Source organism: Mesocricetus auratus, unplaced genomic scaffold, assembly GCF_017639785.1.
Source record: "Mesocricetus auratus isolate SY011 unplaced genomic scaffold, BCM_Maur_2.0 Super-Scaffold_100011, whole genome shotgun sequence".
NCBI lineage: Eukaryota > Metazoa > Chordata > Mammalia > Rodentia > Cricetidae > Mesocricetus > Mesocricetus auratus.
In genome coordinates this window covers 18,829,309-19,117,666 of record NW_024429195.1, presented here as the reverse complement: position 1 = coordinate 19,117,666, position 288,358 = coordinate 18,829,309, and the positions used below count along the sequence as shown (strand labels likewise).

At 36.9% G+C, this 288,358-nt stretch overlaps 1 pseudogene; it reads left to right on the top strand.

Moving 5' to 3' along the window:
- The first annotated feature begins 274,647 nt into the window (after positions 1 to 274,647).
- Positions 274,648 to 275,244, top strand: LOC101828896 (annotated as a pseudogene).
- The last annotated feature ends 13,114 nt before the right edge of the window (positions 275,245 to 288,358 follow it).

Here is a 288,358-nt window from a genome sequence, read left to right as displayed (position 1 = left end):
TGATGGATATTTAACTGCTTATTTTCCTACTGTTAGGATTAAAAGTTATGAAAAGTAACCTCACTTTGCAAAGGTACCACTCCATCTAACAATGCATCCTATTAGCAGGTATACAAAACTAACTTCCAGAAAAGAATTGAATTTTATAAATTAGGATGTATACTACAACAAGACAGACAAACCTTTGTCCAAACTTACTGAACAGCAGAGTGTGAACATCCAAATTAACAATATCAGAAATGAAAAGGGGACATAACAACGGACTCTGAGGAAATTCTGAGAATCATCATGTCATACTTTGAAAACCTGTACTCCACAAAATTCAAAAATTTAAAGGAAATGGACAACTTCCTGGATAGCTATCACTTGCCAAAATTAAATCAAGAACAGATAAGCAATTTAAATAGACCTATAACCCCTATGGAAATAGAAGCAGTCATCAAAAGTCGCCCAAACAAAAAAAAGCACAGGTTCAGATGGTCTCAGTGCAGAATTCTACCAGAAATTTAGAGAGCAGCTTATACCAATTCTTCTCAAAGTATTCCACACAATAGAAGAAAGGTCTTTGCCAAACTCTTTCTACGAGGCTTCAATAACCTTGATCCCCAAGCCACACAAAGACACAACTAAGAAAGAGAACTTCAGACCAATATTACTCATGAACATTGATGCAAAAATACTCAATAAAATACTGGAAAATCGGATCCAAGAACATATCAATACAATCATTCACCACTATCAAGTAGGTTTCATCCAGGGATGCAGGGATGGTTCAACATACGAAAATCCATCAATGTAATCCACCATATAAACAAGCTGAAAAACAAAAATCACATGATCATCTCACTACATGCTGTAAAAGCCTTTGACAAAAGCCAACAACCCTTCATGATAAAGGTCTTGGATAGATCTGGGATAACAGGAACATACCTAAATATTATAAAAGCTATGTATAGCAAACCAACAGCCAACATCAAACTAAATGGACAGAAACTCAATGCAATTCTGCTAAAATCAAGAACAAGACGAGGATGTCCACTCTCTCCATACATTTTCCATATTGTACTTTAAGTTTCAGCCAGAGCCATACGACAACAAAAGGAGATCAAGGGGATACAAATTGGAAAGGAAGAGTTCAAACATTCACTATTTGCAGATAATATGACAGTTTACATAAATGACCCACAGAACTCTACCAGGGAACACTTACAGCTGATTAAGACCTTGAGCAAAATGGCAGGCTACAAGATCAATTCAAGAAAGCCAGTAGCCCTATTATATACAGATGATAAAAGGGCTGAGAAAGAAATTAGAGAAACATCACCCTTTACAATTGCCACAAACAACATTGGGGTAACACTAACCAAACAAGTGAAAGACCTGTATTGCAGGAACTTTGAAACTTTAAAGAAAGAAATTAAAGAAGCCCTCAGAAAATGGAAAGATCTCCCATGCTCCTGGATAGGTAGGATCAATGTAATAAAAATGGCAATCCTGCCAAAAGCAATCTACAGATTCAATGCAATCCCCATTAAAATCCCAGCACAATTCTTCACAGACCTTGAAAGAACAACAATCAATTTTGTCTGTAAAAACAAAAGACCCAGGATAGCCAAAACAACACTTTTCAACAAGGCAACGTCTGGAAGCATCAGCATCCCTGACCTCAAGCTCTATTATAGAGCTGTAGTCCTTAAAACAGCTTGGTATTGGCACAAAAATAGACAGGTAGACCAATGTAATCAAATTGAAAACCCTGATATTAACCCACACATGTATGAACATCTGATCTTAGACAAAGAAGCTAAAAATATACAATGAAAAAAGGAAGCATCATCAAAAAATGGTGCTGACATAACTGGAGGCTAGCATGTAGAAGAATGTGGATTGATCCATGTTTATCGCCATGCACAAAACTTAAGTCCAAATGGATCAAAGACCTCAACATAAATCCAGCCACAATGAATCTCTTAGAAGAGAAAGTGGGTGGTATCCTTGAATGAATTAGTACAGGAGAGGGCTTCCTGAACATAACACCAGTAGCGCAGACAGTGAGATCAACAATTAATAAATGGGACCTCCTGAAACTGAGAAGCTTCTGTAAGGCAAAGGACAGAGTCAGCAGCCCACAGAATTGGAAAAAATATTCACTAACCCCACATCTGACAGAGGGTTGATCTCCAAAATTTACAAAGAACTCAAGAAGCAAGTCTCCAAAACACCAAAGGATCCAATTAAAAAGTGGGCTGCAGAACTAAATAGAGAATTTTCAATAGAGGAGTCTAAAATGGCTGAGAGGCACTTCAGAAAGTGCTCAACATACTTAGCTGTCCAGGAAATGCAAATCAAAACAACTCTGAGATACCATCCTGTCAGAATGGCTAAAATCAAAAACACCAAAGACAATTTATGCTGGAGAGGATGTGGTAAAAGGGGAACACTCCTCAATTGCTGGTGGGAGTGTCAACTTGTTCAGCCACTTTGGAAATCAGTATGGAGATTCCTCAGAAAAATGGGAATAAACCTACCAAAAGACCCAGCAACTCCACTCTAAGGCATATATCCAAAAGGTGCCCATTCATTCAACAAGGATGTCTGCTCCACTATGTTCATAGCAGCATTATTTGTAAAATCCAGAACTTGGAAGCAACCTAGATGCCCCTCAACTGAAGAGTGGATAGAGAAAATGTGGTACATTTATACAATGGAGTACTACTCAGCAGAAAAACCAATGGAATCCTGAGATTTGCAGGCAAATGGATGGCACTAGAAGAAACCATCCTGAGTGAGGTAACCCAGTCACAAAAAGAGAAACATGACATGTACTCTCTCATATATGGATTTTAGACATAGATCTGGGGAGTGCCAGCCTACAATCCCATGGCCAGAGAGTCTGGGAAACAGAAACTTCATTCAGTGGCTGATGGAAGAAGAAGCAGACTCCCATGGCTAAGCACTGAGCTGAACTCAAGAAAGCCAGTAACAGAGAGGGAGGACTGATGACCAAAGGGGTTAATACTGCCCTGGTTTAACCCTCAGAAACAGGTGACCCTACAAGGGTTAGCTCTTGAATCCCAGGCTGATGCCTGGGAATCCAGCATTGGACTGATCAAGACCCCCTGAATGTAGTGTCAGTGAGGAGGCCTAGGTAATCTATTGAGCCTTGGGCAGTAGATCAGTATTTATCCCGAGTATACAAATGGACTTTGGACTCCCATCCAACAATGAGAGATGCACTCTCACCCAGAACTCTTGGGGGAGGGTCTAGGCCCTGTCCTGGATGAAATGACAGACTATTGACACCCCCATGGAGGGCCTCACCCTCCCTGGGGAAATGAGGGGATATTGGCAGGGTTGGGGGGAGGTCACGGGAGAAGGGGAGGGAAACAGAGAGGGACCTTGAACTGACTTGTGAAGCAACCTTGTTTCTAATTTAAATTAAATTTAAAAATAAATAATAAAAATAAAAAAACAAAAACACTAATCCATAAATTATGGAATAGTAATAAACTAGTAATAATAATAATATCAATTGCATGATTTAAGAAGAGAATCTATAATTGTGTGGGAGGAGTGCACATAGCAAATGCATGTGGATGTTAGGGGTATACACTGATTGTCTCTATCACTCTTCATCGTATATTTTGCAACAGGCTTTTGTATTGAACTTGAAGCTCTCTGATTTGTTTAACAATCCTCCTAAATAGATCCAAACATTTTAAGCTCTAGAGTACTTTGCAATGTCAAAGATAAGGTATAATGGTTCATCAAACAGTGAGTTTATATTATTGTAGCCCCATCACTATTCTCTCCCAACATCTCACCAGCAGATCTTTAGAAGTCCAGTATAATAACAGAAAAGAAAACTGCAAATGGTATACCTTGGACAGAGAAAATACAAGAGAAATGACCATTTTTATTCAATTTTGAAATTTGTTTTATCTTCCTTTTACTAAGGCCTCAATGTAGTGTCTCAGTCATACAAGGTGATTTCTCTACCAGCAAACTACTTTGAATCTATAAAGCAAAAGGACAAGAGGTGACTCACACAACAGTAATTATTCTCTAGCCTGAACTAAAGACTTCCCAGAGTGATTGAGTCTATTCCATGGAGATACCAATGCTTCAGCAACTGGGTTCATGAATAACCCTGGGGTAGGAGTTAAGGGCATGGCCGACATGGAAGAACCAGTGTAATCAAGTCTGAAGTAGTTGTGTCATTATCTCTGTACTGCACATGGTGTTGAAGCCCATTTGGGGCAGGATTTTAAAAGCACATTTTCAGAAATTGAAGATGCTGTGGAAAGTATATATAAAAGAGCTAAAGTTTCTCTTCTGGTTTGTAAAGATGCTCTTGCCTCTGTTATGTTTCCCCTGTTGTCTCTATCTCTTTATCTCTGCTATTTCTTCTACTCCCACTCTTGCTTTCTTCCATATTCAATAGCTAGAATTTTAGCAGTTTATGGGGTTTTTATAAGCCGATGTTTGAAAACTATGTTTAATGTTTTAAGAATCATAGATGGGGCAGATTTAGAGATAACAACTGTACTTATCCATCAAAATAGACCAGCCAGATCAGTCTGCACTGTAGAATTCATTGAATGTCTTGGACAAGGCATCCTCATATACTATCTGCACCTCAAGCAAAAAGCCAATGCTCACTGGATATTGGAGCAAGGATGGCTTTTTACAGAAAAAGGAAAAGCCAAATGGTCAAACAAAATACTCCAATTTAGAGAAAAAAAAACAAGGTTTAAAAGGAGAAGAAAATTTTAACAAAAATTGTTAACATATTTGAAGATGAATGATGATAGTTCAAATAAAAAATGAATGGTGTTATTCAAAGAAATATTGAAAAAGAAAAGGTAACTTTGGGATTTCAAAACACAGTTGAAGAAACTCAGTAGGATAATAAGAATGATAAGTCTCACAAGGGTCAAAAGGAAAAGACAAAAACCACACAGAAGTGGAGAATAAAGAGATGGGCATTTAAGGATCATTTCAGGAGATTCAATAATCAGTAAAAGGTAGCCAAAGAAGAGAAAGATCAGGACACCATCAAAGAACTCACTGAGAATCCTTGTCAGAACACATAGCTGTGAGTTTCCTGATAGAAAGAGATTCATGGATTGTCTCCAATCCTGATAAAAAAAAATGGGCCATATTGATATGCTAATCCAGGTCTTCTATAATTCCATTACCTATAGGAAGGGTCAAAAATAAGAATGGAAGTGACCTCTAAAATTCTGTGCTAAAAGATAGAAGGAACAAAGCCCTCACATCCTGAGAATGTTAGAACATTCTGTCTATAAAACTCACTGACTAAATTTGGATGGAAATGTACATACACTAAGATAAGTAAGTCCTCCAAACTATGTTCTCTAGTCATCCTCCCCCTCCTCCCTCCCTTTCTAACTTAATTCCTTTCTCCTTTTTTCCTTCCTTTCTTACCTCCTTTCTTTCTTACCCCCATATCTCCCATTTCCCTCTCCAACTCTCCCTTCCTGCCTCCCTCCCTCCCTCCCTGGCTTCCTTCCTTCCCTCCTTTATTTTTGCGGAAAGGACAGTGTCTGGGCTATGTAGATCAGACTGGCCTTGAGTTCGTGATTCTCCCCTTTCTGTACTTCCAGTGCAGGCATTATTGTCAAACATTGTCTCAAGCTTCATCCCCTCACCCCAGTTGTTTCCTATGAACAACTACACCAGGTACATTTAAAAATGAATAGAGTTCTTCAGGAAAGATCGTTAGTGGGTACACCTAGCCATGGATGCCAGATCCCAGCTTATGATTGGTTAGATGGCTTAATACCAATATCTATAACAATCTAACTGATTTGGAATGTTTAGCTTTGGTCTTAGTTACCCTGCAAAGGTCTCTGGTGAGGCACTCCTGAGAGGTAGTGTAATCCCTCCGGGGTGGAACATGGAGAGAAGATATAAATCATTGCAGCTGTGTCCTTGAAGGATATAGTGGGACCTCAGTCCCTTCCTCTTTGCTTCCTTCTCTCTCTTCCTTTGAGCTGAAGAGTTTTAATATATCATGTATGCTGGCTCCCACATGATATGTTGCAACAGGCCTCAAGCATCACCATCAACTAATCACTGGAAGACATATCCTAAAGTTTGAGACAAAATAGATCTCTGTCTCATTAAATTGATGATCCCAGGCGTTGACTGCAGTAATTAAAAACTACATAGCATATAATACTTAACATTGTTTTATGAACCTGAGTGAAAATTAGAAGTGATTTATTCACAAACATAGATAATAGTATGAAGGCTTTCATTCCCTGGATTACCTAAGCATAGTGGTCTGCTCTCATTGTCTTCTCCTATAATATTTTGTCTCTAAGTGATAATTGCAAACAAAATATTTTGGATTCCTAACACATTGCTGTATCCTTTGGTCTTCCAACCTAGAACAGAGTATAAATATATAACATATATCTTAAAAATAGAAATATGTTTAAACTGATATTGTGAACAATAAAACAGGATTGCTTTTTTAGTTTTACTACACATGTACTAGGTACATGTATGTATTGGTACAAATGTGTGTGTGAATACATGCAAATGTATATGTGGATGCAGTTGCTCAGAGGCCTTAGAAACTGACAGGTATGATGCTTTACTACTTCTGCTATCCTCCTATTGAAAGAGGGTCTTTCATTGGATCTGAAGTAATCCCAATATCCATTATTGCCTTGAGTGCTTAACCAAGGCAGTAAATAGGTTTGTGAGACACAGAGCCATTGGCAGTCTTATACGCCTTCACGTTTTCCTAGTACAAACATGCTCTCTAACTGGTCAGCTACCATATCAATGCCAGAAAATGAATTACCAAGACATAATTTCTCACTAGCAGGCAAAGAGTTCAGACAGGAGAAGGAAGAGTGTGTGGCTGCTATGAAAACTACAAGCACAGGAACTGGTGAATTCTATTTAATCTTAGGTCACTTTGCATGAGAATAGCCTTAAGTCATCCTTTGACAAGTTGATGTCATCATACATCTTTAGGAAATACCTCTCAGGAAAATGTCACAGGTTTTCTAGTGGCTTGATACATTACAGCTGTCATAGGCTCTGCTCTAATTCAAGCTCTGATTATCTTACCCTTGGGTATCCCCTTAAGTGTGTTCTACTTCAAGTCTCCTTTGCCCTCTCAATTTCTAGTTAGTCTTGAGTACCTTCTGAAGGGCTGTGTATAGTTTTTGTTCTATTTTGCTTTTATTGTTTGTTTGTTATCTTGCCACCATTCCAAAATAGCTTTTCTTGTACCTGGAAAATTTTCTGAGTCACATGACTGAAATGAGAGCTTTGGTTGTTGTTGTTCTTAGAATTCTGCCTTAGATACATTCTTATCCAGGAAACAGCATCTCATTCAGGGAAATTAAGTGAGCATCTCGCTCCTGAATGTTAGCCAGTGTTCTTCCTTCTCGTCACATAGCCAGAAGATGCATAGGCTTGTCTGTCCTTGGACCCACTCACAAAGGAGAGATGTGGAGCTGTCAGAGGCGTCTATGGTAAGAAAAGGTGGTTAGAGTAGGAGAAAAGGAAAAGGCAGAGGCTGAAAAAAAGGGAATGGATAGAATAAGATGAGGAAATATTGCCAATAGACTAGACTTGGGTGAGGACAAGAGTTCCTTTATAGTGAATCAGTATTCATCCCTAATACAGGAATGGACTTTGGGAGCCTTCCCCATGTGTCGAGCCTGAGAAGGGAAGGGTCTAGGCCCTGCTCCAAATGATATGACAGGCTTTAAGGATTCCCCAAGCAAGGCCTCACCCTCCCTAGGGAGTAGAAAGGAGATGCAATAGGGGGTCGGTGGGGCCCAGAGGAGGAGGGGAGAAAGAGGGAACTGGGATTGACATGTAAAACAAGCTTGTTTCTAATTTGAATTAAAAAATAAAAAAAAGTTTTATTTTTGTCTGAGAATTTTTCAAATTCACTTTTGTATTTGAGAAAACCCTTCACTTATTCCTTGTTTCTTTGGAATTTATGTCAATATTCTCATAAGTTTAATTCTTTTTTTATGAAAGATTTTTGTGTTATCTCTCTTTTCAGATTGAATTCACTATTTAGTCGCAAAAATCTCCACTTTCATATGCTTTTCACCTTCATAGAGATTCAATATTTATTATGAGAATAAATTATTCATCTTGAATCACTGACCTAGCAATAACAGTTTGGAAAGAAGTTTCTGGAAACTTTGTCTCTACTTTTGTGAGTTATAACCTCTGTTAATATTTCCTAATTGTGGCTTTCAATTGCTTTCACTCATATATTTGGAGTCTAACTTCATCTAAATTTGCTATTAGCAAGATAATTTAACTTATATATTTATACAAACTATTATCACATATTCTGAGACTTTCAAATTAAGGAGTCATATGTTATAATGAATCATGTAGTCAATTATCTACTAACACAAGGATATCATTGAATTAGAAAAGGTGTGGAATAAATGAACATGTTTATTAGACACTTTAGTATTTTGTCAGCTCTGTTCAGTTAAATACTTGACTGAAAATGGCAGATTCAAAAAATGTGCTTTAGTGCTACAGAAGAAAATATTTCAAATAGATTACTTTTAATATTCTTTTGTGTCTGTATATATGTGTGGGTAACTTTGACCAGGAGCTGTAGTGTTTAGTCATCACAGAGAGGGCAACAATAACATAAAGAAGTTAAGAATGGCAGACAAGTTTATTTTGTCATTCCAATAGGTTTAATTTGGGGTTACTTACAAGAAGCCTAGCTGGTGAGTTGGGTATACACAGGGACATGAACAATTTATGAGCTGCTAAACCACTGAAGGAAAAATAAATCTCTCCCAGAAATGGTTAACTGTCTAAAGACTAGAGACTTTCCAAGTCTGTCTGTGCTTCTGCAGTAGGTGCATTCATATTCAGGTCAACTTGGGGGGTAATCCCAAATGCTCAGATTTCAAAGGAGCTAATGTCATGCCCTAGGACAGTGCCCACCAACATTTCTATAATACTAAACAAGGATAATTTTTTTATTTCTGTTTTCCATAGAGTTTAGAATGTGCCTCACTCTAAGAGTACTGCTCAGTCATGCTTAGTACCACCCACTACTCCCTGTGACGTTCAAGCTTGTCCTATCACCCTTGTTGGAATCACCCCCTCAACACTGCACTGACCTCATTTTCTTTGATCCTAGTTGTTTATCTGTTGAACTACTTTTCCTTGGGGCAGTCTAACCTGACTTTGGTTCCTTTTAACAAAAAAATTTCAAAGTTTCCAGAAATTTTAAACAAACAAAAATTGAGGAAACAATCTAATTAAGAATTTGCTCTGCAGTTGATAAATTTATGAATAATGGATAAAACAGGCAGCTAGTGCTTCATTTGAGACAATTACTATGTGAGGCATCACAATGCAGGAAGTTGAAATAAGCAGATGTGTTTAGAGGGCAGCACAGGATAGTAGCCACAGATACGTAGATGAGTGTAAAGCTCATAGAATGATACTGTGTTAAGAGTTGGAATCATGGAAAAGTCAATGAATTCAAAATTCACATGTAAACTAACTATGCCTTTTTCTGTCAACAGGAAGTACAAGAAGTGAAGTCACGCTGGGGACACAGTAAGCATCATTTCATAAGAGTAAATCCAAGATGAAGATTTTATAGAGCATAAATCATAACTAAATAGTACAGAGACTAGATCAAGAAAATACAGAAGTGTTTAGCTATGTCCTTAAAGATTTCATTTACAGCTGGAGGGATAGCTCAGCCATTAAAGGCTAGGCTTACAACCAAGATTTCTTTTAATATTTTTCCAGACATTTGGTGTTTATCTTGGCTTAATTGTCAAGTTGAAAATGCAAGGCCTTTAATCAATCTATGTTAGGCAGAATTATTCAAAATAATGCACTGCAAAACATACTATGACTTGGAAAAGACATTATTGAGCTAGAACTAAAATCCTCTAGTTGAACATATGATATATCAAACACATGTCTTGTTCTATATACCTTAGGTTGAAACTAGTGTAGCCACATTGCAAAAAGATGTGATTGCTCACAGATTGCTGGGGTTGGAAGGGCCACATACGAAAGAGCCTACCTAGTGCTCAGTAACAGTAACTGTATGTATTTTGACAATTGATTAGTTGATATTAATTTCATTTCTGAAAATTAAGTGTTGCAACATCTCAAATGCCCTCCTAGCTACAATCTGAAAACCTTACCTCAAAAGAAAATGAAATAATTGAGTGAACATTTTTATTTTAAATGAAAATTAAATAATGTAGTAAACTTTCTCTTAAAAAAGTCTATGCTGACTGCTCAATGATTATGAAAAAGCTGAAACTATGAGGAGACCAGAAGGAGAGGCACCTTCATTTGTACTTCAGTGGGCTTCTTTGGACAGTAAAACTGTGATTTTATCAAAATTTCTAATGATGGATGCTGACATATAAATTTTCATATTGTTTGCTTAATGTAATTCATGTCGAATATAAAATCTTATGTTATATATAATCTAATTTTAAAATCCCAACATTTTACAGACATTCATGTGATAAATAATTTATAACTTCTGTTATGATTACCTGTGTGTTAGTATATGCACACTTAAATATATTCACAAATCATAAATTTCCTATAAACTGTTTTGATATAAAGAGTAATTTAATTTACAATGGTCTCATTAGGCTATATTCAAGGGAATCTAATTATTAACTTGCTAAAAATGCTTCTTATGAAATATACCTTGCTTAGAAGGTTTAAGCTCTGTAGATAGCATCTTAATGACCCACTACAATAATTACCTCTTAGTTAAAAGTATTTAAAAACCAAATGCTGACAGCTTGGTTCTTATGTTTCTTAAGCCTCTGTAACTTTGGGCCTGAGGATATACTATTAAAGTGTAGAAAACAATGTACTTTTTTTAAAATACAGTGATCTAGAGTTTATTGATCAACTGTCTCTTTGGGTTTCCCTGTTATGATCCATCCTCCCCCTTTTCAACTGGACTCCAGAGCTCTTGCCCTGGTTCTTGGATGTAGATCTCTGCATCTACTTCCATTGGTTACTGGATAAAGGTTCTATGACTAATAGTTGGAGAGCCTGCATGGGACCAAACCAGGCCCTCTGCAGTTTTGTATCCTATTCTGTTTGTGGGACCCCTGGCAGTGGGACCAGTATCTATCCCTAGTGCATATGCTAGCTTTTTGAAGTCCTTTCCATATGGTGGGATGCCTTGCTCAGCCTTGATGCTGGAGAGGGGAATGGGCTTGGTCCTGCCTCAACTGAATATGCCAGGCTTTCTTGACTCCCCATGGGAGGCCTTATCCTTTCTGAGGAGTGCATAGGAATGGGTTGGGGAGAAGTGAGAGGATAGGAAGGAAGGAAGAGAGAGGGAACTTTGGTATGTAAAATGAATTTTAAAAAATTTAAAAAGTTCAGTGATAGGATCTGAACATCATGCTGTACAAACTTTTTCCCTAGATCATAATTGTTATTTTAACATACTGAGTGTACCTTTGAACTGAGACTTTTTTGCTCCTTGATAAAAATGTGTTCAATTTGAGGCTCTTACTTTTCATTAAACCAAGTATGCATTACCCTTTTTTGAGCTGTTGGTATGTAGGACCCATAGACACCTCCACACGAACGTCATAAACTAACACCTTAACTCCTTGTTAACCTCTTCAGAACTCGATAACAACACAATATTGTTGAAGACACCACAAACTTGAGTCAAAGAAATTAGTCCGATAATGGCTTGGAGGCTTCTTTCCTACTGTCCAGCTGTATGTCTTAGAAGAGGCTATGTTAGTCACTGGAAGAGAAAAGAGAAAAGTCTTTACTGGCTGTGAATTCCAATAATACCTGTACTGGCAAGACATGCCTACTGGTGTAGTGAGAACATGAATATTATGGAACTCATCATTTACTTTCTGATTGGGTCCTCTCCACAAATGGCATTCATGTCCAGAGCTCTAAATTGGGCCCTAAACCCATGACTGGCCTGACCATAGGCTCTAGGGGAGAATCTAATACTATCATGCTAAATGTCTATAGCATTGAATCATCTGCTAATAAATTATTGATAATATCCATAGATAATTGTATCTCTTTCCCTCCTCAGAGAAACTTATGTTTACAGTAGATGATGATTGGCACAGAAACTGAGAAACTAGCCAAAGAGCAGAGAATAAGAAATTATGAAACACTGGCTTTGAAGTGGAGCACCTATACCACATGCCCTCCTCCCATGACTCATATAAGATTGTAAGGGCAAGTAATGAATTTCTTCAATGAAACAATATTTGCAGGACATTATGGTATTATTGAACACATGAACAGATTGCAGCTATGACGGCATACATAAGACCTGCATAAGATAAAAATTCAATGTGATTTTGGGAAGGGCTCATCAAATTCCATTACAAGTTGAAGAGCTGGTGGAAATTGATAGGGCCAGTTTGCTTCATGGATTTTGTCTATGGTGGGTTGCTATGGAATATTCTCTTACACTATGTGGTATATGTTGCTAGGATTGGCTTAATAAACAAGCTGACTTGCCAATAGCTGAACATAATAGGTTAATCAGGAGATCCAGACTAAGAGAATGCTGTGAGGAAGAAGGTCAGGTTTGGAGACACCAGTCAGAATCAGGAGATGAACATGCCATGCTAATAAAGGTACCACCACATGATAAAGCTTCAAAAAGGAATACGGGTTAACTTAAAATGTAAGAGCTAGTTAGTAACAAGCCTGAGCTGTTGGCCAAACATTAGAAATTAATGTAAGTCTCTATGTGGCAATTTGGAAGTGGCTCCTGGGACAGGAGCTCTCCAACTACAATATGTTATCCATGCTCCAATAGATGGTCCCACACCCATGGATATATGGGTAGCACTAAGAGGACTCAGTGATTATACAAAGAGTACACAAATTTTGGAGAAAATAGAGGTGGGAGGGATAGGGAAGTATTCTCAAAGGAGGAAGTAGAGGGTAGATTTGACAAAAGCATACTATATAATATATAATTTATATCATTTCTAAATTATACATACTTCATAAACTTTTTAATATCTGAGAGAAAATTTTAATCAGATTTGTGTAACTAATTCGTTCAAAAGTGATAGTTTGCTTAAATATGATCCATGATTTACTGGTCACAATAAGCAGTAATACATTAGAAAAAATAAGCATAATTTGAGTTTTGTCCAGGTATTAGTTCTCAACTTGATGGTTTCAGCATTTCAACCCAATGATTTTTAATTAACTAGTTTCTTTTCTCACCTTTTAGTTGTACCTGTCTTAAACTTATGAGGCTTGTTAGGTTTTTTTTTTAAACACAGGATTTCATTTATGTCATCCTGGCCAAAAATTATCTTTAGCAAGGAATCACCTTAAACTTCTTTTTTTTAAATTTAATTTAGAAAGAAACTTATTTTACATGTCAATCCCAGTTCCCTCTTCCTTCCATCCTCCCATGTCCCCATCTCAATCCCTATCCACTCCCCAGGGAGGGTGAGGCCTTCCACAAGGGATCATCAAAGTCTGTCATATCATTTGGGGGAGGGCCTCAGCCCTCCTCCCTGTTTCTGGGCTAATAGAGTATCCCTCCATGGGTAATGGGCTCCCAAAGTCCATTTGTGCACTAGAGATAAACACTGATTCCACTGTTAGAGGTACCATAGACTGCCCAGGCCTCCTAACTGGCACCCACATTCAGAGGGCTTTGTTCGGTTCAATGCTGGCTCCACAACTTTATGACTGGTGTCCTTGTGTGTTCACTTGTTCAGGGCAGCTGTTTCTCTGAGTTTCTCCAGCATGGTGTTGACCCCTTTGCTAATCACTCCTCTTTTTCTACAACTGGATTCTAGGAGTTTGGTTCAGTGCTTACCATGGCTGCCTGTTCCTGCTTCCATCAACTACTTGATGAAGGATCTAGGATGGCATTTGAGGTAGTCATCAATCTCATTATAGGGGAAGGACATTTAAGGTAGCTTAGTTTCTTAGTTGGGGTCATCCTTTTTGGGTCTCTGAACATTTCCCTAGTGCAAGATTTCTCTTTAAACCTATAATGGCTCCCTCTCTTAAGGTATTTCTTCTCTTGTTCTCTATTCTTTTCCCCACTCAGTCTTCCTGATCCCTCATGTTCTCCGCCTCCCCCCTCATCTTCTCTCCTTCTCTTTTTCCTGCCTCCTTCCTCCCTGCTCCTGTGCTCCCAATTTGCTCAGGAAGACCATGTATGTCTCTTTTAGGGTCCTCCTTGTTTCCTCGCTTCTCTGGAGGTGTGGATTGTAGTTTGGTAATCCTTTGCTCTATGTGTAATATCCATATATGAGTGAGTACATACTATGCTTGTGTTTCTGTGACTGGGTTACCTCACTCAGGATGTTTTCTTCCAGTTCCATCCATTTGCCTGCGAATTTCAGGATTTATTTTTTTATTGTTTATTTTTTTCTGCTGAGTAATACTTCATTATATAAATGTGCTACATTTTCCCCATTCATTCTTTGGTTGAGGAGCATCTAGGTTGCTTCCAGGTTCTGGCTATTAAAAACAATACTGCTATGAACATTGTTGAACCGATGTCCTTGAATGAATGTGCATCCTATGATTATCTAATCCTACCGCCTCTAACTTTGAAGTGCTAATATTACAGGTGTGCAACTCAACATCCAGATTTGTTTAGTGGTGTGGATTGAACCCAGGGATTTATGCATTCTAGGCTAGCATTCTAGGGACTCAGTTTAGTGCCCAGCCACTTAGACTGATGGGACATGTGCAAATTCAGTTATTTTCATTTTGCAAGAGCAGAGACCAAGAATTTGACAACTTTAATACCTAGTTCAAAATTCATTCAACTCCCAACATTGTTATAATTACAAAATTTTTAAACTTTCTGACTAAAGACTTCCTTATCGATCAAGAAGCTCACAAAAATCTGAAAGAAAGAACATGTAAATAACCCACTTAAAAGCTTAAAATCCAGTTAAACAGAATATAATGAGGCAAAGCCAAGAAAAGCAGAGAAGTCTAAAAGAACAATATGACAGAAGTGTAATGATGACTTGACCTACTTTGAAAGTTCTCTTTTATTTCTCTGTTTTGTCCTGCATGAATCAACCCCTTTGCCTTAATGGTAATAATAATTGCATCTTCTTGAACTCTGGAAAGGAATTCCTACAGAAAATCCTGATGTCAGGTTTGGGTTTTTATGATGGTTTTAACATTACTGAATAATTCAGAAAAGTTGTAAGTTATCTAGAAAAAAAATTGGACGGTGCCAATTCCACATACCTTTGAGCCACAAGAGGACAGAGAGAAACCTTTGTCCTGCCTACACATGGCCCCTGTATTCTGGCTTGTTTGCTGTTGTGTGGTCTGTGATGTTGCAAGTCTAGAATTTATTTGCTCTTTTCACTTTATCTTAGTTTGGGTTTCTATTTGTGTGAAAAGACATCATTTCTATGGCAACTCTTATAATTAAAACATTTAACTGAGTCATTGGCTTATAGTTCAGAGGTTCAATCCATTGTCATCATAACAGGAAGCATGGCACCATGGAGGCAGACATGGTGCTGGCTACATCTTGATCAGAAGTAGATTGTGACACTCGGTGGTACCTTGAGCATATATGAGACCTCAAAGCCTACCTTAAAAGTGACACACTTTCCCCAACAAGACCACACGTATTCTAACACAGCCATACCTCTTAATAGTGCCATTCCCTAAGGAGGCCATTTTCTTTAAAACCACCCCAGACTTGTTGACAGTGCATATGTTACAGTAAGAATTTAGTGTTTTCTTAGAGATTGTAAGCCTCTGCCCTTCTGAATATCTGTATAAATTCATAGTTCCCAAAAGTTCAGCTGCAAGAAAAGTCTGTTGTTTACAATAACTCAGTAGGTCATTTCCCTACTGTTTAATGCATCAAATTTGTCTCTTCTCTGATTTGTACTCTATCTGGTATGTCATACTTGACATCATATATTAGTGTTTTGTGTGTATTTTCTTTTAATATGGACAAGATTTTATAATTTGGAAATAATAAATATGAATACAATAGAAAAGATCCTAGTTTGTTGCAATTTATCATAACTATGACAAATTTCACTCAAAAATTAGTTTTTAAAAGGTTTTCTATTCCTTCTATTGAACCCACAAATAATTTTTATTATGATACTAAGGTAAAAAACAAAATAATTGAAGTCTGTGTCTCCTATTACATGCTGTAAGATGCGTCTTACTACTGGTAACAAATGTAAACACTAAAGTTCTGCAAGTGTGGCAATGGAAAAGTTACTAAAGGATAAGTCATTTAAGATGTTTTAACATATTTTACATTATTTCCACCAATTTAATCAACAACCTTCTTGTCTTTTAATTAATTGTAAATAGTACTGACATTGTTAATACATTTGCCACATGTACATTGCCTTGACATATTTTTACATCCCTTAATTGAAATTATGAAAATTATATGAAATTTCTAATTTATCAGATGTTAAATTCATGACCATTAAAATATTCCATCTGTGTTTATTGAAATTTATTCCAAGTCACTTAGATCAAACACATTCCCCAAGAACTAGACCAACATTTATATGTGTACATGTGTATGTGTGTGTTTGTATATGTAGGTGTGTGTGTGTGTGTGTGTGTGTGTGTAAAGCAAGTAACATTGAAAAATCTAATTAGTGTTCTTGCCATTTTTATCAAACATGAGTAGAAAAGTGATCAAAACCCTCTAATGGTCAGAAGCAGCTAGTTTGCGGCATTATCTTTCATCTTGAATGAGTCTTTGCTGCATTATTTCTGAGGGTTGGTGTCCTGGCCTAGTTTGAGAGAAGTTCAAATATTTTAAATTTAAAAAGAGATTACATAATGATATTTTTAAAACTTTACTTCATGCATGCATTTTTTATTATCTGGGTATATAAAATGACTTCAAAAATAGGATAAGCCAATTCTTCAAAAATATTTTAAAGAAATTAAACTGAAATTAATTGTTTAATTAAACAACACAAGTAAATCTCTGCTAAATTATTACTTTAGTATGTTGTGCTGTTTTTTATGCTTTATTTTTAACTTGTGATTAAACTGTACTTTCTTGGATTGATTGATTGATTGAAGCATGGATGTATATGTTCATATAATCCTTACATTGGCCTATTATGCTGGCCACTTTTTTGTCAACTTATTAGAAAAGATTTGAGATTAAATCAATTGAGAAAGTGCCTCCATGAGATTGGGTCGTAAGGCATTTTCATAATCAGTGATTGATAGAGGAGTGTATAGTCTATTTTAAGTGGCGCCATCCTTGGGCTGGTGATCCTGGGTTTTATAGGAAATCAGGAAGCCATGGGGAGGGGAGCAAGTCAGTAAGTAGAGCCCCTCCATGGCCTCTGCATGATCTGGCTCCAGGTTCCTGCCATGTTTGAGTTCCTGCCTTGACTTTCCTCAGTGATGTGTTGTCACCTTAACGTAAAACTCAAATAAACTCCTTAATCCCTAAGTTGCAATGGTCACAGTGGTTCATCACATCAATAGGAACAAGAAATAAGGCGCCTATTCATTGTGAACTAAATCTGCAAAAACTTAACGAATGACACCATGAAGAAATTTGAACATAGGAGTTTTGGAAAACATGGGCAATATCATGTCCAAGATATTTTCATGATGAAATAGTACCAATATTCCTGGTTTACTTACTGAAGTGCATGACATCTTATTTTATAAGATCAGTTTATCTTTTTTCACTATGTTACTAGCTCCCATATTTACAAATTAGAAAGCTGAAGTATTTTCATGAAATACAAGATAAGCAGCAAGCCCAGTATCTAAATCTGTTGCTGACACCTAACAAACTCAGTGACAGTGCTGCATAGGTGAATGACTCAGGTAGAGCTGGATTGTGTGGAACAGGGAGTAATTATATCAGCACAAACACTGAATTATTTCTCAGAAGTTACTTATATGTTGTGACTAACCAAAGAATGTATTACATTGAAATAATTTTTTAGCTTGTTTTCATTTTTACTTTTTTTGAGAAAAAGAAAATACATGGAATTGGGTTTGTAGGAAAGGCAGGAGCATCTGGGAGGTTTTGAGGGAGGGGAAGGGATGTGGTCAATATGTATCATTTGAAAAAAATAAAAATTAACTAATTTTATAAAGAAAAATAAGAAACACTTTTTATTTAGAAATACATAATTGTTATTAATATACATATAATAACACATCTGTGAATATAAATTTTAATGCATCATTGTTCACAAGACTCAAGACACGTTGGTCATAACAACTTGCCTACACATCTATCAATTGGTGAATAAATAAATACATGTATTACACATACACAATGGGCTATATTTAGACATAAAGAATAAAGGAAGTATGTCAATTTTAAGAAAATGGATATTAATAGAAATGATCTACACTTAGAGATAAATAGTACATATTTTCTCACACATGTGAAATCTAGCAAGAAGAGTGTACAGTAGAAGTAGTTATGAATGATGGGGGACTAAGGAATAAGAGAGGTAATGGGGCAAAATAAAAGGCAGGTTGTGACTCCAGCCAGGGAAGCACCCTCCAACTGCATTAGGTACTTCCTGGGAACCCTACTGTTAATCCTGCCAGAGAAACAAGCATGCCAGCAGATCAGATGGGTGAGTTTCACATCTTCTCTCTCTCTGTCTCCCAGTCTCTCTGTCTGTTTCTGTGTCTGTTTTTCTCTTCTCTCTACTGTAAATCCCTTCTCTACATATTGTCATTAACTCTGTAGCAGAGTACAACTGTGATCTCTCCCCATTCTCTGACCCTGTTCCCACAGGACTAAGCTGATTCATGTTGAACACCTGGCTTTTCTCCAAACTATGAACCCTTCAGCTATTCTTCCAATGCTTGACCATCTCCATTCCAATGTGTCAGTTCCCAATACTTACCAACATATTTTACCCATAGCTCCCAGTAGCAATGCCAAGAAGGATTGCAGAAGAAGTCACAACCAGACAACACATAGCCATCACATCCCCTGAGAACTAAAGAGTATAACAGAAGTCAAGGAACAACCACTTGGCAAGACATGACCAGGTGTCTTGTAAAATTACCTACAATCAAAGCCTAGATGTATAAACACCTGTGTAGAAATATAACCAATAAGAAACATGTTAATATGTCTCCACTAGAGACCAGGAACTATATTGCAGCATGCCTTGAGATTTGCACCAAAATTGAATATGAAGAGGAAATGATTAAATCCCTTTTTAAAAAAGGGATTTCTGAAAACACAAACACTGAAAGCAAATGAATACAACACTTTAAAACCTGAAACTTAAATAGGATCGACAAAGAAAACCCCAAACAAGGGAAATTTGGAAAATAAACATTTAGAAACTCAGAAGGAAGTCTCACCAACAGAATACAAGAGATGAGACAAAGCATCCAAGCTATGCGAAGACACAATAGAAGAAATGGATACCTCAGTTAAAGAGGATCCCACTCCTGACACCAGATAAAGAGGATATTTAATGCTATAAGGAAAACAATATATTTATTTACCAGAGAGAGAGTCGCACAAGCTAGGAGTTAGAAGCATGGCTGGCTTCCAAGAGAAAAAAGGGGGACTTCTTTTCCTTTTACTTCCTTTTATATTTACCTGTGTTAGTTTACATGTCCCCGCCCTCATGGGCGGATAGCTTTGTGGGATTCACTCCTACACTCAGTCAAAGAAAATGTAAAATAAAAATAATTCTGGCAAAAAAATTTCCAGGAAATATGGGATACTATGGAAAGACCGAGTCTAAAAATAATAGGAATAGAAGAAGGAGAAGGAGCCTAGGTGAAAGTCACATAAACACTATTTTCAAAAAAAAAATAATCATGGAAGAAAAGTTCCCTAACCTAGAGGAGGAGATGCCTATCAAGAAATAAGCATACAGAGCAGCAAATAGACTGCACTAGAAAACACATTCCCCAAAATACATAATACTCACAACGCTAAACTTAAAGAACAAGGAAAGTATATTAGAAAGTGCAAGGGAAAATGCCAAGTATCATATAAAGGTAGAACTATTAGTATTACATCTGACTTCTCAATAGATACTCTAAAAGACAGAGGGGCCTGGAGAAATGTTCTACACAGCAAAGCCAGCACAGAGTACATACTTAGGAAAGCTTCAGTCACAACTGATGGAAGAAATGACATATCCCATGATACAATTGAATTTAAGAAATATCTATATACAAAACCAACCCTTCAAAAGAGACCTCAAGAAAAACTTCAGCCTACAGAGATTAACCATACCTAAGAAAGCACAAGGATTAACATTTGCAGACCAGCAAATCAAAGAGGAGAAACATGCACACACACACACACACACACACACACACACACACACACCTTCACCACTCCCACCATTATACCATAACAACAACAAAATAACAGGAAACAACAAGTAATTGCCATTAAAAGCCCTCAACGTCAATGGTCTCAATCTTTAACCCTCAAAGACAAAAAGAAAGAAAAGAAAAAGATACATGTAAATAGTTGTGAATGTGAAAACAGGACCTATCTTTCTGCTGCATCCAAGAAACTCACCCCAACATCAATAATAGACATTATGTCAGAGAAAATGGTTGGAAAAAGATATTTCCTTAAAATGAACCTAAGAAACAAGCTAGTGTAGACATTTTAGCATCTGATAAAATAGTCTTCAAAAAAAACTGAGCAAGAGAGAGAGGGAAGGAGACTATATACTCTTCAGAGAAAAAAGTCCACCAAGATAGCATTGCAGTTCTTAACGTCCATGTCCCAAACACTCGGGTACCATAACTCATAAAAGAAACAGTACTAAACTTTAAATCACATGATGACTCTCACACCTTGATAGTGGGAGACTTTAATACCTGACTCTTGTCAGTAGACATGTCATCTAGACAAAAAACAAACAGAGAAATACTGGAGTAAACTGATTTCATAAATCAAATGGACCTAGCAGATAATTACAAAGCAGTCCACCCAAACAGAAAAGAAAATACCTTTTTCTAAGCATCTCTTGTAACTTTTGCCAAAATTGATCACATACTTGAAAAAAATCAATTCTCAGCAAATGCAAGAAAATAAAAATAACATCCTGTATCCTATCTGACCACCATAGATTAAAGCTGAATATCAACAACAGCAGAAACAAGAGAAATCATACAGACTTATGGAAACTGAAAAATTCACTGCTGACTGAAAAATAGGTAAAGACAAAAATTAAGGAAGAAATTAAAGACTGTAGAATTGAGTAAAAATGAACATACAACATACCTAAACTTATGGGATTCAATGAAGGTGGGTCAAGTTAAAAGAGTCATATCACTGGGAGCCAACATTTCAAAAAAAGGAAGCATCTCTTATTAGGAATTTAACATCTAATTGAGTTGTTTGCCAAAGGGGTCTCATGGGAACCTGTAATCATCCCAGGTTGTTGCTATGACTATAGGTTGCCCTCCATAAGCTGTCGGCAAGGTAAGTCCCCTGTTGATCATTTCTTCTTCCTTTTTTAAAATCTTTCCTCTTTGGGAGGACACCACCCAGATCCTAAATAAATATTCATGGAAACTTATTATTTCTTATGAATACTCAGCCTTAACTTGACTTGTTTCTAGCCAACTTTTCGTTAATTATCCCATTTATCTTTTGCCTCTTGGCCTTTACTTTTCTCTATTTCTGTATATCTTGTCTTTACTTGACCCTTCATTTTTTTTCTTTTGTTCTCTCTCCTTCTATTTATTCTGTCTGCTTTCTAGCCCCACCTCTCTCTTATCCTGCCTTGCTATCGGCTGTTCGGCTGTTTATTAGACCAATCATGTGCTTTAGAATGCAAAGTAGCACAGCTTTACAGAGTTAAACAAATGTAACATGAAGAATGCAAGACATTTTTACAACATTAAACAAATGTGCCACAGCATAAACAAATGTTAACACATCTTAAATTAATATTCCATAACAGTCCCCATTGCTGAAAACAACATCTACACAACACATTGTATAGGGAGAAATCTAGCTGGTACCTACATAGTGCCTTTACAGCTGTGGGCTAGCATCTTTAATAAAGGAAAATCCTCTGCATGCTACCAAAGGAAAATGTAAACATCAACAAAGATATAAACCCTTTGATTTACACTTTCAAGATATGCTCGTACAATTGTGGCACAAAGCTTGTGGTAGTAACTAATAACAAATTTGACTTAATGTCTACTCTCTGGAGTGGAACCCATATCAAACACTGCCCGTTTGATCAAGAGCCTGAGACTACTTAGACCAGGGATCTACGGTAAAATCAAATACTAATGTTCTACTAAAACAACATTGCAATAAAATAACTCCAAGTCATATTTTGCTATACTCTTACTCAGCCATCTTCAGAGAAGCTTCCTCATGCAACAGATAGAACAAGTTCCAAGACTCGCTGTATTGCTCGCATTAGCTTGGTTGTGAGTGTATTTACTGGATCAAGGACAACTTTCTAGTGGCTACACCACAGAAGCAAATGACATTCTCTCACAACATTCACCTCCAGTAGTTCCTCAGGGAGTGTTGCCTTAAATATGTTATCACTTTCGGCTCTTCCTTTAGCTCTTCTATAGGAAATGCTCAACCTTTGATTGCTTCTACTTTTACAGTTTTATATCAAATTACATGAAGTTTATTTATCAAAAATTATGGTTCCCATATTACCAGAAACTGAAATGTTACAACTTAGCACAACTGACAAAGAAGTAGGGTGGTATTAAACTCCCATACCCCTGAGCAAAAGGCCCCATAAGAAATCAACAACCACCTTCATGTTGGACTTAATATAGTATAATTATGCCACTTTAATAAACGATACTATTTCCTGTCTGTTTTTGGAATTGTATGAGACACAAAGACTTTCTGTTTTTCTGTGTTTATCTATTTTTTGGTCAACAATATATTTATTAGATTTATGATTATTAATTAATGCAGTTGAAAATTGTTTAGCTCTTCTTGCTACTTAGCTTCACATTGTATGGCTACATCACACTCATGGATACATCCTATCCTTGATGACAGTAAGATAATAGATCTGAACACATATATGTAATTCCTTTAGTATTTCAGCCAATGGTTAAATCTTTTGAAGAAAAAAAATTAGGCATATTGATTACTAGTAAATACCTTTAAAATATTTTCTTAAAATAATGACCCATTTAAAATCTTACCAAAATAGATGGGTTTTAACTGATTTATTTTCACCCAAGTCATCAAATTTTCTTTAATGTAATTGCTGACATTGTAACCTGGGGAGACACATCATATCTGCTTCTCCTCTACCTTATCACTAACTACTATGTTGAATTTCTCAGCAAGGTAGTTTTTCTCTGCATTGAGACATCTATGGTCTCCAGGGACTTGAACATGATGGGGTAGGATCACAAGGAGAGTATCTCTTTCTGACTGTCTGTTTCTCTCTTTCCTCTCTCTACCATTCTCTGTTTCTTGTTGTTTTACTTTTTGTGGAGAGACAGGAAGGGGGAAATGTTTACTAAGTACTGAGTTACTAACGTCAAAGAGATTCAACTGTATACCAAGACAGAAGCAGAGCTAAACCTACCACCCAATAGAACTCAGTCTGGATGCTGAGGGCCTCCCTTGTGCCTCTCCATGAGCTTAGCTGGCTCACTACTGGGGTTGGGTGTTGGCTTTGGTGGCTTAATACTGGGGCTGGGTGATGCTTTTGAAGCAGGAGCCTCCAGGACTAGCCTCGAAACAGAGAAAGACACAAAGACCTGTTCTTACCAGGCTGGAAAAGTCAAGTACCCTTTGATCTTTCAGTTACTATCTACAAGCAAGGCCAAAATTAATTTAAGGAGGAATTATCATCGGAACAGTTCTCTTATTGAAAGCAAATGTAAAGAATATTGCTCCAATCATGTTTCTAAAAGTATAATCTTCTGTGATAAGGTCTCTTTTTCCATAACATTCAGTCTTATAATTTTTAATTATACTTCTTTCTAAATTTATTGTTTGGGAACTTTCACAAGTGCATACAATGTACTTTGATTATAATTACCTTCTCCCCATTCCACTCCTCTACCTCATTTTGGATACCTTCATGTGGCATTATGCTGACAATTTTATACCCTCTATTTTTATCTTAGCCATCAAGTCCAATTAATGTTACTAAGGTGAACAAAGATATGGGACCATCATATGGGTCATGACTGGACTACAAAAAAAATGAACTTCCCTTTTCTAGCAGCTATCAACTGACTGTACCTTTATAGCTAGTGTGGGAACTCATGTGCTCCTTCCCCACTGACAAAAATGACTCAGTTTGGAAAGGTCACTGCAATCAAGGTTGATGTCCTAAGCTGGATTCTCTCTGGGACCCAAGTAGTAGTAGAAGAAAGCCCACTCATGCACGTTGTCCTTTGACTTCTACTAAATGAGTAAGAATATTTTGTTGTGGGAATTCATTCTGCCAATTGTTTTGGGAGTACTGGTCTTTAGATGTGGCTTCTGTGTGTGGTCGAGATCTCCTATAAAGAAGAGGAGGGGTCTTGCTAGCTCTCTTGGGAGGTCAGAACAGAAGCAAGCCTTGTAGTTGTTCACATCTGGCCTGGGCAGAACAGCAGGACAAGGCAGATGTGTCCATTGCGGCTTCCACTTTGCCCTGTACTCGTCAGTCTCTATTTCCCCTTGAATCGCCACAATAAAGACTTTTGTAAAATACCGTTATAAGACTTTAATGTATTCTGCTTATTAATGTATTCTACTTAAAATATATTTTTAAAACAGATAACTTGTAAAATTTTAAGGACTTTTTTGTTTTCTTTTTCTTTGTTGTTTATGTGGTTATAGGAGTTATGTTTACTACAATATAAACTTTTACCTATTTTTTAAATCGAATAAGCAAACAAGATCCTCCAAATTTATCACCCAATGTTTCCATCACTTCTTGTCTCTTTTTTTAAATTTAAAAGTCATGATGCCATCATAGTTACTTCTTCTTGTCTTTACAGTATCTTAATTCTTTCATTTCTCATATCTATTTAATAGTTTGATTTGGCCATTACTGCTTAGGATTCAATTTTTCAAGCCTGGAGCATGTACACGTCTCTTTACTCAATGTATTAGGAATTATTGAAATTGCTCTTAAACTGAGAGCATGACTCCATCATTGCCTTAGGCATTCAGAGATATCTGATTTTTATTCTATATCTGAATATTACTAGCTTAACTCCTCAGCAAATGAATTATACTGTTTGAACTGATTCTTGCTCATAGCTGTTTCTCTGTGTGTTTGCTGATTTGGGATCATTATCATGGTTTGCAGATATTATCTGCACTGATCCAGTGACATTTTTCTATGTAGAGAAACTTTCCCTATTTGGGCGAAATGAAATATGGGTAACCACAATGCCATTTTATTTAGTATTTTTAGGAACGAGTTCCTCCTGCTGACCTTAAACATTAAACACAAAGCACAAAGTCTCATTAGGTGAAGTCAGAGTAGTTGAGTTTTCACAGTGCTACAATTTCATGTTTTCCTCAAATTTTATGTTCTTCAACTTAATTCCCAGGGTACCAGGGCCAGAAGATGTGACCTCTGTGTGGTAATACAGCTAGCTATTTGGGATCTGTCATCAAGCATACATTAATTGTGTTAGCAAAGAAGTAGACACCTCATAAGTAAGGAAGATATGCTCTTTAGGTGAATTGGGTCTCTCATTACATTTGCATACTGACTTGCTTGATCCTTCTTCCACCTTCCATCATGGAATAATAATGACTCAAGAAGGTTCTCAGCAGTGGTGCGACACCACTGAATTTCCTTGCTTTCAGAAACTTAAGGCACACTTTTTCTTTTGCATATAAAACTTCAAAACACAGATAGATCACAAGCTTTCTTTATATTAATCAGGATCATTCTCAGAATATCAAAATTACTTGCTATCAGAAAGGAAAATCTCAGTGATGCATTCGCCTGTATTATTTACAAATGTATTTTACCTTTTAATGTGTGTTTGTGTGTGTGTGTGTGTGTGTGTGTGTGTGTGTGTGTGGTTGTGCACATATCAGTGCAGTGCTTGCTGTCCATAAGATAACATTAGATCCTCTGAAGCTGGAGTTACAAGTGGTTGGAAGCTTCTGGGTATGGCTTCTGGGAATAGAACCCAGGACATGTGGAAGAACAGCAAGTGCTTTTCTGCTTCCCATGTGGTTTATAAATCACCATGCACTCATTCTGTCTTCACGGGACTTAAATATCATGGTTCTATACACACTGATGTAGCATCCTTATAACAAAGCTTTTCTTTTAAAGCTAATTTTGTATGTGAAACTTAGTCATTCATTTAGGTGTTTTTCTAGTTTTAAACTTACAGGTATGGTCACATTTTAAGGTTCCCTGTGAACCATTTAAATGTATTCCAATAGGGTGAGTCACTTTGTACTTAATTATAGATTATTTATGGAGAAACAGGGAAATAAATTGTAGCCATCCTTGTGTTCTTGTTCTGCTGATTGTAAATGCTAGGATGGGGTGTTTTATTCTAACCATGGTACTGTATTCATCACGGCCACCTTCAGCCCCAGCTCTGTTATTTCCAGTGATGACAGCTTGTCTTGCAATACCCTACCACTGACCCTCTCATAATAGATTCATAAACATTGCCTTGTGAGCTATCTGCAGGTTTTGATTTCCAGGAACCAGGCTGGGCATTTTTGATGGCAAATTCTATATCAAGAAAAAGCTCGCCTTCCCTCCCTCAAAAACCCATTGACCTTTTGAACTCAGGGCAATACTAATCCTTTTAGTCTGACATTTCTTTGCAGGAACACACTAAACTCTCTTCTTTCTGGAAATTTTTACATGGTAAGATCAACAGAAATACTGAATAAGAGTTTTGTGTACATAAGAGAAAACAGTAATGACATGGGTAATTGAAATAAATCTGTTGTTTTACTCTCACACCATGAGGGCATTTCCTGCAAGGGGAAGGTTGCCTCCTTTCTATATAGTGAATATAAACTTAGAGAAATAAGTAAAAGTGATGAACATTTTTTCAATAAAAGGATACTTTTCTTTACTAAAATCCCTCAAAAATCGAGTGAATACCCATGTAAGAGGTGAAAACTCTCCAGAATTTAAAATAAGTGCAAATCTGTGAATTAAAGTATGTCTTGGAAATGAATTTTTGCATTTAGCCTGGGACACACCTGCAAATAGGTACATTTTATAACCTAAAGACTGAACTTGGGAGATGATAAATCACAATACAACACATTTTTCAGGCAAACGTTCTTGTGATTTTAAAAGATACATATTTGCTCTGCTGTTAATGTGTCTAACTAACTAATGTTTTTTCATGGGATCATTTTTGTCCTTTGCAGTATTTATTATAGGAACGTTTATTATGTTTTCTGTACATTAACTGTTAAAGGAATACACTGAAAGTTGTTTGTAAAATAACAATCAGATAGACATATGGGTTGTTGTTCATATCTACACAGTATTTCATTATGTTGACTTCCATGCATGCCACAGTATCCCGAAGTGTTATCCAATTGTGTTCTCACACCAGGGGTGCTGCAGAGCTCTTTCAGAATCCTCCTCTGCCACAGAATGTGAAGGCTTCTGTTTTTTCTTTTTACTGAGCTGTATTTGTGCATATGTTTTGTATATGCTTCCAAAGCTACAAGAGAAGTTTTAGGTTTAGGACAGATAGACATCTTTTCGTATGTTTATGGTTCTTTACATGTGCTATTTTGTAAATGTCTGTTTAATTCTTATTTATTTAACCTACTATATCTTCTTTGTTTATTTATAAGGTTTTATACATATAGTTTTCATAAATTACTTTTGTATATTTTGCAAGTATATTCTTTTGTTTAGTAACTTCTTTTTTTTAATGCCTAAATGGTAATTTTCTTATGTGGGAAGCCTTATTATATCTCAACTAAAAATATTTTATGTTTAGCACTAATGTATCATGACTAAGGAACATTATTAAACTCCAGGAAAGAAGTGTATTTTTCCACATTTCCAACAAGAACTTTGCTATTTTTACTGAATCAAAGTTCATTTATTTTTATCTTTGTGAACCAGAATATGCCTTGCTGTTTTTATGTGCATTCCATGAGTGTAGCGCCACAGAGGCTAGGGAAGGGCATTGCATCCTCTTGGACCTTGAGTTACTTACTATCAGTTGTGAGCCCTGTGCTGTGGGTGCTGAGGACTGAATCTGACTCTTCTTCATGAAAGCAAGCATGAGTTAGTATCTGCTGAACAGCATCTCCTGATCCTTTACATGTCTTTACAATGAAAACACAACTGTATGTGTGCATTTGCTACAATCTAGCATTTCAATACAGACCTCTGTATAATTTTCAATTCAGAATATTTAGCATATGTATTACCTCAGAAACATGGCTGATGAGACCATTTAAAGACCCCCTTTTAGTTCTTTTGAGAAGTATTTTAAGAATAAAAATTTTCAAGAATTTCGTATCATATTTTGATACCCCTCTACACACTTTGCAATAGAATCCACAAGCAAATTTTATTTATCTAATCAGTATGTTAAATCTGTTGCTATTTTTCTGTACTTTCCTTGGGTTCTAGCAGCCAGTATTCTATTCTCTACTTCAGTGTTAGCTGAGTAAGTTCCAGAGGTGTTTGTCTTTCTGTTAACTTTAAACTTCAGGTCCATAATCTGCCTGTAGGAATTTCACTGTATGCTTTTCTCTATGTAAGAAAATAGGTCACAAAACCAAGTAATTAACCTGTGAAGAGAACAGGTAGATATGGGGGAGGGTAGACAGCTTGGAAAGGAGGTAAGAGTTGAGGCAGAGTGTAATCTGAACACATTGTGTATGGGAGAATACCCCCCCACACACACACACACAGTGATTTAATTGCCAGCCCAATACTTTCCTTAAAGCTTGCTTACGAATGCCTTTTTGGAAGTACAATATAACATTCTTCAAGAGGAAAAAATATTATGTAGAAACCCAAAATTATATTTGGCAGACACCACCGTCAAACCCACAAATCGAGCTCTTTTGGAAGATCAAAGTTAACAATTGGTGTGTATTTTGTTGCTTGGGTCACATATAAAGATTTCCCAGCTAATTTGAGGTTGTGCATCTGATTTCAAAAGGGGAAAGTCAGAGCTTGCTTGTTTCCCTTTTGGGAGCTTGGCTTTTTTCTGCATTCTTCTGTATGGGTGGAGGTGTCTTTTATAATGGTGTTATAATTTACACTATTTCTACCAAAAATATAAAAGTAATATTTTTCATGATAAGGTCAAGAAAGAAAGTCTGAGCTTTGTGATGTATTTTAATATAATAGTTTATCTGGTGAATATTCCTAATCATTTAAAAGGGTAATTTACCTGTCAATCCAACATTACACTAGCATATAAATTAATGCTTATAAAGAAAATATTTAAGTGCAGAAACAGCAGGAGAGTTGAAGAAATGTAGGCAGTTTTCATAAATTATTGTGCTGAATTTTATAACTGTTGAAAAATGTATGATAAGAGTCTAAAGATGCCAAAGACCTTTGTTTTGGAGAAATTTACTAAACCATCAACTGTGGCTATCCTAACAGGGGGATGTTGATATCTACTATATGGTACAGAATGATACCTAGTGGATAATGTATCTCAGTATATCCAAGTTTTGCAATGACTACAGATTCAGCTTCCCTTCAACTTAAGAAAATTGGCAACTTCAAAATAGAAAGCCTGGTGTGACTGGTACCATTCAGTAATGTTTTTTTTGTCTATAATGAAGTACTACTGATATTATAAATGTGTCCACCTTTTTTTCTAAAGCTGTGGTCCTCAACCTTCCTAATGCTGTGACTACTTAATAGAGTTCTTCATGTTGTGCTGACTCCAACCATAAAAATATTTTTGTTTCTGCATCATAACTGTAATTTCGCTACCATTATGAATAGTAACATAAATATCTGTGTTTTCCAATGGCCTTCAGTGACCCCTGTGAAAGGGTCTTTGAACCCTCCAAAGGGGTTGTGACCCACAGTTTGAGAACTGCTGTTCTAATGTCAATGGTGTGATATGGGCATCATATAAATGGAAAATCAGGGCAATTCAAACATGTGCTACAGCAGTTTCTTCCACAACAAAACATTTGCCTCTTGGTGGTAATCTCAATAAACAGAATGTTCTGGAATTACAAAATTCACTTCTAAACTCAATAAATAAATAATTCAATAACTTCACGAAGTCCCTTAAATGACCAAATCTACTGGGGCACCCCATTCTTATCTTTATATCTGTAAGGTGTGGTGAGAGATTCTCTCAACCAGCCTGAGTGGCCTAAAAAAGGCTCAGATGACCAGACTTGCCTGAAGACACATTCTGCAAACTATTAAGCTGCTTTCCAGTCATGAAAAGAGTTCCAGGACTTCGGCTTCAGTGAGCCATCATTCATGGATTGTGATTTATCTGTCTTTGAGTTATTTCTGCTCTTGTATGTAATTCAATGGCCCAGTAAGTAACCACCCCTTCCATAAAACTTATTGGTTCACCAATTTGGATTTTGGAGTCAATCATACTTTGTTCTGCATGGGACCTCTATCTTGGGTGAGCAGACATTTGTTCAGAACTCCATAGGAATAATTTTACGCCCCAGAGGATTGTTGATTTTTAGGTCTTGCCTAGTAATCAAAAATTTGACTGGATCCATTCAGTCTTAATTATGCGCAACATTTAAATCCATTAAAGTTTTAAAAAGATTAACTAAGGAGAATTTTTAACTTAGTTTTTAAACAAATCTCATCCTGGTGGTAAGTGTTCAATTACAGCAATAATATTTCAAATTCAAGCACACATATATTTTAGGAAGGAAGAACTCATCAATGGTGGTTTATGTCACTAGCAGCTGTTAATATAGTCATTTAACTGTAAATGTTATCCAGATAAAATAATAAAAGCATAGACTAACATCTGTTTGACAGCCAAATTATCAATATGCTGTATCTATTTCACCTATTTCAACCACATCATCCTTGTTTTAAATATTAAGTCCGACTTATAGCAGCAGTTTTTCTTCACTATGTATTCAATATTTGATATTCACTAGCTGTTGTTTGACCTGCCCATTTAGGAAACATCTGTGTTTTTACAGGTCAGAACATAAAGAAATCACTGTAACCTTTATGTCTCAACAGGGACTTCCTTTCCCCATTGTAAAACACTAACATTTAGGGAGGTTGAGCCCATATTCATCCAGTGTGCAATACTAAGCATTTCTGGAATTGGCTTGCAGCTGAACAATTACACAGAACCACAGAGAAATGTGACAATGGGCATAATCAGTATCTCAAGGCTATAATGTGGTTTTTTTTTTGTATGCATGGTTATGAGTCAGGGTACCATGGAAGAAGGCTAGGCCTGACATGCAAACCACCTGCTATTACAGACCCATAAAAGAATGTGAAAGCTTTTCATGATCCAGTAAATGGATTGTACAGCAATTTCATCAAGTTTAGATCTAATTGCTTTAACCCTTGTCACATTCATGACAACATTGTTCCTGATACTGCTGATTCAAGAACAATGCTACTGTGTCTGTTGCAGCAGCCCTTCCTCATAAAATGAAACACTTTTGATCAGATGGTTGTGATAAGTGCAGGCAGTTAGAAAACACATGAGAATCTCTCCCCATGCTGTAGATCATATTTGAAACATTAATAAGCCTTGAAAGTTAATGGAACCCATGAAAAATACACTAAGTTAGGAAGGTAGCAGATAACTTCAGAGAGAATGACTTGTAATATGATACTGTTTTGGAATAACATAACCTTTTATTTCTTGTTTACTAAAAGAGACCACTTGTAACAGTCCTATGGAAGGGCATTGACAAATTCATTGACTTTAAAGAAACTAATATGTACACTATTTAACAATAGTATGCTTTATATAAAAATTAGTTTGAGGTTATAATTTTCCTAATTTACATATTGGTAGAGTCAAGCCCATATGCAATCAGTATATGCCTTTAAGTGCATATTTTTATTTTATTTTATATTTATTTATTTATTTATTTAGTTAGTTAGTTAGTTAGTTAGTTAGTTAGTTAGTTAGTTTGGTTTTTTGAGACAGGGATTCTATGTGTAGCTTTTGGAGCCTATCCTGGCGCTTGCTCTGCAGACCAGACTGGCCTCCAACTCACAGAGATCCACTTGCTTCAGCCTCCTGAGTGCTGAGATTAAAGGCATATGCCACCAATGCCTGTAGGGGGAAATTTAGGACTGCGCCATTAGCCACATGGCACTCTAGAGGCATATTCCTAAAATATATGTGTGGTAAGGAAAGAGTGGAGCCGCGCCACTAACCACACCCACTTTGGGCATGACTAAAGAAAGGGTGGTGAACTACTCCAATAACCAGGCCCACTTTTGGGCGTGGCTGGAGGCATGTACGGAAGTGGGAATAAAATATTGCATCAGAGCCACATTCGCACTCTTTTTGGCTTCCTGTTCAGTTGCGAGAAAGCTGCTTGACTCTCTGGGTTGCCTGTTTTCTCTTGTAAGTAATTTCTACAATAAACAATTACCTATACCCTCCACAAGTGTGCTGTTTATTGTTACAGCGACAAATGCCTGGTCGCTAAGCACATATTTTAATTCAGGTAATATGTTAGGAGTTGTATTTACAATCATGGTCACATACACACATCGCTGTTGATGTCTTCTTTAGGATTCAGAATTATAAATTGTCATTAAATACTTCTTGCAAAGTATGAAACAATATTTGAAACAAAAATATTTTCTAGCCGGGCGTTGGTGGCACACGCCTTTAATCCCAGCACTCGGGAGGCAGAGGCAGGCGGATCTCTGTGAGTTCGAGGCCAGCCTGGTCTACAAGAGCTAGTTCCAGGACAGCCTCCAAAGCCACAGAGAAACCCTGTCTTGAAAAAACCAAAAAAAAAATATATTTTCTACCGCAGGTATGTATCTAATTGCTAGAAACAATTTTGGGGCAAAAGACATGGATTTACTAGATCACTAACAAAAGAAAAATGAAATACAAAGAATGAGCATACTGCTGTTTTTTACTTAAGTACCTGTTTTTCATTTTCCCCTCCCTCCTCTCTCCCTGCCTTCCCCTTTTCCATCTATACCCCTCCCATACACACCGCCTCCATCTCCATTCAGAAAGGGACAGACCTCCAATGGGCTTGCACAAATCATGGCACATCAAGTTGAGGCAGAACCAAGCTCCTGCCTGTGAACTGAGGCTGGGACACATAATCCAGCCTGGGCAGCAGGTTGCTAAAAGCCAGTTAAGCACCAGGGGAAAGTCCTGCTCTTACTGTTAGAAGCCTTACTAAAAGATCAAGCTGCAGGATTGTCACACACATGCACAGGGCCTAGGTCAGTCCCATGCAGGCTCCCTCACTGTTGGTCCATGAGCTCATATGGGCTTAGGTCAGCTGTTTCTCTGTGTCCCCCATCATTGCTTGTACAATCTCTCCTCCCTTTCTTCTGCAAGACTCTGGTAGTTCAGCTCAGTGGTTGACTGTGCATGTCTGCCTCTACTCCCATCAGTTACTGGAAAGAGTATCTCTGATGGCAATTAGGGAATTACTGCTGTTTTTAATTCAAATTTTTGTACAAATTTTCTCAAGCACATATAATTGACTTTGCACTACCATATAATCCACATTAAAAGTAGTCCTGCCCACCCCCATGCAGGGCCTCACCCTCCCTGGGGAAATGAGGGGATATTGGGGGGGGGGGGGTTGGTGGTTGGGCACGGGAGGAGGGGAGAGAAATGGAGAGGGACCTGGAATTAACATGTGAAGCAACCTTGTTTCTAATTTAAATTTAAAAGTAAAAAAAGAAAGAAAAATGAAAAAAAGTATAAGCCCTATAGTTTTACAGAAAGTGAAGACAGTTTTTTCTTTGTATTTGAAATAATAAAATTCAATATATTTCATTTTAAAAAAAAAGTAGTCCTGCCATATAATCCAGCTATAGTACTCTTGAATGTATATCCAAAGAACTCTATCTTACCATAGAGATAACTGCCCATCCATGTTGATCGATGCCCTTTTCACAATAGCCAGTAAAAGGAAACAGTCTAGACATTCATCAATTGATGGACAGATGATGAAAGTGTGGTACATGCACATAATGGAATGTTTATTCAGCTATTAAGAAAAATGAAATTCCCAGGGTGAGTCAACATATGGGAGGAATCATTCTATATGAGGGAATCCAGACTCAGAAGCATAAACGTTTCATATTTTCTCTCATTTTTGAATGTTTACTTTGGATTTCCAAATATCTATGCTTCATTTATGACATCCATCGATATCAGTAAGTTACAAAATGGACATAGGGTGCATCTTTACCAGAAGATAAAACAGAGCACATTAGCATAAAAAGTTAAAAATAATGGAACAGAATATTTTCAATTGTGGTAACAAAAAAAAGAGATTAGTATATAGAAGGGAATATGGGTAGGATAAATAGCACTAAACACGTTTTTTGTGTGTCATGTGAAAGCCTACTGTTACAGAACTAGGTTCCATAGATCCATATTTTACATGCATATACACATGCATAAAATGGTTAAAATGGAGCTAAACTAGAATGGTGTAATACTTCCCGTACTCAATACCAGAGACTAACAAAGCTCTACTTGTAGGCATGGGTTACTTCTTTGGGAGTTGTTGGCCAGTGAGGTCCCATGTCAGCCTTACACGTTATTGACCAAGCTATAGTTTTACCATCCAGAACTTGACCTTAAGACACTACGGCTGAACACATCAAATAGTTGAGTCACAGAACATGTTGGAAACAAGCTGGTACTGGCCTAGAACCTTTATCCCTCTTGACTAGCTTTTGTAATACTATAATGTGTTATGCAAGGTCAAGAGAAGAAAGATAATCGTTGATTTTATCCAGAGGTAAACTCTGTGAGCCACAATTGTGGCAAGACATGTCCTCTGCTGTCATGGGAGTATACAACCCTTTTTTAATTGGACCTAAATCCTTCTCCAGGAGTTGAAATCCTTGCCTAAAACTAATACTTGACCAAACCTTTGGCTGGACAGTTATTTTCCATATGGGAAAACCTAATATATATTTATCACAGAAGCTTCTATTTATATGAGATGGTTATTAACACAGAGACCCACACCACAACTGGCCAACACACAGAGAATAAAGCATTGCAGAATTTTCATCCCTAAATGGAATATTTGCCATATTTCCTCTTCCAAAGTCCCAGGGAAGGCAAGAAAGAGTATATGTCAGAAGTAGATGACTACCAGGAAATAGTTTAATCTGGAAAACATAGGTTGTGATAGCATGTGAAACACCTCTTTAAACGCAAACCAGACAGTATCCCAGTGTGGAGAGAAAAGTTGAGTATAATATTCCTTCTCTAGCCTTAGAACTTGGTAACTATTAGTTATTTTCTCTAAGGGAGCTGCCATTGGTATACTGGTCAAGTTCCAATGGAAGGTGACACATCCAATATTATCTGGGGCAGCACTAACTGATCCTGAGAGAGCAAAAGGACACAAAATTGGGTAAATCGAGAAATGAGGTAGATCAGGGAAGAGTTTGGAGAAAGGGTGAATATAAATAAAATACAAAACACATCATGCGAAATTCTTAAAAATTAGTAATTTTTAATTATGTTATCAGTAGACTAAAGTATAGAATCATCATTTCTGTAATTTCAGGCTTATTGTACTGTATGTCATGGACATATATGATTTTCAATATAATTTGTCTTTCTCTTGAATGTTACATTTGTTTTATTGATGCTGATAATTTGCCTTAATAAAATGCATTGGTAATACATAAACAAAAGAATCTACTATACTATAGCATTTGTAACAGTGAAATTTTCACTTTTTCATATAAATTCAAGCACTAATTGTATAGTTAGTAGAATGAAACCTATTGCAATATGATGACTTAGAAATAACCACATAATTTTTAAAGTAGAAGAGATATATCAGCATCAACTAGATCCTTATACACATGCCCATATATTAGATTACATATCCAATAGTCATGGTATAATATGACTTCTAAAATTTTGACTTCTAAAATTCTATTCATGTTCTGGCAGTAAAAATGTATTATCAGAAATAGTAATGTGTGTTTCTATGTAACTTGGTATTATTGCAGCAGAATTTACACAGGGATTTTGTTTTAGAAAACTTATTTTTCATTAACTAAATGTATTATAATACATACTTACTATGCAAACACTACTCCGTTCATTTAACTTGAATGTTACAGGATGGTATAAATAATTTCAGTCAGAAATACAACACACTTTTAAAAGACCAATAGGATAAATGAGAAAAATAAAAAAGATCTTTTAATTTATTATTTTATTTTAAAACAATCCTTTCTCAGCTGGGCGTTGGTGGCATATGCCTTTCATCCCAGCACTTGGGAGGCAGAGGCAGCAGGATCTCTGTGAGTTCGAGGCCAGGTCTACAGAGCGAGTGCCAGGACAGCCTCCAAAACAATACAGAGAAACCCTATCTCGAAGAACAAAACAAAAGAAAAACCAAACAAACAAACAAACAAAACAAAAGAAAGAAAACAATCCTTTCTCATTTTGCATAATATCTCAGTTCCCACTCCCGCCCCTCCACTTCGTTCCCTCACCCCATGGTCAATCTACACTTCAGAGAGGTTAAGTCTTCCCAAGGGGAGTCAACAAAGTCTGGCACATGACTTTGAGGCAGGATCAAGGTCCTCCACGCTATATCTAAGCTGAACAAAGTATCCCTCCAAAGACAATGTGCTTTAGAAAGCCAGTACAAGAACTAGGGATAAATCCTGGTCCCACTGCCAGTGGCTCCACAGACTGGCCAACCTAAACAACTGACACCCACATTTAGAGGGCCTACTTTGGTCCTATGTAGCACTACCCCAGTCATTTCAGAGTCAGTGACCTCCCACTAGCTCAGGTAAGTAGTTTCTGTGGGTATCCTCAAAATGGTCTGGATGCCTTTGCTAATATTTTCTCTCCTCTCTTTCTTCTACCGGACTCTGGGAGCTCTGCTAGGGCTAAGCAACGGATCTCTGCATCTGCTTCCATCAGTTGCTGAATGAAGGTCCTATGAAGATAATTTAGATAATCATCAATCTGATTACAAGGGAAGGCCAACCTCTCCACTAATACTTGGGGTCTTAGCTGGGGTCATCCTGTGGGTTCCTGGGAATTTCCCTAGTGTCAGGTTTTTCGCTAGCCCCATAATGCCTTCCTCAATCAAGGTATCTCTTTCCTTGCTCTCCCTCTCTTTCCTTGCTCTCCCATCTTAACCATCCTGTTCCCTTATATTCTCCTCCTCACTCTTTTTGTCCCCTCCCCCATACTCCCCTTATTCTCAGGAGATTTTATCTATTTCCCCTTCCTAGGGGGGATCCATAAAAGAATACAAAATATCTTATCTCACATAATTCAAGACTTAAATTGCCATTATCTAAATAGTCCTTCTTTTTAGATCTTAAAATTTGAAATTTACTTTTCAGTCATTCACAATCAGAAAAAATATTTAGAAACTTATTTTGGAAAAACTCAATGATTCAATGAATTGTTTTGAAATTTCATTCAGTGTATTGTGAATATACTTTTACCCCTTTTCCAAATTCCTCCCACAACCATCCTCTCTCCTTTCTTTCATGCCTAACTTTGCAGTCTTTTCCTCCATATCTACTGGGGTTTGTGTTGCTCAACTAATCTTGGAAGTGGGGCATGTCCTATTTAGTCCTATTCTGATGTATGATTGATGTATCAGAAGTCACATCATTAAAAACAAACAAACAAGCAAAACAAAACAAAGCAACCTGACTCTTTCTTTTCCTAAAGCTATCAAATGCCACACGCTCCTCAACTAGGAATGGTATTTTATACCCACTTGTCTTGGTCATTTTTCTATTGCTGTGAAAAGACACCATGACCAGGGCAACCCTTATAAAGGAAAATATTTGACTGAGGATTGCTTATATGTTCAGATGTTTAGTCCATTATTGTCATGGCCCTCAGGTAGATATGGTGATGGAGGGGTAGCTGTGAGTTCCACATCCACATTGGTAGTCGGTAGGAAGATTGAGAGAGAGACCCTGAGCTTGGGTGGAGCATTTGAAACCTCAAAGCCCACTCCCAGTGCCACACTTTCTCTAATGAGGCCACACCTATACTCCCTAAGAGCCTATGAAGGATATTTTAATTTTAACCACAACAACACTTTTCTCCCTTTATTCTGAGAGTTTGTCTAGCTTGAGTTTATGTGGGTCCTGCATATGTTGTCTCCATTGCTGTGATTAGTTCATAAGTGCAATTGCCTTGTTTTGTTCAGAAAACACCTTTCCTTGATGTCATCCGCAACCCCTGACTCTTACAGTCTTTATGTTGAGTGTGGTCTATCTATCCCACTCAGGGCTGAACAATACACAGTCTCTTATTCTCTGCATGTTTACCAGCTGAGGATCTCTGTCATAAATGGTTGATTCATGCCATGACCTTTATGCTACCACTACACTAATTAACATAGCTTATTAGGCCTGTTGTTGAAGTTTGCAAGGTTCACATGTCTGATTCATGATTATTTTTGTCTTCTGGCAACATGATTATTACCTTCTAAAACTGTGAAAGTATGCCAGTAAAGATAAAGCTTCCAGGTGAGGAACAGATTGATTCTTCATGTTCAATGACTCAGGTATGTATCATCTTTAGCAATTAGGTGTTACTAGAAAGAAAAAAAATGTCTTAGTTCTCAAATTGATAGAAACTATTTATAATGGCCCCAAAGTTACAATTGTAATAATTGGATTCTATAGCTTGTCTTTCTGGAACTTCTTTCTTACATCTTATCTTGCTGCAATGATTTAACTGTGAATAATAGCTGTGTCCCCACTCAGTGCATGTGAGTGAAGTTTGCAATCACATAGCCTAGCTTGGTAAACCACACTGTCACAGCCTGACACAGCCATATTAAACAGTGGCTATGTACATACAGGTGATAGGTGAAAAGGTAAGTGGATGCATAATTATGTAGGTAGATCTTTTATGTAGACAGGGAATTTTAGCTGTACAGATTCTAACCACATCTAGCTTTCCCAAAGTAGGTTACCATTCTTGCAGGAATTAATATTCCCTCAAGATTTTTCTCACCCAGAACAACCTGCATTTATCTCTTCATATGGCTGATCATGACCTATCAAGTGGACTGATATATTAAGGGAGTCCACCATTTAACCCTTAACCATCTGGATAGGAGGCACTTCCCATCCATAACAGGCATTTAAACAAACTGGCAACAAATTAAAAACTAGAGTATATATTTATTTTCCAGCAGTTTCTGAGGGAAAACCCTTCACTGTTGTATTCAGACCAATCCTCTTTGAGATTCTATTCTCCTTATTCATTCAAACACTTCTTGGCTCAGGCAGATGGAATGGCAAAAACAAATCTTTCAGATTTAGATCTCATCAGCCACAACTTTATTTGCAAGTTTTGCTACTAATTACTAGGCTTACCCCACTGATCTCTGATCTGGGCTGTTTCATGGATCAAGCACACTCTCCTCAGTATGATGAACTCCTTGTGCTCTTGCAGCTGTTAGAAGATCATTGTAATTCTCCAGAGAATTTCCCATATGGAACTGATGCCTTCTCCTTTCCACATTCAGTCATTGCTATGGCAATCTTTGAGACCTTACTCTTGTGATCTGGAGTACACATAGCATATCCATACATACATACATGCATACATACACACATTCATCCATCCATCTATCTATGCTTAACATACCCATAGCTATTCTTAAAAAGCACCCCATTGTTGGTCTATGAGCAGTATCCAATTGTACATTTGAGTAGAACTGCTCACTCCTGAGCACCTCTGATAGTTCTAGATATCTCTTCCCAAAACCTAGAAAGCCTTCATCTTCTACTGGATGCATTCTTCAGGGTCACATGCTACTTTTGTAAATGCTTTGTTTCTACTAAGGGCTTGATATATATATAAAGTTGTGAAGACAGTGTAGTTAAGGCTCTGAGAATTGTAGCTAAATACTAATAGTATCATTAGTAAACATCACTACAGGCACACTCAACTTCACCACCTTCTACATGAATGGCTTGATACATTATCCTAATTAGTAAGACTATTTAAGGAATTGCAAGGCATCAGTGTTACATTTTATGCATTTTATTTAGGCAGTGTTTCATATTCTGTGAGTATGAAATAGTAATTATTTTCTCATTTGACTTATTTTATTTAGAAATGAGATGAAAATAGCAGAGATATAAATCAGAAACCCATCTTCTTTTATCCTCATCATATTTATGTTTCACTGGTAGAATACACTTACATGGATTGGTTTTAAGATTTTATTATGTTTCCAGTTGTCACCAGTTTTTGCATAAGCAAGACTTAAGATGATGCAAGCATTCAAAAACTAGCCCTATAAGGGCACTATGGCCAATATGTCCACAAACCTCAACAAGCGGTTTTTTGTTTTGTTTTTGTTTTGGTTTGATTTTGGTTTTTCAATCTCTGTGTAGCTTTGGAGCCTGTCCTGGAACTCACTCTGTAACAAAATAGGTCTTGAACTCATAGTGAGTCATCTGGATCTGCCTCCTAGATGCTGGGATTAAAGACATGTGCCACTACCACCCGGCTTAAGAGACGTTCTTAAAACTACCACGCAGCGGGTGCTCCCTAAATATAATCTAAGTTATATGAGATGCCATTTTACAGATCTAACATTTGTTTAATTGTAGTAAATAAAGAAAACACTTTATTCTTGAAGTATGTGAATGCTGTGTTGTAGTTTACCTTGATGGTTTGTAGTTTAGCTGATATTTTTTGTATGAACTCTGAGAAGTATTGTGATCTTCAAGGGAAAAGTTAGAGGATTATGGAGATATTTTTTAAATGTTATTTGTAGCTGACTTCTCAAGTAGAGTTCTTTATATTGCCTGTTCCTTAGGAAATAAACAAGGGACTCTTGTTGAAAAGCTTTTAAGGCAATTTTGTTTTTGTGACAGTTTCATGATTTTCAGTGAATAAAACACCAACTTTAGCTTTTACATGGTACAGATAATGTGCTCGTTTGTGAATCTATCCCATGGCTACCTTTTAGGGAAGGTGAGTTATTTAAAGATTCAGAGTTAGCTTTTCAGGAAGAGACATCCTAAAGCTCCAGTGTATTGTCTCTTTGAGAGAAAACACTTTTATTATTGTCTAAAATAGCGTCTTAGGATTTATATGGAACTTATTAAAAATATATAGCTTCTGAACCTCTATTGAGTCTGTTTCGTCTCTTTTCCCCTTGAGGTGATTCCCATCCTTAATGTAGTAGCACTTAAGGGATGCGTTAGTCAAGTCATTAGAAACACTTTTGTCACTCATTTCTCTACCATAATCCAGATTGGAAATACTTCTAGACCATGAGATTCTAGACATGAGAGTATGAATCATAGAGATCATCTTGTGTAAAACTTTATTAGGAATGCAAAGAAATATATCCAGATATATAATAATTTTGTGAATTACCATTACTCTTTTCATTCATTATGGCAATATTTAAGTAATTTATTTTTTTCTGGTTGGAAATTACACAGTAAAGGAATAGTATTTATTCAAAATTAGATGATTGCAGAGAAAAAAGAAATGTGTGACTTAACTCAAGGGTTGTAAAATCCTGAAATTATTTTGATAGAGCAGCAACATCTCTGATAGACATTATAGAGTTTCTCTCTAAAATATCCAAATGAAAATAAATGAACTGTGACTTTACAAACAGTTTTAGAAAGATGGCTACTATACATCAGAAATTCCAACAGCTTTTCCTATTGCACTTTGAAGCAGAAACTGCATTTGTGATTTATTTGAAAGAGTCATACTATGATTTGAGAGAAGGAACATTTTATGAAGTCTCTGAATCTGAAATTAAGAGAAAGATAGAAACTTGTATAATAGAAAACACAAATTTTACTTTATAAAAATAAACAAAAATAATAAATGCCTGGATTAAAAAAGGGTTCTAAATCATGCCAGATAAGTAAGCTTTCGGTATGTTTTCCAGACTATGCAAAAATACTAGCAAGTGGCTTCCGCAGGGTCCTCCAGCTGTCTATTCAGGCAGACAAAAGCTTTTGTTTGTTGTTGTCTTATTTTTTGTGTGTTTGCTTGTGTGGAAATGAGAGAGCTTAAGGCAAAGTTCATGCCTGCAGTCTGTTAGCAAATGTTATAGGAATTCCTCTTTCACTGATATGATGGCCACCATTAGGATTATGAGCAAGCACTCTCCTAAAACACCACAGAAGAAAAGGCAATAGAGACATTGCAAAAGAGAAACAAGACCTAGAGAGATGGCTCCTTCTGTCGAATATTAGCCAAGCAGAGGACTGAGGTAAAATCTTCACACTTAGGTTCTACTGGGATCCCAGAACAGCCTTTAATAAATGCATACTACTGATCACATCAGCCATTTAATGTTAAAGATTCTATTACTTCAATCATTATTTGTATGTTCTACACAACTTCTTGCTGAAAATAAAATGTGATTTAGCTTCTGTTCTATAAATCATATATTTGGAAGCAGAAGGTTAGTGTAGGAACCTTCATTAAATCCCGATGATCTTCCCTCTATGCTACTTTACTTAAGGCAGAGCTAGCCAGTAAGAGACAAGCAAGGCCAACAGCTTCATAATTAATACAGCATCTTGTGTGATTATTTGGGGACTAGAATGTGGCAGAGCCCAGGCGGCTGGCGGGGGATATACCAAAGTGACTAGAAAAGAAAAAGCTTCTCTTAACATAATGTTGTCAGGAGCGGGATTAAATTTCCACGCAAAACAACAAAAGATTTAAAGGAATTTTAGAAACAGAAGACCGGAGAGAAGCACAGATTTTGGTAGCAGCATTTTCTCAGGTGTGCTCTGTTTTGCTATCGACCTGCCGAGATTCACATGGCTTGCTTACCGGAGTCTTCCTGACTCCGCATTAAAAAAAAAAAAAAAAAAAAAACCAACAAGGTTGTTTTAAGAGACTCTGCTAACGATTGAAAGGGGTGTACGTACAGCTGGAAGTGGCAGCTTTTGCTGGAGGTCAGCATGGACTGAGGCAGTAAGCTGGAATCGCGCTTACGCCCGCCATCTTGAAACGGCAGTTTAAAACAGCCGCGGTTTTACAGATAAGACACGTGGCCAGAAAAACATAAAGATTCACAGTAAAGTCAGACTTGGATAAAGAAAAACCTCTAAAGGTTTACAGTGTGTTTAAAAATATACGTGAGATTGAGAGAGAAAATGAAACGGCAAAGTGGTAAATAAATACAAAAGCCGGCGTTGTGGTGGCGCACGCTGGTAGGATTTACTCCAGAGGCAGAGGCAGGCAGATTTCCAAAGAGAAATCCTGTCTCAAAGAAAAGTAAATAAAAGTAAAATAAATAAAGTAATAATAGATAAATAAATAAGCCGTGCAAAGATGGAAAAAATACAGAGAGTCTGGATGCTGTCCGGTATTGTGTTTTTCAGTTTTTTGCTTGCTCAGGAAGGAACTGCTACTAAAGTACACTTGCTTATAAATGCTGCTAAATTAATACAACTTATATCTTTTGAAAATACCTTGACTTCAAAATTTAAGCATAAGGATATGTTACTCGGAAAAGGAGTTTTTATTTATGTTTCTACAGAAAATGAAAAGCTGAGAATTCCTTCCATGTTTCTGTGGTTTCACGAACCAAGACCCCTGGAAGCAGTATACCAGGTGTTTCAACGACTGAGACAGCTAAGATGATACAGCCTTACAGACCCCGAAAATACGGACTTATACAGGTTTCTGAGTTTTGTCATGATCCCCATGGTATAAACAGCGCCCCCTTCCAGCAGGAAGCAGTTTGGAATGAACGACGTCCCAATTCCCATCTTGTTTATAAATCTTTATTTTCATTTATATGGGATTGTTTATAATTGGTTAATGATCACAACCAATCTCTTTTTAATGGTAAAAAGGGGAATTATGGTGTGAGTATTGTTTTTCATTTATTGATACAAATTCAAGGTCAATTTTGTGATGTGTATATTTCTCCTCTTGATTAAGTATTGTGCTTATACTGATCTTTTAAAATGTAATGCATAATTGAATACAGACTATAGATAGTTACTTATAATAGAATTTATAGTTAGGTAAGTTAGGTGTTCTAGATATTCAGAAATATATTTGAGATAGATAGACAGTCTTCAAACCTCTCAAAGACCTTCAGAACATGGCATTTAAAATGGTTTAGGGTTTTTCTTGACAATGAAAAATGTCTTCTCCTGGCAGCACCAATTATGTCTGAGATGGGCATCAAAGAAACTAGTTATGGAGTTTGCTTTCAACGTGGCAAGATTAGCCATTTGGGCAAGAAACTGCTCTTGCCTAGACTGTTTGACTGCTGTTGTATAAACTGGACATGCAGGACCCACAGGAAAGTGACTACTGAACTCAGTCTTACAGGGTTCCTGCTTCATGAAGAGTCTACGAGACTTTCTGCAGGACAAAGAAAAATGACTGACAGACTGCCAACACAGATGGACAGTTTGAAATTTCCTGCTTTGCTGAGAAGTGTTCCAGACACATTGTGGCCTAAGGCCTGAAGATGGATGCCCCAACGTTACAGAGGAACTTCGGGTGACTGTCCAGGCAGTAAGATGTCTCTGTCAATCCTAGTATTTATATATTATCCTTCTGTGGTCTTTGATAGAGTTGAAGACAGATAGCTATAATTATAGTTTTCCTTAGTTATGATAAGAGATAAGCTACATATACAACTTTGGACTCACAAGGATGGGATGGATGATATTTTCTTTAAATCTTGCTAAAATATTGTAACTATGTTCTTATTTGATAACTGTTCTGTTATACACAATTTGACTATGTTAAAGTTAAGACCTTTCTTTTTGTTTAAACAGAAAAGAGGAGATGTTGGGGAAGTCCTGTTATTTGCCTGTTATTTGTCAATAAAGACTGTCTGGCCAATAGGGAATCTAGATAGGAGGGACTAGGAGTCCAGGAGGATTGTGGGAAAGAAAGACAAGAGTTCGAGATGTAACCGCATGGGGTAGGAAGTCCGGAACTATTCTCCGGTAAGAAACATACTTAGATTAACAATTATGGGGTAATTACTTAAGGCAGAGCTAGCCAGTAAGAGACAAGCAAGGCCAACAGCTTCATAATTAATACAGCATCTTGTGTGATTATTTGGGGACTAGAATGTGGCAGAGCCCAGGCGGCTGGCGGGGGATATACCAAAGTGACTAGAAAAGAAATAGCTTCTCTTAACACTACTTGATAAATGGAAGAGATTAATAAATAAAATAACTGAAAAACCATCACATACGCTTTATGTACATTTCAGCTGTGAATTTTGACATTTCTCTCAAGGATCCTTATGGCATTATTCTCCTTGCATTTTATAATTCACTGCAATGCTCATTTGGATAAATTTAGAAGGCTAATGCCTCATGTTATGCAGCAGAGGTGTAAGATTAGAGTAGAGTAAAATCCTTGCTAATTATCACTTCTCTGAACTACACACCTGATTCTTCTCACAGGGAGTTTTCAGCAAATGCTGAAAAGAGGTCATCCACACAAAGAAGTTTTTTTATTTCTACATTTAAGAAGAAACATAAAATCATTTATGCATGTTTAACATTTAGACAAATACTTTGGATATGAATATTACAAGTGTCACTCAGATAAAATGCTAAGAAACGTGTTGCTGGAGAATAATCGTTTGACTTTACCCCACTCCTTTTTGTTCCACAGCAAAAACTGCTTTATCTAATCTCCGAATCTCTAAAGAGCTCCTTAGTTGTCCTTTCCCATGAGGAAGGTAAGTCATAACCTAAAAGGATCTTATCATAATAAATGCTTCAAATCAGTTCTGGCTGTGGATTTTATCTTCAAAAGGTAAGTATTTAAACAGAAAAGATGAGATGTTATATATTCATTTGACAATGAAAATACAATATGGCACTTTTCAGTTTCATTCAGGTTGTATAGATGAGTACAATTTTGATGTATTCATAATATGCAATGTGATCTTTTGGTCTACATACATACTGAGAACTGATTATGGAAATGAAGCTAATTAGCATGCTCATTACCTTGAGTCCCCTCCCTTACTTGGTAGGAATTCTTAAGCTCCACTTGGTAGGAATTCTTAAGCTTTCCTGCTATTGGGCTGAGGGTTTGCTCTGCTGATTTTTATCCATCTTAAGGCAGCTCCTGAATCTAAGGAGCTGGTTTGAGGATGAGACGATGAAGGCAAAAATGAATCCATTCCCTGCTGTCCCCAGATGATAGTCTCCTTATTTTCCTGATTACGTACCTGGACTCCCCATGTCCTTCAGGTGTTTTCCTTTGATCCATAGTTGTCCTTTTATTTATCTTTTATTTTTGTAACAATACAGTTTAAGCATACCTTCATTGGGGAATAATTGCAATCAGTGTGTTCCCTGGCTGTTTTCTAATCCTGTTCTCTATTTGTTTCCTACCTCTACCCCCTCCCAAGTCCTGTCTTTCCAACCACTTTCGGGTCCCTCAACCTCTCTCAGAGTTCTCTTTGAGTTTGATATGACTGTTACATATATATGCATATATGTGTAGATGCAGATCACGGAGCTAAGTTCTGGTGGCTTGGTTCATTTGACTTCATGGCTGAATTCCCTTTAAGAATGTCTTTCAGAACAATATTTCTGGATAATGAATGTGTTTTTCATTTCTATTGATAAGCTAGACATACTTTGTAGCAATGAATACAGCTGACATTTTAGGTTATAAAATTGTTTTTTTGTAGACCTAAATATATATATATATGTGTGTGTGTGTGTGTGTGTGTGTGTGTGTGTGTGTATCTACATATATTATATGTATGAAGATACATTTTAATTATGAATATAAAAATAAAATAATTTTAATTTTATGTATAAAGGAAGGTTTGGATAGAGAAAGGACAGGAGGAAGTGATGCAATTATAGTCTCTAAAAATAAAAAAATAGGAAATAAAACTAAAAAGAATGATAGAGGGTGGTATCATACTTGGGTGATACAAAAATATTCTCTTAAAACCTGGTGTTGGTGGTGCATACCTTTATCCAAGCACTTGGAAGGCAGAGGCAGGTGAATCTTTGTGAGTTGAAGGCCAACCTGTTGTACAGAGTGAGTTCTAGGACAACCTCCAAAGCAATGCAGAGAAACCTTGTCTCCAAACAAAAATCCTATTGAGCTGCTACACTGTAGTTGGGAAATAATCAAAATTAGGTTACAAAGTGTTAGAGAAAGGCAATGAATCAGATTTCATAATTGGATGTAATTCTAAATATGTCTAAAATATGACAACAAATGTGTCCTGTATCCTTAAGCAATGAGAACTTATTTGTTCCATTGTTGCTCTAAGAAATACTTAGTGAAGGATGTGCATACTGTTAGTATTAAGTCAACCCTCCCAGAATTTGATATAGCAGTGATGACAGCTGTAGAATCTGGAAAAAAGGAACCGTGCCTTACTCTAATACAAGAAAATGGTCAAGAAGCACAAGTATGCATTTTTTTTTTTGTTTTTCAAGACAGGGTTTGTCTGTGGCATTGGAGGCTGTCCTGGAGCTAGCTCTTGTAGACCAGGCTGGTAGTACGCATATATTTTTGTATCACACAGCATACATGGTAAATTCCACACTTATATAATGATGTAAAAAGGCTCAATATCCATTTAAAATTATTGCAAAAAATAACATATTCAGGTTTAGTTTGCTTTCATAAGTGGAACAAAGTCTGGTTGTACACAATTTTCATGTCAAAGTGCCTTTTTCTTCCGGTTTATATTGTGCAAGAACAAGAAGCCTCAGCTGGAAAATTGGCCCACAATCACAACCTATTAAGCTTTTACTGATATTGCAATAGAAGTAATGGGTTTTTAATGAGCTTATCCATTTTAACATTTATATAATTTATTAACATTTTTCCTTTCCCTATTTGTATATTAACTAAAAATTTAGGCTAAATGATTTTCCTTACTGAACTTTTGAATCAGCAGAATTCAATGATAACATTTCAAGTTGCTGACAATAATTGCATTAAATATAATCAATACCTTCTATTTTATCATAAAGCCTTGTGTATTATGAAGAGCCATCTAATGTGTGTCACAGCACCCATCCTATGCTGGTCTTATATAAAATGGGAATCGGCTTTTACAGCATCAAAGGCAGAACCCCGGTCTTCAGAAAAGTAAATCTAATTTCTATCATGTTGCATTGTATTGCCTTAAAAGCCTAACTTGTATAATTCAGGGAATATCTGCACTAAATATTTCTGTTCAGCTTAGATTTGGGAGAAAGGATGGGTATATTACCTCTTCTGATGTTAGAGAAAGAACTGAGAACCAGAGTCAGGAGTGAACCTCCATGGAATATCTGAAGTGGAACCCTTGAAAGGGACTGAAAAGATACTGATTAGGAAGGTCCTCTGCAGAGAGCATGCTTCTGTCTTCTTGTGATATGTGTGATTGCAACAACACAAAGGAACAGTGGGAAGGTTTGTTTATTCTTTTATCTCTGTCATTTCAGGTCTATAATGATTTAATCCTCCCAAAACTTTTCAAGGGTTTTGTATCTAATTAATAATGGGCAATGATTATAAATTACTTACTTAATTTCTTTTGGGATTCTGATTTCAAAACAAATATATAGGTAACCAAATGACAGTATTTTTAGTTCTACCATTTGATATTCATTTGATATCATTTACTTCTTGCCAGAATAAAAGGCTCTTGCTGGAAAACTTGCCTTTGTTTACAACCTGTTAATTATTGTTACAGCAGTTCCTCTATTCTTAGTAAACAAATGTCAAATGTTGCAAACAGCAATACTGAAGTAGTTTGAACTTTTACTGCAACTAACAGAACAATCCATTTTCGAAGTAGTTATGCCTTGAAAATTCTTTGAAAACAATTTTCATTTTTTAATTTTTACCACAGGCACTGAAAGGGTTCCTTCACTCTTCACAATGAGCCTAAAAAACAGAAACAAAACATGAAAACCATACACATAGGCCAACAAAAACCTGTGGCAGATCTACATATAGCAATCCTCATAATATGACTAGCAATGTAGTAGCTGTGTTGTATCTACAGAAATACTGAGACTTTATTTTTTTAAAGACTTATTTTGTTTGATTTTTATGACTGCCTGCATGCCTGCTTATGCACCCTGTATATGTATAGTGCTCATGAAGGACAAAAGAATGTATTGTGTGCTCTGGAACTGGCAGTTGTGAGCCAACAGATGATGTTGGTTCTGGGAGTGAACCCATATCCTCTGGAAGAGCAGGGAGTACTTTCAAACACTGAGCTGTCTCTTCAGACCCAGATATAGGCATTTTAATTCTCCTTACAGTTTGAACAGCAGTCAAATTTATGGGCTTCAAAAAATTCTCTGCTCAGTTTTAATGTTCTTTACGAATTAACCACAGTGTCTGTACATACACACACACACACACACACACACACACACACACACAGACAGACACACAGAGAGAAAGAGAGAGAGACAGAGACAGAGACAGAGATAGTGACAGAGAGAGACAGACAACTAGAGTTCTATTAACAAGAATGATCAGTATTACAGCATTTTGGTGTAAACGGAGGAGGATCCTTTTTTAATCTTTTTTTTTTTTGTCTTGACTGGCCAGTTCACATAAAAGTTTACTTTAATTACAGAATGCTTGGTCAATAGCTCAGGCTTATGGCTAACTAGCTCTTACAACTTAAATTGACCCATTTCTGTTAATCTACAGTTTGCTGTATGGTTTTGGGGCATTAACTTTTCTCTAGTACATCTTGTTCTTCTGGCAGCTGGCTCACATCTCTCCCAACTCAGCCCTTCTTGCTGTCTGTATCTCTGACTTTCCTACCTAGTCTTATTCTGCCTAATTATAGGCCAAAACAGCTTCTTTATTAACCAATAAGAGGAAGACATATTCATAGCCTACAGAAGGATTATCCCACACCATGTTGTCAGAGACATCTGGACCTTAAAAACCTGAATCTGAAGAATAACTAGATCCAGAGAAGTTTTGAGTTTGAAATAAAACTCTTTCCCTGAATCAAAAAAGCCAATAAATAAGAAAGAAGTAGCAGGGCCTGAAAAGTTGACTCAGCAGGAAAGAGCATGCACTGACCTTGCAGAAGACCATTAAGTCTTCCCAGCACCCATGTTGTCCAGCCTGCAAACTCTTGTAACTCCAGCTCCAAGGAGCATCCAATGCCTTGAGCCTCAATGGGCCACTGCACTAGTGTGCACTTGAGTGCACACACACACACACACACACACACACACACACACAATCACACACACATGAAAATAATGAAAATAAACTTTATAAAATAAAAAGTATTTTTTAAGAAAAGAGATAAGCAAAAGTTACACATGTTTGCACATGATTTTCAAAATGGCATTCGAGAAAATGTGCAGGTCTCTTTTGATTGTAAAGCATGAACCAAGTGAAGTTTTCTAACCATTTGAAGATCCTATGATGTAAAAAATTGACAAAAAAAATGGAAGTCCTCACAAAGCTCTACCCTTAGTTGAAGAGTTATTAGCAGCTGATGGCTGCTGTAGTGGTGACATTCTGAGTTCTTTAGGGTAATATCCTAAAGATCCTGGTAGATTTCCCATGCTCCTTCCAGTGGCTCTACACTTCCACACACAGATCACGTTATGAAAAGAGAACATGAAGTAAAGTTGGGTTTGGACATGCTGGAGGAGAAAACTCCTTGTGAGGAGTTGAAGGAAAATGAGAGATATGATCAAAATAAATTATGTACATGTGTGACATTTACAAAGACATAACAAAGTAAACTAAAAATTGATGCTATGTTCTGGAGTTAGTGTTTGGAGTGATCATTTAGTGAGACTTGATTTTTCATGGCACATCACAAACTGATGTTAGCATGCTGTAGGGCAGAGGTGTCAGGTAGGTGAGCCATTTTACTCATTGGGTTCTTGACTGCTGCCCTGCAAATGCATGGGTCATTAGCATGTGACCAAAACTGTGAAGTCAGATCTGTGTGTGGGCCTGTGGAAAGTCTTCTCAGAGCAATGTGTTTTCTTTGCGGTGTTATTTCACAGCTAGTGCAGCAGTCTCTCACAGCTCCACGCACTGCTGTTATTCAAGGCTAAGAGGAGGAGAGAGACATAAATGACTAATAATGTGCAGTAAGCTATGTCTTAAAAGGTGCAGTCTAATTGTACATCTTCATATGCTGAGTGGCTGAAAACAAAGTAAAATTTCCTGACCACTGGAGGCAAAAGCAATGCTGAGTAAATCAGTCCCATTGCGTCCTTGTGGGGTGATAAGATTCTTAATGAAATGTCACAGGATGAAAGAAAATAATAAGAATGCTACAAATGGGCAATCGTATTAAAGTATCAGTCTGTGTAGTGAGAAATTACATTTTAAATTTAGACAATAAATATAGTTTGCCTAAATTTAAGTGAAATAAAATCGTAGAATTTAGAATTGATGAAAGTAGAGGCAATGAAAACTTTATGGACTTTGAATCAAGTGTTAACTTCCTAATAATATTTTACTTAAATGTTTCACAGTATCTTGTGATGAACTGACTGCAATGCACAAATGCAGGAGATAATAGTGAGAGGTGTGTAGAGTCTCTCACTATTCTCTGTGAATTATTTATTCATTTTTTTTGTTTTTACGAGACAGGGTTTCTCTGTATGGTTTCGGAGGCTATCGATCCAGCCCAGCCTCGAACTCACAGAGATCCGCCTGCCTCTGCCTCCCGAGTGCTGGGATTAAAGGCGTGCGCCACCACCGCCCGGCTAGTATGATGCATTTTGGTGATGTTTTATCCTTCCCAACTCCTCCAAGATTCTCCATGTTTAACCTGATGATAATCTGGATATTTAGTTTGTTAGTTTAAATAACATTTTATTAACTCATTTGCTTTAGAAAGTATTACCTGTTTAATTATATATGCATAACATAATTCAAAGGAGGGTGCAGGTACTTCCTGTATATGCCTGTGCATATCTGCAGTTTCCTCCATTAATGAAATTCCCACAGAAGATGAACTGATGAAACCACACTGAGGTGTAATTAAGAAGATAATTGTATGCTTTGATAAGTGTCAAGCAGCAGCCAGGCATCCAGCCTGACAGCATCTTACACAGTTTTGTAATTTCCTTAAGAGTTCTGTTTGCTGTCTATGTAGCCCTCTTCCTATTCTCTGGCCAGCAATGTCTCCATGCTTTAGCCTTTGTCCAAACATCAGACTGAAGTATTTCTTTTAGTAGCACGTGTTCAAACATCCTTTGTGTCATTCTGTGGCTTTGCATTATCAGTGCTTTAGCGCTCAATTGTCCACTGTCTGGTTGTGGCAGAGTGTTTTCTATTAATGTAAGGAAGTTCACCATAATATGTGATCTAGCAATGGATGTCCTTGGCAAGCAATAATTTCCATCCACACAGAAGTTTGTATATGTGACACACACACACACACACACACACACAATATTTCTGTCACTACATCTTGTGAAGTTTCTGTTTTAAGGAACAACTTTTACCTTCTAGATTTGTAAGCTTTTCTTTAAGTTATCACTATGGATAACTGATTTTCCCTCATTGTCAAAGTCCTAAGGAAATTAACATATATTCTGTAGTAAGAATGCAGAAACCACATTTTCTCTCACCATGTTTTATCATGTTTAATATCTCCTTTGCCCTTATCTCTTGTCAACTACTAAGGTGTTCCCCATCACTACCATATGCCTATATGATCATGACATACAACTGATGTATAAGACAAGTAATCCGTGGTACTGGTTTCTAGGTGCCATGTGTTCTTTTGTGGTTTTCAAAAGTGTGTTCAATTTTCATGGCTTCATGGTTTGGATGCATAATAAATTGATCATATTTTTACCTATTGACAAGAATGTAAACATTTTAAGATTTTTTTCCAATTATTAAGGGCATTGCTACCAATATTATTATTCTGGATTTCATCTGAATCTGATTTATCACTTATGTTTGAATATTTTATATGAATATGATTTATTAATTATGGAGCAGAAATTCTGATCTGAAATTGATGGGTCATTAATTAAATTCTAGATTAATTTTAAGGTAGTATTGAACTGTTAATTAATTTTTATAAATATCTGCAGTAGTTTGTATTTTCGTTTGCAATTTATGGCATTGGCATCTTCACAGGTTTGTTAGTACTCAATTTTGCTAGAAGTTTTGGTTGCTTTCTCATTTGTCCCTTCTTTTCCTCTTCACTTTCCTCTCTCCATCCTTCTCATCCTCCCGTCTTCATCTCTTTTTCCCATTTTCCTTGCTATGGTGCTTTTCTATTCTAATAGGTGTGCACTCATAGGTCACCATGGTGCTTTGAGTTCTCACTTTTTCCCTGCTAATGGTGCTTGAGTTGCACACTCTAGCTACAATAAAAGTCATCTACTTTATCTTTAATTTGCTTTATTTATTCTACTAGCAGTCTTTCTCAGAACAAAGCATTTTAATTTTATGAAGTCCATTTAAATCTCATAACATAATTATCATATATCAGGTAAAAAGTCTAACATGTAAAAACTTTGAACTACACATTGATTCATCTGTGTGAATGTACCAAGATATATATATATATATATATATATATATATATATATGGAAAATATTAAACAATGATTCTGTATTTATTGTAAGAATAGTCAATTACACTAACCTTTCTGAATTTTTTATTTCACTGTAAATCTTTTAGAATATAGGATCTCTCAAGTTGCTATAATTCTTTTAAACTGCATGACTTTATTGTAGAGTTACTACTGATGGTCTAATCTCTCTAGAATGAAGAACAGAAATGACCTATTCATTTTTAAATATGATTCATACCAGTATACTTAGCTTTGATTATGGCAGATGGATTTTAATTTTATAATGAAATATTTCGTGATCTTCTATCAATTACCTGTTAGTTTTTATTTTCTCTACATTTAAAATGACACAGTCAATCAAATACACTTTATCAATCTTGAATTTCTAGGGAGTTATTTAGATTTTTTTTGGTTTTTTCTTTTTCTTTTTCTCTTTTTTTAAATTATCTTTTTACACATGTTACTCTCAGTTCCCTCTCCCTTTCCTCCTCTCCCAGTACCAAATTTCTCCAAACCCCCACCCCACTCCATCACCCCTCTGCTCCCCAGGGAAGGTAAGGGCTTCCAAGAGGGATTTTCAGAGTCTGTCTATCCTTCCCCATGTGTCAGGATGAAAGAGCATCCCTTCATGTGGAATGGGCTCCCAGAGTGTATTTACGGGCCAGGAGTAAATACTGCTCTACTCTTCAAGGTTCCATAGATTGCTGAGGCCTCTTCTCTGACACCCAGGTTCAGTGAGGGGGGGGGGAGTGTCTGGATCAGTTCCATGCTGGCCCCTCAGTCATCAGTCTGGGGTCCATGTGTTCCCCCTTGTTTAGGTCAGCAGCCTCTGTGGTTTCAGCAGCCTGGTCTTGATTTCTTTGCTCATCACTCCTCTTTGCAACTGGGTTCCAGGAGTTCAGTTCGATTTTAGCTGTGGGTGTCTGCCTTTGCTTCCATAATTACTGGATGAGGGTTCTAGGATGGCATATAAGTTAGAAAATTATATCAACATTTCTAGTTTGTGTGTAGTAAACATGTATCTTTAATTTTTAGATTATAGTATAATTACATAATTTCCACAAGTCCTCCCATACATGCACCTCTTCTAGATTTTGTAGTTTAAAAAAGTGAGAGACCCTGCAGTCAAAACAATGGCAAACACATTTGGTGAGATTAGATATGAGTAGCAAACACATCTTGTTCTGAAGCCTCACTCCTTTTGCGAAATGTGTACAAGAATCAAAATAATTCTTACCTCATTCCTAAATTTCTATATGGATTTTATACATGGAAAAATCTTTAATAGTGTCATTCTAAAGTAATACTCTGGTAATATTTCTCATCACAGATCCACTGTGATCCCGGCTGTCGCAGCGTCATTACGTATGCAATTGCTTTGGCAGCCACTAGAGGGAAGAGTGTCAAAGTGCTGAGGTCAAACAGCCCCGAGAAGTATGATTTCAGAATACCTCCAGGCCTGCAATGATTTCTCTCTGCTGTTCTGTGGCCTCAGATTCTAAGTCATCCACCTCTTTTGAATGAAACTGTCTCGAGGCATTATGTAGGTCTTTAACTGGGCCCTAAAAGCCTTTTAATTCAGGCCCAATACAGCAGTCTGGGAGCCGATATGTGAAGAAAGTCCTAGAATATCCTCCCAAATCCTACTGTTATGAAAATTGTCCTCTGCCTTTCAGTTTCACTGTTTCATGTCTACCACTAAGTCTGCAACACATTAAAAAAAAGTCTCTAAAGCATGTTTGAAAAAGGAAAGGTGTCGTTCAGAGACCTGAGTTGACAAATACCTGTTTGAAATCAATCATTTGCCAAAACATGTAGCAGGAATGAAAAGCATCACACATAACTTCATTTAAATATTATAAAACAAACGTTATTTTTATTATTTACACAGACATCTGTCTAGCTTTAGCATAGGGATTGTGAATGCTAAACTATATTGCCTTTTGTTAGAGATGAGGTAGCTTAAATCAATTAAGAATCAAACAAGTCCTACAGCAGATAGTTAGCAAATCCGCAATTATCAATTTAGATAAATTTCGCTTTATGGATATATTTGGAATGGCATTGTTATCATTAATCAACATTCTGATTTTAATCATTAATTTAATAAGCATAAAATAAGCAGTTTGAAGCTGAATTGCAGTTTTTCTTTTCTTTTCTATGTGTGTTCCTATGTTTATACTCCTGTGTGTGTGGGTGAACTGTAGTATTTTCTTTCAAGAGATCTTATCCTTCAAGATCAGAGCTGGATGTATAAATATTAACAAAATGCACATGTGTTTTGTTTGTTTCTTGCTCATTTAACTAATTATTATATGAAGTCAAGCATGTTTTTACAGCCAACGTGGGAAAAATAGCAACTAGAAATTAGTTGCTAGTCTGAAATAGTTGCATGTTTATGAATCAACCATGACTTCATGGTGGCATTTTGCAATGCTGAGTGATTTTCCATGTAGTCTGTGATGCTGGTGAAATAACAAGATACAGCCCCTCTTTCTGGAATATTTTCTTAAGAAATGTCTTCCAGATTTGAAGATCAAGTAGGAAGTGGGCAATTTACAAAAATTCTGCATGGGTGTTGAGTTATCAATGAATCATGTGTTTATGAGCACATTTCATGAGTGTACATGAGTGAACCAAGTCTGTGAGCTGACATCAAAATCATAAGATGACTGAGGGTCTGGTATTCAGGAAGTACTCAAGAATATAACCATGGTACTTTATCAGTCACTTAATTATTTTTGTTTAGATTAGACTTTTGAAGGCTTCTTCCTACTCCTTTGTTGCTAGGCAACATCACATTGTCTAACCATCCTCCTACTCTCCCAGTAGATCTTTACATTTGTTTTTATTCCCACCTCTGTTCTATGCCACCTTATGCTATCATTCTCTGATTTTATAAAGCTTGCTTTTGAGGAAGGGATGACAGTGATGGGACATGTGTGTCCCGTGTCCATATGACAACATGGTTATTAGCCCTACAAACACAGCAAATAGAGAGTCCTCCTTGCACTGCATGAATAGATCTTGAAACTTAGCATCAGGATATGCATTATGGAGAGAACTCACTGTGCAGTATAAAGTAAAAGTAGATATTTTCACCATCCATATAATAAACTACAGCATCTTTCTCAAAGGTCAACTGACCCAGAGATCTCCATTATATTTTTATCTTTCCTTTTAAGGGATATCAATATTCTTAATTATTGCCCTCAAGATCTGATGTGACAGTCCTTAACAGAGACACTTACCTTCTTGTTTTTCTAACCACTCTTGAATATGTTCTCAAATCCTGTCCCCTTTTTCATGAGTTTCTTGTTTTTTTTTATTTTTAAAATCTAACAACTGTGTTAAAATACATATAATATTTAATAAGAATCTATATTCTTAGCAACCATTCAGGACACAGTTTAGCAATGTTAAGCCTGTTTAGTTTGTTTTGCCATATGCTTTCTACTCTGAACCTTATAATCCTGCACAATCTACACCAGCGGCTCTCAGGCTTGCTAATGCTGTGACTCTTTAAAATAGTTCCTTGTGTTGTGATCTCCAATGATAATTTTTGTAACTGTAGTATTGTTATTGTGAATAATAATGCAAATATCTGTGCTTTCTGATGGTCTTAATAGATACCTTCGAAGGGGGCATTTGATTCCCAAAGGGTTATGACCCACAGGATGAGAACCATTGCTCTATAACATCAAAAAAGCCCCCTTTAAGTTTCAGATATTTTTCCTTTTTTTCATTACTTTAAAATTTTTTTTCTTTAAATTAGAAATAAACTTGCTTCATATGTCAATCTCAGCTCCTTCACCCTCCTCTCCTGCCCTGCGCCCCACCATTCCCCTTACTCCCCCCAATCCCCACTCCACTCCCCAGGGAGGGTGAGGCCCTCCATGGGGGATCTTCAAAGTCAGTCATATCATCCAGGGCAGGGCTTAGGCCCTCCCTCATGTTTCCAGGCTGAGAGAGCATCCCCCCATGTGTAATGGGCTAACCAAGTCCATTAGTAAGCCAGGGATAAATACAGACTGACTCCCATTTTCCTGAGGAAGCTCCATACTGACCCCCAAAGGGGCTGTACAAGTTAGCACTCCCACCAGCAGTGGAGGAGTGCTCCCCTTTCTCCACATCCTCTCCAGAATAACTGTCATTTGTGTTTTTGATTTTAGCCATTCTGACAGGAGTGAGATGGTTTCTCACTGTAAAGAGAAGCCTTCCCGCCAGCCTGGTTCCAGAGCTGCATCAGTCCCAAATAAACACACAGGAGGCTATATTAATTATGAAGCTGTTGGGCTTCCTTGTTTCTTACTGGCTAGCTCTGACTTAAGTATTTATCCCATAATTGTTAATCTAAGCATTTCTCTTACTGGAGCAAAGTTCAGGTCATCTTATTTCTCTGGCGGGTTACATCATGACTCCCTGTGTTTCTCCTACCCAGAGTCCTCCTGGACCTCTAGTCCCACCTATCTTGCTTCCCTATTGGCCAACAGTGCTTTATTGACATATACACAGGACTTCCCAAAATATCCTCTTTTCTTTCTAAACAAAAAGAAAGGTCTTAACTTCAACATAGTCAAATTATGTATAACAGAACAGCCATCAAGCAAGAACACAGTTACAATATTTTGTCCATCAACATTTAGAAAGATTTAAAGAAAATATCATCCATCCCATCCTTGTGAGTCCAAAGTCCTATATGTGGCTTATCTTTTATCATAACTAAGGAAAACTATGATGATAACTATCTGTCTTCAACTCCACCAAAGATCACAGAAGGATAATACATAAACACTATGATTGACAGAGACATCTTACTACCTGGACAGTCACCCAAAGTTCCTCTGTAATGTCGGGGCATCCATCTTCAGCCCATAGGCCAGTGTGTCTAGAACACTTTTCAGCAAAGCAGGAAATTTCAAACTGTCCATCTGCATCAGCAGTCTGTCAGTCATTTTTCTGTGTCCTGTAGAAAGTCGCGTAGACTCTTCCATGAAGCAGGAACCCTATAGGACTGTTTGAGTTCAGCAGTCACTTTCCTGTGGGTCCTGCATGCCCAGATTATACAACAACAGTCAAGCAGTCTAGGCAAGAGCAGTTTCTTGCCCAAATGGCTAATCTTGCCATGATGAAAGCAAACTCCATAACGAGTTTATTTGATGCCCATCTTCCTCTAACAGGTAATTGGTGCTGCCAGGAGAAGACACTTCTCATTGTCAAGAAAAACCCTAAATTATTTTAAATGCCATTTTCTGAAGGTCTTTGAAAGGTTTGAAGACTGTCTATCTGTCTCAAATACATCTCTATATATCTAGAAAACCTAACTTACCTAACTATAAATTCTGACTATTATAAGTAACTATCTATAATCTGTATTTAATTATGTATTATGTTTTAAAAGAACAGTATAAGCACAATACTTAATCAAGAGAAGAAATATACATATCACAAAATTGACCTTGAATTTGTCTCAATAAATGAAAAACCATACCAATACAAAGATTTCATTTCCATACCATAATCCCCTTTTTCCTTTAAAGAAGAGATAGGTTGTTATCATTAACCAATTATAAGCAATCCCATTTAAATGAAAAAAAGATTTATAAACAAGATAGGAATTAGGACATCGCTCATTCCAAACTGCTGTTCATACCATGGGGATCATGACAAAACTCAGAAACCTGTATAAGTCCTTAGTTTCAGGATCTGTAAGGTTCCATCATCTTAGCTCTTTTAGATGTTGAATCACTTGAGCCATTGCTTCCAGGGTTCTTCGTTCATCAAACCACAGAAGCCTGGAAGGAATCCTCAGCTTTTCATCCTGTGTGGAAACATAAACTAAAAAGCTTTTCCAAAGTAACATATCCTTATACTTAAATTTTGAAGTCAAGGCATTTTCAAAAGATATAAGTAGAATTAATTCAGCAGCATTTACAATCAAGTGTACTTTAGTAGTTGTTCCTTCCTTAGCAATAAAAAAACTGAAAAACACAATAGCATACAGTATCCAGACTTTCTGTGTATTTTCCATCTTTACATGCCTTATTTATATATCTATATTATTACTGTATTTCTTTTACTTTTATTTCTTTATTTATTTCTCTGAGACAGGGTTTCTCTGTATTATTTTGGAGGCTGCTCTGGAACTCGCTCTGTAGACCAGGCTGGCCTCGAACTCAGAGATCTGCCTGCATTTGCCTCCCAAGAGCTGGGATTAAAGGCATGCACCACCAACGCCTGGCCTCTCTGTTTATTTACCACTATGTCATTTCTTTTTCTCTCTTAATCTTATATTTTTAAACACACTGTAAACATTTAGATATTTTTCTTCCTCCAAGTCTGACTTTACTGTAACTCTTTATGTTTTTCTGGCCACCTGTCTTATCTGTTAAAACCGCGGCTGCTTAACTGCAGTTTTTCCAAGATGGCGGGCATAAGCATGATTCCTGCTCATTGTCTCAGTCTATGCTGACATCCAGCAAAAGCTGCGGGCTTGGAGATGTGGTCATTGCCACTTCCAGCTGTACGTACACTGTACACACCTTTCAATCTAGCAGAGCCTCTTAAAAGAACCTTGTTGGTTTTTTTTTTTTTTATGCTGAGTCAGGAAGACTCCCTTAAGCAAGCCATGTGAGTCTCTGCTTCTCGCTAGCAAAACAGAGCCTACCTGAGAAAATGCTGCTACCAAGAGGCTGTGCTTCTCTCTGTTCTTTTGTTTCTAAAATTCCTTTAAAGCTTTTATTGTTCTACGTGGACATTCAATTCCATTCTGACACCATTGTATAAAGAGAAGCCTTCCCACCAGCCTGGTTCCAGAGCCACATCAGTCCCAAATAAACACACAGGAAGCTATATTAATTATGGCTTGCTTGTTTGTTACTGGCTAGCTCTGACTTAAGTATTTATCCCATAATTGTTAATCTAAGTATTTCTCTTACTGGAGCAAAGTTCAGGTCATCTTATTTCTCTGGTGGGCTACATCATGACTCCCTGTGTTTCTCCTACCCAGAGTCCTCCTGGACCTCTAGTCCCACCTATCTTGCTTCCCTATTGGCCAACAGTGCTTTATTGACATATACACAGGACTTCCCCAACATCTCACAGTTGTTTTGATTTGCATTTCCCTGATGGGTAAGGATGTTGAGTGCTTTCTCAAGTGTCTATCATCCATTTTGGACTCTTCTATTGAGAATTCTCTACTTTGTTCCATACCCCACTTCTTAATTGGATGGTTTGGTGTTTTGGAGTCTTGCCTCTTGTGTTCTTTGTAAATTTTGAAGATCTGCCCTCTGTCAGATGTGGGGTTCATGAATATCTTTTTCCCATTCTGTGGACTGCCATTTTGTCTTGCTGACCTTGTCCTTTGCCTTATAGAAGCTTCTCAGTTTCAGTAGGTCCTACATATTAATTGTCAAGCTCAGTGTCTGTGCTATTGGTGTTATGTTGAAGAAGTGGTCTCCTGTACCAGTTTGTTCAAGGGTATTTCCCACTTTCTTCTCTAAGAGTTTTAGTGTGACTGGATATATGTTGAGGTCTTTGATCCATTTGGAATTAAATTTTGTGCATGGTGAAAGATATAGTTCTGTCTGCAGTCTTCTACATGCCAGCATCCAGTTATGCCAGCACCATTTGTTGAAGGTGCTTTCTTTTTTCCATTGTATAGTTTTAACTTCTTTGTCAAAGACATGTGTGTGGGTTAATATCAGGGTGTTCAATTCGACTCCATTGGTCTATCTGTCTATTTTTGTGCCAATACCAAGCTGATTTCAGGACTATAGCTCCATAGTAGAGCTTGAAGTCAGGGATGGTCATGTCTCCTGAAGTTCCTTTATTGTACAGGTTGGTTTTGGCTATCCTGTGTCTTTTGTTATTCCATGTAAAGTTGAGAACTGTCCTTTCAAGGTCTGTGAAGAATTGTACTGGGATTTCATGGGGATTGCATTGAATTTGTAGTTTGCTTTTGGTAAGATTGCCATTTTTAGTATGTTGATCTTACCTATCCAAGATCATGGGAGATCTTTCCATTTTCTGGTGTCTTCTTTAATTTCTTTCTTTAAAGACTCAAAATTCTTGTCATACAGGTCTTTCACATCTTTGGTTAGAGTTACCCCAGTCAGGTATTTTTCTTTTCATATGAATTTCACTATTCTAGAGAACTATTTATGTGGAATAAAATTATTTGTCTTGTAAAAAGTTTTCATTCATCATTTTTGTGGTGTGTGTACACATCCATACACATGTGCATGAGTAATCAGGTACATGAGTATCACAGCATTGGTACATGTGAGCTCAAAGGACATTTTCAGGAATCAGTTCTCTATGAAGTATGGGATCCTAAGATTGACCTCAGATTGTAAGGTTTACTTGGCAAGTGCTTTTATGCCATGGCCCACCTTAATGGCTCAAAACATACTATTTGGGGGCTAGAGTAATGTCTCTGGAGTTATGGCACTTGCAGCTCTTCCCGAGGTCCCAGGTTCCATTTCCAACAACTGTTTCAGGAGGCCTATAACCATCTGTAACATCAGCTCCAGAAGGGTCTAAAGATACCTTCTTGTCTCTAAAAACACATGTGATCCCCACATTTACAGATAGATAGAGAGATAGATGATAGACAGATACATAAATAAAAGGTACCCTTTAAAAATTATCTGTCTATTCATTCCTAAATAGGTCCTCGAGATCCAGGTTGTATGTGTCATGACATCTGTCTTTTGCAAGGCTTAGTAATAATACTTTATTGAACACGCAAGGTGCCTTTCTCTATCTTTCCTTTCACCTATGAATTCATGGGTTATCCCCCCTTTTGACTTTCAGACTATTATAAATTTTACCACACATAAAAGTGTATAAAGTCTTTGCATACATACTTAAAAGATAAATTACTGTGGTAAATTTAATATTCAATTTTTGAGGAGCTGAATATAATTTTTATTTAAATTTTTAATTTAAATTAGAAACATGTATGCTTCAAATGTCAATCCCAGATCCCCCCACTTCTCCCTCTACCAGCCCCACCCACACCCCACACCCCCGACCTCCAGTCCAATCCCCACATCATTCCCCAGGGAGAGTGAGGCCCTCCTTGGGGGGATCTCCAGAGTCTGACATTTTATCCAGGGCAGGACCTAGGCCCTTCCTGTGTCCAGGCTGAGAGAGCATGCCTCCATTTGGAATGGACTCTGAAAGTTCATTTGTATGCCATGGTGAACATTAATCTACTACCCAAGGCCCCAGAGATTTCTGAGTCCTCCTCACTTACACTACATTCATAGAGTCTGTATCAGTCCCCTGTTGGTCTCTTAGCCATCAGCCTGGGGTTCAAGAGCTCCCCCTTGTCCAGTCAGCTGTCTTTGTGGGTTTCACCAGCACAGTCTTGACCCCTTTGCTTATCACTCCTCCATCTCTGTCACTAGGTTCCAGGGGGTCAGTTCAGTGTTTATCTGTGAGTATCTGTTTCTGCTTCCATCATTCACTGGATGAAGGTTCTAGGCTGTCACATAAGGTATTCATCAATCTTATCATCAGGTAGGGGCTATTAATATAGTCTCTCTGCTATTACTTAGTTTTCCAGTTGATGTTATCCTTGTAGATATCTGGAAATCTCACTAGTGTCAGCTCTCTCCTCAAAGCTAATATGACACTTACTATTATGGTGTCTCTCATCCTGGTCTCCTCTATTCTTACCCTGACTCAACCTTCCTGCTCCCCCATGTCTTCTTCTACTCTCCTCTTAGCCCCCTCTCTTTTTCCTGGTTCCTTCTCCTCTCCCCCCATGTTCTCAGTGTGCTCAGGAGATCTTGACTCTTTCCACTTCTCTGGGGGTATAATGTATATCTTTTTAGCTATCACTATTTTGTATTATTCTACCACATGGATAGCACTCTGATTTCTCCACCTCCTTGACAAAAGACTGCCATTCTTTTTGGATGACTGGTTTTCTCTCCTTTCATCATGTTAATATTTGTGACCTTATATTAATCTTCATAGTATACTTAGCTACATTTCTCACTTTGCCCAATTGGTTTCTAAGTGTCCAGTTCTTAATTACTTTACATGTTTACTGTGTGTATACATATAGTTGTTCATTACAATACATCTCAGTAGTAAAATATGATCAATAAATATCAAATATATTCAAAATATATTTAAGACCTACATGAACAAGATTTTTTCTTCCATACATCTTTCTAGCTCACAACATGCACATTTTCATAAGAAATCATTCTGTATAAAGTTTCTCCCTAGATGAGCCAAAGAATAAGAATAGTCAAATTTCTTCCACAGTGTTATACTTTTCCATGAGTATTGTGTCGTGACCCTTTAACATGAAGATAGGAAATATATATCTATGAAAAGATGATAGTCCTTTGAGATTGTAAAATAAGATGCATATATACAACAAAACACCAGAATATTGTCTTCTCCAGATAGTGTATCATTTGAAGGCTGGAATAATGTCATGAAAATGTTACTGACACCAACAGCTTTCATTTGAGAATGACTATGTCCAAACTAAATTTTTTTTGTCATATGAAAGACTCTACCCTCTTTCCTACGACTGTAACTGATAACTAAGACAGTACTGCTTCTCTATCGCTATTTCACTTACATTCCATTTAACAAACTATAGACTTATTTGAGAAAAAGATTTTCAATGAAGCATAATAAGCGCATATAAAACTGTGGAAATCTTAACCATGTAGAGTCTTTCAGAATTTTGGTGTGTGGAATTATATTTATATTTAGATATTTCATGCAGTATTTTTAAGATGTCATGTACTTTTAAGGCATGATAACAGGTGGCTCGAGTTGGCTCAGTGATTAACAGCATGTAATACACCCATCGGGCGTATTCAAGCTTGCTTGCCAACACCCACCATGAGTGGCTCACCACTGCCTGTAATGCAGCTGCAAGGGGATTCAACACCTCTTACATCTGTGGGCATCTATATGGACTCATATATTTCATTAAAGCAATAAAAGAAAATATTTTACAACATGAGAAAATGATAGAAATATTCCAATAATATTATTTTTTAAAACTACTGGATTTTATCTATGTCAGTTGGTAGGCTAAGAAAAAAAATACCTTAAGTTCACAAGTTTGCAAAGAGCTTTCTGAAGCAGGTAATTAACATGTAGTTGATGAAAATAAGTCAGATAATACATATTGACACTGTGGTATGAAAGAAATATATAAATATGTAAGTCGATGTAGAAACTCTGTGTTCTATTTATTGGCATTCATCATGTTTACAGAAGCTCAGACATGGACAAATGTAATGCCAATCTATTTTCAGAGTTATAATGGATAACCACAGATTTTCATATGGTTATTGATTAGGGAAATCTCTTAGTTCTTGTCAGAAAAAGACACAGACAATATAAGCAGTTTACTTCACAAAACAAAGCAAGCATTCAAATTGGAAATTTTTGAGTGGATTTCCCAACCAGACATGTACAGAAGAAAACAGCACAGTGTATTCTGGATTTTAGATTTTAAAGACGTTTTGTGAGTACTTATTATATAAATTATCACATTTGTGGCCTAGGCTTGTTCTATTTTCTCCACCAAATTTTGTAGAAGCAGACCAGCTGATTAGTTTAATTCTTCCAGTGATTCTGTAGAACAACTTGCTGAAATCAAGTAAGGGTGGACAGACTGTTCTTCAGTGCCCATTGTGTGGCTAGTTTGTATGACAGCTTGTGATTTGATGGGAAGAAACTCCTTATAGTTTTGAGAATGAATGTTTACATACAATCAGATATTCTGGCTGACAGGTGGATATGCTATAAGATACAAGCTTAATTGCATCACCTCTTCAGAGCTGACTGCCTCCTGAGATCTTAAAATCTCATGAGGTCCACATAACTCTAAAATGTACTTGAAGAACTTTGCCTTTTACTTTTAATATTCCCTGTGCCTCAGTTTGTGTGCATGTGCAGTATATCACGAATAATAAAAACCCACAGACAGATATTGGGGTTTAAGCTGAAGATCAGAAAAGCAAAGCAGCCAGCCAGTAGCTCTTACCTCTACCAAGGCTAAAACGAAGATGCTGTCTTCCTTGTGACTGCAAACTAAATCTCACATGAGACAGATTGCTTCTTCCTTATATACCTCTCTAGTGCTGGGATTAAAAGGCATGAGCTATGTTTCTCTTTTAGAATATTTCCTCTCATGTAGCCCGGGGTGGTCTAGAACTCACAGAGATCCATCTACCACTGTCTCAGGAGTCCTGGGATTAAAGGAGTGTGCCACTACTGCCTCGCCTCTATGGCTAGGCAGTATGGCTAGTTTTACAGTCTGATCTCTAGGCATGCTTTATTAAATCATAAACAATATATCACCACAATGCAGTGTGTGTGCGTGTGTGTGTGTGTGTGCGCACGCGTTGTGTGTGTGTGTAAAATGTGTAATTCTTTACCAATGGAACAAGAGTAATTGTTTTTCTAATGAGTTATTTAATTTTAAAATTCATAACCTGAGACAGAGAAATGCAAGTCTTCAATATTGAGCTGAGAACTACATTGGTAGTACATCTGTCTCCTTCATAGCTAACATACTTCTGTATTATGTATGTATCATGTGTACTAGACATCTGATAGGCTATTGTGATTACTACTATGTTTATAAAGCAAGACAAGGATGAGTTCACTAAGGATCACAGGAATTTGTTCATGTATATTATAGTGTTGAAATGGAGACTCCTAAATCGGATTATCTGAATTTGTATTTAACACAGTCAACCACTGTGCCAATGCAACTTGTAAGCAGTCAGGATTCTTTAAGATCCTTGCATTATTTTCTCCTGGAAAGTTTTAATTGAATAAAATACAGGGAAAATTCTAGATTTCACTCAGTGATACTGTCAGTTTCCTTTTCATTCCCAACAGATTTTAAGCACTGTGTAGCTAAAGTGATATGTGTGATTTTCAGCTCTTTCACTATATGTGTATAAAACCCACATCACATCAATGAAATGGATCCCTAACTGTTTCAGAGTCTGCAAAGCTAACTGAGCTCTATTATCTGTCTCAGAAGTGTCTTTCCACTAAAAAACTGTTAAATGTTCTACTATTGCTTGGCATTTTAGGTTCAGTAAAAATTAGAAACAAAAGCAAAGCAAGCAAGCAAGGAAAGCCAACATTTGTCACAGACACATTATACAAAAGGCTAACATAATTTTAAAAATTCATTTAAGCTTCCTTAATATTACAATCATGGAGCATACCCGGAATCAATCCAATAAAGTGGCAAGACAATAGAAATCTCTGTGCTTTCACCAGAAAATGAAAATCCATGGTAAGCTTCCCATTCTGCAAAAGAAACAGAACTGCATTACATTATCTCAAGTGATAATTAATATTAGACAGGTTGAGTAATTCTTAGCAGTAGCTATAGACAAAGCTTTAATTAGTGAGACCTCTCAGAATTATAAAACAGGCTAGAACCTGAGATAAATGAACAAGCAATGACTTGAGATTCAAGGAAGCAACTGAAATATGGAGAAAGAAGATAGCTGACTAAAGATACAGCTCTTCCCTGCATCTCCACTACTCTCAAATCAAGCAAGTGATAATGTATAAGGCCAGGTGGGTAACATGAAAAATTACAGAATGGAAGAGTAGTATAGGAGCACATCATATACTGAGAGCCCAAGTCAACTCTGAAAATACTAAACTTCCTGTTGATGAAGTACACAGTGAACCTTGACACCATGTAGTAGAAAAAAATGAGAAGGAATCAGAATATCTACCCACCCAGACAGGCCTTTAATCCAGAAGGAAAAGAAAGGGGTGGTTATAAACAAGCTGAGGCCGGGCGTTGGTGGCGCACGCCTTTAATCCCAGCACTTGGGAGGCAGAGACAGGAAGATCTTTGTGAATTCAAGACCAGCCTGGTCTACAAGAGCTAGTTCCAGGACAGCCTCCAAAGCCACAGAGAAACCCTGTCTCGAAAAACAAAAAAAATAATAAATAAATAAATAAACAAGCTGAGTAACAAAAATCACATGATCATCTCACTAGATGCTGAAAAAGCCTTTGGTAAAATTCAACACCCCTTCATGATAAAGGTCTTGAAGAGATCAAGGATAACAGTAATATACCTAAACATAATAAAAGCTATACACAGCAAACCAACAGTCAACATCAAACTGAATGAAGAGAAACTCAAGGCGATTCCTCTAAAATGAGGAAAAAGAAACGGCTGTACACTCTCTCCATACATCTCCAATGTTGTACTTGGAGTTCTAGCTAGAGCAATAAGACAAGAAAAAGAGATCAAAGGGATACAAATTGCAAAGGAAGAGGTCAAACTTTAACTAGTTGCAGATAATATAATAGCTTACATAAGTGACCCAAAAAACTCTACCAGGGGACTCCTGCAGCAGATAAATACCTTCAGCAAAGTGGCAGGATATAACTCAAAAAAAAAAAAAACAGTAGCCCTACTATATACAGACAACAGAAGAGCTTAGAAAGAAGATCAGAGAAACATTATCCTTCACAATTGCCACAAACAACATAAAATACTTATGTTAGCTAACCAAACAAGTGAAAGACCTGTATCACAAGTATTTTGAGTCTTCAAAGAAATAAATTAAATAAGACAGCAGAAAATGGAAAGATCTCCCATGCTCTTGGATAGGTAGGATCAACATAGTAAAATGGCAATCATGCCAAAAGCAATCTGCAGATTCAATGCAATCCCCATTAAAATCCCAGCACAATTCTTCACAGACCTTGAAAGAACAATACTCAGATTTATATGGAAAAACAAAAGACCCAGGAAAGTCAAAACAACCATGTTCAACAAAGCAATGTCCAGAGACATCACCATCCCTGAGTTCAGGCTCTATTATAGAGCTGTAGCCCTGAAAAGACTTCGGTATTGGCACAAAGCTAGACAGGTAGACCAATGGAATCGAATTGAACACCCTGATATTAACCCATACACATACAAACACTTGAACTTTGACAAAGAAGCTAAAATTATACAATGGAAAAAAGAAAGCATCTTCAACAAATAGTACTGGCATAACTGGATGCTAGCATGTAGAATACTGCAGACAGATGCATGTCTGTCGCCATACACAGAACTTAAGTCCAAATGGATCAAAGACCTCAACATAAATCCAGCCACACTGAACCACTCAGAGGAGAAAGTGGGAAATAACCTTGAACAAACTGGTACAGGAGACTACTTCCTGAACATAACACCAGTAGCACAGACACTGAGATGAAAAACTAATAAATTGGACCTTCTGAAACTGAGAAGTTTCTGTAAGACAGTCAACAAGATCAAAAGGCAGTCCACAGAATGGGAAAAGATACTCACAAACTCCACATCTGACAGAGGGCTGATCTCCAAAATTTACAAAGAACTCAAGAAGCAAGTCTCCAAAACACCAAAGGATCCAATTAAAACGTGGGGTATAGAACAAAGTAGAGAATTCTCAATAGAGGAGTCTAAAATGGGTGAGAGACACTTAAGAAAGTGCTCAAAATCTTTAACTATCAGGGAAATGCAAATCAAAACAACTCTGAGATACCATCTTACTCCTGTCAGATTGGCTAAAAGCAAAAACACCAATCAATGACAGTTTATGCTGGAGAGGATATAGAGAAATGGGAACACTCCTCCGCCACTGGCGGGAGTACCAACTTGTATAGTTACTTTGGAAATCAGTATGGAGATTCCTCAGGAAAATGGGAATCAGTCTACCACAAGACCCAGCAATTCCACTCTTAGGCATATACCCAAAAGATGCACATTCTGACAACAAGGACATCTGTTCCACTATGTTCATAGCAGCATTATTTGCAATAGCCAGAACCTGGAAGCAACCTAGATGCCCGTCAACTGGAGAGCGGATAGAGAAAATGTGGTACATTTACACAATAGAGTACTACTCAGCAGAAAAAAGACAATGGAATCTTGAAATTTGTAGGCAAATGGATGACACTAGAAGAAACCATCCCTGAATGAGGTAATCCAGTCACAAAAAGACAAACATGGTATGAACTCACTCATATATGGATTTTAGACATGGATCAGGGGAGTGCCAGCCTGCAACCCCACTGCCAGAGAGTCTGGAAAACAGGCAGGATTCTAAGAGAGATATGTGTGGTACCCCAGAGAAGAGGAATGGGACAGGATCTCCTGAGCAGATTAGGAACATGCGGGGAGGTGAAGGGTAGCTGGGAAAGAGAGGGTGAGAAGAGGAGTGGAAAGGAGGACATGGGGGAGCAGGAAGGTCTAGTCGGAGGAACAATAGAGGAGTACAGAATGAGAGATACCATAATAGAGGGAGTCATTACAGGTTTGAGAAGTGATCTGGCACTAGTGAGATTTCCAGAGATCTACAAGGATGACAACAACTGTCAATCTAAGCAATAGTGGAGAGACTACCTTAAATGCCCTTCCCTGATAGTAAGTTTGATGAATACCTTATATGCCATCCTAGAACCTCAATTCAGTGACTGATGGAAGCAGAAGCAGACTCCCACAGCTAAACACTGAACTGAACTCCTAGAACCCAGTGGCAGAGAGGGAGAAGTGATGAACAAAGTGGTCAAGACAGGGCTGCTGAAGCCCTTGTAAACAGCTGACTTGAACAAGGGGGAGCTCTTGGACCCCAGACTGATGACTGACAGGCCAGCATGGGACTGATCCAAACCCTTTGAATGTGGGTGATAGTGAGGAGGCCTAGGCAATCTATGGGGTCTTGGGTAATAGATCAGTATTTATCCCTGGCTTGCACATGAACTTTGAGTGCCCATCCCACATGGAGAGATGCTCTCTCAGCCTGGACAATGGGGAAGGTTCTAGGACCTGCCCTGGATGAAATGACACACTCTGAAGATCCTCCATGGATGGCTCCAACCTCCCTGGTGAGCAGAGTGTGGATTGGGGGGGTGTGGGGACTTAGGGGTTGAGAGGAGGGAGAGTGAGCTGGGACTGACATGTAAAGCAAGCTTTTTCTAATCAAAATATTTTTTTAAATGTGTAAAAAATAAAAGAAAAAGGAATGGGGTGCTGAGAAGTTATAGGGGTTAAGAGCACTTACTGATTCTTCAGAGGACCCAGGATGGTTCCTAGTGCCTGCATGGTGGCTCATATCCCTCTGTAATCTCAATGGCTGGTGTTCTGACCTCCACGTGCAATTGGCTTCTTTAGAAAATCTAGTTTTAATTAAAATGCATGCATAATAACTTGGCCCTCCCCTGACTCCTTTCAGTCCTTCCAAACCTTTCCTTCAACCTCTTCTCAAATTTATAGTCTTTTTTTCTTCAGTTGTCACCATATATAACTTGGCAATTTGGTTAGTGTTGCTTGTTTTGAGTATGTTTATAAGGCTGACCCCGAATTCAACAACCAGAAAAGGGCTTATTCCCTGGACAATCAATTCTCCTTTTCTCTGCAATTGCTAATTAATTGCCTGAAACTTTTCAGTTAGGGGCAGATTTCTCTTTTGCTTTCTGATGAGATTTCTCCCATCCACAAATGCTTGTCAACTGGTGTCATTTTTCAGATCTTGTTTAGGCTTTAGACAGCCATTATTTTTGCTATTTCACAGGTGTAGCTTGCCTGTAATCTCTAGAAGACATAACCTCACAGCAGATATTCAGGGCATCTGCCTCTTATAATTCTTCTCTCTGCCTTCTGTTGATGTTCTCTGAGCATTGGGTACAAGGGTAATTTCTTAACTGTACACACTTAGGAGAACTGGAGTAATATTTAAAGATAAAAGGAAGTATCTAGACAGATTATAATTTAAGTCATATCAATATATAAATTCAATGTTAATTTAGTTTTACCAGATGCATACATATGAAAATTTTAAATTGTACTAAAACTTTATAGCAAGAAACCATATTAACTTCTTTTCCCAAAATTGAAAATTCTTATCATTTTATATCATTTCTTGAATATTTTATTCTTTAATATCCCCTATAGTTTTATCTCTGGTATCATCCTGTGAACATTTTTTATTCAGACTCTATCTGTGATTTTCGTGATTTTTCAAACATAATTATTTTATAGTTTTCATTTAAATCAATGACATTTATTGCTTTTCTTCTGTGAAATTTTCGCTTGACCATTGTCCTCCTTTTGGTTAATAACACCTTTTGCAAATTTTCTTAATTTCCTATCTTTTTATAATTAATTCATGTTCAATCTCTGAAGTAGACTATAAAGTACTTAATGTTGAAATTGATGAGATAATTTGTTGATCAACTTTATTTTCCCTTGGTTATAGATCATGTGTTTAACAACCTTGAAGTATCTCTTGATAAATCAAGGACTATATGTCCTTCCAAATTGGTAATCATGGATGTTTCTATCATTCAAAGATGTGTCCACATAAAACGACAATTTGTCCAAGTGGAGATTTTTATCAGATATGTTAAGTAATAGTTGAGAGTCTATGACTCACTGAGCTCATGTGACACATTATGTCTGAAATGTCACCTTTGCATATTATCATCATTCCAAGAATGCAATCACTCTTCTCTCTGTATTCTCTTTTCATGCCTACATTTTTTTCCTGAATTTAGTCTCTTATTCTAATAAAAAAATCTAGTAGTTTCCAAAAAATCATGCAAAATAGGTAAATATTTTGAAAACATGCATTTTCTGAAACTTTTAAAAGCTTTTCAGATGATATTTTAGTGGGAGTTGGATGCTGTATTGGATGTCATTTTGTAACAGAATGAGCAGTGCTACATCCTTAGCTGTTACAGTGGTAAGTATGTTAATTTGCTTTGATGGGTGCTTTGTTATTATTTTCAATATAAAGTTAGTACATCTGTTTCTCTCATATTTACTTTACAAAATGCAAATTCTTCATGAGACACTGCTATTATGCATGCATCCCTAGACACGTTTGACACTTACTAAATAAAACAACTGATGATCAACGGCAAGCAAAATTGTGGTACTTTAATAAATAATGCTAAAATATATTGATATACAGAAGTACCAAAAATATACAGAGTGTAGGAGACTCAAACTAGCACTAAAAGCAAGGGTATGGATGTGAGATTCTGGTAGAATGGAGAAGAAAGATGCAATAGGCTATGGAAGGTGATGTGGAGACGGACATAGGGAGCTTTTCTTATGCAGGTGGAGTGTCAGACGTGACAGCTGCTTGTGTGGCTTTCAGTTTCTTCCTGGAGAAAGACCTTTAACTCTAGACTCATCCCCATAGTGTAGTCACTTCTACATGTGTCTTCTGTGCTAGTGTGCATCTTTATTGTCCTTTCACGCAAAGTACATTCATCACTTCCCCTCCAAGTGGAGAACTAGGGAGATGATATTTAGATCAACTCTGACACTGGGACTGCCATTCTGGATCCAGGAGCTCTTTACTAGAGGTTGAAGGAAGAACCCCCACTGACATGTGGGGTGATAGCTATAGATAGGAGAAATGACATAGTGAGTGTTCACCTCATTTCTGAAGCCTTTATAGGCTCGTCTCAAAGTACTCTACAATCTTCTAAAATATTCCTCACATCTGGTCATCCACCTCTCTTAAATTTATAGTCATAACCAGCATTAAATTTAGAATATATTCACACTATATTCTGTTATTTTCATCATTAAAATATTTTAACTCTCAAAAATTAAAAAAAAATATTAAATAGTGCCCTATGAAAAGAAATAAGATACATAATATAATCATGACCATTATTTAATATCCTATTTTTGTCTTGGACTCTAGTTCCTAAAACTACATTTGAGTATTAATTTCCTAAATAGCAAGGGAAAATCTGAATAGACCTTTACTATTATTTAAAGAAGCCTTTTCCTCTAAAAGAATACTACACAATCTTAGCAATTCTAACATTCTATAAATACTACCATGCAGGATTTACTTCCACTTCCAGCCTCCAAACAGGCTGTTCTTCAACACCAAAATGGTAATCAAGTAGCTATTTACTTCAGTTAATTTAGATAGATTCACAATGAAAGATGAAATTTGTGAAGAAATTAAACATGAAACTACTCTCGGAAATATCCGATGACATTGTCACTAGTTGTCTAGTCTGTTTTAATTGAGATCTATGCTATCAACATTCATTTGTTGAAACCCTTAATCCTGCTGTGAGGGATGTGTTTTCATGCTAACTGAGGCCCTGATGTAGATCTCTTCATCAATAACTTTAGTCCATCCATGTGGACTAGCATTTGTGCCCAGTGCACCACACATCAATTCTCCCTGCACAGTTACCCAGAAAATGACAGTGAACTCATCGAGTTGCCTGTATGTACACCAGGAACAGATCACTCAACAAAGATTTTGGACTTTTAGCCTCAGAACTAAAAATGAAGATTGTTCTTTAAGCAAGTTGGTTTATTGTATTTGGTTATGGCAGATGAGAAACTAATACAAGAAATAGGTGAAGGAAAGAAGGAAGATAAGAGAGGAGGTGGGCAAAGGAAAAGAGGGAAGGAAGGGAAGGGAAGGGAGAGGAGAAGAGGGGATGGGAGGAAGAATGGAAGATCACCCCCAACAGTGTTTGTCCTGATTTGTGAATCTGTGTTACATGAGAAGCCTACATTACTTTAATGAAACACCCTTAAAGCAAGTGATAAATCAAGAGTCACCAGATGTATGAGGAAAATGTGTAAGAGAGATAATGGGATACATAAAACACAAGCAATAGTTTTTATTGCCACATTTACAAAGCATTAAGGCAAAATACATAGAATCAGACCAAAATACTTGGAGAATCTTATTTGACATACCAATCCCAGTTCTCTCTTTCTCCTGTCCTCTCATGACCCCTACTGGCCCCCCATGTCATGCCTCATCCACTCCCCAGGGAGGGTGAGGTCTCCCATGAGGGATCATCAAAGTCTGGCACATCATTTGTGGAAGAACCTTGGTCCGCTCCCATGTATCTAGGCTGAGAGAGTATCCCTCCATAGGGAATGGGCTCATGCACTAGGGATAAATACTGAATCCACTGCCAGAGACCCCATAGACTGTCCAGGCCTTCCACCTGTCACCCATATTTATGGGACCTGATTCGGTCCTATGCTGGTTTCCCAGCTATCAGACTGGTGTTCGTGAACTCCCACTTGGCTTAGGTCAGCTGTTTCTGTGGATTTCCCTAGGATGGTCTTGACCCTTTGCTCATCCCTCCTCCCTCTCTACAACTAGTTTTGAGGAGTTTGGCTCAGTGCCTGGCTGTGAACCTCTGCTTCTGCTTCCATCAGCTAATGGGTGACTACTTTAAATGCCATCATAGACCCTTCATCCTAATCTAACTTAGTCTGCCTATTCGTGCAATTGGCAATGTTTCACATCTAAAGACACAACTTATCCATGCCAATATAACTTTTACCTTATTTGTAATTGTCTTGACCTTATTGAAAACATCCCTTCACCAGTACAGGACTGTGTCCTCCATTTGTTTATATACAGAATTGTATACTAAACTATATGTTCAGCATGCCTCTCATGACATGAGTGACGGACAGAAGAAACCAATGTAGAACTGAATGACGGGAGAAAGAAAGGAAGGAAAGGGAAGGCAGAGGAAGGGGAAAAGGGAAGGAAAAGAAGGAAGTGTCAAAAATGGCAAAGGAAGACAAGGGAATAGAAAAAAGGGACTTGTCCAGTGTTTGAACAATAGTGAATCAGTATTTACTATTTCTCCAAAGCCATCAGATATTGATTTTATATGGCACAGTAAAAACGGAAAGAATAAGAAAGTTCAAGTACCACTTTTTTTCAAAAGCAAAGCCAAGGAAGCATACTGGGAAAAGTTGGTTGTCACTGGGTCTCCTAAATAACTGAGCATTTTTCTTAGTAAATTGCATCATGTATTTGTAAGACATGGAATATAAAATATTACAGAAAAGGAATAAGACATTTCAGTTCTCTGTAATAACATTAAATCCTCCTACAATTTAAATATATATATATCAGAATGAATCATCAAATACTTTCAAGAACTCATAGCTGTTGTCAAATGAATTGATTGTTGTGGTGTCTGAAAATGGTCCTCACCACAGTTAATCAGAAACAATTTGAAAACAATACCCCCAGTTAGAATAAAATTGCTGTTTATGTCATTATTTTTCAAATGATAAATTGTAACTTTAAAAGTAATCTTAGATGAAAATAGATTAGTATTGGAGACTTACTTTGACATAGATTGCCGATTCTTTTATGTAGAATCACTCCATTATCTGAACTTCTCTGAATTCCTTTTAATTCTTGATGCTTACAAAAATTTCTTTCTCTATATTACTTCCTCCATAATGTGTTGTTCTTGTGATTATGAAAGATTTCTCCAAGCATAAGAATGATCTCATTGCTTTAAGTAGATTTATTCCAAAGACAGACTATAAAACAGTGTGTATTTCTTTTTTTTCCTCTGTTTTTATTATTTAAATTAGAAACAATCTTGTTTCACATGTCAATCCCAATTCCCTCTTCCTCCCCTGCTACCCTGCTCCCCACCAACTCCCTATGCTATTCCTATTTTGCTGACCAGGGAGGGTGAGGCCTTCCATGGGGGGTCTTCAAAGTCTGTCACATCATTTGGAGGAGGTCCTAGGCCCTCCTCCATGTGTCTAGGCTGAGAGAGTATCTCTCTATGTAGAATGGGCTCACAAAGTCCAATGGTACACTAGGGATAAATACTGATCTACTACCAGAGGCCCCAGAAACTGCCCAGGCCTCCTAACTGACACCCATGTTCAAGGGGTCTGGGTCAGTCCTATGCTGGTTTCCCAGCTATCAGTCTGGGGTCCATGAGCTCCCCCTTGTTCAGGTCAGCTGTTTCTGTGGGTTTCTCCAGCCTGGTCATTACTTCCCCCTATCTGTAACTGGATTCCTGGAGTTCAGTTTCATGTTTAGTTGCGGGTATCTGCTTCTGCAGAAATAGTGTGTATTTCTTTTTTGTTTGTTTGTTTGTTTTGTTTTTTTACGAGGCAGGGTTTCTCTGTATTGTTTTGGAGGCTATCGGTCCAGCCCAGCCTCGAACTCACAGAGATCCGCCTGCCTCTGCCTCCCGAGTGCTGGGATTAAAGGCTTGCACCACCACCGCCCGGCAATAGTGTGTATTTCTAATGCATTCAATAAAATACATAAATCTAATCAAAGAGATTTATTTTATTTCCTAACATATAGCAAGTGGCATATATACTTTTGACCGGGTTCTGTATAATTTTAAATTATCTACTGATAAGTATGCACATGATGTTTCCTTAATCTTTCCATAGTTTAGTGTACATTAATTTTGTGCAGAGACATTAAAAATCTATAGCATATTTTCAAAATCTTTCAGAGAAATAGAAGATTATTACCTTGGAGAGTAAAAATGTGTATTACAGGATTATAGAGGAAGTAAGGACATTGTAACCATTGAGGTCAGGGAAACCAAGACAAACTGCAGTGGAAGTAAAGGAGGAAATATTGAATGAATTCCAAGAAAGGATGTATCAAGGTAGAATAACATAAAATATGAATATGAATGTGGCTGTCAAATCTATTATGAAGGTATATGGGATATTACCTGCTATGGATAATCAGATGTAATGTACCAATCAGAAAGGTTAGTATAGCCCTAATCTGAAGTATCTTCTGACTGGAAAGAGGGCCTAGCTATCAAGAGTACTTGTTTCTCTTATAGAAGACCTGAGTTCAGTTCCCGACATGTATATTGGGCAGAATCAGGATGATTCTCTCTCTTGACTCTGGAGAAACCCACATACAATTCATAATAAATACTTGCTGATATAAACATAAATAATATACATCATATACATAGGTACATTTTAAAGCATTTTAAAACATGAAGTAACTTGCATGGCAAGCGAGTTTTTAAATTTATTTATTATTATATGGATTGGTGTTTTTCCATATAAGTAAGGTCCCCTGGAACTGGAATTACAGACAGCTGTGAGCTGCCATGTGGGTGCTGGGAATTGAACCCTGATCTTCTGGAAGAGCAGTCAGTGCTATTAACATCTGAGCCATCTATCCAGCCTGCATGGCAAACAAGTTTAAAACCTTGTACTTTACTGGGATATAAAGTCATATTTTAATTTGCGGAAAACTAACTGTTGGCTATGTAGTGAGATTGAGTAGCTATGATAAAAAATAAAGTAACTGAATGAAGCTGAGGTTTTTCCAGCTTGTGATTTTACAACTTTTTCTTTTCATAACCAACTATATATTCTTTTAACATAGGACTCAAGCTTAGTGGCTTCACTTTCTCAAGGTAATAACAATTTAAGCAAAAGCACAGTTTATTCTATGCATTTGTGATGCAACAAATACTTTAAAGAATGTGAGACAACGTTAAATTCATATAAAATCCCTCTTAACTTTGGCTGTGCTGACTGTCCTGCCATTTTTGAAGCAGTGCTCAAAGAATAATACTTGTGAAAAGATAATTGCTACTGGTTTTCTTGTAATATAATTTCCTCAACATGCAGACAAGGCAATTGATAAAACTCAGAGTTTTAAAAGTCTAGTCATCCCTGAATGAAATCAGTCTCTTTTTAAAAATGAGATTATCTCAGATCTGTTTCATACACTATTCCTTTTATGTAATTCAATAGAATTTTGCCCATAAACAGAGACTAACTTAATAATGAGTTAGCAGACAATCTGGAATACAGATAAAAATAATTTGAGCAAAAACTGGTATGAAATTATCTAGGCACCTCTTGGGATATTTAAAAACAAATTATTTTGAAAGTAATAGGAGTTAATTTCTCCAGACATGGATTTTGAACATTTTTGATGCAGTGGAAAGCATTTTGTGATTCAGTAGTTTCTGTATATTTGATATTATATTAAATGTTTATATTTAGGGCCATTAAACTATCTATATGTTGATGCTTAGCTTTTACTATCATTATTATTATTTCCTGGAAGTGATAATTAAATGTCACTAGACTATAAATTATATTCATAAAGAATTTAAGTGGGTGCAGAAAAAGCATACTCATATAAATTCTGACTTTTATTATGGTAGATTTTAGAGAATTTCTTGCCCCTTCAAATTAGTTTTTCAACTTATTTTTCCATTGTGATTGTTATGATAATGCAATTGTAGAATTAAGATGATACTTAAATGATTGAAAATTTCCAGTGTCATTAAGTCCATATATGTGTGTCACAAGAATATAAGCTACTGTTTATACAAACATAGTGATAGGAAGGTTGCCTCTCAATGCAAGCTCTAAGGAATTGAGCTGACCTGACAAGGGTTAACTCTTGAATCCCAGGCTGATGCCTGGGAATCCAGCATGGGGCTGATCAAGACTCCCTGAATGAGGGTGTCAGTGAGGAGGCCTAGGCAATCTATGGGACCTTTGGTAGTTGACCAGTATTTATTCCTGGCATACAAATGGACATTGGGTGCCCATCCCACAATGAGAGATGCACTCTCACCCTGGACTCTTGGGGGAGGTTCTAGGCCCTGTCCTGGATGAAATGACAGACTATGGACACCCCCATGGAAGAACTCACCCTCCCTGGGGAAATGAGGGGGTATTGGGTGGGTGGTGGGAGGGGGTGGGAGGAGGGGAAGGAAAGGTAGAGAGACGTGAGATTGACATGAGAAGAAACCTTGTTTCTGGGTGAAGACTCTGCTGACAATTGGGGTAGGCAGCAATCTGATCATAGGAGATGACAAGTACAGGTTACTATTCAGTATTTCTAGGAGTCTTAGCTGACCAAATGGTTTCAAGGAAGAATTCTACCAGACTTTCAAAGAAGAGCTAATACCAGTACTTAAATTACTTCACAAAATAAAAACAGAAGGAACATTACCAAATTCATTTTATGGGGCCACAGTTACTCTGATAAAAATGGGTATTCTTTTCATAATATACTTTGTATTGGCTCTTGGTGGATTTCACATTATAGATACTGGGCCCTCATTGGGACTCCTTATTGTTGCCCCATGTCATACAGATCCTGTAGCTTTGGACCTGCAGGTCTGGCCCCCTCACATATTCCAGCATTTCATAGAAGTGGATGTTGGTGTGAGGTAACTCATAGTCTGTCTTCTGAGCCTGGATGATAGCTGGGTTGGAAATCTACAGCACTGCCTTGGCTAGCTCACCTAGCAATAAGCAAGAAACTGGGTCAGATCTCCTGCTTTCATGTCCTTGGGTCCAGCTCTACTGTTTTGCCCAGGCAGGATGCAGGGCAGCACTAATGAGAACTAACCCCGGCCCTCACCAACTACAACATTCTGAAGATAGAGTCCTGAAACTGGGTCAAGCAGTACAGTAGAGCTGAGTTTCTTGACATGACAGGGAGTAGATGATCTGGTCCCTCAACATGGTCTAACCTCACACCTGCCATATGGTGGAGCACATGAGGGAGACATGACTTCTCTTATCCCCAACTCTTGGAGCCTGTGGTGGATAGGAGATCTGACTTTGAGTTCACAGGATTAGGAGAACTGGTATTAGCAGGACCACTCAAGAGAGCAGGGCCTGCACCTCGCCTGGCAGCACACTAGAACTGACTTTGTTGTCCAGGGCACAGGAGAGCTGGCCCTATGTGTGACAGAGAAGGAAAGCTTCCCCCTACCCCTCCCTTGTATGCTATATAGTAGCAAAGTTGAGGGAAAATGCCCCCAAGCCCTTCTCCTTGCCACCTGAAACAGGTGGGAGAGCTGACCTTGGGGACCTGAGAATGGAAGAGCTGGGTCTGTCCATCCACAATGGCATCATTCTGGAGTTTGGGCCCTGCATCTAGTCTGGGTAAAATGGATTTTCTTGAGAAATTAGAAAGTTCAGCAAGCTGTATGCAGAATATTTTAAAAGAAGAGAATAAAATAGTACAACTGATAGAATACAAAGATGACAACAAAATGATAGAACTGGGTGTACAACATGCTTGATTAGCAATTCATTGCCTTCTTTAAAGTTGCCCTTTTCCTTCTTGAAGTCTATTGAAATACCAGTCATTGGGTGTAAAATCCCAGGGTGGCTGTCCTACGCATTCATCCCTCATCTCCTGTATTAGGTAAGCATGAAAATCTGCTTATGTTTGTATTCAAAAGGTCTATTTTTCCTTGCTTAGTTGTAAGTACTACATATACTTCTTGTAACTCAATGGAAGGCAGATTCTTAGAACTAACAACTTGTCCAATAGTGCACCTGCTTCAAACCATGACTTATACCTCATAGCTAAAGATCTCAAAGTAATAGTAAAATCTTTATAAACAAAGTAAATATCAAATTGAAGGCTCACAAGTTGAGGCTGCATCCCCCCATCCAGTCAATGTTCTAATATTATTAACAAACAATTCTAAATGACACTATATATTCTATTTGAAGATATCTTTCTCTCTCTCTCTTCTCTCTCTCTCTCTCTCTCTCTCTCTCTCTCTCTCTCTCTCTCTCTCTCTCTCTCTCTCTCTCTCTCCCTCTCCCTCTCCCTCTCCCTCTCCCTCTCCCTCTCCCTCTCCTATTAGCTTTCTCATTGTTTACCTTGTTCCTGTTCAGTGGGAAAGCCAAACTGAAGATTTAAAGCTTTCCTCATTACATTTACCATTTGTTGTGCTGATATTAACCCATCTACCCTTTTATTTTAATGAACCATCTCTAGCACCTAAGGCAACAATGTCTCATGAATACTAATACGCTGTATCTCCATGGTATTTTCCAACAGTAAATAAACTGTCACATCTTCCTTATTTCAAACAAGAGTAAAGCTCTTCCCAAATATTTCTCTTTGTCCATTGTGAACCTAATTATTTTGTAACTACTATGTTTCTGTATTTAAATAAATCATCAGACTGATTATGCATTTCCTGTGTTTCTAAAGTCCCTCCAATGGGTTACTCTTAAAGTTAGGACCCTCTGGTTGCCACTCCCACATTATACCAGAAGAGTTCTATCATCAATCTCCATGGACCAAAAATTCATCTTCTTAAAGAGACTGATAATTTTTTTTAAATTTTAAATAGCTTGTTTTACATGTCAATCCCAGTTCCCTCTCCCTCCCCTCCTCCCGCACTCCCCTTCCACCCTCCCTCCCACCCTATTGCCAAATCCTTCCACATAGGGGATGTCTAGAGTCTATCATTTTACTCTTGGTAGGGTCAAGGCACTCCCCTAAGAGTCCAGGCTGAGAGAGCATCTCTCTTTGTGCTATAGGCACATGAAGACAGATTGTATACCAGGGATAGACACTGATCCACAGCTCAGAGCCCCATAGGTTGCCCAGGCCTTCTCACTGACACTCACATTTGGGGGGTCCAGATCAGTCACATTCTGGCCTCCCCACTGTCGGTCTGGGGTCCAAGAGCACTCCCCTGTTCAGATCAGCTGTCTCTGCTGGTTTTGCCAGCCCATTCTTTGCCAATTTGCTCATCATTCCTCTCTCTCTGTCACTGGGTTCCTTGGGTTCAGTTCAGTGCTTAGTTGTGTGTTTGCCTCTGCTTCCATCAGTCCCAGGATGAAGGCTCCCGGATAGTTATAGACATCAAGTTCATTATCAGGAATGGGCATTCGAGGTGGTCCTTCCACTATTGCTTAGCTTGCCAATTGATGTTATACCTTTAGATCACTCGAGGTCACTCTGGTGCCTTATCTGTCTTCGATCCTATGATTCCCTCTTCCCCCTATTCTACCCCCACCCCCTCAACTTCCTGTTCCCCCATGACCAACTCCCTTCCTCTTTACCCCCTCTATTCTTCCCAGGTCCCACTACCCCCCTCGCCCTGTTCCCCATCCATTCAGAGGATCTTGTCTCCATCCTCTTCTCTTGGGTACTATGCATATATGCATATCTTTTAGGTTCTTTCCTGTTTCCCAGACTCTCTATCTGTGGAAGTGCAGACTGGCACTATCCTGATCCATATCTAAAATCCATATATGAGTGAGTACATACCATGTTTGTCTTTTTGCGACTGGGTTACCTCACTCAGGATGGTTTCTTCCAGTGCTATCCATTTCCCTGCGAATTTCAAGATTCCATTGTTTTTTTCTGCTGAGTAATACTCCATTGTGTAAATGTACCACATTTTCTCTATCCACTCTTCAGTTGAGGGGCATCTAGGTTGCTTCCAGGTTCTGGCTATTACAAACAATGCTGCTATGAACATAGTGGAGCAGATGCCCTTGTTGTATGAACCTGCCTCATTTGGATAAATGCCTAAGAGTGGAATTGCTGGGTCTAGTGGTAGATTAATTCCCATTTTCCTGAGGAATCTCCATACTGATTTCCAAAGAGGCTGTATGAGTTGGCATTCCCACCAGCAGTGGAGGAGTGTTCCTCTCTCTCCACATCCCCTCCAGCATAAATTGTCTTCGGTGTTTTTGATTCTAGCCATTCTGACAGGAGTAAGATGGTATCTCAGAGTTGTTTTGATTTGCATTTCCCTGATGGCTAAGGATGTTGAGCACTTTCTTAAGTGTCTCTTGGCCATTTTAGCCTCCTCTACTGAGAATTCTCTATTTAGCTCTGTACCCCACCTTTCAAGTGGATCCTTTGGTGTTTTGGAGACTTGTTTCTTGAGTTCTTTGTAAATTTTGGAGATTAGCCCTCTGTCAGATGTAGGGTTAGTGAATATCTTTTCCCATTCTGTGGCCTGCCTTTTTGTCTTTTTGATTGTGTCCTTTGCCTTACAGAAGCTTTTTAGTTTCAGAAGGTCCCATTTGTTAATTGTTGATCTCAGTGCCTGTGCCACTGGTGTTATGTTTAGGAAGTGGTCTCCTGTACCAACTCGTTGAAGAGTATCTCCCACTTTCTCTTCTAAAAGTTTCAGTGTGGCTGGATGTATGTTGAGATCTTTGATCCATTTGGACTTAAGTTTTGTACAAGGCGATAAACATGGATCTATCTGCAGTCTTCTGCATACCACTACCCAGTTATGCCAGCACCATTTGTTGAAGATGCTTTCTTTTTTCCACTGTACAGTTTTAGCTTCTTTGTCAAAAATCAGGTGTTCATAGGTGTGTGGGTTAAAATTAGGGCTTTCGATTCGGTTCCATTGGTCTACCTGCCTATTTTTGTGCCAATACCAAGCTGTTTTCAGGACTATAGCTCTATAATAGAGCTTGAAGTCAGGTATGGTGATGCCTCCTGAAGTTCCTTTATTGTATAGGGATGTTTTGGCTATCCTGGGCCTTTTGTTTTTCCATATAAAGTTGATTAATGTTCTTTCCAGGTCCTTGAAAAATTGTGATGGAATTTTGATAGGGATTGCATTGAATCTATAGACTGCTTTTGGCAAGATTGCCATTTTTATTATGTTGATCCTACCAATCCAAGAGCATGGGAGATCTTTCCATTTTCTGGTATCTTCTTTGATTTCTTTCTTCAAAGACACAAAGTTCTTGATATACAGGTCTTTCACTTCCTTGGTTAACATTATCCCCAGATATTTGATGCTGTTTTTGGCTATTGTAAAAGGTGATGTTTCTCTGATTTCTTTCTCAGTCACTTCATCATCTGTATATAATAGGGCCACTGATTTATTTGAGTTTACCTTGTATCCTGCCACATTGCTGAAGGTGTTTATCAGCTCTAGGAGTAACCTTGCGGAGTTTTTTGGGTCACTTATGTAAACTATCATATCATCTGTCAATAATGAAAGTTTGACTTCTTCTTTTCCTATTTGTATCCCCTTTATCTCCTTTTGTTGTCTTATTGCTGTAGCTAGAACTTCAAGTACAATATTGAAGAGATATGGAGAGAGTGGACAGCCTTGTCTTGTTCCTGATTTTAGAGGAATTGCTTTGAGTTTCTCTCCATTTAGTTTGATGTTAGCTGTTGGTTTACTGTATATTGCTTTTATTATATTCAGGTACATTCCTGTTATCCCTGATCTCTCTAGGACCTTTATCATGAAGGGGTGCTGGATTTTGTCAAAGGCTTTTTCAGCATCTAGTGAGATGATCATGTGGTTTTTCTTTCGCAGATTGTTAATATGGTGGATTACATTGATAGATTTTCTAATGTTGAACCATCCCTGCATTCCTGGAATGAAGCCTACTTGATCATGGTGGATGATTTTTCTGATGTGTTCTTGAATCCGGTTTGCAAGTATTTTATTGAGTATTTTTGCATCAATGTTCATGAGGGAAATTGGTCTATAGTTCTCTTTCTTAGTTGTGTCTTTGTGTGGCTTGGGTATCAAGGTAATTGTAGCCTCGTAGAAAGAGTTTGGCAGTGAGCCTCCTGCTTCTATAGTGTGGAATACTTTGACGAGTATTGGAATGAGCTCTTCTTTGAATTTCTGGTAGAATTCTGCACTGAAGCCATCTGGGCCTGGGCTTTTTTTGTTTGGGAGACTTTTGATGACTGCTTCTATTTCATTAGGGGTTATAGGTCTGTTTAGATTATTTATCTGTTCTTGATTTAGTTTTGGCAAGTGATATCTATCCAGGAAATTGTCCATTTCCTTTAAATTTTCAAATTTTGTGGAGTACAGATTTTCAAAGTATGCCCTGATGATTCTCTTGATTTCCTCAGAGTCCGTTGTTATGTCCCCTTTCTCATCCCTGATTTTGTTAATTAGCATGTTCTCTCTCTGTCTTTTGGTTAGTTTGGACAGAGGTTTGTCTATTTTGTTGATTTTCTCAAAGAACCAACTCTTTGTTTCATTGATTCTTCTCAATGTTTTCCTGGTTTCTACTTGATTGATTTCAGCCCTCAATTTGATTATTTCCTGGCGTCTGCTCCTCCTGGGGGAGTTTGCTTCTTTTTGTTCTAGAACATTCAGCTGTGCTATTAATTCTCTAGTATGACTGTTCTCCAGTTTTTTCATGTGGGCACTTAGTGCTATAAACTTTCCTCTCAGCACTGCTTTCAAAGTGTCCCATAAGTTTGTGTATGTTGTGTCTTCATTCTCATTGAAATCGAGGAAGTCTTTAATTTCTTTTTTTATTTGTTCCTTTACCCAGGGATGGTGCAATTGTGCATTGTTCAATCTCCATGAGTTTGTAGGGTTTCTGCGATTTGTGTTATTGTTGAATTCTAATGTTAATGCATGGTGGTCTGATAAGATGCAGGGGGTTATTCCAATTTTTTTGTATCTGTGGAGATTTGCTATGTTTCCTATTATGTGGTCAATTTTAGAGAAGGTTCCATGTGGTGCCGAGAAGAAGGTATATCCCTTTGTATTTGGGTGGAATGTTCTATAGATGTCTGTTAAACCCAGTTGGGTCATAACTTCTATTAATTCTTTTGTTTCTTTGTTAAGTTTCTGTCTGGAGGTCCTATCTAGCGGTGAGAGCGGAGTGTTGAAGTCTCCTACTATTAGTGTGTGAGATTTTATGTGCATTTTGAGCTTTAGTAATGTTTCTTTCACGAATGTAGGTGCCTTTGTATTTGGGGCGTAGATATTTAAAATCGAGACTTCGTCTTGATGTATTTTTCCTTTGATGAATATGAAGTGCCCTTCTTCATCTCTTTTGATTGATTTTAATTTGAAGCCTAATTTGTTAGATATTAGGATTGCTACGCCCGCTTGTTTCTTGGGGCCGTTTGATTGGAAGATCTTTTCCCAGCCCTTTACTCTGAGATAACGTCTGTCTTTGGTGTTGAGATGTGTTTCTTGTATGCAGCAGAAGGAAGGGTTCTGTCTTCGTATCCATTCTGCTAGTCTGTGTCTTTTTATAGGTAAGTTGAGGCCATTGACATTGAGGGATATTAATGACCATTGATTGGTGATCCTTGTTTGCGCTTGATTTATTGTTAGTGAAGTTATTTTGTGTAGTTTCTCCTCCCTTTTTCTTTTAGTGTTTTGTAAAGTATGATTCTATATTGCCTGTGTCTTTGTGAATGTAGTTATCTTCCTTGGCTCTAGGTTTTCCTTCTAGCATTTTCTGTAGAGCTGGATTCATGGATACGTATTGTTTAAATCTGGCTTTGTCATGGAATATTTTGTTTTCTCCATCTATGGTAATTGAGAGCTTTGCTGGATATAGTAGTCTGGGCTGGCATCCTTGTTCCCTTAGCGTTTGTAGGACATCTGACCAGGATCTTCTGGCTTTCATCGTTTCCATTGAGAAGTCAGGTGTAATTCGGATAGGTCTGCCTTTATATGTTACTTGGCCTTTTTCTTTAGCTGCTCTTAATATTTTCTCTTTGCTCTGTAGGTTTGATGTTTTGATTATTATATGGCGAGGTGACTTCTTTTTCTGGTCAAGCCTATTTGGTGTTCTGTAAGATTCTTGTACTTTCATAGGCATATCTTTCTTTAGGTTAGGGAAGTTTTCTTCTATGATTTTGTTGAATATGTTTTCTGTACCTTTAAGTTGAAGTTCTTCACCTTCTTCTATACCTATTATTCTCAGGTTTGGCTTCTTCACGGTGTCCCATATTTCCTGAATATTTTGTGTTAAGGATTTGTTGGTTTTGAGATTTTCTTTGGTTGACGATGCTATGTCCTCTAATGAGTCTTCAACACCTGAGATTCTCTCTTCTATCTCTTGTATTCTATTGGTGATGCTTGCATCTGTAATTCCAGACCGTTTACCGAGCTTTTCTATTTCCAGCATCCCTTCATTCTGTGTTTTCTTTATCGTTTCTATTTCAGCTTTCAATCCTTCAACTGTTTGAGCTGTTTCCTTAATTTTCTTGGTTGTTTTTTCTTGGTGCTCTTTAGATTCTTTGAGAGATTTGTTTATTTCTTGAATTTTTCCCCCATTTCATGGATTTTTTTGTTTGTTTTTTCTTCTATTTCTTTAAGGGATTTCCTCGTTTCTTCTTTGAGGCTCTCCATCATCTTCATGAAATAATTTTTAAGGTCTGTCTCCTCTTCTTCATCTATGTAGTGCTTTTCAGGTCTTGCTGGTGTTGGATCCCTGGATTCTGGTGGGGTCGTGTTGGTGTTTCTATTGCTGAGTGATCTCTTATTCTGTCTTCTTCCCATCTCTTCTTCCAGTGGGTGCTGGTGGGGGCTTTCTGTTTCCACTGGTCTCCTTCCTTACTGCAGCTGAAGCTGAAGCTGGCCTCGCTGGGGTTGGGGTCTTGGAGGGGCTGATCTCTTTCCTGAAGCTGGGCTCGCTGGGTTGGGGTCTTGGAGGGGCTGATCTCTTTCCTGTGTGGGCGGCTCTTCTGAAGCTGGGCTCGCTGGGTTGGAGTCTTGGAGGGGCTGATCTCTTTCCTGTGTGGGCGGCTCTTCTGGAAGCCGGGAGCGGCCCCGAAGATGGAGGGGGATGGGTGATGGGCGGGTGGTCCCAGCCGGGGACCCAATCTCACCTGAAGCTGGGCTCGCTGGGTTGGGGTCTTGGAGGGGCTAATCTCTTTCCTGTGTGGGCGGCTCTTCTAGAAGCCGGGAGCGGCCCCGAAGATGGGGGGGATGGGTGATGGGCGGGTGGTCCCAGCCGGGGACCCAATCTCACCTGAAGCTGGGCTCGCTGGGTTGGGGTCTTGGAGGGGCTGATCTCTTTCCTGTGTGGGCGGCTCTTCTCGAGACTGATAATTTTTATAACACTGATGAGTTCCTTATGTGAAAACATTTTTATCAGCATCCAGTATCTAATTATCCATGTGTTCTCCCGACATGAAAACAATTTCTCTTTCTCTCTTCAAGATAGAATCATGCTATGTAGACCTGACTGGCCTTGTATTCCCAGCAATCCTACTGGCTCCTGAATGCTAGGATTGTACATGTATCACCACGCTGAATAAAGCCATTCTTTCTCAGGCTTTCTTCGATTGCTCTCCACTACTCCCTCTGATTTCTGTTATTTAAAATGCTAAGATGCAACCCCTAAGATGTTTTTCCTAGCTGTAAGCGGTTTACCTGTGATATTTGAAACATCATAGTTTTAAATATCCTTATGCAAAACATTGACTTTCCTTTTCATTTTGCATTTTTGTTTAAAGATTATCATGTTAGATACCTCTCCTGCTAGCAACACCAAATTTTATATGGGTCAGCTTTTCTGCTAGTGGCCAATCTTCCATCTTTTTTATATTACTTCTATTTCAAATGATTGTGACTCCAGTTTTCAACTGTACTACCAGAAGAACTCAGAGCTGTCTGTGATTTTATCCTCCCAATTCACATATTAGTGAATTTAAAGTGTATATCTAGGGTTCAATGCCTCCCTGTGCTGGCTCTGTTTTAATCCCTCTGATAAACGGTGACTTCACCTTTAACAAAGTGGCTAGATGGTTTTGTTGCAAATATAAATTAAACATCATCAATCATGTGTATCCACTCCAACGTTCCTGGAACCCTGAAATGCAAGAGAGGAGTCTGCGAGAAACCTCAGCAGGTAGAGCCACTTGCTGCCAGTCTTGATGCCCTTTGTTTCATCCCTAAAAAGGACTGAACCAATTCTGGCAATTTGTTCTCTAACTTCTTCTTTTACACTGTAACACTTCTAAGCCACATGTATACACACATACACAAACACACACACAGACACACACACACACACATACACACACTAAGACACACAGACACGCACACAAAAAGACACAGACACAAATACACACACACAAAAACACACTGATAGAAATACACACACAAACATACTCATACACATAAACACACAGACACTAATAGTCATACACACAGAAAAACACACAAACATGTAGATACAAATACATAGACTTAAACACACAGACACAAACAAACACACAACTACTCACCCAAAATTATTGTGATTTTCAAAATCAAAGAATACAAAATAAAACAGAGTTCCAAATTTCATAGTTTCCTAAGTGTAGGATCTTTCCCTCAGAATGACCCGAGGGAAAGTGTCCTTAAGTATAAAGTGGTGAAATGTAAATAGCTATTTTTTGATTTCTACACTTGGTAGAATATAATTAAAGCAGCGATATAATGAGGGCTCGGAAATTTTCAACATTATTAATAAAAATCCTCTGCTAATTCCATGAGAAAACTTTTCTGAATGAATTTTTGAATCAGTGCAAGTCATTTCTGCAAATGTAGAAAACCATTCCTAGGTTGGACAGTATGCCACCACAGTGGATTGCAGCAGCATTGACTGATTCCTAAGTAAAATGTGGATGCTGTTTTCAAGGAAAACTACAGAGCATGAACTGATAAGTTTAGACAGCATGCTGTGTTTTCCAGACACATACTGATTAAAATAGCTAGAGTGAGTTTGCATTTTCTACTTTTAAAATTAACCATGAGGAAATCATGGTGATCACAGTAATTAGAAGTAAATGAATATATTTTAACACCAATTTGTAGCTCTCATAAATGATAGTCTGAGCTTTGGGCGTTTTAGTAATATAAAAAAGAGTATTTCATGTGAAGCAACCTTGTTTCTAATTTAAATTTAAATTTAAAAATTAAAAAAAAGAAATCTTAAAAAAAGAAGAGGTAGCGTCAACTGAGGAATTGCCATCAGACTGACCTGTCTGTGGGCATGTCTATGGGTTATTTTCTTGATGGTAATTGATGGAAGGCCTAGCTCAGTGTAGGCAGTGCCTCCTTTGGTCATGGTAATACAGAATGGGAGCCTGGAGGCAAGCCAATAAGCAGTACTCCTCCATGATCTCTACTTCAGTTTCTGTCTCCATGCTCCTGACTTGAGCTCCAGTCTTAACTTTTGTTCAAAATGGACTGAAATCTGTAAGAAGAAACAAACTCTTCCCCCCCTCCCCGAAAAAAAAGAGCATTTCAAAGTCATATTTTATAGCATTTAAATAAGTAGAACACAGGAAAATACAAATTTATGTAAATTAGGATATACTTTTGTCCAGTGAAATAATACTTTTGCTGAAAAGAAAAAAGAGGTCTGCTAGTGTTGTTGGGGTATACACTGGGATTACAGCTGTGATACTCCAAGTCCTGCTTTTTGTGTTAGGGATCTGAAATCAAGTCCTTGTAGCTCTGCAGGTGAGCATATTTCTGACTGAGCTCTCTCCCCAGCACCTTAGGGTCTATTTTGAAAGGACATTGTGCCACAGAAAGCAATACAAAGTTTCTTTATCTCTAATATTATCTACCTGAATTTACCTAGTGAGTCTAGCATTTATATTGAGAGAATTCCGTGTATTTGTGTGTATCTCTGAGTCTGTGTATGACATTCTCTGTGTGCTGTGTGTGAGTGTGTGTGTGTGTTTGTATGTTGCATATTTCTTTTCATTTTAGACACTGTCCATGAATTTGTAATGTGTACATATTCCCAACCTTGTGGAACTTCTGTCATCATAAACCAAGCGTCTCTACTCTTGAATTCTGTTTGCAATAAAATCCCATCCTTGCCTTCAAGTTTTCACCAAAAACGTGAAAGTATATTCAATATTCAAGTGAGGTGTCTAGGTTTTTGATTGGAATGAAATAAAAATTTACAAGAACAACTAAATAGATATGGTAGAAATAAGAGGTATTATCAAATAATTTTAAAATACCACAGTTAGTGAGTAATATCACAGTATTTCTGCGAGATCTTCAGAAGCACAAGATACAAGAAAAGGATGCCTTTAAACCAACAGTTTGGAAAGCAGAAGCAGGTGGATCTCTGTGAATTCAAGGACAGCCTTGTCTACAAAGTGAGTTCTGGGACAGCCATGACAGTTACACAGAGAAATAATAATTCAAAAAACAATTTAAAAAAAGAAAAAAGAGAGAGGGAGGGAGGGAGGAAGAAAAAAATTGTTTTCCAAAATCTGAAAATTGAAGAAACCAATGGACAGACTACTTTAAATCTTAAATATATTATGTTATATGACACATAAAATTTTAAATATTTAATCTTGTAACTACATATGTATGTGTCCCTGTATACCATATGTATGTGTGTATGAATGTGTTTGCATGTGTGTGTTTATGAGTGCTCTTACATTTACACATTTACACATAGTCACAGACATTTTTAAATGATTGTAATCACAAACAATTTTAAATGATTAAGTGGTTCTAGCATTAAAACAATTTTGAATAAATGAATTCCTTTCAACTAAAACAGCAGGTACAGACTCAATTATCATTTCTCCATAAATATCATTCTATAAAAGAATAAGCTTCAAAATACATTTGTCATAAAAAGTTGAAAATTGTGTTAATGTAAGCAAAACAGCGTGATGGACAGGCCCATTATATTAAAGACCATTTACATAATCTGATGCATTTTGTATGTGACGAGCACAGGGTACAAACTTTTCTACTAGAATTTGAGCAAAAACATCTTTACAATTCAGAATGAGTGTTTAGGAATAAAGAAAAATTGTGGGGACTGAACTGCTGTTTTTTTTTTCAAGTAAGCTTTCTGATCATTTTAAAATACCTGTCTGTTTTTACTTAGGAAATATCACAAGAATTCATTGACACTATCAGATGCAAGGCACTTCTAATCTCTTAGTTTTAGAAGATTTAATTACAGCATGGTATGACAGTTAGCCTTTTCTAATAGCAGGTTCATGTAATTGAACGAAACTAATTGAAGGTATAAAACCATGTCAGCACACTGGCTAATATAAAGAGGTTAAGACCCCATGGAAAATTAAGGCAATTGAATTCAAAGTGGCACTACATAATTAATCAAAACTCAGATTATTTTCTTACTAACAAGTATAAGTGGAAGCCACATTATTATGCTCATATAATACACTAAAAAATAATGTTTGTGTAATGAAGTGGCTTCACCTACTTTTCACACAGTACCCTTGGTTTTATAGACACTGCAATGTTTCAATCTATATATTCAACAATAAAATACCAACAACTGACATCTATGACAGTTATCGCTATCCATATATATGCCATCTGTAACAGAATTGCAACAGTTTTCCTGTGTGCTTGTGTGTGACTTCTTCTACATGACCTCAAAAACTCCTTAGATAGAATATAAGAATTTTTCTAATATGAACACAACAGATCCTGATGAGTGGTTGGTAGAGGCTACCATGAATATAGGTGTATGAATCATTTTCAATGAGAAACATCAGCTTACTAAGGTTAAAATGCAAAGATAACCTCAGGGAAGATTAAAAGGACTTTGCTCATCATTGCTTTAGAAAAACATTGCCCTATGTCCTTATTGTTCATTTGTTTGTTTGACATAAACATCATGAAAATAGCATATAACATCATCATCTGATGAGGTACAGGAAGAATCTCTCCTAATTATTAGAGGTGACGGATTTTAGAGTTTCCAGCAAAACCTCCTTCAGTGCTTAAAGATAATTGTGTTGATAGATAAGGTTTGTCTTTTCTAATTTTTAAAATTTCTTTTATTTATTTATTTATTCCTTCACTCATGGTGCTTGTTAGTATATGGAAAAAAAAGTGCCACAAAGCATATGTAGTCAGAAGAGAGTTTACAGGAGTCAATTCTGTCTGTCTACTATTTGAATCCTTGAGCTCAAGTTCTCAGATTTGTTGGCAAGCTCCTCAGTCCACTGAGCTGGCTACTGATCCTGTCTATGTTTTATAAGGAGTGAACTGAAAGCCATTAATAATATAAAACTGATTTTTAAAACTTCATAATATATAGTTCATAAAATGTAACTGTATGTTTTCTATTTCACCATATTTTGCATTAGTCCTGCAATATTTTAAGGAAAGAAATTTGAGCTGGAATGTGCTTAGGGTACAAGTGCTTGTGAGATAGGGAATAAAATGTATGAAGCAATTGATCAAGGCATGAGTCAAAATGACCGTTTTTCAAGCATGTCACCACCAGGAATGTGTACAACATTGCTTTTTCTCCCAGAAATACATCACTAGATTTTCATGGCTTCATTTTATAAGCAGACAGATAATTGCTTTGAGAAAATAGCCCCTGTCATTCCCTAACATTTATTCATCTTTAATTTTTTAAATACAGTATTTGAAAAGGTGGAGGAGAGAGTTTGCTCACCTAGACTCATTGATCCGACAATCTTTTCAGGTTCTACCACAGCAAAGGGTAAGAGTACGAGGCAGAACTCAAGTCACATCAAGGAAACTGAATTGTATTTATGGGCTCTGAAAGCATCCCAGTGTAACACTCACTTAAGAACATGAAAGATTAGACAAATACGCACAGAATGAATGTCTGTGAGTGTAGTGTACTTGCACAGATTCTAAGACTCCTCAGTAGATGTCTAAAACTGCAAACATCACCAAATCACAAGTTTTTGTATGTTTTTGTCCCACTCATATGTACCTAAAACCTTTAACTTATAAATTAGGTAGAGTAAAATACTACCAATAATGAAACAGAAAAATCACAAGAATAGATTATAATGAAATCATGTCACTATGACCTCTCTTTTTCAACACTAATATGTCTGGGTTCCAGTTCGCTAAGTGTAGGTGAAGCCAAAAGGACTAAACTTGGATAAAATCAATAAAAACCTTTGAAAAGCCATCACTGAACAACTGGGCACTAACTTTGGTTAATCCATCTTAAAATACTGAGTTTTCAAAAGGAGCCCTCAAGAGGGTATGCCATAGGAAAACATGGATAGGAGAACACAGGCCACTGGGATAGGATAGAAAGGATGATTCTTATTTGGCTAAAATATTAAAAGACAAAAATGATTAAGAATGGATACCCAACACAAGGGATGAAGGAAAAATATTTAACTGTGGTTTCTGATGATGTTATCATTGTCACCTGACTCTGTTATGGGCTGGGACTGAGGTGGAAACCCTTGGGCATTTTGTGATGTATGCAGAAGAGACTGCCCTAGAAAAAACATAGAGTGCTAAGTTGACTGAAGATCATCATGGAAGGCTCCAACCAATATTATTGATATCCTTTTAAAGAGAAGAAAATTTAAGCCAGTCAGCCCTTAAGAGAAACACGTGAAAAAGGAAACCAACCAACTATAACAAAGAAATTCATGATGCGTTCTTCACTTTTACCCTACAGAGAGAACTAACCTTACCCATTCCTGATTTCAGACATGTAAGGGCCTTTAAGACACTGAACTTGGAGGAGTCAATTACAACCAATAAGATATTCAGTTTAAAGATTGCCAAAACACACTATAGATTTCATCACACCACACACTTTAGCCTGCTACTAAATGCTTCTCTTCATGGTTCAGAAGCATGAACAAATCTTAGTTTGTTTTAAGTCTCACCATTTTTATTTTTCTCAACTGTGTGCAGATTTGCAGGGATCTCTCTCACAAATAGTTAGTTAAACTGATCATTTTTGGCTTTCTTTAAAGCCAAAAAGTGATGATGACAAATACTAGGTATCTAGGGCTACTGAGTACAGTAACAGCCTCACAACCCTCTCAGGGTCCAGAAAGAATGTTAAAGCAAGCTTAGAAAAATCTGAGAGTGAAATGAATTCTCCACTACATGCTTTTCTGCATCAGTTTCTTTATTGTTCTATGGTCATAGTTCTAATTCCTCCTCATTTCTTCTTCTACCTTCTTCTACTATATTCTAAAAACTTTTCTCCCTCAGGCACCTTGAAGTGACAAAGGAATTACAAGAGTTGTCTTCTTATTGGTCAAGAGCACATTCCTAGGGCAAGTGGTATAGAATTGAGCCATTGCCATGCCAACACAAAGGTTTAAGTTTACAGAAGTGGGACTGTGACTTTGAGACATGGGTCTATTGTTAACAGACTGGAAAGCAAAGAATTGGCATGCTTTCCTTAGCAGCCTTGGTTGAACATCTGTGACTCTGACATTGAACATAGCTGTAAAGTTTTAAACTTATGATCTATTTATAAAAAAGCTTTAGTCTAGTTTGAACTTGCTTTGAGGTGAAAGTGAGCTAATTGTGTGCTGTTAGTCTGGGCAAAAGAACAAGTTAGAGCCAGGCGGTGGTGCCCTATACCTTTAATCCCAGCACTATGGAGTCAGAGGCAGGTGGATCTCTATGAGTTCAGTACCAGTCTGGTCTACAAGAGCTAATTAGTTCCAGGACAGCCTCTAAAGCCACAGAGAAACCCTGTCCCAGAAAAAAAAAGAAAAGAAAAGAAACAAGTTAGGCTTTTGAAGGTCCACAGTCCTTGTGGGACAAATATATCTAGCTATGAAGCATGTCCCAATATGTATTCTATACATCAAAACTATACAGTCAAATGAAAAATTGTCTTCCTCACCATCGATAGATGTATGTGGCCAGTAGATGGAATATTTTCATGATATAATCACACAAGCAGTGGGAAAACACCCAAAACTGTTTTTAGGGAAGAAATAAATTAACTCATGAGAGAAATTAGAGACAGGAGCAACTGTTTACCAATTGTTATAGCCAGTAACTCCATGGCCATTCCAAGTGAGGCTCCCCATCAGAGACTCACTCATCTGGTAGGTCAGTCAGTTGAACATTTGTTACCACCTGCTTTATCTCTCATGCCCACTGCCAACTATGTACAACAACATCTTTTATCACCTTAGTGTACTACAGTATAATTCATATAGGATAATTTGAATTATATGTTTTCTACTTTTGGTTAGTATTGGAGGTAAAAAATAAAGTCTAGGTTATCTAGTTATCATAGAGAAACAACTCTTATTTTGTCCCAGATCATAAAATGCAATAAAATTAATAAATTTAATAATATTTTTAAATCTTTGAATGATAGAACACCACTAAACAGATGAAATAATTAGCAATGCAAAGTCCAGTGATGCGTAAAATATTATATATTCATATTTATAGCATAAAAAATATTGCAAGGAAATTTTATTGATAATTTACATTTTAAAATACCTTCACATTTCAGTGTAACTTAAAGAACAATATATAAAAATCTTGCATACCTGTCACTCAGTGTTGCATTTACTTTTCCTGTGGGGAATTCTTGCTTCTCCAGACAGGATTCAAAGAACATACCAAAGTAAAAATTCGAACTAAGTCAGTTTGGAAGACAGTCCTTATTTACTGTCTCATGGGCTAGACTTACTTAAAAGAATATGTATGAGCAACAAACTGCCACATCACTTACAAGAAGGTTTATAACACCTTTCCCAACACTCCATAGGTTGACTCTTCCCTTCTGCCAGCCTTTTGCTACTTATATACTATCTAGTATTTCCTGAGACCACGTGTATCTGGGTCTGAATTTCCAAAAGTTGGGAGAGAGGTGATGGGAATGTCTGTAACCTCAGGTGAGGAACTCGCAACACTCCCCACTTCCATCTTTGAGGGATTGACAGGAGGCCTAAACATGAGGATCTCTTGAGGCAGTCTGTCACAGCTGCTCTGGTTAAGATGGAAAAGGCTCAAAGACACAGTTCCACAACATCCAGATTAAACACACATGCTTTCTCTCCTTGACTTACATACAGAGATATAGTATGTAGAAATATGTATTTACGGCTCCTACACAAAACATCTTCCTGCCAGGGGACTTACCAGTGAATGTCTTGAGAGCTGCTGCGGATTCATGACTAACTTCCCGATCTATTGCATTTTATACAACCCTGTAATTACACAGTAAATTTTTCATGCAGAATTTAGCATTGGTTTGTAGATATCCAGTATTCTATATCGACTTATAGTCAATATGGGCAGTTCAAACGATATACTATGTAGTCATTGGTCAAATATTAACACGTATGAGTATAAAATGACAGAAATTGGAAAAGTATGTATCTGGGGGAAGTGGCTACTTGTACCATGTCTTTATTCCTTGGCAGTCCCTACTCTGGAAACACACAGCAGGTGCCTTTTTTGTTTTTCTTTTTCAATTGTATTTAGAATTTAAGTAGCTGAAACTTGAGAAAAAACACTTGAGAAAATGCATATTTGATCAACAGAGGGTCCAACAAAATTTGAAGTTGATTTCATGCCTCAAACTTGTGGAAATTATTGCTCAACTTTAGGAATGAAAATAAGTGAAACAATGAAAAATTTTGTTCATGAGTTTGAGTAAAGAAACATGAAGTTTTAGAATCTTAGAATGATACTTAATGTCAAATTCTGGACACATAATTTTTGATATGTGCAATTTGGATTTAATGATCTGACAGCCAAATAGCCAGCTCTTACTCATCTTCATGTTGATTGCATATCATCTTATTAAGTTCAGAGTGTGCCATTAGCATTTGCAATTCTTAGAGGCCTGCCATTTTTCTCCTGATTGAAAATCTTTTGACAGAAGTTTTATTTTCAGAAAAACTTTTGGATTTTGATTAAGAAAGTAGTTTTAGTTTTAAAGTGATTTTCCTACTTTAAAACTTTAATCCATACAACTTTATTCTGGATATTACCATAACATAAATATTATTTTGCAGAGTTACATAGGCAGTTTCTACAGCAAACATATTATTTTTTCTATGAAATAATAACTAAATAAAAATAAATGTAATGTTTTGTTAAACAATGTTTATATAAAACATTCTTCCTTGTTAATTATTCTGTAATATATTTAAATGTGTAATATTAAGTAAGAATTTAGTGATATATGGTTTATGAATTATTAAAGCTTGCCTGAGGGTACAGAAAGCAAAGCAAGCCACAAGCCATAGATCCAGGCAATGTGATACACACCTTTAATCCCAGCAGCCATACTAGATAGTCATAAAGCCAGGTAGTGGTGGCACACACCTTTAATTCCAGGACACAAGAGATAAGTAAATGAATCTCTGTTATTTCAAAGTCACACTGAGCTACATGAAATTGATCCAGTGATAAAAAGAAACAGCTCCAACAAAGGTGATTTTAGCATTTGTGATAACATACCTTTAATCCCAGCACTAGGGAGATATAAAAGGAAAAACCAAAGGGTTTCATGAGTTTCCATTCACATTAAGAAGAGGCAGCAGTCAAAGGTTGCAGTCTGAGGATTCATATATTTTTGTGTTTATTTTCACATTAAATGTTCTTACACAAGTAGGAGTCAGTTCAAAATTTAAGTTTAAGATACAACTATATTAATATCATTTCTTTCTAACATAAATCATAATGTTTGCTTTTTAGTGGATTAAGTACATCCTATTCTTAGTGATAGTAATGAAGTCAATATTTTTGACAACATGCAACACATGTGTGTCTTTACTATGTTCAGTGTCACTATTATATAATAAAATTGTCTGGAAATTTTTAAAGAACAGATATGCATTAACCTGAAATAAATCAGTGGCTTATATTTTGCATAATAATACCATGTTAAATTTCTTATTTTTATTTATTTAATTGGCCAATTCCATCATAGTTAAATAATAGCATATGCTTTATGAAATAGAGACTGAAATTCAAAGACATGTAACTTAATAAATAAGTGAGCAAGAAATATACCTGAAATATTACCCCAAATTCAATAACCAATAATAAAACTAATGAGTATACAAATGCTTAGTGAATGCTACAGTAAATACAATGAAAACTTGACCATAACTCTAGTTGCTTGTGATAAATTTCTTTTTTTGTTTGTTTGTTTTTCGAGACAGGGTTTCACTGTATTGTTTTGGAGGCTGTCCTGGAACTACTTCTGTAGACCAGGCTGGTCTCAAATTCACGGACATTTGCCTGCCTCTGCCTCCCAAGTGCTGGGATTAAAGGTGTGTGCCACCAGTGCCCAGCTCAACTTGTGATACATTTCTTAGAGTGATTTTTAAATTTTTTCTTTATAAAGTTCCTTAAAGTTAAATAAATACAGGGATTGATTTAGGAGTCTTGTTTAATTCTCATATTGATACATATTTTATTACCTTTACATTTCATGAAATATTTGCTCTAGTGTTTTATTAAACACAATGCCTTCTAAAGAATATTTTCCCTTCAAAGAAATATTTTCATTGTCATCAATGAATATTCTCTACAGTTTGTTGAATGTCTTAATACATTTTCAGATATTGAATTCATAAATATACTCATATTCATAAATATCAAGTATATTTTAAATCTACATATGGATCAATACATAAACAAGTAATAGAACATTATTTGAATAAATTAAATTTTCTGTCATGAATGACCTATGGACTCAATTAAAATATAGTATCATATTTTCATTATGTTAGGAGTAGATGAGTTCAGTGCTCTTTTAACTTTTAAAATTGTATTATTTTACTCTATAGAGGCTAGGTTGGAAGATATGAAGTGACACTACAACAATCCATATTCAAAACTAAGTATAAATGATCAATAAATAAATAAGCAAGTAATAAATGCATATTTAGGAAGCAAGTCATGGTATTTGTTGCTTTCTTTGCTTGTCTGTCTGTCTGTCTATCTGTGTCTGTTTTCTTGTGCAAACATGCCAAGATGCTGGTCTGGAGGTTTGAAGACAGCTTAGCAGAGTCTCTTTGGTCATTCTAACATGTTAGTTTCAGTGATTAAATTTAGGTTGCCATGTTTGTTAGCACACATCTCTACCCATGCCATCTCATTCTCTGATACAACTTTCTTTATAATACTCTAAGTATTTATATTAAATAAATAAAAGTATTTTATCCCTATATTTGAGGGTGTAGTCAACCTGACTTCGGGCTTCTATGGGTAACACAAATCTTACTCATTCTTGTAAGTACTGAATGTAATTTCAATAGAAGCTGCCATTATTCAGTTTGCTATCCTCAGAACATGTTCTATAAGATGACTTTCAAAGACTTCTGGAAAAATTGTTTTATTAGAGCAGATACCCACATCTAGATATGATAGTAAATTTTCAGCTCAAGTCAAGAAAAAGTAGGAATTTAGAGACGTGGTTGAGAAAAGGGGGTGAGAGATGAATCTCAATGTATCATGTCAAAGTCCTTTTCCTTCCCATAATTTCCAGGTATTGAGAAAACTAAAGAATATGTATGTAAACATATCTATTCTCTTGTAAACAAGATAAGTTTTGAAATTTTATACCTAAAACTCTTCTTAAGTGCTTCTTGTCTAAGTTGTCAGTGTCATCTGCTTTGCTCTTGTAGCTTTGCTTGTGGATGAGAGAATTTCAGGTAGCATACACTGATGTAGAAATATCTGTTACCTGAATTTAATAGAGACAAAAGAATCTTTCAGTGTTTTCGTGGTGTTTTCATACTTGAATGAAAGAGTGTACTTTAAAGTTAATTAGAGAAAACTAACAGTTATTTACCTGGAAGCCAACATTTTTCAAGTTCTTACTGATCTATGTCAGATCTCAAGAAAGCAAGCCCATTGTCAAAGGAAAGACTATCAGAAGTCAGACTGGTTTTCCAACCTCAGTGTAATTTATGGTCTTTGAGGTTCTTTAGCTATAATTTCTTAAGAAACAAAACACGTGACTGACCGGGCTGGTGAAACCCACAGAGACAGCTGACCTGAAAAAAGGGGAGTTCTTGGACCCCAGACTGATGGCTGAGAGGCCAGCATGGACTGATACAGAGCCTCTGAATGTGCATGTCAGCGAGGAGCCTTGGGTAGTGGATCAGTATTTATCCCTGTCATGCAAATGGACTTTGGGTGCCCATCCCACATGTAGGGATGCTCTCTCGGCCTGGACACATGGGGGAGGACCTAGGCCCTGCCCTGGATGAAATGACATACTCTGGAGATGCCCCATGGAGGGCCTCACCTTCCTGGATTGCAGAGTAGGGATTGGGAGGAGTCCTGGGGGTGCTGGTAGGTGGGCCGGGGAGATGGGGATGGAGAGGGAGCTGGGATTGACATATGATGCAAGCTTGCTTCTAATTTAAATTTTAAAAAATTATTTTTAAGAAATCACGTGACTGAAGAAGCTAAATAACATCTAGCTGTTTCCTGTACTACCTAAATAGCTGTTCTATAAACCTGTGAATTTTGTTTAATATGAAAAAAGGAATTTCAAGTATACGTTGAAGGTTTTTGGGATGGAAAAGAAATGACCAGTTAACCAAGTAAGTCATAGTATAATCACACATGTTTTTGTGACAAGGTGGGGGTGGGGATGCAGGCCGTTAAAGAAAAAGAGGTGCTATACGGAACTGCAGTGTGGGGTGATGCCTGCACAAGATCCGCAACCCAGGTGGCCACAGGAAGCGGAAGCATCGTGAAAATGGACTTGTTCTTAGAACCGTATAACGAAATAGTATAAAATTTAGTTTGGTCTTACACTATTTACAGTTGGAAGAGAACAGACATATATTGTTTAAACCAACACCTTTCAATTTTATTTTTGTTAGACTATCAATTGACAATAAACTCATTAATTTAGAATTGGAATGTTGCTTTCTACTGTTTCTTCTGAGTATACATGCATAGGAAAATATATTCTGAAGTCAGTCATTGCTTATTTCTTATAAAATGAAGACAATGAGCCATACCCTGTCACAATGAAGCAGATTCCAGGAGTAGCTATTTGAATTCCCTGTGGGGATCCAGGGAGAAGGAGAGGCAGGAAGGTTCTCAGTCTTCAATACAGTTTGGACACCTGTGGAAAAATGCATATAAAGAAAAAAATCTTGTCTGTGGATAGATTTAGTTTCTGGCTCATTGTAAGTCTCACCTGAGCAGCAAGAAATTCCAGGCATAGTTTACATTTGAGTGATCTAAAGGGATAACACCAATTGGCAAGCTAAGCAATAGTGGAGAGACGACCTCGAATGCCCATTCCTGATAATGAACTTGATGTCTATAACCATCCTGGAGCCTTCATCCTGTGACTGATGGAAGCAGAGGCAAACACACATTTACTCACTGAACTGAACCCAAGGAACCCAGTGACAGAGAGAGGGGAGTGATGAGCAAATTGGCAAAGAATTGGCTTGCAAAACCAGCAGAGACAGCTGATCTGAACAGGGGAGAGCTCTTGGACCCCAGACCGACAGTGGGGAGGCCAGCATGGGACTGATCTGGACCCCCCCAAATGTGAGTGTCAGCGAGAAGGCCTGGGCAACCTATGGGGCCCTGAGCTGTGGATCAGTGTCTATCCCTGGAATACAAACAGTCATCGTGTGCCTATAGCACAAAGAGTGATGCTCTCTCAACCTGGACTCTTAGGGGAGTGCCTGGACCCTACCCAGAGTGAAATGACAGACTCTAGATATCCCCTATGTGGAAGGATTTGGAAATAGGGTGGGAGGGTGGGGGGGGAAAGGGACTGTGGGAGGAGGGGAGGGAGAGGGAACTGGGATTGACATGTAAAACAAGCTATTTAAAATTAAAATAAAAAATGATAAAAAAAGAAGTAGGCTACAAATGGCCAGGTACTTTCCCAGCATAGAATTTAACTGCTGCACCTCAGGGAGATTATGTTCCTGTCTAGAACCTGTGCCAGATTCTTAAGGTGTTGTTTCTTCTAACTGCTGAGATATTGCCTTTCTCACAGACTATTTTGTCTTGTGGCAGAAGCTAGTATACCAACATGGCCTGCAGAGTCAGTATGATATTAACTGAAACTACCATTGTTGGTTACCCAGAGAGATTACATCAGACAAGTTTTAGGAGGAGGGGAAGGTGAATAACACACTCTTATTTAGGGTAATAACTGAGTCTTTGATAGTCATTTTATTTTTCAAAAGAATAATCCAAATACTCAAATTATTGACTTTACAATCATCATATTGATAACCAGTTGTTTGAAAACTTGTTACAGAAGCATAAATACCAATACAACGATCCTTGGGTTTTGTGTGTGTGTGTGTGAGTGTGTGTGTGTGTGTGTGTGTGTGTGCATGTGCACACAAGACTGGCATGTTGTGCTGAGGGAACAACCCGAATGTTATTCCTTTCCTTGTACTTCATCATGAAATGGTGTCTCTGTTGTTCACTGTGGTCACACTATGCCATCTGACCTGTAAGTTTAAAGAAATCTGCTGTGTCTGCCTCCCATCCTCTACGAAAGGCATGATGGGGTTACAGATGTGATATAGTGCCCAGATGTGAGGTCTTCCTATCTGAATTCAGCTAGTCAGGCATATGCAACAAACATTGTAACACCAAGGAAGCCTCTTGATTCTCTTCGTTTGCTTTGTGACCCCAGTAAATATATTTAGTGCCTTGCCTGCTTTGCCTCACATATGAATGTCTGTTGTGATAGGAAAAACCTCTGAGATTTGAATGATTCATAATCTAAATCAAAATTATCTCCAAACTTATTTTCTTTTACTCCAAAACACATTGTAGAGCTCAGTGAAAGAGCTAAAGCAGGGAGTTTGTTTCCTGTTTTATACAGCAAATCTTATGGCTGCTTTACATCGCATTAGCAAGCCTAGAACAGTGAAAAGTGCTCCTGTCCATCTTGGTTCACTGATGAATACCAAATGTGTAACCCCATTGCTATCACTGTCCATACAAGTGTGTTCACTAGTTCCACTTACCAAGCTTTCTCTTAATTCTTTACACAAAGGATTTAGAATTATCTAGCCAATGTAGCTTATTTATTTGAAATACTTCTTTGACTTATTTTTGACAAAAATATAGTAGTCAAAGTTGTTATTTTAGGAAAGTAGTATGCCACATTTTAAAATATAATTCTAAAATATTTACCTGATTTTTTAGTTACATAATGAGAGAAGGAATGTTCATGTTGGTACAGGTGACCATGAAGACCAGAGGAGGATATCAGATGCCCTGGAGCTGGATTTATGGGTAGTTATGAGCTACCCCATAGCATTTGAGTACTGGGAATTGAACTTGAATCTTCTTCAAGAGCAATATGCAGTCTCAATACCCCCTGGAAGATTATTTTTTTCTTTTTTTTAATTAGAAACAAACTTCATTTACATGTCAATCCCAATTCCCTCTCCTGCCCATCCTTCCCTGTCCCCCAGCACCCCTCTATCCCATCCCCTTCCTACTCCCCAGGGAAGGTAAGGCCTTTCATGGGGGATCTTCATAATCTGTCATATCATTTGGAGCAGGGCCTAGACCCTCCCCCATGTTTCTAGGCTGAGAGAATATTCCTCTATGTGGATTGGCTCCCAAATCCGTTCATGTACTAGGGATAAATACCAGAGGCCCCATAGATTAACCAGATCTCCAAACTGACATCCTTGTTCAGGGGCTCTGAAACAGTCCTATGCTGGTTTCCCAACTATCAGTCTGGGGTCCATGAGCAACACTTTGTTCAGGTCAGCAGTTTCTGTGGGTTTCTTCAGCCTGGTCTTAACCCCTTTGCTCTTCACTCTGTGAGCTACTCTGTGAGCTACTGGATGAAGGTTCTAGGATGGCATGTAGGGTAGTTACCAATCTGATTATTGGAGAAGTACTAATTTTATTGTTTTTTATTTAAATTAGAAACAATCTTGTTTCACGTGTCAATCCCAGATCCCTAGGCCTCTCCTCTTCCCCACACTAAGTAATAGTGGAGAGGCTACCTTAAATGCCCTTCCGGATAATGAGATCGATGATTACCTTATATGTTATCCTAGAGTCTTCATCCAGTGGCTGATGGAAGCAGAGGCAGACACTCACAGCTAAACAATGAACTGAACTCTGGAACCAAGTTGAAGAGAGGGAGATGTGATGAGCAAAGGGGTCAAGATCAGACTGGTGAAGCCCACAGAAACTGCTGACCTGAACAAGGGGGAGCTCATTGATCCCAGAATGATGGGTGTCAATGAGGAAGTCTTGCTAATCTATGGGGCCTTGGGGTAGTAGATAAGTATTTATCCCTAGCATGCAAATGGACTTTGGAAGCCCATTCCACATTGAGGAATGCTCTCTTAGCCTGGACACATGGGAGAGGACGTAGGCCCTCCCCCAGATGAAATGACAGACTCTGGAATTCTTCCATACAGTGGGGAAAGTTAATTTTTAACTTATTTCTCATGTTTTAATATATTGCATGGAGATATATTAATATTATAAATGTATTAAATGAACTTACAATATTTCTTAAAGCTAAAGATTTTAGTGATATAATTAAAATCAGTATAATTTACTCCCCACCATCTAAAACTTTAATCTTAACAAAACCAACATGAATACAACTTCGTTTGCTTACACAACTTTCCACATGCAATTTAAATGAATACATTAAAACATTACAGAGGAATAGTTGCATTGAGGGTTAAATGATACTAATCTTAAATTTCTATTCATTCCTATTAATGTCATTGTATCTTTCATCACTTAGATTTTCTGTCAAAGAGTAAAAATACAGTGATGTGTGTTTATTCTACGTGGAATATATACACATTTTGAAAGATATCTATGTGTGTGTGTGTGTGTATTCATAGTGATCAGATAAGTACCAAGAAAACAAGAAAATAGAATGGAAATATTAAGGTTGAAATATATTTTAAAGGCATAATACTTATTACATCATCTTTATATAGCTACCCTAGAATCATTATATACTAATAAGAATTATTATATATTATAATAATGAAGAAACTCTGCTGTACCTATTTCTTACTAGCTCTTAAGGTATTTCCTTGACTGAAAACATAATTTCTTTATTTGTGAAACTACTATATTATACTTAATTTTGCTTCAATGCTTTTGAAATGAACTATAAAAACAAGTTTTCCATCAAAATAATATCTAGTAACCAAATAGCATTTAGGACACTGGAAACTGTGTCCATGAAGATATAAACTAAGTTAAACTACTTTGAAGTCATTGGGTTTCCATATTTTTTAGAACATAGAAATGTGTAATAGCCATTTTCACTTTGATGCAAATTATTTTATTTCAAGAGTAAATTAGTGAGCAGAAATTCCGTAGAAGGGAGAAAGAAGTAAGAGGAGTTCTGAATGTACATTTAAGGTAGCATTACATGCAGAACCAAATCTTGTCAGCACCAATAGCAGGTGCCTTAACATACAAATTTGTTTCATCTTGTGAATTATGCATTAGCTTTCTCTTTCCCTGTAAAGTGTGCAGAAGGCTGCAAACTCAGCACCTATATAGAAAAACCAAAGGTTCTTATTTCTGGAAAGAAACTGTTATGCTTTCAAATACTTCTGAAAAATATAAAGGAGCAAAAAAAGGCAAGGATGACCAGAAAATCCGACTGTGTGATTGTTAGTTCTTCATGGCCTGTCTTTACAAACAATATGTAATCCCTCTCTCATGACTGATGTTGCCAACTATAAACAATGTACAATACAGGATGTGCAGTAGATGATATTACCATCCTAGTTTATATATTGATATCTTCCATTTATTTTAAGATTGCCATGAATTGTACATTTGAAATTACTAATATGATTTTCCCCAGGTATAATTCTAACACATGACCAAATCAATTTTATTATATCATATTAACTAGAAACATAAGAAATATCTTCTTAAAGAAAATTGTTATTTTATTTTAATGCTATCAGGGTAATATAGGAGACCCTGATGCATTTATGATTATGAAACCCATCACCATGTACAATGAATATACAGTAATAATTAATTAATTAATTAAATGATTTTATTTGAAAATTTTAAAAATTGCACTATAGTGACTTTTATGTCTATTCAATTATCAATTAGGCAAATGCTTATAAAAAAGTGTAAGGAGGGATGATATAATGCTAAAATATGTGCAACATTATTAATAAGCTATGCTCTTGTGCCATAGCCAGGAATCCATTTTCTTTCTGTGAAGAACTCCTGTAATTACTGTTTAATTTGAAAGATATTATTTGTATATGCTTTTCTTCTCTCACTGCTGCTTTGGGCTACAACTTACATTGTTTCTGATACAGGATAGCTGATGTTTATGCCATGATCTGCTTCTCATTAAGTGTGGGGTAACATGATACTCCATTAGTAAATGCAATATTTAATAAAAACATCGTTGTGTCAGAGTCTTTTTAGAGGCAGTCCTCAAAGGCCATTATGAAATGTCCTGGTGAGGATGTGTTTCTCTCAGTCTGAGCTGAATTTGCTTGTATTATGTTTGGTGAGTAAAGGCATTGGGGAGGGAGATTTATAGCATTAACAATCACAGTGGATGTTCAACTGCATTGTGCTATTAGGAAAGGTTTTGTTGAGCTCATGGCATCCTTTGATTAACTGCCATTGAAGACATATTTCGTAACAGTGCTATGTCACGAGGCTATGGCTCCATGTTTCATAAAGTTCCTGGTTGGCCTTGAGGCAGGGTAAGTGTATAAACATTCACTTAACAGCAGATGTATGGACAAGCTGTGAGAGTAATGAGTAATTGAATGGCTTTCAGGATTTATTTGGTAATCTTTTGACTCCAGCTCCCCCTCGTGTTATGATGGATGATGCCTCCTCCTCTAGTAGAGTAAAATAGCAAACTTGGACTCCAAACAGGCGTGCTGGGATACGAATAGCAGTTGCAGTGTTTCTGTCAGTGGATATGAACAAAGGCATGGATGTAAGCCTTCCCACTTTTACTTTTTGACAACGACTCTATTAAATTAGCTGTATAAATTACAAACATTGATTTCTTTTCATGCTTATGGAGCAAATATTATTGAAGGAAGTGGGGGTGAATGCAAATATGCACTACTGCTTATTTAAAATACACTATCTTATGAGGTAAAATCTGTATTTTATTTTTTGTGGTAGTGTATAAAATGGCCAGGCGACAAGTCTTTTTGTCAATTTTCATTGTCTTATTGAAGGACATTAACTTATACTGTAATTTATCAATAATGATCTGCATTTCATAGAGAACCAATTTAAACTATCCTATGTTTTGTTCCCCTAGTCTGACAAACAGTTCAGAATAATAGTACGAACAAGAGAGACTTACTGAATAAGCAATTCTGTGATACTTTAATGCTCTTCAAATATTTAATATTTAATTTTATTTAGATTTGGATTCCTAAATTATAAAATTATCACAATGTCTTGTTTTAAATTTTTAAGTTATACAAATTCTACCATAAATATTCAGGTAAAAGTGCAGGGTAATTTGGAGGAAACGGGCTCATAACATAGACTATTACCAGTATTCCTCTGCAGCTTTGCCCTCATCCCAAGCTTAGTTTAAATCAAAACCATCAAAGAATGGATTTTTCCATCTTCTCTTTGTTCACCTTCATCACACCAGTTTTATGATTTTGGTGAGTTGAATTTAAAAATTGTATGTGCTAGAAGAGATGTGCATTCCATCAACCGAAGGGAGTGAAACTGTTTTTGTGGCTGAGTCTCCATTTGTGCTTGCTTAGAAAGTTAAATAAAAAACAACCCTCAGGAGCTCACGTCCAAACACTCAAACTCAAAAATGCTGCCCACAGCCCACTATCACTTGTTGCTTTAAATATATTCTCCACTATTAGAGTTAACTACATATCATAATAGGTCTAAGACTTCTGCAGAGCTGGTCTACAATGGATGGTGCTTTTAAAAACATTTTTACAACTTTTACAAAGTTTAAATTTTTATAATTTATGATGAAAGGTTATTATAAATATTATGTGCCTTGATAAATAAAAAATTATGAATTGGAAAGGATAGAAGAGGCTGGAGAGATGGCTCAAAGGTTAAGAGTAATGGCTGAGTTCAATTCCAAGCAACCACATGGTGGCTCACAACCATCTATAATGAGATTTGGTGTAAACATGCCAGAACACTGTATACATAATAAATAAATCTTTTTTTAAAAAAAGAAAAGGATAGAAAGGTGAAAAGCTAATAGACGTTTCCTCTGTAAAGAATGGATTCTAGGTAAGATAGCCATCTGAGAAACAAAAAGGTTGGTGAAAGAAGAAAATAGGAAGTAGTGTTGTTGAGAACAGTGAGAAACATTTCAACTTATCCTAATTGTAAGCTTGGACACAATGGAACAGAGGTTTAGACACTCTAGTAAGACAGGAAAGAATCCTGAGGGACAAGGACTGTCAGCATAATGGCACTACAGGCTAGACAAGCTTCTCTTTCAGGTCACTTTTCTCTGGGTCCCAAGAGGAAAGTGTGAGCATGATGCAAATGAATGATCTGCACACTGTAGGTCTGGATCATAGCCAAGGAACTCCAAATCTACTAAGAACCCATTTTTCTCCTTGAGACAACAACAAACTTTCTCCAAGGTGACAGACCTCATTATTATGCAATGTTCTGGGATATGTGGGTGTATTCCGTGGAAGAAGCATCTGTATCCTCTATTGCTTCTACAACTCAAATGTCTAGAATTTACACATGTCACTGAGAACTGAAGAAGTTCAGCATGGAGTATGCAGAATTGTCTTCCAAAAAAATGGAAAATGTTACAAACCAGAGTACAATCACAAAGCTTCCAAAGGGGGGTGGGGGTAAAAAAAAAGTTTAAAAAAACACACACACACACACACAAAGAAACAAAGTGCTATGGTGATGAGTCAGAGGTACTGTTGCTCCTGCAGTGGCCATGACAGCTCACAACAGTCTGCAGCACTCATACACATAAAAATAAAATAAATCTACAAAAGAGGTTGATAAAAAAGAAATACAAAATGAGAAAATGACAAGCATGATATTGAACATGTTGCATAGGTAAATATTAGTTATTAGTTATATTCTTCTTCGTTTTAGAGAAAAATATTCCTAGAATTGTTTGCAAAGGAAGATATTGTTTGCTTAATCAATGGAATAAAGTAATGGATTCTTCAATAAAAGGTATGCAAACACGGACTGGAGAAATGTCAGCCACAGATGTAAAGGGATTCTTATCTGAAAAAAAGTACACAAAAAATCAATAGAAGGAGAGATTATTTGTAACACAAAAAGATACAATTTCTATAATTTAGGAGCTATAACAATGACACTTATCTGTACATGCAAAACACTGTTGATATTTTGGCAAAAAAAAATGTACTATCGACAGGAATTGTCAAACCTAAAAAGAAGAGTGTATTTGAAAGAATCAGTTTTTGCCTAATACAAGTCAAATAGCTAAAAACTAAGAATATATAATAAATACATGAATGTGACTAAAAGAGCAAATTCTATGTGTGTGTTGAGGTTTGCATTCAGAGAGTCGTGTGGCTTTATTTATTTTTTTCCATTTTTTTTTAGGTTTTCTTTTGACAGGGGCTCATGCATCTGAGGCTGGCTTGAACTCTCTATGCAATCAAGGGTGATTTTGAACTCTTATTCCTCCAGCCTCATGTGCTGGGATTTCAGGCATCATGTACTAGAGATGCAACGTCTTTATAACAGCACATGTTAAGTTTGAAGGGTAGTGCATAAGGAGTACAGTATTTGTTTTATCCATGTTAGTAGATGCAATTATATATGTTCATTAAAGTTAACTTAAGAATCAATGCATGACCATTTTTTAAAATAAATAAGCAAACTCACTTCCCTCTCACATAGCATATATCAGGCACCCTGTAGCAAGCCACCACTGTGGCTCCATTACCAAGCTCACTCTATTGTTCCTAACCTATCACTGTAGCTAAGTGCCATATCTTTACTCTCCCTCTATATCCACTGATAGTTTAGACCACTTATGAGTTCAAGAACATGTTTTTAGTATGTATGCATGGGATAACAAACTCTATTGATATCAAGGCCTCTTTTGTATATGCTTCTCTTGGTATCAGGCTGAATAACAGGTAATTGGCTGAAGTAAGCTTTTGTGGTAATCATAATTATGAATAGTTGCAGAAACCTTGAGGTTGTAAAAATTAAGATAAAATAGAAATATTGAGACTGAATCTTGAATAAAATGGATACATTCCAGAATAAATAACAGAAAATAAGACACATAAAAAAGAAAAATGAGGTTATTAAAGAAAGTGGATCAATGATTGCACTTTCCTACTTGTAAGCTTGTGTAATGAAACTGCAAATAATTTTATACTTCTATTACTTTACTTTCATTTCTATGCAGTATTGCTGAAGCACAAGAGATATCAATGAACTATTATCAAGCCTCTTGAGTTATATTTTTCATCAGTCCTTTATGAAGAGAACAAAAATAAACATTTTAAATTACACACACACACACACACACATACACACCTTTTCAGAAAATTCTAGGAACACAGCTTTTAGCAACAGTCAAAGAAGAAACTATAGCATGATTTAACTAAATGGACATCAGTTCCATTGGTGTATTATACAGGATTAGGAAATAGCAAGGCTAAATGCAAATAAAAGACTACCAGAAACCAGACTATTATCACAATGATGTTATAGTAGTCAAAAGAGGAAAAAAGTCATGCTAACTTATAATGACTTCTATAATATCAGAACAGGTACACTAAATAAAGTTATCGAATTATGGGGTTTTTTTGTAATTCAAATGAGCTTTACATTGAAAGTGGTCTGTTTAGAGTCCCCGTAAAAAGAAAGTGAAGCAATGTTGTCTCTTCTTCAATACAATTTCAGCTCTATGTTTTTGTGATGCTGCTGACTAACAAATGTATATACACCTTTACTTTTTTTGAATAGACACACATTTAATTCAGTGGACACATACAACATACCATGTAATTCAACTAAATAGGAAATAATGTTGCATTGTGCAGAATTTTATAATGAGAGACATATGTGTTTACTGACTTAATAATTCATCACTCACACACACACGCACGCACGCACGCACACACACACACACACACACACACACACACATCCACCACCATTTTACCAGTCAGGTTTAGTAAATTATATGACTACTTTTCTCATTAATGTTCATGCTCTTTTGTTCTCATCTTGTCATTACTTGGAGACTACTGACCTTCCTTTTAAATATCACTTAGAAAAAAAGGTCAATTCCAAGATAAATTGATTTTACCACAGGGATATTTTCACTGTATATCCACATGGGTGCATCCTGCTAAAGACATGTGTTTTAGAGAAATCAAATGCACTGAGTTGTCAAAGTACCCTGGGTGTCTGCATGTTGAATGGATTATTTACGTGTGTAGAAGCTTAACTAAGAGTTTGTTGTAATCAATCATAATTAAAGTCCTGCTTTCTCAGCTTTTATTTTTATCTCATTTTTGATATAAGGAAGATAATCATAGAATGCATCTAAGGTTTGTCTCCTGGTGTATAGCAGGCTAACCTTCCATGTGAGTCAATACAGAGCCTAGTGAACAATGTTAAGATTTAAAAATGAGCTTTGGGGTAGATCAGCATGTTTGTTATTGCAGTTCTTCAATGTAGTCGGTCAAAATGTTGACTCTTTCATTCTTGTATGCTGTTATTCTCATTATTTTCTTTTGTTTTGCTTTCTTTGACTATCAATTAATAAGAATGCTGGCACAAATGATTCTAGTTATCTCTGATATGCCTTAAATTAAATGAAACTGTTCACACACACATAATTTGACACAATGTCGAGAGAACAGTGAAAACCAACCAACAAAAAGATTAATTGTTTGTCCTAACACCTTTTAACAGAATCTTCATTTGTCTATAAAAAAATATGTGTATAAAGAGATAAGGAAAAAGTGATTCTTTTCCCATTGAACCCATCAAATAAGCCCCTGGAATTCACAAGTTCAGTGCAATGCAAGGACTGTTTAGATGTTATTTCTAAGCCTTAGCAAAGATAAGAATAAATGAATTTAAGATCTATGACACAAAAAAGAAAACTCATTTTCCAGTTCTTTCCCATGAATTATAATACTAAAAATGTTTATTTTAGGTTAACATTTCATTTACTTACATAGTGAAACTGTTTTAGATGTAATACATACAACATAAAATTACATATAATATCCTTTTATGGGATGAGTTACACAATTTTTATATAATAAAGGTGGATTTGTTGAGAAAAGAGATGATGCTAAGAAATTCTTCATTGGTATCTTCTGAGAAAGCTGTCCTCATTACCTTGGGAAAAACCACTGCAGTAGAATCTTCCAGAAACTTTAAGTTTTACTAAGGAATAAGGACTACTTTAGGATAGCAGACATCTAAATTAGAACTCTTATAAAATGGCTATTCTTACACCTAAAGACCAAGACTCCTATATATTTTATTTAAAGTAAGGTTAGGGTTCTATATTATGTAAAGGACCATACAACACCGAAACAAAAATTTCTGAATTATGTATTGTGAAACACTGTGTATTTTCTTTCTTTGAAATTTCTTTTTTATTATAGAGGTTGCTGAGGTTGTTAGAACTCACATTTCAGTGGTCAGTACTGAAACAATGTTGTTAGACTTTGAATGGGAAGAAGGAAGAGTTGAGTAGTGAACTTGCTGGTCTTCACATTGCTGACACATTTACACAAAATTGAAGATTTAAGAATTGTCTTCTTGAGGTATCAATTTGAGTGTGTACTTAATTGTGTAGACCAGTTGAACTGATGTTCACTTAATTAAATCCTGCTATAGTTCCTTTTGTATTTTGACGGTTGCTAAAAATCACATTCCTGTTAATTGATGAAGGTGTGTGTGTGTGTGTGTGTGTGTGTGTGTGTGTGTGTGTGTGTGTGGTTTCTCCATTAGGATTAGCTGAATTCATATGAGAATTAAATCAAAATCAAGATCAAATCAAGGTGACTGCTGTACCTTCTCAAGTTTATAGCATGAGCAAGATGTAAAACTTTTAGAAAAATGTAAATTTTTCTGAAGATTAAAAAGGAAATGAAATATCTTCCAAGTCTGTTTTTAATAGTGTGCATTTTAAAGCAATTCCAGTTATCTTTTATTTTAGAGATCACAGATTCCTTTCTATTTTCCCTCTAGACTAGAGATAGTTGCCATCGTGTCTCAAATGGACTTCTAATTTCAGATTCCTTGCTAAAAGCTATTCAGGTCTCAGTTGATATTTTACCTCCTACATGCACATGTCTGATTTACCTTTTTCAGTTCTCATCCATATAAGTTCATCCCAATATATCATATTGCAGCATCTACTTAATAAAACAACTCATGTAACAATGGAAGTTTTAATATGCTTTGATTCAAACTAGAAATGCATTACTAATATATCTTTTAACAGACAGAAGACATTTGTCACTTCTTCAATATTCTTCCAAGTTCCAAATCATGAACTTATTCTAGTCTAGATATGTCTAAGACATCATTAAGAATGATCCTCATTGTATGGCAAAGGTTTGTGCATTGTGTGTATAAATTATGTTCAGAAAGAACTGGAATTGGTCCCTTACAGTTTGATAGCACATATCACAGTCATACATATTTAAAATGAAAGACATTTATGGTCATATGCCAGAGAAATGTAAAAGGGTGCATACATTATGAAGAAATATATCTGCGTATGGTACAGCACACTTAGACTAGAGTAGCATATGAGCTATATTTTTATGTAATTATGAATGTAAGAAAGGAAAGGCATAGTCTATTTTTATAAGAGAAAAAAGAATAAATTTCGGGGACATGGCTCACTGGATAAGAATACTCACTGTGCAAGTATGAAGGCCTGAGTTCAAACCCTCAGGATCCTTGTAAATAGCCAGCCATGTCCACATAAGTGTGTTACTATAATGTTACTACTGTTGGGGTAGACATAGTAAAATTGCTGACACTTGATGACTATCAGCCTAGCTCCAGGTTTATCAAGAGACCTGGTCTTAAGGGTACAAGACAGTGTGAAAAACATCCAAGCTCTTAATCTGACCATTGCATGTATATGCTGTACACATGATATTCATACACATGTGAGCATACCACACACATTCACAATACACACACACACACACACACACACACACACAAATGAATGTACAGCTGACAGAATCTTTTGACTACATACTTATATACCTTCTGTCCAATGTCTAGAGTTTTGATATGTACAAGATTCTTTCTCAATACATTTCCTAAGGCTCCTAGTCAGCCATGTTGGTGGATCATTTGTTAATCAATACCAAAAGATCCCTTCATCTTTAATAAAACTTGAGACTCATGTGACTTCAAATATGAAAAGAGTTTGAAAGAAGTTTCTCCTAGAATCACAAGGAAATGCTTAACATACTGAAATCCACAGCTGTTTTTTATCTCATTGATAACTGAAGTAATAGACCATGGGCCAAACAGAACATTGAGGGTCAGACACTTGTCAAGCTCCTTTGCTTCCCAGCAACAGGAACAACAGTGAGTAGACCAGGCAGAAATAAGTCTGGCAGGTGATTGTATAGCTGCTGGAAGAATGAAAGGCAGAAGCTTTCACTTTGGAAGAATTATTTTCATTAGAATTAGGAGTCTGGATGGTACAAGTGTCTCTTTCAACACATGGAAAATGTTACTCAACATTTTCCCCACATTACTTCATTGTTTCAGCTAGTTGGCTGCTAAGTGTATCACTGCTTCCAATATTTAATTCACAGTTTTCCTCTTGCTGTTTTCATTGTTTACTTTTCATCTTTGGCTTTCAACATTTTTGTTCTGGGAAAGCAAAAGACGAGTTCTTTTCTTTTATGTTTATGCAGCTTGAGGTTCATTCAACATGTATTCTTGCTCATGAAATTTGTGCTGCTTTGTGCCTATTTCTTCAAATGCCGTCCTGCCTTTTCTCTCATTTTCTGAACAAAGTTACAAGTCTGTTTAACTATTTTTATAATTTTCCAAAGGTTCCCAAATAGCTTTTTAAATAGATTGTCTCCTTTTCATTTTCGTTGGATGGTGTCTACTTCTTGTCTCCTGTCCAGTTCGTTGAAATGACAGTCAGTTCCATGCGGTGACTATAGTCACCTTTCTTTTCTTCTGTAACTATGAACGTTTTACTTGTAAGATTTATTATTCCCATTCAGTTGAATTTATCATTACTGTTCCCTTAGCGTATGTCATTATGGAACTACTTTGCTTTTATAGATGATGTTTTTCACTTCTCCTTTAAAGTCTTAATTACTAGAATGTCACCAAAGCCAGAGTTTCTGAAACACTTTCAATTTGGATCCATTTTTAATTATTTTGCATTGATTAATTAATTAATTAATTAATTTTAGTGGAGAAATGTTGCCAGTGCACAAGTCGTGTATGGTCAGAGAGCATCTTGCTTGCTGCAGTCAGCTATCATCATAATCTTGGCTCTATGGATGGAACTCAATTTGTCATGTGTGAGGACAAGGACTCATCTTCAGAGCAATCTCTCTGGCCTTTGTTTTTTTATTTTTAAATTTAAGTTAGAAACAAGGTCGCTTCGTATGTCAATCCCAGATCCCTCTCCCTGTCCCTCCCTTTCCAGCAACACCCTCACCCCCAATCCCCACTCCTTTCCTCAGTCTTTGAAATTGATTTTTTCTGAGAATTTTTTATGCAACTGTAGAAAAATAAGCATACAAAACATATATGTATTCACATGAAAATTTACTGATATAAGTCCTTACGTTTTTTAAACCAGTCCTTTCCATACATACAATGTTTTCACTTAATAAAGATAATGAACCATAAAGAAATTTATTGTAAGACAGTTTTGGTGTATACATATAGATTTATATTTTATTAAAGATGAAAGCAAATCCACATGCTAGTAAGATGGTAGTACTGGGTTATATTTTCATAATTAGCAAAATCTTAGTAGAATATTTGATATTACTAGATGCAGATCTTCAATATTTTTTGAGTTAATTAAAAAAAACCTTCCTTTAATATTAATACAAGCACACAATGCTGTAGTTCTCAACCTTCCTAATGCTATGGCTCTTTAATACAGTTGCTCATTCTGTGGTCACCCTTAACCAAAAAATTATTTTCATTGCTACTTTAAAACTGTAATTTTGCTATTGTATGCATCATAGCATAAATATCTGTGTTTTCTGGATGCCTGTGAAATCATCATTCAACGCCCAGTGAGGTCACCACCTGCATGTTGAGAACCAATGATATAATGGGTTTGGATCCAATCTACCTTCATTAATTTCCTCCATTTCTTCTCATAGTCCCACTGACACTTTTCCCTCCTAATTTCATTCTCTATCCCTCCCTGACTTCCTCCCTGCATGACTCCCTACCTCCCCCCTCCTCTCTCCCCAATATGTTCATCTAGTGTTTCCCTTTTAGAACAAGAGTAGCCTTTCAGGGCCCTCATCCTTGAAGAAAATTGGCTTTCCTTCTCAAAGGAGTCATCATTTACCAGTAGCTCCTCAGCTAAGGGTGAGTCTTCCTAAGCTCTTCTCCTATCCATACGAAGATTTGGTCTCTCCTTGGTCTTCTGTGTGTATCATACTTCCTGTCATGTCTGGAAAATACTGTGTTACTGAAGATGTCTACTTCTTCTGGCTCTTGTAGTCTTTCTGCCCCACCTCTACAATGATCTTTGACCATTGTGGGAGTTGTATTCTAGATATGCCACTGCGACCTGGTTCCACAGCTCTGCCTTTTGATTTTTTTGTAATTTTCTGGGATGATCTGCTTCAAAAAAAAGAAGTTCCCTTCATGTGGGTTGAGGACTGCATTTACTTGTGAGTATAGGGCACATACTTAAAACATAGGGATTCTGCTGCCTTAGTGAAGTGTTAATTGTAGGCGCTTCTCCAAGATTTCATGATTTTACCTTTTTTAATTGGTTTTATTTTTTCTTCAAGCATAAGTGTGGGAGGCTCATACATGTACCACAGTTTGCATGGAGAAGCCACAAGAGTTCTTTGGGAAGACTACTCTTTCCTTCCATCATTGGTTTCAGGGATTCAACTTTGCCTATCTGACTTGCAGCAAATAGAACTTTAACCGTGTAAACCTTTTTATTGGCTCAATACTTTCTTTAGTGCTGAAATATCCACAACACATACATGTATCATTTAAATTGGAAACATATGTATATGACCATTTCATCAGTTTTTGGAAATTGTTTCCTAGTGTCCACTCAAAATTCATTTAATGTTTTATGAATTAACAGTTCAGAGCAGAGTTTTAAAATAAGAACTAATTCAATAAAATTAACAGATACTGATTCAGTGTTGAGACATGACAGGTGGAAAATGCCAAGCCTTTGTTTTCTACATTTTAGTCTACATGTCTCCGCAAGAAAAGAAAAGTTCATATGTTCTATAAAACATTGTAATTCATCATATAAAGCCATCATAAATGGTGTATAGGGCAATGAGTGCTGGTTCTTTGTGGTAGGATAAAACAGCACACACTACAGAGTATGTGTGACCTATCTTCAGAACTGAGGGTCTAGTGGTGGTACTCACCGGTAGACAGGCGAACAGTTTCCCCAAAACCCACAATTCATTATGTATTTGATTTTCAGTTAAGATTTGGTTTTTAACATCCAGAAACCTTTTATTGTAAATAAATTTTCTCTGTGTCCACATTCAGTTCTGGCACTCCCTACGTGGTCTTGATCCACAGTTTAGAAGTTGGGTTCTAAGCAATGCAGATTGGATTTACCTGAGGAAAGCCTGAGAAGACCTGTACCAACTTAACTGATCTTTACAATTTCATACTGAGTATTAAATATGCCCAGAATTATGGAGACAGCGATTTGATTTGTTTCTGGTCTGTGTGCAGGTACCTCAGTTGAATGTGAGCTATTTACAACTGCAGCTGCTTTACAGTGTCCTTCATTTTTATTTAGCAGAGGGAACTTGAATCCATTCACAATTTCATCAGGGCCAAGTAGATATTTTGTTGAATAAAATTTGGTGCACCCTTTGCATGGCAATTGTCTGCCAGTGTTCCAACACACTATTAAGTATCCATTATTTCCTAACCATTTTTAGGGCTTCTCCCAATCAGGTGATCTTTTCTGTCTATGTTTATTCCTCATTTTTTGTGTGGCCTCAATTTCATTTCTCCTCCGACCATCAGTGACAAAAAATATCTTTTTGTTTAAATATTCTTATTTATTTTTATCTTGAATGTATGAGCTTTTATCTGCATGTATGTATGAGCATTTAGCTGCATGGATGTATAGACATCACATATGTATACTGACCTAGAGGCCTGAAAATTACATTGGATCCTTTGAACTGAGGTTACACACAGTTGTGAGCCATCATGTGACTGCTGGGAACTAAACTCAGGTACTCTGTCAGAGCAGCCTGTACTCATAACCACTCTGCTGTTTCTCCTGCTCACAAAACCTACATAGCTCCCCTTCTCTCATTATCTGATTATGACTTTTCCACCTAATACAATGAAAATATATCCACTGTATAGCTCTGCCACATGACCATTTTTATTATTTTATGTGGATTTTCAGAAATCAGAAACTATATCAAACAAATCTTAAGTAATCAGTTATAAAATATAAGCTGTATAAATAGAAAAGCTGAAATGTTAACATGATATAAAAATCAAAATTTTTTAAATGCAATCAATAAAATCTTGGAATTATAGTATAGGTAATGTGACATTGATACAGCTCTTTATTATATATGAGACTTTAAAATAAAATGATATTTTCATTACTTTATTATAAGCTGTTATGCTTTGTGAGTGCATACATACCACATAGTGCTAATTAAAGCAGTCCCAAATAACTTCATGGAAGACACTGGAAAGTTGATTTCCTCTAGAAGTCAATGTCTTCATGGAAGGAGATGAACTTGAAAGGAAGTTGGATTTGGTATTAGAATATTTGGATGCACAGCAATTATTTCGGTTGTTATCATTGCAAATATCAATTCTTGGATATTAGCAAGTTTACTGTTTAAGAATGGGGCTTGCCCTGTGCAAAGCACAGCATCTGGTATCTAATACATCATTTCTTTGAACTATTAGGTTTGCTGTTGTAACATTTGTAAATCTTATATTCTTGACCTTATAAGCCAACTTGAGTTTTTGTCTAGGGGCCTATAGAATAAATGTTAAATACAGATTTATGCAAATACATACATTGCTTAGAAAGTTAAATGTTAAAGTGGTGCTTTGAGAATGGAAAACATGACAAAATTAAGGCAAATATGATAAAATTGATCAAGTAATATCAAGTTAAAGCATGTGCTGTACTTTTATTATTGCAGAGTTAACCTGGGGATTATTCTCAGGTACATAAATATAGATAGCTAATTAATATCATCAAATGTCAATACTTGATTTTATTGAACTTGTGCTCAGGTATTAAATGAAAGTCTGTTCTACAACATTCACATTAACTTCTGTTTTATCTCTAAAGTAATAAAGCAATAAGATAATATCCCAGAATGTTCACGCTCTTGCAGTAATTAAATCCACTAGGCAGCCTGCAAGCTAAGACCTTTTATTCATATAAGGAGTCTACATTGCTACTTAGTGCAAAACGTTTAAAAAACTATATTGATACTTATCATCAATTTAATAATGAATGATTAATACAAAATAGTTAAAGAAAAGTATGAAAGTCAGAGAAAATAAAATTAGTTATTTTATGCTCTTGGACATGCTCTCATATTAGTACAAACAAATTTTGTGAAGACACCACTGAAACACTTAAAGTTTTAATTGTCTTCAGTGTCAAAAACAAAGGCTTCTTACTTATTTTTAATTTTTGTCTATATTCTGCCTTTAGTTTTTTAAATACAAGGTCTTATTATGTAGACTAGACTGGCCTCAAACTCACAAAAGATTTATTTACCTCTGCCTTATAAATATTGGCTCACAGGCACACATCACTACCCGCCACTGATGAAACAGCATAGATGGTAGGCATTCATGTAATTAGAAACAGAAAGGTTTCAAATAGGACAAAAAGAAATGGTACTAGATTGCTTAGGAAGCATATTTTCCAGAAACACAAATGAAAATTCTTAGATGCACTAGAATTCTTGGCAGGGTAACAGTTTTGCATAAAAACTGACATGTGGAACTTACATGCATGCTACATTTCCCAAGTTTTTGGTTTTTATGCATCAGGATAGTTGATACTTCTTGAGTAGTATGCTAGTGGAATGTTCAATCTGCTAATGTAGAATTTCCTTCAGAACTAAATTTAGCAAAAAAAGTTTCTCATGTAAAGAAATAGGATATTCAGATATTTGTTTAATATTTTAACGTTATGAAAACTGACTTATTTTTAGAAATTTATTATACCTCTATCAGTAAATATTTGGAACAGAAATGACATTTTTAAAAAATTATCTATTTAAATTATTTTTATTTCCTCAATTATAGTACTATACTATAGGATTATTTTTAAGCGACAGAATTTTCAGGCAAATAATTCCTAGTTTGCATTAAATACATGATATATAGTCTCAATGTCAATGGCAGTTAAGAGATTCCTTGCTGAAGTAGACCAGGACAGTCTTTGAGTCTTGTCTTTCCCCTTGATATATTATCATAATGTCACATTCACCTTTTAATGAGATTGATGATATTCCTTTGAAAGTCACTAGTGGAGATAGTTTTAGTATTGTGACCAAACAGCTAATGGGACATTCAGTGAAACACAGACACACAATGAAATGACTTAGCAGTGACAGGGGAGAGAGACATTTCAAATTGGTGACCTATATCATCCAGTCTGGCACTACTTGTAACATATTTCAGGTACATGGATTATATGTAAAATTGGTTGGCTCTAAAAAACCATAAATGTATCAAGAATATAATATTCTGATATATGTTATGCAATTAAGCTTAGAAAGTACTACCTTTTCATTTTCATGATAAAATCAATCAAATAAATGGTCTCATGGAATGCCTGCTTGGCCAACCTCCTGTCAGAAGTTATTTGGGTCTCTGTGAGTTTCACATAGCTTCTGCAGCTGAAAAAGTATCTTACATAATCATGTATTAATCAGTATTCATCTCACTCATTACTGTAATTGTAATGTTTAAAAGAGGTTACCTAGACAAATAAACACCACTCTTAACGCTCATAATGGGATTTTATTTTGCAAGGGTATTTATTAATAAATAAATAGCTGAGAGAATATCTTCCAATCAAAGCAGTTTTCCCTTTCTGCAACTTTAATACAGTCTCCTTTTTGGCCATGATTGAAAATGGCAGTTTTAAACACAAATGTGCACAGGGCCAGTTGAATTAGCAACAGGATGCAATTAGACTTGACCAGATCAACTGAGAATTTTCACAGATTTTGTCAGTTTATAATAATGAAAAACCTGTGTGAGCATTCAAAGAAAAATGTTGACATAAGGAAAATATTTACATTTTATTATGCAGGAAATTCCCAGTGAAATTATTCAAGCCTCATTTCATCTCTTATATTTGGTTTCAGATGAGAATCTATAAACCTTCACAAACTGGAAATGACTCATGCAATGGGACAATGAACTTCAGATTCATCTGATATTCAAACCTGTTCTCTTGAGAGGCTTCACTTTACTACTTTCATTGAGTCAAATTACTGTTGACTTAAGTAAACTTTATTTTAGAAATACACAAATCAAGAGGTGGAAAATGTAAATATTGAAAGTAGGTAAATTACTTTATTACAGACACATACCAAACTACGTAATGCTGTATTCATTTTAGGGAAAATATTTTATTTTATATTTTTGAATTTTTATACTTTGCTTGTTAATTTAATTTTTGTTTTGAGACAGGTTTTCACTACACACTTCTGACTGGCCTGTAACTCAGTTCATAGACAAGGCAGCCCTCCAATTTCCAAGAATTCACCTGTGTGTCTTTAGTGCTGGGATTAAAGATGTTCATCACCATGCCTGATCCTTAATTTTATTCTCCCTTCTCTCTCTCTCTCTCTCTCTCTCTCTCTCTCTCTCTCTCTTCTCTCTCTCTCTCTCTCTCTCTCTCTCTCTGTGTGTGTGTGTATGTGTGAGAGAGAGAGAAAGAGACAGAGAGAGAGAGAGAGAGAGAGAGAGAGAGAGAGAGAGAGAGAGAGAGAGAGAGAGAGAGAGAGATTAATTGATGAATTCAGGTCCCCACAGAGGTGTCAGATACCTTAAAACTGGGGTTAAAGGTGGTTGTGATTCGTGCAATTAGATGCTGGGAACTGTACTTGGGTTCACTGCAAGAGCAATACATGGTTTTAAGAAATGAGCCATGTCTCCAAGTGTTTTAATAGAGTCAAAATTAATTTTGAATTACTTTCCTCTTAAACTTTACACCAACCCACTGGCTAATTTTGTTATTCTCCTGATACTATATTTGTATTTGAGCAAAGTATTTAGCATTTTGCATTTATAATGAATGCCAACTCTAAGACACCATCAACTCTTGCCAGAGAGGGGTGTAGCATGTTTCTCTTCTAACAACTGGATGAGTCTTAAGACTTCAATTTTTCTCATTCAATGAAGATAAGACCACCTACCTCACTGGCACTTTCTGAGAAAGACTAGAAGCCCATTCTGTAATGGATTTTCTCTCACAAGGGTATCTTAGCAATAATGACTCAAGAAATACCACAAAATCACACCATGCAATAAATCTTACAAGAGAGATTTATTGGAAAAAGATACAGAATGTTGGCTGTCTCTGAATAGGAAGAGATAGCAGAGGGTTGAACGGAAGATGACTTTTATAAGTTTATTTGGAGCCTTTACTGTGAGTTAATGGAAAAGGACATCAAAAACAAAGGATTGTTTGACCATTACCTCAGAGTCAAAGGGTAGAGATTTTGACATCTCAGGGGCTCCATGTCAAGCCAGGGGCAGGGTCTTTTGTCCTTAGTCCTGGTCTAAGGCTTGTGGTCTAGTCATGGACAGGATGTTTTTCTCTTGCCCATTTCCCCTACACGTTTTTTGTCACATAAGTCTATCCTGAGTTGTGACTTACCTTAACCTTTTCTACTCTTCCCTCCATGTCCCATGCATGACTCAAGAATACTTGGAAACTGGGGGCAGGGGAGAACAACTCTCTAAAATTTACATCATTGCAAAATTGAATTTCTCTGATATTAGAATAACCAGCCTTCATCTTACAATAAAGAATGATGTTCAAATTCTCAAAGAGGTCACATTTAATTTGAGACAATTGTATGGGGACATGAAGATGAAAATAGTAATAAGACAGAGGCAATAACAGTGAAATTCTGACTGGAATATAAAGTATGAGAAGACATAAATGTGAAAGAGAGTGATAGGAGATGGTGATACTCAAGAAGAGAGAGGGGGAACGAAGCCTGAGCTACAATATCCAAGTGCAAGAATGGCAGGAAAGAATGGGCCATTAAAAACGGAACCTGAAGATGATGCAGATGCAGATTCGGTAGTTTAGGATAATGTGGTGTGACAATGTCCAGCTCTCTGATAACAGAATGAAGTAAATATGAATGGAGAGGTCACCCAATAGCTGTGAGGTACAACAAACTTACGAGAGCATGGTAGTATGCACAAGCTGTTCTTGGTAACTATGGAATGAAGGGGAAGATAAGGACAGATACAGCTGTGTGCAGTTATACAGGCACATCTATAAATTTATCACAAATTGATTGACTCATTACATAAAATAAATAGAAAACAAAGGTTGTTTGAAGTTGATTCAGCGATGGCATTAAAACGCCTGCTGAAGGTGGGACATATATTTTGATAATAAGCTCTAGAGTGTGACAAAACTTTTCCAGTGAAGATGCAGCATACACTTACTTAGCCCATATCAGGATCCCATGACAAGCCAAAATGTAGACACCACTATTCTCCAACTTGGTTAACCAATGAGTAGCATGGGAGAGGGAGCAGAAATGATGCAAAGACAGCTGCATCACCAATGTCCACGCCAGAATGAGCCACAGTTCACAGAAGCTGGGACAAGTGGAGCACACTGCCCAGTATCCTTTCCATATGACTGGTCTAAACCACTTCCAGGCAACCCAGCTGGTTTCTGCTTCTTCCAGGCAGCTGGTCTAGACTCAGTCTTCCTTGCAGCTTTTCTCCTCTGTGAACCTTCTTTGAAGTTCAACTTCCTTCAGTTGGAATTTCATCAGTTTCAGAGCTGCAGACATTAATACAGGCAAGATTTAATAATAACAATTTAATAATAAAAATCATTTTTCCTAGAATATTTATATGGTAAAATAAATAGATTAAAGTATGAAAACATTACAAAGATATTTTAGTTTTGTGTGTGTGTAAAAGAAGAAACAATTTAAACTTACCATTAGAAATAATCCAGGCAGATATTAAATGTGTTTTTAATAAATTCAATAATACATTTTACTATTTATTGCCATAACTGCTCTGATGTTTAACGCAAAGCAGTTAGGCGCCCTGCTTTGTTTTGCTTAGAAAATGTAACTTATAAAATTTGCCTTATGAAAAAAATGTTTTGCTCATAAATTTTACCATAGAAATGCAAATTACCATTACTAGATTTTTAAAAGATTCTTTTTGGTACAATTAATGTGATTAAGTCATGAATACATTATGAATAGAATCAACTAGGTTATTATTTTTGAAATAGCTAAGCAGATAAACATATTTGAATAAATACATGTAATCAAATCAGTTACACGTTACAGTCATTGGTTTCATAGTTTGGTAGATGACAGAAACTTCTACTGGCTCACAAGTGAATGAGCCTGTAGTAACAATGAGTAATAATAAGCTAAATAATAAGCTACAAGGCTGTGCAACAAAAACAAATGAAGCAGAAAGTGAAATAATAGGACAACATGACAAATTAAATGTACGTTTTACATTTTTTTGATTGAATGAAGTTTTTCCAGTAGGATATAGCATAAACAAAAGTGTGCTTTTGTGTGTTAATTTCATGAACAAAAGCATAATTACCAGACAAGTTAACTTACGATGCTGAAGTTCATTTGATCAAATCAATGTCTACAGCCTACTTGTAGCAATTATCTGACACATTATGTAGCATAATTAGGAAAATTACAACATCTATTTTTATAGTGTATGTTTACATATCTTCTTTAATGTAATAAAATGGTCATTTATTTTTAATATCTTGCTAAAATGTATGAACTTCCTGAAAATTCTGACTGTGTTCTTACCATCTAAGTCTACTGTTTTATATACATTTAAAGCAAACTTGCTGTTTTGAATTAATTAAATGAAGAATTTGTTCTTCACCCTCTAAGGATTTGTAAACAAATATAAAAACTAATAAAACCTGAATAATATTTTTAAATGAACAAATATTTGAAGTGTAAGCACAACATACCCTAGCTTTTGCTGGCAAGATCCAACGACTTCAGAGAACGGTTAATAAGGAGATAAATATTTCTTTAATATCAATTTCTTCCCTTTTCTTTAATGGACATGTTGTCAAGATAAACAGGAGAAGAGGTAATGATTTAAACCCAGTCTTTATGCTGGGATATTGACTTGAGATATAAACTTACACATAGAGTTAAGGGGCACAGGGATCAGAAACACGGATCCTGTACATGATAGGGATCGTGCAACTGCCCACCACTTACCATATTTAATATTCTAACAGGAATTCAAAATGGAGACACTGTGAGACCAGAGATGAAACTGATTAGACACTCTGGATTTTAAGCATTAGGTGGTTGCATTCTTGCAGTCTTCCGTTTATTTCTTGATGAGTGAAAGGTTAAAAGGACTCCTTCCTCAGAAGGACCAGCCTGTCTTCAGTCACAGCCATGGTAAATTACCTCTGCACAGGAACATGAAAATGTCATAAGAAGAGAAATCTTGTAATGTCATAGGGAACAACATAGTCTGGATGAGGATGGGTAGGAATACATCTAAAAGGTCTAACGTGTAACAAAGATAACATTTGAATTTGAGAAAGAACAAAAAGTGGGAATGGTGTCTGTGTGACAATGCAGAAGTCTTTAACGTTGACCTATAATTCTAGACTTTAATTGCAATGGGTAGTATTTTACATAATTTCCATTTTATATTTTAACAGGAAAAATTATTTTTCCTCAGGAAACATTTCCACCAGTGGTTAGAGATTCTACTACACTTATTACTGGAAGAAACAGAAAATTTCAGAGTAATGACTCGAGGGATGCTGTTATGGCAACTGTGCCTGTATGCCTAACAGGCAAGGTCCTCTGATGCCTAGCTCTGCTCACATCTCTCACCACAGAGGTCAGAAATCTAAATGTGCACTGCATTTTTGGCAAATAGGAAACATTGCATTTGCCATTGTGTGAATACTATTTCAGATCACATTTGCAAGCTACCAATATATCTAGGGGCATGACATTATCAAAAAAGTATGCATCAAAAATGTTTTGGTGAAAACTTAAACTCTAGACAATTTTCTCATCTACTTTTGTTCAGAAACTTAAGTCAAAATATACAAAATGGAGCTTGGAATTTGAAATGGTTAATTAGCAGTAACAATTTTTAAGGGAAGAGTTTTCCTATTCATTCCATTGCCAGTTCAAAGAGACTTTTATTTAAAAAAGAATTTGGAACTCTGTACTTCATGAATAACCTTAGATTAATCAAAACTTACAATTTTGGCTAATGTCACATTGTCATTAAAGTCGATGAGAAAATTCACTGAATTTTGCATAAATGTTTAATAAATTGTATTACTTTTAAATACGATTACTGGAGGACTAGAGAAAAATGCATTTCTTCAGAGCTCATGCATGACCAGTGGCTAATTTTTTAAGTTTGTTGTATCAGAGATGTGCTTTCTGAAATTCAAATGCAATTAGATCAAATTAAAAGTTTGATAACTGTCTCAAAATTGGGGTGAAAGTTCTTAAAGCATTTATTGAACATCCAATATAGGAGAAACTACTCATCTGCTAAACTAAGCACAAGTCGCCACAAGAGCAGAGATGGCAAGATTAGACGGCTGCTGTTCATGGAGAAACAAAGTTTCCCACACAGTTTAAGAAATGTACTTCTTATCTTCAGGTGACACTGAAAACATGTCCTTCTCAAAGCTTTTTTGGTTAAATTGGCAGCTAATTTACTTCTTAAAAGTAACACAATGAAGCAAAACCCAGAAACTCATAGGTCATCATTATTTAGCACTAGCAACCTTCAGGTAGTGGGAGGAGCCATAAATTTAGTGACCAGTTTTCTTTTACATATTTTGAATATCTATTTCATCCTTTGAATTAGATTGACTCCCACCAGTTTAGACTGAATAGACTAGTACTAAGATTATCTAAAATTGTAATATTATTCACCTATGATAATCTGCAGACATAAACTACAATATGGATTTTAACTCATACTTGTATCTTAAAACTTCTAAGTTACCAAGGACAAAGCCTGAGATTTTGCTGTTTTTTGTATGTGGGGGGGGTGGTGTTTTGACCTGGGGGAATGGGTGAGACAGGGTTTCTCTGTCTAACAACTCTGGTAGTCATGGAAATCTCTCTCTGTAGATGAGGCTGGCCTTGAACTCACAAAGATTCACCTGTTTATCCCTCCTGAGTGCTGTGATTAAAGGCATGTGCTACCATTTCCTGGAAAAACAAGGGTTTGTCTAATCAAAGAGAATTATCTGGATAATTTTGCAGGTATTATTTGGAATCATTTAGTTATATTACTCATAGGCTTCTTCTTCTTCTTCTTCTTCTTCTTCTTCTTCTTCTTCTTCTTCTTCTTCTTTTCTTCCTGCTCCTCTTCCTCCTCCTCCTCCCCCTCTTCCTCCTCTTCTTCCTCATCCAGATCTACCATTGCTTTTTGACTAGCTACTCTGAACAGGCTTATTAAGCTTTCTTTTCCTTTTCTCACTTTGCTTTCCCTTAGTAGGTTGTCTTAGCCTGCAAAACTTTAATTGCATTTTTTACTACATTTGTGAGTAATTCTTGCTGATCAAAATGTCCTATTTTTTTCACCCATTTATTGATGTCTGCTTAGAAATGTAGCTTTGCTCTCTAGGCCTGTGAAGTCCTTGCCTACCATATTTCTTCCTATCTCTTCTTTGGCTTTATGATCTGGAAGAGTGATCCATCACTATATTTTTACCACTTCAGCTATCATTATATTTAAACTTATGTTATTACTAGCTTCTTCTTGTAGATATTTTAATGTAGCTGCCTTTTTCCTTATGCTTTGGATATTTTCTAATAAAACTGAAGAATATTGAATATATATACATATATATATATATATATGGTTTCCTTTCTTTGGGGTATTCTTTTTTTTTAACTTATTCTAGAACTCTGTGAATGGGATGGTTGATAATTAAGATTCCATACATGCAGAAGTTTTGCTAAAAGACAATGCTCACTTCCCCATGCCACGTCTATTCCTCAACACACATTACTAAAAATTCCTTTACCTCATACCCAAACATCTCCAGTAGGAACTGAAACTAAACTTTGCAATTTTTCAAAATACAAAATCTGCTTTTTTTGTCTTGTTTTTCTTTTTTTATTGGGAGGTTGGAAGCTATCAGCTAGTCCCTCTGTTTGTTAATATTGTTAATGATAACATAATTGTAATGATGGCCATGGTAGAACATCTGGTTTGGTACAATTGCTACAAAGATGAGTATTGTGGCTGCTGACCTGCATCTCATTGAAGCTCTCTGGACATGTACTACCCATATTGGGAAACATTCTGAAGCTTCAAACAAACAAAAAATTTCCAAACTTTGAGCCTGCTTCTTTGTCTAATTGTTCTAGAATCCACTTGCTGCTTTAACTTCAAGTTTATTGTAATGATATCTGAAGTATATTTATTGGACTGGAATCCCCCTCACTACAATGTAACTTGGTAAGGAAGAGGTTACCACAATCTGCAAGACATTATTTTCAAGGGGACACATAAGTTGCTTAAATGTCTACTCTTCCCTTTTCCTTTTAATTTATGTCTACTATATGTAGTGTGTACAATACGATATACGTATATGTGTAAGAGAATAAACATTAATACTATTAGTCATAAACAATGGAGATACCAATGGAGATAAGCACTTACCTGATCAATTGTTTGAAGAATGAGTTCACAATTACAGGCTACTAGACTCATGTTTGAATAAATATTTTCTCAATGTGTCCTTTTTTATGGTTTCTATTGTGATAATAAACGCCACAATCAAAAGCAACATGGGAGGCAGGTATTTGGTTTACATATGTCAGGTCAAAATTGTTTGAGAGAAACCAAGTAAAGAACACCAGGCAGGAAAATGAAGGCAGGAATTTTAGAAAAAACTATGGAGCAACACTGCTTACTGACTTACCCCACTGGCTTGCTTAGCCTCTGTTCTGAGCATCTAATCTACTATCCAGGATCAACAATACACTATTAGCACAGTCCCCACTTCAAATTCTTTGAGGTACTAATTGAGAAAATGACCTATAGGCTACCCTAAATGTCAGCATTATGAGAACATTTCCTTAATTAAAATTCTTTCTTCCTAGATATGTCTGTGTTTGTGTCAACTTGAGAAGAACCATCCAATCCAGCACAGTGCCCATGGAATGTCACTGATTGTTTACACTTTTGACAATTTACCATTCTTTTGGGGGGTCATTCATATCTATACTAAGGTTCAGTTCTATTTTTTTTCTGTTTGTAGGAGATTTGATATTCACTTATTCTTCTGTCATCAATTGTCTTTTCTAGTCACTGTGATTTTCTGTAGTTCTGACTACTAAGAATAGCAGGGGGAAAGGTAGAAAACATTGTATTTGATGCTGTTTCCACACATTTCATGCTTCATTTGGTCTGTAGAAAAAAAAATGAACACAAGCTTTTCAAACAGCCATATCTTGCTCAAATGTATTTTTATAGCCTGACTGTAAAGCTCTAACTAAACTCCAAAGCTCTCCAGCACTTTGGCTCACCATCAAGAGCAGTACTGTGAGCAGCGCTTCCATAATAGAACATTGCTTTTGTTATTTTATGACAATCTGCAAGCACTCAGGAGAACTGGATGGGCCATTCGTATAATTCTACCACATAATGCAAATGTCTTTGAACTACAAGGTAGCATTTGTCTTAGTAGTAACAGGAAGGTGAACCCTGCATACTGTAGAAAAGCAAATGATTTACGATTCATGGGAAATGGTTATGCCCCACCGGCTGTTTTAGTGTGGGGCTTTAACAGCTCTAAAGCATAAATCTATGGCCGATGAGGCTGCTCAGTTTTATTACTATTTTTCTAACTTGAGAATTTTCCTGTTGGGGATAGAACCACCTTGCCTGGTCGTTTATTACTCATGCTTAAAGCTTTAGAAACAGAGTGAGTCTTTGCATACAGTAGTATTAGGATTTCTTAGTTCTGTGGAATAACAGGTTGGTTCTCATAGGGGTTTTCACTCTCCTTCTTTTTATAGTTCAAGTAAGGAAACCAGTAGTTGAAAGAAGCATACTAGGAAAGATTGAAGACCACAGAGAGTCTGATCCTTGTTAACAGAAAATAATGCACATGAAACACACACACACATACATATTCACACACACACTATGGTAGTCTTATTATTAGGAAGAGGAAGTAAAATCTTTCAAAACTGACAGAATGAAAACAAAGGGCAAGAAAATGTTTAGTATATTTCTTCCAAGAAACATAAAAGGAAGGGAGATAGTGGCCTGTGAAACATGGAATATGAAGGAGTTAAGTCTATTTCTATGTATAGTTAATATCTTGATCCATGTGATCTGTCTTTTTCTAGAGGCATTTTTCTTCTATTGCTAACAATTTGTCCTAGCTGTATGATTTGTTTATTTTCTTTTATACATTCAGAGATAATGGAAACTATATTTCTCAATTTTAGCCTTTTAAATAAGCGTTAATGTGTGTGTGTGTGTGTGTGTGTGTGTGTTCATCATATAGGTATTGTCACTTTTCAAAATTATATTCTTGGTTTTCCATGGTCCCAAGTTTTGAAGTTATTTCTTAGAAAAAAATATGTGTTCCTATAGCAACTGTTAGCCTCAGTCACATACATCTTACCCAAATAAGTCAGAGAAAATGTAGTTAGCAGTTAATGCTAAAATGAAATAAACAAATCAGATTTGAAATAGTCTCGAAGAGGGTTAATCTGAGATAGGGATTTAAAGACTCTAAGTAATTAAATACTTAGTTTTATGCACTTATTTATAGATGTACAGGTGTTAATCCTTTGCCATATTAGACGAGCTATGAGAGCATGTTCTATAGATTTCTGTGCGTGTATACTGCGATGGCATTAGCCTTTGGTAGAAAGGTTGTCTATTGGAGTGCATTATTGATTTTGTGGTCCATCCTTATTCATAACTTATCAGTTCTGTGGATTTTGAAACATCTCTTTATTAATTTACCCAATTGTTTCCTAATCTGGAAAGGAAGAGAAATAAACCTCTAGAGTCAAAATCCACTAGTTTAAGTATATGAATACAACAATATGAAGCCAGGATCATTAACACTGGTATGGAGTCTGTTTTATTGAATTAATCTCAATTTTATTAGGGATATGGTATCATTTTTTCACCTGAACCTATATAGCATTGAATAAATATTTAAAATGAAAGGTTACTACTTTGCCAAAACCAGTGCCCTGCTGAGGCACTGTAAGCAGAATGATTACAGAGACCTGTACTGACAATGCTTCCTGTGGATTTGGGATCACATGCAGCTATCACAGAACAGTGAAAAGGTCACTTTTGTTACATGCTCTAGTTCCCGGCTAACATTCAAAGTTCACATATCAGACATCCCGTTGAAATGTTTATTTTCTCTGTGAAAACAACAAAAAACTTTTTGAACTAAAACACCAATGAGCAGAACTAAAAAGCAATATGTTTTTAGGTTTAGTTCATTTTTTCCCTCTCAGTCTATAATTAATTATCTCAAGTAGTTAATTAAAATCTTTGAAGTGCAACTAGTATAAAACTAAAGATGTATGTTATTTTTCTGTGATTATTATGTTCAGAGGCATTTCTAGGTTAACAAACTGAATACTTTGGGGAACTGAGAAGTATGACTCAATGAAAGATGAGAACACATTATGATATGAACAGGTTTTAATACTTGAGCAGGTGAATCTCTGCTCCTGAGTGCAGGAATTCACTGATGGGTTGTCTTCATGTTGCTATCTTTAATTCGAGCAGATCTTTTCAAATTCATGCAACTCAATAATCTGTCAGAATGTAAGATGGGGCTTTAAGATGGAGTGATGTGGCTTTTACAATACATGAAGAAACAAAAGGAGATTTATTTTGTTTTTGTTTATTTTTTGAAACAGGGTCTTTATGTAGCCCTGACGGTCAAGCAATTCTCTATGTAAACCAAGCTGTCCCAGAAGCAGAGATCTATCTGCCTCTGCCTGTAAGTAAAGACAGATATGGAGGACACTGTCTAATTTCACTTGTGTTTAAAATAATTTACAGTCATATATTATGGTATAATTTAGAGTTGCGCCATGTATACTGCAGCTTTCTTCTGATAGCCTGACTGAGATGGAGAAGGAATAAGGAAACAACAGACAAAAGGGTGTACATAAAGAAAGGCTGGGATCAGCTGGATCTTGCCCCCTTTGAAATACTTGGTCCAGCTCTGCAGGAAGCTGGAACTTCAGTTCCTTTATTATGCACAATACAGGCGGATGGGTTAGCCAGGCTATGCACATTTGCTCAGGACTTAGGTCGCTCATTATTCTAGAACTTCCTGGGCTCCTACAGAGTTGCTTTCCAAGGAATTCTGAAACTCAAAGACTTGGTTCAGAGGCTGAAGAGATGTTTTAATGCTTAAAATGGTGTACTGCTCCATAGAGAACCTCAGTTCAATTCTCACGACTCACATCGGACAGTGTAAACCCGCCTGTAACTCTAGGGCAACGGGATCTGAAATCTTCTTCTGCCCTCTGAAGGCATTCTCATTCATGTGCATAGCGCTACACTACACTGCACTACACTACACTACACTGCACACACACACACACACTCACGCACACTCACACACGCACACACACACACATTTTCTTAAAATTGTGTTAACGCAGCAATTATATCATACAAATCTTATACTATTGTGTTCAAACTTTTCTCTCCCACTTTAAGCATCTCAAAAAGATACAATAAAGTTGGCTTCAAGCCATTTCTCCGTTTATATTTTTCATCACTGCCCTACAGATAGTGTGGCATATTTTAATGTGAATGTACCATCAGTTATCCCCATGTCTCAAACATTGTCAATCTGAGATGAGATGGGAACAGATTTATTAGCAAGACTACAGACTCCCTTGCAGCTGCCAATTCTATTTATAATGAAGTTCAACAGAATTTTAAAACTGCGGTTGTAAGTGTACTTGGTGTACTAAATCTTGACAGTTCCGTCCATCAGTTCAGATTCAGAACATTCTTTTTTATTCAACTCTCATTAGCAGCATTTATTTTACTGTTAATGTATTTAGTCGTGATGACTCCAAATAAAATGACATCATTATTCCTGAACTAATTCTGTACTTTAGAACTCTACTGTTGACAAAGAAATGCTGGAAGTTACTTTTGGCTTGAATGTAAGGTCATTTGGATCTTCTGGATACAAAAATACAAACTATTGAATGTGGATCAAAGTATTTGTGTGAACTCATGGGTCATCTGTAGCAATAGCAGTGTTTGCTACCTTTTGTGTTAAGCATTTCTTTGTTCTTTGTCATGTCATTCATCCAGTATATTCTTACTCTATTAATTATTATAAATGCATATTTTTCTTATTTTCATTTTGCTTATGACTTTTCCTAAGACGTTTAAACATGAGTTTTCACTTTTCATTGCCTATAGCCTTTGGTGATAGCATTGCTAGACTACTGTAATTTCCTAGGCAAAGATGATATGTTTCTCTCAAAAGTGGACAAAATAGGAAATAATAAAGCTGTCTTTATAAGTTTACTTTTATTTTTATTGTTGTTTTTGTTAAGAAAAGATCCTTCTAAGTAGACCAGGCTGACCTTGATTTTTTTTTTAATTTTCATTTTGTTTTTGTTTCTTGAGACAGAGTTTTTCCATATAGCCTTGGATGTCCTGCAACTCACTTTGTAGGCCTTGAACTCGCAGAGATCTGCTTGCCTCTATCTCTGGAATTCAAGGATTAAAGGTGTGTGCCACCACAACCCAGCTGATCTTGACTTTCCATCCTCTTTCTCCCCCACATAAATTGCTGTTATTACAGGTGTGTGTTTCCACATCTGGCCATCCAAGAGTATTTCAAATGCAAAAATTCAAAACCTGTAGAATTTTAACTGACATTCAAAAGTTTTGATTTGACCCATGATAATTAGGATAGTTTAATATACTAGAAGAGATAATTTTGTTTCAATCAACTGCATGCCCTTTGAAGTGACTTAACAAGAATTTAGTAATGTGGCTGTGATATACTATTTGTTAATGGTCTATGTATCTGCTACATTCAGCTTTCTTTAGCAAGAATAAAACCTGTAGAATTTTAACTGACATTCAAAAGTTTTGATTTGACCCATGATATTTAGGATAGTTTAATATACTAGAAGAGATAATTTTGTTTCAATCAACTGCATGCCCTTTGATGTAACCTATCAAGAATTTAGTCATGTGGCTGTGATATACTATTTGTTAATGGTCTATGTATCTGCTACATTCAGCTTTCTTTAGCAAGAATTTCTATTGCTTCTACGTGTCCCTGACACTTGACAGAACGCTATCAATAATTTGTGGTAAAAGATTTTTATTTTTACATCTGGCCTTAGGAGTAGCTCGGTGTGGCTCCTATACGTTTGACAACCAAGATCGTAGAAGCTCAAACATTGTAAGATAAGTTTTATTGTGCACATATAAGTTTTACAATATGGTGTTATGAGAGCCATGTAGATAAAATGCAAATTACATTGAAAAATTACCATTTCTAACATTTTATGTAGTTTCTTTTTAATAAGAAGAGTCAGCGCCACATATTTAATGATATCAGAAATTTCATCAACCAACCACAGTCCCAGGTGACACCAGACAACTAGATCAATAGATGCTCCTCCTATGCATCTGCTTCCTTGTGTCCTTCTGCCTCCCTTTTCCTCCTTCCCATCCATCTATGGTTGCGAATTTGTTCTCTGTCTGTATTTATGACTTCATTTTACTGCCTCTACTCCACATTGATCCCATATATAATTGGATCCTACAAAGTTATTTTTGTTTGTATGTTTGGTTGGTTTCTTTTTTGACTCTGTGACTTGCTTAACTTGGCATAATGCCATCCATTTCCATCGGTGAGTGTGTGATAAATGATAGGACCTCTTTTAGAGCCTCAACTAATGTGTGTGTGTGTGTGTGTGTGTGTGTGTGAGAGAGAGAGAGAGAGAGAGAGAGAGAGAGAGAGAGAGAGAGAGAGAGAGAGAGAGGGAGAGAGGGAGGGAGAGAGAGAGAGAAATATTTCATCTATGTATCTCTTGGAGGACATGGTTCTTGCAATGAATATAAATTGCAGCAATCTTAACAAGGTGTTCTTTGTGTGTTTATTTGGTGGAAGATCACTGTAACACACAGAGCTTCTAATCTGTTTATTTTTATTTGTAGGAACTTGCAAGCTGTTTTTACAACATTAACCATGTTCTAGCACTTCTTTATATCTTCAGTTAATGTGTTTCTTTACATCTCTCTCTCTCTCTATATATATATATATATATAAGTACAGACTTATCTCTCTATATATATAAGTACAGACTTATCATACAGAGACTTACACTTTTATTTATTTAAGGAGTTGTGGGGGAAGGGTTTTTATATGCTTATTGGGTCATTTCCTTGCCTCTATAGATGTTTCTATTTATATTATTTGACAAAAATGTATATTCACCTATTTTTCAGACCTGGGTTTGAACGCATGGCTTTAAACATGCTAGAATGACAATAGGTCATACAGCAGAGAAGACTTGTGTCCATATTAATGGGTTTTAGTGTATAGTATCAAATGGAGGTGTGACTTCAAACTCATGAATATGAGCTTGCAGTTTTACCGCAGGTAGTACTAATTGATCATATGTAACATGAGTTAATTTGGGTTTTTTTAAACATTTATCTATGCTTCTGTTTTATGCATTTTCTATGTTTTACTGTTGTTTTTTTGGTGATTTTCTTGTTTGCTTGTTTTTATGTCCATTTCTGTAGGATCTGGCTTGGTTCTGAAAACTTTGTATTGTTTCTCTTTGTTAACAATGGAAATAAATAACAAGAAAAATAACCAAAAAAGTCTTTCTGAATAGGAGCTTAGAGTGTATCTGTTATTATTCTCTCTTCCTTACTTCTAGGTTAATTCTAGTGAGTTTTTAATTTAGTCACATTAGACAAGTCCTAAGAGTCTGTTCAATAGATTTCTGTACGTGTATACTGAGATGTAATATATTGAAATATAAGTGATTCAATAACAAAAGAAAACATATTTTAGTTTTATGTCTTTTTGTACCCAAAGATTTATTTATTTATATCTGAAACAAGTTAATTTAATGGAATCCATTTAATTGTGTTTTTACTTATGTCTACCTAAGAATGTTCTGAGATAATATCCAAACAACAAAATCTGCTATAAAAGTGGATACATTAATGAAGGAACAGGACAGAAGCTCTAGAAAATCTCCAATTAGCTACTTTACTTTTATTTTGGACAAAAGGGTCCAGTATACACAGTGACAAAGGAACAGTCTTTCTAATAACTGCTGTTTGTAACTATTGGAAACAACATGGGGAAGAATAAATGTGGATTCTCATATGAAATCATAATGAGGATATTATAAAAAATGAATGAATGATAATCATGAGACTCACATCAGTACTGTCACAAGAACAAAGCAAACAGCCAATGCTTTGTTATTTTATCTAGGGCCTTGGTGATGATTTCACAGCTGAGATGCCCACAGCACATACAAGTTAATGGGAGATAAAAATATTAAGAGCAAAGCAAAGGCTTGAGCATACAAAAGGAAGTCACAGATGGAAAATGATGGCCTATAGTTCAAAGGAAAACATTTCCAGATGAGTCTAAATTCCAAAATGTGTAAGGAATCCAAAGAGCCATTAACTTGAATAAAAACGAGTCAGGATATATGGGAAGATGTGAAGGGAGGAAAGGGAATGGGGCAATGTTGGAATTATATTCTCAAAACATGAAGTAAACAATTTTAAAACTTTAACTTGTGCAGATAATGGAATAGAATGATAAACTGTGAAATACATATCACAAAAGGGTTAATGATGACCTACAGATATATGACAAAATGTTAAGCCACCTTAGTCATGTAAACAATTAAAAACCCATTAATACATATGTAAAACTTGGCAGTCAGTGGAAACATAACGATGCAACAGGTTCTTAAAAAATGAAATAGAAGTTATGAAATCATCATAGGTTCAGCTATCCCACTGTAGGTAAATGTCCAAAAGAACTGAAATTGATGTATTGAATACATAAATATTTTCCTGTGTTCAGTTATGTTGTGGTTATCAGTTTTAATGGCCACATATTTCCAAGTTACTAAAATAGATTATTAGCATTCACACAAAAATTATTATTTAAGTAAATTGATTAGGCAATACATTTGTCATTACATTGGCTGAGTATTTCTACAATGTACATAGATCAAAATATTACTTTGTATGATATTAGTACTATAATTATTGTTTGTCAATTAAAAGATATACTTTAAAGGTCAGAAAGGTGACCTTAAAAGTAACGGCATTTTATATGCAAATCTCCTGACTAGAGTTCAAACTACAGAATATACATGAAGGTGGAAGGTGGGAGAATACCAACACCAGAGACTGTCCACTCAACTCTTCACGTGATCATCCTTGGCACACCTTTACCCACAATACACACACACACACACACACACACACACACACACACACACACACACTCAATACACTCACACACAGACACAAACACACTCAATACATGCACTCACAGAAACACAGACACACACACACTCAATACACTCACACACAGACACAAACACACTCAATACATGCACTCACAGAAACACAGACACATACACACACACACACACACACACTCAATACACTCACACACAGACACAAACACACTCAATACATGCACTCACAGACACAAACACACATGTGAAGACAACAGATCTTGGCCAGAGACCCACTTCCCCATCAGCCTGGGACCAGGCAGCAGTAAGACAATATTTACTAAAAACATATTTACTAAAAACAATACAATGCCCGGGGCAATAAGTTCCTGAAAAGGGCTTGCCCACAGGAACTGCCCTGACCTTGATCTTTTCCAAAGACTAACTACCACTTCTGACCACCACCCAAGTCAGTCCTGGTGTCAGGGCAGAACCAGCCAGGGGTACGAAGAGAGCAGAAGCTTTTCTGGAGGGAGACCTTTCTTGGGAAGATCTCTTGAGCATTTTTGGGGCCTGCTTAAAGTTTTCTTTACATCGTTGAGTGGTCTCTGTGTTGTCAATCCCTGACACCCTCCTCACATTCTCGGACACAGACTGCACAGCGGGCACGGCACACACACACACACACACACACACACACACACAAATGCTCCATTATGAGGGACCCAAACCAAATATCAAGCATAGGAAGGAATGACTTTTTTTTTGGAGGCTGTCGGTCCAGCCTGGCCTCGAACTCACAGAGATCCGCCTGCCTCTGCCTCCCGAGTGCTGGGATTAAAGGCGTGCACCACCACGGCCCAGCTGGTAGGAATGACTTTTTAAGATGCAAAGTAGTTTTCGCTCTTCATAGATTGAATTCTCATAATAGCTAATAACAGATTAACAGTGTATATTGGCATATTTTCATCCATAGGAAGACAGATGTTTTCTTGATACAAACATTGATTCTCAGTATGGCTGTAGTCACTATGTATACTTGAGCCAATGAGTCTTGATATTGACCTCAATAGTCATCAATTCCTATTCATGTATGCAAAGCCATAAATCATAGTTATCTGACACCCTGCTGTTTCTGTTTTCTAATTTCCCAAGACATCACGAATCAATACTTCCCTATTTACAAAATGAAGAAAACAGTTTATTCTGATACATAATTTGTAGAACATAGCATTTTAAAATAGCAAAGCAGAAATGCAAGCATTTATAATTCCTAAAAGCCCTTACAGGATAGAATGTGATCAAGGGAACTGACACCTTTGAATTTTAAATAATGTGTTCCATAATTGATGATGGAAGCACATTTTTCTTTCTAAGTGTGAAGGCTACATAAACAAATAGGTAGTTATGTTATTTTATTCAGAGACATGCCACTTAAAGCAGTATTATAAATGCAAAATACTTGCAATTGAATTAAGCAATTTAACCTGAACCATAAAATGAGTAGCTGGAATGCAGAGTTAGAAGGTAATTGCCAGATTTCAGCATCCGTCTGTCCCATTCTCTAAGACTTTAGAAGTGTTATGACAGTATTTAAAATATAAAAAGCTGCACCTAGATAAAATTGACTCATCAAAAGAAACATCCAGCAAAGAGACTACAGAATGGGCTTGGAAAATTAACAAGGCCTGATGCTCTCCGCCTAAATTATTGTCACACACTAATTAGCGATGTACTCCGTTTGAGTCTTTAAACTTGCTCCTTTGAAGATTTTCTTAAAATTGTATTCAAAGGAAAGCTCCGCTTTAATACAACTGTATAATTCTCTGTTCACTTGGGAAACAGAGCCTCCCAGAATAACGTTGCTCAAATGCAAGTGCCGACTTCTAATGGAAGTGCTAATTATTAGCATTCTAGCAACATCGAATCATTGCAGTCCTTCAGATGGCTATAAAACACTAGTGCACATTCCAATAAACCCTTGAAAAATTCAATAATCTTCATTAAATACGCAAATGTGCATGTTAAAAAAAAGGATTCCCCCTGTGATTTATTATGAACTATCTAAATAGCAAAGCTGGAGGAAGACAGCATTATAAGGCAAGAGAAGTGACTCTGGCTGCTAATTAGAATGTAAATTTATTATTATTATAGTACTAGAAAAAAGTTATTTCATATTAAAATACACTGGGCATAACTTGGTCACACAAAGTATAGAAACACTAATTTTTACATTAAATGGTACAATAAGGGTAAAAAGCACATAAACTGATGAAATGCCTAAAAGTGACATAAACTCTAGAAATTGTCTGATATGATTGGATGTTTGTTAAAAGGGAAGAAAGCTTTCTATATGTCTGGAATATCGCGGAGCTTACAAGAAAAGTCCCATCCCCCTTACTGTCACTGTCTGCATGACACCTTATTTACTACTTTTTCCCTGCCAGCTTTCTCATGACATTGAGTGTAATCTTGAGTCCCCTTTCTCAGTATAAAAACTCATTACTGCTAAGGTGGAAAAGGAAGGACCTTACATTGGGAGATAAAGTGATAAACTCATTGAGACATGAGTCACTGTGTGTCCTTGGAAAGACAACCTTCTCAGTACTGTGCCCTTTCACCTGTGCAGTAAGAGATTAAGATGAGCTCATATTGAATGTTCAGATTACACCCTGGATATTACCACATTGCTGACATTGTAGCAACTGTGGCATATATGTTCTTTTGTATTTTTATGGGGTTAAACTAGATATAGGATATATATCCACTGAGGGGGAAGCAGGATGATTGGAGACAAAATATACATCTCCCCCCATCCTGAAATTGGGGAGAAGGGAAATGAATAAAAGCCATTGTATTTGAAAGTCATAGTCAAAGCAGTGAGGGATGGCTGGATCTGCAGTTTGCTTCACTCCCTTCTATTTAATCATACTTCCTAGTGACATGACATCCTTCTGACCGGCTCTAAGTCAGTGGTGACGAAGACCAGTGATGGCTGCCAGCTCCGTGTGTCTTTGCTGCTAGGTTCTTCACCCTTTTTTGCTGTTACCTCCAAGGATCTATAATGAATCCGTTTTATTTTTCCTCAATCCTCTCTGTTTCTTTACTATAGCAATTCCTTCAACAATTCTGTCATATTTTATTTCTCTAGGTACTGCACTTCCTAAAACTTAAGTATTTGCTGTAGCTGCTGTATAAAACAGTGATAGGTAGCACATGTACTAAAAGAAAATACAATATATATATATATATATACACACATATATATATTTAATTTAATCAACACCAGGATGCTATTACAGCATTACAAAAACAGTGATTGTATACGGGTATTTGTTTTGTGTGTGTGTGTGTGTGTGTGTGTGTGTGTGTGTGTGTGTGCGTGTGTATGTGTATGTGTATGTATGTAGTGTGTGTGTATCAGTGAGTGTGTGTGTGTTTATGGGAGAGAGAGAGAGAGAGAGAGAGAGAGAGAGAGAGAGAGAGAGAGAGAGAGAGAGAGAGAGAGAGAGAGAGAGAATAAGCATGAGATGAGTATGGGCATAGAAACTAGAGATTAATGTTGGAATATCTTCCTCATTCGGTCTCTATTTTTCTCTATTGAGATAGAGTCTCTCCTTGAATTGGGAGTTCATCAAATACCTTTGACTGACTCTTCAATGAACCCCAGGTATCGTTCTAGTACCATCTCTTTGGTATTGATATTCCAGGCACATGATACCACACCTGACTTTTTGCATGAGATCTAGGGTATCAAACTCAAGCCCTCATTCTCACATAGAAAATGATTTCCTGACTGACTCATCTCTCCAGTGTACTAATCTTGAAGGTAGTTTAAATCCACCCACTCTGCATGTACATCTTTTGGATTTTGCCATCTGTTTAAAATTCCACACAAATTTAATCAGTCAGTGTCTTTTAAAAAGATCTTCAAAAAAGGTTTGAATGTGATACTTGTAGAAAATAGCTAAAAATAAACAAAAACTTTTAAGATATCATATATCTAGGAAATGATAACTCCAAATTTAAATCAAACTATATTGAGAATAGTAATAGTGACCCTAAGTGATTGTCTCAACTGGGTGGGTTTTTTTTTTGTTGTTTTTTGTTTGGTTGGTTTTGTTTTTTACATTCAACATATTTCCCTGAAGCATTGTTTCATGTTTCTTTTTGAGGTCTTTCATATTTTACTTCCCTTCTGTTAGAATATATGTAACTCACTGTGACAAAATTTAATGGGATTCATTAGGCCATTTCCTAGAACATTGCTATCTGAATTTGTGATTTGTGGATGAAACAGGAAAAGAAAAGTTACAAGTATGAACAGTGGTTTGTCTTCTTCTAACCATGTGTCTCCATTTACATGACTCAAGTGTAGAAATTTAAACTATACCTTTAAGATAAACTCATGTTCATGAATGAGAATTTCTCAGAACCAATGCAGATAGAGAAAACTCCTGAAGTGATTTCAGTTAAGGTCATGGCTATACAATGACAGATTATGCTGGAGAGGATGTGGAGAAAGGGGAACACTCCTCCATTGCTGATGGGTATGCAAACCTGTACAGCCACTTTGGAAATCAGTATGGAGATTCCTCAGGAAAATGGGAATCAGTCTGCCATAAGATCCAGCAATTCCACTCTTAGATATATACCCAAAGGGTTCACATTCATACAACAAGGACATCTATTCAACCATGTTCATAGCAGCATTATTTGTAATAACCAGAAACTAGAACCAAACTAGATGCCCCTCAACTAAAGAATGAATAGAGAAAATGTGGTACATTTGTGCAATGGAGTACTACTTAGTGGAAAAAGCAATGGAATCTTGAAATTTGCAGGCAAATGGATGACACTAGAAGAAACCATCCTGAGTGAGGTAAGCCACTTACAAAAGACAAACAAGGTATGTACTCACTCATATATGGATTTTTAGACATATAACAAAGGATTACCAGCCTATAATCCACAGCATCACAGAAGCTAGGAAACAAGGAGACATAGAATGGAATAGAGGAGAACAAGAAAAGAGATACCATAATAGAGGGAGCCATTATAGATTTAAAGAGAAACCTGGAACTAGGAAAATATCCAGAGATCCACAAAGTTGACCCCAACTAACAATCTAAGCAACAGTTGAGAGGCTACATTAAATGTCCTTCTCTGATAATAAGATTGATGACTACCTGCTATGCCAACCTAGAGTCTTCATTCAGTAGCTGATGGAAGCAGAAGCAAATACCCTCAGCTAAACACTACCTGAATTCTGGAATCCAGTTGCAGAGAGGGCAGAGTGATGAGCAAAGGAGTCAAGTAAGACCAGGCTGGAGAAACCCACAGAAACAACTGACCTGAACAAGGGAAAGCTTGTGGACCCCAGACTGGTAGCTGGGAGATCACCATAGGACTGTTCCAGACCTGCTGAATGAGGTTGCCAGTTTGGAGATCTGGGCAATCTATGGGGCCTCAGTATTTATCCCTAGTACACGAATGGATTTTTGGGAGCCCACTCCACACAGAGGGATACTCTCTCAGCCTAGACACACAGGAGGAGGGAATAGAACCTGCTCCAAATGATAATACAGTCTTTGAAGATCCCCCATGGAAGGCCTCACTCTCTCTGGGGAGCAGAAAGTGGATGGGATAGGGGGTTGGAGTGGGGCAGGGGAGGAGGGGAGGAAGAGAAACTGGAATTGACATGTTAAACAATCTTGTTTCTAATTTAAATTTTAAAAAAGTAAAAAAAATGGTCATGGTTATGAATCTGGATAAAGTGGGACAGTCAACAGTATGCAATGCCAGCCCAACCATAAGCAATACAAAGAAGAAAGAAAATAAACCATTCTTTGATATCATACATGAGGTTAAAGGGATGTGTGGGGCTCTCAAGATCACAGAAATGCTGCAGTTTCACCCCATCTCCAACAGTAAACTATCACGGGAATGCTAAAAGGCAAGGTAAACCAGGATTTCTCCAAATAACATTTTAAACTCACACCTCTTTAATTTTTTCATCATTTTATGTTTTTCTTTGGTTGTTGCTGTTTTATGGTTGTTGTTGGTTTTTTTGTTTGTTTGTGTGTTTTTTTTTGTTTGTTTGTTTTCTGAGCAGGTTGACTTCAAACTCCAGATCCTTCTGTCATGCAACACTACATCAAACTCATAAAATACATTTATTCTCATCACCAGAATTGGAAGCTATTTCTAGCTTTTACAAATTAGAAATGACAATTCTCTTTCTGTTTAATATTCATTCTATGTATCTTTTACATCATGCATTTTGATCCCATTCATTACCCTCTCCTTCATATCTGCCCTTTGTCTTGCAACCCCCCCCAAATAAAACAAAATTCAAGAGAAAAAAGGAAGAAAAAAAGGAAAAGTGTTTTAAGTAAAGGAATTAAAAACCTCAACATGTGAAGCTGCAATGAGACCCAAGTCACACCAAATGCCCCTTTGTCCATGCATCTCTGCCTGCAAAGTGTTCATTGCAAAAAGAATTGGTCTGGTTCCAGAATCCTGGTCTCCACTATACAATTGATGCTGAACTTTCACTAGGACTATTTTTGGACATCCTGCTGTCACCCTACAAGGGCAGCACGATAGAGACAACAAAGGTAGTGTAGGTGGGGATGAACCAGCCCTAAAACTGTGACCATGGGAAAGCTGTCGCCATTTCCCATTTGACTGACCAACCTTAGAGCTGCCCAGGCCCATATCCAGGTTTATGACTTGGCCTGCCCCAACATCCACAGCATCTATGATCCTCTGGAGATTGTGAAGGAAGCTGACCCAAAGACCCAAAACTGCAGGATCTTCACAGTTTCCTTTCTTGTCACACTTATCTTCCCTGTTTTCAATTCCTCTCCAAATGTCTTGATATATTGTTGAATATAAGTGGATCTTTATTTCACTTCATTCCAGAATTCATAGAAAAAATTATGTTGTGAAATTTCTTAAATCATATATGGGCTGTAATGACCCGGCATTGCAGAGCAGGAAATGGATCTTAAATGAAGTGTTGAAGAAGCCAGAAAGAATAGATAACATAGAGGCAAAGAATAAACAAAATCTGGGGTCAATTACTTGTCAGAAAAATATCCAGATGTTAACATTTTTAGCACCATTTATACCTATAATGGGTACCATGATAGAACACAAATCGTGTGTAGACACCCTTCTGTAAAGGCTACCAAATAATAGGTTGTCATATATTTGACCACATGTACTAATAATATTCATTTATTATAGGCAATGACTAGAAGTATTTATATGTTATGTATAGCATACATATACTAAGAATTATATAGATACACACACAAACATATATATATATATATACATACATACATACATAATATGTTAAAATATAGAACCTGGTCAAAGTTTTGTTGCAGAAAACTCTACACATAGAATTAAATAGGGATTACCTTCTGAACATAATATTTTTTTCAAGATGACACTTAAAGAGAGGATTGGTGGTATTAAGATATTTCAAAAGCAACTTTCATTTGCTTTTGTTTAGATAGCTGTTTTCAGCTTTTTCACATTAAATTAGAAGGTATCAGACTTTCTTCCTTTAAACTAAGAATTAATAGAAGTGTTCACTGGCTGATTCACCTGAGTTCTTCAATTTCTGCTGATGTGCTACTTCTCACAGAATACTGAAGAGGAAATATGGTCCCTGAATAGAGTAATTTTTGAGAGCTTTGCTTTTCCTTTTACTGATTTTACACTGTAAAACTCCATTAATTTCCTGTAATAGATATAAAGAAATCATTGTCAAGAATACAGAAGGCTTCTTTTGAATTTTACCAAAATCACTCTCCTTTTCATCCTTAAAATTTAAAACATTACTGACCAGGTTAATTCCAGGTCATTGACAAGTCTGTTAATGACGTAGGCTCATCTTAATTTGAAAATTGTCTTTTGAAAGTGAATATTGAATGAAAGAAAATATTATTTTGTATCCATGAATGGCTAAAATCAGCCATTTGAGTCTTTAAGTATGTCATCTCATATCTAAATCTTGAATCTGAGATATCCTTTCACTTATATTTCCTGTTGGTTTTATTTATTTTTATGGTTATTATGTGCATTTCTCTTGTATATTGTGTTTTAAGTACTTATTATCATCTTAGAATGTGATGACAATATTCAAAATTTAAATTCTAAATGATTTTCTATAAAAATCATGTTTTAACACATACTTCATTGCCCCATTTCATTTATTTAAATAAATGTTGTATTTAAATTCTTCCTGTAACAGTTAAGTACTATTTGTATAATTTCCTTGAATTGCAGAATAGAGATAGGTGTTGGGGTTCAAACTGATGGTAAGATAAGGAAAATAGCCTACCACTAACTGTTTAATGTATAACATGAGAGAGTGATCCAGCTAGTTCCACCAATTCTCAGACTGCAATCATACACTGCTCCCTCTCCTCAAAGTGACTGAACTGTCTAATACTGACTTTGCTTCTTCTTTTTATACCTCTCAGATCCTAGGAAAAAAGGCATGTGATCCCATGTGGTAAGATCATCTTTGTGTGAGCTTTTTCTATTTAGGACTTGACCAATTTCATGTATCTCAGTGTGGTCTTGAGCTAACAGAGAGCCATCTGCTTGTCTCTTGAGTCCTGGGATTAAAAGTGTGTGCCACCCACCCCCATGGAGGGCCTCACCCTCCCTGGAGAAATGAGGGGATAACGGTGGGGGGGGGGAGGGCACGGGAGGAAGGGAGGGAATGGGAGAGGGACCTGGAACTGACTTGTGAAGCAACCTTGTTTCTTATCTAAATTTAAACTGGAAAATAAAATTTTTTAAAAAATTTAAAAAAATAAAGTAAAATTAAAATAAAAAAATGATAAAAAAAAAAGCAAAGGCATTTTTGGCTGTAGAGAGCCCATCAGCTGAATTACTTTATTTATGGATCCCAGGTCTGTCAGCATTTTTCATTCTTTAAATTTTTTTTTAAATAAAAAATACAGGAGAATTTTAAGGGCTGGTAGATTCTTTTAAATGTGTCCAGCATTTAGCTGTTCCTGAACCAGCTGTTCTAAAGCCTGTAGTTTCTTTGATGTTATAGGCTATTGTTCAATCCAGACAGGCCTGTCAGTTAACCATTTTAAGGAAGGGCCATTGTCCCTCTGAGAGTTCCACAGTTGTATCCTGTTTTTGTATAGCCAGGCAGTGGTGGTGCATGCCTTTAATTCCAGCACTTGGGACACAGAAGCAGGCAGATCTCTGTAAGTTTGAGGCCAGTCTGGTCTACACAGAGCTAGTTCCAGGACAGCCAAATTAAAAAAAAAAAAAAAAAAAAAGTGTGTGCCACCACCTCCTGACTCTATGGCTAGCTAGTATGGCTGCTGGAATTCAAGGTGTGTATCACCGTTGCTGACCTCTCTGGCTTGTGGCTAGTTTTGCTTTCTGTACATCCCAGGTAGCTTTAATAAATAATAAATGATGTATCACCACAATTCCCCTTTTGTCTAACACAAAAAGGCTACAACTAACATAAGAAAAGCTGTATACAATATGTCCAATTAAGTATATATAATATATATGGACAATAATTACATCAACAATGTCTAGTCCACTTGCATTTGACAAATTCAGAGAAAATACTCATTATCTATTCTATCTTGGTGAGTCCAAAATTTTGTATCCAATTTACTTCCTATTCTAATTTGCATTGTCAAATTATCTTTTAATGTCTTTCAAAAATTTTACACTTTACATATCTTTAGTGAGTTTCTTTTCTGAGTGTGGTAAACAATGAAAACTATGACTATATAGTCTTCAACTTCCTTAGAGACCAGAGAAGGAAATGGTATTAATTGAGCAAGCAGGAAGTTTGAGCAAGCAACTTCCAAAAAATGTGAGAAAATTACAAAAACAGCTGTGCTGCCTGGAGAGTCATTCAAGGTTCCTCTGCAACACTGCCAGCTCTTCAGCCTATAGGACCAGCATATCTGACACACTTTTCTGCGAAGCAGACTATTCTGAAGGGCTGTCCCATGTTGTCTTATCAAGGTTTGCTGTCACTTTCTTTTGTGTCATGTTTGTCCAATTTGGACAGTAAACTGTCAGCAGTTGAGGCAAGGGCACTTACTTGCTCAGTGGCTTACCTTTGCCACAAAGAAAGTAAATTCCATGTAGAGTTTCTTGGATGCCTGTGAGGGTGGGAGGGGCAAATATGATATGTATCTCAGATGAATTCCAGGAGCTCAAATTCCCTATTGTCTTTTAGATGTCAGCTGGTCACCTCCAGATGGCCTGGCCACAGTGGAGATTGAGTTCTAGTTTGTATAACAATAGACTTAGGCCCACACCCATCATGAGAGCTAAGGGGACTTGCCTGGGGACCAGTAAGATGTGCCTGAAGTCTGGTGAGATGTGCCATTACAGAAAGTCTGAGGACTTGTGTACATGCATTCTAGGACCATCTCTAGGGATAAAGGAAGTATTTCCTAGTCAGCCCTGTATACATAATAATGGATATCTTCTGCCATTACCCCGCTTCTAGAAAGCTATTTAAGAGAATGCTTGAATAAACCAGTGTCTCCATGAGAGCCCCCATGAAATAACAAGATGTCTCTATATCTTGTTCTTAAGCCCTTAGATAGCTAGGACTTCCCTGATCCACACTCCCTCTCTCAGGGTTGGCCAGGGGCTGTTTGGCTGGTTCCGAACACAGCCCTAAAGAGATCAGTCCAGAATAGATGGCTCTTGCAATTTTGGATTGATACAGGCCAGACCCTGACAGATTCCCATCATCATCTCTGACATAGATTGGTGCTGCCAGGAGCAGACAGGCCTCAATGTCACAAAAACAAATATCTATGTTATTAAAACATCTTAAATGCCATATCTATATATCTCTGAAGCGATTAAAGATGATCTATCTTACTAAAATATTCTCTGTTTGGCCTTGAAGTATACCTAATGTGACTACAAGTTCGATTGTAATGGTGACTAATTACTAGCCCACATTTCCTTAATATCTTATATAGTTGGTAACAATAACTTTAAGGGATTAGAAATTTGCATCGTATTGTTAAATGAACTGTAGAGGTATAATACGTTAAACAATTAGAAATGTATGTACAGTATGTTTTAACAAAATTAATCTCAAATTTGTATCAGTATACAATATTTGTATACAATATACAGAATTCCAACCCAATGTAAATATTTAAAATTAGTAGTGGTTTTTAAAGGTGGATTCAAAATCTACCTTTTTATTTTATCACTATATTACATTACATTTTTATTTATCAGTGTTTTTAAAAAGGTATACTGTTTGTAAAGTTCTTCATATAATTTAGCTTTGCTGGTTTCACTTTCTTAGACATACATGTAAAACATCAAAGTTCATTGTTCATGTAGATATTTATGAAATTTTGGCATACCTAGCCAGTTATACATAACATTACTAGTACTTAAAATGCAAAGAAGTTTATAACTTTAATAGTATAAAAAACATTTTTAATAAAGTCTTAGAAGGAAAGATTAATTTCATTGTCTTTATTCTATAGAAAAGGATATCATAATGTGACTGACAAGAAAAACTAGTAAAAGCATGTCTGAAGGAATAAAAAAAAATCTATTTTAAAAGTCGTCATAGTTAAACCAAAAAAACAAAAACTCTGCAATTAAAATACTATTTTTTCCAGTTAGGCAATACTATTTTCCAAATACAAATATTTATTTTCTCCTCACCTACCTTCCCACCCAGATCCACTCCTTTTGTGTCTTTCATTAGAAGACACACAGGCTTCAAGGCTTCAAAGGGATAGTTAAAATAAAGAAAACAAAACAAAAAAAAACAACATTTCGGAATTGGATAAAAGTTAATAGAAGAGCCCAAGGACAGGCACAAGAAATAGAGACCCACACACATACACATTCAGAAATCCAGTAAAAACACTAAACAGGAAACCATAATATACTCACAGAGGAGCTGACACAGGCCTAGGCATGCCCTGTGCATCCTGCCTCAGTCACTCTGAGTTCATTTGTACTTTGATCAGCTTGATTTAGTGGGCCTTGTTTTCTTGATGTCCTTCATCTGCTCTAGCTCTTAAACTCTTTCTGCTTCTGCCTCCTCTTTTATGGATTTCCCTGAACATTGAGGGGAGCTATTTGTTGGAGCCATCCAATGTAGGCCTGCATGTTCCAAGGTCTCTCACTCTTCCGATAATGTCTGGTTATGGGCTCTGTGTCTGTATTTGTTTCCATCTCTTGTAAGAGGGGGAGAGAAAGACAGACAGAGAGAGAAAGAGAGAGAGAGAGAGAGAGAGAGAGAGAGAGAGAGAGAGAGAGAGAGAGAGAGAGAGAGAAGACTAGGTCTGGCATGGGCTTTTTAACTCCTCTCTTCTTTCCAACAGTGCAACACTTCTTAATCCTTCTAATCTTAGTGAAGATTTCTACTCCCTCTTGAATAAGTATTCAAATGTAAGCCAGGGAGGGGAGCGAATTGTTACTAGGACCACCATATTAGGTGTGTATTCCATCTCCTGGAGTTGGCCTTAAGTCAGGTAAGATATTGGTTGGTTGTTACCACAATCTTTGTGCCTGCATTGCCCTAGCATATCTTGTAAGCAAGACACCATCGCAGATCATATGTTTTGTTGCTGGGCTGTATTTATATTTCCCTTTTGATAGTATGCAGTGTGTTTTCCTGTACCACCGACACTAGATCATAGGGGTGAAGGCTCTCTCTAGGCACCAGATCTACTTCTTGTTTTTCAATGAGTTGTACAGGTATTGTTTTCAGCAGTGGGATCTTGCTTTCAGTTTGTGGAGAGCAACCTTGTTTGAGGGTACCCATGGGACACCTATGGCAAATATTTCAATTAAATGTAATCCAATCTCAGGAAGAAAGCTCCGTTTGTTGACAAGAGATGGCCAGTTCGGATACTGTATCCCCCAACATTTGGTGATTTCAGTGAAATCACCTTCACATATGTATAAATTTTAGGAAATTTTAGGAAGTTTCTACTGTATTTTCCATACTACCACTCAAATGGTCCTTAATCTCCCTCTCTCTCTCTCTCTCTCTCTCTCTCTCTCTCTCTCTCTCTCTCTCTCTCTCTCTCTCTTTCTCTGTGATCCTTTCCTCATTCTTTAATTTTCCCTTTCTCACTTGCTTTTTCCAGCCAGGCTACCCCATCCATCCTTAAATACCAGTTTTGTTTCCCTTTCCTACAGGTTCTATCTGTCTCATCAGTCCTTTACTCTCTACCTAACCACTCTTATTCTACCAGTAACAGCATGACTATCATTCATTAAATGGCTAATATTCACATATGAGCAAATTATTACCTTTGGGAAGATTTTTTTCTACTTCCATTTATATACCTATGAATTACATGATTTCATTTTAATGGGTGAATAATACTAAATTGTGTAAATGTATTATATTTTTCCTATCTATTTTTCTATTGAGGAGCATCTAGGTTGTTTCCTATTTCTGGCTATTATAAATAAAGCAGCAATGAACATAACTGAACACCTGTCTCTGTGGTAGGATAAAGTATCCTTTGGGTGTATGCCCAAGAGTAGTGTCTTAGGGTTTCTATTGCTACAAACAAACACCATGATCATGACAAGTCCTAATACTAAATTTTAACTGAATGTTTTACAGTTCAGATGTTCAGTCCATTATCATCATGATGGACATGAAAACAAGTAGGCAGACATAGTGCTGGTGAAGGAGCTAAGAATTCTACACATTTGATCCCCAGACAATAGGAAGTGAACTGAGACACTAGGTGTGGCTTAAGCACATATAAGTCCTCAAAGTCCAGCTCCACAGTAATACACTTCCTCCAACAAGGCTACACTACACTAATAGAGCCATACCTCCTAACAGTGCCACTCCTTATGAGTTTCTTTGGGCCAATTACGTTCAAACTGTCACATTTCATTCATTCGCCCCCATAAACTTGTGACAATATCATAGTGCAAAATGTATTTAGTTCAACTTTCAAAGTCTCCATGGTCTATCGATCTCAAAAATGTTTAAAAGTACAAAGTTTAAAGTCTCCACTTAGATTCATGTGACATCTTAACTGAAGGCGGGGGTTAATTAATTCATTAGACCCAAGATAAATTGTAAATGGGTGTTTTATTGGGGAACACTTACACAGAACAATAGAGAAATTTTATAGCATTTCTCTGCCCTTCCAATCAAATCTACAACCCAAGAAAGAGAGAATTAATCTAAGTCTCTTCACTTTACCTCCTGCAGACCCTTTGGACAAGGGCAGAAAGCAGCTACTTTCTTCACAAAAATATCACAAGGAAAATCTCTAGGCAACATACTAAAATTCTTCCTCTCTAAAAATCTCTTGAGTCAGGCCCTCCCCTCCCAAATTCACTACATTCTTAGCACCATTGTCTTCCATGCTCCTACTAGTATGACCCATTAATCTCACTGCTTTTCTAACCCAAAGTATCAAAGGCCAAATTCCTCCAAACAAACACAAGGCAGACCTATTACATCTATACCCCAGGCTCTGGCACCAACTTCTGTGTTAGATATTGTTTCTATTGCTGGGAAGAGACACCATGTTCATGGCCACTGTTAGCAAGTAAAAGTTTTAGTTGGGTGGTTTTCATTTCAGAGACTCAGTCCATTATCATTGTGATGGGTCACGGTGACACGTAGGCAGACACAGTGCTGGAGAAGGAGCTGAGATTTTTATATCTTTGATCTCTCAGGAAACAAGAAGTGAACTGATACACTAGGTGTTGCTTGAGTATATATGAGACATCAAAGCCCACCCCCAAAGGGACACACATCCTTGAAAATAGGTCACTCCTATTCCAACAAAGCAATGCCTCCTAGTTGCACCACTCCCTATGAGTTTATTGGGATCAATTACATTCAAACTACTACACTTGAGGTGTAGCTAGAACTTGAGGTATTATTTCCCAATTTATTTTAAGAACACCATTACAGACATTTTATTTTTTTAGATATGAAAAATTTGTATTTAACTTTTTACACATGTTAATCTCAGTTCCCTCTCCCTCCTCTCCTCCCTCAGCCTCATATTCCTCCCAACCCTCCATCCCACTCTATCTCCTCTCCACTTCCCAGGGAGGGTAAGTCTTCCATGAGGGATTTTCAGAGTCTGTCATATAATCCCGGGCAAGGCCTAGGGCCTCCCCCATGTGTTCAGGCTGAAAGAGCATCTCTTCATGTGAAAAGGGCTCCCAGAGTCCATTTGTGTGCCATGAATAAATACTGATCTACTCTCCAAGGTCCCATTAATTGCCAAGGCCTCTTCTATGACACCCAGGTTGGGGGGGGTGTGTGTGTCTCAATAAGTCCCATGCTGGTCTTTCAGTCATCAGTTGGGGGTCCATGCTTTCCCCCTTGCTGCCTCTGTGGGTTTAACCAGCCAGGTCTTGATTCCTTTGCTCATCACTCCTCTTTGCAACTGGGTTCCAGGAGTTCAGTTTGATTTTTAGCTATGGGAGTCTGATTCTTTATCCATCAGCCACTAGATGAGGGTTCTAGGATGGCATATAAGGTAGTCATCAATCTTATTATCAGGGGAGGGCATTTAAGGTAGCCTTAATGCCAGTTGGTATCACTTTTGTAGATCTGTGAAGATCTCACTAGTGCCAGATATCTCCTCCAACTTATACTGTCTCCCTCTGTTATGGTATCTTTCAACCTTCTCTCCTCTATTCTTGCCCTGGCTCAACCTTCCTGCTCCCCCATGACCTCCTGGCCCCTCCTCTTCTCCCCCTGTCTTTCTCCCATTTACCTCTCCCCTCGTCTCCCCCCATGCTCCCAATCCCCTTAGGAGATCTTGTCCCATTAACCTTCTCCAGCTTACAATGCATATCTCTCTTAGGGTCCTCCCTGCTTCCCAGAATCTCTGTCGGTGGGATTGCAGGCTGGCAATCTCCTGCTCCATCTCTAAAATCCATATATGAGTGAGTAAATACCATGCTGTGTTTTTGTGACTGGGTTACCTCAGTCAGGATGGTTTCTTCTAGTACCATTCATTTGCCTGCACATTTCAAGATTCCATTTTTTTTTCTGCTGAGTAGTACCCCATTTTGTAGATGTACCACATTTTCTCTATCCACTCTTCAGTTGAGGGGCATCCAGGTTGCCTCCAGGTTCTGGCTACTACAAATAATCAGCTATGAACATAGTTGAGTAGATGTCCTTATTGTATGAGTGTATATTATTTGGAAATATGCCTACGAGTGAAATTGCTGGGTCTTGTGGTAGGCTAATTTCCAATTTCCTGAGGAATCTCCATACCGATCTCCAGCAGTAGAGGGGTGTTTCCCTTTCTCCACATTCTCTCCAGCATAAACTGTCAATAGTGTTTTTTATTTTAGCCATTCTGATGTGTGTGAGATGGTACCTCAACACTGTTTTGATTTGTATTTCCCTGATGGCTAATGATGTTGAACACTTTCTCAAGTCTCTCTGAATCATTTTAGACTCCTCTATTAAGAATTCTCTATTTAGTTCTGTACCCCAATTTTTAATTGGATCCTTTGGTCATTTGGAGACTTGCTTCTTGAGTTCTTTGTAAATTTTGGAGATCAGCCCTCCGTCAGATGTGGGGTTGGTGAAAATCTTTTCCCATTCTGTTGGCTGTCTTTTTGTCTTGCTGACTATGTCCTTTGCCTTGCAGAAGCTTCTCAGTTTCATGAGGTGCCATTTATTAATTGTTGATCTTAATGTCTGTGCTACTGGTGTTATGTTTAGGAAGTGGTCTCCTGTCCTGTAGCAATTTGTTCAAGGGTACTTCCCACTTTCTCTTCTAAGATGCTCAGTGTGGCTAGGTTGATGTTGAGGTCTTTGATCCATTTGGACTTAAGTTTTGTGCATAGCGATACACATGGATATAACTGCTGTCTTTTACATGCCAGCATCCAGTTACTTCAGCACCATTTGTTGAAGATGCTTTCTTTTTTTCAATTGTATAGTTTTATCTTCTTTGTCAAAGACCAGGTGTTCAAAGGTGTGTGGATTGATATCAGGGTCTTCAATTCGATTCCATTGGTTTCCCTGTCTGTTTTTGTGCTAATACCAATCTGTTCTCAGGACTATAGCTCTATAGTAGTGTTTGAAATGAGGGATGGTGATGCCTCCAGAAGTTCCTTTATTGTACAGGGTTGTTTTGGCTCTTCTGAGTCTTTTTTTCCCATATAAAGTTGAGGATTGTCCTTTTGAGGTCTTTGAAAAATTGTGCTGATATTTTGATAGGCATTGCATTAAATCTGTGGATTGCTTTTGGTAACATTGCCATTTTTAGCATGTTGATCCTACCTATCCAAGAACATGGGGAAGCTTTCCATTTTCTTATATCTTTAATTTACTTCCTTAAGACTCAAAATTCTGGTTAGACAGGTCTTTCATCTGTTTTGTTAGAGCTACCCCAAGATATTTTATATTGTTTGTGGCTATTACAAAGGGTGATGTTTCTCTGATTTCTTTCTCATTCCCTTTATTGCCTATATAAAGGGCTACTGATTTTTTTGAGTTAATTTTGTATCTAGCTACTTTGCTGAAGGTGTTTATCAGCTGTAGGAGTTCCCTGGTAGAATTGTTTGGGTGGCTCACATAGACTATCGTATCATCTGCAAATAGTGAAAGTTTGACTTCTTCCTTTCCAATTTGTATCCCCTTGATCTCCTTTTGCTGTCTTATTGCTCTAGCAAGAGTTTCAAGAACAATATTGTAGAGATATGGACTGAGTGGACATCCTTATCTTGTTCCTGATTTTAAAGGAATCCCATTGAGTTTCTCTCCATTAAGTTTGATGTTGGCTATCAGTTTGCTGTATATTACTTTAATTATGTTTAGGTATATTCCTGTTATCTCTGATCTCTCCAAGACCTTTATCATGAAGTGGTGTTGGATTTTGTCAAAGGACTTTTAAGTGTCTAGTGAGATGATTATCTGATTTTTCTTTTTCAGATTTTTTGCATGTTGAATTACATTGATGGACTTTCGTATGTTGAACCATTCATGCATCCCTGGGATGAAGCCTACTAGATCATGGTGTATGATTTTTCTGATGTGTTCTTGGATTCAATTTGCAAGCATTTTATTGAGTATTTTTGCATCAATTTTCATGAGGGAGATTGGTCTGAAATTCCTTATCTTGGTTGTGTCTGTGTGGGTTGGGTACTAAGGAAACTGTAGCCTCGTAAAAAAAAGTTTGGCAGTGATCCTTTTGCTTCTATTGTGTGGAACAATTTGAAGAGTACTGGTATTATCTCTTCCTTGAATTTTTGGTAGAATTCTTCACTGAAGCCATCTGGCCCAGGACTTTTTTTGGTTGGAAGGCTTTTGATGGGTGCTTCTATTTATTTAGGGGTTATAGATTTATTTAAATTGTTTAACTGTTTTTGGTTTAATTTTGAAAGTGATATCTATCCATAAAATCATCCATTTCCTTTAAATTTTCCAATTTAGTGGAGTACAGGTTTTCAAAGTATGACCTGATGATTTTTTTGATTTTCCCAGTGTCTGTTGTTATGTCTCCATTTTCATTTCTGATTTTGTTAATTAGCATGTTTTCTCTCTGTCTTTTGGTTAGGTTGGATAATGGTTTGTCTATCTTGTTGATTTTCTCAATGAACCAACTCTTTGTTTCATTGATTCTTTGTATTGTTTTCTTTGTTTCTACTTTATTGATATCAGCTATCAATTTGATTATTACCTGGTGTCTACTCTTCCTGGGTGAGTTTGCTTCTTTTAGTTCTAGTGCTTTCATATGTTCTGTTAATTATCTAGTGTCCCAATTATCCAGTTTCCTCATATGGGCATTTAGAGCTATGAATTTTCCTCTTAGAACTTTTTTCAGAGTACCCATAGGTTTGGATATGTCTTGCCTTCATTTTCATTGAGTTCTAGGAAGTCTTTGATTTCTTTCTTTATATTGTCCTTTACCATGGGGTGATGCAATTGAGCATTGTTCAGTTTTTCCGAATTTGGTGGGTTTCTGCAATTTGTGTTGACTTTTAATTCTAATTTTAAGCGATGGTGGTCTGACAAGATACAGGGGATTATTCCAAATTTTTTTTATTGTTGAGGTTTGTTTTATTGCCAAGTACATAATCAATTTTAGAGAAGTTTCCATGTGGCACTGAAAAGAAGGTATTTTTTTTTGTTTGGATGGAATGTTCTATAGATGTCTGTTAAACCCAATTGGGTCATAACTTCTGTTAGTTCCATTGTTTCTTTGTTAAGTTTCTGTCTGGTGGACCTGTCCAGTGGTGAGTGAGGTGTTGAAATTTCCCACTATAATTGTGTGGGGTTTAATGTGTGATTTGATTTCTAGTAGTGTTTCTTTTGTAAATATGGGTGCCTTTGTAGTTGGGGCATTTATGTTCAAAATTGAGACTTCATCTTGATGGGTTTTTCCTATGATGAATACGAAATGACCACCTTCATCTCTTTTGATTAATTGTAGTTTGAAGTCTATTTTGTTAGATATTAGGATAGCTACACCTGCTTGCTTCTTATGACCATTTGATTAGAAAATGTTTTCCCAACCCTTAACCTTGATGTAATGTCTGTCTTTGAAATTCAGGTGTGTTTCTTCTTTGCAGCAGAAGGGTGGATTCTGTCTTCATATCCATTCTGATAGCCTGTGTCTTTTTATAGGTGAGTTAAGATCATTGATATTCAGGGATATTAGTGACCATCGATTATTGATTCTTGTTTGCTCTGTATCCATTTGTGGTGGTGGTTTTGTGTGTGAGTTTTTCCCCTATTTCTGACTTCTGGTAAAGTAAGATTATCTGTTGCCCCTGTTATTTTGAGTGTAGTTAACTTCCTTGGGTTGGAATTTTACTTCTAGACCTTTCTGTAGGACAGGATTTGTGGATATGTGTTGTGTAAATCTGGTTTTGTAATGAGTATCTTGTTTTCTCCATCTATAGTGATTGAGAGTTTTGCTGGGAATCATACTCTGGGTTGGAATCTTTGTTCTCTTAATGTTTGTAATACATCTATCTAGGACCTTCTAGCTTTCAGAGTTTCCATGGAGAATTCAAGTGTATTTCTGATAGATTTGCCTTTATTTGTTACTTGGCCTTTTTCTTTTGCTACTCTTATTATTCATTCTTTATTCTATATGTTTGGTGTTTTGAATATTATGTAGTGAGGGGGCTTCCTTTTTTTTCCATCCAGTCAATTTGGTGATCATTAAGCTTCTTGTACTTTCAGGGGTATCTCCTTCTTCAGGTTGGGCAAATTTTCTTGTATGATTTTTTTTAATGTTTTCTGCATTTGAGCTGGGCTTCTTTGCCTTCTTCTATACCTATTATTCTTAGGTTTGGTTTTTTCACAGTGTTCCATATTTCCTGGATATTTTGTGTTAAGAATTTGTTGAGTTTAAGACTTTCTTTTGGTGACAAAACTACTTCCTCTAGTTTATCTTCATTGTATGAGATTCTATCTTCCATCTCTTGTATTCTGTTAGCTATGCTTGCATCTATAGTTCCTGATTGTTTATTCAGCTTTTCTATTTCAAACATTACCTCAGTTTGTGTGTTTTTTTTTATTGTCTCCATTTCAATTTTCAGATCTTGAACTGTTTGAATCATTTCCTCCATCTGGTTGATTGTTTTTTCTTGGATTTCTTTTATAGATTTGTCGATTTCTTGCATTGTTTTGGTTTATTTTTTTCTTCTATTTCTTTAAGGAATTCTCTCATATCCTCTTTGAGGACCTCTATCATCTTCATGAAGTTGTTTTGAAGGCCATTCTTTTCTGTTTCATCTGTGTTGGGATGTTCAAGTCTTGCTAGTGTAGAGTTTCTAGACTCTGGTGGTTCCTTACTGGTTCTTTTGTTGTTGGCTCTGTTTCTATATTGCCATCTTCCCTTCCATTCTTTCAGTGGGCGCTCATGGGGTCTCTTTCTCTCCTTGTGTATTTGGGTCTAAGGATCTCTTCCAGTACATTTAATCAGGCCTAATACTCTGATGCATCTCAAGATGGGTGCAGGTTGGTCTGGGATGCTCTCAAACACAGAGACCAGAGGGGACTGAAGACTCAAGCACAGGTCAGGGGCTGGAGGGGACTCAGGCACAGTACAGGGGCCAGTGGGGACTGAAGGCTGAGGTGTGGCCAGACTAGGGGTGATCCTTTCTGGGGGCAGGTCCTCTCTAGGTGCAGGGCATGTCCAGGGAGACAGAAGCAGAGGATGTCAGGAGTTGGGGACCAGAGCAGAGCCCCCACTCACCTCAAATACAGGGCAGGGGCTGGAGGGAAGTGAAGGCTGATGTGTGGCCAGATTCAACTTCCCACATTTTTAAGGAACAGCCACACTAATTTTCATCATGGCATTGCAAGTTTGCACTCCTACCAACAATGGATGACTGCTTCCTTTGCTGCACATCATATCACTGCCAGCATAAGATTCAATTTTTTTTTACCTTAGACAAAAAAAAAACAGATAAAATCTAAAAGTAGATTTTTTTTGTTTGTTTGCTTGTTTGTTTTGATTTTTAAAGATAGGTTTCTCTATAGTTTTGGAGCATGTCCTGGAACTCACTTTTTAGACCAGGCTGGCCTAGAACTCACAGAGCTCCACTTGCCTCTGCTTCCCAAGTGCTGAGATCAAAGGCATGTGCCACCACTGCCTGGTGTAAAAGTAGTTTTGATTTCCATTCTCTTGATGATTAATGGTATTGAAAATTTCTTTAAGTGATCCTCAGCTGTTTAGTTTCATAGTTAGAGAATTATGTGTCCCCGGAGAAATATAAGACCAGTTATCATCATTTAGAATTGCAATCTTTCCAATCCCAGATTCCTATACTTCAGTGTAAAGCACAATCAATAACAAACAGGACATTATGTATCAATACATATCCCTGCAAGAATAAGAACAACACCTTCAAATAGCTTTTAAAGAATATAATTGGGACACTTAATGAATAAAGCACTTAAACAAATTCATTAAAACACAAATAAACAGCAGAAGGAAATTAATAAATCAGTTTGAGAATAGAATGTGGAAGTAGAATCAATAAAGGAGTCCTAACCCATGGTAAATCTTGAAATGAAAAACTCACAAACTCAAATAGGAACTTCAGAGACAAGCATCACCAAGAGAATAAAAAAGATGGAGGAGACAATAACAGGATTTAAAGACAAAGCAGAGGAAATAGATATCATAGAAAAAAGTTAAATCTGAAATATTTCCGGCATAAAATATACAAGAAATATGGGATGCTATGAAAAGATGCAATCTAAGCATAATAGTAATAGAGGAAGGAAAAGAACCCAGGTCAAAGCACAGAAAACATTTCAATAAAATCATAGAAGAAAACTTTTCTATCATAAAGAAGGGCATACCTAGTAAGATACACAAAGAGTACCTAACATTAAATAGGTTGAACTAGGAAAGAATGTCCCCTCAGCACATAATAAACAAAACACTAGACATAAAGAACAAAAACAACAAAAAGTTGTCAGGGGGAAGACCATGCCACATAAAAGAAAGACAGACCTTTTAGCATTATACCCTATTTCTCAATGGAAAATCTAGCTGCCAGAAATTTATGAACAGATGTGTAACTCCAAACACTAATGAACTACTTCAAACACAACAAAACTTTCCATCATAGTAGATAAAAAAATATGTTCCATGATAAAACCCAACTTCAGCAGTATCTATCTACAAATTCAACCCCAAAGAAGGTACTAGAAGGAAACTCAAACATGCAGGAATTAACCACACTGAAGAAAACACAAGGAATAAATAATCCAAGCAAACAAAATCAAAAGAGGGGACACATACACACACACACACACCACCACCACCAGCAGCAACAAAACCAAAGGAATCAACACCTCTTCCTGATAGCTCTCAACATCAACTGTCTCAGTTCCCCAGACTAACAGAATGGATTAGCAAACAGGATCAGTCTTTCTGCTGCATCCAAGACACATACCTTAAGATCAAGGATAGACATCACCTCAGGGAAAAGATATTTCAAACGAATAGACCTAAGAAGCAAGTTGGTGTAGACACTGATATCTGAAAAAATTTACTGCAAGCAAAACAAATCAGAAAAGATACAAAAGGGCCTTACAAAATCACTAAAGAAAAATTCCACCAAGAGGACATTGCAATTATTACCATCTATGACCAATACAAAGACATTCAAATTAATAGAGAAAGTATACTTCAGCATAAATCACAAACACTCACACATTGATAGTGTGTGATTTCAGTAAACAAGTGTCACCAATAGACTGGTCATCCAGACAAAAAACTAAACTGAAGTGGTGGAGCTAACTAATGTTATAAACCAAATGGACCTAACAGATATTTACAGAACATTTTACCCAAACACTAAAGAATGTATCCTTTCAGAAGCTTATGGAATTTACTCCAGAACTGAATTTATAGTCAGACAAAAATCTAGTCTCAACAGATACAAGAAAATTAAATTAATACCACGCATCTTATCTGACTACCACAGATTAAAGCTGACTATCAACAATAACAGAAAACTTAGAAACTCATCAAAAATGAAAAACTCACTAGCGGATGAAAAATTGCTTCCCATAATTGAATGAAAATGAATGTACAACATTCCCAAATTTATGGAATACTATGAATGCAGTTGTAAGAGGCAAGTACATAGCACTAAGTGCCTTCATTAAAAAAAGAAAGAACAAAAAAAGAAAGAAAAATGAATTGGCGAGATCTCATAACGGTAGCTTCACAGCACACATGTAATCTCTAGAACAAAAAGAAGAAATAAAACCTAAAATATATAGACAGCAAGAAATTATCAAATTCAGGGTGTAAATCAAATACAAACAAATAAAAAATCCATATAGAATCAACAAAACCAAGAATTATTCTTCTGAAAAAAATCGGCAAGACTGACAAATCTTACCCAAATTAAATAAAAGGTAGAGAGAAAACATCCATATTAACAAAAATAGAAATGAAAAGATAACAAAAGACTTGATAAATCCAAATAATCAAAAGGACTTATTTAAAAACGTGTACTCCACCCAATTGGGAAATCAAAAAGAAATGAATAATATTTTTAATACATATCCCTTACCAAAGATAAATCAAGATGACATAAACCAATGTAAATATCTCTATATCTTCTAGTGAAATGGAAATCATCATTAAAAGCTTGCCAACCAAAGAATATCCCAAGGTCAGACTTTCAAAAAAGAGTTAATCCAGTATTCCTCAAATCAATCTACAAAATAAAATCAAAGGAAATATTGCCCAATTAGGCTTTTTGTTTGGTTTGTTTTTTTATATATAATAATTTTTTTCATTTAACTTTTTACAAGTTACTCTCAGTTCCCTCTCCCTCCCCTCGTCCCCTGGCCCCCCATTCCTCTCAATCCCCCATCCCACTCCATCTCTCCTCTGCTCCCCAGGGAGCGTAAGGCCTTCCATGAGGGATTTTCAGATTCTGTGATATATTCCCAGGCAAGACAGAGTTTCTCTGTGTAGCTTTGGAGCCTGGCCTGCAATTCACTCTGTAGACCAGGCTGGCCTCCCACTCATAGACATCCACCTGCCTCTGCCTGCCCAGTGATGGGTTTAAAAGTATGTGCCGCCACTGCCTGGCTGTCCAATTCATTTTTAATAGACCAATTCAATGGCACAGGAAAAGACTTTCTAAGTAGAACATTGTGAGCCAGGCATTACGATCAACATCTAATGAATAGGAAGTCATGAAACTTAAAAGCTTCTGTATAGCTTCTGCACACCAACCAATTGCACCACAAACCACAAGTAAAATCTTTGATCTACAGTGCTGTCTTATATGCAAAGCATGTTAGGGTTATGGTGGCAATGCTTGTGGGAATAACAAATGTTTTATTTGATTTAAGGCCTACTCCAAGAGATGGAACCTATACTCAGCACTGCTTGGGTGACCAAGAACTAGAGACTAGATAGCCCAGGGTCCTAGGGCAAAACCAATTGCAATTGGCCTTAAAATAATTAGTGATAATTTGACTCCTAATAACATTGTCAATGCAAATAGATGAGTGTCTTATTCAGCCATCATCCAAGAAGCTTTCCTTTGCAGCAGATGGGAACAAAAATAAGAGACCTACACACACACACACACAGAGAGAGAGAGAGAGAGAGAGAGAGAGAGGGAGAGGGAGAGGGAGAGGGAGAGGGAGAGGGAGAGGGAGAGGGAGAGAGACTTATCTAAATAGGATATCTGAACCCTCCCCTCAGGGCTCAGGGAACCCCAAAGACAACGCAGAAGTATGAGAGATAAAGAGGATGGGGGAGACGAGGAAAACAGGGCCCTCTAAATCAACTGAGCACAGCATCTATGAACATATGAACTCATAGAGATTGAAGCAGTAAACTAAGGGTCTATAAGGGTGAGCACCAGGTCCTGTACAAATATAGTATAGTTTTTAAATTAGATTTTTATGGAACTCCTGAGAATGTGAACAAGTGGGACTCTGATTCTTTTGTCTTTAGTTGGTGCTCTTTTCTTTCTGTTGTTTTGCCTTACCCAACTTTGATGTGATAATTATTGTTTTACCTCATTTTTTTCTGTTTTGTTGTTATCTTTTAGAAGTGTACTCTTTTCTAATGAGAGACAGAAAGGGAGTAGATCTTCAAGGGGCAAGAGGGTTGGGAAGGAACCAGGAGGAGCAGAGAAAGGTGAAATTGTAACCAATGTATATATAATGAGAAAATATCTACTTTCAAAAAAGGGGGAATCAAAGAACAGAAGACAGCAAAGGCCAAATGGCTGCCAACATAATTGGAAATGATTTTTACTAACTACATATCTGATAGAAGGCTATTACTCAAAATATATAAAAACTAGATATCAAGAAAATGCATAACCCAATTAAAATTTGTATGTTTATTTATAACATAGTCTGGGGAGAATATTTAAAAGTGCGCATTCAAACTTACATGTTTATGTGGCCAGTGAGTGCCTTTACCTGCTAAGCCATCTAGTTTGCTTTTGAATGAAGGTTTGTGCAAATAATAATACTCCCCTGCTGAAAACCTCTAACGCCATAAATCATTCATCAGCCTCTGATATTCTTTTGTTCATTTCAACATTTGACCTAATTTTACTTAAAGTGCTCAGTGAGAAGATAGATGCCAAGTGTAAGGGTAGAGAACACATTAAAATCCCTAAGATACTTCACCATCCACTTTGAGTGAATTTGGGAGAAGTCAGGGTTAGAGTCAAGTCATATTGAATTAATGTCTGTCTCTAAAACACTATTACAGTTCAAGACAAAACAGGAAACAAAAGTAGTGATGTAAGAGGCATGGAAATGCTAACTTGGATCAAGAAATAACAAATGGTACTTGGTAACTGTGCACATTTTAGTGAATGGTTTAATCACTCTTTTCCTTCCAATTCTCAAGTGTAGGATATCAGTAATTACACTCATGTAACATTTTATAAATGCATAAATGGCATTTTAATACAAATAAGTAGGTTTAAAGAGTTAGGGGACACAACAGTAGTGGATTCCAGATGTGCAGGATGAAGTGGCATTTGTAAGATTATAAACATTTAGACAAGAAGTCATGATGGAAAATGCTTCTGTAAAATTCTTTTTAATGATTTCCCATAATGGTTTATGAGAATGGAATACAGGTCCCCACAAGTGTTCATGTATTTTGATATGGCTAAAATAATGTCAGTTATCTGTAGTGTCCCCCCATGTATTTTCCTTTTTTATTTTGATAATATTATCCAGCAAACCTTTTTTCGCATTTAAAATTTGTAGTCTTGTCTGTTACAGATTTTCTCTCTTTCTTTTAACTGTCAAGACGTCATGTCATAACCGTATTCAACATGATGTATCAGCACAACTGATAATTCATATTATGCATAGCTTTATTTAATTTAGTGGTTATATAGAAAGAATGCTATTATCAAAATTTTAGTTTAGATCACCCTGGCTTACTATTTTGGAACAACATTATGGGGGTCTGTTGCTTCTCTAATGCTCTTAAGTTTCCCTGATCTAAATCAACTCCATTCGCCTTGTTAAAAACAGAAGGACAAAGGGTCAGAAGAAATGAACTCAATTGGAAAAAAAATTAAGCTGCCTTTAGATTCAACTAATACAATGTGTCACAGTGCTGGCATTTAATTCCCATTTGTTTACAAATACCAGACAATACCAAATTTCTGAAGGCTCAAGAGGGACCCCTTAGAAAGAGAAAATATATAAACAGGCTAGAATAACGTGTCTTTTATCCTGCTCTATTTCAAATTGTGCTATTCCAACTCATTCACCTAACTAAAATCCTCAACATTGAAAATCAAGTCTTTATTTAACAGAAATATTCTATTGAAATCAGGGAGGGACCATATCAATGTGTGTTAATGTACTGATCTCTGATCATTATATGTGTTTTGACATAATGTTGCTCACCCTCATTTTAGAAATAAGGGTACACTTTCATGAATAAACATTAAGTAGGATGTGGATAAATCAATAGTGACATGGGAAGAGGAGGCATGGAACCTGCAAATTGATGAGGCTGGAAAAAAGCATTAATCCCTGCTCATAAGAGGAATAGAGTATCACTCAGAGCAACTTCTGGCTACTGGTCTTTGGTTCCACAACATTCTTCGATTGAGCATTTTTTAAAGTTTTCAAAGCTCACACAATTCCCCTTTAGATTTCTAAGCTGAAAAGGTAGATTAACTCTATGCTGACACAGGAATAATAAAGTATAAGTGAAATCACTTCGCACCACACACTCTATCTGCTGATGGTTAATGCTTTCACATACCTGTAATGGTGACTGAGGGTTTTGTTTTCCCATTGAGCCCACTGATTGCACATTATAATCTCAACAAACTCCCTGATTCTCTGCCTCTTAACAGTCTTTCTGTCCTCTCTTCCATATGGTTCCCTGAGTCATAGCTGTAGGCGTGTTTTGTGCATTTGGGCTGAGCTCCATAGTTCTGTATACTGATTGGTTGTGATAATCTGCTGCAAGGAGAAGATTAGTTGATGAAGGGTGAAGACTAAACCTGTCTGTGGGTACAAGGACAAATGTTTATAGATTGTTGTTAGGGGTTATGCTGGTTTAGTGAGATGGTCTTGCTCATGAAAGAGCACACTAATTGGTTGTCTTGCATCCAATGGTCAGCCCTGAAAACATAAATGCAGATAGCATTATGTGACATAAACACAGGTTACATTAGAAACATATATGTATATACATATACATAATGCATTTAATAACAGTTTTTTAAAAGGCCACAATTTCAGGGAAATGGAGAGGGTATATAGGAGGGATTAAAGTGAAGTGAGAAATGTAATTATATTAATATAAAAGTAATTAAATAAAAACCAAAAATACCAATTTTCCAACATGTCAAACTGAAGACCAAGCTTTCAATACACCTTTGGGAACAGTGATGTCTCCATATATATAAAATGTCAATGCCTTTTAAGGGAGGTAGATACTGCTCACCTACTGAGCTTGTGTCAGGAAAACCCATGACAAATGTCAACGCTGCTGTAATATTACCATAATTAAATATTTATTATTTTCACAGTCAAAAAATGAATATTTTCTTATCCTGGCAAAGACACACATAAACAGAAATGTAGTAATAATACCTGTGAAGGTTTATGGAAGAATATTAAGAACACAAAAATATTAAAATTGTTTTATTGTAGGACCCTAAGAGGGACATATGGATCACCCTGGGAAGAGAAATCAGATGATATCTATGGGGTAAACCAGGGGCAGGGTGGTAGAGTGAGTGGTAAGGGTGAGGAGAGGGGGCATGAGAACGTGAGGAAATTGTTGGTCCAGGTGGGGAGAGATGAAGAGGAGGTCAATGACAGAGATATCTTAATGGAGAGAGCCACTATGGACTTGGGGAGAAACTTGGTTCTGGGTAACTCCCAAGAATCCATAAAGAGGTACCCAGATAATACTCCTAGCAATAGTGGAGATGTTACCAGAACTGTGCTACTTCTGTAATCAGATTGATGACTACCCCAACTATCATCATAGAGCCCTCATCTAATAATTGGTGGTTCCTGATTCACAACCAGGAACCAGGTTAGATTCAGGAATCCAATTGAAGAGAGGGAGCAGGGAACATATGAGCAATGAAGGTCAAGACCATGATGGAGAAACCTGTAAAGACAGATGAACAAAGCTTGTAGTTACTCAAGAACTCTAGAACTACAACTGTGGAGACTCCAGGGACCAAACTATGCTCTCTGTATGTGGGAGACAGTTGTGAAACTTGGACAATCAGATGGGCCCCTGGCAGTAGGCCGAGGATACAAACCTGGTACATGAGCTAGCTTGTTACAGCCCATTCCTTATGGTGGGGATGCCATGTTCAGCCTTAATACATGGGAGAGGGATATGTTGACTCTTCATAGGAGCCCTTACTCATGAAGAGGCATGGTCTGAGAGCCCACTCTTGGGAAAGAGAGCATGGGAGGAAGTTCGGGAGGGAGGGCTGTGGTTGGAATGTAAAATGAAATTAAAAAATAAAAAAAAAGTTTTGTTTTACTTATCTAATCTTAATAAAATATCTTACAAAGTAAATGCTTTATTACCAAAAGTTCAGATCCTATGATTCTCCATAAAGATAATTACTAACATATGTCATGAATTATACACTGAAATACATGGAAGGCAATTTCCATTGGAAAACTCCATTGAAATTATGATTGGTTTTCCTCTGAAAAATCATTTAGCCCATAGATTTTAAAAGCTGAAATGAACCTTATCGAGGCTCATCCATTGGCATAAATAATCCATGAAGTGTCCTAAGGAAAAATTCCCTCTGAAGAAAGCTGAGATCATACATATGCATAGGTAAAACAGACTTTACAACTTTTACCTGATCATGGAAGATACTGTTATAGAAGACAGCAATAAACTTTACAGTCTGGGAAATATGTGTTTCCTGCAGATGATATAATTTGGGAAACATGTGTGTTTCCTGTTCTAAAAGAGAAAAGTCAGACATAGGTGCAAGATACATTGTTTGAACAATTGTGCAGCAGGTCCTATGAGTCTTGTTACTTATTCAACACTTTCCCCAAACAATCAGCTCTTTACAAAGAAAAATGCGGGGCTGAGAGATGACTCAGTAGGTAAGAATCTTTTATTGATATCCATAAGATCTTGAATTTGAATCCTTAACAACCACAAATAAACCAGGAATAGCTATAGATGCCTGTAATTCCAGTACTGTGGGTGGCAACAGGCAGATCCCAAGGGCTCACTGGCCAACCAGATGGAATGAAACTGGAAGTTTCTGACTCAAGGATAGGTCATGTATAGAGACAATAAGAAAAAAAGTGATGGAAGTGGGCAGTTCACATCCTTCTATGGCTTATGAATTCATATGCACGGTGTGCACACTTTCACACACAAAAGTAAGCACCATCATCGCCCCACAGAGAGAAGGGCGGAGTGATTAAGTTATTTCAAGATTATCAAAGGAAATGCCTTGCTTCTTCATTGAAATGCTATGGTATACATTACTTAGAATATAGTGTAAACCTCCCACATAATATGTTTTGATAACAGAAACTAGAGTGTGCATCTAGAACACATTGTTTCAGTCTTTAGGCTACCTGAACATATACTTCTCACTAGTTAAGAACCAATGCTCTAAGATGCAATTCAACTTTGCAAGTCCCTCCCTGAGCCCAGATTGTGAATAAGACTATTTCCTACCAGAATTGTTACTCATTTTATCATAATTATTTCCAGTTTTCATAAAATAGGATTAATAATACCTTCAGTTATCATATATATGCATATGTGTGTATGAAGGTATTCAAATGCAATTATAAGGAAATTATAATTTAGTTTATGTTATAGAGTTTATCTACATAATATGGTAGGGACTTTTTCCTTGGATTAGCCGATATTAATTACACAAAGTAAAGATTTTGTGCCAGGCATTGGTGACACACTCCTTTAATCCCAGAACTCCGGAGGTAAAGGCAGGCAGATTTCTGTGAGTTCTCTGGATGCTTGTCTATAGATCAAGTTCCAGGACAAGTTCCAAAGCAATACAGAGAAACACTACATCAAAGAAAAAAATTTTTTTAAAAATTAAAGATTTTGTTAGGAATTTTCATGTGTGAGCACCATGTGCTTTAATTATAATGACCAATTATGTCTTCTTATACCCTCTTTCCCTTACTGCAGCCCTAAAAATTGGTCCTTTCATACTCATGGTTCCCATATTTGGGGGAAATTATAGCATACTGAAGCTTTTGTGAAGCTTTTTTGATTCAGTTAATGTTATCATGAGTTCTACATATTTTACTGTCAATGACATGATTTTGGTTTCTTTTATTGAATAAATAACTCTACAGTATATACACATTAATTTGGTTTGTCTGGTCAATACCTTCAATGAGCCTGTAATTTTCTATTGTTCATTCCATAGTCATAAATGTGCCTGTACTGGTACTCTTTTGTTTGCTATTAGACCCCTTTGGATACACCCACAAGAGTAATTATCTGGATCATACTGAAGTTGTATTTTTAAATATTTGAGAATACCTCATATCTATTTTTACTACAATGGAACTAATTTGCATTCTAATTAACAATCTATGAGATATTTTGCCAAACAACAACACCAAAAAAAATGTTGGAAGCCATTCTGATTGGTGTATAATAAAATGCCCATGCAGTTGACTCACATTTCTCTGATGGTAAGAATAGTGACACTATTTTCATTGTATTGATCATTTGTATTCTTATGAAGAGTATTTGCTCAGTTTATCCATCCATTGATCAATAAATTGTGGTATATGATTTTTAGATTTCTTTATACATTAAGGGTATTTTGCCCAGATTAACATTTCATAAATATTTTCTCTCATTGTACAGGATGTACCTTCACTTTTAAAACTCTTTTCCTGAAGTTAGGACTAGAATAAGAGAGCCAGCATTTTAGTAGCACAAATGCAGAAATGCACCTGAGTGGGATAGAATTGAGACGCCTGATGTTACACAGCTATGAACAATAGTTTTCTCTCACTTCCTCTCTCTCTTTTTAAGGAGGTGGGATTTTGTTGTTTGTTTTGTTTGTGCTGATGCGTGATGTCTCAACCATTAGATATTTGACAATGTCAAATACATATATTGGATTGATGTCCCAGTCCCACCACTGAAAACCTTGCCACAATTTGTCCTGCCTGCTAGATGTCTTGGAGTGGCATAGTAATTGTGGGATTGGCCAATTAATGACTGGACTAATTAGAGGTCCATGCCACAAGAGGGAGCCCAAGCCTGACATTGTCCAAATGGCCAGGACCCAGAGGCTGAATAGCCTACAGGCCCAGAGTCTCAGTGGCAAAAAAAAAAAGAGTCAGTGTTATAATCATACACCCATGGATCAGTGCCTAGCTAGCCACTGTTGTCATCAGACAGGCGGCATCCAACATCTGATGGAAGCAGATGCAAAGACTCACAGGCAAACATTAGTAGGAGTTCAGAGAATCCTGTGGAAGAGAGAAAGGAAGGAATGCAGGAGCCAGATGAATCAAAGAAACAAGAAAACACACAGAATTAACTAAACTGGGCTCATAGGGACTCAAAGAGACTAAACCAACAATCGGGGAGCCTGCATGGGTGTGACCTAAGCCCTCTGCATATACGTTACTACAGTTGTGTAGCTTGGTCTTCTTGTGGAACTCCTAAGAGTGCCAGTGGGATGTCTCTGACTCTTTTGCCTGAGTTTAGGATTTTTTTCCTCTTACTTGGTTACCTAGTCCAGCCTTGTTATGAGGGTTTGTGTGTAGTCTTACTGTGACTTTTTATGCTGTGTTCTGTTGATATCCCTGTGAAACCTGCTTTCTGAAAGGAGGAAAAGGTCTCGAGAAGAGAGGCAGTGTGTGTGTGTGTGTGGAGGGGGGCGATGAGAGGCCAGGAGGAGTGGAGGGAGGAGAAACTGAGGTTGGGATGTAATGTATGAGAGAGGAAAAAGTAAGATTAAAAAACAGAAAGCAGTCAGGAGGTGGTGGCACAAGCCTTTAATACCAGCACTTGCCAGGCAGAGGCAGGCTGTTGTCTGTGAGTTCAAGGCCAGCTCTGTCTACAGAGCTAGTTCCAGCAGGCTAGCTAGGGCCTACTGGAACTCAGAGAAACAAACAAAAAAAAAAAAAAAAAAGGAAAGAAAAGCTATCACTTTCTCTTCCTGTAAAAGTATCAACTTACAGTTCTTAAAGACTATAAAGGAGGACTTTAGACTTAGAGGATATCATTTTCACATAGACATAAGCAATGGCTTTCTAAATAAGATTCCAAATGCTTGAGAAAAACCAGGGATAATAAACAAAAGCATATTGATTAGTTAAAGGGGCTCTTGTGTGGAATCTTTCACGCTTTTATTTTGACCACATGTAGTAATTATAAAACAGAATAGTTTTGGTATACCAACTATAGACAAAAAATCATGTAAAGATATGTTCTTTATAAAAGGCAAGAAAACAATTGATGATGTTTTCCTCACAGATTTCAGCGACCACTGAGCAGATTTGGGCTCTCTTATATGCCTCCTATTGTCACGTTTTCCTAATAGTCTTTTAGAACTGTGATGGATGAGCTGAGAGTATATGTACAAAGAAAAGTAGGAGAGAAAAATATGTATTATCCTCCAGCAACTAACAGGCATTTGAGGTAAGCCAGTGAGAAGAAAGAGGTGTAAGAGATACTCATGAAGCTCTTCAAGAAGAAATCAATTTCATGGCATAATCTTTGAGTGCAGGCCAGTAAGGACCATACTGGCTGTGTTGGGTTTTAGGGTTGCTCATATATGGAATCTCAGAGTACAGATTTGTTTTTCCTTGTCTGCCTAGTTTCTCTTATCAGAAAACGAGAATGAAGCAAGACCTGTCATGTAATATTCCTATTCTTTTCATTTAATTCTACCATTACAGTGCCTTATTATTAACATTATTATTATTATTACCATTTCAGCATACTTATTTCTTAAAACCAATTTTTCTTTTGAAATAAAATATTGAATATCCTTTTACCAAGTCAGCTTAGAAAAAAGAAATCACAAGATACAAGAAATCCATTTAATCTGCCTAGGTCCACATTTGGCCTTAATATCCTTGTTCATTTTTTTTGACACAAATTTTCCAGAACAAAATTTCATTTTCCTTAGAGCAAGGAAGCACAATCCTGCAGCTTTCATGTTTAACAACTCAACAACCTTTTGCTCAAGATTAAATACTTTATTGTGTCTACAGGCAAGTGCATATTTATTACTCCTGAGGCAGTGGTATTTGAAATAAGTGGAATTGAATGACTCTGCACAATAGTTTCTGAAATCCATATATCTTGAGTTTTCTCTCTGAAAGGAAAATAAAATATCTCAGATTCTTTATTAAAAGCAAGCAGTCCTGGTGAGATGCACGATGGCCAAGAGAGCCAAGTGCCTTTTTAATTGTGATTCCATGCACTTTGCTTTAAGTCTGAACTCCTAGAATTCAAAGAATCATTCTCTGTGTTGTTTTTTGTTTGCTTGCTTGTTTTCTTAAAACACATAAATGTATTCACTTCAGATTTTTAATGTTCATGTAATGATGTTTAATCTTGATTGACCAGCTCAAGAGACTTACTGATACTAAGGACACAGATCTCAGACAAGGGCCATGAAGATGTTTCTAGATTGGTTTAGTAGAGATTGTAATATTTACCGTAGCCATAAGGGACCCTCACGAGTCCATGTGCTAGGTCCTGGACTAAATAAAAAAGGAGAAATATAGCTGAACACTAGCATGCCTCTGCTCTCTTACTATGCATCTGATGTGACACATTCCTTAAGCTCCTGCAACCAAAAAAAGGTTGCTTCCTTAAGGTAGTTTTGTCAGGAACCTTTTTCAAAGCAAAACAAAAGTGACTGATATGTGTGTTAGGATGACATAAAGCCCTTAAGTTTTATTATGCATTTTATTGTGTTATTATATTATTCCTTATGGCTCCTTAACAAAATAAGTTGTGTCTTAAACATATTTGTTATAGGTATAAAAATGTGTATACAATTCAAATATATGCATGTATAACTTGCATATACCTAAGTATATATCAATATACATTCAAGTCTTGACTAGTATGAATGTCTGACCTCACTTGAATCATGCAGACTCCATGCTGCTTTGAGATATACCCAGGGACAGGATGCATGCAGGCTTTTTCATTTATTGTTCTGTCTCATAGAAGTTTTCTCCAACATATATCTGCATGATGTATTCCCTCTTTGAAATTTTCGTCTAAAAATTCCAGCAATAGCGAGCTCACCTATGACTCACATCCTCTATTCGTGCTGTCTTCTTTCATGATGTTTAATAGCCTAATCACCGCCCACAGTGTCTTCCTCTCCTCCAGTGTTCCCACCCCACGAGAAAGGGCCATGTTTCAGTCTTACAACAATCTGAGGAACAAAGCTTGTGGGTTGTTTGAATCTCAAAAATAATCTTTCTGCTGTGCATACTGAACCTCAGAACCCTTGAAATAATCTAATTTTATATTTTACCCAATTCTGCTTTCTGAAAAGTATCCAAATTGTCAAAAACTTTAATGTGAAATGGCTGTCTTCCAAAATTAAAAAAAAATAATTGAGAAAAATTTCAAAAATAATATGTCACCATGTGTTTATTGTAAAATCACATGAACCAGACGGTAATACTTGATGATTCCAAATACCAACATAGTGTACAACAGTCCCTATGACAATGACTTTATAAATTTCTTTCATAAAGGTGAAATGCAGTGGTTAGAATGTTATGTTCCACATTGTCTGTGGCATTTGAAAACATGGCCTACTGTTGGTAGTGCTGTCTGTGTGGTCTTTGTCAGGAAGATCACCCCTGGGGATGGACTTCAAAGAATACACCATTTCAATTCTCTGTTTCTTACTTGTGGTTCAAGATCTTAGCACTCAGCTTCTCGCTCCTGCCACCATCCCTTCATTCTGCCGTCATGAACTCTGATTCTCTGGAACCATAAGTCCAAATGAACTCTTTCTTCTACAAATTTCTTCATCATGGTATTTTATTACAGCAACAGAAAGTAGCTAATAAATATGATACAATAAAATGCCAGAGAATTGTGTAATGTTAATTTAAATGAGAAAATACAAGTTCGTGTCTATTACTTAAGTCAGAGGAAAATAGATTTAAATTTCTTAGCAATGAGACTAATTTAGTCACCACTTTGTTTTGTCAAGCCACTCAAATGTCCAAGGTCAAAGAATAGTAATACAATGCCTTGTATTCAATTTCCTAAGTTTTAGGAAGATGTTATATCTTTTGCTATTATCATTCCTCTCCAGTGCTAAGTATTACATAAAAATACTACAAAAATTTGAAGATGTGACTGTGTTTATTTGGAATACATTATTATAACAACAAATTTGCTTTGTTACTAGTCATAAGAAATAGATCTATGGGGCTAGAGAGATGGCTTGATGTTTAGGATTACTTGTAGAGGACCTGAGTTAATTTCCCAGCACCTATGTGGTTGTTCATGTCCATCAGTTATTCAGTTTTAGGGGATATATCCCTCTCTTCTGGCCTCTGTCAACATGTGGTACAAATAAACACTTACATATATGCAACAAAAATAAGGTTTTTTTGGTTTTTATTTTATGTTTTTTTTTTTTTCTTTTTCCAACTGGAGAACTCATGGATTCACAGCTTTCTGGAAAATTCTTTGCAGTTCTTTCTTCTTGTTTTCCCCTTTGTTTGTGTAATTCCCACCATTCTTTGTTTGTTCTTTTCCCAAGAAAACGACACAATTATTTTTCCTTATTCTTTTCACAAGATTCATCTCTTGACTCTACATATATCTTTGTGTTCCTGTTGACTTCAAGTGTTAGCCATTGCTATCCAAACTAATATAGAGATACTAATAATAACCATTAATATCTCACTTGTTTCTTTTGTGGACAGTCTGTATTGTTGGAGCCCCAGAGACCTTTAAGTTGTAGCAGAACTAAGTGGCAGTTTGAATTGAAACAATTGGAATTGAAAAGTTATTATGAACAAACTGGTCATGCATACATTGTTTCCTGGAACAGGCTAAACATAAGGTGTTCTATAAGAAATATTTCCTTCTGTACCCGGGCCCGGTACTTTCCATTGCCCCTGTCCTCATCCCCTGCCCTGCCTAAACTGCTTTATAAAAATGAGACCTTGCTAGCTAATAAACGAAGCCTTGACGCAACTCAGACTGACTCTTTCTTTACGCGCTTGGCTTCCACTTCTCTCTCCCCCCCGTTTGACTCCTACAGGTGACACCCGCTCGAGACCCAGTAAATAACCTGGCCTGCTGGACGGGTCACTGTATATTACTATAGATATCATTCTTTATTATGTTTAGTTTTTTGGATTGTCTTCCTTTGTTCTTTTCAATTCTTTTACTATAATGTAAATTCAAATTTCTATTCATCAGGCTTGAGAAATGAGAATATTCACAAGTTACATAGTTGTTTCTCAAATGTTTTGAAGTAATGTTCTATTTCTAACTGATTTTTGTCATCATAGAAAAAAGTCACTACTTTAATAATGATTATAACTATCACTAGAGCACATTAGAACTATATCATCTATATAAGTATGTGCATATGGTACACACACACTATTATAAGATTCTTGCTTGGTAGTCACTTGTTTCTTTCTCTTGCCCTTTTTATTGTCAATTTATACATAGATTATATTTCGCACTTGTCTAGTATTTTGTTTTATGTTCACATTTTTCCAATGTGCTGTACTTTATTCAGTCCAGTGTTGCCTTGGATATAGCTGAAATAGAAGACAATGGGTTGTATCCCACAGGAAGACACAGAGGATAACTAATTTATCAAATTAGTAACAAATCTGTTGAAGAGAGAACTAGTTATTACATGAAGAGATTTCTGGGGTTTTTGTTTGTTTGTTTTGTTTTCTTTCATTTGTTTGTTTATCCAAATGTCAGATCAGGCTCTTAGTGAGAAATTTCTTCTCAGAACTAGCCTCACTGATAATAAGTAGGACAATGAGGCCCTAAAACTTTACAGGCAAGTGACGGTACTTAACTTTGGGATGAGAGGGGGTTTCCATTGCCTTATATTGTTAGATTAAGGGAGGGAGAGTAAAGGAATAGGAGGGGTAAAAGAAGGATGCAGATTAGAGCACGAAAAAAGGAGAAGAAGGAAGGATGAAGGAGGAAAAGAGAATAAGAAGAGGTAATGGGGAGGAAAATGGAAAGCTGTGAGAAGAAGAAAGGAAAAGAGAGGACAGGAGAGGGCAGGTGGGGACAGGAAGAGAGAGAAGGGGAAAGAGAAGGAGATGATGACTGATTTTGTAGAGATGGACTGAACCTTTGAGGTAAAAGATCTTTAGTAAAGCTGACCACACACTAGCGTTGGAGTTAGAGTTTCAGGGTACTCTGGGCAAAGGAGTTTCTATTTTTCAAGAGTTCCATTGGCAGAGATTCATCTTTGTACTAAGATGAAGCATACATGACTTAGTATAACAAAGGGAAACAGTACACATGTGACTTGTGCTGTGGGGAATATGTGATTTTAGACTGTGTGATAGGAGTCACAGAGGCACTTTATAGCTGAGTGAGGCAGGTACTCTGTGACAATGGCTAAGCTGCCTTGGAATCTGAATGACAGGAACAGACATGGTGGGTGTACTTTTCCACTTTCCTTGCAACCTCATCTAGTCTGGTTACTCTAGCAGATCATGTTCTGAAGAGAGAAAGACCAAGAAAGCATGAGAAACTCACAGTGAGAATGGTAAGGCATTGGAAAGTATGGGGAAACAGAAAACTGACAAGGAGAAAGAAATAAGCCTGGATGAGTGTTAGGAAACTTTCCATGGGCAGGGGCCTCCTGAAGAGCAGCCACAGAGAATGCAAACCCACCCCTCTGAGTGCCAGGCAGAAATAAGGTCCTGCAGTAAGAAAGGGACCTAAAGATCTAAAGACTGTGTCTAGGAGAGGATGCTCTCTTGTTGGCCCTCATCTGGCTCCCTCTACTGAAATAATGAGCTGGGGAAAGAAAGATAGCATGGGGCAGAAAGCAGTAGTATCAGAAGATAACCTGTCTTGGCTAAAGTTACACAAAATGGGATATGTGGGTCCAAGGATGTAGCCCAAAGTACTGCCACTGTATTTTCAGATTGATTCAGTGTCCTGAAGGACCACTGCCTGTGTGAGCAACAATAGTGGTGACAAAAGAGCAAGTTGAAGAAGAACACATCCTGGCAAATAGATGCAAATATTCTCAGAAAAGTGCTGTGGGACACTAGCAGAAGACTAAAGAAAATAAATAGTCTGGGTTTGGGTCAATGGATAGAAGAGAACATCCAGCAACCAAGGTTAGTACAAGTCAGGTCTTGCTTTTCCAAAGGCCTCACAGCTTTGGCACTAAAACCTGTGCATTTAGTAAAGTACCAACCTAGCATTGTGAAGTCTGCAGCCGGCAGCAGCAGCAGGGTACCGAGGGAGACACCCCAAAGCTCTGAACTGGGAAACTCCTACCTGAAGCTGAGTCTGACACAGAAGTTCCTCTCGGCAGGGAAGCCATTCTGATCTAACTGTTTTGAATTAGAGGATAAGTAGCCTCTCCACACATGCTGAGCCAGCTTCAAAAGGCAGCTTAGGGAGGGGGTGGGAGAGTGTGGCTTTGCAAGAAGGAGAAATACTGATGCTTTGGCTTTGCACAAAGGTGAAATGCTGATGCTCTGGTACTGCATAGTTCATTTTAATTGTCTGCCTCAGTTTTTGTCTCCCCTCATTGGCCATTAGGACTGCTCTTTATTTTTCTACACTTATGTAAATTTTATTATTATTCAATTATTCACTTCTATTCCATGGATTTTCCTTTCATTTATATTTACTTTTCTTCCCACATTCTTTTCTCAACATTACTTACACCATTACTTATGCCTTAATTATTAGTACCTTCAATAAATTCTAAATTTCTAAAAACAGTTGAACTCTCAGTATCCAAGCAACTCTGGCTGTGAAGCTTATAGGGATTGTTGACAAGAAAAGACAGCTCTCACTTCAAAGAAAATAGGAGGTTATTTACTCTGGAGATAATTAGAAGTGGCCATGGCCAGGAGCACAGATGCAGGTCACCTCACATGCAATGATCTGACACAGTAACAGTTTCATGGAATTTTTAGACTTAACAGAACAACGAAAGCCATGAATCCAGAGGATATTCAAATACCTTAGTGGAGGCATCTGGGAGATAGGTTAAAGCAAACTGGGTAAACTTCCACTAGAAAGTTCAGATGCTATCTATTGACATTATTAATTCTGGCAGTAGTTTGTTCTTAAATTCCAAAGGGGTTTACCTGATAGTCACACGACTGTTTGGCCACATACAGAAATGATCAACTAAAGGTTGCTTAAGAGATAAGATAGCTCAAAGTAGTTCAGTTCTGAACCAGGAACATCCTAGTCACTGAAGTTCTGCTCAGTCTGTCAGCTTTGTGGAATGCTTAGTGGATGTGTGTGGCTTCTTTCCAGGAACTTCAGTTGCCAGTACTTAATTAAAGCACATAAATATTTTCTGTTTCACTTTAAAACGGAATGTTTCAGCAAAACATGGGTTCTAGTATTGTAGTTAGTGCTTCACCTCCACAAATGTTAGAGGATATCAAAAGCCAGTTATGGTGCACATATACATTGAAATTTTATTTTGCATTAAAATATAATGTCTGCAACAAGATTGATTGATTCATTTTGTTAAACAGAATAGTTAAGAAAGACTCAGAACAAAAAGAATTCCTATTTTCCATCATGTATACATTCGTGTACATTCATACATGTCTGTGTGGAGTATGACATGAGGACAGAAAGAAATGTAGCAAATCGGTGCTGAGACAAGAAGAGAAATTAAGAGATGGCCAGAAGATTTGAGCCACATGACAGTGGGAGAGAGAGCTATATACAGATACAAAAGGGAATTGACAAGATTTTGTTTTGAAGAACGGTTAAGGGGAGAATATGAATAAATTATATATATATATAATGAAAACCAATAATTTGTGTGATAACTAAAATGTTAATAAAAGTAATAAAATGTATACCTCTTAAAAGGTACCATGCAAACAACACATCTTTCAAGTCAGATTCTCTTACAGAGTTGAGTGGATGAAAACGAATGTATCGCATAAGCTTTAAGTTCGCAAAATTTTACTCTTTGCAAAATCAAAATGATGCACAATGTCAAATTTGTTGGATGTGGCTTATGCCTCATATTCCATTTTAGAGCCTGACTGAAGTAGCTTAAACACAGCCATAAACGTTCACCTTTAGCTTAATGAAAACGTTTTTCTTTGTTGTCTGTTTCTGATTTAATCTGCTGGCTCTTCCTCTTCCAAGTCAAACACCTCACAAGATCACATGATGATGACTCAGGATAAAATTCAGGCTCATCAGACTTGACAAAGCCTTGGGTATGAGTACAGACTAGGAAAGGGTACAATCTCACGGGTTCTCCCTTCTGTCACTCTCTTTTTTCTTCTTACTTAACATTTGCTGATTCCTTATGTTTCTGGACTTCCCATCCTCTCCCTTCTCTGGGATCCTTTAAATATATTAGTTTGATACATTTTGACTTTTCCTGCCCTTTGTGATTCACCTAATGGCATACTGGAACCTAACTTACTCTCTTTCTTCTGATCAAGAGGAGAGTAGCCAAGTTTGATTATCAATATTCAGAGTGAATTTAAGACCAATGTAGAAAACATAACAACAGAAATCACAGCAAGGCCAGGAAGCTGTCAGTGAGATACATAAACAGCTGTTGTAGCCATCTACTCTGTTTCATTGCTCTTAACCCAACATTGATATCTGGAGGGAAAATAGATATGCTATGGCTTACAGCAGTGGAAGAAAATGTTTTGGATTGGTTTATACATATTCACTTGCATTCACATGGACATTGAGTACAGCACATCTCATCACAAAAGAAGTCTTAAAGAGAGAAGAAGACAAGAATGTTCTTGGACAGAGTTTTGTGTGATATACCAGGAATCCATGTTATATAAAAAGAGAAGTGATGAAGGGTATGGATTCAATGACAATGATGAGGTTTACCTCTGGCTTTTCAGAGAGCAGAAAAAGTTATATTAAAGTTTTAGGCTAGAATACAGACACAGAGAACCTCCTTAGAGTTCTGAAAAGCCTAGAAAGGCAGAGGACTTTGTCCATTAACAGTTTGTGCACTGGAATGCACTGGGCATGGAAAAATCCCATGATGTCAAGAATGAAAGACATGTATGTGTCCAAAGAAATTGTGTTTCCACATATAAAAATTGTTTCCACAGTCCACATGGCAGAAAAAAATGATAGAGCTGAGTGTCAACATCATTTAGACTCGTGGAGACCAAGGGGGCAGTTTGTGGCAAGTAGACTATATATATCCTTTTAAGAGGTGGATCCATGATGCTCTTCTAGAGTGGAGGACTGCAGTTTTGTCAGCAAAAGACTCCTAACATCCTCATGGGATTGTCTTGACCTAAAATAATCTCAGTGTTCAAGGTACCTCCTTCCTGGAAGCTGACCTCAAAACTGAAATATCCCCTTGTCTGTTGATATTGCTTTTGAGACTGTAAAACAGCTCATCATCTTTCTCTCTTTAGCTTTATTCCTTTTCTTCAATTTCACACGCCAGTCCTGTTAAACATAATACAGAAACAATAATAAAACACTCGCATACATCCTCCATTTCTTAGTCAGCCTACCAAAATATCTACTATCCATTCATGAGGCCTTAAAATCCAAGTGCCAATAGAGTTTTGGCCATCCATCAACTGAGGTATCTCGCTTACTTTCCTACCGCTGAGATAAGACTCTGTCACTAAGGCAGCTTATAGAAGAATGTTTATTTGGGGTTTATAGTTTCATAGGATTTGGGTCCATGACCATTATGATATAGAACATGACAGCAGGCGTGAGTGTCAGTACAGGGGAAACTGAGAGTTCACAACTTGAGATGTAACCATTAAACTGAGAGAAAAAGAAAACCTAAAATCTTGTTCCCAGTATCATACCTCCTCTACTGAAATTACGCCTCCTTAGTTCTTGCTAAATATCTTCACTCCCTAGGAATTAAGTACTCAAGCATATGAATCTATGGGATCAATCAACAAATGGCCCCATAAGGTTATTTGAGTGCTTAGTTACTAGGCTGTGAGAATGTTTTATAAAGATTTGGAGGTGTGGTTTGTTGAAGTAGGTGTGGCTTTATTAGAGGAGATTGGTCACAGGCAGTGAATTTTGGGGTTTCAAAAGTCCATACCAGATCCCCTCCCACTCTCTCTCTGCTTCTACCTGTTGCCTATGGGTGAGAATGTAGCTCTTAGTTACTTCTCCAGCACAACTGTCTGCTGACATGCTTCCCAACATAATGATGATAGACCAGATCTATAAACAAGTCCCCAATTAAATCTATTGAGCCTTGGGCAGCAGATCAGTACCCATCCCAAGTATACACACGGACTTTGGACTCCCATAGAACAATGTGAGGTGCACTCTCACCCTGAACTCTTGGGGAAGGGTCTAGGCCCTGCCCTATATGAAATGACAGACTATGGACACCCCCATGGAGGGGCTCACCCTCCCTGGGGGAATGAGGGGATAACGGGGGGGGGGGATGGGGGGAGGGCACGGGAGGAGGGGAGGGAAAAGGAGAGGGACCTGGAACTGACTTGTGAAGCAACCTTGTTTCTTACCTAAATTTAAAAAAAAGAATAAAAAAAATCATAAAAAAATACCTTGTTGTACAAAAATTGCTGTGGTCATGCTGTCTCTGAGATATTAGGTACAAAAAAACTGACTTTCTTCTGCCTTTGATAGATTAAGGTTGGGAGCAATGGGTTCAAATAAAATGCCAAAATAGAAAATATTCAGAAATTTGTAGTAAAAAAAAAAAGTCACTTTTGTGGCAACTAAGATGGCTCAGCAAGTAAAAGCACCTATCGCCAAGTCCGATAATTTGAATTTGATTCCTAGGCTCCATATCATGGAAGAAAAGAACTGAGTCTCCCAAGTTATCCACTGCCTTCCACATGTTTGCTGTTATACACTCCACTCTAACTAAATTAATAAACAAATGCAAACTAGTTTTTAACTCCTCATCACTTACATATTAAATTGATTATAACTTGCTGGGTTAACATGAGCTTTGGGCAGTTTTTGATGGAGTTGGGGTGAAGTCTATCATTGAAGCCATCATGTTTTCATGGGGGCTTTTGCTTATATGGCCTAATTTAATGTTCAAAGGTTTGCTAGGCTACCAAGTTTCTTTTCTTGATGTCTTGCTTATCTTTCTCTGGGCCACCAGCTCTCTCTGTTGTTCCTGCATCTTCTACTCTTCAAAGCAGGGCTCACAGTCTTACTGTGGTACCCTCTTTGGACCCAAGTTCAGATGCATATATATCTATTTTCCTGAAACAACTCTATTAGGATCCCAAATATCCATTTGGGACAAGACACCGCCTTGCCCGAGCTCCAAGTTCAAAGGGAACATTCAAGTTGAAAACTTATAGTTCCTTATTTATTATACAAGAGTTTTCTACCAGTCCTGAAAAATGAAGATTAAGATTTAGAAGACATAGTACATGCCTTAACAGTATCAAGTACATCTTTATTTTGTCTGGTGCATATAAGCTTTATCAAATTTAAAATGTGAAAGTTATCTCCTATTTTCAAGTGTTCTCAAATCCATTGTTTATGATATAAACACCACTTTAGCATTCAAAGCCAATTTCTGTTTTCTCACAACTTATTGTTTTTGTATAGAGTTTCCAAAATATCCTTTTTAGAAACTGAAAGTTCTTGGCACACAAATTTCCTAAGAAGGCATTTTGCGTTAGAAGAAATAAGGATTTGTTTTTGCAAAGTTAAAATATATTTCCTAGGACTGGATGGGTATTTATTGTTCCTTCATAATGCTTAGCTAACTTCTAACGATGACAAAGCTCTTGCTTTAAAAAAATCCTTCTCATCTTCAGATACCAATATGCAAAGCCATTCCCAGGGAGGTCACCTCACCCTTTCCTACTTCCACTGTGCTTTATATTAACATTTCAGGTGTTGGTTTTTAAAGCCAAATGAGATATATTAGAAGAGTACACTTCATTAGGATTGATGGAATCTTATTTGAGTCTCCTCTAGCCAGAACAGAGTACATTATTTATTGATCTCCTACCCACATTCTTCCACCATACTATTACTGAATAAATTTTGATATATACAGAATGACCCGTAGCACCAAATGTCATCTCATACCCAATAGAATGCTAATTCCTGTTACTCAGATGGCCTCTTTCTCATCCCAGAAATGTAATGCATGTGTTGCTTCTTATAGGATTTCAATAAAATATTGATGTGCTAATACTTTATCCACTTACAGGATATGAGGTCAAGGGTTCAAAAAGGAGTGAAGTCTATTCAAAGCTTATCATAAAAAGACACTGAAAATACAGCGGCTCTGGATGGAAGGAAGAACACACCCCGTGCTTACCCTGCCCATGGACTTTTATCACACAAGGTTTGTGCCATATTCCAATTCTAAAGGGGATTCTCTGAAGTGGGATTTTGAAGTAAATTTTTTAAAACTTTAAGTGGGTCACATTAAATTATTTTACTGCAATTATCTTTTATGTATGCTGTATTTTTATTTCACAAATTCATTCAGTACCTGATAGTTTCTGAACTACAGGAGAGGCTAAAATCTGCTTTAGATACCAGTTGTTAATTAACTAATTCACCCTCTTTTAGGTGAGAAAAATCCTTACTTAGAGTGATACAGGATTCCTTTACTTAAACATCTATGCATAATATTAGGTGAAAGTTGCAAAATTTTGTGAAAACTGCAAAAATAATACTGAAAATGAAAATTTAGTGTTTGAAGTAAGAAAGACAGATATCTAAGAAAACGATTGACAACTAAAACACCCATGCAGTGGGCTCTGGTTCTGAACCTCTATTTCCCTTACCTTGCTTTGGAGTAGCAATTGAAACAATTTTTTAACTTCCTTTATTTTTGTTGCTGTTGTTGTTTATTCTGGTTTTCTACATGGCACTTTTTCAAGGCTTTGCTTCTTTTCATGAAAAGCTAAGTGTGTTTCTTACACTTTCCAGTAGAAAGTGATGTTGTATTAGGAGGTCTTAGTTTTTTTTTTCTTTTTTATGCAATGGGTCACAGTACAGCCTTCAAGCTGCCACATCTTCATCAGCTGTCTCCCACCCTGAACAGGGCATCCTTCTAATAGATTCTGCAAATTCTGCATCCTGTTTCCCTGGTAATGATTAGGTAACATGTCTTGGCTTCTGCCTCCAGCCTCAGCACTCTCACCGATTGAATTCTAACACTAGTTTTTGTTATGTGAGGAGTGAGAATACTAAAGCAATACATTTTTGTGTTTGTACATCTTGGTGTTTGCATGTACGCATGCATTTTCACATGTTTGTGGATACATGCATATGTACAGGTGTCATTGCATATGAGGCCTCCATTTGTGGAAGCCAGAAGTTGACACCTAAAGGTTTCCTTTGTTTCTCTTTAAAATATATATTGAGGGGAGGTCTCTCACTTAACCACAGAGCTCACCAATTTGGCCTTGCTACCTAGACAACCAGCTCTCAGTTTCTGGTTGCCTCTTGCTAAGATTACAGATAATCTGCTATGTCCACCTAGCATTTTATGGGTGCTGGGCATCTGAATTTCTGTCTCCATGTTACTTACATAGGAAGTATTTTATACTCTGATCCTTCTCCCAAGCAGGAGAGCACTGTTTTTAACGTTACAACAGGAAAAAAGTATTTCACTTAGTGAAAGAACAAAAAACAAAACCTTATTCCTTCCCATCTCCCTAACATGTCGTTCCTAATAAAACAACCAAAACCAAAAACAAACCCTTCCTTAATAATGATGACCATGGACCTTGCTGTTTAAGCACTTCAAGACTACTTTTACACTTTCTCACTAATCATTTTACTTGACCTTTGTCTCGCGTGTGAGAAAAACAAAAGAGGGGCAGGAGGGGTAACTCTGTAATTACAATGTTTGCAGCCAAATGTGACAATATCTGCTATGTTTAGAATGCTAGTGCCCACATGTAAGCCAGGTGTGACAGCTCAAGTCTGTAACTCCAAAACAGAGAATGAGGCAGACTAGTAAGACAGGGAGGTTACGGAACATGGTATGGAAAGGAGACCCTCATCTCAGAGTCTGATGGAAGTCCCTTCTGAAGAGATGTAAGCATGACACAATAACTATATGCTGTAAAGCCTGCTGACATAGAATTAATAAGTAGATGACATTGAGTAGGGCCTTACCACTTTGCCCAGTTATCACCTAAGCTCTTTAAACAAAACTGCTTAAGTGAAATAACCTACCACCCTATATCCTTCTGGTGATCAATAAGATAGCCCTCAGGAACCACCTAGTGATAAGGCAGTGACTTCAAACCCAACTCAAATCCTATATATGACTGTTGTAAAAACAATGTGCTTCAATAACCCATTGAATAGACAGTGCATGCAGACTTATCTAGATTCTTTTTTGAAATTTCATATACTTACTTTTGGGTAAGTATCTTACTTTCTCCTAAGCACCCCCTTATCTCCTAAAAATAGCTTTTAAGCTTGTATTAAAATATCATTAAAAATGAGCAATTCTCAATTCTTGTTGATAAACTGGCTAGTATTGGAATTTTTTTCCACCTTGAAGGCAAATATTCCAGTTTACCCTAATCCAATGTCCTTAAAGTTTAGGGAATGCCTTAGGCTACTTAGGGTGAACACAAGGTATGTAGCTGTATCTTTGTCACCTCACTGCTAACTGGGTGTGGAGACAAACAGATCCTGGGAGTTCACTGGACTGCCAATAGATGAAGTGGAAGACTTTAGATTCAGCCTCCAAAAATAATATGTTGAAGCAATAAAAGAATACAGCTATACAGCTGACATAGATCTCTGGACCCAGTTTGTACCTGAACTGGAATGCATACTCTCTCTCTCTCTCTCTCTCTCTCTCTCTCTCTCTCTCTCTCTCTCTCTCTCTCTCTCTATCACACACACACACACACACACACACTCACACACTCACACACATACCTACCTCATGAATACATATATATTTTTTTTTCACCATGCAAACACACATACAAGAAAAATAAATTCAGGTGCACAAAAATGTTTCTTTTTGATCTTCAGCATATGGAGCTTACAAATCTATACCTTAAAGTATGGTGTTGTTAGATTATTATCTTGAAATAATAAAATAAAGTATTTAACCACCAAGAATATAGTCAAATGACACACTATTAAGTATTTAAATATTCTTGAAGGTCAGGGTTTGATTTACAAGGACAGATTATTTTGAGACAGAAAGGTTTCAGAATTTAGAGAGCCTATTTTTGCATATCAAAAACAAAACTCCAAAAGAATCAAAGCTTAGGGCTGTTCTTTTTTTTTTTTCTTTTAAGCCAGTGTTTTTCTGTTGTTTACCAAGTAGAACAAGAGAAAAAAGTTATGGACAAGGTAAGGAAATTAACAAAGAATTTGCTGTTGTAAGCTTCAGAAAACGTGCCAGATGTTACCATTACCACTTTCAGTAGCAGTGGGGAGCAATAAAACCAGGGACTACAGTGACTTTAAATAAAGAGATGAGATAATACAGCATGTCATGTGCCAGTGATGCCTGAAGAATAACAGATCATGTTAAAAAAAAAAGCTAAACAACAACAATAACAAAAATTTCTCTAGCATGCTATTCTAGGTTCCTTCTTTCAAACTGCCAAATAAAGTTCCTAGGTTAAATATTCTATCAGGTGGATGAATGGGTTAGAACTTCCAGTCTGTGGAGAGTAAGAATGTGAAAAAGCATGAGAAAAATTACATGGAATATCTTTCATCTTTATAGACAACCTGTGGTCTGAATAGGCATCCTTTCAAACCTCATTTGAAAATTTTGAATGTATTAATTTAATAGACAACTACTCACCATCAACCCCAGAACTAAAAATACCATCAGGTAACATTTAAAACCTATGTCAGCAATATTTCTACTGTGTTGTAACCCACTTACCAAATCTGTATCTATATCTATATCTATATCTATCTATCTATCTATTTATTTATCTATATAATACTCCTCTTCATCTCTCTCTCTCTCTATATATATATATGAAGAGGAGTATATACACTTACACATACATATATAATATATTTATGTAAAGTAAAGTTTTGATTTTGCATATATAATGAGTCATTCACCTTAAAGAGTTGTGTGAATATATATATTAACTTTAAGAATAGTGCATGTTGTCTGTTCTGAAGATTCAGGTAACAGATAATTAAAAGACAATTCAAGTAGCCAAAAAATAGTCTTGTTTTCTGTAACTGTACTTTTTGACTTCAATTATATTATTCCTATACATTTGGCAAAAGATGGGAGACAGGTTTGAGAGAGACATGAGTGTGTTGAGTCCCACTTTACCTAAGGGATCATCATCGCTATATCATTCAGAGTGTTGGAGTTTGAAGGAAGAAGATCCAGTCCCATCATACAAAGCTCTGAGAGAGTGTAGAAAAAGGGAGATCATGTATTGTGAGGAAGCAAGGCTAAATATTATGTGATTTGCACTATGTTACAAAGGGAGAGGAGTGACTGCGCTGAGTGACAGAGAGCACTTATTTTCTCAGTAGAAAACTGGGTCTTGGTTCATGTGAGAGAATGATGATGGCTTTGGAACCTAGGCTGGTTTTGCTAAATGTTTCCATGTTCCTTGTTGCCCATTCTGCTTAGGTCTTCATTGTCTTAATTGCCTGAAGCTTGTAACAACAAACTGTGCTCCAGAACTCAGCAGGTCAGGAATTTGTTTTTGTTTTCATTTTCCATGTTGAAAATGAAGTTTTAAGATGATTATTGACTCTATTAAAGTCTCAAAGCATTTGAAGTACAGTAGAAGGACAATAGCCCACTTGTTTTTTAATTTTTGTAAAATATTTAATATTTTTGAAACATCTCTCATAATTGCTGTTCAGTTTATATATCCTTAATCATATAGTAAGGAGAAGCATTGAACATCAAGGGAGGATGCTGGCTGGCAGGATGAGACAGGTGCCTGATGGTTTTTCTTGACTGCTCACTGTATTTGGATTCTGCTTCCCTTACTGCTGCTTCCTGGGAGTGTTTTCCAATCTCCATCAAAACCTGTGGTTTGTTCTGTGATTACTTTCATTCCTCTGACCAAGAAAGTATACATTCCATGAAAACAAAAACACTTTCTCCTTTGTTAACTTTTATTACCTTGTGAATTAAACATATTATACACATAAGAGGGATTTGTTGAAGTCATTCACTATCGAGAAGCATGGATTCTCACCAGGAATGATGATACCACAGAGAAAACTGACTTATAGATTTCAAGCTTCTCTTTAGTGAGAGTCATTAAAATCGATTGTCCAGCATGTGCAAGAGCCTGTAATGGCATGCAAACAAGAGTCACTTTCAGTGTCTGCAGAAAAATCATAATCATTTGTTTAATATGTTAAACACCCTGATTTTCAGATCATATCACTCAGGACTTTGCTTTAATAGGCCCAGAGAGCAACCTCCTACCTAGTTGTCATTTCTTAAGATCCTTCCATGTCCATGTTGTCATTGTAGTACAGCTTTTGAATTCAAGCTCAGGGTTAGCTACCATTTTCCTATGGTTATAAAAACCAAAGAATCATTTGGATAATTAAAATGCCCAGAAGAGTGATACTAAAGACTCTTCAAGAACCTTGGGTAACAAAAATATTTAAAGCCTTATAGTCTGCCTTAAAGTTTTATTTGTCACTGGAAAAATTGTATATAAAGGAAAATTTGTATGTTTTACCATCATTATTAATTGCTGACTTTTATAAATTGTTTGCTTACAAAACACATACATACTCTGTAGATAAATACCTCATTTACATGCACATATTGCAAATATGCTAGAGGATAGTTTGAGAAAAAACTTACACACTCAAATTGAGATTAAATGTTCACTTGGAACTTCATTTTAAATATGTTCAAGGGGCGAAATTATAAGTGAGTTATACACAATGAGTTCTAGACTTCCAGATCCAAAGAGGCATATTCACGCTGCACTTTCCAATAGCATATGTTGTAAAAAATAAAGTCATGTTTCATGGGTAGGCTCTCTTTGGTGAATTATCAGCAGCATATACATAGAATCTACTTTTTAGCATGAAAAAGATGAAGGGTCAGTGATGTTGATTTTATCACTAAAGAAGGAACATTACAGCAATTCACATGTTCACAATAAGAATGAAACTTCCACTGAATATTTTGATGACTTTGTGGTATATTATTCACAAAGAAACAAACAAACAAAAAATGGGAAAATATTGCTGTGAATTTTTTTCTTCTGTTCTAAATATTTATCCTAGGGTCATGGGAAATTGGCTCTGCTGTTTTTCTTCTGTTCCTAAGCAAAGAGATGCCAGAGACACATTAGACTACTAACAAGGCCTGTGGTCTTCCATCTGTTCTTAGGAGGACAATCAGTAATGAGCTCTGAACTCCAGCTATCCCATGCCTTCAGTTCCTCTTGAGTCAAATCCAACAGATATTTAGCTTCCCAGAACAAGAGAAGGATGTAATTATAATATCAATATACCCACAGAAACATATGGCGCAGGGGAACTCAACATAGATAGTCTGGTTTCTGTTGGAATCTTACTAAAGCCAGCGAAAATTCTTTTCAAGGCAGACTTTTGATGCTAGCTGTCCTCTGACATTGCCTAGATATCCTCCTCAGACCTCATATGACCACGTCTCTTTTAGATTCATGTATGCAAATGTAATGAGAGTTTGTCTGCCTATTTTAAACTCCAATTTGAAGTCCATTTTGAATAACACAATTCCTTGTGCTATGTTCCTTTGGAAGTTTTTATTTGTCATGGATATTCATGTAACTTTCAAAGGCAACAGTCAGATAACACAATGGTGTAAAGTTTGCACAGAACACATTATAAAAACAAGCGTCTTGAAGAAATAAAGCTAAATAATTTTAATGACCTAAATATATCATACAGTTTAAATAATTTTTGACAAACTATACATATTAAAGAAAAACTAGTTAGACATGAAGTATGTATAAATGAGATAGATAGAATAAATATTAATAATATAAATCCTTGTGCAATGTGTATATGTGTACAATTGTGCATGCATGTGGAAGCCAGAAGTTAATGTGAGGCTTCCTTCAATTACTGTCTACATTATTGTTTAGATAGTATCTCTTACTAAGCCTAAGGCTCACCAATTTGTATAGATTGAATGGCGAATAAGAGGATCTACTTCTGTGCCTCCCCAGTGCTGACGTTATTGGCACACATCCTGTCCTGTGACTTCAGGGACTGAAACCAGTTTCTCATACATACATAGCAAGCATTTTAACAATGGAGCCATCTCTTTATGCCCCATGAACTACATACAGGTCTGTAACCACATAGCAAACATCTTTATCTGCCCTGTCATGGGAAATAGGTGTCACAGCTATGAGGCATTAACGTGATCTTAGGATGTATTGTATTAAAAGCATTTGATAACATCTAAGAGTTGTGAATTACCAAATGGTTTTCTATGACACACATTTAATTAACTGAGGTAATAATAAACAATGACTTTACAGAGACTATCCAATTTATTTACTATATAATAATATGCTGGTTATTACTTTAAAAATGTGGCCCATAATTATCAATGTATCATTGTGCATTATGGGAACATTAATCGGATCAAGTTAATGGAGTGTTATTTTTAACGTAGGCAGGCATTAATGAACGCTTCATCACTTAAAAATGTCACCGTGACATGTTATCAAAATATCAAAAGCTTAACTTCATGTTTAATATAAAAAGGTTCATTAAATACTAATGTTGATGAGAACTTTGTTTTTCTTCTATAATAATGAGTAAATCACTATCATACTGTATTTTAAAATTTATTTATAACAGGGAATCTTCAAAGTTGCATTTGTGAGGAATTCTTTTTCACCTTCTACTTTTAGCCAGCAGATCAGTTCATTTCTATTAAGAAACAGAAATATGACTTCATATTAATGATGGAATCAAAACAGATGGAGCTATCTAATGGTTCAGGCAGGAAATGAGAGGAGGAATTACAGCTTCTTACACATATCTACTACTGATTCACTCAGTGACCTTGGGCAAATTACTTAAGCTGCCAGGTCAAATTTTCTAAGTGCACATCTTTTTTTTTTTTTCTTTTTTATGCCGAGAGCACACATTAACCGAAAGGAAACTCTAGAGACACAGAAAAGGGAAATGATATAATATAGAGAGGAGAAAAAAGCCTTTGGCATGCAAGAGATTTAAGAGGCTTATCCAAAGTTTCACAGGCAATCTGTGGACTACCTGAGATTAAAATTCAACTTTGGATGAACAGATTCTCAATTTCTCAGTCTCCAACATCAGCAGAACAGTTACCATGAACATATATTATAATAATGGGAATTTAGTCTAACAAACCATAGTTGTGAATATGTCACATCTTTTTCTCTTTTGCAGTAATAACCAGTAATAATTTTTATTCTCTAATTTAAATGTGTTTCTTTCCTATCTGCATGCATGTGTGCTTGTACCACATGTGTGCGTAAATGTGTGGAGACCAGAAATGAGCATCAGGTAACCTAGAACTAGAGTTACGTATGGTTATGAACTCCTATATAGATGCTGGAGCCCAAACCTGCTCTGCAAGAGTTAAAAACTCTCTTAACTGAAGAACCATTTCTCCAGTCACAACAATTTCCATTCTTAAAATAGCAAATGGATTCATGTTTATTTAAGCAAGATTTTAACATCCCAATTCTATGTTTAGTAGACCTGACTAGGCATTCATTAATGTAAAGATTTTTCTTCTATAACACCGTTGCTTTTCCACACCCATTTCATGTTGGTGCTGTCTAGTATTGTGATCTAAAATCACAATTCTAGAACATCTAGATCACACTATGAAGAGGGACAAGACGTCTCTATAACAGGAACACTTAGGCTTGCAAAATATGTGGAAACAGCAGCAGAGCATATGTATACTATTGTGTCTGGACCATCTTTCTAATACTCAAATTCAGTAAATTTGCAGGGTACTGATTCTACTTCTACTTATTTGAGTCTATTATTCATCAACATCAATCTAAATGGATATTTCTCCAATAAGCCATATATTATCTTCTTGGAGACTGGGCTAGTTCTCCAGGCTCTAAAGTTTCTTCCTGTTTTTTTACAGAACTCAGGAAATCAACCCAGGGGTGGCCCCCCCCGATCAGCTGAGCCCTCAATAATCAATCATAAATTACAAAAATGACCTACAGGAGTGCCTACAGTCCAATCTTATGGAGGCATTCTCCCCAATGAGGTTCCCTCCTTTCCGATGACACAAGCTTATGTCAAGTTGAGATATAACCAGAAAGCACATGCACCTGTGTGTGTCTCTCTCTCTGTCTCTCTGTCTCTCTCTCTCTCTCCCTCCCTCTCTCCTTCTCTCTGCTTTCTCCTCTACTGGATCCACAAAATTCGACTTTCCATCTTCAGGAAGCCTGTGTATTTTGAAGATTGCAGTTACTAGTTGTCTACCTTTTCATAAACAATTAGCATATGCCCACAATTATATTGATTCCAACTTTTAAAATTACAAGTTCCATTTAGTTTTTGTTGTTGTTTCTGTTTTTTTCATTTTGAAACAATATTTTAATTGTTTTTCACATCATAGGGAAAATGTTTCTAGTGGAATTAAGTAAACAGGGGAGACTTGATTTGTCTAATGTAATAAGGGTGAGGGTGAACTCAATTCTGTTTCAATAAGACACAGAATATTTTACAATTACTTGGAACATACTGAATGCTGTTATTAAGAGGAGCCAGTGGTCAGGAATCATTGGATTGGCATGGATGCTTAGAGAGCCGAGACTTCAACATGCACAAAGAGGCTCTTGGACATTCTCTTCCTCTGTGATGCTTTTTTATTATGGCTTTAAAGCCTTTAAAATGCCTTTTCTGAACCGCGGAACTGGTAAAAAGTTGAGAGATTTACATCTCAAGGGGGCAAAATGAGAATTTACAAATGTAAGTTTTCTGAAGTAAATGCTGGAGGAAAAGGGAGGTCAGAGGTCTGTGGTGAGGCTGAAACCTGTCTGAAGTAACTGAAGCCCAGGGGAAGCATAGGCCATTTGGGTCGATACCTACTTTTATGGATTCTGAGACTTGTCAAAAACTATAAATTGTAGTTTGCGTCTATGTTGCATAAGGTGTACAGGATGCTTGCTTGCACTATTATATGTTTCTTTTTTATTTAAGTCAGAAAAAAGCTTGTTTCACATGTCAATCCCAGCTCTCTCTCCCTCCCCTCCTCCCCTGCCCTCCCCACCAGGCCCCCCAGTCCCCCACTCAGTCTCCACTCCGATCCACAGGATGGGTGAGGCCCTCCATGGTGGATCTCCACTGACTGTCATTTCATCCAGGGCAGGGCCTAGGCCCTCTCTCAAGAGTCCAGGCTGAGAGAGCATCCCTCATTGTGGGATGGGCACTCAAAGTCTATTTGTACACCAGGGGTAAATACTACCCTCGAGGCTACAAAGATTATCTAGGCCTCCTAACTGACAACCACATTCAAGGGGTCTGGGTCAGTCCCATGCTTTCCACAAAGCCATCAATCTGGGGTCCAAGAGATCCCCCTTGTTCAGATCAACTGTTTCTGTGGGTTAAACCAGGCCAGTCTTAACTCCTTTGCTCATCAGTTTTCCCTTTCTGTCACTGGATTCCAAGAGTTCAGTTCAGTGTTTAGGTGTGGGTGTTTGCCTCTGCCATCAGTCGCTGGATGAAGGTTCTGTTTCCTAGACTGTCTGGCAGTGGAATTGTATGCTGGAACTCCCATGATTCATGTCTAAAATCCATATATGAGTGAGTACATACCATGTTAGTCTTTTTGTGACTGGGTTACCTCACTCAGGATGGTTTCTTCTATTGCTATCCATTTACCTGCAAATTTCAAGATTCCATTGTTTTTTTTTTTTCTGTTGAATAGTACTCCAATGTGTAAATGTACCACATTTTCTCTATCCACTCTTCAGTTGAGGGGCACCTAGGTTGCTTCCAGGTTCTGGCTATTACAAATAATGTTGCTATAAACATAGTAGAACAGACATCCTTGTTGTATGAATGTGCATCTTTTGGGTATATGCCTAAGAGTGGAATTGCTGGATCTTGTGGTAGACTGATTCCCATTTTCCTGAGGAATCTCCATACTGATTTCCAAAGTCTTGTACCAGTTGATACTGCCACCAGCATTGAAGGAGTGTTTCCCTTCCTCCACATCCTTTCCAGCATAAATTGTCATTGGAGTTTTTTGTTTTAGCCATTCTGACAGGAGTAAGATGGTATCTCAGAGTTGTTTTGATTTGCATTTCCAGGATGGCTAGGGATGTTGAGTACTTTCTCAAGTGTCTCTCAGCCATTTTAGCCTCCTCTATTGAGAATTCTCTTTTTCATTCTGTATCCTACTTTTTGATTGGATCATTTTGTGTTTTGAACACTTGTTTCTTGAGTTCTTTTTAAAATTTGAAGATCAGTCCTCTGTCAGATATGGGTTAGTGAATATCTTTTCCTGTTCTGTGAGATGCTGTTTTTCTTGTTGACTGGGTCCTTTGTCTTACAGAAGCTTCACAGTTTCAGGAGGTCCCATGTATTACTTGTCAATCTCAGTGTCTGTGCTACTGGTGTTATGTTTAGGAAGAAGTCTCCTGTACAAATTCATTCAAGTGTACCTCCCACTTTCTCTTCTAACAGGTTCATTGTGGCTGGATTTGTGTTGAGGTCATTGATCTATTTGGATTTAAGTTTTGTGCATGACGATAGACATGGATCTACCTGCAGTCTTCTACATGCCAGCCTCCAGTTATGCCAGCACCATTTGTTGAGGATACTTTTCCATTATATAACCAATGGAATTGAATTGAATACACTGACATTAACCCATACATGTATGAACACTTGATTTTTGACAAAGATGCTATAATTATATGTTTCTAATCATGATTTGTTTTCTGTTTGTATAATTATAGATACATCAGAACTTCAGATGTTGCATAGAATTTGTGTACTGCTGAAACCATTCCTCTTTTTCCTTCCCTTTTTTATTTTTTATAGGTTTTCAAGGCAAAGTTTCTCTGTGTTGCTTTGGATCCTGTCCTGGAACTAGCTCTCGTAGACTGGGCTGGTGTTGAACTCACAGAGATCGGCATGCCTCTGCACCCAGAGTCCTGGAATTAAAGGAATGCATCGCTATCACCTTGTGTTTCTGTCACTTTTTTGTTGCTTCTTCATTTATATGCTATGGCCCCTGTCTTAATTTGTTTTTGCTAAGGAGACCCAAAAAAGTCTTTGTTTAAGCAATGAATATTTTTTTAGCTCTACCTGGATGTTTCAGGAATTTCTTACCTCACACTAAGTAAAGTTTATTATTGAAGAAAAGTCTCTCTCATGCTAAAATATGGATCCCCACACACAGCCTAAATGTGAAGTGCATTTTTCACACACACGGGTACATGATATACACCACATTGCATAGCAGAGGTAAAGCCTATTTGACTACTTCATAACATTCCATTACCTACTTTATAAACACTAGAGGGCATATGATTTTAAATTGAGTATGGGAATATTATTCCAAAATCCAAAGTGAAAATTTTCATAAAGAATAGCTCCACAATTATTCTAACAGAGTCTATGAAAGAAATGAAAATGTTAACTGGACATGGTGATGCAACCTGCTATCCATTCAAAGTTAATAGGTCGAGTAGAAAGGTTATATCTATGATGCCAGCTTAGATTCCATAGTGATATCCTGTGTCAGCAAACAAAAATTTGTCAGCCATATTTGCAAAGTTAAAGAATTCTTCAAGAACAGGAATGTTGTTCTTCATATACAATAGACAGATATATCTATATATCTTTGTAAATACATGTAACCTTAAAATTACTTATATTACATATAAAGGGTGATTACATTCTTGTTCATGAATTAACAAAAGAGACTGAAGGCCATCATTCCTAACCTTACAGTAAAAAGAAAACTAAAAAGCTATTGTTTGTCCTGGACTCATCAAAAACTGAGGTTGCCAAGCTATCTATTGCTTTGAAATATGCGTGGACAGAAAACATCAGAGTCATCAATGGAAGCTGGTTACATAGAAAAAGGGTTACAGTTTCCACTACACAGTAGAACTCAGAAATATTGTTTGGGATGACTGTGGATTATTGAGAGAAATTACTGGAGCCCAATTCCAGTAATTTCACAATATTTTGAAGGGGATAACTAAAGAATATCTTCTTTGGTATGGCTGAGGGAGCAGAAGTATAATCACTATGAAATGTGCCCAATGCATTTGCTGTGATTAAGAATCAGTAAGTGCTGGGCGTTGGTGGCGCACGCCTTTAATCCCAGCACTCAGGAGGCAGAGGCAGGCGGATCTCTGTGAGTTTGAGGCCAGTCTGGTCTACAGAGTGAGTTCCAGGACAGCCTCCAAAACAATACAGAGAAACCCTGTCTCGAAAAAAAAAAAAAAAAACAATCATTAAGCAAAACTATCTCCACGAAGCTATTCTCCAAACTCCATTCATCTTTCTTATCCAATCCCAGAAGGAATTGGGGGGTGGGGAGCTAAGAAATGTTTGTAATTCCATCTATAGCTTAATTATATTAACTGCCTTATGTTTATGAAGAGACACAAAATGAAATAACAATATGAGTTCTTATTTTGCATCACAAGTTGAAAGAGTGGTTTCTAGACTTATCACTTGTCATTTATTGTTTTCATTTAAGTTTGGTATGGGAGGACCTCACTGACAAGTGTTTCGTTAATGGTCCTTTAACATAAAATGGAAATGTCAACAATACAAGAAAGAAAAAGAGGATAAACCTGTGCCATTTAATTCAGTAAGTAAAGTAAATAAACCTTCAACAAGCTAATAATACCAAAGAAAAAATAAACTAAAAATATAAAGAAGAGTTAAGAACAAATAAAAGCAACTCCAAAAATTATGAAAGAAATGACATTTATCCAATATCAGTCAACATATTTTCAAATTTGAATGAAGATTTTTTAATGAAAGCAAAATTTACAAAATGTCTTTAAGAAGTTCAGAAAAAAGCATTGTAAATACTAATTATAATAATAGTAGATAAATTTCCTAAAATGAAAAACAGTAAAATAGCGGGTTCAAAGTTAAATATATTCCACCTTTTTTCAAAGCATTATATTTCTATGTTCTAAGCCAATGAAGATATGAGGAAGATGGAATTTTTTTCAATTAATTTTATGAAACCAGCATAATGTGTAATTACATCAGTTGAGGAGAAATAGGCTTTTAATGAAATTCAAATGTCATGTCTAATAAGAGATCCAAATAAAACAAGAACAAATGGTATGTTATTTAAATATCATAAGAAATACTTAATAAAATTGAATTGCAAATATCAGCTTTAGAGAGACACTAGCATAATTAAGTTAAAACAGAAATGTCCTTTACCATCATCACCATTAGTAAGTTTTTTTGAGAAGTTCTAATAAATACTTAACATAATGAAAATAAATAACTGAAACAAACATTACAAAAGAACAGATGAAGTTATCTACCCATGCTGATGTTATGATTTTAGAATTGGAAAGCCGCAAAAATAACTTTAGAAAGACTGAAATTTTGGCATTTTGTGTATTCTACTACACCAAAACAAAATGAAGTAAAACAACTCAGACATGAGAAATAGCTCCTTCCCCCAAATAGAGACTAAAAATTGTTTATATAACATGAAGGTAATTTTTAAAGGGGATCAGTTTTACAAAAAATAACCTTGTAACATGTACAGAAATTTGTGTGTTATCTTTTTTCTGGCTGTGATAATAGGACTACATCTGTCTTCTGGTAGATCAACTGTGCTCAAGTGGAAGACCAGATATCCCAGAACGGTTAGGCAGCACAAACTGATTTTGATGAAAGAAAATGGGAAGGGAATCACAAAGTTGATTAAATAGAGAATATATAGTAGATCTGCGAATAGTTGTAGAGAACGAAAGTATTTTGCATGAATTTTTATTACATTATAGTTTACTATTTAAAACAAATTCAAAATTTAAATATATTTAATCAAATCGTTCCCTTCCTTAAATTCTTGAAATTCATAAAGGATGTATGGTTTTAAAAGTTGTATTGGCGACTTTCACAATAACTGAGCAAAAGCAACTCATAATAAAGAAAGACTTAGTGGCTCATGGTTCTAGAGATTTCTATGGCTGTTCAATTCTTTTGCTTGAGAAACTGTAGTGACATGGTAGAGAACTAGAAGATATAAGCTGCTCACATTATAAATGGCTATGAGCTGGAAGAGAATAGAAAGGGTAGGGGCTACAATAAACCCTCAAAGGGAATTCCTGCAATGATCTTCTATTATGACCCCCTTCAAAGGTTCTATAACTTACTAGTAGTACCACCAGCTGAGAACCAATGTTTAACACTTGTACCTTTTCAGAACTTTGTGATCTAAGCCATAGTTAGCTTTAAAAGGGCTTATTTCCTATGTTTGATATGTAGGTAACTGTGGTTCTTTTTCTGGCTCATGTTGTCTGCATGGTTCTTAGTTTATAATAGGTGCATTCAGAACAGATAATTGTTAGTTGAATTTTGCAGTGTCTTATCTCAAACGCGGAAGGTTGCACAGTAGAAGGAGTTCACACTATCACATTTGGATATGTCGCTTGCTGTTCGATTGCTCCCTAGGTATATGTGAGCATCCTGTCGATTGGGGCTCTGATATATGGGGCACATGGCATCCCCACAACCCTCCACATTCAGGCTGGCTTGATGAATAGAAGTCCAGTCTTCCAAGTCCCAAGATCCTTGGGCCAGGTCACACAGGTCAAAGAAGAGCATGGGCCATCAGGTCTGGGGTACTGCCTCATTTGTGGTGCTGTTGAGGACATCTCCATTGGCAGCATCAATCACCGCCATTCACACTATCTTTTGGAGACAATGAGGGTTCTGCTGGGTGGTTACTGGAACAGTCATCAGCAGCAGTGGGAGTATCAGTGTGGTCAGAAAGCAAGCCAATATCTGTAATTTTTAAAGAATACAAGACCTTCTCAAGGGTTTCAGGACCTTGGACATGCTTAGGTATCCTTTTATTTTGGTAGATGAGCCTTGACCACCATGTCATTTTTTTCTCCTTGTTGACCAACCTGTTCTTGATCATCCTGCTGCATTGTGAGAGGAGGCAGGAATTTTAGATTTCTTCCTCCCCTATGGAGAAGACACATTCAAATACTCTTCCGATTATAACTAATGGGACTGGGCCCCTCCTTTGGGAAGTTAGAGGGTCTTTTCATTTGACTTTAACTTGTAGTTTGGGCTTTAGGTGGCTCCAATATTTTTGGAACTTAGATTCGGTTGCTCCCTTAGAAAAATTTAAAATATTAATAGTAAATAAGGCCATTTCTAGTTGTAAATGGGGGTTGATTCCCCCTTTTTGATCTAAAAGTTGTTTTTTAAGACACTGATGGTTTCTTTTTACAATTGCTTGTCCCTGAAGGTTGTAAGGAATTCCTGTAGTACATTTGAAATGCCTTCTACTGAAACATTCTGTCATGGAATTACTGACAAAGCAAGGGCATTTATCAGTCTTAACCTGTGTGGGTGATCGTAGGGTTGTAAAACATTGGAGGAAGTGAGCGTGAGCATGTTTGTTTTTTTCTCTTGCGTGTGCAGTGGCCCAACAGACCCCTGAGTAAGTGTCTATGGAGACAAAAACATACTTCTGTTTGCTGAAAGCTGGAAAATGAGTAACATAAGTTCGCCAGAGTGTATTGGGCTGTAGGCCTCTGGGGTTAACCCCTGGTGGCTGTAGAGGGGGAACTCTTAGATATGGTTGACATGATTCACATGTGTGAACTATCTTTTTTTTTAGTTCTTTTATAGGAATCTATTATGTAGTCCCCTCCAATTGACATGGGTCATATCATCCAATTGAGTGGCTTCCTGTAGGGTTAGTGCCTCTGGGGCTGTCACCAGTCTAGCTGCCCATTCATTGCCCTTAGTCAGGAACCCTGGGACAGAGAGTGCCCCTGAAGGTGTTAAAGGTAAATTGGTTCTTCTTGATCCTCTAAAAGGGCCTTAAGAGCCACTGTGAGGGCGGATATAGGGCTATTATCTAACCAGATGTGTGCTTGTGGGATACGGGGAAGTAATTTAACCACATAGACTATTTGAAAAAAGACTGCAGGGCTCAGAGATGTCCTGTAATGCCACTGTTACAGCCAGTATTTCTTTATATTGGGCAGAACCTTGGCAGAGTTGAAATCTTTGGTGGCTTGGTATCCTCTAAAGGCAAGGTAGGCAGAGCTTGCTCGGCCCCATCAGTGAAGATGTAAATGGTTTCTGGCATGGGCTCAGATGGAAACAAAGAAGGCAGCTTAAGGGTGAGTCTCTGTAAAAGAGGAATCCATTTGGATGACTCATATGACAATTAATGCTCCCCATAAATCCCTCTAAGGTGAGAACAAGGCAGGCATTAGTCCGAGCAAGCCATTCAAGGAGAAGGAGAAGACACAGGTATGGGACTCTAGCCCATAGTGTTGCTGGGCTTGGGTCCTGCCCTTTATGCAGGTTTCAGTGAGATGATCTGTCTGAGAGTTGACTCAGGATATTCCTCCCAAAGACATAGGGATCTATTTCAAAGGCTCCCTTTCCTGGATTAGAACTGCTGTAATCGGGGAGGCTCCAGGAAACAGTCAGAGGGACAAAGGCCTAATAACTGGATACTTCCTTAGAGAGTATTTATATTTGTCCAAGGCCTTTTGAAAGACAAGGAGCATCTTGTAGTGTTCCTTTGTCATATTTATACTATCCTAAGGTGCCTTGTCCTTTAGCAGGGAGTACATGGGTACCAGGTCTTCTGTGGGGATTAACATCCAGGATCTCAGCCTATTAATCTCCCCCAGGAAGCTCTGGAGCTGGGTCACTGTCATAGATCCAGGTCCCATGAAGTTTCCCTGAGGGCAATATAGGGGGGCCCAGCCTCCTCACTCCTGGGAGCATAATGTGTGGGTCTGGAGTTATCTGGGGTGGATGGTTCAGCCCATTACTCCTTCTCTTCATCTTTGGTGAACTTCTCTGGTCCTTCTCTTCCCTTCTTACTGAAAATAGAGTTACCTATACTGAAGGTCTCACTTACCCTGAGAGACCATTTGACCTCGGTGGAGATTTAGGTCCTTTGTTCCCCATGTTGGGTGCCAGATGCAGTGTCTTAGCCCAACCATGGAAGGTTGAGCTGGGTTCGAGGAAGAGTAAGTGGACTGCTAGTCTGTTCTCAGCCTCCTGGAGACAATCAGATGCAACAGGGAGTCTAGTCAAGCAGGAACTCATTACCACACAGAAAGCATCTTTTAAAGAGAACTAAGCCCACAGACCAGGAAAACAGTCAACCAATGGTTTTAAAGGTCAGCCTGCCATGTGCCTAGGTGCCCTATGCTTTACCTAGTGAACAAGAGCTGTTCAAGCAGTGACCTCATCTGGTTTGATCTAGGCAACCAATCATCTTTTTTTTGTAAACAACTCAGTACTTACCCATCTGACTTTTCCTCAGTACCATCTTTGACTGGCTCATGTACTCTACAGAATATGAGCTCATTTTCTCATTTAGTGGAAAGTTACTTGCCTTGGTTACAAATACTTGTGGGAGATCAAAACCCAGGTCCTGCTTTTATGCAGTTAGTAAGTGACAGAAGTAAAGAGCAAGTCTGGAATGAAGAAACATAGACATCTCAGCACTATCAATGTGACCTGGTCCCACAACAGCAACACTCTAAAGACTTTGAAAGGACCAACATGAACAGCAAAAAGTGGAATTTAATGTATAATACGTTTTTCCGGAATGGTTAGAGAAAAAATTGGAACAACTGGCCGATCTGTGCATCCCTTGATTATTTTATAGGAACCTTCATGAATGCAGCTTTTGTGAGTTGTTACCCATGCTGGGGTGAGATTTAGGCTCTGCCTCTGGATTATTTATTTGGAAATAACCCCTCAACCATATTCCTGTAACTCCACAAATCACTCCAGTTTAGTGTGTTACACTTGTTAACATCATTGCTTCAATCATGTTTTTATTTCCTCAGGAAAAATCTCTGGAATCTTCCATTGCAATGACTTTCTTTTTGCTTCAATCACATTGATGCATCTCATTTGGCTTTGCTTTTTAGACAGGATGGCTTGATTAATGTCATTTCTGCTGATATTACTGTCATTAGCAATCTCACATTACCCTTATTAACTGCTTCAGGCCTGATATTAGGCTGTATTGTCTATAAAGATGCTGGTGCCCCGCATTTAACACTCATGTGTGACATAGTCCATTAGCTTACAGTCTTTCTGAGGTTGGCTGAATAATAAGTATTTTAATTTAGTTCACAACTTTATTGCCTGAATCATTGTTGGACTGCCCTGGAAACTTTCTGTCTTTTAATATATTAATCCATTTTGCTCTTTGCAAGCCTTTTGATTTCAGAATAATTTATTGTCTGTGAATATTATATTTGGTTAGGTAGTGTTCTCATTTGTAAAATATCCTGCATTAAATTAGATTTATTCACTGAATGTTGGCTAATTATCTTCTTTTGATGCAGAACTTCAGAAGTGTTAGCACTAGTTGAACAATAAGTATAATGCGATATTTATTTAATTATGTAGTATAAAGTTTCTAAATTTCATACTGAAAATTAGGAGGGGAACAAGAGTACAAGCGGAGTACTTCCTGTTAATATGCTAATGATGATACATAATTATTTGAAGATGATGAAACTAGTCTTTCATAACATTTTTCAAGATTTTAATTTTTTTCAATTTGTAAATTTTCAAATGACTGTTATCTAAACATCAATCTGAAAAGCAGATTATTAAGGAGGGAAAATAATGCCATTCAAAATAAATTAAATTGTACAGCAGAATTCAAAAATATGTTACACATCAAACTGCTTCCATTTATGTAGGGAGAATTATTGTATGATATTCAAGGCTGCCATCTTTAATAGCAGTGCAAGATAGACAGAGACAGAAATCTGTAAGACAGTGTACCTTGCCATTTAGTCAGAATTGGTGAGTTCTTCTTTCAAGAAGATATGCTGCCTCAATAAACATGATGGTATATAATTAGGAAAGACAATATGTGTCAGCTTTGGACCTCTACATGTACACCTGGATGGCGATATATTATTTACATTTTATTAAAGCTTGCCTGAGGATTCAGAAAGCAAAGCCAGTCACAAGTTATAGAGATCAGGCAGTGGTGGCTCACACTTTTAATCTCAGGATTTAGGATTAAGAGGTAGATGGATCTCTGTAAATTCAAGACCTCGATGGCCCACACAAGAGTGAAGAGTAAAATTGCTCATGCCTTTAATCCCAGCAGCCAGAAGCTAGGAGGTAGTGGTACAGACCTTTAATCCTAGACTCAGAATTAAGAGATAGATAGATGTGTGTGAATCCAATTCACCCAGATCTACACAAGATTGATCCAGTCCTAAAGAGAAACATCTCACACAAAAGATGATCTCAGCACCTGAGATCACATGCCTTTAATCCTAGCATTAGGCAGGTATATAAGGTCTCAGGATCAGGTATTCATTCTCCAGTCACATTGAGGATAGGAAGACATTGAAGTGTCAAGATTCTCCAGACATGTGAGGTTTGGTGGAGCCAGATTGCCTTTCATTCTGAGGTAGAGTAAGAAGTAGTGACCAGCTGCTTTGCATTTCTTCAGCCTGAAGCATGAACCCCAATACCACCAGTCTCTTGGTCAAAAACAAAAGCTGCTATACAAAAAAAATGAAGCATATATGGGAAAATGTAAGGAAATAATGTTACTGGTTTCCTACATCTAAAAATAAAAGTACGTTTAAAAGTATAATATCAAACACTGAACTCAACTGCTAGAACCCAGTGTCACAGTGTGGAATGATGAGCAAAGGGGTCAAGACTGGGCTGGTGAAAGTCACAGAAACTGCTGACTTCAACAAGGGGGAGCTCTTGGATCCTAGACTGATGGCTGGGAGGCCAGCGTGGGACTGATCCAGACCTCCTGAAAGTGGTTGTCAGTGAGCAGGCCTGGACAATCTGTGGGGACTTGGGTAGTAGATTAGTATTTATTCCTGGTGTACAAATGGACTTTGGGTGCCCCTCCCACAGTGAGCGATGCTCTCTCAGCCTGGACTCTTGGGGAAGGCCCTAGGCCCTGCCCTGAGCAAAATAACAGACTCTGGATGTCCCCATGGAGGTCCTCCCCATCCCTGGGGAATCGAGTGGGGATTGGGTGGGGTATTAGGGAGCATACGTGGGGGGGCTCGGAAGGAGGGGAGGAGGAGGGAGCTGGGATTGACAGGTGATGTAGGGGTGAGCCCACAATATTGTCCACGCCAAAAGGGGCGTGGACATGGGATGGGCACTGGTGAAGATAAAAGGAAAGCAAAAGCAAAAGCTCTCTCTCTTGGAAGCCTGCCATGCTTCTGATCTTCCAATCTTGTGTGTAAATTCTTTCTCCTGTTAATGAAAATATTTGTTTCTCCATTGCATTGATTCACTTACAGCTTGTTGCTAATTTAGATAAAAATTATTAAACAACTACAATATCAATGAGAGAAGTGAGTTTTATATTATATTATATATGTATTATATTATAATGACTGTAAGAGTTATGAAAGTATGATTAAAATAGAGAAGAAATTTCATAAATTATTAAGTGAAACAAAGTGGCCACAGTAAATATCTCCATATAAAAGGAATCAGGAAAATATATATGGATAAAATATCAGTATAAATCTGAGACCAGACAGAGACATAGTATCAATAGTATGACTTCATTCATTGATTGGAAGATTCATACTTGCGCATAGCTGCCTGTTCTGAACAGTGCAAGAGCCACAACAAAATGATTCCACTAGAAAATCCAAGTAACATACGTATGGAAAAGAAAAAAATATTAAAGACACAAATTATAAGACAGCAGGCATGGTGGGCTAGATACCACTGAAAGCACAACCAGGGAAAATCAGATGTTAAAATACCAAGGCCAAAACTTTAGTGAAGACAAAATAATTTTGTGTATTTATGAATTTAATAACAGAGAAATTTCCCAGTTAACACAGAGCCTGCAAAATTAAAGGAACTGACCAAAAATCACTAACATTTTACGTTAACACTAAATAAAAAACAAAGACAATTGCAAGGTAAGTCACATGATACATACTAATTTTGCTAAGATGGTGATAATGTATTATCAGCTTGGAATATTCTAGAAAACTGACAAAATATTAGCCACAGGAACAAGAAAAATGCATAGGAATTATAGATGTATTGCTAATAGAATTTTGTTCATAATTCACATATCATTATACTGGACATTATTATATTACTGAGAATAAAAAGAACATACTTTTTAAACACATTTAGATATTCTTAAATTGCTTGAGTTAAATGCTAATTTTAATCAAATCTATAGTACTTATAGTAATGTTGGTTATCAAAAGAGTTGGAGTCAAAATCTATAACATGAACTTAAAGCTGAGAGTCCATAGCACTGTATTATTTGTGTAACACATCAATACTAGTAAATCAAGGAAAATAATTGAGATAATTCTCACATAAAATCTAAATAAATGAAATGGAAATCTAGAAAGGCTTTGTCAACAGAATTTAATATCAGAAATTAATAATGCTGTGAAAAATAAAAGTATTACCAAGATACAATGCATTCTTTGAAAGCATTATTGTCACCTATAAGCTACTACATTTTGAAAGTGAGAAAAGTTTAAATTTATAGACAATAAATAGAAAAACTAAAAATGATATTGAAAAGGTTAAGGTCAATATCCTATAGTTGTTTTACTTATCTCTATGTAAATAGATTTCATATCAAAAGTGATGTTTTGGTAGCATAATGTTAACAAAATTTGTCCAAAATAGAGATAGTTTAAATAGTCAACTTTATATAGAGAGATATAGAATAAAAATCATAGTTGATTTTGTATAGCAGGTAAAAGCTTTTCTTTCAAAACCTGTTAGTGGAGATCATATGAAATAGGCCTGAAGAATTATCTGCATAACACTCAAGATTTCCTAAGTCTAGTTAGAAAACAGACTTATCAGGATAATTGCTAAATAATAATCAAATTGGATTTATTCCAGAAATTTAACTCAGATGTAGTTAAATATTAGGAAATGTAAAGCACTTATATAATTCTTTAGTAGAAAATGAGATTATCTTCAAAGACAACATGTGTTTGATATTAGCCCAATCTGGAAATCCATGAGTTAACACATTCCACACACATAGAGAATTAATGAGTAAACGCTGGTCATGTGTCCAGAGTAAAGGCATAAAGACTGTGTTTTATTTAAGAGTCTTTCAACATTTCTGTATATTTAAAACTAAAAACCAAAGTCTGTAAATCCTACAGCCCAACTCTAAAGAAAGGAAGGCAGGAAGAATGTACGGGTTGGTTTAATATGATACACTTTTAAAATAGCTAAACCACAACTGAAAAGTTAAACACACACTGTAATATGACCAAGGCTTAGACCTACTTTTGAGATATGTCTGAGTTTCAGAGAATATTTCCAGACCAGAAGTTTCCATCCATGTCAGCAAAAACTTCGTGGATTCATGTCTACTGTGTACAGAAGCATTTCAACATACCTCACAATGCTACAGAGAATTTCACAAGTTATACAAATCATGGGCTGGCATAACTATCTATAAACCATGAGTAAAACTTCAAATTGAACTTGAGTTTTTCAAACAAACATTTACTACAATGGTTTAATATGAACCAAGAGTAGGTAAGGGTAAAATAGTTTTGTTGTTGTTTAGGTTCGTTTATTTCTTGCGATAAATAGTGTTTTATAAGATGATTAATAATGTAAGACATGACACAAAATATTTATTTCGGGGCTCAATTCTGTATATAATAACTCAATGTAGTACAAAACCATAAATGGAACAATTTTACTTTGAATTGTATGATTAATCAATTTTATCCTGGCTTCAAGTTTAAGCAATGTGTTCATCTAAAGAGGTATAAAAATATCTGTGAGGAAAATGTCTGTCTCTTAATACATATTTTTATTTAAGCATGTGTATGTGAGTGTGTACATATGTGTGTATATATGTGTGAATATGTGTCACAGTTTTGCAGGTTCCAGGGGTGGGCAGAAGAATGCAATCAATCCCCTGGAGCTAGAGTTAGAGGCTGTTGTAAATTGTCTGATGGAGGTTCTGGGAACAAACTGTGGTCCTCTGGAAGAGCAATTGCTACTGCTCTCAACCACTGAAACACTACACCAGTTGCATACACTGTTTCTGACTGACTGTTTTAAAAAATAGACTGGATTCAATGGGGATTAGATTGTGTGCTTGCAGAATGTGACTTGGGAATTGTCTTAAGGGCAAAAGAATAATAAGATATAGAAGCCATTTGGCAAAAACATTACAACTCAGAGATAAATTTGCTTCCACATCTCAGTGATTCAGTCTAACCATCCCCTAACCATGTCATCACTGTGAGGAAATGTTTGGCTCACTGAATCTTGGGGATGTTCTTCTCTGCCTGCAAAGCTTCTCTGGGCAAAGCAGTCAGTCCTCAGTTTGGTGAACAAACAACAGATGCTGTATCACAGAAGGAGTTACATAGAGTCAACTTTCCTATACTAAATTCTATTTCTGAGATAGAGGTTGGGTTGGCCAGGCAACTCAGTGGGCAAAGTGCTTGCCCTATAAACTTGACAATTCTACTTCAGTCTCTCAGAACTGAACTGGACTTGATGGTGGACTGCTATTTCATGTGATGGAGAGGATGAAATAAGACGGGGCCTGGGTCCTACTGGCTAGCCACCCCACTCTGTTTATACAGTTCTAGGCCAATGAAAAACTTTGTCACATCAAATGATGGATGCCACCCAGAATTATTCTCTGTTCTTCTTATATATGCATATGCGTGTATACACACGTGCTGTCCCCAATGATATACACACATGTGCACTTGCACACTACACATGAACACACACACACACACACACACACCAGTGATACTGAAATAATATTAAAACATAGCTTTTTTAGTTTGTCAAAAGGATTTTTGTGGCTTTGATTTCTGTTTTGTTATCTCTTGTATTCTACTGTTTTATTTCATCTTTATTCTCTAGATAAACAGCTAAAATCTCATCATTAAATAAAAATTCAAATACTATACTTACTAGAAGGCAGAACCAAAAAGGAAAGGCAGTGATTCATTACAAAGCTTCCCTGAAATAAAATACTGAAGATAAAAGAGCAGAAGCAGCTCCATTCTTCAGGGGCAGGAAAAGGAAACAGGGGAAGGAGATATCCACATTCAGAGAACAAGTGATTGAGAATCATTTTTCAAACTCTTCCTCGAATACAGTGAGAATGAGCAGGGTTCATTAGCATCCGATTATCCCACACAGTGGATACTATGGAACACTCTTTCCCTCACACTTACAAGAGTCATGGATTTATAGTCTTATGGGTATGTTCTTGGTTCCATTTTTATTATTCCATTTTGTGGAAAGAATGCAGGACTGAGAAGTCACAGAGTCAGGTGGAAAGTTCTCAGAAAGATCTGGTTTAAGAATGAAGGATATACTATTTTCATTTCTCTCGCTTGACTTTCTCTGATAGATGTAGGTGATATGGATGATACAGTGTCAAAATCAAGTTTCATATTCCAGCAAAGTGAATTAAATGATTAAAAACATAAATTTTAATTTGAAGCAGTGATTTTCTAATGCTGCAACCATTTAAATACAGGACCTCATGTGTGATGACTTCCAACCATAAAATTATTTTCATTGCTACTTCTTATCTGTAATTTTGCTGCTGTTATGAGTCATAATGCAAATACCTGTGTTTTCCCATTGTGTTAGGCAACCCCTGTGAAAGGGTCATTCATCACAATGCACAGCTGGAGAATCACCGATTTAAAGTGGAAGTTATAAAATCTTCCCTAAGAAACTGTCTAAATAGCTTCTGTGTATTTCTGTGAGTAAAATTTGAAAAGAAAATATGCCCCTAACTTTATTTTTACATGTATTTTATAGTATATTTACACTTTAGTTTTAAAAAAGAAAGGAAATGATAAGTAATAGAAATAAAAGTTGTATTTGTGATTGGTTTTTAAATGATGATGAAATTTGCAAAATGTAATTTAGTTACATTGATAAAATACAATTGATAAAATATAAAATTTTATTAATGTGATTATGAAATCGACTGTACTCATTGTAGTATACTTTGAGTTTATCCAGACAATAAAAAATAGAATAAAATTTCATATTTAATGGAAGGTGAAAATCAAAAAGAGAAATAACTAAAATGAAAGTAAATCCATATGCTTTGGTTTTAGAATTACTGAAATGAATCTTTCTGCCATTTAATTACGTCTCGTAGAACAGTGTAATCTCTTAATTCCCATGAGCTTCTCATTTATCCTGGTAACTGGCACCCACGCCTCCAGCATTCACAGGCCACTTTTCATGTCAGGAACAAGGCAGACTGTGGAATTAGAAGCTTTTCAGAAGTGGAGTTCAGCTCTTTAGCTGCTGACATATGAGTCACATTGAATATCCCATCAAACGTCACCCTTTGATGGGGTTAATCTATATGTTAATGCTGTCCCTGCTTTTTGTGCATATTCTTGGCCTCTTCATTTGTTGAGTATGTTGTATCCTTGAAGTATATGTTGTTAAAAAAGAAATTTGCAAGTCAGTGAAGAGTGTAGTATCATCTCATGACTGGGAAATTGCTTTCTGCAAAACTTCTATTTTAATGATATATTCACATTCATTTAAAAAGATCATGTTCAAAGGCTTTTGTTTGTAATGAAAGAATGTATGGAAGTTGCAGGTAGATTTTAGGGAGCAGAAGGGAAGATGAGCCACACTGCAGAAAACTGATACAGCAACTGAATTTAATCTTACTGCCACTTAATTATGTTAATTGAGTTAAGCTATAAGGTCTGCTTTATTGTAGCAGTCAGAGATGTTAGAAGTACAATACACATCCAGCTGTCAGATGCCCTGTAAATAACGTCTACCTCCAAAACACTGAACCTTCTGAAATTGTCTCACATCTTTCCACAACATAATAGGTATAACGATGGTACTACAATATAAGGAGACAGATACAACTGTTAGACCATCAGAAAAATCCTTCTCTACTAGGATAGAAGTGATGTAACAAAGGAGTGTTTTTTTCTTTTTCTTTTTCTTTTTTTTGGGGGGGGAGGGGAATTTTGTTGTTGTTGTTGTTCTTGTTTTAAAACAGCACAAGAAAATACACCAAGTTTCAGGGTCTTGTCCAAAATCTGGTCACTAAAAATCAAGAGCCATGCTATTTATCTGTTTCATACAGCATAAATTCCAATGATGGAGCTTAATCTGCATCTCATTTTTACCAGCTATTCTGTCTCAGCTGGTCTATTTAGTTCACATTCCTCAGTCTTCTTATGTGTAAAATGGTGGTAATGTGTATGAGTGTGTGTGAATAGTAAGTTTCTGGTAAGTAGAGATGAAAATGAGAATGCATAAAATTCTTGTAATAGTGAACAGCAGTCATTATTATTATGCTGTTAACTCCAACCTTAACAATGTGCTGTGTGTTAGGTGTTGTTGACAGAGCTGTGGAATTTCCTCTCTTTGTTCATGAATTTTGAAGCTTAAGTTTGGGAAAGGAGGGGCTATGTGGGTTTATTTGCCAAAATTAAATGCATATAACTGCAAATATTTGACAGCCTTGGTCTTTCCAAATTTTCAGAAAATGAATAGCTAATTTATTTTAGAATAATAGGCACTATGAATTTTTGCATCATTTTGTTGACTTTTATCTTTGTATTATAAATTCAATTTCACTTACGTTAAGTGTTCTAAAATTATAATGTCATCAATGTTATCTTTATTTAGTAAGTTAAAGCAATGAAGAATAAGTCTTATTTGATGATTGATTCTTGTCTCAAAATAGTACTCTCCTAAGCCAATTGGACCAGGCCTTTGGTCCAAAATGTGATATGCATTTATAAATATACATATATATATATATATATATATATATAGTGTGTGTGTGTGTGTGTAAGGGTGTTTTCTCACATTGGAAAGTATCCTCCTGCTTAAATCACTTGTACACTTCAATACTTACTGCTTCTTTGTGCACTCAGATTTACCTACTTTGAAATCACTCTAAAAATTGTCTTTGTTGCATAGACTTACTATTAGCTTAAATTAGTTTCCTATAATTTAAGGATTATCTGTATATGTCAGTTTTGTAATTGCAAATCAATGTCTTGGACATCATTCCTACTCCTTCAGTGTCTCTGTGATAGGGCTGGGGTAAAGGTAGGAAGTGAACGTGGTTCTTGGGAATGGAAGAGTTGAAAAAGAATGAATCTTTAGGAATAACTGTGAGCAGTGGAGCAATGGAGCTGAGAAGCAAGCTGCATCACCAAGGCTAGGGTGTGCTGTAAGTGGTGTGTCTTGCTTTATTATCCATGAATCTGTGAGTCACCCATCTACCACACTCCTGTAAGGAATCCCAATAAATCCATTGGTTCACCAAGCTAGGACTGGTAGAAACATTTCTTTGTTCTATCATCAGTGTGTGCTGTCTGGGGTGAGAGATTAGTTTATGTTTTTCTCTCCAGTAAAAGTCAAACAACCGAAACCTAAGATATTCTTCCCTGACATACAATACACCAGACATCCCTCAGTGATAAGAACCATTTAGGATTGTGAATTGAAGTGATGGCACTCTTGCAGATATGTTGAGCACAGTACAGTGGCAAACTCCCAACTGTCAATCATCTCTTCATTACTAATCATTTCCTTCATTATTAGGACAAAGCCTTGAGGGGTAAAACATCCTGTTAAGATCCCTATCAATCACCCCCCCTCCTTTTTTGTTTTTACATTTCCTTCTCTACTTGTCTCTTTTATAATGTTGTCATGGCTTTCATTTGTTGAAAGTGATAACAGTGAGAACTCAATAGAGTCACTTTAGGGTCACAGGTCAGAAGTGTTTTTTTCTTCATACTCTAGAAAAACAGAATAGGGACATGAAACTATTGAGTCAGTTTACAGGGATTATAAAGAATATGAAACATTTTTATCATCACACTATTTTTGATATTTGAATTTTGGAAGATAAAATTAATCTTATTTGTAATTTGTTCAATCTTTTGCTTCTTAACGGTATAGAGCAATTTCTAAGCCCAACATCTGCTTTATTCCATCTCCAAATTTCAACATCAGCAAACTTCATTTAAGAATCTGCTTTATTATTGTTTCATTGATCATGTTCATTTAAAATGATTTAGGTTATAGGCAATAAGCACCAGAGCTGCTCAGCTAAACTAGTTGAATCACATAGTAAGAAGTGTCAACGACATGGTCAAGAAAATAAGACTATGCTATGACTCTGTGCATTTCCCTGTCTTATCACCATGTCTGCTTTGACCTAGGGCAAGATCTCATTCTGGTCATTTAGTGACAGCACCGAAGTTGCTTCATGCATTGAGATACAGCTGTGTCCAGAGGCAGAAAAAGATGGTTTCCCCCAATGTGCTTGTTAGAGTGAAAACAAGAAGGTAATCACCTGAAATCACCTTCTGCCCTAACAATGCCTCAATAAACAATGACAAAAGTGTCCTAATGCCTAAAGCTGTCACTCGCAAGGGTGGTTTATACTTGACAGATATAAATTGGTTCTCAGTCTGTCCCTGCCAGCACTATTGGCTGCAGGAGTGACTGACCTTCCTGGGTGTCCATGGCCATGGGGATGGCCATGGGGAGAAGGATGGCATCTGGATTCCTGAGAAGCTTTGTGATAGAGGGGTTCCAGGGAATCTATGCCAAATATTGTCTAGGCAAACACCAATTTCTACTATACTTCTGCAAGAAGAACAGGGAACATTTTCTCCCTTCTAAAATTGCCTCATATGAAGAATAAAGTGTACAAACAGCAAAATAGTTAAGGAATCAATAGAGAAGTGAGAGTACCTAAGAATAAAATCCAGCAAGATTTCTGACACAGAATTAGAGTTTTTGGATTAGTATTTTTTTGAAAATCAAAGTCACATCATGACCAGTAAATTGCATGAAAATATGCAAGTTAAAGCATAATAATTATAGTGTTTCATATAGAAACGATAACTAAAGAATTTTTTATCAACAAGCTAGTTATGAAACAGCACAGTTATTTAAATAACATGGGATTTCACAGGGTAAGTGCAAGTTCTCAACACTGATAGAAAAGTGAACCACAAATCCTTCTGTAACAAAAACTGTACCTGAAGTCAGGTAACATGCCCTCTTTAAGGCTCATAGTCAGAAGCAGAGAATGTGAGCAACATTCAAGCATAGGTATTATGAACTAAATCAAGGTAAGTTCAAGAAAATGGTTGGAACGAAAAGCGGTGAGACATCTTAGAACAGGTGCTATCAGTGCTGGTGTCTTTATTTTATATATGTTCATTGATGAATGTCTCCTTTTAAGATGACATTTTGGAAGGAAAGGGAGAGTTCCCCTAGGTACCAAGACATTTACAGTTCACGAGAGTAGTGTACAAAGAAACAACCTGAAATAACAACAAAAAAATCAGGTGACATTTTCCAGTTAAAGGAACAAAGAAACAAGCAAGAAAAATGAAAGCACAATTTTCACTACCTATAATGTAATGTAATTTTTTTTATGCTCAAGTACCATTATAGGATCATGAAATATAAAATTTTCACTACTTACTGAAACGTTCAGTTACAATGGTAATCTAGTTCCCTAAGAATGTAGTAAAAAAAATCAGTAGTATCTGGATACAGATTTTATTGGATAAAATTTCTGTATTTTAATTACGAGCTATAGTTTTTTCTTAGGTTTATCTTTAGACTTGCTGTAAGTGGTACTATTTCTGTGACAATTCATGAACATAAAAATAAAGAGATACAGATAAAAATTATGTCAGGGCATATGAAATAGCCTGTGAGACAAACTTACTATGTCTGTTATAATTGAGTCAGAGGAGCAGTGATCTTTCTGCAGGGAGAGATAATTATCCAAGGTCTAGTCTAGCATCCTACCGCATGTACTTTCATGACAACAGTTCTATTAGTAATTATTAGAAGGCACTCAGAATAGGATATGTGCCAAGTCAACAGTTCCATTGTCATTGAGATATGTATGTTGTACTTCACATTCAATGTAGACTTCTACAGATGTTCACTCTTCCCACTGTACACTGAGATTCTGGAGTAGGCTGCCCACAGAAAGATCATGTCTTCCTTCATTGCATGAAACTTACACATTTCCCTGTAATTTCCCAGAAACTGTTAGCATATTTATACTAACCAGCTCCCAGAACCATGTCCCCAAGCGTCACAATGAGTTGTCTCTAGACAGAAAAAGAAAATCCTCCTTGTTGTTAAAATGTCTAAGTTTACCCAGTAACTAGACAGGAACCTTGAGAACCTTGAGTCAACGGTTCCACGTGGCGTTTTATTGGTAGATAGGAAAGGGAGGTGAGAGATGACCAACCCGTGTAGAGCTGAGAGAGAGAGAGAGAGAGAGAGAGAGAGAGACACGAATAAGGCAGAGAAAGTAAGAGAAAGAAAGTAAGAGAGACGAGAGAAGGTGAGAATGATGAGAATAAGAGAGAAAAATAAAGCGACAGAAAGAGAGCAAAGGGGCTGACCATGGAGCTTATAAAAGGGGAGTTGCACATGCGCACTGAGTCCAGTACCGAGTGACAGTAGCCGGTCATCAGGAGGCGGGGTTAGTATAATACAGAGATCCTACACTCCTAATTCTTTCTTCCAAAGACCTCTGTAGTATTCTATGTTTTATTGAATATGTTCTGTGTACACCTTTTCTCAGAATATATACATGTATACTGGTGCAGATATATTTACAAGTATAATGTGTGTGTGTGTGTGTGTGTGTGTGTGTGGGCAGATTCTGTCATCCCAAGTTTATGGACAGGTTTTTTATAATTGTTTTCGTTAATTTAAATAAATAAATATGTATGTATGTATTTAGATGAGAGTGTGATGTGAGAATGTAGGCTCCCACAAAGACTGGAATGTGAGCATATCCATTAGAATGGAAATTACAGGAGGTTATAAGCCACTTGACGTGGGTGGTGGAAAGTGAACTCAGGTATGTGCTCCTAATGTTTGAGTCATCTCTCCAGCCCTGTGTAGACAGCTTTTAAGCTTCAATCATACCCTCTTTCTCTATCCACAATCATGTAAGTTTAACAAAAGCACATGGCCTGTGCGCTGGGGTACTCTATGAAAGTTAAAACTATTTTAGTTCCTTCCCGTGGATGCCCACATTAGCTAGTCAATGAAAGCCAACAATATTTGGCAAACTTTGGAGTCACCTCAAAAGCCTTATAAAAATCCTTGTTCTTATGTTATAGCACTTCATTGTGCACCTCAGTGCTTTGTTAAGAGTCAAAGTATCACTACAGATTTTCCAAATAACATTTCTGTGTCTTATTTAATCTTAGTCAATGGAAGAGGCATTGTCTTTATGGATACATACACACAGAGTAATTCTCTTTATGTAGATGGTTTTGTTTCTCACAGATGCACGATGATTGTAGTGTAGTGAAGTTTATCACATTTCACTTTCTTGAATACATGTAGGAGGATATTGGCTTAGAAACAAGTGTTAACCTATACAAGGAGTACCAGGCTATCTAATTCACCTTTCCACACTTCACATCTAAATAGTGCTTTCTGAGATAAGTTCATAACCTTTGGGTATTATTCTGTCTCTACTCTTTCATTATTGCCTTTCTGCAATATTTTTATATTTATTTTTATGCACATCAACATTTTGCCTGCATGTATCTCTGTGTATCATATGCATGCCTGATATCCTCAATATCAGGAGAGGAATGAAAGCTTCTGAAAGTAGAGTTACAGACAGTTGTAATCTACCATGGAATGCTAGGAGAACAAAGTTCATCTCCCCAAGAACAAGAACTCTTAAAACACAGGACAATATTTACAGAGTGCAGGATTGCTTTGCTTATTTTATATATTACAAATTTGATATTCACAAACTTCTCCCAGTCAATTACAACTCTGTTGACATGGATGTGTTGTGTCTCTTTTGTTCCAAATCTTTCTTGATTTTAACATATACACATTTACAATTTACTTTCTACTTGACCTAAGTTGATCTTTAAGAAATATTCTTCCAAGCCGGGTGTTGGTGGCACATGCCTTTAATCCCAGCACTCAGGAGGCAGACACAGGTGAATCTCTGAGAGTTCAAGGCCAGCGTAGTATACAGAGCGAGCTCCAGGACAGCCTCTAACACAATACAGAGAAACCCTGTCTCGAAAAAACCAATAAGCAAACAAACAAAAAAAGAAGAAATACTCTTCCAAGCGTAGATAAATAAGGCTTTGTAAAGTGTTCCCTAAGTTTAAAACCTGTTTTTATTTAGTATAAGATAAAAACAGAGCCTTCTATGGCTTTAAAATCATGGACTCATAAGATCTTATATTTGTATTATCCTCATCATCATTGCTATTGCTACTATGAGAGTCTCATTATGTAGCCCTGGTTGTCTTGGAACTCCCTATCCATATCACTCTAGTCTCAAACACACAGAATTATGCCTGCTTTTATCTTTGGAGTGCTGGGATTAAAGATAGGTGTCACAATGACCATCTACCATGCTATTCTGTCCACCGGGAACACTGATTTTGATGTCCTCTGAATGAGGGTGACACATAGTTATGTCGTGCCTCAGCTCTGTTTTCACTTTGGTCCATTATTTTGTTCTATGTGGCTCCTTGATGTGTAGCACTAGTTTACTAGAGTGTGTTAAACCATGCCTTTTCCCTTTTTCAAAGGTTACTTTACTATTTATTTATAGATTGCCATACTTTTAAACTAAAAGTAAAGTTAGACTTGCATAAATTGGTAGTTTAATTTGAGGAGGAAATACCAGATGTAACTCATTAATGTGGTTTTTGTTTATTTGTTTGTTTCAGAGCTTTATAATATAGTATTATGTGGTCTCGTATATAAGACTTGTATAATATAAGACTTTATATACAATCATAGTTGTTGCTTTGTATGAGTCTGGGTAGAAAGATTTGTGTCCTTGGAGATGTTGAAATAATGTCAGAAGCAGACAGTGTATTCTAAGACATCATCATTCTCATCTAAAATCCCCCTGTTCCTTAATTTAGATGAAAATACTTGTTAGTTACAGCTTGATTTTCCTGGAATTGTTGCTACTGGAGGACCCATGTGTTTCAGGACCAGGATCACCCGTATTACAATTGAAGTCAGAGTAGATGTTTATTCATGGGTGATGATAATACATGTGGGCTAGGTAGCAAAGCCTGAAAGCCTGTAATTTTCCTACTAATATCAACCACATTATTTTGCTAACTTATGATAACATATTTTTGAATTACATGTGGTTTAGACAATGTATTCTGTTTTCCATATCATGAAAAGTCATGTTGGAGTATTTTATGAGTTTAGTAATGGGCAGATAATTTCATCCAGTATTTGGTCAACTGTTTCCATTATCTAAACCCTTTAGGAGTTTGTTGATCTTATTGTGATTGCTACAGAGTTGATCACCTCACTTTCAATGAATGTGGGTTTTTTCAATATACTTTCAATTTTTCAGTTTCCATCTATCTTATAGAGAAAACAGACAATAATAGAGAAATCAAATATCTATGTGCTTTCCTTCTTTGATATGATGCTGAATGGTGTCACTATACAATTGGAATCACTCTGGTCCTGGCCCAAGGGCACTTAAGGCATGGATCCTTTCCTTAGAAATCTCCTCCAAGAGAGACAGCTAAAATTAATGGACATATCAGGGTTAATATGGAAAGAATACAGTAGATACTTGCTAAAATAAATACACATAAGATATACATACATTCACACATACACACATACATACTTTGTTTAAATGCCCAAATAATGAGGGACAAAGCTCCAATTGGTCAGCTATTATCATAAAGTTTCTCATCCCACGATTGAGTTATATCTAATTGAGTTGTTGATCAATAGTTTCCCTTGGAAATTCCACAAACAACACAGATTGTTGCCAAGATTATAGACTTCTCTCCACAACCTACTGTAAGGTCCTGTTGCTGAGGATAACAATTGCACAACTCATTGAACATGAATAAATCAAGCTGCTGACTACACAGAGCCTTCATCCCTATGTTTCAGGACCTGAGGTCCAGGAAGATTTGTTTGTGTGTGTGTGTGTGTGTGTGTGTGTGTGTGTGTGTGTGTGTGTGTGTGTTACCAATGAAGAAAGATTAGTTCATTGGTGAGCCATCATCATAGATGCTTCCTCCTGCAGCAGCTGGAAACAAATACTTAGACCTTCAGCCAGAATGCAGAGAATGCGAGAACTTGAAATACTTAGACCTAAATGGGATATCCCCATAAATTTCCTCTCCTTGGAGCTCAATGACCCTTGCCAAAGGAGATGCAGGAAAATTGCAAGAACTAGAGGGAATGGAGGACACCAAGAGAACAAGGGCCTCTAAATCAATGTGACCCATGAACTCATAGAAATTGAGGCAGATTCCACAAGATCTGCACCAACCTGTGTCAGGTCTTTTGCATAAATATTATGGCTCTCATTTTAGTGTTTTTATCATTTTCTGAGTATACAATGAATGGGTCACTGTTTCCTGTGCTTCTATTTCTTCTTCTGCTTTTTTTTTACCAAATTCAGATTTTTTAGGTTTTATTTTATTTTATTATACTTTTTGTTATTATTATCTCTTAGGAGCTGTTTCTTTTTTTTTCTAATGAGTGATGGGAAAGGAATAGATCCAGATAGAACGGGAAATGGGAAAGAGTAGATAGAGGAATTACCATAATCAGGATATATTAAGTCAGAAAATTGATTTTTGAAAACAAAGCCTCCCCAAAAATAAAGTGAAGAGTGAAAATAAAAGGATGTGTTTTGAAGGGGCATAATCAGCAAGCCAGTGGAGAACAAAGAATGAGATGAGCATGACAACTAAGTTTTACCAGAATGAACTGTGGGATTGGAAAACTGCATTGTGCCTTTTGAGCCCACCCAGGAAGAAATAATTAACTTCATTCCATTATGGTTAGTTGTACTATTATGGTGAGCCAAAGGCTGTCCTAGGTAGCTCAGAAATCAGAAATGTTTAAAATAATAATGTTCAAGTAATAATGAAAAGTGTTTAAGACCTAAGAGTAGGTATCTTTTGACTTTTACTTGTTTCTCTTCTTGAACCATGTAACTTTCTGAGAGAATTTTAAACAAGATTGCAAAACATGTATTAAGTCAAAATATACATATGTATCATGGAATTTAGTTATTGAAATGAAATTAGGATATTTTTAAGAAAACAGATGGAAATGGAAATTGTCAGGTTAGATGATATATGTCTGAGTGTGAATTGGCAATGGAAGTAGGAAGGAGGCCATTAGAGAAGAAGAAAAGTTAGTGAAGAGTAGAGAAAATATGAAGGTACAGGAAGATCTGTGAATGAAAGTCATGAGAAGCGAGTCAGTAAACAGGAAACTTCCATGACCTCTCCTTCATTTCCTGCTTCCAGGTTGCTGCCTTGAGCTCCAACCCTCACTTCTTTTGATAACCAACTGTGAAGGGGAAGTAGAAGAAGAAAAATAAAACTCTTTCTTTCCCAAGTTGCTTTTTGGTCAGACATTTTATCTCAGCAATAAAAATCCTAACTATGAAACCCAATATAGTGAGGATCTGTGTATTATTTTGACTGATATCTTTATCATAGCCTGAATAATGTATGTCAGAAAGTAAAATGATAGTATTCACTAAAGAAATTTTTGTTTATAAATAAGCATAAAACACTTTTACTTACTTTCTAAACCCATTGATAATCAAAATTCCAATGCTAGTTGAATATAAATCATTTTAAGAATAAATAATCTTGTGATTGTTAAATGGGTTAACTAGCCTTTTTATTGATATCAAATACAAAAATTCTTGTTAAATATCAATTGCTGAGGCTCATAAGAAATGATTGCAGATGTCACTATCAATATGTTTGCTTAGTATGCACAGTATGTACAGAATGAGGCACTAGAAAAATTTGAACTGTACTTTATTATACTCTATTAAATCTCAAATAGCTACAGTTTTTACTGTGAAGGAAGCCCAGTGATTTGCAATGCAGGTAATTTGATATACATGTGTGAGTTATGTGATTAGACACTCCCAGAGAGGAAATCATTGTGGGGTACTCTATTAGCTCATCTTTTGTTACTATGATAAAATAATGTGATGACAGGCAATTTAAAGAAAAATATTTTATTTGGGCCTATGCTTCTAGAGAGGTAATATTCAAAGCAGGGAAATGACAGCAAGAAGTAGCCATAATAGGAAGCTGACAGCTCACTTCTCTACAGGCATGAGACAAAGAGAGCAAACCAGAATTAGACAAGGTGTTTTGCTGTCAATGCCCACACCAGTGATGTTCTTCCTCCTACATGGGTGTACCACTTAAGCCTTACAAGTACCACCACCAACTGGTGACCAAGTACTACAATACCCCAGATTACAGAGGTTGCTTTTCCTTCTAACTACCACAGATAAATATAATCAAATACATGTAATGATGTAGAGGAAAAGTAAGGCCACTGTGTAAAAGAGGAATAAACAATTTTGAGGAAAAGTTCTAAAGATTAAGCCAAATCAAGAATGAAACAACTACTGGGATGTGGTGGGGCATAGAGGCAGGAGGATATGTGCGAGTTTGAGGCACACAAAAGAATATACCTTCTGCTCAGCACCACATAGAACCTTTTCAAAAATTGACCACATACTTGGCAACAAAGCAAACCTCAACATATACAAAAAAGTTGGTGTAAGTGGAATCACACAGGATTTGCCATCCTGTAATTGACTTGTGTCACTCATATGTTATCAATATGGCAGGATTTTCTTCTTTTTCAGGGGTAATGCCGCATATGTCACATTTAGCCATCTGAAGGACATTTAGGTTGTTTCTGTACCTTGGTCACTGGTCTACAAAGACAGGCAGGGTTGTTATACAGAGAAGTCCTGCCTTAAAACAAAATAAAAAAAAAACCACAAAAGACAACAAAAAGGGAAGAATGTGAACTATTTATGAAGCAGATGAAAGAATGACACACTATTAGTCAACTTTTATACTTAATGGTTCCTGAACCAAGTATATCTTAAAGACTTATTAATTATCTTCATTTGCTCTTAAACATATTTTATTGTTATTAAGGACAGTGTAAAGTGTTTTCTTTGTGATGCTCACACATAAATATCATAATTATTCATTTATATTGTTTCTAAGTTAGATGTACCAAACAATTAATAAAATCTTCATGCCATACTAGGTTTTTCTTTTTTATCTTTAATTTATTATTAAATTTATTTATTTATTTATTTTATTATTAATTTTTTTATTTTTAAGTTTAAATTTAGATTAGAAACATGGTTGGTTCACAAGTCAGTTCCAGGTCCCTCTCCCTCTCCCTCCCCTCCTCCCGTGCCCTTAGGCTTTTCTTTTTATTTTTTGTTTGTGTGCAATAAGTTGTATATGTATGTGTTCATGTGTACATGCTTGTGGAGACCAGAGGTCAATATTGGTTGTATCATTGTCAATCACTTTCCACCTTGTTTATGAGATAGTGTCTGCCACGGAAACTGGGATTTACAGTTGAGGCTCCCACTTCAGGCCAACAAAACTTAATAATGGGATTAAGTTACACACCACTGTCCTCAGTATGTAAATCTTATTTTGATATCTGATGGCTTAAAGTAAGGTCCTCAAGCATGTTTCCAACTGATCAGTCTCCTCAACTTGCATATGACATTTTAGTATCCACATTTAGTTAAGAGTATTGCAAAATAAGCAACTTTTTGTCTATACTCATATTTATGCGTGTTTTTACATTGAACTTAACAAATATTGTTGTAGATTTACTTGTATTTCTGCCAATGCCCTATGATTGGTTAGATCTACAAAAATGAGACTTGACAAACAATGGCAGCAGAAACATCAACACCTCTGGCCATTACCTTTGGACTACCTATCACTATTTAGAACAACATAGGACAAGTAATTGTAAAATAGAGGTGACCAAAAGTTGGCATTAAAGCTCAGCTTTCAAAATGTATTTCAATATATTTTTCCATAATTGTATCTGACATTTTTGAATACTGAAGTTGCTAAAGGAGAGAATGAGAGTATGATGGATATGTTGAATTGGTTGCACTTTTACTGGCAACACTATTTACATCTTGGATATTATTGTAATGATATGAATACAGTATTCACAATGAGTTATGAACCCTCTCAAGGAGGCTTCTGAGATGCTGTCACAAAATAAGCAAGGTCATGTCTCTATTGATGATGTCTCTAAAATACACAAGCATTAATTGCTTGTGTGAATTTAAAAATAAAGTGATTTATTTTGCTTTCTGGCTTCCTACCTGTGTGCAGTCCATTTACTCATAGGTGTGGGCATATTGTCCTCTAATCAAAATGTTCAAACCATGTCTATTAAGAAGTCAGTAAAAAAAAGTATTGAAATGCAGATTGCATTGATTTGTTCCAAGTTATTGCAAGGTAAGAGGAAACAGTTGTGTTAGGCTAAATCGATATAATCTACATTAAAGAACATTGTCTCTCAGAGTGCCAGGAAATATGCAGCAATCTCCATTATGAAGTGGCCATTGTGACCACCTTATGTTACCTGTCCTTAGATTTTTAAATTTATGTCCTTTGGGCTTCAGAGTAAGTAAGACTTGCAAGCTCTTTCAGATCCTAAATTTAGCTTCCTTCTGGTTATCTCTTGGTGCTTCCAATTGCTGATCCAAGAATCAGGGCTCAGCTCCATTACTAAGAATATCAATGTCTTTATAACATTCTTATCATAAAATTTATACCTTTACCATAAGTTTGGTATGCAAATATGACTTTACTAAACATTAGCATAATAAAATGTAATTTATATTTTTAATATACTGTGAAAAAATATTTATTGGAGGTGACTTACTGTTCTTATTTTGACAAGTCAAAAGGGGTTTTTTAATCATTCACTTGGGATAATAATTGTTTTATATGAATAAAATGAACTTTGTAAACTTTTATTAGGAACGTAATGAGTCAAAGCAAGATGCAACTCAACTCTTAAAGGAATATAAATTTCTTTTTGGTTTTTTGAGACAGGGTTTCTTTGTGGCTTTGGAGCCTGTGTTGGAACTAGCTCTTACATACCAGGCTAGTCGCATACTCACAAAAATCTGCCTGCCTCTGCCTCCCGAGTGCTGGGATTAAAGGCATGAGCCACTACCAACTGGTGGAATATAAAAATTTTAACTGCTCTCTAATGCCCAGATGCATAGAAGACAATGTTTTTAGAAGAAAAATTTCCAATAAAAGCTGTTCCCGAGGAAGACTTAAAAGAAATGGAGGACTGTAGTGAGGAAAGGGGCAGGAAGTCCACATACTGCAGGAATGAATCTATGAGAAGCATGTCTTCTCCAATTGACATGCTTCATGAGTTTACAGTTCCTAATGCTACTCAATTGTCATACTTCAAGAAAGGCTGAATCCCATCCATAAGATCAGAAGGAGAGAAGGCACAAGAAAAGGAAGCAGGAAAGCCTCAGAGGAAGTCCTGATGAAACATTATTACTTCAGATAAAGTTGGTTTTCCCAGGCATCATGCTCTATAAGCCTAACACTCAGAAGGCTGAGGTGAATATTGAGTGTTCAAGAAGAGCTCTGCCTAGAAGCAACCTAGGTGGTTCTAAACTGAAGAATGGATGGAGAAAATGTAGTACATTTACAAAATGGAGGACTGCTCAGCAAGAAAAAAAATGGAATCCTGAAATTCAAAAGCAAATGGATTGAACTAGAAGATACCATCCTGAATGAGGTAATCCAATCACAAAAAGACAAACATGGTATGTTCTTACTCATATATGGATGAGACATAGAGCAAAAGATTATCAACCTACAGTCCACACTGCCAGAGAAGCTAGGAAACAAGGAACACCCTAAGAGAGCTATACATGATCCCCCAGAGAAGGGGAAAGGGACAAGATCTCCTGAGCTAATTGGTAGCATAGGGGGAGGGGAGAGGGAGTTAGGAGAAAGAAAAGGGGAGGGGAGGACATGAGGGAGCAGGAAGATCGATTCAGGGAAAGAATAGAGAAGAGCATAAAAAGAGATACCATAATAGAGGGAGCCTTTATGGGTTTAAACAGAAATCTGACATTAGGGAAATTTCCAGAGATCTACAAGGTTGACCCCAACCAACAATCAAGGCAGTAGTTGAGAGGCTACCTTCAATGCCCTTCTCTGATAATGAGATTGATGACTACCTTATATGCCATCCTAGAGCTTTCATCCAGTAGCTTATGGAAGCAGAAGATACCCACAACTAAGTACTGAGCTGAACTCTGGAATCCAGTCACAGAGAGGGAAGAGTGATGAACAAAGGGGTCAAGATCAGACTTGATAAACCACAGAAACAGCTGACTTGGACAAGGGGGAGCTCTTGAACTCCAAACTGATATTTGGGAAACCAGCATAGGACTCTCCCAGACCCCCTGAATGAGATTGTTAGTTTGGAGGTCTGATTAATCTATGGGGCCTCTGGTAATGGATCGATATTTATCCCTAGTATCTGAAAGGACTTCAGGAGCCCACTCCACATAGAGGGATACTCTCTTAGCCTAAACACATGGGGGAGAGCCTAGGCCCTGCTCCAAATGATATGACAGACTTTGAAGATCCCCCATGGAAGCTTTTACCTTTCCTAGGGAGCAGAAAAGGGATGGGATAGGGGCTTGGTGGTGGGCAGCGGAGGAGGGGAGAAAGAGGGATTGGCATGTAAAACAAGCTTGTTTCTAATTTAAATTAAAAAATGAAAATAAATAAATAAATAAAGAATTTAAAAAAGAAGAGCACTGCCTGAATAGAGAGATGCTGTCTCAAAATTAATCATGCAAAAGTAAAGCCAGAAGCTCCCTGATTCTTTACATTTAAATATGCATGAACAAAACAAGCAGTGGGATGTTAAGATGGCCATTATTCTATAATGTTTTTGTTTCACAATTTAAAAAATGTTTCAAAATTGCAGACAAAAAAACGAGCACTGTTATTTGCTTGTCCTTTGTAATTGTATGGCTAATTGCATGGCTGAAAAGTCACTTTTTGTTATCTTGAAAGTAAGGATGAGACACAGAGTTCTAGACTACTCAAATATTTGAAACAATCCAAAATACACTATTTTTTTCAAGAAAGATAACGGGTTGTAGATGTGCCTGAAGTACTGTAGAAACTATTGATTTTGACCAATTTCTTTCAATCATTGTCCCAATGTTGACTAGATGCTTATAACTCTGGTATGATAAGACCACATGGAAATACATAGATGTATAGAGATGTGTTAATAATTAAGACAGAGCTAGCCAATAAGAAGGCCAAGTCATCTAGCCAACAGTTTTATAATTGATATAGCATCCTGTGTTTTTATTTGGTGCTGAGAAGGGCCAAAGGACATGGCAGGACAAAAACCACCAGCAATAGACACACTTCCATAAAATTTTATACATTAAAGGTGCTGTTTATGTTTTTCTAGAATTATTATAATTTTCAATTATATTTAATAATGTATGCACACACATATCAACATGCATATATATATAATGAGCATGTTTGGTATTCATGTGTATATAGGTGCATCATGTATCCATATGTACATGTGGATGTACACGTGGAGGCTAGAGGGCAACCTCGAGTGTTGTTCTTCAGCAGTTGATTGACTTTGTACAAGCTAGGGATTCTCTCACTGAATCTGGAGCGTATCTTGTAGACTTGCTTTGATGGCCAAAGAGTCTCAGGTATCCTCTTGTTTCTATCTCCTCAGTTTCCGACTATAAATGGTTGTCCCCATCCCTGGCTCCAAAAACCAACCCTATGTTTATTATTTTAGAAATTGAGACAAATATATGAATACATTTTGGTTCACCATATATCTTTGTTAGGTTTTATTGCTGTGAAGAGATGCCATGATCACGTCAACTTTTATAAAGGAAAACACATAATTGGTGCTGGCTTACGCTTTCAGATGTTTAGTCCATTGTCATCATGGTGGCTTGCAGGCAGACATGATGCTGAAAAGCTGAGTGTACTTCATCTTGATCCACAGGCAGCAGAAGAATACTGTATACAACAGTGGGTGTATCTCGAACATATGAAGCGTTAAAGCCCACCTCCACAATGATATAGCTCTTCCAAAATGGCCATACCTACTCCAACAAGGATATACCCCCTAATAGTGCCATTCCCTATGGGTCAACAATCAAACACATGAGTCTATGGTGGCTGTTCCTATTCAAACCATCACACAACTTCTCCAGCATTGGGTTTTTTACTTCTTTATTTTCTTTTATATTAGCCATTCTAACAGGCATAAGTTGGAATCTCAGTTGCTTTGATTTGCACTTCCCTCAAGACTAAGGATGTTGAACCTCTCTTTAAGTGTTTTTTGGCTTTTTGAGATTCCTCTTTTGAGAGTTCTCCCTTTGTATGTGCCACACATTTTTTAAAAGAGAAAATCAAGGTCGTTTTATTGCATGTTAAACAACAAGTTATTATTTTGCTTTTCTGTCAGAATTGATGCCAGACTCTACCTCTGACTGAACATATGGCTAAACTCCCCCTCCAGACCCATCTATGAGTAGAGTTAATAATTTCAGCTTCTTGTAAGTATCTCTTCCCAAGGATATGTAATATTCCTAAGATCTTAAAGCTATCTGGTTGTTATCCATTAACAATATTCATGCAAACAAAGTATGTCCCCCCCCCCAGGATGACCTGATCCATGTTCTTTCCCTATAAGACTTGTAGGTTTAAAATTTTTGAGATACTTCAGTAGAGTCATGAGACCCCAATGAATATTGTCTTTTTTTCTTTATTTTATTGAAGCTAGGACTTGGTGTACACTAGGCAAGTTCTCCACCAATGAGATATGCCTGGAACCTGATTTGGGTTTGTTTTATTAGTTTTGAGAAAAGATGTTATCAGGTGTCCCAGGCTCTCCTGTCTCAGTCTCAGTCTCACAAGTACATGAGAATCATAGGCTTGTATTTCCTGGCCCAACTTTCCTGTCTATTTTATGAAAATGGAGTTTTGAGAATATTGCAAAAATAATCTCAGTTCTGATCTTGTTCCATGAAGCTTGGATAAGGATTTGTCTTATGTCTGATAATCAAGAATCTTCCATACAATCCACTTATATTAGCACAAGAAATTGTGACTGAGGTCAGTCCCACGAAAGTGAGCTTTGCTGAGAATTCCTGAAATAAATACTCCATTGAAATTAGTTAAAACACTAGATGGTCCACAGAGTTTCTAGAATCCATTTGCACTGTAGAAGAATAGGGTTTGAGAGTATGGAGCTTACAGTGAGGAAAACATGGGTGAAAGTACAAGAATTCATCATGTTGCCTTTGTTTCAGACCATTTCCTGTCTAGAGTCAAAGTTCCCTAGATCTTTTACATACTCAGCTAGCAGATCCTTCCTTCCTTCCTTTCTTCCTTGCTCCCTACCTCCCCTCCTCCCTCCCTCCCTCTTGTTTTCTGCTTTCTTTCTTTCTCTTTCTTACCTCCCACCACCCTCCTTCTGTCATTTTATTTATTACGAATCTTACTTTTACACTCTGACCACAGTTTCCCTACCTCTTCCTCCTCTTTCCCTGTCTCATTCACTTCTCCTCCTCCTTAGTCTTCAGAAAATGTCAAGCCTTCCATGGGTATCAAACCAGCCATGGCATTTGAAGCTGCAGTGACACTAGGCACATACTCTCCTATTAAAGCTGGACAAAGCAACCCAGTTTTTGGGATGAGTCCTAAAAGCAGGCAACAGAATCAGAGACAGTCACTGCTCCCACTTTTATGAGCCCCACAGGAAGACCAAGCTACACAACTGTATGATATATATCAAGAGTGCCTAGGTCAGTCCCATGAAGGTTCTCTGGTTGTGAGTTCAGTCTCTGTGAGTCCCCATAAGCCCAGGTTAATTGATTCTGTGGTTTTCTTGTGGTGTCCTTAACCTCTCTGGATCCTACAATCCTTCTTCCTCCTGTTCAGCAGGACTTCCTGAATTTGGCCTAATGTTTGTGTATCTGCATGTATATGAATCTGTTCCTGATAGTTGCAGAGTGAATCCTCTCTTGTGACAACTTGGCTAGGCATAAATCTATGAGTACAGTAGAACATCATTAAGAGTCATTTCATTGTCTATGTTGCCATATATATTTAGCTATATCCTAGGTCACTGGGCTATCCTGCTTCTGGGTTCTTGTGTTCTAGGCAGTGTCAGGGGTGATCTCACTCTACTGGTATGTGTACTCCATTATTTTATTAAATTTATCTATTTAAATTTTCATTTTACAGACCAACCAAAGTTGGACCCTTTACCTCCCATTCCTTCCAACAGGTAAGGGCTCCAATGGGGGGTTGACAAAGTCTGACATATTAAGTTGGGACAGGACCAAGCCCCTTTCCTCTGCATTAAGGCTGATCATTGCATTCCCTTAACCCCATTTTTAATTGTATTATTTTATTTGTGATGTATAGCTTCTTGAGATCTTTATATAATTTGGATAGTAGCCCTCTGTCAAATATGGAATTAGTGAAAATCTTTTCCCACTCTATAGGTTGCTGCTGTTTTTTCCTATTGACAGTGTCCTTTCACTTAAAGACATTTTCAGTTTCATGAGGTTCCATTTATTAATTGTCCATCTGGGTGCCCTTGCTGTTGATGTTCTATTCAGGAAGCTGTCTTCTGTGTTAATGCATTCAAAGCTATTCTCCGCTGTCTGTTCTATCAGGTTCAGTATATCTGGTTTTATGTTGAGGTCAATGATCCTCTCAGACTTCAGTTTTGTTCAGTGTGATAGAGATGAATCTACTTGCATTCTTCTACAAATTGACCTCCAGTTAGACCAAAATTATTCATTGAAGATGCTTTCTTTTTTTCCAATGTGTATTTCTGGATTTCTTTTTAAATCAAAATCTAGTTGTCCAGTGGTGTGTGGGTTTACACCTGGGTCTTTGATTAAATTCCACTGATGAGCCTGTCTGTTTTTATGCCAACACCACATTGTTATTATTACTATAGAGCTTGAAATCCGGGATGGAATAACTCTGAAAGTTCTTTTATTGTGCAAGATTGTTTGGGTATACTGAGTTTTGTCTTTCCATATAAAATTCAGTATTGTTCTTTTAAGGTCTGTCCAGGTTTTGAAATTTTTCAACTAATTTACAGAAAGAGAATACTTTTGATTAATTAAGGTTGGCTTTGACAGTTGAATCATGCTGCTTTTAAAGTTTTTCTGCACATGTGTTAGTAATTTCTCTACTAGTTCTTTTATTTTTCTTATTCAGAATATGCAAATTACTGTATGTACCATCTACATTTTAAGCCTGGCAAAACACCTAGTGATTGTATTTTACTCTCTTTGCTTCTGAAGAATAGCTTCATTAAAGATCTCCAGTTCTGTATTGAATCGGTCCTTCTGGGACAGGTACCTTATGAGGATATGAAGATAAATATTCAAGCAACCTATCTGGAGAAAAGTTTTCCTGCAAATTCTTCAAGATATCCTTAATGCATTTAAAAAGTTCACTTGTCTCTATTTGTGGGACAAATGTCACACATGTATCTATAAATCCATAGCATCAGCAGAATTATATATACTCAGCCATTACTCATTTTATTCTTTTAATTCACTTGACAGTTGACACTGGTTGTGGGTTTTTCCACTCATTTATGTGAATTTACATTTATTTTTCCAAAATTTGTGGGCATATTTCTATATGCCTAAGACAAAGATGGATGGAAGGAAAGTAAATGACCAAGATATATGTCAAATAGATCTGAAATGATTTTCTATAGTGACATTTTATATTTAAAAATAATCTTTAATACTTTCTTAAGGATGTAGAGGATTGCAGAAAATATTTGGAAATGTGTTTATGAAACACAGAACTGATAAACAGAAATAATATTCATTGTGTATTAATTTGAATGCTGAGAATAAAAGTAACTTGAAATTGTCAAATTAACATTGATTAAGACTGAACAATCACTCATCCTATTGTTCTTGATCAACTGCTGGGTGAATGTGAATTAGCAATGAGACCATTCCTTGGGTTGATGTGATCTTAAGGACCTTATCAAACATTCTGAACAGACCTGGCATATTAATGACTAGTTTAATGCTTTCTGTTTGTATCAAAAGTTTATGTATGCTGAAAAAAAACAAGAGAAAACTCTGAGCCATTTTGAGTTGATGCTTATTCCTTGTATAACTTCCACTAAATTGGCATCCAAAACATGTTGCCTTCCAACGTCCATTATAAAAAACTTTTAAATTCTAATACACTTTTTAGTAATTATTGACTAGCCTTACGTACATACCTATGTCTTCCATACATCTATGTTCCTTTTCTTAGTATGTCCTTCAAAACTGTATCTCCAAATAGCTTTCAAGTCTCCTCCTCCAAGTTACTCTAATTCACACATGGGGCTAATGATTTCTAGGTTTTCTTCTAAGTAAGGGTTGGAATATACAATTTAATTACCATCTTGCCCCTTATTTTTTGTATCTTACACAAATAATTTTCATCTAATCCTTTGATGAAATTATGTATTCATCATTTCCTAAATGATCAATTTGTCAAATTTCATTTTTTAAAATTCATTAAATTTAGAAACAATCTTATTTTAAACATCAATTCCAGGTCCCGCTCCCTCCTACTCTCCCATACCCCGTATGGGTCCCCCCCATTCCATCCCCCATCTACTCTCCAGGGAGAGTGAGGCTTTCATGGGGGATCATCAAAGTCTATCACATCGCTTCAGAAAGGCCTAAGCCCACCTCCATGGGCTGAGAGAGTATCCCTCCATGGGGAATGGTCTCCCAAAGACAATTTGTTCACTGGGGATATATACTGGTTCCACTGTCGGATGCCCCATAGACTGCCAGGGCTCCTAACAGACACCCACTTTCAGAGGGTTTAGTTCTGTCCAATGGTGGTTCCACAGCTTTACCACTGGAGTCTGGGGTCCCTGTGCTCTCACTTCATCAGGTCATCTATTTCTGTGGGCTTCTTCATCACAGTCTTGACCACTTCGCTCATCCCTCCTCCCTCTATACAGCTGGATTCCAGGAGTATGTCTCAGTGCTTAGTTGTGCGTATCTTCTTATGCTTCCTTTAGCTACTGGATAAGACTCTAGGATGGCATTTAATGTAGTCATCAATCTCATAATAGGGGAAGGGCATTTAAGGTAGTATCTTCACTATTGCTTAGATTCTTTGCTGGGTTCATCCTTGTGGATCTCTGGACATTTTCCTAGTGCCAGATTTCTCTTTAAACCTATAATGGCTCCCTCTATTAAGGTATCTCTTTTCTTGCACTCCTATATTCCTCCACAACTCAGTCTTCCTGATCCCACATGGTCTCTTCCTCTCTAATCTTGTCCTCTTTTCTGTTTCCTACTTGCCTGCCCCCTCCCCAATGCTGACAATTTGCTCAGTAGCTCTTATTCCTTTGCCTTTCTCTGGAGGACCACGTATGTAATTCTTAGGGTCCTCCTTGTTTCAGAGTTTCTCTGGAGGTGTGGATTGTAGGCTGGTAGTACTTTGCTCTGTGTGTAATATCCATATATGAGTGAGTACATACCATGTTTGTCTTTTTGTGACTGGATTACCTCACTCAGTATGGTTCCATCCATTTGCCTGAGAATTTCAAGATTTCATTTTTTGTTTTTGTTTTGTTTATTTATTTTATTTATTTATTTATGCATTTTTTGCTGAGGAATACACCATTGGGTAAATATACCTAATTTTCTCCATTCACTCTTCAGTTGAGGGGCATCTAGGTTGCTTCTAGGTTATCATTATTGCAACCAAACCTGCTATGAACATTTTGGAATAGATGTCATTTTTATATGAATGTGCATCTTTTGGGTGTATGCTTAAGATTGGATTTTCTGGATCTTGAGGTAGACTGTTTCCCATTTTCCTGAGAAACCACCATACTGATTTTCAAAGTGACCAAAAAAGTTTGCACTCCTACCAGCAAGAGTGCTCCCCTTTCTCCACACGCTCTCCAGCATTAATTCTCATTGGCGTTTCTTATTTTAGTCATGCTGATAGGAGTAAGGCAGTATCTCAGAGTTGTTTTGATTTGCATTTCCCTGATGGCTAAGGATGTTGAGCAATTTCTTAAGTGTCTTTCAGTGATTTTGGATTTCTCTATTGAGAATTTTATATTTACTTCTGTACCCCACTTTTAAATAGGATTATTTGGTGTTTTGGTAACTAGCTTCTTGCATTCTTTGTATATTTTGGAAGTCAGTACTCTGTCAGATGTGGGGTTGGTAAAGACTTTTCCCATTCTGTGGGCTGCAATTTTGTCTTATTGACTGTCCTTTGCCTTGCAGAAGCTTCTCAGTTTCAGGAGGTCCCATTTATTAATTGGCAATCTCAGTGTCTGTGCTACTGGAATTATGTTCATGAAATGATCTCCTGTACCAATTCATTCAAGAGTACCTTTCACTTTCTCTTCTAAGAAGTTCAGTGTGACTGCATTTATGTTGAGGTCTTTGATACATTTGGATTTAATTTAATGGCCCTAGTATGGATCTATCTGCAATCTTCTACATGTCAGCATCCATTTATGCCAGCACCATGTGTTGAAGATGCTTCCTTTTTTCTATTATATAAATTTAGCTTCTTTGTCAAAAATCAGGTGTTCCTCGGTATGTGGATTAATATCAGGGTTTTCAATTCAATTCCACTGGTCTACCTGTCTTTGTGCCAATACCAAGCTGTTTTCATTCCATCACCATCTTTGTCTTTAAGCTCTATTATAGAGCTATAGTCCTGAAAATAGCTTGGTATTGGCACAACAATTGGCAGGTAGACCAATGGAATTGAATTGAAAACCCTGATATCAACCCACACATCTAGGATTACTTGATTTTTGACAGAGAAGCTAAAATTATACAATGGAAAAAGAACGCATCCTCGAAAAATGGTGCTGGCATAACTGGATGCTGGTGTGTAGAAGACTGCAGATAGATCCATGTTTATTGCCAGGCACAAAAATTAAGTCCAAATGGATCAAAGACCTCAATATAAATCCACCCACACTGAACCTCTTAGAAGAGAAAGTGGAAGGTACCCTTGAATGAACTGGTACAGGAGACTGTTTCCGAAACAACACCAGGGATGCAGACACTGAGATCGAATATTAATAAATGGGACCTCCTGAAACCGAGAAGCTTTTGTAAGGCAAAGGACACAGTCACCAAGACAAAAAGGCAGCCTGCAGAATGAGAAAAGTTATTCACTAACCCCACATCTGACAGAGAGCTAATCTCTAAAATTTACAAAGAGCTCAAGAAGCAAGTCTCCAAAACACCAAAGTATCCAATTAAAAAGTGGGGAACTGCCACGCCTGCTGCACAGCCTGTGTCCAAGAACGTGCGGAGGATGTTGGGGATTGACAACACGTAGACCCGAAGGCTCATCAAGAAGGCTCTCTTTTATTCCTACTCTGGCTGGTTATTATATACCCTGACACCAGAGGAAGAAGTGGGTGGGTCTGAAGGTGCGGTTAGTCTTTGGAAAAGGTCGAGGACCGGGCGGTTCCGGGGGGCAAGCCCTTTTCAGGAACTTATTGCCCCGGGTATTGTATTGTTTTTAGTAAACATGTTTTTAGTAAACATTGTCTTACAGCTGCCTACTCCCAGGCCATGGGGAAGTGGGTCTCTGCTCAAGGTCTAGTGTTCCCACAGGGAACAGAATTTAATAGAAAATTCTCAATAGAGGAGTCTAAAATGGTTGAGAGACACTTAAGAAAGTGCTCAACATCCTTAGCCATCAAGGAAATGCAAATCAAAACAACTATGAGATACCACCTTACTTCTGTTAGAATGACTAAAATAAAAAACACTAGTGACTGTTTATGCTGGAGAGGATGTGGAGAAAGGGGAGCACTTCACTGCTGGTAGGAGTGCCAACATGTACAGTTACCTTGGAAATCAGTGTGGGACTTTCTCAGGAAAATGGGAATCAGTGTACCACAAGAGCCAGCAATTCCTCTATTATACCCAAAGGAAGAGCAGTCATACATCAAGGATAACTGTTTCACTTTGTTCATCACAGCATTATTTGTAATAGTCAGAACAGGGAAGGAACCTAGATGTCCTTCAGCTGAAGAGTGGATAGAGAAAATATCATTTATACAATGGAATCTTAAAATTTGCAAGCAAATGAATGACACTAGAAGGAACCATCCTGAGTTAGCTAATTCAGTCACAAAAAGACAAACATGGTATGTACTCATTCGTATATGTATTTTAGACATGGAGCAGTGGAGTGCCAGCCTACAATTGCATTGCAAGAGAGTCTGGGAATCAGGGAGGATTCTAAGAGAGATTTGCATGGTACCTGGGAGAAGTGGAAGGGAACAGGATCTCCTGAGCCTACTGGGACATGGAAGGAGGGGAGGGGGGCTGGGAGAAAGACAGGAGGAGAAGAGGAAGGGAGTGGAGCAAATGGGGGAGCATGAATGTTGAGTCAGGGGTGGGGGTGGGATAGAGGAGAGCAGGATGAGAGGCAGCATGATAGAGGGAGTCATTATAGATGTAGGGAGAGATCCGGCGCTAGTGAGATTTCCAGAGATCTATAAGGATGACTCCCAACTGGCAATCTAAGCAAATAGTAGAGAGGCTACCTTAAATGCCCTTCCCCAATAATGAGATCGATGACTACCTTATATGCCATCCTAGAGCCTTCATCCAATGACTGATTGAATTATAGGCAGATACCTACAGCTAAACACTGAACTGAACTCCAGGAACCAAGTTGCAGAGAGGGAGGAGTAATGAGCAAAGGGATCAAGAGCAGACTGGTGAAACCCACAGAAACAACTGACCTGAACAAGGGGGATCTCATTGACCCCAGACTCATGGCTGAGAGGCCAGCATGAGACTGATCCAGATCCTCTGAATGTGTTGTCAGTGAGGAGGCCTTGGAAATCTGTGTGGGCTCAGAGAGTAGATCATTATTTATCCCTGGCATAAGAATGGACTTTGGGAGCCCATTCCACATGGAGGGATGCTCTCTCAGTCTGGACACATGGGAGAGGGCCTAGGCCCTGCCCTGGATGATATGATAGACTTTGAATATCCCCCATTGAGGGTCTCACCCTCCTGAGGATTAGAGTGGTGATTGTGGTGGGGGGTTGGGGGTATTAGTGGGGACATGAGATGGGGCAGTAGGGAAAGGCAGCTGGAATTGGCATGTGAAGCAAGCTTGTTTCTAATTTAAATAAAAAGAAACTGCAATTAAAAGAAACCTACAGAGCAAAACATTGAATTTCTCAATGTGCTTCATTAAAGTTCTTAATAGTTTATGTATATGAAAATGTATTATCACCTGTTTATAAATTGTCAAAGAAAAATAAGGCTCTATTTGCCTCATTTTATCTTGAGCAAATTTCAGACCATCAGCATCCATCACATCAATCTGTACATGATCATCCCTACCTGGATTCAACTTGCAGGATAAGTTTTGAAGCTGTGTTAAATCCTCATTTGCAGAAAACAACTACGTTGTTTTACATATATATATATATATATATGCATATATATATGTACATCATATATTATTGTACATATTATATATGTTACAAAGGAACTCACCTGAGAATATTTCCCTAAGAGTTTCTGACAGACAAGAAAAATTCCTGCATATACTAAATTTGAGCATCACTAGAATGAAGAATAGATTATTGTCCGTCCTCTTATTTCTTATTTAATTAAAATATTGTATAATTGGGCATAAATAGTCCCTGTTCTGCTTTCTGCTCTCTATAACCTGAGTAATTGTCTAAATGATTGAAGCATAAATGCATTTCAAACATCACACCTTATCCAAGGCAACCAGCTCGCCCACACTTGTAATGGAGCATACATTTCCTAAATGACTCACAAGCTACCCACAGAGATAATTTTCTTGTAGGATATAGGGAAGAACTTATTCTTTATGTTTTGTATTTGAAGAAGAAGGAACTTTGAGAAAGCTATTTCTTATTATAAGTATGATTCTACTTTGTTTCTATTGATTTTCAAAAGAAATCAAAACACTCAACTACAAAAAAATTACAATTCAATGATTTTTTTCTCCGTTAAAGCAGTTGGATATGAAAAACTATACTTCTAAGGGAGGACAACTGAAATTATTGCCCTGACCCTTAGAATTACTGAGTGTAGTAATGTGTCATTTTGATTTTTAGTCATAGTAAAAGTGTTAATAAGTTCACACCAAATTTATGACATTAGAGCATTTTGAGTTTGTTTTCATGGCCATTCTTATCAGGTAGTATTTTACCAGGTGTTCTTAGAAATGTATGTTTCTTTCAGGATTTTATTTTTTTGTCTTTTTTTTTTAAATGAAAATGTCTCCTATATCTCATTCTACTCTCACACTTGCTTTTGTGGACCAGACTAGCCTAGTACTTCTCATTCCACCTTGTATATAACCACAGTGCTATGGGACTAATTTGTGCAGTGTTGGGATAAAACAATGAACTCTGATGCTAAGAGAGCACGCTACCAACTGAGCTGCATCCATGACTCTTGCTTATCTCAGTCAAGAACTCCCATTAGTAATCTGGTCAAAAATTCTCAAAGCTTTTGTAAATACATCAAAGAGTTGCCTCTCCCAACATCCCAGTATTATTTCTGAGTAATTATGTTGCTTATTGGCAATACTGTTATTATTAGATGGTTTCCTTTGACAAGTCAAATACTCCAAGCCTATGAGGTTCCAACATGAAAAGTTACAGTCAGGTGAATTATTCTTATTATCCTGCTTGGAGATTTTTTTGTCTTTGGAGTTGAAAAGATGCATTTATTTTACAATGTCTTGGGATAGATTTGGTTAAAAAAGCTATTGTGATCTTTGACCCATGTTGTGCCTAAATATGGTCTCCTCTAAGGTTGAAAAAATTACTGATATGATGACTTTCAATAAGCTTTCTGTCCATTTGACTTTCTCATGTTCCCCCTAATTTCAAATATCTCAAGTATATGATATTTTAGTTATTCTTCAAACTTCTTCTAAGCTTTACTTTAGACAATGAAGTTTTATTTCTGCATGCTTGCATGAGTGCTTATACCTACCTATCCAGGTATGCTGAGATCAAAAGAAAACTCGAAGAATCACTAATCTCCAAGTACTGTAAATTCAAGAAATTATATAATATGATAAGACAACATAAAAACTAACAAAACACAGTTGGACAAAAGAAAAGAAAAAGATGGAAAAGAGCTTAAGAGAAGGCCCAAGAATCAGAGATCCACTTATTATACACAGAAATCCCATAAAAACACTGAACTGGAAGCCATAGTATACGCAGAGTGCCAGATGCAGTCCTATGCAAGCTCTGTGAATGGTGTCTCAGTCTTTGTGAGTCCGTATAAGCTTGCCTAAATTGATTTAGAGGACATCACTTCCTTTGTGTCCTTAATCTCCTCTGTTTCTTAACACTTGCTCTACCTCCTTTCCCAAGGGTTGCCCTCAGCCCTTAGGAGAAGGATTTGATGGATATAGTCCATTTAGAGCTGAGTGTTTTTTTTTTTTTTTTTGGTTTTTATGAGACAGGGTTTCTCTGTATTGTTTTGGAGGCTATCGGTCCAGCCCGGCCTCGAACTCACAGAGATCCGCCTGCCTCTGCCTCCCGAGTGGTGGGATTAAAGGCATGTGCCACCACCGCCCAGCGAGCTGAGTGTTTCTAAGTCCCTCATTAAGCATACTGCTTTCTTGTGGGTATATTTATTTCCATCAGTTGTAGGAGCATTCTTGTCTGATGATGGCTGAGCAAGGAACATCTTTCTCCTTTGGGAGTGCAAAGGAACATCCTGTACCAAAGTTCCTGGAATATAGGAATGGAGACTCTATGTAAGCACCAGCTTGACTTATTCATGTACAATGAGTTGTGCAAGTGTTCTCTTCAGTAATGATGGAGCCCTTGAAAGTTTCTGGACAGCAAGCTATAGTCTTAGAAACAGCCTGCATCATTCTTGGGGATTCCCATGAGATTCGTTTGGTCAACAATTCAAATAGATAAAACTGAATTTTGGCACTAGAAGGTTCATTAGGTGATAAGAGATATCCAGATGGGACTCAGTACCCCATTATTTTTTATTTAAGTTAGAGGACCTTCATATATATATATGCTGATTTTCATAGTGACTGTACAACTTTGGAGTCACACCAGCAATGGATGAGTGTTCTCCTTATTCCACATCCTTGCCAAAATAACTGTCACTTGTATATTGTCCTTAGCCATTCTGATGGGCTTCAGATAAAATCTCAAAGTAGTTTAGATTTGTGTTTTCTAGATAGCTAAGGATGTTTCTCATCCATTTGAGATTCTTCTTCTTTGAATTATCTGTTTAGAACAATAACCCCTTTTAAAATTGGGTTATTTGTTTTCTTAATATTCAGTCTTTTGAGTTCTTTATATATTTTGGGTATAATCCCTCTATCAAATGTATAGTTGCTAAAAACCTTTTCCCTTTCTGTAGGCTGTTACTTTGTCTGAATGACTGTGTCTTTTGCCTTTAGAAACTTCTCAGTTTCATGAAGTTCAACTTACTACTTGTCAGTATCAGTACCTGTGCCTGTGTTAAATTCAGGAAGTTGTCTTCTATGTCAATGGGTTAAAGATTACTATCTGCATTCTCTTTTATCAAGCTCAGTGTATATGATTTTATGTTGAGGTTTTGCTTCAATCAGAGTTGAATTTTTATAGAATGATAACTATTGATCTATTTGCATTCTTCTACATCTTGGCATCCAGTATGATCAGCACCATTTTTTGAAGATTCTGTCTTTTTTTACATTGTGTATTTCTGGCTTCTTTATTAAAATCAGTTGTCCATAAGTGTGGGGTATCTAGATTCCACTGACCATTATGTCTATTTTTGTATGAATACCATGCCTTTTTATAGTTTTGTAGCACAATTTCTAATCAAGGATAGATATACCTTCTACGGATCATTAATTATACATGATTGGTTTAGCTATTCTGAGGTTTTGTGTTTCCAAATAAAGATGAAATTTTTCCTTTCAAGAATTGTGTTGGAATTTTGGTGGGGTTACATTGAATCTCTAGATTGATTTGAAAGATTGTCTTTTTTAAAACTATATTATTCCTACCGATCTATGAACATGGGAGATATTTACATTTTCTCCAGTGTTTAAAATTTTATTGTACAAGTCTTTCACTTGCTTGGCAATAATGAATTACCCTAAGATATATTATTTGAGGCTCTGGTGCAAGGTGTCTTTCTGATATCTTTCTCACTCATTTTGTCATTTGTATATAGGAGAGTTACTGAGTTTGTAAATTAATTTTGTATCCAGCTACTTTACTGAAACTCTTTATCATCTCTAGGAGTTTCCTGGTCAGATGTTTTAGGTCATTTATATATACTATCATATCATCTTCAAATAAAATTCTTTTGCTTGTTTGCTTCCAATTTCTATTCCATGATCTTCTTTAGTTCTCTTATTGCTCTAGGTAAGACTTACATCACTATGTGGAATAGACGTGGAGATAGTGAACCACCTTGTCTTACTACTGATCTTAGTGAAATTCCTTTGAAATTCTCTCCATTTAATTTAATGTTGGCTATGAGCTTGTTGCAATATGTCTTTATTATGTTTAGATATGTCTCTTTTATCTCTAATCCAAAGTGGTCTTTGGGTTCCTTGGGAGTGCTTATTGTTGGTGATGAGTGGAATGAAGCAATATGTGAGAATGAAGATTTGTAGTGAAGATTTGGGTCCTCTAGGAGAGGTGGAGATCAAGGGAGCCTCCAGGATGTGGTCTGTACAGAGCTGTGAATAAGACTGGAGCATTGGATTTGGAGGTGTTGAGAAAAAGGTGAAGATGAAATGTGCACTTAACCTAATTGCTTGCCCATTCAGAGTCCTGATTATTTTCCAAACAGCTATAACCATTCTTGTCATTTCTGTAGTAAAAGTCCAGTCTTTGCCTAAGTTCCCTCTGGTATGCTGCATTTTCAGCAGTCAAAAGTGATCCAAACATAGGCCTATTCCATATCTGCAAATGGTATGTTGGAGAAATGATTCCCCCAAAGAGTTGCTTTATCCTCCAAAATTTCTGCCAAAGGTTAGATGAGAGATAACCTCATTCACAGTCAACAGCTTGGAAGCAGATACTGAAAGGTTCTGCCTACCTTTGCGAGACTGCACTCTAACCACAAGGTCATATCTATATTAATCAAAATACCAACAACAAAACAAAAATAGATAAGCAAAAACATGTTCAGTTCTCTAACCCTTCAATACCAGGAAAAGAGAAAGGCAGGACAAAAGACCATACAGCTATTATTATTTAATTGAGTCAAGACTGTGGTCAATAACCCACATGTATTAGTTAGTATTTTATTGTTCAGATTAAATATCATACCCAGAAGCTGTTTACAGAAAGGAGAACTTATCTGGGCCTATAATTCTAGGACTCACTCCTCCTAAGACTATCCAAAGGGTGACACCAAGTAGAGACCAAGTATTGGAATATCTGAGGCTATGGGACTAATTCTCCTTCAAGCCATTGTATTGTATTTCCTGTCCCACTCCCACAGATACACAAACAAATTACAAGGTAAAGTGAATTTAGTCCAATGCCAAAAGACCCCATAGTCTCTCTAACTCAAAACTGCTTAATGTCCAGAATCTCTTCTGAGACTCAAGGAAATCTCTTAACTATAACCCCCTGTAAAATAAAAAGCAAATTATCTATTTCCAATATATATTGACACAGTATTGAGCTAACTGCTATGATCTGTCCTGTGGGAGTGGTTTATTTTTCTTTCAATCTTTGCTGCCTGAGCTATAGTAACGCTGTTGAGACTAGGTTCTTGGCCATTAACAAGATGTGCAGTCTTGGTGACTGAACCCAAATCCGTGCTGCAGTTGAGAGAGATGCAGCCCAAAACATGAATGTGTATCACTAAGGAGAAGAAGAACTGTTTTTCTTCTTAGTGTTATAGCTGTTCTGGAGAGTCTGTCTGTGCACTAAGAAGAAGCAGTGTTTTTCTTCTTAATGTTATAGCTGGTCTGGAGATTCTGTCTGTGAACACTAGCCTGGAAGATATAGCTGTCCTGTCCAAGCTGGGATGATGGGTGACAGAGAAAATTTCTTGAAGACGAGAGCTCTAAATAAGCAGGATCACAGTAGCATCTCACAGCTTCTGGAAACTGCAAATGGTGGGAAACAGAGAGGTATAATTAGGTCTACTATGAGGCTGGTACAAAGTCAAGCCAAAACTCAGTTTTGTTTCTCTTGTGTACAGCTCTCTGAAGTTGTTATGGTGGGCTTCATCTCATTCTTTAAGCTTTAGTATAAGGTATAGAATTTGGCTTTTTCTTGGTGCATATGTTCGCCAATATATTCAAGAACTGAGTTCACATATAAAGTCCCACTCTGGCAATTGTACCCTGAACTCTACTACTGGATATTTGAAGAAGAAACATTGAGGCAGCCTTTTGCTTCTTGGTTAATACAACTCTTGTGGCTCTCTCTACAGGCTTGAACTAAGGTTAGAAGTTGTATAGCCCTATTGGGCCCTGGCACAGTAGTAACTAAGGTTTCAAATCTAAGGTCTGGATTCAATTTCCTTTCCCATCCCCAAGTGGAAAGTGAGAGATAGAAAGAATTGTAGCTCTATTTTCTATCAATGTTCTAAAATAATTTGGCAATATCTTGAAACAAATAACATTTAAAATTTCACACTAATGTCTTTATTGTTTCTGAAGAGGTAAAAAGGAAACAATCTATTAGCTGTAACATAATTACCAAATAATTAAACCAATTAATATATTTGCATTCATTGAATTGCTTGCAAAGTGTTCCGTTAAAAGCCTCTGCACAATGGAGAATGCAAAGTCAATATTATGCATAGTATCTGTTCCTCAGGGTGTTAGACAAGATGGAGAAAATTTGGGTCTTCTATAAGGTTTTAGTCAATTTAATTAAATTTAATAGATAAGGAAGCAAAAAAAAAAGGAGGTGAGGTGTTAAAAGTAGTTGGGATCTCACATTCAAGAAGACCTAGTGAGAGCTTTGCATGACATCTCAGAATCACAGCAGCAGAACCCACAAGATTCATGCAACAAGGGGCTTCATTTTAAAGAAAGGGAAAGATGATTCTAATATGCAATTTGCTCATTGCGGCTGGAAGCTAAATCACTCTGGATTTTAGAGTATTAAATGGTGATCAAATAGTTTGAATAAAATGTACTGTACTAAAACTATACTTGACACACCATGTTTCTTTATTAATATATCAGAAAATAGAGTGCAAACTTGTTTAAAATGCATTAAATATGTACCTTAGTTCAGCTAGAACTGAAATATATAAGCCAATATTTCTACGTGCAAACAAATACTACTATTCGTTTTTTATTGGGAAATGAAATCCTTACAAGCAGCTAAAAGTTGGGACCCTCTTGTGTGGTTTCTATTTTAGGGAAAATAATAAAAAAATGTTGTGGCTAATTAAAGCGGCATTTCTCCAAAGTCACTATAAGGATTCCGAAACTCTGCAATTGATTTCCCAGGTGTAAAGACAAAAGCCTACCGGATTTGAGAGACAATTTAGCCATAGAATTATAGCCAAAGACAGCAAATATAAGACAAATAATATATATTATTAAAGATGCTAACATTTAATGTAAAAAAGGACAGCTTTCTACATTACACTATCTGTATTGCTTCTAGGCAGAGCTGTGAATCAGGACATCAGGACAGTGAAAACTTACATTAATCACATTTTTCTACAACTTAATTTTGTTGTTTTTCCTTATTTTTAAGATTTATTTTATTTTTAATTCTATGCATCTGTATGCAAGAGTGCAAGTACTGAGACCAGGGTCAGTGAGTCTCTGAAGCTGGAGTTAGGAGCTGTTGTGAACCTCATAATGTGGGTAGTTTAGGTGAACCTGTGTCTTTTGCAGGTGGAATATATACTCTTTTTTCCCTCAAAATATGTTTTTTATTTAAATTAGAAACATGAATGCTTCACATGTCAATCCCAGGTCCCTCTCCCAACCCTCCTCCCTTGTCCCTCCAACAGCTCCCCTCCAGCTCCCCTTCAGCCCCCCCACCCAATCCCCATATCATTCCCCAGGGAGGGTGAGGCCCTCCTTCGGGGGATCTCCAGAGTCTGTCATTTCATCTAGGGCAGGCCCTAGGCCCTTCCCCATGTGTCCTGGCTGAGAGAACATCCCTCTATGGAGTGATGAGCAAAGGGGTCAAGACTGTGCTGGTAAGACCCATAAAGAAAGTTGACCAGACAAGGAGGAGCTCTTGAACCCCAGACTGATGTATGAGAGGCCAACAGGGGACTGATCCAGACTCCATGAATGTAGTGTAAGTGAGGATACCTCAGAAATCTCAGGTGCCTTGGGTAGTAGATCAGTGTTTACCATGGCGTACAAATGAACTTTGGAATATGTACTCTTAATAGCCTTAGTACTTAATAGTACTTAATAGTACTCTTTATATGTCCTCACAACTTTGAGAATATCAGAGCTTGATTGACCGGGAACATAGGTAACACTGACTCACTAATAACAATTTTTAAACAGTTAATTAAAACTTTATTTCAGCAGTTTATACACATTCTTAGAGATAATTTATTAAACCTGAATTAGTATGTCTTTGTTTAGACAATTTAGAGAAGTTCTCAAAAAGAGTACTTATTTTACTACAATTTTTGGTATTTGAATGAGATATCAACTTGTTATATAAATAAGAGTAAATTATATTTTGGCCAAATGGTATCTATCCATAAAATAAAAGTGCTTTGGCATAGATTAATATAATCACTAAGTTTTATTAAAATGTATAGTATTGAATAATTTTCAGGAGAACACCAATGGTATTTCTTATTTTCAAAAATTTCTGATTATTTCTAGGCCGGGTAGTGGAAGCCTAGGTATGTGGTAAGTTGAGGCAGGAAGTCGAATGTTCAAGACTTGTCTGGGTGAAAGAGCAAGGTAAAGATCATTGATAGGGAATGTTCTTCTGTATATATGCTTTTCTCACTGGTTGATAAATAAAATGCAGATTGCACAGTAGCCAGGTAGGAATACAGGTGGGGCTGCCAAACTAGGAAAATCCTGGGGAGAAGACACTCAGAGAGAAAAGCAGGAGGGAATCGCCATGCTGCCAAAGGAATAACATGCTGGAGCAATATGGGAAAGCGACAACCTTATGGCAATATATAGTTTAATAGAAATGGTTTTAGTAATAAAGACAGAGTTAGTCAGTAAGAAGCCTAAGCCATCGACCAAACAGCTTATCTTTAATATAAGCATCTCTGTGTGTTTATGTGGGCATAAACAGCTGTGGGACCAGGCAGAACAGAAACTTGAAGGATAGACCATGATGGGAAATTTAGGTTATTCAAAATAAAAGTACAATAGAAGCCTGGGAGGGTTGTTCAGTTATACAGCATTGCCTAGCAAGCACAAAGTAACTAGATTCAACTCCATAAATAAACAACAATAGATAAACAAACAACTCAGATTGGTTCACCGATATGAAAATATGTTGAAAATTAAAGATATTAGTATTGTATATGATTCAGTTGCTTTTACTAAGGGAACTTTTCTGTTTATGGTAAATTCAGAAAAATCACAACATGAGAGTTGGCATAAATTTAATGATTACTCTTAGGTTCTAGTTTGTTTTCTGTTGCTGTGATAATCACCATGAACAAAAGCAACTTGGTGGAGGAAAGAGTTTGTTTCACCTTTACAGTTTCAGATCAGTATCCAGCATCCAGGAAAGCTGGAGCAGTAACTGACAGCAGAAAACTGAAACTGCCATGACAGAGCAATGCTATTTGTAAACTTACTCTCTGCTCACTTTCTGTGCTGGCTTTGCTATACGGACCAGGCCCATCTGCCTAGGGAATGGTGCTGCCAACATGGGCTGGGCCGTCCCTCACCGGTCATCACTCGTGATAACTTCTCACACATATCATGACAGGACAATCTGATCTAAAGAATTCTTCAACAAAGGCATTCTCCTCCCAGGTTACTCTAGGTGTGTCAGCTTGATAAACAAACAAACAAACAAACAAACAAAAAAACACCTTACAAGGATAAAATATCTTCAGGTTATGGGAGATTTGGGACATTGGTGTATCCTTTGTACCCAGAAGTATACTGAAAGCAAAGACATATTTGTTTTTGTTTTTTGGGGTTTTTTTTTTTGAGACAGAGTTTCTCTGTATTGTTTTGTGGCTGCCAGGGAACTTGCTCTGTAGACGAGGCTGGCCTTGAACTCTCAGAGATCTGTCTGCCTCTGCCTCCCCAGTGCTGTCATTAAAGGCTTGTGCACCAACACCCGAAAAAGACATGTTTTACAAACCCTTTGTTAGTGCCCCAAATAATGAGTCTGGTTGAGGAGTTTTGAGACTAAACGGATAGTATCCTGTTTGTTCAGGAACAGGACATCACTATTGGTCAAGGGGAATCTCACCTCTATTTTGGGATTCAGTGGAAAATAGGGGACACATTTCAGAATCCAGAGATTTTATGTGCTACATCTGGTTAGTCATTGTTGAAGGACTGTCACTGAGGAAGAGAAAATGTGGTACATCTACACAATGGAGTACTATTCAGCAGAAAAAAATAATGGAATCATGAGATTCGCAGGCAAATGGATGACACTAGAAGAAACCATCCTGAGTGAGGTAACCCAGTCACAAAAAGAGAAACATGGCATGTACTCTCTCATATATGGATTTTAGACATAGATCTGGGGAGTGCCAGCCTACAATCCTATGGCCAGAGAGTCTGGGAAACAGAAACTTTATTTAGTGGCTGATCAAAGAAGAGGCATACTCCCTTGGTTAAGTACTGAGCTGAACTCAAGAAAGCCAGTAACAGAGAGGGAGGACTGATGATCAAAGGGATTAAGACTGGGCTGGTCTAACCCCCAGAAACAGCTGACCAGACAAAGGTTAACTCTTGAATCCCAGGCATTAGCCTGGGAAGCCAGCATGGGACTGATCAAGACCCCCTGAATCTGGGTGTCAGTGAAGAGGCCTAGGTAATCTATTGAGTCTTGGGCAGCAGATCAGTACCCATCCCAAGTATACACACGGACTTTGGACTCCCATAAAACAATGTGAGGTGCACTCTCACCCTGAACTCTTGGGAAAGGGTCTAGGCCCTGCCCTATATGAAATGACACACTAGGGACACCCCCATGGAGGGCCTCACCTCACCCTCCCTGGAGAAATGAGGGGATAACGGGGGGGGAGGGCACGGGAGGAAGGGAGGGAATGGGAGAGGGACCTGGAACTGACTTGTGAAGCAACCTTGATTCTTATCTAAATTTAAACTGGAAAATAAAATAAAAAAAATGAATATACAACACAAAACAACAGTCATTTCAAACAGCAAGTTCAAAAGTTGGCTCTTTCAATCATGAATTCCAAACAGAAAATTTATGTGATGAGATTGTGATAGTAGACACCAAACTAAATCAGATCTCCTTACTAAGAACAGAGATTATTAACCTTTGGGAAAATGATGACTTTAGTTGTACATGTATGAGTGTTTTGCCTATGTGTATGTATGTATGTGCACCTCACAAATGCCTGAGGGTTTAGATGATCTAAAGCTGGAGTTGCAGAGGACTATAAGCCATAATGTAGATTCCAGGAATTGAACATGTGTTCTCCATAAAAGAATCTTAATTGCTTAGCCAATTCTTCAACCCCTGAATTTTTCAAGTTTGCCACTGAAAACTTTTGTTAAGGGGTTGGATAGAAAGCTCAGCTGTTTAGAACACTGACTGCTCTTATAGGGTACCTAGGTTTGATTTCCACAAACCATAAAACAGCTCAAAACAATTTATAACTCCAGTTATTAGGACCTGATGCCCCCTTTTGATCTCAGGCACTGGGTACATTCATGGTATGCATACCTATGTTGAAGCAAAATAATCACACATGTAAAATTAACACAGAAATTCCTTTGTGAAATTCTAATATGTAAAGGTCTTCCTTTTTTGTATGTGTATGTTTGTGCAGGTATATGTGCTGTGGATGCATATGTGTGGAGGACAGAACTCAGCTTCTGAAGTCATTCCTCAAGAGCCATTCACCTTGATTTTAAAGCCACAGTCTGCCAAGGTCTGGTATCACTAAGTAGACTGGCCTGGCTTTTCAGTGAGCTTCTGGGATCCACCAGCCTCTCCATCCCCAGTGCTGGGATTCATTTATCTCAGGATCCCTGGTGATAGGATTATAAAGGATCATCTTGTCTTTGGATACCCAATGCTAGAATTTCAAGAGATCCACCTGTCTTTGGATCCTCAGTGGTAGGAAAAGAGATCCACCCCTCTGGATACCCAGTAGTAGAATGACAAGGGATTCCCCTGTTCTACCCCCAGTGATAGGACGACCACATTTCCACTTGTCTCTGGATCCCCAGTGGTGGGATGACAGGAGATCCACTTGTCTCTGGTTCTTCAGTGCTAGAATGAAAAAGGGTCCACTTGTCTCTGGATCCCCAATGCTGGAACGACAAGGGATCTCCCTGTCTCTAACTTTTCAGTGCTTAGATCGCAAGCATGCACTACTGTGCTTTGCTTTGTTCTTTGTTTTTTTTCCTAACAAGATGTTATAATTAAACTCAAGTCTTACACTTGTAAAGGCATGTGCTTTAATGTCTGAACTTTACTCTCTGCCCCAAATTCACTATTCTAACCATGAAATCTCAGTAACTTCATCTCTATGTCAGAAAAAAAAGAAAAACAGGAAAATACCAGGAAATAGACACTGAGGTTCATGAAAAGAGGTTACTTTGTAGGTGTTACTGAAATCAACAGAAAATCAACACAGTCTCTGGATGGATTATGAATGTGAACATCTGCTCCCATAATGAGATTCACTCCTTGTCTTTGTTTCAAATTTCCAAGGATGATAAAGAAACTGACTTTGAAAAGCACACAGGAAATATTTTGGTAGTTACTTTCATTCCACGAAGAGTATCAGATAGAGTGTTTTAGGCAATTCTATGGTGGCATATTGGTATAATGCATATTTGAAATTACCCCATTGTCATGGAATGTAGGCACTGAAGAGGGCATTTGCATCATTAAAACTGGCAAAAATTAATTTTCTGTATAATTTATTTGCCACCTGCTCAGGGAACATACTTACTGTTGTGGGAATCATCCCAGAGGTTTACTCTCTAAAAGTCTCTCCAGAAATACCCATTTTGCACATTAGGCAGTATCAGGTGATTCCTCAGTTCATATGCATATTTTATGAAGCCTGTGATCATGTGCACAGATCTGGTTTCATGAGGAGCAAACCTGTTCACAGGTACTATAAATGCGGCAGAACCTAGAACAGCTGAATTGAAGATTGCACAAGTGAACATGAACATGAAGGCTGCATTGTGCAAGTTGGCATTAGCCAGATATAATAATATCAAATATCACTGTTGTGAGAAACAAAGATTTTGGTAGAATCAAGCTTTTATTGTGGTGTGTCTATTTACAGGGTTTATTAAAACTTGATAGTAATATTTGAGAGTAAGTCTAATTCTGCACCCCACAGTGCCTTGGAACTCATTGTCCACACCTCTGACTTCCATGTGTTTGAGCTCAAATTTTTGATATGAAACCCATCTTAAAATTATTCTTAAATAAGTTCTTTAAAATATATTAAAAAAATTAGAAAGAAACAACTCATGTTCTATTTTTTCTCAAAACCACGTTTATTGGTCTTTAACATTTTAAATCTGCTATATTTTTTACTAAAATTGTCTAGGGCAGTTTTAACATTGCCTTTTATAATTATTGTTAGTGGCTAATGAATAGATAAAAAATTTGAAATTTAAAATTGCTCTTTCATTTTATATATGCGTAGGGCAATGTATTTCCTAAAGGGTTTCCTATGGGAAACTAAAAAATATATAAAAACAATAATAAATCTAGTTAAATAATCCTTTAGAGAAAGCTATAGAACCTCAAAACACATGGAAGGAGAGTTAATGAAGAAAAACAGAAATTAAATATTTTCCAATGATGGGCTAAAAATAAGACAAATTTCCTAATTGATAATATTGTAACACATGAAACTTTGATCAAATATTAAGCTACCCAACTTGTAGAATAATTATAAGTATACACACACACACACATTCACATATGCTCTAGATTTTGTTTCTAGTCCAAAAACAAGTTACATGTATATATGTACATATAAAATTATTAGGTGTCCTTTGGTCCAGATATAAAATGTATAGTTATTCATGTCTTCAGTATGAAGGTATGAGTATCTTTTCCCAAAATCTTTTCTCTTTTGCATGACTGTCTAATGTTTTTTATACTATTTGTTAGGGATAGGGTTTAGGAAAGACACAGTTGAAGAAATACAATCCAACTAATAAATAAAACAACAATCCAATGGAGGCATTAAAATACAGAAAGGAATCCTCTTACAGTGATTTATTTCAAAGTACTTAAACTTGTTTAGCAATGCTGAATTATTATTGTGCTTCCTGGGAGGCAATTTCACTGTCTAACATCAAATACTTAAAATCATGTGATGTATAGGATGATGTCTCACCTAAGTTTTTATTACATGAAATTCTCCAAGCATCTCAGTTGTATTTTCCATCAAGTAATCCTCTATTGTACCACCTCATATGTGTCTTCAGTGGTAGAACGAACCCTTTAATCATGGTCACCATCTAGTCAATTTCCTTCCTAATTATTTTATTGATTTAGAATATTAGGTTCTCTGTAATGTGCATTCTTCCCACCAGCCTGGTTCCAATGTTCAGGGCTTCTCATTGGCTAGTTCTGTCTTAAGCATTAACCCATGACTACTAATATATATTACTATAAGAACTTATCTTTCTGAGGACATGGCGACCCTCTCCTCTTGACTACATTTCCCAGAATCCTCCTTAACTCCTGGTCCCACTTATCTTGCTTCCCTATTGGCCAGCAGTGCTTTATTATCAAACAATCAGACAAACATACACAAAATGTTTTTCCCCATCAGTTCTCTATAATCTTTTAGTTTTATAAAATTACCCCTCAGGTAGTCTCTGCATTAAGACTTTACTGGGTCATACATGTTACAATTCAGGATAGTTTTGAAACTGATTCCTGATGAACCGCTGCCTTGTATGACATTCAGTTTTCTGACAGCGATTCATGGCTTCAGTCTCCTCTGTTACCATGGCTTCCACTTCACACCCCCTAAAATCACCAAGCAACTATGACCCCTTGGTCCCATCCTGAAGTCCTTTGAAAAAGTCTTTTTACCAGAGGGGGTAATAATAGTCCTATTTCCCTCATGATTGTTTTTTGCTTCAAGATCCTATTGTAGATATATAAACTACACAACTCCCAAAACATGGCTTACATATCCTGTCATGCATTCTACTTTTAAATTCTATGATACAAAAATACAGAAAATTTAAGTAATGTACTTTTAGGCATTAGAATGATTATTGTACTGTTTTCAGCAATTTCAAGGGTTCTAAACCAAAAAGTTTCTGAGTTAAGAAATTTTGATTGCTTAAGGGGAATATGATTTATCTTACTCTTGGACTACTTTGAATGACACCAAAATCATACAACTACTACTACAATGGCAACATGCCTTTCCACTTACAGTACATGAGAATGAGGAATAATGCAACATCTTAAAGGATGGAGTAGATATAGCAAGTGGGTTTTGGTTGTTGTTTTTTTCGTTTGCTGTCACATTGGTTTTTTCCATGGTAAACACTGAACCTAATACTTACATTCCATACTTATTGAGTTATTGTAAATGAGAACAGACAGTGTGCCAGCATATCACTCCAAATACATTGAAACCTTCAAGCAATAATCATTCCATCAATTTAATATCTTAGAAAGTCACAGTCACTAAGGCTGGCACCTTACCCAGTGCCATATAATATGTGTGGAGACAAATTGTAATCTTAATTCTATTGAATTGAAAATTATCTCACCATTCTGCCTCCTGTGGTCAGTCTAGACTTCCCAGAAAGCAAACATTACACTATTAAGATGAACTGATTTATTTGTGTCTCAGAAATAACAAGAACTCTCCACCTCCATGAAAAGTTTGTTTTATCATTGTTCCCATCAATATAATACATCAAAAAGAAGTGGCTAGGGAGAGATTGCTTTATTTCCAATTTGTGATTCCAAGGAGCTATTCTTTACAGGGATGTAATCTTACAATTCTCTAACTAATAAAACTGCCACATCAGTAGACTGCTTCAGAAATAATACCCATAAGGGATTAATGAAAAGAAATGTTTCCGTGTATACATCTTCTATCTCTCACAGGTATTAAAAAGTAATTGTCATCCAGTAGAAGCCATACATGGTTATGGGATCATTGAGCATAGTGTCACAGTAAACCCTTATAAATGAAGAAAAATTGCAATTGATCTAGATGGAAATAATGATTGGGAAAATGTCTAGTACCTGGCAGCTGAACAAACAGCTGTAACCAAACCATCAAAGGGACTGTCAGTTCAAACATTTTCTTTCAAGGATATGAGTATGTCTTTTATCAACAAGGAAGAAAACAACATATTAACTTCTTATTATCAAGAGGAAGTTGGATAACTTTTCAAAAGGAAAATAAAACATAATATGTGATTCTCAAATATATAATGACACAGGAAAATCAATTGAAATATCTGTACTTAGAGACAGCAAACTTCATTACTTGGATATTTAAAACGGAACTCAATGTTTATATTGTGTTTGTCCCTCCTCTTTCTTTTTGGTGTTTATCCTATGTTTCATTACATAAAATTTTCTTTGTCTTTTTGTAATCATATATTATCACATTTGATTCATTTTTAAACTTTATCATGTACTTACAATTGAATAGTAGCTATAATATTTCAGTTGTCTACATATTGACCCCACAGATATTTATTTTAGCACTTAGGGGGTTTCTTTAAGTATCAAAATTTCCTCTTCACAAGAGAAAGAAAATGATGTTTTCATCTGAAATTGTTTTTCTTTTAGTTGCTATAAAATTTCTCCTAAGATAATTCATTATTTTATTAAAATAGATTATGAAAATAAATTAAAGAACAATGTTGGTAAACAATAGCATGGAAATTGTACAAGGAACTAACAGCTGCTGTTGGAAAAACCAGAATACTTGTACATGGAAAACTTGTATGATTTGCATATTTCATATCTCACAAAACATTAGAAGGTATTAACTTTCTAAGTGGAAAGAAAGAACAGCCAACTTGGAAGTGCAGCAAATACACGCCTTTGATCTTAGTAGAAATAAGTCACCCGATGGTGTGGCCACTATTTGGCATGAAATGCAGATTCAGGATGTTAGAGCCAGATGAAGTCTTTTCAATGTAAAGCATAAATGAATCTTTTATGCACATAATATCTATGAAAGAATTTGTGACCTTAATGCTTACAGATATGGGTTAATATTTTATTTTCTTACATCCCCAAGTCTGGCCCATTCTTTGCATGGATTTATCACAAGTCTGCAGGCATGGTTTGCTGGTAGAATGGGCAAATGCATTTCCAGTCTAAAAATGAGTGAAAGATGCCACTGCAGCTGGATTTGCTAAGCCTGTTAGTAGCTGCACTTATGAGGTGAAAAGAGGTTGGAATGCAAGACATCTGAAGTACAGATGACAATCTCAAGCTTGTTTGGGACATTGTCATCCATGAATATACCCTTGTCACACCAATGTAGCGGAGCCACCCAGGGCTAAGAATAAAAAAGTTAGAGTTGTAAATCTTTAAATCTGTACAGCATCGGTCTATCGTGCATCTTCATTACCGTGAGAAAGAGTGTCTATCTTTAATGTATGTTTACAGGAAATTCTGATTCATAAATTATTTGGTATGTTTACTGTAATAGGCTTTGTCCAGTGTTCTTCACATGCATTCATACATCCAATCACATAGCCTTGGTGTGCAGTAATGCCTAAACAATTCCGGGTTTTGTTTAATCAGTCTTATCAAGAACAATGTTTGCAGAAATGTTGACTTCTATTTTCAAGCAAAGCAGAGTCATTTTGAATATCTCTTTGACACTTGAAATGATTAATTGTTTTCATTTGCATGCTTTCAAGGGTGCCTGCTCCATAATTAGTATTTATCAAAATTTAAGAATATACAAATTCTCAAAATAGACATTTTCCTGACCGTTTACTTATCTGGATTCTAACTGATAATTGTTACAATTACTGTGCCCAACTATTTTAAGATGGCTGTATGAGTTTTACTGAGAAAATTTTAATCTACCAATAACTTTGGTTGCTCAAATGTTGCAATTTCTACTGATGGAATGACCAATTAAATTATTAAAATACAGGATAATTACTTTTAGACTTATATTTCTGATCTCTCATATATATATGCATATATATATATATATATCAAGAAACTTGAGCATATATCTTAGTTCAGAGTTGCTTAGGCCTAGGATGTAGCTCCACACCAGTGCCATACATAAGTAATATTAGTTGGGACTGAAACAAAATAGAGAACCCAGTTACTGATGTGTAACATTTATCAAAAAGAAACCAATTACATAACCTGCCTGTAAAAGTCTCTTTTTTGAGTGGAGCAAGGTCTGCCGTTTTCACGTGCTAATTGATATGGTACTGGTTTACAAAATTATTTCTAGCCAATAACTGCCTCCTTCAGACATTTAGTATTTTCAAAGGCTCGTAAATAAGTTCTAGTTTTCAAAATTATTTTGTTTTTTTGAGAATTACTCTTTTCAAAATTAGAAATTTCAGTTAATATGAATAATTTAATTGTTTAATGTTATACAGTATGTAATGTCACACCTACTGCTCAACAGGAAGTAAATGCTAAAGTAAGCAAATGTAATATGTGTCTTTCCTTTTACAATTATTTTGTCTTCAGATGGGATGGGTTATATGTCTGTCTGTCTTTTAACCTTAGTTAGGTGTTCTCTAACTTAACTTCTCCAAGGTCTTAATCATGCACACATACAACACATTCACATACACACACAATCACACATGTTCAACACACACTCACATTCACACACATAAACACACACACTCACACAAATATGGACATATACAAACACATACAAATAAAAAAAGATCTATCTATATCTAGGCATTTATACATATTTAATTTAAATTTACTATATATTTGTTTGTATGCCGAAAGTGACTGTCCTAGGTTTTATAATTGTAGTCACAGGTTATAGTGAAATTCCATGGTCCATCCTAAGAACATCAAACCTTGTAATTGGTAAGCCACGTCTAAAGCCTCCATTTTGTGCTGTATTTTGAAAGAGTGGTCTCAAATTTGAGATCCTCTTCCCTCAGTCTCTGACTATCTGACATTACAAGATTGTACACAAATATACAACTTACTATGGCTTCTTGTGTCTAAATGCTGATATTTTCTGACTATGCTTTCAAATGTGCTTCTGTGTTTAACTAGAAAATAACATGTTTTTCAAAGTTAAATTTATAGATTTTTTGCAGTGAACTTGTAACAGTGACCACACCCCCTTGGGCGTGGCCTCAGGTAGACAGAAGCAAAAAGAGGGAAGCTGATTGGGTAAGAAGTGTAGAGAAACATTCCCACGGTTCTTTGTATTTTTCTGTGTAATTGTTTCCCCAATAAACACCCATTTATCATTTATCCTGGATCTAGTGAAATAATTGCATACTTGCCTTCATAAACTGACATTTTAACATACTTAAAGTGAATGGAACATGATCATTTATTAAAGCAACATTAATTTTTATTTTAAAATAGATTACATTTTTTTAAAAAAACAAGTGTTACTCTGGGTAATACTACTTTTTTATTTTATTTTATTTTATCGGTTTTTACGAGACAGAGTTTCTCTGTATTGTTTTGGACGCTGTTGGTCCAGCCCGGCCTCGAACTCACAGAGATCCGCCTCCCAAGTGCTGGGATTAAAGGTGTGTACTACCACCGCCCGGCAACACTACTTTTTTAATAACACCACTTTTTAAATAGAAGTTGTCATATTATATACCACTGTGAGGATGGAAAAAAAAGAGATTACTAACTATTAGAACAAATGAAGTTTAGAAATACAAAACACAGAAAACAACAATTTATTAGGAGAATCTCTTTTTTTTATCATTTTTTATTTTAATTTTAAATAGCTTGTTTTACATGTCAATCCCAGTTCCCTCTCCTTCCCCTCCTCCCGCACTTCCCTTCCCCCCCACCCTCCCACCCTATTGCCAAATCCTTCCACATAGGGGATATCTAGAGTCTGTCATTTCCCTCTGGGTAGGGTCCGGGCACTCCCCTAAGAGTCCAGGCTGAGAGAGCATCCCTCTTTGTGCTATAGGCACAAGAAGATTGTTTGTATTCCAGGGATAGATACTGATCCACAGCTCAAGGCCCCATAGGTTGCCCAGGCCTTCTCGCTGACACTCACATTTGGGGGGTCCAGATCAGTCCCATGCTGGCCTCCCCACTGTCGGTCTGGGGTCCAAGAGCTCTCCCCTGTTCAGATCAGCTGTCTCTGCTGGTTTTGCAAGCCCATTCTTTGCCAATTTGCTCATCACTCCTCTCTCTCTGTCATTGGGTTCCTTGGGTTCAGTTCAGTGATTAATTGTGTGTTTGCCTCTGCTTCCATCAGTCACAGGATGAAGGCTCCCGGATGGTTATAGACATCAAGTTCATTATCAGGAATGGGCCTTCGAGGTGGTCTCTCCACTATTGCTTAGCTTGCCAATTGGTGTTATCCCTTTAGATTATTTGAGGTCACTCTGGTGCCTTAAAGGCAAGCATTTAGCACATGGACCTAGTTAAATATGAAATACATGGTGCTTGTATTTGTATGAATATATACCAGATAACGGGCTGGAAGACGGTTCATTGAATAAGAGCACTGGAGACTCTTCAAGAGGATTTGGGTTCTATTTTCTGCACATATGTGGAGACTTAAAACCTTCTAGAATTCCAGCTCTCGGAATCTGATGTTCTCCTTTGTCCCTCATGAGCACTACATGTAGATGTGCGGCACAGACATACATGCAGGCAAAACACCCATACACATAAAATACAAATTAAAAGAGAAATCCAATAGACATACATCTAAATTCAATTTTACTGTTATTATTTACTTTCCTCAAATCAATAATAAGTGCCATTTAAAATAATTTCATATGTTTCCAAATAAAATGCTGCAAGAAAAAATTTCTACTCCATACATATAGGCCACAGAAGCTCTACAAGCTTAATTTGCATAAGCCCATGGGAAACACAGTATTGTTTTTCCTTTGTATACGTACTACTTCCTTTGAAAGGTGTTCTTTACTTTTCAAAGTTTACTGAACATTAAATGAAGAACATTAAATGAAGGTCAGGACTGGAGTGATGTTTCTGTCCTTAAGAACTTGAACTGCTTTAGCAGAGAAACTGGTAGAGTCATACACATGGTTTGTTAAAAGAACCGAACTGAAAGACTGAAGAGACATACATACATACATACATACATACATACATACATACATACACACATACATACATACATACTTGATTTTACAAGCTGAGGTCCAGCAGGTCCACTTGTCCAACAATCCCAACCAAAAGGTCTATACCTGAGTAGTGGTTCAGTCAGTGAAGCAGAATTTCTCCATCTTCAATCTATATTAGAATTCCAAGAAGTAGGTTGTAATACCACAAAAGAATACCTCAACAGAAGAGTAGATGAACTTTCCAGCAAGAGTGGGGGAAGCAGGCAAAAAAACCCCCAAAAGCTTCCTTCTTCCCTGTCCTATGATGTCCAGTGACACCAGAAGTGGTGGCTCAGTTTTATGTTCCTTCTTATGACCCCTGATGATCCAGATGTAGAGTGGGTCTTCCCACTTCAAATGAGCTAATCAAGAAAATCCTTCTCTGGTTTTCCTAGTTATTTGGGATTTAGTTGATTCCAGATTTGGCCAAGTTGATAAGCAACATTATTCATCACAGTCAAGTTATCAGACGCTGTAATAACAAGTGGCTCACAACTGCCTGTGGATGCAACCCCTATTTAGCATTCAACAACTTCAACTCTCCTTGTGTACTTTTATTCATATGCATATACCTACACACACACACACACACACGCACACCACTAATACACATAATTTAAAAAAGTCTTCAAAGAATATTAAGTTCCATTTTTCTCCATGATTTTTATTACATTATTTATTGTTCATAAGGAAATAGCACCAAATATACATACCCTGTCTTTCTTATTGTATACTTTAGTCATTATCACATTTCTCTCTCTCTCTTTCTCTCTCTCTCTCTCTCTCTCTCTCTCTCTCTCTCTCTCTCTCTCTGTGTGTGTGTGTGTGTGTGTGTGTATGTGCTACAGAGCACATAGGGAGGTCACAGAACAACTTTCAGAAGTCACTTCTCTCTGTCCATCCCGAGCATTTAATTCAGGTTGTCAGACTGGGCAGTGGGCATCATAACCTAATAAGTCATGCTGCTGTCTCTTGCATGCTTTTTAATTTCCCATATAAGCAACATGGAACTCCAAAAGAAATATGGCATATAAAACTGACATTTAATATATATGCATTACACTTACAAATATATCATGGTATATATGAGCATCATGCAGGTTACATAAATTAAATGGAAACTAAATGATTATGTTATGAGATATATATGATTGAGAGAGAAATTAAGTGAAAAGCATCCTGTGGCTTTAATTTAAAACCCATGGCCTTCTAATTAAGAACAAAAATTGTGTATGAGGGGATCAAAAGTTTTATTATCCACTTCAAAAACAATCAAAGCACTAATAAAAACACTCAGGCAAAAGACTCACAAGACTCCAGTCACATGTTAAGATGATATCCTCATATCCTGAAGTAGATTTCAGCGATAGTTGTTTAGAAAGTAAAAGTTAAGTTTAGAGATAACAAGCACTCAGTTGAACTCCTCAGCTTTGCAGAGCTCCCACATGAGCCCAACATCAATGCCTGGAATTTTTTGCTTTATTCCTCACAGCTCTTAACCTGACAACATCACACAGTTTGTCATCCCTGGCTTATGAGCTTTGGAGTACTGATCCTTCATTTTATCCACCTGTCATAATTATATATGATGTTTCTGATATATTTCAATAAACATTGAGGAAGTGAATCCATGCTATTAAAAGAACGTTTATCCAAATTGCAAATATGAATTGCAGGTAGATAAGTATGTGCTAAGCTCTAAAATTAGTTATTGTTTAGTTGCAATTAAGCTTGTGAGATACAAAGGTCCTCACTGGGTTCTTAGAGTAGCAACATCTATGATTTTGCAAAGTCGTGACTCAGTCCAGAATGACAGATCCCAGCGTGAATCTGGGGGTCGCAGAGAAGCAGTTAGGATGCATAGGGAGAATAGCTATTAGCAGAGTCTGGCTGTGTGCCAGTATTTTGGTGCATTCCTTTTGGGCCTAAGTTGACTCAAGGTCCTTCGTTGCGCAAAGATTTTACTATAGTATAATATGGTTTGAGTAACAGCAAAGGCACACACAAATGGAATAAGCAATCAGAGCTTATTAATTCACCCACTGTCTAGAGTGTGTTTTTGTTCTTTGAAATAAAATAATTTTATGGAATCTGTGAGAATTTCATAAGCTCAATTCTGAACATATTCACCTCTCCTCTCCCAACCCCATACATAACCGCCCTCTCCACCTGCTTGTCCTTGTACAACCACCTTCGAGTTTTCTTTTTGTCCATCAAGTAAAAGGCTTTTGAAGGTAAACCACCAGATTGAGTTTTGTTTTCTTTAAAAAACCTCTTTATTATTAATTTATGGGTATGTGCGTGCCTACATGATTTTATATGTACTGTAGTATGTTGGTTCCTTATAAATCCAGACAGGGCCATTATATTCCCTGGATCTGGTGTTTTAGGAGATTGCAAGCACTCAGACATGGGTTCTAGGAGTGAAGTTAGGTCCTTTGCAATAGCAGTAGGATTGTTAATGACTGAGCCATTTCTCGAGCCTCAGATTTTACTACTTATAAGTGTCATCAGTTTAGGTATGAATCTAGTCTACAGACTATACTGCCTAGTGGAAGAAAATCTGTGACTCAATATTTAAAAATCTTATTATCATAAATTACAATAAATATGTATATATACTAGCAACTTTTGAATACTAGAATATTTGTTTTTCATATGTTACACTAAAAATTAAAATGAATTCATGGGGATGACTCAGTTGATAAATTGATGGTCATGAAAATATTAAGGCCTGAGTTTGAACTCCCAAACCCACGTAAAAGATGGACATGTTGTCATAGACAAGCATTCAGTAGGTAGAGAGAGGCAGATCCATGGGAGAGTCTGGTCTGGATGCCTAGGATATTTGGTGAGTTCAAGGACAAGTGAGAGACTCTCAAGGCCTCTTAATTCACATTCCTGCTCACATATATATATGTGAATACCTGCTCATTTGTGCATACCCCACGAGAATGCACATGCATGCACACACACAGAGATATATAAAACAACTATAACAAAAATAACAACAACAGCAGAATTTTGGCCTCAAAAGTTACCTAATCTTGCAATCACAGTTCTCTCAGCAATAGCTATTAGTGCCTTCCAGTCAATAAAGAGCTGCCCTGCTCATTCTGTAAATTTCTAATAAGTATTTAACACTGTTCTCAAAGGTCTCAGTTCTGTGGGGAGGAAAATAAAGAAACAATACTACAATGTACTTTAATACTGAAGCACTGATTAATAATGGAATGCTGTGTGAACAAGGTCTATTATCTACTTGACTTTTAATTACCTTAAAAAATATATGTCCTGGGACTTTACTTTTATTCATTACACCTGCCAAACTCTGAACTTTTAATTTCAGCCTATTAATTACAATGATATCCCCAGGTCCTTTTCACCCTCTATTTCTGCAAGAATAATATCATCCTAAACATTTACTTTGCCTCTTTGTCTGTCTCCCTGGATTTCTAAGTTCACTTTACACATAGTGAGTTCCACGACACTTTGTTGCTGCCATAACAAATTTCAATTTCTTTTCTTCTTAGCAGTATCCTTCTCAGAGCTAACAATGTTTCCTACTTCATCACTAAATTTTATTGTCAGGAGATCCTGCTGTAGAAATCCAATTGTCTGTAAATCTGAGCACTGGTAGAGCTGCTAAAATCGCTGTGAGTCTTATTTAACTGTCTGGCACATAAATCAGGTAAATTTTATTTGATTTCAGTGGGACGTTAGTACTCTAACTCATACTGATATTAACTAACTGCACCTTCATGAGCAGATTGCTGCTTTAGAAAAGAATTCACCTACCAAGCACAACCTATCTTTCTAAAAGGCAATCATGAACAAACATGTACAGTGTCATATCATTTAGGGTCACTGGTAGAAAGGGAGCCTGGAGAGGCAAAACTTTACAGTTGTCATCAATTCATTCCTAGACTGGCCAAGGCTTTCTAAATGTCAGATGCATTACTTTGCTGCCTCACATATCAGCCTAGCATTTCTTTCAGGGAAAGTAACACCTAAAAATATTTTGAAGAGGTTATTATTTTGCATATATGTACTTACACACATACACTTTGTGTGTGTGTGTGTTTGGTTGGTGCTGAGGTATTGGCACATGGTTCAAGAATGAATCCGTGTAAGGAGAGTTCTGAGTGATTGTGAGAACACTTTAAGAAAACAAGAATTGTGTGACCTCTGTTTTATCAAAACACAGAATTTTCTTGGAATGTGTGTTTCCAGTCCTCCCTGGTGTGACAGAAAGGAGTGAATTTACTTCAGTTGTTGTTCTTCATAAGTCTCTTTGGAAAATCGTGTTTTCCCTTGTGACTGAACACCTTCCTCATGCAATTCTTCATAACCCTCGGAGTATAAACTGTTTGATGCGCTGAATAAGGTTGGCTATTGCATTGTATGCCTCATTTTTAGGGCCTTGCTCTCCTCGACTCACACTGCCAACTAGAGCTTTAAACGAGTGGTGCCTGAAGAGAGTGCTGGAGTCAGCTCTGAGATGAGAGGACCCTCACAGAACGAGAAGAATGCGAACAATGGGTCAGAACCCAGGGAAGGCTTTGCCTTATGCTGGGCTTGCGCATCATTTATTTATTTATTTTTTAAAGAAAGGATGAGCACAAGTATAATTCCTGTTTCCCAGAAGAAGAAATTTTAGACGAAGTGGCACCAATGTCAAGGGAAAAAGATCCCTGTTCTATTTTGGGTCACTTGGACATTGATTTGAGCCGTTATTAAAATACTTAAAGATGATAAGATGTGTATTAATCATGACAGATAAATGGCTGATTTCTTGCACGAATCTAAACTGGATGATAAAATTTTGCAAATGATAAAAGAAGCTAATGTATGAAAAAAGACCCGGAAGCATGGAGCGTGTTGTATCAAAGTCAATCTAATACCAAATTCTCTCCATTTTTTATGAGGACTTAGGAGAGCTTATGACAAAGTGTACAATCAAGGCACGCTAGGGCATGCCAGGGAAACAGAATTCATTTAGCTATTCCCCCCTGACTCTTGAACTACACTTGGTATTTCCAGTGCACTAATCTATTTAAAACTCTAGAAGGCAAAATGGTGTTGGCCATTCCTTGCACATTATCTTGGGAGGCATAAAAAGGAGTATAGCTATTTTATCATGATACTTGTATAAAGAGGATCCATCCTTGCCGTCAAAGTTACTTCTTTTCACCACTAAATTGTTTCCAACAGGTACATAGCACAAGAGGATAATACTTTGGCATGGATTTATTTATATAATAGGAGCCATAAAATACTAAGTGCTTACTTTACTCTTCTTGCTTAATTAGTAAATTAGGGGAGGGCCTGATGTCATCAAGGATATGTATTTGACCCTTGCTATATTATACTAACCTTAACTAGGAATTGATTTTTAAGAGTGTTACAAAACTTTTTGGATAGTCAAATTTCATTTGCAGATTCCATGGAAGTATAGAAATCATTATCCAACTGGTAAGTTATGGGACTTCCTTGTATTAATGGAATTTGGGATTATAAAAATTGTTCAGCCTTCTTTTGTCCCACAGGCAGTACTTATTTTATTGATGACTTATCTAATTAATGGTATAGGAAGGATTCATGGACCAGATATTCATCAATGTGCTAATATTTCTTTTTCTTCAGTCTAACATGTGGAACTGGTTGTTTTGATTCATCCACAAACAGCTATAGATATGCAATATTCTTAGTGATCCTTCCACTTAAGGTTCTAAAATCTAATATTCAGAATAATGTTTTTCATAACAACTGGTACAGGCCATGTAATTATATGATGATATAATACTAGTTTGCAAGTGTGTGTGTGTGAGTGTGTGTGTGCTTTTCTCTGTGTGTTTGTGTTTAAAAATCATAACATGTATATATTATTTAGGCTATGAATAATAAATGCTTATAAAAGTAAGAATACACATGCATATATGTATTTTTAATACTTTCACCTCATTTATTTAGTATAAGTAAATGCAAGTGTAGATGTATACTTCAGATATTTTTCACAAAAATGTCACTAATTTCAAGCAGAGGTAGTAAAGGAGAGAACATTAGCTGCCTGAATTAACTTCATTACAAAAACTTAAATAACCCAAAGCACCTCATACTACAGTTCAGATGCCTGTGAAGAGTTCAATGTGATATTACATTTTGTTCCTAGCTATTCATTCGTGGTCTCAGAATCTTGGTAGAGAGATAACTTCCAGGAATGTTGCAGGTCCCTTTTATTGCCTTGTCCTTGATTTCATGAGAAGCATTCTCAGCCACACCTTGCTAATCACAGCAAGTCCTCTGGGCCAGTGAACACTCTGAATAATAAGTACATTGACTATGTCACAGAACAGAACTTATTAGTTCTTTATCTATGCTTGCATTCTAGAGAATTGCTTCTAATGACAGCCTTTTCTATTTACAGAAGCATCCACCCGTTAATTATGAGAAAGAAAGTCTTGCCTAAGAAGGGCAAGGTGCAAATAAGGGAACCTAGTGCTCTGCCTAAATCTGCCTTGTGAGGTTAGAAGATCAGTACCACAGTACATTCTTGACATGTAAACAAATACAAAAACAAATTAGCATGTTTTAACATTTTATGTGTTGTATAAGGCAAGATTTACCAGGATCAGAAGGAAGCAGATTCTTGTATAAGTAAATTGGATACGTCTTAAAGGTAAAGCAATCAGGGATAGAAATATTGCATACAAACACACACATGTACATAAATATACATACACATACACACATACATGCATGTATACATACATATACACATATATTACACATAAATGTATGTACATATACCTCTATACATACATAGTCAAAATGCAAGTACACGTAGACACATATATGTATTCATATACGCATTTTCACATGAATGAACACATGCACACACCTACATACACACAAACATACACGTTCAAACTTATACATACACACAATACAAATATACATACACATATACACAATTACATTCATAAACACATGTACAAATATGTACACATACACACATATGTACACATAAACCTACACATGCATACATATATGTATGCACACAACACAAATAGACATATAAACATGTATATACACAATATATATAAACATATAATTATATACATAAACACACACATATACATAATGATACACATTTAGAAAGGTTTCATTCAGCAATAATGGGAATAGACACACAGACCCACAGCAAAACATTACGCAGAGCAAGGGGAACCTGTCAGGAGTTCAGACATTGTAGGAACAAGAAGGGTGGAGCCACTAGGAGAAGAAAACCCAAATAGTCAACTAATCAAGGCTCATATGGGGTCACTGAGACTGAAGCAACCACTGCAGGTCCTGTATGGGTCTCAGCTAAGTCCTCTACGTATACATTGTGGTTGTGTAGCTGGGTGTTCTTGTAGGGCTCCTAGCAGTAGGAACAGGGGCATCACTGACTCATTTGCCTGTTCTGGGACCCTTTGCCTCCTATTTTCCCCTCTGCTGAGTTGCCTTGCCCAGCCTTATTACGAAGGTATAAACTTTGTCTTATGGAACTTGTTATGTTGTGTTCAAGTATTATCCCTGGAGTCCTGCTCTTTTTTGAAGGGAAATAAAGGAGGGGTGGATCTGGGGGAGAGGGGTTATTGGAGGAGGCACTGGGAGGAGTGGAGGGAGGGGAAACTACAGTTGGGATAAGAAAGAATAATAAGTAAATATAAATTATGAACTGGGTTAAAAATTCCTTGACATTTTTCTTATGTATCATATATTCCTTAAGGTGTACATTATTCAGTTTGGCATAGTTTTGGTAAGTCTAAAGGCTTTTAGAATATATTTTCTGTGAATTGCTTCTGAGACTCATTACACTCCATGGAAACCTGATAAGGCAATGTAGGTATCATTTAATTCTTTGCATTGATTTTGCCTTTAATAATTGCCTCTTAATATTCACCTGTCCATTTATTCACACTCTTGCTAAAGGCATATCTACCCTCATAACCCATAAGTTAGGGTAGACCACTGGACTACTGCTTGGCCTTGAGTTGAACAAACCCTAAAGATGTGGCCTTGGCTTTGTAGAAGTTTAAAGGAATTGGGTAAATGATAATTGGTGTTAGATAATGATGAGATACAGTAAAATTATTAAGGGAAAAGCATGTTCCTGGGCAAGTTTCTCCTTTGCAAACTTAACAGTAACTAGAGTTATCTGGACCAGTTAACAAAAAATACACATTCACATTTATGTATATTCACATAATACAAAATCGCATAGCACATATACATACATACATACATGCATATGGCGTGTAGCCATAAGCACACACAAACACATGTACTTATACACAGAAATGTACATATACTTACATACACATAGTCATATGCATATCCACAGATACATGTACACACTTTCACACATACACACACACACACACACACACACGTCACGAACCAAATCTTCCACATACACAGTATAGAGAACCACCATGAAATACACATAATAATTAGAAAGCATCGATACTGAATCCAAAATAATGTGTGTCACATACTACCCCTCAAATAGAGGCCCTTAATAAAGCTAGAGGGGTACAGAGAACATGGAGATATAAAGCTCTTGAAATCAACATGAGCATAGCTCATAAGACCTCCCAGAGACTGAAGCCACATTCACAGGGCCTGCAAGGTTCTGTACCAGGTCCTAAACCCTTATATTAAACTTCCAATTTAGAAGTTCTGTGGGGTTCATGAGTATGTAACTCAATGGTTTCTCCGACTCCTGTACCTTTTCTTTGGCTTTTTTCCTTCTGTTGGGTTGTCTTGTCCAACTTCGATGTAATACCTTTTGTTTTATTATATTTTATCTTATAATATTTATTAAATTAATAAAAAATGCATGAGTGAATGAAAACATAGCCACTAGGATAAAGGTTTACAAATGAACTATCTCTAATGGAGCTATTCTGGCTATATGAACTACTCTAGGACAGGCCTCACGTTCAGGAGCAGTTGACCAACACACAATAGACTCCATGTTTTGATTTTGTGTATGTGTGTATATGTGTGTGTGTGTGTGTGTGTGTGTGTGTGACAGTTTAGTGTTAATGTTTTATGGGTGATGTTCTATTATTTTTCTTGTATTGTCATTTTGTCAGAATTTTGTTGTGTTTTAGAGAAAGAACTTAAAAACTTAAAGATGGATGGGTAGAAAGGGGGAGAGCACTTGGGGGAGGGAAAGGATATGCTCAAAGTATATTTAAGTTCTTGAAATACTATTCAAAGTATTTTAAATAATAGTAAAAATCATTTTAAAAGCTTCATTAAGCCCCTTGTAGGCTTGAAACGCATTCCAGGTAGCTTCTCAGCTGGAGCCTCACTCCATTCACACTATGCAGCAGGTGAACTTGGAGACCCAGATTCTCCTTTTCCAAGACAACCTGACTCTAAGTGCACAGATATGAGCAGACACAGTGGTCCTTAGCTCTCTGGGATTCTGTGTTAGATTTCCATGGCAGCTGAAGCACATGAGTACAGAACAAGTGGCGTAGAGCGGCATGGGTCTATCTTGTCATGGCTCTGAATTTCAGAGGTCAGAAATGGGCCTTGCAGAGCTCAGAACAAGGGGTTTGGGGCCAGATTCCCTCAGCAGCCTTCAGTGGAGAATCTGCTCTTTGCTGTTTCTGTTTTCCAGAGAGCTCCTAACCATCCAGTCAGGAAGGAAGACATACAGCATACAATACGGCCCTGTCCATTGTACTGAGACAATGAGCCCTAAAGAACTGGAATTTCCTCTTGAATCTCATTTTGGGAGAAGGAAAATGCTTCAGCCTGTGGAGGGAATTTGTCTCTAGGTAAGTGATTTCACAAGTTTTGATGACGATGATGGTGATAATGATGGTGGTGGTGGCTATGGCGGCAATGATAATGATAATGATGGTGCTGCTGCTGCTGGTGATGATGATGATGGTAATGATGGTGATGATGTGGTGATGGTGATGATGATGTTGATGATGATGATGTTGATGATGGATGGGACCACACTTTGACTAGGAATACTTAGGCATGTATATCTCTTGTCATTTTATTTAAACTTATGAACTGGGGCTGGGGGCGAAGCACTGGATCTTCTTTATACACTTTCTAATGAGGCCTTAATTAAGAAATTCATTTTCCTGATTTTTTAGTAGAAAAGAATGCAAACATCATTAAAAACAAGAACTTTTTAAACTTCCTTGGACACAAAAACAAAGGCTAGTCTTTGTAAGCAATTGAAATACAATTACAATGGAAAGTATAAAGGTCTGGGATGCTAGCTCCAGGTATGAAAACACTTGATGTCACAGCAAGTGAACCTGAGTTATTTTGTTGTTGTTGTTGCTGCTGTTTTGGTTTTTATTGTTTCACTTTTTTTGTGTAACAGCTCTGGCTATCCTGGAACTCTTTTTTTAATCCAAATTGGCTTTGAGCTCACAGAAATTTGTCTGGCTCTGACTCCCATGTACATCCAGACCTGGTTGAGGACCTGAATTTTAATCCCTGGAAGCCATGCAAAAACTGGAATATAGTAACCAAAATGGAAGGCAAGAATGGAAATCCAAAGTTGTATCTATACCTCTGCATGAGTACTCTGGTGCCCGTCCAGGCACACATACACAAAATCTTCTTGTACACTCATTCACACATACAGGGTAAAGCAGATAGATGAAAGATATGTATGAGATGAAAATATCCTGAGTGTAATATAGAAAATGAGACATAAAATTAAGAAGTGAAAGGAGGAAACAAGGAAAGTTAATTTGTTGTACATTTTGTGTCACTAACATTTACTGAACAGCATAGAAAAAGTATATATGCGTGTGTGTGTGTGTGTGTGTGTGTGTTTCACAGCATAAGGACATTGGATTTCTGACTCTAATATACTCCCCCTTTTCTCCTTAAAACAGTCTCTCACAGAACTTGCAGTTTGCTCTTCTTGCTAGGATGGGGACTAAGGAATATCTGGAATCACAATCTGTGCCTCTGAGTCCTGGAGTCAGAGGTGAAGAGTAGATATGCCTAGATTTTACATGGGTCATAAGGATGCGAATTAAGATCTTCATGCTATTTAGCAAATACTGTTACCAATGCAGTCATCTTCAGAGCTCAATAAACAAAAAATTTCCCACCTTTAACTAAGAAACCATTTATAGTAAATGGCTCCTGGGAGAGGGCCAGTAAGTTTTATTTAAGGGAGATGAACACAGGGATAGCAGAAATTTGATTAGATGAGCTAAGGAAAAAGAAGAAGATAAAAGCTGGAACTTGGGGAGATGGTGGTGTATTTGGGAGGAAATGGGATAAACAAGGTGTGAATATTAGCAAAATGCATTGCATGAAATTCTCAAAGAGTTAAGGGAAACTACATTAAAAAGAAGAGCTTAAGTATAGTAAAATAAAAATACATTTGTACTCTTATGATATGGCATGTATTTATGAAATCCAATATAAATTCACAAAAATCACAGTGATACATAAGTGAATATAGAAACACAAGAGAAGCATTTAAAATTTATCTTTATATAACAACTTGGAGTTGGAACATATTCAGTATATTTAATATATTCCAGATGGATAGAGAAGTAAATAGATACATATTTATATACACATTTATATATACACACTAAATACACATTTATTTGTATGAAATTTGAATAATGTCATAACAAATGCCTTCCTGGTTGTCAAGAAGACAAGCTATATACAAACTAAAGCTTTGTTCATTTAGACAGCAGCAAGGGGAGGGGCAAGAAGAGACCCTGTTGTGAAATAAATCTGGAGACTGAAGCCTGTTTGGAGAGTAAGAGCTAAGACAGGTGCTAGAGAATCCACTCGGAACATAAGAGCACACAGTGCTTTGAAAAGGATAGATGATCTGCTCCCAGAAATGAATGGCATTCACAAGCCCCTGTAATTCCTGGTTCAGGTGTTCAGACACATTCTTTTTATCTTCTGTTGACGCTTCACTCACATCTACAAACATAGAAATATCATCAAAATTGGAAACACAGAAGAGATGGCGATTGACATAAGAATAGCTCATACAAGCACAGGTCACTTAATGAAGATGATGGGCAACCGAATGTGCATACTCTCTATACAGAATGTGTGTGTGTGTGTTTGCGTTTGTGTGTGCATACGTGAGTGCGTGCGTGTGTGTGTGTATACATACATATGGTGATATATTATTTATGATTTAATAAAGCAAACTGAAGATCAGAAAGCAAAGTACCTGTGTACTCAGATTGCATCTCCACACTGCTCTGCTCTACACCAAGCCTCAGAATCCTAGATTGCTCCCGACTTCATTGCTTCTCAGATTCACTCAGACTACTATGCTCTCCTCAAAGTGGCTGAAGACTAGTTGCCTAAGACTGACTTTGCATCTTCCTTATATACCTCTCTAGTTTTGGGATTAAAGGTGTGAGTTCTGCTTCTCTTTCACAATGATTCACCCTTGCAAAGCTCTAAATGGTCTTGAACTCAGAGAGTTCCATTTTCCTCTGTTTCCTCAGTCCTGAGATTAAAGATGTGTGCCACCACTGCCTGGCTTCTATGACTAACTAGTATGACTGTTGAGATTAAAGGTGTGTATCACCACTGCCTTTGATCTCCAATGACTTTATTAAATCATAACTATCACTATATATACACTCCACCATCTTATCACACCATAAAAGATTTTTAAAAGTGTCCACAAAGACAGAAATTGATGTTTATGTCCCTGCAACATTAAAACGATATATATATATATATATATAAAATCAACCACGTATTTCCTTATAACAAGTTGGTAAAAATATAGTAATGTGTATGTCCAAGACAATTTTTGTAAACTACATTTACATATTGAAAGAAAATAAACTATACTGGAAAATCAATAACTGAATAAACTATGGTTAAAAATCCAAAACTAAATATTCAGTTGATTTTACAAACTAGAAAAGGATTAATAAGGCAAACTAATGAAGACAAAACAATAACATTTTATCCAGTATATTACATCTATAGGTATGTAAAATATCACAAAACATGGTTTCATAATAAGAAGAAAGATGAGCATAAAAGTAATCCTTATATATGACATGTATTGACACTGCAGCAACTTTGGAGACTATGAACATATGAAGATAATGTCAGCCAGTAATAGTCTTCTACCTTTTCTAGAGAAACTGACAACAAGGAGCACGCAGATTCAGACAGAGCAAACACACGCTTGTCTAGGTAAACATTTTTACTTGGGTAAACTGGTAACAACCAATACTTTCACCAAGAAGGAAATGAATGAATGAAATATCATACCCATTAAGTAGAACATATAATATCAATATTTGTTACTGATACCCAACATCAAATGGACCAACCTCACAAGCATAAGTTTTAGAAGGGAAACAAAAATCAGGAACAGGAAAACACAACACAGCAAAATAAAACAACTGCAAATAACCCTGCCTATGTCATGACAGCACTAATCTACTTAAGAGCTGGAGATAATCTAGATTTAATTTTTTAATCAAAATATTTTTTTGATTTTATTTATTTTTAAAAAATTTGTTGGTTTTTAAATTATCATACAAATTAGTGGTTTTAATTATGGAATTCTATGTGTTTAGTTGCTTTTCACATTAACTAGTACAGATTTTGTGGTATTCTTGCTGAGATATCATATCTAAGCCACCCAAGGGCTCTCAGTTAACTTAATTTGATGAGCGAAGTCCTTCTGTATATATGTGTTATTGGTTAATGAATAAAACACAGATTGGCTAATTGGCCAGGCAGGAAGTGACGTAGCTGGGCAGAATCAGAATATTAACAGGGACAAACAGGAAATCTCTTCTCTTCTCTTCTCTTCTCTTTTCTTCTCTTCTCTTCTCTTCTCTTCTCTTCTCTTCTCTTCTCTTCTCTTCTCTTCTCTTCTCTTCTCTTCTCTTCAGAACTGCAGTTAATATATAGGACACCAGAAGGGTAACACGTCCCTGGACTCTTCTCCCGTAAGAGAAGACCATGTGGAAATACTTAAATTCACAGTTATGGGTTAATAATTAAATCAGAGCTAGCCAATATGAAGCTATAGCTAACGACTAACAGTTTTATAGTTAATATAGCATCTGCGTGTTTCCTTGGGGTAAAGAAGTACCAGCCATGCCAGAAACATCACATAACACTAATTAAACAACAGAAGGTGGGGACAGAGAGATGACTCAGTAGTTAAGAGCAAGAACTACTCTTTTGCTGGTTCCCCAGCTGTTATAATTGGGTCTGTGAACTTCCAGTTGCTCAAGTCAACTGTTTCTGTGGGTTTCCCCAGTATGGTCTTGACCGCTTTGCGCATCATCAGTCCTCCCTCTCTACAACTGGATTCCAGGAGTTCAGTTTAGTGCTTGGCTGTAATTCTCTGCTTCTGCTTCTATTAGATACTAGATACTGGATGACGGCTCTAGGAAGGTGTATAAGGTAGTCATCAATCTCATTTTAGAGGGAGGGTACTTAAGGCAGCCTCTTGTATTGCTGAGATTCTTAGTTGGGATCATCCTTTTGCAGTGGAACCAATATTTATCCCTAGGGCATGAATGGGCTTTAGGAGACAATTCCCTATGGAGGCCAGGTCCTGCTAAAAATGATGTGACAGACTTTGGTCATCCATCATGAGAGGCCTTACCTTCCCTGGGGAGTGGATGGGGGGTGGGATGGGGTGTTGGTGGGGGACATGGGAGGACTGGAGGGAGAGGAAACAGGGATTGGTATGTAAAATAAGATTGTTTGTAATTTAAATAAAAATGTATTTTTAAAATTCACCAAAAAAAAGAGAGAGGTACTCTTTTAAATATCCTAGTTTCAATCCCGCAAAACCCACATGGCAGCTCAGCACTGTCTGTAACTCTAGCTCCAGATGACTCAATACCATCTTCTGTTTTCCATAGGCACTGCATGCACAAGGTTCACTGACATATATGCAGACAACACATAAATGTAAACTAATCCCAAAGAAGCTTTTACTTACAGAATATACTACACTTAATGGTGTATTCAGAAGCTGATGGCTTCACCATCAGTTACAACCAATGGAAGAGCTGAGGTATCCTGCTGAAGACTGATATAAAAGCTGTATGGTAGCTCTCACATTCGAGACAGGTCTCTTCAAAGCTGCAGGTGATACCTTGGCTTCAGCTGAGAGCCTTCAAGGAAGTTGTAAGGCAGACAGATTTCAGAGCCAATACTGTAAGTAAATATGCTGGATTCTGTTGAGAGAGCCAAGAAGTTTAAAAATCCCAACAATTTTAGTTACAAAGATATCTACACATAGACTGCCCTCAATGATGAGATCAACAATCAAAAATAAAATTCAAAAACAGAAAACAAGATATTTTTAAGAGAATCAGTTACAAAATTGACTATTCTTAAATTCTGTAAGAGAAGATATCACAGTAGTATCTTCAAAACATTGTTAGAAAATGAATCTTGGTCCAGATTGCAATAAAATAAAGGATGAAGTGAATAAAAGATTGGCAGATGAATAGGTTCAGTTATTGAGTATTTACTGTCTCTTTTCTGCCACACCCAGGTAGTATTAAGGCAAGACCAAAGTCTAGCACTGCAGATGATTTAGTGCATGAGCTCTTATCATGCCTTTTATCCATGCAATGCTTCTAATTTTCAAGAGCTGCTGAAGGCTGTACAGCCGGTGTGTTGAACTAAATAACAAGGCATAAGGAGGATAATGACATTAGTTGATAAAATAACTTTTATCTTATTACTAAGACAAAACATAGCTTTTCTTTCTCAATCTAACTATGCCCTATTTTTGGGTCCTAAGGACTTATCTGGAAAGAGTATGAATGTTAAATTATTAGTGTGATGAATAATTTTTTTGGATTATCTTGTTCTGTGGAGAAAATTTATGTCAAATGACTTAAATAGCCATTCATTCATTTACTGGGGCCAGTCAGCAAGTACTTACTGAAGCTGGCACCATATGCTAGACAGTGTCCTAATTTATGACTTCAGTAGGTTAAACTGACAAATAAAAAACAGCCCAACTCTTACTCCATTCATAATATAATAGAGAAAAAGATTAAATACAGGGCCACTGAGATGACTCAGCGGGGAAAAACTACTTGCAGCCAAGGTCGATGACCTGAGCTTGATTGATCAGCTTGACCCACAGGTGGAAGAAGAAAACAGATTCCAGTAAATTGTCTGACCTACATGCCCATGGTTGTAGCATGCATGCATGTGTACACACACCACAAATTAAAAAAATCATAGAAAATGTAAAAGATTAAATAACAGGGTCCCTCCACATCTGGTGTTTACATCCATGGATTCTATTAATCACAGACCAGAAATTTTAAAAAAACACTCCCATGAATATGTATGAACGTCTTTTCTAGGGAGATGTACAATGAGACCACATAAGAAAGTAGGTGTTCATCGTTAGCATAATTTCATTGCTAGGGGTTAAACCAATTCATTTCAAACATATCAAGACAATTCTAAAATTTAGTAACAACCTGCTTAATATTCAGGGCGTGTTGCTGACCTTAAAGATTAGTAAATGTTTTAAAAATGGATTGTAACCTCATTGTCTCTGACTTGCTCCATGATGTTTTAAAACTAGCTAAATATTTGCCAAGTGTTTTCTTTTTATGTAGAGAAAAGCATAATGGGCATAAGAGCTCTGCACATATGCTAGCTTAAATTGTTAAAAAAAAAAAGCGCCTCTCTTTCCTTTCCTCTGGGGGCAGCCATCAGGTGAGCCAAGATGGGTGCATATAAATACATCTAGGAGCTATGGAGAAAGGAACAGTCCGATGTGATGTATTTTCTGCTGCGTGTCTCTTGCTGGCAACACAGCCAGGTCTCTTCGCTGCACAGGGCTCCTCGCCCCACCCGGCCTGATAAAGTGCGAAGGTTGGGGTACAAGGCCAAGCAAGGTTACATCATATACAGGATTCGAGTCCTCCGTGGTGGCTGTAAACGCCCAGTTCCTAAGGGTGCAACTTACGATGTTAACCAGCTAAAGTTTGCCAGAAGCCTTCAATCTGTTGTTGAGGAGAGAGCTGGATGTCATTGTGGGACTTTGAGAGTCCTCAATTCCTAGTGGGTTGGTGAAGATTCCACATGTAAGTTTTTTGAGGTTATCCTCATCAGTCCTTTCCATAAAGCCATCAGAAGGAACCCTGACACCCAGTGGATCACCAAACCTGTCCACAAGCACAGAGAGATGCACCGTCTGACTTCTGCTGGCCGCAAGAGCCGTGGCCTCGGAAAGGGTCACAAGTTCCACCATTCTATTGGTGGCTCTCGCCGTGCAGCCTGGAGAAGGCAAAATACTCTGCAGCTCCACCGTTATCGCTAATATACGTGATGTTTGTAAAATTCATACCCAATAAACAATCTAGGACCATTATGTCTCCTTAAAGGTGTTATTTGTCTGTCAAAACTAATCTGCAGACTGTCATGAATGCTTTGTGGAATTGTAGCAGTTAAAGTACAATAATGTTTGACTACAAGTGATTGTGTATCTTGTTTCTGAAAAACTTTCTGTCTATGGTATCTGCTTAGGGGGTTAAATGTATGGTGTCTATACCATGTGGTATACAAAGTGTAGAATTACGGAAAAGGAGTCTTAGGACTATCCTGTAGATGTGCTTGGTGCATGTTATGGAACCTACAGCTTTGTTGGGATTATGCAATCTTTTGGTTCATTGAAGTGCCTGTTTGCTTGGGAATTTGAGTACAAACTTTAGAGTTGGATTTTGCTTACAAATCTGTAGGAAGAGATGCTTGCAATCTGTTTTGTGAGTGTGCATAGAAAAGAGATCAACCACAACCCACATTTTGGAAATTGAGTACAGTGTCCCATTTTCAGATGCAGGTAAAATTGGAAGAAGTTTCCTGTTCTGTTGGATATCTGGAGTATGGGTTTGATGCCCAGTAATCTGTGTTGACACCTGTATATTTTGAAGTTGTTGGAGATTGAACATTGGATGGGGTGGGTATATTTAGGGGTGGTATAGTGGGGTTGCGCTTGGGCAGATTTTAAAAAGTAATCAAGTTAGTATGCAACCCTTAAGAAACTTCTAGCCAAATAGCAAGGATGATTGTGAATTTAAAGATCCAAGGCCAGTCAATTCATCTTGGGGATAAAAGTTAGTTAGCAGTATGACTTCTTTGATTACAGTCTTAGGTAGTGCCTGGGATTACTTAACCTTGGCATATTAAAGGAAGTTGTTGACATTTCATAGAGGCCATCATACCACCACATTATTTCATTATTTTGTTTGTGCCATGCCTTGGACTAATTTTCCACAGCACACATGACTATGGAAGTAATGGATGGCATTGTTCTTGTCACAGATCTGAGCTAGCAGGCCTGATAAGAAAAATCTAATTAATGTTTTTAAACTGATTTATTTCTCTTCATATTTTTAGAGTATTTTACCTATTTCCATAAAATACTTGAAACAGTCTTGACACAATTCATTTCTATTCAGCAAAACAAATCATTGTATATAGAATTTATTCAACTAAAGTAATAAATGTCTGTTAAACAAGTGAAAAAATGTTAAAAGCTTATTAAAGTACCAGAACTTTGTTTAGATGATGCTATTCTTAATTGTGAAAAAATATATGGCTTAACTAATTTTAGTGTGTTTTTCTGATTTATGTGTGTATGTGTGACTGTGTATATGCTTGTATGTGTGTTTATGTATCAGTGTGAACACTTGTATACAATTCTGTGTGTATGCAGGTGCGTTTTTATGTGTGTACATATGTGTGTATAGTGGTGTGTTTATAAACAATACAGCTGCCTATCTATGCATGCCTGATTGTGTGTACATAGATGTGTATGTGTATTCAAGTTGTGAGGGTGCGTGTGTACGTGTCTATACAGGTGTGCATTTGCATAGAAATGTGTGTGTGTGTGTGTGTGTGTGTGTGTGTGAAGCTGTATGTGTGTATAAGTGGCTCTTTTCTGCTCCAGGCAGATATGAGGCTCATAGGTTGATACAGTGTTTTACTGAATGATTCCCACATTATTATTGTTGATGTTATTGTTGTTATCAAACAACCTATTTACAATAGGTTTGTCACTGAACCTGGACTAATGCTTTGGAGTAAACTGGCTAGCCAGAAAGCCCCAGGATCTACTTGTCTCTGTCTCATTGCTAGTCTATAGGCATGATGTGTATAACCATTATAGACTTTTACAAGGGTGTTTGAGATACAAACATGTATCATCATGCTCATACAGCACACTCTTTACACATTAAGCCATCTACTCTCTCCTCCTTAACTAATTTTTTTTGTTATTTAAGAATTTCATATAATACTATTTGGATCATATTCATGCCCTCCCTCAACTCCTCTTATATCAATCTATCCTTCCCTACCACAGAATTTTGTGTGTTTTTTAGTGTCCATGTATGTATGTCTATGATTTGTATTCTTAATCACAATAATTTATTAGAAATAAAGACAGTGGATTAATGTTTATTACTCTTCTGGAGTTGTTAGATATTGCATTTAACTGCCAGTTTTCCAGAGGAAGAAAGTAGCTTTCCCCACTTAGGCAATGAGGTAATAATTTCAATTATAAAATAAGTACATGAAAACATGACAGATATTTTCCATCAATGCATATTATATTCATTTTGCTTAAATAGATGGGTAAACTGAAAATGATTGCTTTTTATAAATTAACCCACTGATACCCTTCAGGAACTTATGTTGCTAGTAAAATTCATATAAAATAATGAAATTAAACTATATAAACTCATGGACTTGTGAGCAACTGACTTGCAACCAACAAACAGCATACTTGAAGTTATGAGTGTTTACATGCAGTTCAGAATACTATTGCTCAGATGAAAATAATTTGATATAATTTACTCCAATTGTATAAGATATAAGGTGATGGTTTTCACAACCAAGTTTAGATACAGCCATTAATTTGGTCTAATTTATCTTCAGTGTGTTGGGGAAGTCTTATGTCAATAAAGTACTGTTGAGCCTATAGGGAACCAAGATGGGAGGGACTAGGAGTCCAGGAGAACTCTGGGTAGGAGAAAGACAAGAGAGTCGACATGTGACGCTATGGGGGTAGGAAGCCGGGAACTATTCTCCGGTAAGAAACATACTTAGATTAGCAATTATGGGGTAATTACTTAAGGCAGAGCTAGCCAGTAAGGGACAAGCAAGGCCAACAGCTTCATAATTAATATAGCCTCCTGTGTGTTTATTTGGGACTCATGCGGATCTCGAAACAGGCTGGCGCGGCAGAGCCCAGGCGACTGGCGGGGGATAAACCAAAGCGGCTAGCAAGGAAAAAGCTTCTCTTAACACAGTGTATGTTAATAATTAATGTCTTAAGTAACTTTTAAGTACTGTGACAAAACATCATGGCATAAAACAATTTGGAGAGGAAAGGGTTCATTTCAGTTTGTAATTTGTAGTACAAAGAGAAGCAGATTAGGAACTCAAACAAGGCACGGAGCTAGAGGAAGGCCATGGAAGAATGCTGCTTACATTGTTCTTCTCCATGTCAGAGTGGACTACCATCTTTATACCTCCCGTATTCACCTCCTTAGAGGTGAAATTTTCTTCAGTGGCCTGGGCCCTTCTATGTCAATCATCCTTGAAGAACAGACTTCAATCTGATGGAGGCATGCTTTCAATTGACAATTTCTCTTCCCAGAATTCCTTAGTTTATGTCAATTTTACAACAACAAACAAATAAAAACCAAAAATATAAAACCAAAGAAAATTAGAGACCCAACCACCAGCTGTCCCCACACCTGTGCGTTCAGCTTCAGGTGAGCTAGGGTCTATCTGGGGATCCCTTCCCTGCTGATCACCACTCCCTCTATCTTCCAGGGGCTTCTCCTGGCATCAAGAGGACCCACCCACACAGTAAAGACTTTTGTCCTTCCAGACCCCACACCCAGCTCTCCCCACACCTGCCTGCCTGTCTTCAGTGAAACCAGTGGAGAAAGAGAGACTCCCACCTGCAAGCACTCAAAGAAGGGATGGGAAGACAACAGTATAAGAACACACTCAGCAATAGAAAGTTCAATATGAGTCCACCAGAATCTGGAGACTCCACACCAGCAAAACCTGAAAAGCACAACATAGATGAAGCAGAAGAGACAGACCTTAAAAATTATTTTATGAAGATGATAGAGACCCTCAAAGAGCAAACAAGGAAATCCCTTAAAGAAATAGAAGAAAAAACAAAAATTGAAGAATTAAACAAATCTCTTAAAGAATCTAATGAGCGTCAAGAAAAAACAAACAAACAAGTGAAGGAAGCAACTCAAACAGTTCAAGTCTTGAAAGCTGAAATAAAAACAATAAAGAAAACACAGAATAAGGGAATGCTGGAAATAGAAATTTGGGTAAACGACCAGGAACCAAAGATGTAACTGTAATCAATAGAATACAAGAGATGGAAGAAAGAATCTCAGGTATTGAAGACTGATTAGAGGATATACAGCCATGAACAAAGAAAATCTCAAGTCCAACAAATCCCTAACACAAAATATCCAGGAATTATGGGACACTGTGAAGCGGCCAAACCTGAGAATAATTGGTATAGAAGAAGGTGAAGAAATACAGCTCAAAGGTACAGAAAATATATTCAACAAAATCATAGAAGAAAACTTCCCTAACCTAAAAAAGGATATACCTATGAAAATACAAGAATCTTATAGAACACCAAATAGGCTGGACCAGAAAAAGAAGTCCCCTTGCCACATAGTAATCAAAACATCAATCTACAGAATAAAGAGAAAGTATTAAGAACAGCTAAAGAAAAAAGCCAAGTAACATATAAAGGAAAACCTATCTGAATTACACCCGACTTCTCAATGAAAACTATGAAATCCAGAAGATCCTGGTCAGATGCCCTACAAACACTAAGGGAAAAAGGATGCCAGCCCAGACTACTGTACCCAGCAAATCTTAAAATTTCCATAGATGGAGAAAACAAGATATTCCATTGCAAAACCAAATTTAAACAATACATATCCACAAATCCAGCCCTACAGAAATCACTGGAAGGAAAAACTCAACACAACAAAGATAACTACACTCACAAAGACATAGGCAAAAGAAAATCCCACTTTACCAAAAACAAAATAAAAGGGGGGTAAACCCACTCAAAATAACACCACCACCAATAAACACAAAACAAACAAGAATCAACAATCATTGGTCATTAATATCCCTCAATGTCAACAGTCTCAACTTGCCTTTAAAAAGACACAGAATAACAGAATAGATATAGAGACAGAACCCATCCTTCTTTTGCATATAAGAAACACAAAGACAGAGGTTACCTCAGAGTAGGGTTGGGAAAAGATTTTACAATAAAACAGACCAAAGAATCAAGCTAGTGTAGCAATCCTAGTGTCCAACAAAATTAGACTTCAAATTAAATTCAATAAAAAAGATGAAGAAGGACATTTCATATTAATCAAAGAAAAAGTCCATCAAGATGAAGTCTCAATTCTGAACATCTATGCCCCAAACACAAAGGCACCCACATTCATGAAAGAAACATTACTAAAGCTCAAATCACACATAAAATCTCCTACACTAGTAGTAGGGGACTTCAACACTCTGCTCTCACCACTAGACAGGAACTCCAGACTGAAACTTAACAAAGAAACAAAAGAACTAACAGAAGTTTTGATCCAATTGGGTTAAACAGACATCTATGGAACAGTCCATCCAAATACAAAAGAATATACCTTCTTTTCAGCACCACATTGAACCTTCTCTAAAATCGACCACATAATGAGAAATATAGCAAATCTCCACAGATACAAAAAACTTGGAATAACCCCCTGCATCTTATCAGACCACCATGCTTTAAAATTAGAATTCAACAACACAAATTGTGGAAACCCTACAAATACATAGAAATTGAATAATGTGCAATTGCACCACTCTTGGGTCACAGAAGAAATAAAAAAAGAAATTAAAGATTCCTGGAACTCAATGAGAATGAAGGCACAACTTACCCAAACTTATGGTACACTTTGAAAGCAGTGCTGAGAGGAAAGGTCATAGCACTAAGTGCCCACATGAAGAAACTGGAGAATAGTCACACTAGAGAATTAATAGCACAACTGAAATTTCTAGAACAAAAAGAAGGAAACTCACCAAGGAGGAGTAGATGCCAGGAAATAATCAAATTGAGGGCTGAAATCAATAAAGTAGAAAGGAAGAAAACATTGCAAAGAATGAATGAAACAAAGAGTTAGTTCTTTGAGAAAACCATCAAGATAGAAAAACCTTTACACAACATAACTAAAAGGCAGAGAGAAAGCTTGCTAATTAACAAAATCTGAAATGAAAAGGGGGGCATAACAACAGACACTGAGCAAATCCAGAGGATCATTAGGGCATTCTTTGCAAACCTATACTTCACAAAATTCAAACCTTTAAAGGAAATGGATAATTTTCTGGATGGATATCACTTACCAAAATTAAATCAAGGACAGATAAGCAATCTTAATGGACTTATAACCCTTAATGAAATAGAAGCAGTCATCAAAAGTTTCCCAACACAATAAAGCCCAGGATCAGCTGGCTTCAGTGCAAAAATCTACCTGAAATCCGAAGAAGAGTTAGTTCTAGTACTCCACACAATAGAAACAGGAGGTATGATGCCAAACTCTTTTTACTAGCCTGCAATTACTTTGGTGCTCAGGCCCCACAAAGACACAACTAAGAAAGAGAACTACAGGCCAATTTCCCTCATGAACATTGATGCAAAAATACTCAAGGAAATACTAGCAAATCAAAACCAAGGACACATCAGAGAAATCATCCACCATGATAACGTAGGCTTCATCCCAGGGATACAGAGATTGTTAAACATATGAAAATATATTACTGTAATTCACCATATAAACAAACTGCAAAGGAAAAACCACATGATAATCTCACTAGATGCTGAAAAATCCTTTGACAAATTCCAACACCCCTTCATGATAAAGGTCCTAGAGTGATCATGGATAACAGAAACATTCCTAAACATAATAAAAGCAATTTACAGTGAACAAACAGTTAACATCAAACTAAATGTAGAGAAACTCAATGCAATTCCTCTAAGATCAGAAACAAGACAAGGTCGTCCACTGTCTCCATATTCCTTCAATATTGTACTTGAAGTTCTAGCCAGAACTATATGACAAGAAAAGGAGAGCAAGGGGATACAAATTTGAAAGGAAGAGCCAAACTTTCACTATTTTGAGATGATGTGATAGTTTACAGAAGTTACCCGAAAAACTGTACAAGGTAACTCTTACAGCTGATAAATACCTTCAGTAAAGTGGCAGGATACAAGGTTAACTAAAAAAAAAAATCAGTAGCCCTATTATATACAGATGATAATTGGGTTGAGAAAGAAATCAGAGAAACATCACCTTTTACAATAGCCCCAAACAACATTAAATACCTAGGGATAATGCTAACCAAACAATTGAAAGACCTGTGTTGCAAGAATTTTGAGTCTCGAATGAAAGAAATTAAAGAAAATACCAGAAAATGGAAAGATCTCCTATGCTCTTGGACACATACGATCAACATAGTAAAAAAGGCAATCTTACCAAAAGCAATCTACAAATTCAATGGAATCCCCATGAAAATACAAGTACAACTTTTACAGACCTGGAAAGGACAATCCTCAAAATTATATAGAAAAGCAGAAGACTTAAGATAGCCAAAACAACTCTGCACAATAAAGGAACTTCAGGAGGCATCACGACCCCGGACTTCAAGCTCTATTATGGAGCTATAGTCTTGCAAACAGCTTGGTATTGCACTTAAACAGGCTGGTAGACCACTGCATTCGAATCAAAGAGCCTGATATCAACCCACACACCTTTGAACACCTGATCTTTGACAAAGAAGCTAAAATTATACAATGGAAAAAAGAAAGTATCTTGAACAAATGGTGCTAGAGTAACTGGATGCTGGCATGTAAAAGACAGCAGATAGATTCATATCTATCACCATGCACAAAACTTAAATCCAAATGGATCAGAGACCTCAACATCAATCCAGCCACACTAAACCTCTTGGAAGAGAAGGTGGGAAGTACCCTTGAACGAATTGGTACAGGAGACTGCTTCCTGAACATAACACCAGTAGCATAGACACTGAGATCAGCCATTAATAAATGAAACTTCCTGAAACTGAAAAGCTTCTGCAAGGCAAAGGACACAGTCAAAAAAACAAAACGACAGCCCTCAGAATGTGAAAAGATATTCACCAACCCCAATATGACAGAGGGCTGATCCCCAAAATTTTCAAAGAACTCAAGAAGCAAGTCTCCAGAACACCAAAGGATCCAAATAAAAAGTGGGGGTACAGAACTAAATAGAGAATTCTCAATAGAGGAGTCAAAAATGACTGAGAGACACTTAAGAAAGTGATTTACATCCTTAGCCTTCAGAGAAATGCAAATCAAAACAACACTGAGATACCATCTCACTATCATCAGAATGGCTAAAATCAAAACTCCTAATGACAATAAATTCTGGAGAGGATGTGGAGAAATGGGAATACTCCTCCATTGCTGGTGGGAATGCCAAATTGTGCAGCCACTGTGGAGATCGGTATGGAAATTCCTTTGGAAAATTAAAATCAGCCTAACACAAGACCCAGAAATTCTACTCTTAGTAATATACCCATAAGATGTACACTCATACAATAAAGATATCTACTCAACTATGTTCATAGCATCATTATTTGCAATAGCTAGAACCTGGAAGCAACCTAGATGCCCCTCAACTGAAGATTGGATAGAGAAAATGTGGTACATCTATACAATGGAGTCTTACTCAGCAGAAAAAAAGATGGACTCTTGAAATTTGCAGGCAAATGGATGGCATTAGAAGAAACCTTCCTGAGTAAGGTAATCCAGTCATAAAAACACAAACATGGAATGTACTCACTCGTATATGGATTTTAGAAATGGAACAAGGGATTGCCAGTCTACAATCTCACTGCCAGAAAGTCTGGGAATGAGGGAGGACCCTTAGAGAGGTAAGCATGGTAACCTGGAGAAGGGTTATGGAAGGAGATCCCCTAATTGGATTGGGAGCTGAGGGGAGGGGCAAGAGGGAAGGAAGATGGGTGAAAGAAAGGGGAAGAAGAGAAGTGGAGAGGAGGACATGGAATATCAGAAAGGTTGAACCAGGGCAAGTATAGAGTAGAGAGGGATAAAAAATGCCATAATAGAGGGAGCCATTGTAAGTTGGAGGAGAGATCTAGCACTATTGAGATCTTCACAGATCTACAAAAATGATACCACCTGGCATTAAGGCTGCCTTAAATGCCCTCCCCTGATGATGAGATTGATGGCTACCTTATATGTCATCCTAGAACCCTCATCCAGTGGCTGATGGAAGCAGAGGAAGACACCCACAGCTAAAAACTGAACTGAACTCCTGGAACCCAGTTATAATTTTATGGAGTAAAGGTTTCAAAGTATGACTTGATGTTTCTCTGAATTTCCTCAGAATCCATTGTTATGTCCCTCTTTTCATTTCTGGTTTTGTTAATTTGCATGTTTACACTCTGCTGTTTGTTAATTTTGGACAAAGGTTTGTCTATCTTGTTGATTTTCTCAAAGAACCAACTCTTCATTGCATTGATTCTTTGTATTGTTTTCCTAGTTTCTACTTTATTGATTTCAGCCCTCAATTTGATTATTTCCTGGCATCTAATCCTTCTGGGGGAGTTTGCTTCTTTGTGTTCTAGATCTTTAAGCTGTGGTGTTAATTCTCTAGTATAACTATTCCAGTTTCTTCATATGGGCACTTAATACCATGATCTTTCCCCGTAGCACTGCTTTTCAAGTGTCCCACAGGTTTGGGTATGTTGTGTCTTCATTCTAATTGAATTCTAGGAAGTCTTTAATTTCATTTTGGATCCAGGAATGGTGCAATTTTGCATTATTCAATTTCCATGAGTTTGTAGGGTTTCTGCAATTAATTTGTGTTGTTGTTGAATTCTAATTTTAACTCATGGTTGCCTCATAAGATGCAAGGAGTTATTCCAATTTTGTGTACCTCCTGAGGTTTTATATGTTGCCAAGTATGTGGTCGATTTTTGAGAAGGTTCCATGTGGTGGTGAGAAGAAGGTATATTATTTTTTATGTGGATGAAATGCTCTATAGATGTCTGTTAATCCCAATTGGGTCATAACTTCTATTAGACCCTTTGCTTCTTTGTTGAGTTTCTGTCTGGTATTCCTGTCTAGTGTTGAGGGTGGTGTGTTGGAGTCTCTGACTATATGTGTGTGGGGCTTTATATGTGATTTGAGTTTTAGTAATGTGTCTTTTACGAACATGGATGCATTTGTATTTGGGGCAAAGGTGTTCAGAATTGAAACTTCATCCTGGTAGATTTCTCCTGTGATGAGTATATTATGACCTCCTTGATCTCTTTTGATTGATTTTAATTTAAAGTCTACTTTGTTAGATATTAGGATTGCTACCCCTGCTTGTTTCTTGTGTCCATTTGATTGGAAAATCTTTTTCCAACCTTCAACTCTCAAGTAATGTCTGTCTTTGAGGGTGAGGTGTGTTTCTTGTATGCAGCAGAAGGATCAGTTAAGTCTTCAAATCCATTCTGTTAGCCTGTGTCTTTTCATGGGTGGGTTAAAGCCACTAATATTGAGGGATATTAATGACCATTGATGGCTCATACTTCTTTGATTTGGATTGGTTGTTGGTGGTGGAATTATGTGTGGAATTCCACCTCTTTTTTTCTTTTGGCTGTTGGTAAAGTGGGATAATCTAATGCCTATTTTTTTTTCTGGTTGTAGTTAACTTCCTTGGGTTGGAGTTTTCCTTCCAGAATTTTCTGTAAGGCTGGGTTAGTGGATATGTGTTGCTTCAATCTAGTTTTGTCATGGAATATCTTGTTTTCTCTATCTATAGTGACTGAGAGCTTTGCCTGGTATAGTAGTCTGGGTCTCTTAGTGTTGGTAGAATATCTATCCTGGATCTTCTGGATTTCAGAGTTTCCATGGAGAAGTCAGGTGTAATTCTGATAGGTTTGCCTTTATATGTTACTTGGCCTTTTTCCTTAGCTTCTCTTAATATTCATTCTTTATTCTGTATATTTTGGGTCTTGATTATTATGTGGCAAGGGGACTTTTTTGTGATCCACTCTATTTGGTGTTCTGTAAGCTTTTTGTACCTTCATTGGTATGTCTTTGTTTAGGTTGGGAAAGTTTTCTTCTGTGATTTTGTTGAATATGTTTTTTGCCCCTTTGAGTTGGTTTTCCTCACCTTCTTCTGCACCTATTATTCTTAGCTTTGGTCTTTTCATGGTGTCCCATACTTCCTTGATGTTTTGTGTTAGTGATTTGTTGGACTTAGTGTTTTCTTTGGTTGATTAATCGATTTCTCCTAGTGTATCTTCAACACCTGAGATTCTCTTTTCCATCAAGTCCCTGTATCCAGGCCTGTCTTCCAGTGCCTGTGGACACCCACAGGGCCTTCCATCCTGGTGGGAGCCAAGCACTCCAGATCCCAGGTCTTCTCTTCCACCAACAAGACCAGGGGACTTTCAGGTCCAGGGGAGCAGAGGGACCAGTGGGTCAGGCATGACCAGCGGGACCAGGTAAAACAGGCCCTGCATCCAGGCCTGCATTCCAGTGCCTGGGGATTGCCTGGAGACTGCCACAGATCTTCCCATCCCAGCACTTTCTTTTCTAATGAAATATGTCCTTCTTTGTGCTGTGACTATATGTTTCCCTTGGTTGATGAATAAAGCTGTTTCAGTCAATGGACAGGCAGAATTTTGCTAGGCTGGAAATTTGAAAAAAGGAACAGAGTGAAGGAAGGCTGATAACAGGAGATGCCATGTAGTTATCATGCAAGCAAGGTGCCAGGCTATCCTCTTTAAGTCAAATCCATGTGGTTGTATACAGCCTAATAAATATGGGTTAACATTTAAGAGGGAGCTAGCCAGTAAGATGCTTAAGCCATTGGACAAACAATTATAAATATATATTAGTCTCTGAGTGTTTACCCTGTAAGTGGCTGCAGGGACCTGATGGCCAAGGAGAAATGGGTCTAGTGGGAACAGGAAAAAAAATCTCCCTCTACACCTTTGCAATTTGTATTCCCTTGATCATCATCAGTTGTCTTTATTGTTTTACCTAGAATTTTAAATACTATGTTAAATAGATATAGAGAGAGTGTAAACCCTTGTGTTGTTCCCAATTTTAGTTGAATTGCTTTGAGTGTATTTTCACATGTGTTGATTAATATTTCTCATGCATTTCACCATTACTGGCAATGGTTCCTCTTGTGAGTGGCAGTAATGTGTCAGTGTTCACATTGTAAGCTCTCATCACTCTGATTTGTATACTTTTCTTTCATGTGCTACATTTAATTTTAACCTGAATAGATGAAGACTTACCTAAACTCCTCAAGGACTTCAGCCATCTTTCCAAACTGAAACAAGAACATGTAAGACATCTCTTCTTGGAATGTCTTATAAATCAGTTGCGTCCCTGGGAACCAGACCGTCACACATTCTTTTAGTGATGAAGAAGAATTAACTTCCATTTAGTCCATTTAGGCTTTCAGAGTGTTAATGGATAAGTGGGTCTTATCTAAACAAAGCCATGCCTGCTTTCAATTAACATCAACTGTGAGCTATAATCTCCTCTGGTGGAGAATTTGTGGAGTCCCTGAACACATTTTTTTCCATCCAAAAGCTTGCCATGCTTTATAACCTGGCTGTGTATAATCGTGGTTACTAGGAGCACTTCTTCCAACTTACTGTGTAAGACCTATGGTTGCACCCATTTTGTCTCTTCAGATTACTCCTTTCTAGTCTACTGATGAAAAATAACAAACCAGTGACCTAGCAATGTATTTTAAAATTTATATCATTCCTATTCCTATATTTCTTTGTTTATATAATTACAATGATTATATTTGGCTATTTATTATCATTATTATTAATTATTATTGTGTGGTGTGTGTGTGGTTGTGTGTTTGTGTGTGTTTTATTCATGTGTGCCTCAATGTGTCTATGGAGGGTGGGGGATAATGCCAATATCTTTTTCTTAATTAATGGGGGAGTCTGTGGATCAAACTGTTAAACTTAGGCTTGAGCAATAACATTTTTACCTGCTGAACTGTCTTTCCAGACTATGATGTAACTGTTGCGTGTATATGATATGCCACCTAAGATGTTAGGACAGTGTGCACTGAGTGGAAAAATGGCATCTATTTAATTGAGGCATCACTTGAATTAATGTACACTGATTTGCACCAAACTATTTTAATTTCAGAAATATTTTAGGAATATCTTTATTGACAAGTCAGTCATGGTAAATTCCACTACTGCTTCTGTATGAAACAGTATGGAAAGATGTGTTCTTGTCAATAGTTATGAATTTCATGATGTATATACTCAAACTTGAC